Source organism: Labrus bergylta, chromosome 3 (genome assembly GCF_963930695.1).
Source record: "Labrus bergylta chromosome 3, fLabBer1.1, whole genome shotgun sequence".
NCBI classification, from domain to species: Eukaryota; Metazoa; Chordata; class Actinopteri; order Labriformes; family Labridae; genus Labrus; species Labrus bergylta.
Window position 1 is genome coordinate 15,397,471 of NC_089197.1, and position 285,708 is coordinate 15,683,178.

The 285,708-nt window shown below is 39.6% G+C and overlaps 18 protein-coding genes and 1 long non-coding RNA gene across 41 annotated transcripts; 10 read left to right on the top strand and 9 right to left on the bottom strand.

Moving 5' to 3' along the window:
* Nucleotides 1–2,154: 2,154 nt before the first annotated feature.
* homer2 (homer scaffold protein 2) lies at nt 2,155–33,558 on the bottom strand. Of its 2 annotated transcripts, none has more exons than XM_020637892.3 (9): nt 33,384–33,558; nt 21,956–22,112; nt 12,784–12,915; nt 12,372–12,464; nt 11,457–11,596; nt 8,854–9,016; nt 8,165–8,275; nt 5,626–5,706; nt 2,155–4,016 (listed from the first exon to the last, which is right to left on the bottom strand). In XM_020637892.3, coding segments are annotated over exons 1-9 (1,068 nt in total). In that variant the 5' UTR covers nt 33,386–33,558; the 3' UTR covers nt 2,155–3,827. The 2 variants fall into 2 exon arrangements, with proteins under 2 accessions (XP_020493548.1, XP_020493546.1); XM_020637890.3 differs by lacking the exon at nt 33,384–33,558 and adding an exon at nt 32,639–33,126.
* A 105-nt stretch (nt 33,559–33,663) lies between these two features.
* Nucleotides 33,664–35,991, top strand: ramac (RNA guanine-7 methyltransferase activating subunit). 2 transcript variants are annotated; one of them, XM_020637893.3, is made up of 3 exons: nt 33,664–33,789; nt 33,998–34,168; nt 35,226–35,991. In XM_020637893.3, the coding sequence occupies exons 2-3, from the start codon at nt 34,002–34,004 to the stop codon at nt 35,437–35,439; spliced, it is 381 nt and encodes a 126-aa protein (XP_020493549.1). In that variant the 5' UTR covers nt 33,664–33,789; nt 33,998–34,001; the 3' UTR covers nt 35,440–35,991. The 2 variants fall into 2 exon arrangements, with proteins under 2 accessions (XP_020493549.1, XP_020493550.1); XM_020637894.3 differs by having other exon boundaries at nt 33,667–33,789; nt 34,001–34,168.
* A 9,685-nt stretch (nt 35,992–45,676) lies between these two features.
* On the bottom strand, nt 45,677–51,209 carry LOC109987047 (BTB/POZ domain-containing protein 1). 2 transcript variants are annotated; one of them, XM_020637995.3, is made up of 8 exons: nt 50,617–51,209; nt 49,588–49,744; nt 48,326–48,431; nt 48,047–48,244; nt 47,694–47,823; nt 47,498–47,585; nt 46,567–46,713; nt 45,677–46,461 (listed from the first exon to the last, which is right to left on the bottom strand). In XM_020637995.3, exons 1-8 carry the CDS (start codon nt 51,039–51,041, stop codon nt 46,303–46,305), a joined length of 1,410 nt encoding a protein of 469 aa, XP_020493651.1. In that variant the 5' UTR covers nt 51,042–51,209; the 3' UTR covers nt 45,677–46,302. The 2 variants fall into 2 exon arrangements, with proteins under 2 accessions (XP_020493651.1, XP_020493650.1); XM_020637994.3 differs by having other exon boundaries at nt 47,694–47,886.
* Nucleotides 51,210–51,986: 777 nt separating this feature from the next.
* Nucleotides 51,987–57,126, top strand: LOC109987036 (transmembrane 6 superfamily member 1). Of its 3 annotated transcripts, XM_065952809.1 has the most exons (11): nt 51,987–52,274; nt 52,400–52,475; nt 52,642–52,745; nt 53,080–53,181; nt 53,262–53,361; nt 53,451–53,533; nt 53,754–53,872; nt 54,433–54,537; nt 54,638–54,730; nt 54,815–54,934; nt 56,487–57,126. In XM_065952809.1, the coding sequence occupies exons 2-11, from the start codon at nt 52,426–52,428 to the stop codon at nt 56,676–56,678; spliced, it is 1,068 nt and encodes a 355-aa protein (XP_065808881.1). In that variant the 5' UTR covers nt 51,987–52,274; nt 52,400–52,425; the 3' UTR covers nt 56,679–57,126. The 3 variants fall into 3 exon arrangements, with proteins under 3 accessions (XP_065808881.1, XP_065808880.1, XP_065808882.1); XM_065952808.1 differs by having other exon boundaries at nt 51,987–52,475; XM_065952810.1 differs by lacking the exons at nt 51,987–52,274; nt 52,400–52,475; nt 52,642–52,745 and having other exon boundaries at nt 53,074–53,177.
* Nucleotides 57,127–57,526: 400 nt separating this feature from the next.
* zrsr2 (zinc finger (CCCH type), RNA-binding motif and serine/arginine rich 2) lies at nt 57,527–63,433 on the top strand. The gene is made up of 11 exons (XM_020637895.3): nt 57,527–57,798; nt 58,455–58,534; nt 58,627–58,729; nt 59,270–59,378; nt 59,798–59,884; nt 60,312–60,350; nt 61,020–61,150; nt 61,265–61,478; nt 61,675–61,730; nt 61,845–61,954; nt 62,064–63,433. The coding sequence occupies exons 1-11, from the start codon at nt 57,758–57,760 to the stop codon at nt 62,996–62,998; spliced, it is 1,905 nt and encodes a 634-aa protein (XP_020493551.2). The 5' UTR covers nt 57,527–57,757; the 3' UTR covers nt 62,999–63,433.
* On the bottom strand, nt 63,298–68,748 carry ap1s2 (adaptor related protein complex 1 subunit sigma 2). The gene is made up of 5 exons (XM_020637896.3): nt 68,570–68,748; nt 67,929–68,107; nt 66,395–66,503; nt 65,975–66,112; nt 63,298–65,097 (listed from the first exon to the last, which is right to left on the bottom strand). The coding sequence occupies exons 2-5, from the start codon at nt 68,105–68,107 to the stop codon at nt 65,050–65,052; spliced, it is 474 nt and encodes a 157-aa protein (XP_020493552.1). The 5' UTR covers nt 68,570–68,748; the 3' UTR covers nt 63,298–65,049.
* A 182-nt stretch (nt 68,749–68,930) lies between these two features.
* Nucleotides 68,931–85,526, top strand: phka2 (phosphorylase kinase, alpha 2 (liver)). Of its 4 annotated transcripts, none has more exons than XM_065952806.1 (33): nt 68,931–69,787; nt 69,904–69,996; nt 71,566–71,724; nt 72,062–72,109; nt 72,864–73,032; nt 73,307–73,389; nt 73,725–73,805; nt 73,918–74,016; nt 74,102–74,248; nt 74,397–74,450; nt 74,574–74,696; nt 74,825–74,920; nt 75,541–75,648; nt 75,922–76,000; nt 76,482–76,616; nt 76,692–76,801; nt 76,924–77,068; nt 77,232–77,310; nt 77,406–77,557; nt 77,652–77,822; nt 78,365–78,474; nt 78,569–78,705; nt 78,822–78,984; nt 79,697–79,776; nt 79,866–79,944; nt 80,030–80,159; nt 80,257–80,358; nt 80,985–81,103; nt 81,191–81,214; nt 81,564–81,617; nt 83,208–83,441; nt 83,536–83,736; nt 84,000–85,526. In XM_065952806.1, exons 2-33 carry the CDS (start codon nt 69,919–69,921, stop codon nt 84,171–84,173), a joined length of 3,723 nt encoding a protein of 1,240 aa, XP_065808878.1. In that variant the 5' UTR covers nt 68,931–69,787; nt 69,904–69,918; the 3' UTR covers nt 84,174–85,526. The 4 variants fall into 4 exon arrangements, with proteins under 4 accessions (XP_065808878.1, XP_065808877.1, XP_020493626.2 ...); XM_065952805.1 differs by having other exon boundaries at nt 69,907–69,996; XM_020637970.3 differs by lacking the exon at nt 81,564–81,617 and having other exon boundaries at nt 68,934–69,996.
* A 149-nt stretch (nt 85,527–85,675) lies between these two features.
* On the bottom strand, nt 85,676–92,041 carry si:dkey-163f14.6 (uncharacterized). Its single transcript, XM_029278056.2, has 10 exons — nt 91,834–92,041; nt 91,587–91,760; nt 91,198–91,362; nt 89,168–90,421; nt 88,490–88,642; nt 87,447–87,569; nt 87,227–87,355; nt 86,483–86,695; nt 86,289–86,408; nt 85,676–85,830 (listed from the first exon to the last, which is right to left on the bottom strand). The coding sequence occupies exons 1-10, from the start codon at nt 91,892–91,894 to the stop codon at nt 85,676–85,678; spliced, it is 2,547 nt and encodes an 848-aa protein (XP_029133889.2). The 5' UTR covers nt 91,895–92,041.
* A 482-nt stretch (nt 92,042–92,523) lies between these two features.
* ppef1 (protein phosphatase, EF-hand calcium binding domain 1) lies at nt 92,524–102,788 on the bottom strand. Its single transcript, XM_065952807.1, has 19 exons — nt 102,588–102,788; nt 101,855–102,009; nt 101,124–101,156; nt 100,655–100,782; nt 100,506–100,566; nt 98,712–98,875; nt 98,495–98,609; nt 98,004–98,050; nt 97,722–97,888; nt 97,564–97,600; nt 97,308–97,457; nt 96,450–96,601; nt 96,117–96,360; nt 95,836–96,021; nt 95,623–95,765; nt 95,128–95,234; nt 94,870–95,033; nt 94,255–94,339; nt 92,524–94,172 (listed from the first exon to the last, which is right to left on the bottom strand). Exons 2-19 carry the CDS (start codon nt 101,907–101,909, stop codon nt 93,970–93,972), a joined length of 2,241 nt encoding a protein of 746 aa, XP_065808879.1. The 5' UTR covers nt 101,910–102,009; nt 102,588–102,788; the 3' UTR covers nt 92,524–93,969.
* Nucleotides 102,789–104,068: 1,280 nt separating this feature from the next.
* On the bottom strand, nt 104,069–104,809 carry LOC136178499 (uncharacterized). Its single transcript, XR_010665901.1, has 2 exons — nt 104,450–104,809; nt 104,069–104,321 (listed from the first exon to the last, which is right to left on the bottom strand). It is a non-coding gene; the product is annotated as an uncharacterized lncRNA (long non-coding RNA).
* Nucleotides 104,810–105,953: 1,144 nt separating this feature from the next.
* On the top strand, nt 105,954–112,835 carry rs1a (retinoschisin 1a). Its single transcript, XM_020637966.2, has 7 exons — nt 105,954–106,073; nt 106,174–106,236; nt 106,560–106,585; nt 106,935–107,058; nt 109,198–109,339; nt 110,904–111,099; nt 111,344–112,835. The coding sequence occupies exons 1-7, from the start codon at nt 106,058–106,060 to the stop codon at nt 111,494–111,496; spliced, it is 720 nt and encodes a 239-aa protein (XP_020493622.1). The 5' UTR covers nt 105,954–106,057; the 3' UTR covers nt 111,497–112,835.
* A 42-nt stretch (nt 112,836–112,877) lies between these two features.
* Nucleotides 112,878–149,491, bottom strand: cdkl5 (cyclin dependent kinase like 5). 6 transcript variants are annotated; one of them, XM_020637934.2, is made up of 21 exons: nt 149,189–149,491; nt 146,351–146,691; nt 143,141–143,175; nt 132,762–132,807; nt 132,531–132,667; nt 132,020–132,140; nt 131,611–131,670; nt 130,664–130,754; nt 127,723–127,825; nt 126,610–126,696; nt 125,958–126,038; nt 125,633–125,808; nt 123,785–124,638; nt 122,682–123,022; nt 121,992–122,093; nt 121,591–121,693; nt 120,607–120,742; nt 119,501–119,606; nt 118,633–118,794; nt 117,428–117,670; nt 112,878–116,410 (listed from the first exon to the last, which is right to left on the bottom strand). In XM_020637934.2, exons 2-21 carry the CDS (start codon nt 146,385–146,387, stop codon nt 116,003–116,005), a joined length of 3,429 nt encoding a protein of 1,142 aa, XP_020493590.2. In that variant the 5' UTR covers nt 146,388–146,691; nt 149,189–149,491; the 3' UTR covers nt 112,878–116,002. The 6 variants fall into 6 exon arrangements, with proteins under 6 accessions (XP_020493590.2, XP_065808884.1, XP_020493589.2 ...); XM_065952812.1 differs by having other exon boundaries at nt 118,672–118,794; nt 121,588–121,693; XM_020637933.2 differs by having other exon boundaries at nt 121,588–121,693; nt 149,189–149,490.
* Nucleotides 149,492–152,031: 2,540 nt separating this feature from the next.
* scml2 (Scm polycomb group protein like 2) lies at nt 152,032–178,235 on the top strand. 5 transcript variants are annotated; one of them, XM_065952816.1, is made up of 14 exons: nt 152,032–152,249; nt 156,522–156,610; nt 156,789–156,854; nt 157,342–157,412; nt 157,935–158,169; nt 159,013–159,101; nt 160,467–160,710; nt 172,135–172,451; nt 172,738–172,864; nt 173,020–173,226; nt 174,199–174,372; nt 174,597–174,812; nt 175,593–175,747; nt 176,014–178,235. In XM_065952816.1, the coding sequence occupies exons 2-14, from the start codon at nt 156,589–156,591 to the stop codon at nt 176,137–176,139; spliced, it is 2,049 nt and encodes a 682-aa protein (XP_065808888.1). In that variant the 5' UTR covers nt 152,032–152,249; nt 156,522–156,588; the 3' UTR covers nt 176,140–178,235. The 5 variants fall into 5 exon arrangements, with proteins under 5 accessions (XP_065808888.1, XP_020493635.2, XP_065808889.1 ...); XM_020637979.3 differs by having other exon boundaries at nt 152,036–152,249; nt 172,735–172,864; XM_020637981.3 differs by having other exon boundaries at nt 152,042–152,249; nt 172,735–172,864; nt 175,596–175,747.
* Nucleotides 178,236–180,749: 2,514 nt separating this feature from the next.
* Nucleotides 180,750–235,250, bottom strand: nhsb (Nance-Horan syndrome b (congenital cataracts and dental anomalies)). Its single transcript, XM_065952818.1, has 12 exons — nt 232,209–235,250; nt 192,446–192,598; nt 192,217–192,353; nt 191,917–191,964; nt 191,601–191,645; nt 191,414–191,458; nt 190,614–190,803; nt 190,254–190,385; nt 189,486–189,638; nt 185,430–188,603; nt 185,063–185,186; nt 180,750–184,929 (listed from the first exon to the last, which is right to left on the bottom strand). The coding sequence occupies exons 1-12, from the start codon at nt 232,486–232,488 to the stop codon at nt 184,302–184,304; spliced, it is 5,109 nt and encodes a 1,702-aa protein (XP_065808890.1). The 5' UTR covers nt 232,489–235,250; the 3' UTR covers nt 180,750–184,301.
* Nucleotides 235,251–237,430: 2,180 nt separating this feature from the next.
* ace2 (angiotensin I converting enzyme 2) lies at nt 237,431–249,668 on the top strand. The gene is made up of 18 exons (XM_020637971.3): nt 237,431–237,661; nt 237,756–237,914; nt 238,035–238,128; nt 239,183–239,326; nt 240,148–240,263; nt 240,352–240,457; nt 241,597–241,694; nt 241,793–241,962; nt 242,570–242,796; nt 243,981–244,125; nt 244,221–244,319; nt 244,726–244,848; nt 245,160–245,338; nt 246,777–246,835; nt 246,966–247,063; nt 247,170–247,286; nt 248,189–248,383; nt 248,473–249,668. The coding sequence occupies exons 1-18, from the start codon at nt 237,473–237,475 to the stop codon at nt 248,573–248,575; spliced, it is 2,421 nt and encodes an 806-aa protein (XP_020493627.2). The 5' UTR covers nt 237,431–237,472; the 3' UTR covers nt 248,576–249,668.
* il1fma (interleukin-1 family member A) lies at nt 249,665–255,995 on the bottom strand. The gene is made up of 7 exons (XM_020637973.3): nt 255,838–255,995; nt 255,628–255,740; nt 253,901–253,997; nt 253,403–253,781; nt 252,525–252,647; nt 252,253–252,392; nt 249,665–250,244 (listed from the first exon to the last, which is right to left on the bottom strand). The coding sequence occupies exons 1-7, from the start codon at nt 255,847–255,849 to the stop codon at nt 250,029–250,031; spliced, it is 1,080 nt and encodes a 359-aa protein (XP_020493629.2). The 5' UTR covers nt 255,850–255,995; the 3' UTR covers nt 249,665–250,028.
* Nucleotides 255,996–257,562: 1,567 nt separating this feature from the next.
* Nucleotides 257,563–264,309, top strand: zgc:113276 (uncharacterized protein LOC553748 homolog). Of its 5 annotated transcripts, none has more exons than XM_065952820.1 (10): nt 257,563–257,700; nt 258,476–258,683; nt 259,300–259,493; nt 259,593–259,808; nt 260,313–260,730; nt 262,532–262,665; nt 262,758–262,997; nt 263,098–263,259; nt 263,455–263,544; nt 263,649–264,309. In XM_065952820.1, the coding sequence occupies exons 2-10, from the start codon at nt 258,476–258,478 to the stop codon at nt 263,817–263,819; spliced, it is 1,833 nt and encodes a 610-aa protein (XP_065808892.1). In that variant the 5' UTR covers nt 257,563–257,700; the 3' UTR covers nt 263,820–264,309. The 5 variants fall into 5 exon arrangements, with proteins under 5 accessions (XP_065808892.1, XP_065808894.1, XP_065808893.1 ...); XM_065952822.1 differs by having other exon boundaries at nt 263,098–263,235; XM_065952821.1 differs by having other exon boundaries at nt 259,596–259,808.
* A 170-nt stretch (nt 264,310–264,479) lies between these two features.
* Nucleotides 264,480–277,317, top strand: pir (pirin). Of its 2 annotated transcripts, XM_020637907.3 has the most exons (11): nt 264,480–264,638; nt 266,067–266,185; nt 266,291–266,383; nt 269,464–269,544; nt 271,314–271,520; nt 272,968–273,052; nt 274,051–274,095; nt 275,063–275,109; nt 275,926–276,008; nt 276,441–276,507; nt 276,639–276,834. In XM_020637907.3, the coding sequence occupies exons 2-10, from the start codon at nt 266,093–266,095 to the stop codon at nt 276,466–276,468; spliced, it is 762 nt and encodes a 253-aa protein (XP_020493563.1). In that variant the 5' UTR covers nt 264,480–264,638; nt 266,067–266,092; the 3' UTR covers nt 276,469–276,507; nt 276,639–276,834. The 2 variants fall into 2 exon arrangements, with proteins under 2 accessions (XP_020493563.1, XP_020493562.1); XM_020637906.3 differs by lacking the exon at nt 275,063–275,109 and having other exon boundaries at nt 276,639–277,317.
* A 153-nt stretch (nt 277,318–277,470) lies between these two features.
* vegfd (vascular endothelial growth factor D) lies at nt 277,471–284,541 on the top strand. The gene is made up of 8 exons (XM_020637905.3): nt 277,471–278,440; nt 281,424–281,625; nt 281,702–281,822; nt 282,584–282,653; nt 282,771–282,898; nt 282,989–283,104; nt 283,836–284,001; nt 284,240–284,541. Exons 1-8 carry the CDS (start codon nt 278,327–278,329, stop codon nt 284,256–284,258), a joined length of 936 nt encoding a protein of 311 aa, XP_020493561.2. The 5' UTR covers nt 277,471–278,326; the 3' UTR covers nt 284,259–284,541.
* The last annotated feature ends 1,167 nt before the right edge of the window (nt 284,542–285,708 follow it).

Consider the following 285,708-nt stretch of genomic DNA (forward strand, 5'->3'; position numbering starts at 1 on the left):
ACGTCCCCAGCCAGCAGTGATCCGTTTATTCAGCTCTGTGTACTCAGCGATCAGCCGCTATCAGAGGCAGTTGTGGCCGCCGCCGCCGCCATCACTGTGTGGTGTGTGTGTTTCATTTATCAGCATCATTCAGGTGGAGGAAGGGTCATGCACATTGAAAGAGATACACGCTGGGTATTTAGACAAACCCGCAGGTTGAGCGTCAACGTGAAATTCCGCAGCCCGTTACTATGGCAACAGGAAGTCTTAATGTTAGTGGCCTGCAGTACCACGTCCCTCTCTCTCTCTCTCTCTCTCTCTCTCTCTCTGACACATGTAGAGAGCAGCATAGTCTCTTAATGATGTTTCACCAACTCGCCCACTCATCACCAGCCACACTATGAGCCTCACCTAGAGACTTAAAGAGAAACACTGCTAAGAAACCTTTTTTTCAAATTGCTACTTTTTACACTTTTTTTCATTTAGTTAGTTCATGATTTGTTCTAGAAAAAAAATCTGAAAAAGTGAGAAGACCCAAGGCCCGGAACAAGACTTTTTTCTGTCCAACAGTCAGTTAAAAACCTTTTAAGACGAAAGGCCAAAAGTTCTTCAACAAAACTAAATTTGACCTTAAATAATGTGTGACATTTGAGGCTGTACTTAAATACAGTCAGCATGCTAACAATGCAAGACCGTCAGTCTGTTAAGTCACACAAAGAGCCTTGCTTATTGATCAGACTTGCTTTAACTTAAGTTATCGCAACACATTCAGGTTTTTTTTTTTTAAATGAAGGTCACTGAAAATTAAATCTGTCCAAAAGGTGTAAACAAAAATGGCCAACCAACCAACACTGCCATCCCCAGTGTGACTAATGTGTCAAAAAAGGGACAAAATCCAGAGCTGTAATATTTAGTTTGATTTTTTTTTTTTGTCCAGATAAATATAAAGAAACATTACAGTATAGAGAAGTTATTCAACTAAAGACTGTTTTAATTAGTAATAGTGTTTTAGTACATGTTCTATAACTATTAATAAGAAAGAAACCAATTTGCGATGATTTGGTTACAAAAGTAACTCAAAACAATTCATCTGTATTTTTATGAACTTAATATAAAATAGAAAGCTTCGGCCTGAACACCGTAAATTTATATCAGAAATCAATCAAATATGCCCAAACATTCTGCTGCCTTTCTGATGTTTTTTCATTTCACAAAATAAGGCTCAGGGAACTTTTCCTCATTATTGGTATTTTTTAAATTAACGGTAAATTAATGGTAAACTATCAAATTAACAGAATTAATTACTAAGGAAGATGATAATTTGCTTCAGTCTCACAGCCTTTCGTTTCCATCTACTGAGTAATTGGTCAATTAACAGATGATTCCAGCTCTAATTTGCTGCTCATTCTGCATGTTGATTGGTTTTCAGATGTACCTGCGCCCAACAGCTGATCTCTGAAGGTGATAAAGATGGTTCAAGTCTCTATGGAGATCAGAGAGAGTCTCTATGGCCGAGGCAACTGACTATTTAAAAATAATTATTTTAAGTTTGGACTGAACCTGTAATTCTGATTGTCAATCATACACACAAATTTACAAAAAATAAAAGAATTGAGTGGGATTAAGTTGCCTGGCAACATGTTGTCTGATCCACCCCTGCAGTTATCTCTTTGGCACCATGAGGACGTCGGACTCAAAGTGTTTTCCATCCCACAAACGAGCTCACATTTGTCTTTATTTGTTCTGACCCCAGAGAAACTGATATGTGTCACTGGCTGTGATTAAATCCCACCTCGTTTCTTTCCTCCTGTGTGTCTCTGTTAGGATTACAGCTATATTTAGTGCTATGTAAATCAACATCAGAAAAAAAAAAAAAAAAAAAAAAAAAAAGACATGCGGTGGCGGAGCTTTTGTGCTTGAGCTTCGACAGGATGCAGCTCTGGCACTGTAGTTTTGTTGCACCTCCTTCTCTGTGCTTCTCATCCAGGAAAAAAAAAAGCCTCAAGACTTCTTCAGTGTCAGCAGATTTTCTGAGCTCCAACACTTAAGTTCTCTACATAACTGTTACACTGATTTGTGACTAGGTGGGGATTAGCAAAACCTCCCCTCTCCTCTCTGAGGAGCTTCTGTCAAAATGTGACAACCCACTGCTTAAAAGAAGACACTAACTCAGCATTGTAATTAAACTAAATTTTAACAATTGTCAGTTCTATTTTACAATATTGAACAGGAGTCACAAAAGTGCACAAGAGGCATTGGTTCAAAAGGAAGGATCATACGTTGTGTTATCAGGTTCGGGTGACTTATGAACAGGAGGGCTAAACAGAGAGAAGCAATGAATCAGTTCGTAAATATCTCCATGTTAACAAGATCAAAACAGTGATGAAAAAATATGCTTATAACATCATATATAACCCAGCAAATATGCCACTACCAAATGAGCCTGTGATCTTAAATGTACCATGAATAAAGATGGATTTCCCAAAAGCAGCATTACATCATTCTGCAAACACAACCCCTGAATTCTGACAGTTTGGTATTTTTTATATATATATTATTGTACATTTATAGAGACATAAGGTTAAGGTTGATTAACTTGTTTTTTTTCTTCTAGAAACACTAACAGCAGAGAGGCACCAAAAATAAATAAATATGTAAAACAAAAAATAAGAATCTGACAGGTTAGCAGTGAAAAAGGCCCATGTCATCTTTTCAGTGAAGTACACTTTCACATTGTTCACCTGTTGAGCAGCACTAATTCCCCTCAACCCAAAATAACCACCACCATAACAAAAACCGCTGCGTTAGGAAGCACAGAAACAGCCTTGGATTCATGTCTTTGTTCTACAAATGGACAACAATACTATTGCACACACAGAGTCCCTTGAACACCACACTACACACATGGCAAAATCAATTCCTATCATAGTATTTTTCATAGTTTTGGATGTTTCTGATGGAAAGCTCCTGAGACGAGAGTTTTCCTTTTTTTATGCAATTATAATCAAAAAGGTGTTTGCACAAAAACTACTCTGAGAAGGACTGTCTCCTTGGGGTGTTTTCAGTAAACACCTGTTTCACATCCACAAACCACATCTGCATCCTCAGGGTGGTCTCTGCGGCACCTCGATGCATTAGTGAGTGGTTTTTCCTCACAAAAATCAAGTTATCATTATGGTGATGGTCATCACTTGGCCAGTTCTCCTTGCCAGGTGGGTTTAGACTCACCTGGAGGCACTTTGTGTCACGGCCGGTTGTCATGTGCATATAATCTAATGAGTACAAACTGTCTCCTAACACACCTGAGATAGACGGGAGGCAACAGAGAGGACAGTCGGTATAAAGATTTCTAATTCTCTTTGGGGGGCCACAAGGATTAACACCGATTATTACTCGATGGATGCTGAACAGCATTGTCTTTGTGTGTTATTCATTTTAGCCCTTGAAGTCCCCTCTACTACCCTAAAATCAGACTGCCCGTAGAGATGGACAGAATCTAAGAACCCACCACCAGCTTTTGAAAGCCTTTCCCCCCCAAGAAACAGACCAGTAAGCTCAAAGTGTGACTCTTGATAAAGTTTCAGAATGCCAGTGCACAAAAAAAAAAAAAAAAAAAAAAAAAAAAAAGAGCCATTTATTTGGTGTAGCATTCTGGCCTTCCTTCTGCCAGTATCTCCCTCTCCCTCTCTTTCTCACATGGTAGTGTTTATTAGAAGCCAAAGCTGATAGTTTCTGAGTGGGCATCACCTGGGGGGAGTGGGTGCCACATAGTTTCTGCCCTGAAGACAAACTGTAGTGAATCATTTCATACCTGACCTCTTGACCCTTTCAACTCAGTGCCACTTTTCTCAGTTATCAACGCCTAGCTTGGAGAGCCCCTGCCTAAACTCATGCAGTTCGTCAATCTTTCCATCCAGGATATCCATGAACTTCTTCAGCTCGCCCTTCATTTGGCCCTGCTTCTGTTGGCTGTCGTCGATGTCAACCTGCAGACTGCCTACCCGGCCTTCCAGCTCACCGTTCTTGGCCTCTGCAGCCTGTAAACAAATATTAGAGGGGAAAAAAGCATGGTTACACTCTAGTAAAAGAAGGACACAGGGAGAAGAATTTAATTTCTTCAGAAGGGAGTCAAGCATTTGATGTTGTAGAACAGGTTTATTTTTTTTACTCTTCTTCTTAGCAGAGATGCCAAAAAAGAGACAGAGCTTCTTACAGCTACTGTCAAAAATGGGATAAAAGCAGTTCAGCTGGCTTTTCAGCATTTCACCAAAACACTAAAAAACAAAAAAAAAAATTGTCTGACATCATCAGGGCTGAAACCTAAGCATAATGTCAAGGATATGTACATGTGTGAGAGGAATGGAGCGCAGAGTTTCAGACAAGTCGGCAACACGAGTGACATGTTAATGCTGAAGATACCATTGTAGGGAGGGGTTTAAAATAGGAGTGCTAAATGAGTGTTGCGTCTGCATGACTGTATCCTGCAGCTGACTCCTAAAACCTGAAACCTGATCTCCACGTGGGGTGTCGTCTTTAAATAGAGGGAAGCAATGACCCAAAACACAGAGGAAGAGTATGTGGATTCACCTTCAGAAAGCACAGTATACGTTTGTATCTGAATGAATGGGGGTTGCATTTTTTCATTCATGGCCCGGTAGATAGACAGAGGTATTCAAACCCCTTTGTCTATGCTTCTCCTCAGTTTGGATAGCTGGTTAGATAAACTCCTGGGTCAGCCGGTTCAGATCACACCCTCATTCACCCAGCAGGCTGTTGCAGAAACAAACCAGGCAGTTCAACTTTGTGAAGCACAAGAACTTCAGGCATGCCACTGTTGGTTTTACGCTCCTCTCTGCTCGACTTGAAAGGCAGCACATGCATGACAGCTTGAATGATAGAATCCCGCTCTGAGTCAGTCTGAACAGGCCGACATGAGCGTCACTATCAATGCAGCTCATGTCAGACTTGGCACTTTGGGGCAAAGAGTCGGTTACAGAGCCTGGCACTTCTGGTTTTACAGAGTCTGATATTTCTCAATAATGCCTGGAAGAACAGGTGCTCCTTGTTCGAGGACAGACGGGAGGCGACGTCTGTGAATCTCTTTTGTTCCAGGGTTTCTGGAAACACACCCATCTTCCGCTCACAGACATGACCCACACAGCGACAGAAATGTTATGAAACAGTCATTAAAGCTCTCGGCAGGGCTTGCTGGGGGGTTTTTCTCAGCTATCAAATCTGTGCTGCTAGAAAGCTAATGAGCCATGACAGAGATGAAGTATCTCTCTTTCTCAGATGAAGAAAAGGAAACCTGTTCAAAAAGGTAATAATCCACTCAACATTGTAGCAGGGATGGACCTTTATTAATAGATACCGTAACCACAATGTGCGTTAGTGAGACACGTGATAGGAATGTTGTGTCACCAGCCTTCAGGCAGAATACTGAATAGGAAGTCTTATTTTCTATACGTCTGTCTAAAAGCGCTGCTTCTGCCTCGCAGCATGAAGTGTTACCTCGCTGTGACAGCCATCCCATCCTCACGTGTGCTTCAAGCTTTACAGCTCTCTGCCATGCTTTTATACTCAACTGTGATTCACATCTGAGACAAATGAGGGCGTTTGTGAGATTCCTGTGTACTTTGAACATACCTGCAGTTTTGCGGTGATGCACTCGCACTCTGCCATGAGCTGAGGGATTATCTCTGCCTGCTTCCTCAGATTCTCCAGCTCCTGAGAGGCATAAAAGAAAAAAAAACAGTGTTTCCCCAACCATTTTTTTACGGAGGCACCCCGCCCTCCCAACGGCAGCCCCTACCACCCATTGAAAATCAAGTTAATTTTATTTTCTATATAGAGCCAGATCCCAACAGAAGTCATTCAAGGATATCTTTCCCCATAGAACAGGTCTATACCTTGTGCTTTTATTTAAAAAAAAGAAAAAAAAAAAAGCCTTGTGTTCTTTTATCTTATTTACACGATGCACCCGCACCCAATCAATTCATCAAAGCAGAAAAGTTCCAAAGCTAAAGAGGACAGGCACCCGCAATCAAAAGATTCAGCCTTGATTCTGTTTTTCTGCTTGCATATTTATCACATCTTAACTAAAGTTTTATTTTCTCTTTGAAGCCACAACGCTGCTGTTTTGAGCTAAACCCAGGATATACAGTTTCATTGTATCTAATATAGTTTGATGCATTTCCACAATAAGGAATAATTGGAGGAGTCTCTGTAGTCACCTGCTGCTGCTTTGCTGTGCAGCTCACAGGTGGTCAAGCGCTGGGGTCAACACCGCGTTGACTGCTTAATAATTCATAGGTAGGTTTTTAATGGGGGATTTGAGCATGTGTGTTCCTAGAAAGAGGTGAGTCGCCAGGCACAGGAGCCTCTGTGGGCTTTCTGCTGCTGTATCACACTCTGCAAACAGTGAGACTTCCTCCTACAGACTCCCCGATCGCTGTCAGGATCCTTAATGTTGATGCACAGGGCTGTGGAGACGCTGAAGCTTCCAAAAGGACCTGACTCTCTGACTATAATCTTTTTAAAAACAGCTCCAGCTCAGCTTAAACTGCTTCCTCTCTGCTGTTGTGTATGATTTACTGCTCCCTGAAGAAATATGCTCTATTAATACTCCGGCTGCCAGGTGCTAAACTAGAATATCTCTCACACACACACACACAGCTTACCTCAGGGAAAGGGTCTTTACCCATCGTAGACATAGACACTGCTATGAACAGTCACAACTACACGTCCAAACAATCATCCTAAAGTATACTGTCAACATATTTAAGGATCAAGAAAAAGTATCACATTTGCTTGTGCCTGTGTCCTGAAGCATTGAAAGCTTAATTTGCGTCATTATCCAGATACATAACCTGCTCCAACAACCCTGACACAAAGTAGTCATACAATGTGATTTACATTAACCACAAATTATAATCTGTACCCTGTTGTGTTACAGGAGGTTGTGTGCCCTACTATTTTCAGTAGTAAGCTTAAGAGGTGCTGGTTTGTAGATTTTGTTTCCTTTGGAAAGAGCCAGGCTGATTAGCTGTGTTTTGAGTAATGCTAAGCTAATATGAAGCTTCAGCCTCACATTACTGGGCAGATATGAAAGTGCTATCTATCCTCTCGTCTTACTCTTAGCAAGGATGCTAATAAACACATTTCCCCAAAAGACTAGCTGTTACCTTTAGCTAATGTGCTTTAAATTATCTAAATGTCCAGAAGGAAAACATGTCAAAAATACTGAAATACAGCCATTTGCTGTTTAAACAGAAGTGTATATATACACATGCATCAAATCTTTTTCACCTATGGTAACTTAATCTGTGGAGTTAATCTTTCCCTCTGATTCACACACAGAATAGTCCTTCTCCCTTTCATGACTAACTGGAAGACATGGCCACTTTATTGGAGTAAAAAGGGAGAAAGACCGCCGCTGAAGTCAATCCTGATCATTTGTCTGCAGACAAAAACAGCATTTAACCAGCGAGGAACAAAGGTCAAAGACTGTGTGGCTGAGCAGGGCTTCTCCTCATTAGAAATAACAGCAGCATTAGTGCTGTGCTGAGCTGACAGTCAGCTAGTTTTGATTATAGACGATGGATGCAGTGGACATAAGGCCCTTCTGCTAATGGTATTTGTGCCAAAATTCCCTGCTGCTCAACAAAGTCTGTGGATGAATTAACATTGCCCCAGTCAGACTTTCACAGCTGAGTTAAAATGTACCAAAACAGGACAAATACAGTCAATACCACTAATAATAAGCAATGCTCAAAGTACCTAAAACAGGTCATTTAGACAAAACGATCACTGGTGTGCACAGTGAAAGGTCTTGGTTAAGCTCGGTTGGTGAAAATAACTACTGATTTATACAAAGATCACACGTAAAAGACCTGTCATCTCCTGCTGAGGTATAATCACCTCCTGAGGGAGAGGAGTGGAGTAAGGACAGCAGGTGAATAGCTGCACTGATATATTCATATTAAGAGGTGAGAATGGAGCTGCAACTTCAGGAGATAACAGGGTGGGGAGTGATCGCCTTATAAAGAAGAAAGAATAAAAGGAGTAAATGTTCAAGGAGGTAAAATATTTTAAAAAAAGGGTTAATTTACAAGCTTTCTTTAGACAGCCCTGCTCTCAACAATGGGCCTGTTGTTTTAAGACATGTGTAGTGTAGGCATCTCACCTGCTCTTTGTCGTTCAGCTCAGCCTCCAGCTCCTGCACTCGCGCACTCAGCTGGGCGTTTTTCTGCTTCTCCTGATCAGCCTCAGCACACTGGGCTTCTAGCTCTGCAATCTGCATGAAGACAAAAAAACAGGGAGGGGGGGGGAAGTTGTTTATGAAATAGACAATATGGAGAAAAGATCTTTTGAACATATTTACAATATTTTTATCTCAACATTCATCTGTTTGTTTTCATTAGTGGGATCTTAAATATGCTGCATCAGAAGTGTGGGGTGTCATCCTGGAAACCCACACGAACTATTAGCAAAAGAAAGAAGCTTGCAGCATATTACAAAATGAAAAGTATCATTGCAACACCAGGCCAGCTGCAGGAACAGCCCACATTGATTATGAAACTAAAATGGTTTGATGCATAGTGGACTGAGAGGAGCGCAGACTGTGGTGCAGGGAACACACAAACTAATAAAGTGTGCAGTCCTCTGCTCACTCACAGAGGAGGGACTTACATAACACAATTTGGTGAGGGATTTACTAACCCTGCTTAACAAATGTAAAGCAGAAAAATACAACAAAACCAGGACAGATAATATATTAATTGAGTTTTGTCTCTTTTAACATGCACCTTTCTTGCCAGCAGGATCAATGTGTGTGTGAACATTATGCAGCCTCCCTGTGCAGGACTGTCTTACCTTTCCCCTGAGCGTGTCACTCTCTTCCTTGCAGACACTAAGTTGTTTCTTCCAGCTCTCTACATTAGCAGAGGACTCCTGCAACGCGTCCACCAGCCGGGCGTTATTGTCTCTTAAGGTCTGCAGCTCCGTTTCCCACTTCTTGGCGTTGGTGTTGGTGTTGCTGTCAGACAGGAGAGACAGAGAAGTAAATATAGGAGGGAAGATATTAATGGAAAGAAAATGTAGACAGGTTAGAGTTAAAATGCCTTGGGCATGTGCACACTGACAAGACACATAATGCAACAAAATCCTCTCAGTCATAACTATTTAATTAGCTGTGATGTACATCACACTGTCACAAGACATTCAGACCATTAAAGAAGGGAATGAGTGGAGAAAGTCTGAGAGGTCTAACGAGCTGCAGAGCTGACCGGACCCTACATACAGTTTTTTTTAAATCTTTCATACCACAGAGAGTGTGTTCTTCTGTCTTATCAATAAGGTTGGAGAGCTTGTGATGTATATTTAGTATGCATCACTGTTCCCTTCCTTATGCATGGCTGGGTGAAAGTGTGCTGCGCTCCATCAAATGTGGACAGACTTGCACCGCAGCATTCTGCAGTCTTCTGCCATTTCACTGCTGTGACATACTTCCACAAAACTAATTCCCAAAGCCCAGTGAAGGCACGGAATAGGGCCAACAGAGATGCAAAACAATGCTGGACCCCACTGTGCTTGACAGCCACAAACACATAAACACACCCATGTAAGCTTGTTCCACTGCTTTAAAAAGAAACATCTTTCATACAGACCTTTCATGTCATATTTTTTAGACATTTCCTGCACAGAACTTCCAAATTTGAATCTTATAATAACTTCAAGGTAAACTCTTGAACACTGTCTGACTTGCAAACAAACATTTATTGCCAATGTTTCAGTACTAGACCTTCATCAGGCACCGGAAGGTTTTGATGGACACATTGCTCTCCTACACACCTGTCTTATGAAATGGATGTGCGAAGGTTTTGTTTTTAAATCTCATAATGAGACAGAAATAATAATTCTCTTTTTTAGTTTAGTCACTGTGATTGAAATATCCTTGATTGAGCTGGTCAGCGTAAACCAGAGTTACTAATTAACAGGTTTCAAATAATATTATCACAACTTCAAAATCAGGGTAGAGGACTTTAAAAATAACTTTTATGCAGCTCATGTGTCACACAATGACCAACCAATAACCAATAAGTGGGTTATTGAAATTATTGAGATGTTTAATGAGGCCTATGAATTAAAAGGATCCAAAGAATACAGTTAAAACCCTTTCTTTGTATTATCCATTGTTTTTTAACAACATGATAACAATGTGACCAATTCACAGCTCACACTTGATGTAAGATAAAAGATCAAATAAACAGAAACATGGATATGTTTTGGACAGTCCACATAATAATAAATCAATAATTAAATTAGGTTGTAGGAAACTACAAAGAACATCTAAGTATGTAACTATGTATTCATTAGTCATCTACTAGTGGAAAGTTTAATTTGAATGTGCTGTGGTTCTGATCCTGTTCAGGCACCTTGTTAGGGATTGACAAGTGTCTACCAGTTAATTATTCCAGAAACAACCAGACATTTATAATTAAGCTTTTTCTAAACCCATACGCAGATGTTCATGAGTCTCCCTGCCTTGTGTGTATGAATTCCTAAATGTTGCCAGGGAAGGTCTGCTTTTTGTATTTCTCATCTATCTTATATCTCACCTGGATCAGATTACACCATCACTTGTTTTTGTTGCTGCCATGTTCTTTTTCTGGTTCAATTAGCTGGCCGCATTTATTTATTTATTTTTTGACGACTGTGATGCCCTGGGACTATTTTACACACATCTGGACCTACATCTGGATGCTCTTGCAATTGCCCATTTATACACACAGCATCTGGATTCTAAAGACCAGAGATAACCAAAAGGTGGAAAAGAGAGGCATCACTGTATTAAATGAGATGAGATGATTTCTGAGCCCGTCGGGGACATGATATCATCCCAGCAGCAATAAAATCAGAGAGGTAGAACATTGGAGCGGTTAGGTGCAGAGACAATTAGAGGAAAATTATTTTGTGAAAGCGATCATCAGCTGATGTGTTTGGAGTTAAATGTTATGTGTTTTGAAGAGATTCCCACACTCCAAATGAATCAGTAAAATCAATGATTCTCATGGATACTGCCACATTACACCGTGGCTTTAGTAAAGCTTAAGTCCTGGGGAGACACATTTAGAAACCATCTGGTTAACGATGAAAAAAATACTTGAACTGTTTTGATGGCTGCTGGATAGAAAGGTTGTTAAGATTCTATAATGTGTGGGACATTTGCTTCTGATCAAGCATTGTGTATGAAATGAGTGTTTATAAGAGCAGTGCAGGATCATAAAATGACCCCATTCATAGAATCCATTCAGCTTCAACATCCAAATAAACAGATTGCCATCACCTGTGTGTTTTCATCTTATTGTTCAAGGAAACCACACATCATCAAGAGCTGCAGACTCATTTGTGTGTGAACATTAATTTGGAAAATGCACATCACATACAAAGAGCTTCTTTTGAATGTGAAATCTCACCTCAGATCCACTGCACTCTTGAGGCGATCGTTGTCGCTCTTGAGCACAGTAGCCTCTGGACCGACATGATAGATTTTCTCATCATCCGTCCCATTAATGCTCGACGCCTGGTTGGTCGAGGGCGTCTCACGTCCAGACTCCTGGTGGCAGGGGGGGGGGGACATAGGGAGACTTTTAACTTTCCGCGTCAGATTTTTATTCAGCTGAAGATTACCTGCAACTTTTTTTTCTCAAGGTCTGAGCGGTAAAACATCTCCAAAAGTGACTCATACATTCTGCTCCGACTGTGAGGAAGAGGCCCAGGGCTTCTTTCTGTGCAGCACTGTAAACACCCTGGACACGTCAGCTGTGACAGCGGTGGGGGAGTGAGGGAAAACTGTTGCCAGTATTTATCATGTCATATGCCTGAGCAGCTCTGTGTGTCTCAGAGTGAGTCTGATTCCTGCCATCTGGAGTGAGAGAAGCCGAGAGCAGAGCTGGCAGCCACTGACTGCTGGATCTACCTTGAAACAATGTTGTTTACTTACTGACAGCAGAACCACCTTGAGAGCAACTGAGTGGAGCTGGGAGACTTTTATTGTTTTATTAGTCCCTCAGACTTCCTTATCCTCTTTTAGTTTCTTCTGCGCCAGCCAGGTTGTATTGTAGGAGCCTGAGGTACCCTTTGACCCGTCATTCATGGCAATTAACACAATTGCATGAATGATTTGTTGTTCTTAACCAGAGCTTCACAACCTTTGTTCACAGTAGAAAGTTGAACACTAAATCAGGCCAAAAGCTTTTTTCTAAAGTCAGAATATTGCTTATTTCTCTGCAGGGTTGCTGCTCTGTGTGGAGGCCGACACTAAATGTAAAGGAAAAGAAAAAGGTGTTCAATGAGTCACACATTGAGACAGCAAGAGAGATATGTTTTACCTCTGAGTGATTGCTCAACGTCTCCCCCTTCTCTTGAGATTTGTCTCGCGCTAGCTTGGCTGATTCTTTCACCTCCTGGAACTTCTCAGCAAACTGGAGATATGAGACGGACGAGAAAGAGCGGTGCTGATAAGTGGAAACACAAAGATGTGGTGCAAAATACACATTGTGGCTTATGTTTGAAAAGCTTTCTGGACACTAATGAACTCATCTTGTTGCAGAGAGGATTTAAGAATCAGATAGACTCTTCAACCCTTTACCGATTGCATTATTTCCCCAGCCGACATCCAGTTAATTACATATTTTGAATTGCCACTCTTTATTTATTTATAAAGATGTCCCAAAACGAGTCTCTAAGATGCATGGATCTTTTTGTGACGTCATTTTAGTCTGCTGAAATGTTTGCTCTCACCTTTGCCAGTTGCTGCTCTGACGAGAAGCCCAGTCCAAACACAGTGTTGGCCCTGCTGTCCGCCCACTGGCCAAACTTCTGAGACGTCTTGGTGAACGTCATGTTGGGTGTGATGGTGCTGTTGATGATAACCTGTTAGCACAAGATCACTTATTATTTTCACAGCCAGCAGGGGATCATACTGACAATCACTACAGATGTTGACACTTCCATCATCATATAGAGGTTCAGCAGACTGGCAGATTTCCTTTACTGGATTTCTTCCTGCATTTCGGACCAGACATTTTAGAGAAGAAGCTTTTTGCAGCTGCAGTCCCCTGTTGAATAGCCCTATTGATTTAGCAAAGAACAATTGTCTATTGTGGCTCCATTCATTCCAGAGTAAATCTGTAATAGCCTGCGTATGTCTTTCACACTGCCCACACTGAAAAGTTTGATTACAATTGGCATATTTATGACTCATTTCTTAGGATGTCAGATTCTTATACATGTTCAAGAGCCTTTCTACAACACAAAGGCACTATTTGATGAGTACTCAAACAGAAAGTACCTTCTGTTTCCTCTCTAGAGACAGAAACACATTTGATTCATTTACAGACGATATTTTATTGTTGTTTTTTTTTTTTTTTTTTTATCTCAGAACACAAAATCTGTATTTTTTAAGCTAAGGTGCCACATCAGAAACACTGTCCTTTTGCCCTCCATTCAATTGAAAAAAGTTGCAGCACTTCATAGTATGAATAATAATTCCTTTGTTATAATAGACCCAAGGCGTTGGGAGGTCAGTTGGGGTTGTCAAAATATACATTTTTAAAACCATCATTTCCACGGTTGCATGCTTTTTCTGTTTAAAAAGAAAATGTCGCTTTAGGACTGTTTTCTGACCCAGGACCAGCGGAAACTCAGACTGCTATACGGACTCGTACACATTGTGTGCTGTCTCTTCAGTCGATTTGATGTTCTCGTAACTCAAGTTGCTGCTATACTTTCCATCCACAGAGCACTTTGTTGGATGCAAGAGTGGGATTTGTAGTTCCACGGTTTCAAATTGTAATTAAACAGACAGTATAGCACACATTTAACTACACAGGGGTGAGAGCTGACCCACTAACCTCTGAGTGGTCAAGTTACAATATCCATATTTGCTACAGTACACTTTCACCTGTTGCAGCTATGCAGTAAATCAGCTGCCAGAAAACATCTGCTGCAGTCAAAAATAACCAGTGCACGCGGCAGTAACCGCTGAAAACACATTCTAGCCTGACTGAACGACACTAATCTATGTGTTTACTCACTTAGGCTATGTCTTAAAATTGAACAGCTACATGTTCAAGTCAGCACAAACATTTGACATTCTTTACTGTGCACATACACAAACTCATTCTTACTGCTAAGAAACAGAAGAAGTTAGAAAATGTGCATGCAAATTAGCCCAACAATTAGGAAACAATAGAAGACAGTTTAATCACAGTGCAGCCCTCGTTTCATAGCAACATGGCTCTGAACACAGGATTCAAGAACTCAAATCGGTGACAGACTAGTGTCCTTTTCTACGCCCCCACTGTCTCTTTTTCCATCTTTTCAGAGACTGAGGTGTTGAAACACTTTGAACTGCATCATTACTGGGCAAAGGGACCCAAAAAGCAGAGGCTGAGTTAACAGAATGAGCACATCAGCTTGCAACAAAATATCTCTCTAGGATATTTGTGTCTCATTCAGAACAATATTAATGGCTTCTCAAGAGAGCGACCACTGTGCTGAACTAGAGAAGACCTTTACGTGTGTCATTCACTGGAAAGATTACAGGAGCACCCTCTGATTAAGGCTGCATTTTGAATAAAGAGGATCATAAAGGAGAGTGGCCAATGACCAAGGAGCCAGTGATCTGGTAACAACTCTTTAAGAGGCTTCATCAAAACAAACATTCACTTATTTCCTCATCAGAGGAACCCGGGGAAAGCCTGAGATACACTCTCCAGTAACTGAGTGAATATTTAACAGAGGCTGCCACGTTGACTCTTACAGAAGTGTAAGATAAGGTCAAACTTTAATCACGATTGTGAGTAGCTATGCTGTTATGACTGGGCTGTTATGTAGAGCAAAAAAGTGAACAATAGGGAAAGCCTTCCTTGCTAGGAAGATTTAGAATAAAATATTTTGTATCCTTCAAAAAACATGAACATGCCATGGTGAGTTATGATATGATGTTAATCAGCAAATCAGAGCTCAAATTTCTTCAAATTAGAATTTGGTTTAGTTGAAACTGTCAGAGCTGTCTCTAAGTGTCATGTTCAAAGCTTCTGCTTGGAGTTTTACCTTTTCACAATGATTACTGACTGAATTGAGGTATTTGATCTCAATTTTGTTGGCCTAATAAAACAGAATTGATTGATTTTGTAACAGGGACTGTAAAAATGTCTTGAAGTTGTCTATGTTAGGTGTTCAGAAAGTAATTGAAGCTACTGCTTCTGTCTGTAGTGTGTAACATGATAACGTAACCAAACACTACAGTCTGCATGAGTGTCCTGCTCCGACCACCTGAAGCTCACTCTGAACTCCACTGATGCTGAACCATCATTTTCAATGATTAATGACCGCCTTCTAGAGGAAGTGTGGATGTCTTTAAAAGGTAAATCATTTCAAGTTGATTGTGGACAGATATGAAGAGATTGGAATGATGTTGAGCCAAAACAAATTAAGTCAATAAATCAGTAAATGATTCCCAGAAAACTGTTTGGATTCATCTGATCTGACAGCCTTTATCCCCGTACTTATTCTTGACAATTTGTCTATTTGTTAAATGATTAATCAAGAAGGACAACGTGATTGTTTTATGATTTTCTTTAAAAGAAATCATCAAAGGTTGATGGAAAGGTTGATGGTTGCATCATCAAATCATCAAGATTTGATGATGCAACTAATAAATATTGAAAAAAACAGACTTTATGAGATACATTTAAACGTATAGTCCAATTTTATGAATACATTTTTAACAGATATTTTCTACTACAACATAAATACATAAACATGAGGATTGTCAGATAAATAATTTGTGTGTGATGTTAAATCCCAGCTGATGATTTGTATTAACATACAGGAGTATCGGTCTTCGTGGGCTGTAGCAGTGACTGTAAGTGGGCATGTAAGAGTGTGCATCATCTAAGTGGGTGAGTCGGTGAGAGGGGGAGCGTGACAGCCTGGGGGGGGGGGGGGGGGGGGGGGGGGGGGAGCGGAGTGACGCTGGCAGCTGTGCCGGTGGTGAGCCGGGCTGTGGATCAAGTGGCACAGGTGACGCAGAGGGAAGGCGGGCTAGCCAATGGCTTGAGGGTCAATTTAAAACTCAGACGACTGGGAGGTGAGAGGATCCTTGGCTGATTATGTGTCTGCAGAGCGCACAGAATCTGCAGAGTCAGTAAGTGAGATAAGAGATGTAGAACATGAGCGAGGAGTACGGGGGGGAAAAGAGCTGTGATCACTTATCAAGCACCAAATGCCTGAAAAATCTGTCATGGCTGGAAGGAAAAAAAAAAAAAGACACCAGCCACCAAATGGCTGAGAACTGGCGCAGTGGGGACGTGTCCCTACAAGTCCGCAGCTACTATTACAATGTGCCTAGCGATAATTTTACATAAAAAGTGAAGTTAAATAGAGAACCGGGGACTTCGATTTGAGACACTTATTCTGTCCGTCACCGTTAATGGACAGTCCATTCAAACATTTCACTGATAAAACGGAGAATGAGACGGTGATACACCAGCTTCAGTTTCATATCTTCTGTCCTTATGCATCCACTCTTTCTCTCTATTTTTTATTTCTCTTGGCTTATGGCCTAATGTGAAAAACAGTCCCTTTGCAGAAAGTGTGTAGACACATAAATATTGATTTAAAAAAAACAAGCCCTTTACACAAACACCAGTCACAGAGGCACCGAGGCAGAAGCAAACTAACTGGTTGGAGTTCATCAACTACAATCAGTCAGATTCCTGTGGTCTTAGAAAACGATCAACCTTTAAACACTATCTCCCAGGGCTGTCTTGAAAAAGGCATGTGTACATAGTGGATCATCTCAGAATAAAAAAAGTAATATTCCATTACAATTAGTTATGTTCAGGAAACATAAATACATAAAAATAATCCCCCCTATTGTGGTGAAATCTTGGATTAGAAAAAGTTAAAGGCTGTTGAGGAAGGTTTGTAAGTACAGTCTACAACAATGGAACTCCTTTATGAAGTGAAATCTAGTACTGACCTTATGGTAGGAATTTGATTGGTATTTCACAATTCATTCAGCTAGGAGGCAAAGTACAGTTACATTGAACTACCAGGGTAAACTACTAACAGGGTAAAATCAAACAGGTTAACAATGATAGTCTTTGGTTGAATGTGGAGGTATCACGCAGTAAGTTTCATTAATCATAATAATAAGTGAATTATTTTTATTTTTCCTGTACATAATTGAAGAACATTCTATCAGATATGAGTTAAAAAAACAGACCGGGCCACAGCCTTGTTTTTGAAGGATGTGCCGTATATTTTAAAAAAATAGGGACAAATTGGCAGCGAGGATGGTAACAAACAGATAATGAACAGATTAAACTGGCAGCGGTGTAACAACTGAAAAAATAGCCAAGGAAACAGAGGATGGTCACTTTGCCCTCTCATCAGGAAAAAAAAAAAACGGAAAGTTGTGATTGCTCATCAGGCAGAGGTGTGATGTGTGAAGAAGAAACGTTGGAAATGTTTTGTTCATCTGCCAATTAATGACCCGATGTATTTCATCTGACTAATATTAAGGAGTGTAAATACATTCAAGTAAGTTTGGTTTTCAAATGGAGGCGGGGGAGAGTTGGGGGGTGAGTCACCACATCAAAAACTTAAAGTAAAGGCCGTTTCCTGTATTTCTGTTCAAATGTATTATGCTAATGGGTGTAGTTTTACATAGTTAGAAATAATGGTTTATGCTTTTACCGGCTCTGATTAGCATATGTGCATAAGTAAATAGAGTTTCAGTGTATTCAAATGTTATTCAGAAAGGAAGTTAGACCAATCAATCAGCTGGTGTGACGCACAGAGCTCCATAAGGCATTGAAATATTGGATTGTGCTTAACTGAAGCTGGAAACTAGACACACAAATGGGCTCTGTCAGACAGAGAACACTGCATCACAGCATACAGGAAACTCCTCAGTCAGGATTTTGGATTCAGCCTGAAGTCTCGACAATATGCTGATGCTGCCTTTACACTGAAAGGAGTCCATAAAAACACATTAGACTTCAGGCGACAGTCATCTCTTCTAAATATTTGTTGTCCTGCTTTATTTATGACAGCGATATGAAACACTGTTTTCAATAATGAACTTTTTGATGTCGGGGATTTACATTAACTAGTACCAACTTTAATGTGAACGCCCTTAGTTCATTATCTTAATGTGACAGCTGGATACGCTGAGGTGTAACACATCCAGCTTTGTTTTAATGATCCATCTAAGCTCAAACATGTTGTAGGGAAATATTCATTTCTCAAGTTCAGGGTTGCTATGTCCCCTTCATCCTCACTGCAACCAACACTTTGTCTTGGTGGAAGGGGAACTGTATGACACACAGGTAGAGAAACTGCAGTGTGTAGCCTCGGGGCAGCCAAACATTTTAGAGGAGCAAAGTGGTCGTGGTCATTTATACATTTAACTAGTTTAAAAACATCTGGCACACCTCAATCAGTAACACTTGTAACACGCACACTGAGGAATTAGAGTTTCCACTCTTGGGAGACACAAGGTCTTGTAGCTCACCAGCACCCGGCATGTGGGCCAAAATTTTAATTTGGATTAAATTATTTTCAGGCTATGTTGTGCCTTAAGTGAGAGTCAGGAGAGTGGATAGAGTTGGAAATTGGGGCGAGAGTGAATGGGGAGTGGCATGCAGTGAAGGAGCCACAAGTCAGATTCAAACCCTACAGCTAGGACTACAGCCTCTGTACAAAGGACACATGAACTAACCGCTCAGCCACCGGTGCCCCTAAAGAAAAGTTTTTAAAAGACACGTTTAAATTTAGAAGAAAAGAAAAAGTTCTCATTCATAAAGAGAATCACTCAAAGTTTGTTTAGCTTGGAAAGTTAACAAGTTACACTTGGAACAATTCAGAAAATAGAGAGACAGCTCTTCACCGTGTTGAAGTGCCGGCTGCATGGCTGTCTGAGAGGCAAAAGTGCTGATACGTTCCTCTACCTGGCATATCATCTTCATTGAGTTTCCCAGCCATCACAGCTAGATGAATATAAGCTGACGGTCTGTCACAGTTAGTGTGTAGAGCAGCACAGACTATTGTTCTGGACAGACCTGTCTCCCTCACAGTGAGTGTACAAACCAGGAACTATATTTAACATTTACTTGATATGACTCAACACTTTCTTGTTAACAGTTACTTTGCTCATACCCACATCGTTTGCCTTACTTAAATTAACTGGAAAAAAAATCAGCAGGAGACGTCGCCATTCAAACTGAGAACATTTGATTTAAAAAATGTTCGTCCTCATAACTCACATATATATCTGCTGCCTGCAGACACTTGATGACACATACTTCATTGTTACTCAAGGTTACAGGAAAGAGGACAGACAGGAAGAGGCGAGGAGGAGGACAGGAGTGGAGGAGACGAGAGAGGACTCTGGGCCTCAGGGATAAAGAGGGCATACAGAAATATTGATGAATCCTGCCTGAAACAAAGTCGATTTTCCAATCTCTTTTTCATAAAGAAATCAGATTGAAAAAAAAAAAAAAAGATAAAACATACAAGTCGTGTTTTTTCTCAATCATGTGGCTCAATAAGTGCTGCTTGATGACATAACAGATTAGAGCCTCGCCTCTCTGCTTTCTAGATGTGGGAAGAGAACTATTTTGATGCTAACAGAGCTTGACTCAACAAAGCCTTGCAGAAACAGTGCGTTTTAAATTATGCTAAAGAGAGCTTTTTGCTTAGAATGGTACTGAAATGCATTAAATATGATCAGAAAATGTTTTCCTGATCAAAAAAAATGTGTTGTGTTTTTTTTTCTTTGACACTCTGGCTCAAATATAATCAAACTTCCAGATAAATCACATCCACACACAGCTAAAATCTCAAAGTGTGGCCATCGATTTACATATTGATTTACCACTATTGAGGAGATCTTCTTTTTAGCATTATTAGAAAAGGCTTGCCATGCAAATACAGCACATTGAGATACAACTGTCGTGTGTTCCTGTGAGAGCCACCCTTCAGCTGTTTGGTTGGTGAAACTGAACCCAGCCGGCCTTTTACCCAAACAGTGCAGTGCATGTTCAAAGACCCGACGCTGCAGACAGAGAAAGATCCAAACAATTGTCGTCCTGCTCAGAGTCTGAAGTGGCGCTGCAGATAATCTGTACAATTTAAGATCATGGAAAAGGTGATTGTCTGACAAAGTCAGCAGAGGGATACCGCTGTCATAACCCTCCTCTAGTGTTCACACAGAGAGAAGACTCTGATCGCCATGGAAACACACAATCTACTCTTTGAGTGAGCGGAGGAAGGTGGTGTGAATATGAGACACAGGCATGCTCATGGTGTCTGTTGTCACATGCATGATCAAATCTCAGCACCACGCTCTCATGATGACTAATCAAAATTAATCTAAAAAAAATATTGGTAACAGTTAAAATCTTTTGAAAATGCTCACATACAGATTAACCAAACAGATAATTTATCTCTGAAACTCATGGTCCCAGCAGAATAACTAAAAAAAAATCTTCAAATCTTGTCAAAAATCAGTGCAGAGGGATTTGACAATTTTAAAAGAAGAAAAGCTGATCCAGTGCGACAGTGATTTAAAAGCACCTTAGTTCTTAAAGTATGACAACTGTCGGCTGCTTTCTGATTAAAGTAAATTATAGATAATTTACTTTAATTGCAGCTCAACAAGCATGCAGGTCTTGGCAGCTATTTCAATTTGTTACAGGGGACTTTTATGTAAACCTACATATTACTTTTCTGTCCTCTGCTGAACTGTTCACGCATATTTATCATTCACTATCTTAACGGGAGGTTAATTAGACAGCGAGTAAGGTCACATACAAAAGGTGATGCTTGTGATACTAAGAATAATTATCAATTCTGACATCAAGCAGTATCTCTATTTTGATTTTGTGCAATGCTCATAACATATGTTCAGTGTACACAGCATTGTAAGGGATAGGTATATTCATTTCCCAGCTTGAGAACATTCATATTATGAATATAACCACAAGGGCTGAAGGTTAATTATTATTATTCAGCAAAATATATCTGGTTTTGATCGTATATCATCATCCTCCGACAAACTAATGTCTAAGTTAGGAACCCAACCATAAACAACTTTATTTACCAGATTTATTTGTTATTATGACTTATTTTGATCATCGAAGATTTAAATAAGTAATTTATCAAGACAAATAAATGCTAAATACCATTTTTTAGAGACAAAATATTACTTAAATAAAACAATAATAAGTAGCTGCACAAGCGTACTGTAGGTTCTTGATTCTGAGTAATGACTTTTAAGATAGTTACTGATTAGAGCTCTCAAGAAAAGCCGTCAATGTTGTGCTTTGCCTCTGTGCAATGCCTGTCAGCACCTGTGTGTCCAACCGGACTCAAAGCTGATCGTTTGCACTTACTGACATCGTTTTCTTTTTTCTAGGTCCTTGCTAGTTCTGGACTTATTCTCTGATGTACGTCGCTTTGGATAAAAGCATCTGCTAAGTGAATTGTAGTAATGTATGATGGGGGAACACTGATGATTGCTTTAAACAAGAGTTTGATTATTTGATGGGTGAACATTGTACACGTTTGCTCTGCATGTTTTTTTTGTATTTTAATATACAATATGTTAACGAGTTATGTCTAAATGAAAAATAGGCTTTAAATGACTTGATGAAAGAAAAGGCCCTCACCTCTGAAGTAGTAGAACACAAAACTATCAAACGGTCCGATGTTAGGTTGAAGCTGCACATGTCACATTAATGCGCTTCGTAATTCCTTTTGTTCAATTGCAGCGTTAAGTGCTCTCCCTCAGAGTCAACTGCCTCTCTACAGAGCTGTTTAATGTTCCCCCCATTATCTGGTTCTTATATGGTTACACACAGACACACAGAAGGCACACGCACACACATACACATACCTTGGTTCCATCCACGCTGATGATGCGGTAGCTGTTACGTGTGCTGTCGTAAAAATAAGAGACAGTGACGGCCTGCTTGCTAGCAGGGACCCAGTTCTTCTTGGTGGTCGGGTCGATTTGGAAGACGTGGGCCCTGGTGGTGTAGATCGGCTGCTCCCTGGAGAGCAGAGGACAGAGGAGAGGGACAGTATGAGACAGGGAACACTGCAGCTAGGACACACACATTATGTAAACACAAATAGAGACAATATCCACTGAGCTGAGAGCCACATTTCACACCATTTAACCAAGTTGGTGCATTTCTGCGTCACATTAGATTTGGAGAGACACGGTGCTGTCCCTCCAGAGATGCAGAGTCGTGAGAGTCACACAGCACAGACGGGCAGGTGATAATGTAACACACACCCTCAATCCTTATAGCAACCCAAAGCCATTAGCACATCAACACTTGCTCCCCTCTCATAGGTGACAGTAATGCACATCTAGTGTATGTGTGAGACTGTGCACTTGTTTTTTGCACTCGCGTCTATAGTCTGTTTCCCCTGTGCATTAAAATACATTCAAGACAATTACCTACTTGCGTTTTCACACTCAAACGAGAGAGGACTCACTGCCATCTTGTAAAGAATAAAGTGTCTTTCCCCATGAAATGTTGCTTGTGTACTTTTAAGAAGACTATTCTTGTTGGGAAGAGACCAATTGTATCATATCATCATATCAACCCAAACTGAACCTGTCATTATTGATATGGTTATTTTATCCAATTGTACCTAAATGTAACAAATAAACAGCTCCGATAAAGAGAGAGCATTCTGTTTACTGCTCCGCTCACCTTACCTGAACTCTCCCTGCAGAATCAATAAATCATGAATTACCCAAATATAAAGTCCCATTGTGTGCCTGTTGTTTCCTTATTGCTTGTGTTCAGATTAAACAGTAAATGAATTCCACTGTTTTAGACTTAACTCATAAACCTACTATCCAGCATAAAAGGAATGTATAATCCCAGATTTCACAACAATAGGGGTTTGTGTTATATTTGACAAAAACTATCACAACTGAATACTACTTTTTTAACTCTGATCCTAACGGCGGTATATGAGTCTGTTTTTGGCACTAAGGGGTGAGAGACCATGGAGCTCAAGAAGAAGCATGAAACTCAATGAAACCAGGACAATTACAGCCAGCAGTCAAACGTTTTCCCTACAGCCACATAACAATGACTGGTACAAGTACTGTGAGGTCAATAAAGGCGTCTCAAAGCTGTTGATGTCAAAAGGAAAATATTGTTTTCAATTAAATAATCATGTAATAAAAGCAGTGCAGAACCAACTGTATTGAGAAAATTACAACTTTACAGGGAAACATTACTCCCAAAAGATGTGAGGTAACATAATAAGTAAAAGGAAAACAGCAGAATATCTGAGTCCAAATATAATAGTTCAAAATTATGTAATTTTTCTAAAAGAGCGCAAAGTAATCCTCCACCCAATAATCAATCCACTGCTGCTTGTGTGATTCTGCAGAGCATCAACATAAAAAAGGTATAAAGCAAAAAGATCAGACTGTGGTTCAATTTAAATGACTTCAATGGTGAAAACGCTCCTCCTCTTTGAGACACATGAACACATAACACCCTCTATGCACCGATTACCCTCTCTCCCTGTCAATTGCACACACTCAACCACAGAGCCGCAGCCTTGACCCTGATGTCAAGAGTTGAAAAGCTGTTGTGAAATATTTCCAGAAAATACTGTTCCTTGTGTGCATTTCCCATTGAAGCAAACGGTGTACTGTGCATGCCTACCCTACACTTATTTTTCACTATTCTGATTCAGTGTGGATTATGCAGCTGAAAATAACCTTAATTCATAACGTAAATAACTGGGAAAGATTGGAAAGGCTGACATGTTTAATCCAATTTGACCCCACTTTTTCACCACGATTTTTTTCAATCGTCATAGAGGAAAAAAATATGTACAAATAGTTTCATCCACCTTTCTCACTTTACCAGATTCCACTTTAAGAGCCATGTCACCTAGTCCAAGATTATTAGACGTATACTGTTGAAGTGAGGCATGGAGTAAAAATAGTACCCACACCTGCACACTCAATTTCAAGCATGACCTGCACTTGACTTTGCAAGTAAACCCCTGTTGATTGTGAGGAAAAAAAAAAACAGTCTAACTTCCCTTTAATAGCAGTGCTTCACGGGTAATGATTCCAGTAGGTTCAAAATTAGCCACCATAATTTCTCACTTCAAACAGGGCGAGTGCAAGTGGTTGAGATGCTCTTCTATAAAGTTCCAAGAGTGAGACGTAATTAAGTGTTTTGGCTGGATGAGAGGGGTCAGAGGGCACCTCAAGAACCTCATCATGGAGAGTAGCTCGAATGTGGCTTTCAGACATGCCAAAGTCAACAAGGAGCACACTGCTTGGTAAAGATGGTAAATTGCCTTTTTGGTTTTGAATCTGTCTCAATGAAACCATCATAGCGTTGTTGGCACGTTTCTACGCTTTTTGGTGCTTGATAACAATCAACTGTTGGTCAGTGGCTTCAATGTGCAGCTATGTTAGATTAAGTAGAACAGCTCTCTCTAGTTGTCCCTCTCTCACTCTGAACACGCTTTGAAGTTTATTAACAGTGCAGCATTGGGTGAACAAGTGTGGAAGGCACTACTTTTTTAAATTTAATTTATTTGTTCGTATTCATTCTTTTTCACTTCCCTTCTGAGGGCTCCAGATCAGGAGAGAGTTTGACATGATCACTACAGTAACTGGTCTACAATGCTCATGGTCATGGTTGAGCTCATGCCGCCAGGAGGGATGATTTCTCAAAAACGTATTCAACACCTTTTATTTTCATTTAAGCCTTGTGAGCTTCTAATACTTTATAGTTACCTTCTCCATTTGCTTTCTCTGCCTGACATTTACCGGTCCTTCCTTGAAGGGTTTCAATAAATATTTGTGAAATGTGAACAAGGATGCTGAGCATGACCACACTTTGCTTATTATGGCTGAATATTGTTGATGCACTATAAAACCATCAAGGCTATTGAATTATTTTCAGCAAAAGGAATGTGTTTGGGAAAATAAGCCTAAATCTAAATAGAATGAGAATTTGTTCTAAATGATTCCTTACATTTTAACCAGCTAATGACTGTAGAAGCTAGCAGGAATATAATCTACTCCAAATGTATTTAACAGCTTTGGGTAAACATTTTTGTAATGCTTTACTGCAACTGACAACAGCCAGTTAACGAGAGAACATTTAGATTTCTATGAGATCCAGATGAAATAATGTCACAGACAGAAAGGCCGGCAGGCAACAAAAAGCTCATGAGCTAATAAAGCTTTTACTTCCATTGGGATTATAGTTCTCACAGAAATGAAAGCCTAATAAATTCACAGCCCCCGTTAAGCCTAATCTCAGTCTTCATCTGCTTTGGGAACAACAAAACCCATTATACAGATCACTGTTGTTGCTTTACACTCACTCACACACACACACACAGAGACACACACACAGACACACACACAGACACACACACAGACACATGGCCACACACAAACACACACACGCTGACCTTTGCAGTGGCAGTGTCTGGAGCCAGCTCGCACTGGCAGGAAAAGAGAAGCAAAAGGCCAGCGCTGAACACATGGATGCACTCACACAAACTGTCGGTGGAATCCAGTGACCTGCTTTTCCCAGATAAAAAGCATTAGGCCGATTGATTTACTGGATTAAAAAAAAATAAGACGACAACATTTGGGACTTTTTGAGTGTTGAATTCTTTGTCTCACTGACTGTAGAGTGCTCTGTCCCCATCTGGTAGGTTTAAATTATTTACAGGTGTGTGAGCTTCCCTGTGTGGGTCTGTGTTGGTGGGGGCAGTTATGAGTTAGTCCGCTGTGTCTGTGCCTACATACACCTACACCTACACACCCACTATAGGCCCATCCACGCTCATGACGAAGCCATCGAGAAATAAACCAGCAAAAGAATAATAAAAAACAGAGGACTGAGTCAAACTGTATTATCTAAAATCGATATCCCTATAAGGCAGCACACAAAATCAAATATCCAACATCTATTATGCCAGGAGAGGCACATTACATTTCATGTAATGTGCAGTATATGGAGCTGTGATCTTATAAGTGATGCATGACTAAACCAGCCTGCCTCTTGTTCTCTTAAATCCTCTGAAATGTTAGCCTACACATTGCTCAAGGTTGCCGAGGATGGGATTATCCTCCTGCTTGAAAAAAGACGCAAAATAAAAAAGCGTGAGCAACAACAGCAGAGTCGAGGGGTTGTAGTCAAATTACATTTGAGTTTTGCTACACCTGTGGAATTCAGGTTTCTCTTTTTTGTTCAGTGAGAGGGAGAACAGCCTTGTCCAGATTCCTGAGCACTGGAATCCAGTCTGGTCTCATTCCCCAAACAAAATGTCCTCATCCATCTCAGTCATTTGGGATCTGAGGTCAAACACTTAACAAAACTCAAACAGGGTTTGTAACCTGTTAAACAGAAATCTGCAGCATGCACATAATGTGACTTGACCAGTGCCAGGAATCATCCAACACACTTAAGGCATCACTGCACAAAGACAGATTAGTGAGCAAGGGTTCCAACAATGTTGTGGAGCTTGAAATTGAAATATCAAGAGAGAAATAGGATACTTTTTATGGAAATCTCCAAAACATTGTTCCATTTTAAAATAAGTTGAGGACTGGACCATACTTTGTGTCATATTGATGTCAACTCTTCCTCATTGGTCTGCAGAAAAAAAGCTTCAACACACAGCATCCAGGTTTGACTCCATGTCTGGAGCATGAAATAGCCTGAGGATGAATAAACCAGTCATCTGTACATCCAGGTACTTCTGGCTACAGACCCACAGGCCCGGTAAAAATGAATCAGCCCAACACCCTAACAGGATCTCTTCATTAGTGAGACAACATCTCTCTGAGAGTGGGATTTCATTGGGTCATTGGCCTGTTAAGAAATATGTGCTGCCCCCTTGAACTCTTCAGAGCCAGAACAATAAACCTGAACCAACATAATATAATTGAATGATGCATCACGTTATTTTCAGTAACCTGCTGAAACAGTGTGTGAAGCAAATAGTCTTTTTAACAAAGCAAACAGCTTTGGGAGCATTTCAAGTGTGATGTTCATACTAAACAGAAGTACATTATGTTGCCAGTAGGCATCAAACATCACTGTACCTCTTCAGGCTCTGTTGTGTCCAATTTAAAAAAAAAGGTCAGGTTCTCTAAAATCAGACAGGCACTCGAGCAGGACATTCACAAGGTTACATCAATTACTTTAAAGACCCAGTTTCTCTCTCCGTGTTGTTTTTAAGTTTATCTTCTTCAGAATGTCTGGCCTTTAAATCTAAAGCTAGCCCTCTGATGCACACCACTCTTTCACCAGTTGTCCTCAGCATGAAGAGGTTGTGAGTGTAGATCAAGGGAAGATAGATGTGCTTCAAGACCCTTTTCAGATTTTATTTTCCTTTTGACGTGGTAAAAAAAAAAAAACATGCTTCACTTAATATCAATCATAGCAGAGAAATTTTACACAATTTAAAAATGTTCTTAAATAAAATTTCATATCTTTAAATGACTAACAGAATATGTTTAAATTGCTGTCTTTGAACTTAAGTGCTCTGTCTTCTCAAAGGATTTTAGTGACAAAAGCTGCATTAGTCACTTGTCAAATAGCTACAGAGCAGAGGGGAATACTGACACTTATCCTTCCTCACTTTCTGTGGAGGCGCTGACAACAATATGTTTCAATTGGCTTTTCTGCAGCACAGCGCAACAAAAGAACATCTTCTCCCAAATCTGTCAGAGGGGGAAAATAAGAAACGCATATCTAGGTCGCAAGGTGCACCGATCTAATGACTCGGGTCGTTTGAGAGCAGCAGATTTTGGAGCAAATGTGTTGTGAAGACCGAAACAGGACTCAATCGTGAACACAAGAAACTGAATTCAATTACTTGAATTCTCATTAGCCGCTTTAATCCTTCAGAATGACTCTCTGTCATTTAACCTGCGAGGACAGCCGGAGAGCAGCGTCGCCTTATTAGTGAGAGCTTTGTCACAGTAAAGTAGATAGGAGTGGAAAGCTCTGCATGATTATACCTGCATCTTCACCTGGGCTTTGCAGTATCAAACAAAGGTGCTCTACTAATGGTTAAAAGGTTAAAGAGGGGCAAGTTACAGACACTGTACCAGGCAATGAGTGAAACAAACTGAATGATTTGCAGAAGAAAATAAATTTAGCTGCAAAGGTCTTATTTCATAACTAGACTTTTTTCCCCCCCTATTTGGCCATTTCAAAATACTTCTTACACACCACAAAGTCTAATTTGAAAGGAGTATTTCATCATTAACACAATATCTAAAATCACACACTATCACACAAATGCCATCGATCCCCCCCCCTGCCCACTTTCATTATTTACTGCAATGAGAACTTCATGAAAAAGTCAGGGCTGAAATTAGTTGTTTAAAGTGAGGCAGGCGACAGTGAAACTGTTTGTTTTTTTGTTTGGCTCAAATATATTGCGTAGTTTCCATTCATCACTTCAGCTATTTGATGCACTTTATTTTATTTAATGTTTTACTTGACAAGCGGCTAAAACAATTGAATGACAGTCAAGATGGGATTCATCATTTCAGAAAACAACATCCTAATTTCACCAAATGTTTTGGTTGTGAATGCCTAGTCTGGAAAAAAAAAAAAAAGGAGTTCTACCACATTATATTGAGTTCATAGAAACTTTTGATTGGATCTGATTGGACTAAAGCAGCTATGTCTTCAGTAGCCTGTGGACCCCTAAAATGTTCACAAGGGGTTATTATGAACATTCACAGAAGTGTTTTTATTTTTAAATCGATTCCTTTGTCAAATATTTCTAAGACCCATAAGATAAAATATACTTCATACCAGAAGCTGGGCCTAGCAATAACTGCTGCATAATTTCATTGTGTAATCTAAATTTTTAATACATTGGTTAAACGCTGCATATTTATCTTTGTTCTGCCTTTACATATTTCATTATGTCTTCATCAAAGGTCACCTTCATTGATACTTTCTATGTTTCCGCATCACAGGACACTGAACATACCTCATGCCAGTAAAGCTCATTAAACAGGTATAGGGGACAGATACAACAGAGGCAGCCAGCCAGATTCAAACCAGCAACCACAGCAGGTCCTCCTCCATCACACTGAGGCAGTATGATACAGGGTCCAACTTAATCTGAGAGCTGGGAGAAAAGGGAAGCGAGGAAGTCGCCGCAGAAGCACAGCATGGCAGCAGATGGCCTCCTAGGCCTCAACCATCTGGTGAGGAGATGTCCAATCCGCCGTCAGTCTGTCCCCTTTCATTTACCCATGATTCTTAAACAGCAAGACCTGCTTCTACTCCCCTAATGCACCTCAACAACCATTACCTCCAGTCTGCAGTCACAGACAGAGAACATAGAATCAGATTAGGCCGACAGCCTCTCTCCTGCTTGGGCAGCTAAGAAACCCACTGCCACGTCACATGTCAGTGAGCCTAATCAATGAGTGTTAAGCCTTCAGCAGTCAGTCTCTGGCCAACCAGATTATAATCCATCCCTGTGTTAGAACTGCTCCGAGCATGGAGTATTTCAAACAGCAATATGCGGATTGCGTTGCGTTTGACTGATTCTTCAGTAAAAGGGTTTTTGAGCAGTTTTATTAAGGACTCAGTCTAAGGGAGCAGCACTTCTGCTGAAAACTCTACTTAAAAATTAAATGACATCTTCACCGTTATCAACATTTCTTAAACTTCTCTAAATTCAACTAATTTCATTTACCTGATGGGAAAATGTCTATCACGCATGATGCAGACATACAATATGGGTATAAACGATGTGGAAATGATGTGATCAATGACACACATGTCAAGGTCAGAAGGGCATTGATGGACCACATGATCAGAGATCTGCTGTAGAAAAGATACAAGGGTCCTGTTAATGTTTGTGTGCATGTTGCGTGACTTGCACTTAATTTATAACTCCACTGAGGAGTGAAACGGGGCAAAAGGACACCTGAGAAAAAAAAAAACAATCATGTATATTCCCTGTAGTTAAAAACACTCAATCACGCCCAATCCATTTATAATGATTTTTCAATTAGGACAGGACATCCTGCATCATTAGAAAGTGTAATCAGGCAGCATTGTCTCACACATTTATGCACGCATGTGGACTCAACCTTGGTTTGACTTATTTGACTTAATTAAAGTGCTTAAAAAAGGATTTCAAATAAAAAACTAATTTATTATTAAAAAAACAATATTTTGAGCCAATTATTTCAATAAAAAAAAACTGGCAACAATTTCTTAATTTTGAGGTTTTTCCAATTTAGGATTGAATGCTTCTTTTTATGCTATTCAATAAGAAAGTGAGCGTTTTTAATAATATGAAGGGTAGGTTGGTTCACCTTGACGTTAAGAACACTAAAGTTAACTTTTTTTTTTATTCAAAAACTTCAGAGACAAAAAAACCCCATAATGCTGATGCATGATGCATGTTACTTAAAAGAAATAAAAACGTTTGCAGCCATAGACTTTATAAAATTAGCAGAAAAAAAGTTCTTGGTTGCTAAGTTAATAACTGATCTGTAAAAACATGGATGTACTCTCAGTGATGTCACCAATTGGTTTTGAAGAGCATGAAAACTATTTTTAAAAAAAGGTTGGGCATCACTGCTTTAGGGTTTGACTATCTGTGTGTGCTACCACATCAACCTGTCAAACAGAATAGAGATGTACAACTTGTGGCTTCAAAAAAAATTTAAGACGGCAACATTTTCAAACCTAACGTTGAGATCTCAATAGAGTAGTCCACAAACCATTAAGGGAGGCCACAAAGGCTACTTCTACTTTTTAAAGTTGTCTGTGGTTGCAAATGATTGTTGATTATATAATCAGTCAATTCAAAGAAAACCGATCACAAATCAATTGATGGATTTCCTTAACCTAACCAATGTTGAATAACAGAACCTCTTAAATGTCAATATTCGCTTGCTTTACTTTCTTCTGATCATAAATAAATTCAACATTTTGTGATTTTAAGGGTTGTGCCTTTTGGACACAAACACATTACTTGAAAAGAGTCATCTGTTACTGGCAATGGGAATTTATTTTCTACTCGCTGGCATTTCACAGATTGAATGACTAACCAAATCATGGTTCAGTTAAGAGCTGGAACAAAAAGTCAATCTAATGAGAATTAGTCATTTGCAATTTTATAAATAGATTGTGATAAATATTTTAGGGAGACATTTACAGTATGTGTCAGTCTCTGACAATTGGCCCGAAGTACTTGTGGTGCGCACTTTTTCACTCTCTGACATTTTCATCAAGAACATTTAATTAAATGAAGAAAAAAAAAAATGAACATCATTTTCCACCCTAACCAAATCCTAGAGTATGTCCAGTGGGTTTAAAACCTTAGAGAAAGCAGTCGTGTGATACTATTGGTTGGCATGCACTGAAGCCAGGCAAATGGAAAAAGGAAACTTGTTGCCATGTCTCTGTCAGTAGGTGTGACCACCTGTCTTCAACTGGCTGCTGGTTTGATTGGCCAAGATCATGACAAAACTATTGACTCCCTCTGAGTTTCATACCTGCTGAATGAGTGAGCGAAACTCTCAAGGAGTCATGACTGCTGAACTGGTTTCTTACTCATTTAAAAAAAATAAATAAATAAATCTCAGCTGAGGAAAAAACAAGCAATATGATGCGTTTGGGTACCTTTTACCTCATTATTATGCATTCAATTTGTGTGATTATGCACACCTTGACTTTTATTTATTTTTTTTACAAATGTCAAGGTCTCTTAAAGTTTATAGCAATCACTCAGAGATAGGTTGTTGTTGTTTTTTTTAAAGAAATTTAATTTTTAACAATGCTTTTTAAAGTCAAAAGTCATCCTAACAGAGGTACAAGAGAAGAAAAAACTGCAATGTATGTAGATTTGAGGAGAGGTGGTGTGATTGCATAACTATGGCAATGATCCACAGAGTCAACATTCACATCACACTATGGAGGCAAAATAATGTACTGTGCCCTGTAAACAACTGTGAGAGTACACACACTACCTCCATAATAATAAACCCCCATACAGACACAAACACACACACTCCCAAAAGTACCATCTCTCATTAGTGGGCTGTGTTGTCTCTGACACCTCCACATCATAACCCTCTCATCACACCATAACCCTACACACTGATAAGGAGGAGTATATAGGCCTATTCACATATTTCAATTATAGCCTACTTATAAAACCTTCAATACTTCCCTTACTTAAAATGTAGCATTTGCCTTTTATTTTTTTTATTTTTATTTTTTTAAATAGCCTACGGAATATCTCCAAAAAACACGGACATCCCCATGCTGCCTAATAATGTGGCAATAAAAGAGTAGACTGGGGTCCTCCTCAGCTCCCAACACCTTCAGGCATGCATTTGGGAAACAAATGAATCAGTAAAGACATTAAAATCGGAGTATTGTCCTGTTTTAGAGGGGACAGTTGTAGAGACATATTTTCACCGCACACTCGCACACCATTTCAGCCAGTGCAGGTGTCATTAGAGCCGCTCTGAAGGGCAGCGCTTTTCTGGATTACTTACCCCATTGCCGCGGACTTGAGGAACAACTCGTATTAATGTGAAGGCGCTATCGGCAGCAGCTTGAGTGGGAAATATAATTTATTTTTTTTTTAAAGCGCAGGCAAAGTCCACAGTTTATTAGCGAGTCCACAGAGTTAATTCCCCGTCCACCAGCTTCGAGTAAGTCCTCTTGCTGCTGAGAGAAAACTGATATGAGAGAGCACTTCTTCGTAAACTCGATTCACCGGGTTGTCAAGCTCCAGTCTCACACAAAAAAAAAAAAAAAAAACCCCGTTGGTGTCAGGAAGTTTTTTCTCTTTGCTTGTTTGTTTTTCCTCTTTAGACACACAGAAGAATTAATCCCACATCGGGGTGACTCCCTCCACGACGCCTTCAAACAATCGGCGCTGATGAATTAAGTTAATGTTTGCGTTTCACTGCTTGCTTGCTTGCTGGCTGGCTGCGCATAGTTTCTTCCTCCCCAATGGGATTGTGTTTCACTGAAGGGCAGCAGCAGCGACACGGAGCGGCTTCCACCTGCTCACGCGTCTTGCCAGAGCCACCCACATTTTTTTTTTTTTTTTTTCAACCTGTGGTGCGTCTGCGGTTTCAGTCGGAGTTTTAACCCCCCCAAACTGTGGTCTGAAACCACACAATACATTTAAAAAAAAAAAAAAACTAAATAAATTATCACACCCCGCTTTATAAAAAAAAAAAAAATGTAGAAAAGAACCAGTTTGACCCTGATAAACACATGTGTACTTACATGTTTTCAACTGATGATGGTTACAGCAGCTGGCACTTTCTCATTAATTAGACGAAATAACGGAGCATGATAATGTGAAGACCATTCCCACTAGACTAATCAGGTTGTTTTTTTTTCTCCACTTATATGTTTCCAAATCGTGGGTTTAATGGCATCACGTATCATGACATTACAAACTTAACCCGTGTGTATATAAATCGTCGGTCGGCAGGTTTTTATCTCGCAGGTAAGCCGTCAATCACTTTCAGGTGAGTGCGCCTGCGGAACCTTTTAAAGCTTGCTCATTTGTTCCGGTGGGCGGAGGCTTTTCCGTGATGCACATCAACGTTCTGCGTTTCTTCCGTCAAGTCGTTTTCGTTGCATGTGTTATTGCTGTAGCTAAAGCTGTATAAATTACGTTGGATAGGTATGTGTGCAAATTAAGTTATAAATGTTGAATTAGAATTGTAGCGTCTCCCTTTAACTAACGCTTAGCGCGTTTAAATATGTTTATTGTTGTTGTTTGGAGTGGATATATAGCTTGTAGCATAGCAACACAAAGTACTGTAAACACAACCTGCCGTGTGAGCACTTGTGCTGTAATACTCATTGGACCCGTTTCATGTGTTTTATAGCAGAATGGCTGAGGCTACGGACAACCAGAAGACCTTCGAGGAGATGTTTCCCCACAGGTTTTCATCAGAGGACCGTGAATACCAGGAGTATGTCAGCCGTCCTGCCGACCCCCCACCCGTCGTGGAGAACTGGAGGAGCCGGGGAGGAGGCAACAGAGGCCGGGATAACAGGTGACTTATCATTCACTCGTACAAAGTTAAGTCATTGTTCATTAATAATCCTTACCAAGGGAGAGGAATGCTGAAGATATAGTATGTACAGGATAAACCAACAGGTATTAAAGTGTATGCAAATGGTGACTGTGATCCATATTGTTTGTTTGAATGAGGAACTTCAGATACAGGGGAATAGGTTAGGATCTGAATCTGAGCCACATAACCTCCTCTCCACCAAGGACTTGACTCAAAGCCAAATAAACACTGGGAAGGCAGCACAGCATTCACATAAAGGGCAAACCATGAAGAAAGAGAAGGCCACAGTCTTAGATTTAAAGTTTACTTGCACGTCTCGGATAGGCGCTGTGAATTGTTATGGTATAAATCATGCATACTGTCTTGTAGCCATGATATTTAAATGTGCAAGTATGGTAGTAGAATCTGTGAATCTTGCACATTCAAATTCTACAAATGATAAGCTCGTCACGATATAAAGCAAACTTTAAAATACGACATTAGAGTAAATAAGAACAATATGACTGAAAGCAAGTCTAAACAGACTGATCTCTGAAGATGCATCTTTTGGTACTTAAATGCTCTTTCACGCTCTTAAATAAGAACCAGATTGTTAACTTTGTCCACTGACATAAAATATTATATAATATATAAAACACATATAAGAAAACAATTTAAAACTGAATTTGCCCAGCAGTTGTAGCTGAGGAGCTGTGTCATTGTGAAGTAAGATGATAATGAGGAGTTCAAGAGAAATCTGTTTTTTTTTTGAGCTACATTTACTCTGGATAACCAGATTTCATGGCCGTTTGCAAAAACTGATAACAGCCGCTATTAAAATGAATAATCTGACATCAGTTTGATTTGAGTTTATATTAAAACAATATTAATCAAAAATGATCAGCAGAGAGTCTGTTTTAACCAAAGAACCCTTTAATAACTGTATTTAGTGAGTAACACTGTCTGTTAGTTTTTAGTTTAACATGTTTCATCTCATGCATGTATTTGTGTTTTGTGTGTTTTAAAAATTGCAAACTTGATATCGATTTCCATCCAGGTATCAAGATCGACGTGGAGGCCGAGGTTGGGGAGGAGGCCGAGGTTGGGGAGGGGGCCATCGTGGACAGCAACACTGGCAAGACAGAGACCGAAGTAGAGATAGAGACCGAGACAGGCACTGGGGCCATGGAAGTGGGAACCAATCAGGCCATTACAGCTCCAACCAGGGATACAACTCCCATCACCAGAGACCACATTATGACCGCTACTGAACTTTGCTTTCTCATGTGTTTTCAGTATTTTTCTTATTGGCAGGATTATAACTTGCATTGCAATACCATAAGTGGTAATGTGCAACTGTTGATGTTTTTTTTTTCTGTTACTTGGCTGCATTGAAAGGTCTTATTGTGAGACACAGGTTTGATGTATATCTTAACATAAAAACACACAAAAATGTCTATTGTGGGTTAACTAGTCCGTTTCCAGGATTTTTCTGTTTTTTTTTTTTTTTTTTTTTATTGCTCAGTCCTGTAACAATGTCAAATTACCTCATTGCGTTTTTTAAGAGCACACTACATTTGCAATACTGGAACTCTCATGTAAAGTGGTAACAAAGTGATAAAATGAGACTTCTTTAGAGTTCTGATGGTGCTGCAGGTTGTTCTTTTAAACAAGTTTTGATATCAGGTTATTAATAATAAGTTAACAGTGAATCTGAATTTCTGGAGAAAAGCTATTTGTAATGTAGTTGTATTTTTCTGTCACATCATAATCTACAGATACGTATGAGCTGAGCAGTTATCAATAAACATGTATTTTCTTAACACCGCCGTCTGTTTTGTTGGGTGATGAGGCTTAGAATGAATGTTTAAATGTGTCATTAAGGTTTTGAGCACTTTGTAAAGATGCATCAAATTAAAATGATGAATCCTTTTCTAAGTGTCACTTTTCGAAAACATTTGTAAGTACAGCTCTTACAGCCAGGGACGCGGAGAAAACTTTTCAAAAAGTTTCTAAATCCAATCCCCCTGGATGAGGAGGGGGAAGAGGTGAAGAAGGATGGCTGAAAAAGAGTCATTAAAGTCATTAAACAATGTTTATTTGGGAAAGCAGGCTTTTGAAAATGACTTTATAATACTCTTACTGATTGACTGATAAGACTTAACAGACACTTTATTGTCATTGTATAAAAGAACCAGACGAAACTTTGTTGGCAGCGATCCCATACAGCAGCATTCATAATCTGGTCACATATATAAAAATGCATTTGTAGGTTTGTACCTACAAAAAATGCATAGTTGTGCGAGATTGAAAGAGTGGAAAAGTAAATTGTCAGACAAAGTCTGAAATTTGTCTTGCATCACAGTGGCTCCATTTACATCATAAAAATGAAAGTTGATGCAAAATTAAACTTTTTACGTAACATTCGTCACGCTTTAATCTGGATTCAGCTCCACATTCAATTTTAGGATTGACTGTTGTACAGAAGAGTGTTTCAGTCGGCCTTTATTAAAACATGAGACCCTGCATCTCTTCAAATTCAGTGCTCAGAGACAATGCTGTTAGCCAGCCTCAACATGTTTTCATGGCTGATTCCTAGAGTCTCTGGAGTGGTTGGCCAAATGGCGTTAATAAAAGCCATAGGGCCCTTGGGGTAGGAGGGCCCGTGAAGAAAGCAAGCCCTCTCTATACTAGGTTGCTATCTGACTCAATGACTGTCCATTAAACTAGTTGTCAGACATACATTGCATTTGTGTCCAGAGAAGCACACATTAATATTTTAATGGTGCCGTTTTAGACATTGCCTTGAAGAGGCAGACCAATCTCTATCATAGTTTTCTTTTTGAGTGTGTTATAGTCAGTCACAATCTATAACAGGTGTGTGTATGTTTGTGCGTATGTGTGTGTGTTCACTGTAACTAGCGTGCACTAGGGCCCGTCAAAATAGGGACTATCAGGACTACCTTTCACCACTGGGTTGGCCTACAGTGTTTGGACAGACTTTTAATTGGTGGAGCAGTTTAATGCAGTAATGTATATTTTTTTTAAACCTAAGGACACCAAAAGTCCTTCACTTGAAACAAAAAGATATATCAATGTAGGACCAAAGATGTATATATATTTAAAGTTAATATTAAAAACTTGCTAAAAGAGTTGCATGAAGACCAATTGTGTTAAATTGTAAGCCAAACAAAGAAACAAACGAGAAAATATTGCAACTCTTTTTGATATATATAACAAGTGTGGGTCCAGTCTTTTTTCCAAGAATATATGACTGTACTTGTTTTCCCGACTACAGGCTTTGAAATCAGAATATTGCTGAAGCCATATTACACAGGTTTGTTTAATGTCAGTCCAATGGATGGCAATTTAAAGCACATGTTCTCAACAACTGTAGTGTGAGTGGAAGGGAAAGCAATAAACGGCCTATAAGAAGCCTTAGACCAATAGTTCACAGAGTGAAAGCAACTGAGGTGTAAATGTGCATCATTAATACATTATTACTACATGCATCATTGGCTATGGTATATGTAGCTCGTTGCCTAAAGATGGCAAGACAGCAGATCTCTAATTAGTAACAAAAGTGACTTTGGACACACTGGCCGTTTCCACTGATTGAAAACAATGGTGGAAACATTCGGCATTGTTTTATCACTGCCTGAATGCTGCTTCTATTTATGGCTGTGGAAAAGACGGGGTTAATCGCTCAATTGTACTTCAGCAGTGCAATCAGCTGTGATGGTGAAGGGGGGGAGAGGAGTGTGTGGGGGATGTGCTGGAACTGGCACACAGTGCTGAAGGCTGTCATCACCACTGTAATCAGTTCAGATTAGAGAAACTTCACCAGAGATCGCTGCGTCTTCACAGAGCGGGGATGTGCTAAGGATAAAAAAGTACATCTAAAAACAGGGACTTTTGGCAAATAAATAATAATGTAAATGTACTTGACATGGAAAAGGAATTACAATGGTGTCTAGGCAATTTGCCAAACAAATATTTTATGGTGAAATGAGCATTTTATGGAAAACATATTTTGGTTTGCCAGAGTTAATAGAGTACCTTTCAGTCAATGTTAATCCCCAGCAAGGAGCTATCTTAGCAAATGCACTGTAAAGGGGGAACCAGTTAGCCTGGGCCCATCCAAAGGTTACAAAATATGCCTACCAGTCACTCTAAAGCCCAATAAACAACATATTCTGGCTAGTTTGGGTCAGGCAACATTATCACTTTAAGTCACGGCTCTATGAACAGTAGTCTTTTATTATGTTTGTTGGAATGCCTGACTTCAGATATTCATGTTCACCAGAGGATGAAAACTATGGATGTTAGTAACACTTTACCCTAGTGCCGTCTTGAGGTTCAAATTCCTGTGTGTAAGTGTTTTGAAAAGTATCTGATAGATTTTTATTGTAACTGGGTATAGACATTCATGTTCTCTATTGAATTACTTGACCTCAGCATGTTTTTAGTATTGTCATCGAGAACATGTTAGCGTACTGATGTTAGCATAACTGAGCAAATATGACTCTGCTAGCGTCTACAGCCATTGCTGAGACAACTTTGGGCACAAGATGGATTTATTTATTTATTTATGAGACATAACTTGGGTTGGATGACTTTATAACACCCGGTAAAGCTGCTAAACATGAGACAAAGATGACATCGATAACAATACAGCTTAATGTTGCAATCTGTTATGAATAATATCTGCAGGGATGTACACCCCAGTTCTTGCTCCATCAATCTCTCTTTTTCTCTCCTTTGCTTCATCCATCACCATCCTCTTTGGTTTCTCCGCCTCAGTTTAGCTCTTTTTAGTGTCAGCCATTGTATCAAGCAGCACGGAGACGGGCTAACTGGCTAGTGCCGTAAAGGCGTACACACTTCTCGTGAGTTAAATGCAAACTTACATAGTGCTTTAAGCAGGGAACAATGGCGTTAATTTGTGTGGACATGGGAGAAAGGCTTTTTCACTGCTGAAAGTTGCTGTACAATTAGATCGACTTAGAAACTACTATTTTGAGATGGAAATGTTACCTTTGTTGCTTTAATGTGACAAACCCCTTTAAAATGTGTTTGTAGAATGAATGAAATTGGTACACAGTAAATAGATATGTGATAAAACAAGAATAAGACACTTTGACACCCTCATTACATCCTCAGGAGATTGACCCTGTGGAAAGCTCACCCTTCCACTAAGACTAATCCAGCAGTCAACATGTTAATCGTCTTCTTTGGGTGCCATGCAGCATAAGCAATCTCTTGCTCATACACTGAACTCATCCTGTTAACTCAGCATAAACATTTGAGTTTCAGGGATGGGATCCTATTTTATTATAGCTATATTAAAAAGATGAAAGTCTTCATTATTCATTTAGTTAATTATTTATTCATTTACTTGTCATGCGTGTTATGAGCCTTGAATGAGAGTTCATGAACTTCCAGTGCCCCCTTATAATCAGAACAATTTTGTTTTCCTTTGTAATTAATAGGCTGTTAATGCATAGTGCATTTAAGAGAGATGAAGAGAAGGAAAACAATGCAGAGAGCCCGAATGAGGACCAGTGAGAGCCCCCTCGGTCTGGTCTGCCGGGCTGTCAGGCTTCATGTGACCTGTTTGTGACGATGCAATGTGACAGCAACGGAGACAGTGCGCTGGGGGCCATGTCCTTGATGATGAACTCATCCACTACAATCATCACTCTATCTCCTCCCTCAGTCTAAGTGAAAACACACATACACAAATGTGCACAAAACAAAACAAACTGCCGACGAACACAGGCCCACACGCACACTCCACATCCCCCAGCCCCTGCAGCACTCGCCGACCTACATCTGGTGTGAGAGAGTGCAGGGGCTAAGGTTGGCCCAGGCCAGCCTGCCCGCCCCTAGCAGACAGTGGGGAGTGCTTATGTAGCGTGTGACGTGTTTGAATGGAGGAGTACACTTGCTCTGCTCTTTCTGTTGAAAAAAAAAAAGAAAGTGCCCCCAGCCTTATAAGGTACAAATCTGTACACAAGTATACCCAGTCACATGAACACACACGTGAAGAATGTGAGCAAGCACTCATCTCTGTGCTGAGCTTCAGAATAGACCCTTTTAATTGCTCCTGCAGATCAGTTTTGATAACATCTTGTCCCCTGTTCACCCAGCTGTGTGCTCTTTAAGCTAATGATGCAGTTGCTCAGGTCATCCATGTTAAGACAGTGGACTGTGCTGCTGCCGAGGGAAGCTTGTTAGTCTGATTATATCTGGTGGTACCTCTGCAGGAAGATGCATTCAGGCTTTAGGTCTCCTCAGTCGTGGAGGAAATACTCAGATGCTTAAGTGAAACTACTAATGACCACATATACTACGACAATAGAACCACTTACAGTTGAAAAAAACATAATTTTCCAGATTAACACTATTTCTTTCCTCTTCTGAAGTATATACAATGAGAGAAATCACAAAAAAAGCCGTCTCACTTGTGTATCAACACATAATGTCTCAGCGGCTTGTGATGCTCACTTCACAGTCCTTCACATGTATTCGGTAACTAATTACCTGACACATCTTTGGAATACAGATTGCATAACTCCCACCTGCTGGACAAGTAGGGACACACACATTAAGAGTCACATACACACATACACACGAACACACACACACACACATGCATACACAAACTCACCCCTGCAGGTTGATGTTGTCAAAGTGGTCTGAACAAAGACAGAGAGCCTGATCTCACATCAGAACGTTTTATATCCATGTATTAAAATGGAATAAGGCCAATGAGAATGTGTCATGGTAACTATATGTACAATGAAACAGATAAGATGAACCACCCTGGCAAATTGCAGGATCAGCTGCACATTAATGTAGAATCAAAAGTAGGCTGGCTGTTTGCCTTCTTGGAATAATAACATTTTGTTTTCAGGAACATCTACCAAAAAAAACGATTTTACAGATTGTCTAATGTGGTTTAAATGAACCAGATTGGAAAACCAAATATTTTAGATAGAACAGGACTGGTTGAAGCTTTTAATTAGCTGGAATGTATCTAACAAGGAAACTTAACAGATTACACATTAAAGTCTGTACTACTGCATTTGTTGTGCCTGCAGATGAACCATTACAAGTCTTATAGCCTACCTTGAGTGATGTCACATGAGGCATCATCACCCAATACTTGGCACTTAAGACAAGAGTAAAAAAAATAAAAAATGGAAGTGTGGGGTGTACTGATCTTTCCAGACCTCGGTAGCATGCTCCTGATCTCCGCTTGAAGTTAGCAGCCCAAAGCTACATTAGCTGCTTCTTGCACAACACGCCAAAACTCTGATGATTACATCTTCGTTGGTCCAGTTGCATCATGGGTAATTTGAAGGGCAGGTTTTGGTTTTGACACTTCATTAAAAAAAACAAAATCTCTGGTTTGCTGCATAAGTTTAAAAAAAAAAAAAAAAATTCTCAAATTGTTCATGATGTTCTATGAGCGCTACGTGCTGGAATGGTAAAATGTTTTTTTTAAAGTCATAAATAATACATGATTTGTAAACATTCCTAAAGAACTGTCTTCAGCTAATGCATTTTTAATGACTGTTTTAAGTGTGAATCTTCACATCTGAGTGACTCCTGTACTCCGAGGAAGTTGATATTTTCATTTGAACACATTCTGCCGCTCTGTCTCACCCATTAGCCACTGTTCACTTAACCCAGTCTGCCGCATTTCAGGAAACTTCCCACATCTTTGATTCACCTCCTCTTACTCTCAAACTTTCTCACCTCTTCAAATCACCTGTTCCTCATTTCACCTCTTTCCTCATTCTCTCCTTACAGTCTTCTGCTGGATTGTTTCGTAGTCATCATTATGGCTGTCTTCCTGTCATGTTGTACTTTTGACCCTGCTGACCTGCCACCTGCCTTTCCCTGAGAAACATCTCTGTCCAACCTAATGTTGCTGAATGGGAAACTGTTCCCTGACCATCACTTACTTACATCATACTATCAGTGTCTGACTGTGTGCTTACGTTCTATGGCCTTTTTTCTGGTCCTGTCCATTACAGATATCACCCTTAAATTATGGATCATATCCCCAAAGCCAATAGAGTGAAATCAGGGATTTGGCTTGGATTGTTCTTGTTTTAAAAAAAACAGCTTGCTCTTAAGATTCACTTTATAATGCAACTATCATATTTGATTGATTAAGCATTTGATAATAAAAAAAGCATAATAAATCTGCACAGTTGTCTTTCCATTCATCAGCGATTAAAACCCAACAAACATTATGATGGAAAATTAAGAGAAAGGAAATATTCAATAATGCAACTGAGGGATTAAACTATGAAGTCATCTTTACTTTCCTCTGGTTTATTTGGCAGGGACAGATGCTGTATACATGGAGAACTGAACAACCATTTTCCAATGCACTGCACGCCAGCAGTTAATGCTAATTTCCAATGCAACATACATGATAAAAAAATATATGGAGAACAGGCTCACAGTAAGAGCTATGTTACATTTGGTTGAAAGTTGTAAAAACTTTCAAAACTTATCAGCATGCACATATACAGATACAAACCCCACACCTCGCCTACACATACATACACACATACACACATGCACACACCCGTAATAAACATTCACTAGTACATATACACATAAATACATATATATACAGTACATACTTCTAATATCTAAACACGAAACGATATGATATGATGCATTGCGATATGAGACGAGACGATATTAAACAACACAATACGCCAGACAACTATATAATTTCATACAAAGCAATATTATGGGATGATTAGTGATTCTATAAGATACGATACGATACTGTAAGATATTATATGATACAATACAATAGTGAACAAAAGATTCATTTTATTACCCGGTATTGAAATTTGTCTTGGACTGAATTGCCGCACTCATTAAACAATACAACAATATAACAAAGCAGTATCTCCATGTCTGTAAACGACTATATGGTGTGAAAGTAGGGATTATCCCTCTTCTTGATTATCTCATCAGTGGAAATTCACCACATTAAACACATCCAGTGTTTTGGATTTAGTCCAAAAGAAAATCCACTATTCTTTTGCCAATGTGTAAAATGTGCATGCACATGTGTATGCTGTCGATATGCTCTATATAAAAGGCTTGTATTCAAATTCATTACTACTTTCTATTCACTGTCTGCACTGTGTAGGTTGTTCATTAATGTTCTAATTTTCATACTGTGACAAAGGTAGGCGTAATGAGCTCTGGCTGCAGCCTACATCCTTCCAGTCATTGCTCTAATCGGTTTTTTTCATTTTATGATTCATTTGTGTTTTTAAGCGCCCAAGTTTTGACTGCTTTGACTGCTTTCATGTCGGCCTTAATTCATCATTCCACTTTCTGAACCTACAACATAATAAAACATTTAACCATAACAGGTGGAGTCGTAGCAGGTAGAAAAACTGTTTTCATAATGCTGCAAAATCCTGATACATTTTCTTTCAAGGTCACTGTGAGGATGTTTTGGTTAGGAAAACCGGGCTTTATTGCGGAGGCAAACTGGGGAGGAAAAAGTAAGGCTGACTCTATAACACTTCTGCCCTGTACAATTTCATGTCATGGGCTGTCAGAAAACAGCAGAGGCATTAAACCTCTTCCCCGCTGTCAGTTTAAAAAGTAGAACACTCAAAAAATAAGATAGAGAAAGACTACCCATTCTAGCATTATCTACCCACCCACACTCACTGAAACAGAATGTAATACAGCTACAATCATCAGAAAATCACATCACTGTCATGGATTTGTCGTCTAATAGCGGCAAGAAATCATCCACGCTCAAGTTATTCCCAATAAGCTTCATATTTGCCTCATATGTATCAGTATCACTGGAATCTTCTCTCAATCATCATCTGAGTTCAGCACAAGGACCTTTTATGAAAACTGTTTTATACCTTCAATTTTATTTTATTTTTTTACAAAAAGCAGGTAAAGCAGAGAGCTGTAGTCTACTGTCCTCCTGGTTTTTGACTGGACTGGTGGGTGGTGAAAACCTGTCTTAAACTGATTTTCTTGGTTCTTTCTGTAATAAATGCTTTTCTAAGTGGGCAGTCAGTCAGCGGGAGAGGCTCTCAGGTCCCGGTGACTCACCTGGCAGCCTCCGTGGATCGCCCTACTTGTCAAAACCCACTCACAGCCGTCTAAAGTGGACATGTTTCCAACGGTCTGATTGTGTGGATTATGCAATTTAAGAACACTTCATCTCTATTCTGCAGACAGCTTTCAGGATGACAGATTTCTGAAGACGTAGAAGCTTCATTTTATGGCAGAATAAGAACAATAAATCTCATATTGAATTACTGAGATTTTTACAAGGGGAAACACCGAGCTGATTATTTCCCCCATGTTGTTATAGCTGCAGGTTGATTTAAGGGACTCAATACTGTGCAGCACTTTGTATAATAAACTTGTGGTTTTCAATTGAAAGATTTTTTAACAAATAAAGAGATGAGTAAGTGATTTATTTAGATGTAATAACTACGACCAAGTATTCATTCAATACTTGTTAATAATCTCTCAGTTTATTTTTAGTGCATGCTGGAAAGAACATTTACTCAAGAATTGTAGTAGTACTGTTTGTGTTTCCTTCCTGTGTTACATGTTTATGTATGTGTATACCTGTGTACCAACTGTGCAACTGTGTGACAATCAATTCCCCACTGGGGGATAATGAAGTATTGTTATCTGCAGTAGTAAAAGTTTTAGACATCTGAACCAAAGAACTTCAATTAATGTCTAAACTTCTACTTCAAGGAGCAAATATTGTTCTTTTACTCCTCCTCTCCATGCAGCTCTTACTGAATCACTTCCTCACTGGATAAATAAAGTTATGTTTGATTACAATTGATTTATTCTCAGGTCAAGTTTCAGATGTGCACTAAATCCTCTAAAGTTCTGATATATGGTTTTTGTGAGGCTAGTTAATATTATTAGCATTAATTTTTCTGTTCTTTACAAACACCTCATGACCCCGGGTAAGATCGTTTGATAAGACTAAACTGGTAAAACTCCACATCAGGGCTACATCAGTGGAAGTCCTTCTCCCACATGGATCCATATTTATAAGCTTTATAATTACTCATCATTGTTTTCTCCTCCACCAGTGTAACTGTTGACGGCTGGAGCAGCTGAACCTTCGTTTTATTTCAACAATTTAAGGTCAAACGTAATTTTTACAATATTTTTTATTCCTCACAATCCCTTAGATTTAAACCGCATAACTGGAAACTGACCTATCCTCCACAGTCCCAGGTTTAAGTACTCAGAAGCCTGAAAGCTTGCAGTATGATGTATTTGGCACCATCTAGTAACAGAAAAAGGAATAACAAGTGAATGATCATTACTTCAATGATTCCCAGTGCCTAACTTATGAGTATATCAGAGGAATCAACCTTAGTTTGGGACAACAATTAACTACCATGAAGTTAACAACAATATTCTTGATTTGAGTATGACAATCTTGAAACATTCTCTTTTTGCCTGTTTTTTTATTTACAATTGGATTAAGTGCTAAGCAAACATGAAGTCATAAATTACAACATGTACCACTGGCAGTTACATTAACACACATGGAGCCTTGATACAATGCAAAAAAAACATTGTATTGAAGATGGTCACTGAATAAATGATAACTGTGCTCAATAAAAGATACACAAATATTATACTTTCGGTAAATGCATCAGCAAAAACTGACAAAACAAATTGAAATGGCGTCGACCACCACAGTTACTGTCTCTGGTCTTTCACTCATGCACTGGTGGTCTATGATAACACCACACAGACACACGTCAGTATTTTGATCATTTACAGCTGTGTTACAGTTTATGCCCAAACATTCTTCTCCCACCCAAGCTGTGATTTAGCACAACTCCGAATCTGTTTCCACATTCCTTAATATGTCTGTGCACAACTGCACACGCGCACACTCACACACACACGCACACACACACACACACACACACACACACACAGTCAAACACACACATTCTATAATCCAAGGGTTCACGAGGCACTACGTATTACTCCAGCAGTCCAGTCTTTCCAGCAGTCTGAGGTCTCCCTGGTCCAGTGTACCTTCACGACATGTATTAAGTCTAGCTGTAGTAGATGATCTCTGGTATCTGCCCGTCCTCCACTGAAGTACCGTTGTTATTTCCAGGTGAGCTAAAAAAGAAGAAGGTTGTCTTGGTCCCTGTTGTTGATTCCTGGGTGACTTTCTTCAGACCTTTCGTGCCATAATGGGAGTCTGGACCCTGAGGTGTAAATTCAAATTCAGTGGAAAGGTCAATCCTACCGTGGTTTAAAACAGATGGTGTTAATTCATGCACGTTCTTAAAACCACATAATTCGAGACCAACCTTTAAGGTGGCACATGCAGTGTAGCTGACACTTGGTAGGATCTCAACAGGCTCCTTGAACATCACTCTGAAAGTGCTCGCTGTGCCGTCGCAGCTGAAGCCTGTGTCATTCTGACCCAGGGTGATGCGTTTGTCGCTCTCTAAGATCTACAGAACAGGATAAAGTCTTTAATGGTTGAATAACAAGGGGCAGAGGAAGAACTACTCAATACAAACTTTAACTGAGGTGCTTGGGACTCTCAGTTCTTCTGTTTGGTGTTCTGTTTTTGTGGAAAGTAACTGGAAGGATTGGCTGTGCCAAAAATTATCCTCTATGTAATTTTTTTGTGTTGACAATATCCTACTCACTATAGTGATCTCACACTGTAGCACAGTGGAGATGTGACTACATGGGCTATGCTTTAGATCCCCAAAACATCTAGATACTTCACTGATACAAATGTCAATCATTTTAATCCTTAAAGACATTTTACACTTTTCATTTAAAAGTAATGAATGCAAATTACCAGACAGGCTGCTTAAGACGATGTCTTTTTCTGTTACATTCCTTTGTGGTATATTTTATATCTGTAGTGTTATGTTGTTTTATGTTTCTTAAAACTGTATATTTATTACACTGTACATGTAAAAGCCCAACAAGGAACAAAAGCTACAAATTAGCAAAAGTTATAAATGCTGTGCTATTCTTTAAGTTCATGCTCTGCAGTGGAACTGTGTTCAATTGAATCGTCCCCATCAAACAAAATATCTAAATGCTTAAAAGGTATCTGAAATAAAAGAAAACAGATTATTCTAAATGTTTGTTTGAAACAAGTGTGAGTATCTGTTCTGAATAAAAAATATTCCACTCAAATCAATGAGAAAAACACAAATATTATTGGCAGTCTAAGTTTCTCCATCATCATTTTGACTTCTTACTGACAGAACTCACCTGTATGTTGACCTGATAGTCAGTGGGTCCATGTATTGAACCATATAAGCCGAAACCCACAATGGATATTCTTTTGTTAACATTGAATCTACAGAGGTAGAAACACAATAAGAAAGAGAGAAAAGACGTTTAAATACAATTCCAATCGTTTTGTCTTTTCAGATTAACAATGAACCAGTGATGTTAGTGGTCATACCTGATTCTGTCGCTGGTACCACTGTACCCCCATCGACTCTCAACCTGCTGGAATCTATTAATGCTGCACTCCTCCCCCCTGAGGCAGCAGCGGGGCCTGTCAATGTAGTCGACCCGTGGTTTGGGGTTTACTGTAAAGTGTAAAAACAGATTTACCACGTCCCGATCGAACAATATTCCAGACTGGGCAGGCCCTGTGGCACAAGAGAGAATATCAAGCTGGTTTCTGTGGTTCGAGTTGTATGGAAACATCAGGAACATGACGAATATGTTTAGTAATGGCTGAAATGGTTAATGTAGTGTTGAAAAAAGGCGTACCATTACAGGATTAAGCCTTTTTCATGCTATGCTTACCTGCAGCAAACTCCTCAACAGTCATGAGCGGGAAGCGGATGAGCGGGAGGGCTTTGCCCAGAACCTTCTGTTTGTTCTCCGAGGTCGGGGGAAGCTGTTGTCTGTAACACTCGGCCTCTGCCCATCGTACCACCGCCCCGAACAGACGGTTCTCCCTGATGCTGAGTGTATCTCTTTGTAGCACTGCACATAAGGTGTCTGCACATAAAACACAGTGGTTACATTTTAATTCATCCACAATAAAACAAACTTCAAAAATCAGGTTAATGACTCACATACCGAGGTCAATATCTGTAAAGCCCTCTGCGTTTATTGCATCTGCAGTGCTTTTGTCTATGGTGTCCAGGCAGAGACTGGCAAGTTGAGGCTCATCGAATAACCTTGCCTTGATGAAAGCATCAAAAAAAAGCATCATTAGCATCTTATAAATGTCATTTATATGATTTGGAACAAAAGAAAATAGCTTAATGTTAGACCAATGACTTTTTTTGATGCAACTCTCAAAATAGATCTGTCCATATCTTCTAATCCAACATGGTCTGATATTAGAAATCCTACATTTAAGAGTATTCAATTAAGATAACAGTAATGACAAAAAGCTGTGGAAAATTGCCCTTTAAAAGTCATCAAATGTAAACAAATAAATAAAAGTACTAGTAGAAAAATCAACGACACAGTTAATTAAGAGTACACAGCTAGGCGTGTTACTTTTGTTTTCTCTGGGCTGCTTTATAGAAAGCTTCTCTTTCTTTGGCAGCGATGGATTGAAAAGGGAGTTTTGATCAGAGAGCTGCTGTACAAGCAGCAGCCTGATGTTTCAGCCAGCAGTGGAACACAAAAAAAAGCTGATATCAAACAAACAGCAGCACAATCCAAAAATAGAACAGAGGATGTCATGTGAACTCAACTATCGATGCTTGGATGACAGTTTGGTGTCGACACAGTAAAAAATAAAAAAATGGCTTCCTCCCCCACTGTCTAAGCAGTCTGATAGTTTCCAGCAGATAAATAAGCGATGCAGAATTCTTATTAGATTATTTCAAACACTGCCCCAGAGAAGACCCTTACAAATCACATCAAGCTGTTATTGAAACCATCTATTGCTGCCCTGCTTCACCATGTTGGTGCTTTATGTCTTAAGAGGGGTAATACTGTGAATGTATTTCTCACTTTATCCTCGTTTCTTGCCAAGCTATGCCTTTTATTGGTCTGAGATGAGACTTTGATATAAATTCATGAAACATATGAGGTTAAATGGCATATAATTTTGGGTGCTATAAGCATCCAATTAAAAACATCAATAAAGGAATGTGAGCTTACCAATAAAGACAGATCTGACTGTCTCTTAATAATCAGCAAAAAAAAACATTTTTTACAGTTTTCATAGGGACTTTATTTTTGGTAGAAACAAGATCACGTAAATGCTGTTTTCTCTAACTTCTGCGCTTTGTTTAGAGCAATACACCATCAAGTTGGTAACCCACAGGTGCTGTGAACGTGTCAAGTGAGTGTACGAAATAGTAGATGTGAGGGATAATAACCTGAGTGAGGAGCATGAATGCGTTGTCGGCTCTGAGATGCTTGGTTAGGAACTCCACACAGTGACTCTCCAGAGCGGGGACGGCGTACTTCTTCGCCGTATACAAAGTCGTCATCACAGTCTCCGGACCAATGTGGACCTCATCAGAATAAAGGAACCTGTACAGAGGTAAAATCAGTTAAGTCATGCAAAGTGTGTTTTTTTTTTTTCCCTTAGGGAGACTTGTAAACCTGCCTACTTTTATCTAATGTACCCGACTGTAAGGTGTACAGAGACTTTGGGTTAAGCTCTGCAGCATGTACCCAAAAGACCAGCTTCTCCTGTTCACTGAGAACAAGCCTACAGAGTATCTTGAATACTAGACAGTAACATGTTTTCATAAATAAAATAAATCTGTCATACATTACACTATAAAGGTTTGGCCTCACTAATCAAGGTGTTCCCATAATATTGCAAATTCCAAGATCATTCTAATAGGTCTGAGCGCTTGATCACAAGTCCACAGCAAATACGATTGATGTATCTGACAATATATTATTTTTAAACTGTTTATAGTTTGGTCTGCTTCTGGGAATACTCACTGAGTATTGGGGAAAATGCTGTAAGAGTACCTTTAGATGAATGTTTTAATAAGCTTGTTTCATAAAACTAACACACACAATCACTGTCACAAGAAAATAGTAAATCCTCTTAACAATTTCGAAGCTAAATTCAGAGAATATTTGTCAGATAAGCTCGACTTTGAAAATAAGTTGATTATAAATTGCAGTCCCAGACTTGTTTTTTTTGTTGTTGTTGAAGAATGACTAACCCATAAATCAACTCTTTGTTTCGGGTCCACTGTGCACATTTTTTTTTAGCTGCTGCTGCTGCCACTGAGCCTGGGACTGTCTGCAATGGTTGCGTGTTAAATAATCATTTAACAGATGATAATTTCTAATATGAAGTGCAATGCATGATTAATAACCACATTAAATAGAGACTGGAGACATGTCTGATAACTTGTAGTTCTCTTAAGTGCTGTCCTTACCTGAGCAGGGCGAGGAAGGCTGCAGGCTCCACATCAGGCAGCTCGATTTCAGTCGACGTCGTGGCCATGCCTCCGTTAAACATGGCATCAAACACGGCGCTGCCCGCGGCCAGGACGAATTTATGGGCCGGTATCCTCTGGGCCTGTCTGCCCTTCCCGACGATGAACCTGACGTCGCTGAGCAGCTCGTTGTTGAAGAGGAAGGCGAAGCGCTCCTTCAGAGAGCTCTTCGTCGCCTGCCAGTTGTACATGGGCTCCCGGTGAAGGCCGAGGACGGGCGGGGAGGCGGACCGGGCAGGGCCGGAGGCTGGCACGTTGGAGAGCCCAGCTGCGGCTCCACACTGAGCCGAGTTGGACGCTGCCTCCTGACCGTCATGGTTTGACGCCAAGCCGCCGCCGACACTCCCGCCGCTCCCGGTCGCCATAACAACACCCTTCTATTTTGTCTTCCGCGTATTCAAGGACCGTTATCGACGCGTCAATATGCACCGACCGCACCTTAACGTGAATTTATTTATTTACGTGGTATCCATCGCTGTAGACGCCATCTCTCTTTGATGTGCAGCTAGCTTCTTGCTAGCTTACTAAGATTCACGCATGCGCACAAACCTCTTAACACACTTTCTTTTTTTTTTCGCCATTGAACTTTATTGATGAACGGCTGACGGCAAAGCAAGAACAAAGAACAATATAAACGCTATTGATTCTCAGAATAACGAGTAATTATGGAAGCCCATTTCCACCAGTTAAAACAAATGAAAATGAAAATAATAAAGTCAGAATAAATGTCGAAATTACTAGATATAAAGTCATAATAATGAGATAAAAAGTCAAAATTATGTGATATAAAGTCATAAAAATAAGATAAGTCAAAATAATGAGATAAAAAGTCAAAATAACGAGATAAAAAGTCAAAATAATGAGATAAAAAGTCAAAATAATGAGATAAAAAATTGAAATTATGAGACTTTATTATTTTCATTTTTATTTTTTTTACTGACGGAAATGGGCTTCCATAAATAATAAATAACAGTGATCATTTATTTTTAAACAGGAGAAAAAAACGTTCAAATAATGGTATTTCTTTGTTTTCAATTCTAATTTTATGTGGATTTATTAAAATGCAGCATAATGCTATTAATTTTATAAAATTAATTGAATTGATTTTTTTTTGGTATAGACAGCATTGCCTTCTATACTGGGTATTATTATTCACTTATTAAATTAAAAAGAAGTCTGCTGTCTGTTTCAAGTTTTGCAATCCACCGCTAGATGGCAGGGTCGCGGGACCACATCTGAGGACCATTTATATGTTGTATACATTAATGAACATTGATATGAATAGGCCCTTAGATTTAGTATAAACTAAATCTAAGGGCCTATTCATATTAATGGAAAAACAAATTAGGATTGTTCTACTTAACAAAATAGAATATATTTGGTATACGCAGATAGGCTATACCTATTTACAGTTTATGAGATATAGGCTACACAATTATTCTCCTTTCTGCTATGTGTGCGCGCGTGTGCTCGTGTGTGTGAGTGACAGAAGGTAGCAGAGAAGAGGTAAGCTACAATAGAAGAGGAGAGATCGAGAAAGACCAGATAACCAAGGCAGAGCATGGAGAGTATTCATGTAGCGACAGCAGTGTGACACGGTGACTTTTCTCCTCGGCCATTATAATATCACTCATCACTAAACATGGAGATTATCATATGATTTTTTTTTTTTTTGTACTTCTCTATCCTCTTATAAACTTGTCCGCGATGAACGTGTCTGCAGGGACAGGGGTGTTTGTGCTCTCCTTGATGTCCATCCCCATCTGCTACTTATTCAACTACCTCATTCACAACAACAGGTGAGTTAAAACACAACTAGCCTACCACGACTTTATTTATCAAAAGGTTAAATCTAACTTCTCTACTACAAGTGGCTGTTTGTTTAGTGGAACCCACAACATCAATACATTTGTTGTCTTAATTCTTTTAAGTTTCTTTCACATGTGTTTTTTCTTTTAAATGAAGTGCTGAAGCTTTCTTCTTCGCTGGTTGCATAACAGTCCTCATCCTCGCCATTTCGGCACGTTTTATACTCAAAAAGAAGGCTCCAGTAGATCCTGTTTTCTATGGTATGATAAAAAAAATGCACTTTCTTTCCCTTTTCTCTTTATTTTAATTTTTAGCCGTCTTTCTGTTGAAAACTTTTTAACTGAACATTATGAGCAAGGTTTGTTTAGGTTTTACTCTTACTTTTAAAAAGAAAATATCAGAATATTCAGTTTTTTTTATGTTAATATATGTTTTGTGAGTTTTTAGAGTAGGCCTATTTGGTTGGTTAAATGTGAAGAAAAAAAGAAAAGAAACATGTTTTCATTCTTGGCTTTACCTTGAGCACACCACAAGTTTTTTTCAGTCATTTGTCTCGTCTAATAACACATTAAATGCATGAATCTATCTGTTTAGTGTTTGCAGTGCATGCTTTCCTCAGTGTTGTGAATCTGATCATCGGGTTGGAGCAGGACAACATCATTGATGGATTTGTGACATTTTATCTCAAAGAGGCAAGTGCTATGCTCTGATTACTGTAGATGTCAACAAGTCTCTCACAATTTTGTACTGATACGTTTTCCTTATGTTTCAGGCAGATCCACACATAAATACAGCACATGGGCACATGATCTCGTTCTGGGACGGCTGTGTGCACTATCTCATGTATCTGCTCATGATTGCTGCAATTACATGGGGGTAAGAGCTGCATTATACACATGTCTATCTATCTGTCTATCTATCTATCTATCTATCTATCAATGGTACATGTTTTTTTTCTCTCACAGGGACAGTTACAGAGCCATTGGACTTTACTGGGTGGGATCTTTTCTCATGCGTGCCATAGTCTACATTCTTGGGAATGCTGTGGGTTAGTACACTAAAAATAATGGGATGCTTTTAGAAAGCATTTTGTAGTGTAACCAATGAAACCCCTCCCATAGTTTTCCAATACATTTTGTAAACCAGAATTACACACAAATGGAAAACCATGAATATTATTATACCTTAATATTTTAATATGAACTAATAGTCATTTTGGTGTGGCGGTTTTCACAAAGTGAAATGTTGTCTGGCTGTGTTGTTCACAGGGAAATACGGGACTCACGTTGGTCCTCTGTTCCTCCTCCACATGCTGTATATCTCAGTCACCGTCTGGGCTTGCTTTTGCATCTTCAGCCAGCCATCCATAAGGGATGTTCAGCTGACGGTAAGTCAGGATCAAGAATGGCAGTTAAATAATATTAAGCAAGATTCCCACATTGTCTGTCGACTGTTACATGTGAGGAAATTTTAAAAGTGGAGAGAAGTTGATGAAGTAAGTATAAGGAAGGTGAAGCAATTCACTTGATGAAATTGAAACAGGCACACACATCATCAGAAAAGGGGAACTGCCAAGGAAATACTAAAAGAGCTACACAAAACATATCCAAGCCAAGTACCTTGTTTTTAAAAGAATCAGGGAATGGGTAGCAAGTTCTTGACATATTGTGCAGGGTATTGGTACTCTTATTGTTTTTTTTTTGTGTCTCTATGATTTATAATATTTTAGTCCTACACCTGCCTTTAGTCCTCCTTGAAAACATGGTTTAATTTCCACTCCACTACAGGACTACAAATATTGTCCCAGCTCTTATCAATCCAAGCTTTGTGGATTATTTTTTCAGAAAGAATCAGCATCATATATTCTTTAAAAGCCAAACCACACATGTCAATACCAGCTTATGTGATATAGAGCCATGTTTGAACATGTTTGTTGCTTTCTCTCAGAACAATCGGGAGGCTGAAAGAAAAAGTTTACTCCACAGACTTCTGGACTTACTGTTCATCATCTACCTTATCCCTGCTTTCGCTTTCTGTGTTTTCAGGGGCCTGGTAAGAAAGCATAACATGATCAAATGCACGATGCCCACAATGTGGTAGAATCATTTCTTTATGTAGGCCTCCTCTGTATTTCCCCGTGCTTGTGTTTCAGATTGTTCTTGACTGTTCCAGTGATTGGTGTCAAGAGTACACACGACAATATGAACCATACCTGAAAGACCCTTCGGCCTATCCTAAAGTGCAGGTAGCTCAGCAGAACACCAAACTTCCAACCTTCCAATGCCATAAACACATTGTTGAAGTGATACAATGTATCAACCATCTCTAGATGCTGGTGAACATGCTGTACTCTGGACCATATTACATCATTACTCTGTATGGGCTGATGGTTCCTGGTTGTGAATGGGTTCCAGACCTGACTCTGGTGCACTCAGGAGCATTGGCACAGGTACGTCCTGCAGGTTCTTCCTTGCTCTTTGCTGGTTACCAACTAGGAAAAACTAAGTCTTGACAGTTAAAGGTTCTGTTTTACTCCACAATGCTATCACTTATCAAAGAAAGTAAAATAAAACTAACTTGATATGATACAATACTGTATCTATATGATACGACTCTTTACTTCCCAATATGATTTATGTAGGCTAATTCCATACCAAACCAAACCATACCATACCATATGGGCGGCTGTGGCTCAGTTGATAGAGACAACCGGAAGGTTGGGTGTTTGGGGAACTTAACCCCAAGTTGCTCCTGCAGCTTTGTTGGCGGTGTGCAAATATTTATGAATGGGATCAGCTACTTCTGATGGTCACTTTACAAAGTAGCCTCCACCATCAGTGTGTGAATGGGTAGGTGTGACATGTGATGTAACAGCCCTTTGAGTAGTCAGAAGACTATAAAAGCGCAATACAAGCTCTCAAGTCCATTTACCATACCATACTATACAACAAGACAAGACACGACCCAACACCATAAGATAAGATTACACCAAGACAATGTTAAGGGATATAAGAGCACCATAAAGCTATTGAACAAAGCCTTTTTATTTCAATTGATGTAACAAATGTTTTTTTTTTTAACTGTGAAACATTGTAGCTCTCTGTATGTTTTTCCAGAAATTAAAATCTCACACCCTGCATTTGGAATATGAATCTGAATGGCAGTGCCAACAAAACAAGCTTTGATTTGAACAGTGCAGGGAAGCTCTCTAACTACATTCTATAAATGACTATGCTGTCAAATAAACCTGGTATTTAAAAGAAATTAACAATCTGATTGGCTGACCCCTAAGTTTATTCATAGATAATGGAGATTACTCTCTGTTTATAATGTGCTGTCACCATTAGTTCTTCATGGCCAGATATGGTCTGAATCAATGCCATACACAATATCTGTTTTCATCTTTAAAAAAGTAACTCTATTAATGGGTTGAAGCAGATAGTGCAGCATCAAATCTCAAAAATACAAAGCAGCCGTTGTGCTCAAACTGCATGCCAGCGCGTCACTCATCATCAGGACAGGGGCAGAAGCTGACATCAGACTGAGAGGAATGATGGTATTGGAGGTATTCACTTAAATGTCAGCTGTTCTGCCAGGCTATAAATAGGCAAGCTGATGCTTTGACAGCCCTGATTGCTATGAGACATGTTGTGTCTCTTTTTCTGTGACTTCTATGAAACAGTGAGTAAAAACAGAACACTGTAAATTGGAAAATACATGAGAATAAGTTGGAACAAACATATGTTCCCTGATTCTATTCTATTTTTACAACAACCCTTTTACTTACCCTGTATGAACTGTTCAATGATGGCCTGACTACATGTGAAAATATTGTGAAACTACAGTCATTTAAACCATTGCTATTGAGAGGACTTTGATCAACTACTATCAAGTAGGCTAGAAAAAGTTCATCTTCATGATGGTGATCTGAGAAAACAATAACCCTGTTTTCGTGACTAAACTAATTGTGAAGCTTTCACCCGCTCTGCTTCTCTTCACAGGCCCAGTTTTCTCATATCGGAGCGTCTCTTCACACACGGACACCGTTCTCCTACAGAGTGCCTGCTGACAGCCAGCTGGTCTTCTTGCTAGTCAATGTCCTGTATGTTCTGGTGCCCCAGGCTTTGTGCTATCGCTGCTGCACCAGGCCTGCCTTCTTCCTCAGACGAACACCGGACAAAAAGACTGAATAACAGAGAGTGCCATGGATGATGAGGATGCTTGACTTAAAGGGCTAAAGTTTGCAGCTATTAGCAGTTTTGCATTTGGAGAGAATTTGCCTCTAGTCAACTTGATGACAGTTTAATGGATTCATTGGAAAAATGACAAAATATTCCAGTGTCAGAGTTTGTGTAGTCTTGCATGAATGTTTTTTTTTTTTTTTTTTTTGCTTATTGTGAAAATGTGAGCATAAAAAGTAAAAAAGCAAGTTAGCACCGGAAGGCACCCATTGTATCACAGTTTTTCTTTAGGACTGTATGGCATTCAAACTACTTGACAACACTTATTTTTGTTGTATTTTTTTGTAAAGTTTCTTTTTAGGTAAAAAAAAAAAAAATGCTTTGATGTTGGCACTAAGGTTTCTGTTCAATGCCTTTTTGCCAATTGGTCGGCTAGTAAAATCATAAAATCATAAAATCATTCAAATGGGTCTGTGTTCCTTTTTGTAATTTAGAAATCATAACACTGTTTTTACTATGTACACTTTTTTTTTATCATCATGGAAATTCAAACACAAACTCCCATTAGTTAAAAAAAATGTTTTAATTGATTGCAGTTTAATGAGGGTGAGAGGAGGAAGGGAAATTTTCCAACCATTAAATATTTACTACACTGCACAGAATATTCTGGGAACTGGAGAAAAATACAATGAATTAATGACATTTAAAAAAAAAAAGAAAAAGAAAAAGAAAATAATAATAGGTGCATACCATTTTTTCAATGCGCTGCTAGTTCCACACTCCAGTCCAGTAGATGGCGGTAATGCGCATTCAAGCTGGTTGCCATGCCAACCGCCATTAAGCCAAAAGAAGAAGTGATTGGTATCACACCTCTTCCGCTACTACTCAGTAGCCACATGCCCCTAGCTAACATTTCCAGCAAGTAGAGAATATTCGTTTTTGCTATTACTCCGATACACCAAATAAAGCCGGCATACAACGAAAGCAGTCAGAGTCCATTTGGTCTAATGTGTGAGCTGAATGCGGATAAGAAACATTAACTACTGCTTTGTTGTGTTCTGGTGCTAACTAGCTATGTTTCGTTAGCTGGGATGGCAGCATCAACTCCACAGATTTCAACTCTTGTTTTAAGGTCTGTGTCTTTTCGAGATAACTTTATAATCTAATATCGACGGGGGGAAGACTGAAGTGATGTAAAATCTGTATAAATGTGATTAAATGTTTCCAGACCTGCAGCTCAGTAACATTATGTTTTCACTACTTGTGAAGTTTTCTCTCAAATTAAATTCAGATTTTATTCAATTTTCCCCCATTATTACCTGTTCAATATTACCTAATCTAACCACTGACTGCCTGGTAAAGCTGAACTAACAGGGCATTACTACAATCTGAAAGTATACTGAAGTACAGGCTGCTTTTAGTTATGTGACTACATGATTGTTGTTGTTTCATTACATCAGTACTTCCTGGAGAGTGTCTGTCATACTCCTGTCTCCATTGCATTCGTGTCAGCCAGTAATGATGTTTGAACCAGAAACACATCCAACCTTTGAGCTTTTAAACAGATGATCTGTGAAGCACAAAGAACTAACACTACATTGTTCTTATTTAGGAATTCAAAAGGTTATTACTTTTACCTGTACTTGACCAAATCGCAGCTCAGGTTTCATTCAACACCCCCTCTCACCTTGTGTCTGCATACTTAAAAGCACATTCACCTAAAAAGTTTTTTTTTTTTTTTTTACAACTTTGATAAATTTGTTTTCATTCATAAATGTTCCACTTTAGTCAGAAGCAACGTAAGGCAGCTCTGAGGAAAGAAAGAAGAAAACGGAAACGCCAAGCTGTCGCCCAGGCCAGAGAATGTGGTACGACTGATTACTGACATGTTTGAGCGTTTGTTGAAATATAAAACTGGTTTATTTCAAACATTTACCTGCACAACATTTCTCTGTTATAGGTTTAAACAATGGAGCTAGCAATGGGCCTGTGGAGGAGGAGGAGGAGGAGGAGGAACTAAATGAGGTGGATGATGAGGATGATAATACTGCTGAGCGGGAAAGGTAGGTCGACGCTCATTAGTTCTTTTATTAATTGCAAGGATGCAACAGTGCCGTAATAAAGCGTCGCCATCATTATGTGATTATATTGATTCTGCAACAGCCTAGTGTTGGTGTCTCAGTGTGTGATTTGGAATAGTGTTTATATATATTTTTTTGGAAGAAGCATGATGTATAATCAAGCAGCAGGAGCTTTACATACACACACTCTGAGAAATGCAGACATACAGAGGGCTGTTTCCACCCTGCTGGCTCCGCTGTTTTACGGTGATTCCTTCTTGCCCCTGTAACGCCACTGTTACTACATACAATGCTGGCACAGTGGTGGGACGACTTAGTCCATTACCCCTCTATGACATTTACTTTGAAGGCGAGACATTACAGGGGCATGAAGGTCCTGCCTTGAACTGGCAGTTTATATGGGGCTATTGTCAATCCCTTTTCCTGCAGTTGTTCCACTTGGGATGAACAGAATCAAACATTTACATTTTACAGTTTTGAATAATCTTTATGTTATGTGTGTGTCTGCCATGTGTTTTAAAGACTGTGTCAACATGAAGAGTGGTTGGAAAGAGAAAGGATTGCCCAGGAGGAGTTCAGGCTGAGGTGGGAGAAGGAGGAAGCTGCACGGAAAAGAAAAGAAGAAGAGGAGGTAAATCAGGAAGTACAATTCAGAACATTTTCCACTGGTCTTAGGTTCTCATTGCTTCAGTCATAGGCACATGTTCAGGTTTTAAATAACTTAATCACAACAAGCAACTACTAGTAACTGTGATGAAAATGTCCATATTCCTGAAGCCACATCATCACTATGTAGGGTTTAACAAGACTTTTCATGATTCTACTTCCATAAATGTCTTATTGAACGCTTTGTCAGCTACGAAAGATAATTCAAAATGTACTCCCCTATTACATCAACAGCGGAGCTTGACACGCGGGTCAACTGCCATCAGTATAGGCTGGTTGCTGTGTTGCATAATTATGAGCTACTTAACGTGCACACATGTGCTGAGGTGTTAGACAAACTGAAATGTTAATATTCTCTGTGTTTGTGTGTTTTTGTTGAAACAGCGGATGATCAAAGAAGAATGGGAGGCCCAGCAGAAAAGAGAAGAAGAAGAAAAAGAGCAGAAACAGCAGGAGAGGCGAGGCAGAGAGGTGAAACGGGCCCTGGGAGGATAGAAACAAAAGAAATATATCCTCTTCTATTTAATCTGAAGTATTCTAACTTTAAAGGAAAGATTCATACAATTGTAAAGATAGAAGTTTCTCTGACGCTGAGTGTATCCTCTGTCAAATGTGTTTTTGCCTTGTACATGGTTCTATGTAAATTTCCTTGACTGAGTGGCACAAACGACCATCCAACTCCTCCTTAACTAAGATGCACACAAAGAGAAAAACCCTCTCAGCTGTCACTACAAGAATGTATCTTTTACTTTGTGTCAACACAGTCCCTGAATTTGCTTCCCAAAAGTACAGACATTTTGAATCCTTGTTAATGTGGTCTTAACACACGGTAACAGAGATGCTGCAGTATGTTGACCTCTACTCAATTTCACCAGCCGTTTCTTTACACCATTTGTAGGAAGCAGTTCAGAAAATGTTGGATGAAGCTGAAAATCAGGTAAAATCATACTACTATATTCAATCTATTGTTGTCTTTTTTCAGTTTTTTAGAGTCAAAATAATACTGAGGTCAAGAATTGGCATTTGGTGGCAGAAATATTTGTTTATTTCAGACTCGTCGTTACTTTATATTTTTTACTCCATGGGAAACAACGCTGTGTCCGACTGTCTAAGTCACTGGGTTTATTAAATTGTGTATTCTACTGCCTACCCCTGTGTATTCTAAAAGCATGTAACTCAGTTTAATACATATTTGTTTCAAGTACAGTTACACCTCTCTCATAAAGAACAGTGGAACATGGAAAAGGTGTCTCTGCTATATAAATAGCCATTTTAGGGCCTAACAAAAAAGCAGCCAAGCTCATATATCAGACTATATGAGCTTATTTCAGATCATTTTATGTGGTGTATGTTTCCTAATAGGCAAAATTAAATGTTTTATTTATCAGAAGTACAAAGATAGATTAGCTCCTTCTCAGAATATGTGTCTAAATCACAGTTTTTCCTTCTTAAAGCACTGAACATTGGACTATCTTTGACTTATCTGTGCACCTATAACTCTGTTGATTTGATTAGTTCTGGCCACACTTGTTAAGTCAACAACGCATCATTCTCAAGTCCAACTATGCAGGAGAAAAATAATCTCTTGTTCCTTCCTGACTTCCAGTTAGAAAATAAAGGACCTTGGATGAATCCAGAGGCTCCTGCGGCGGGAAACTCAGACAACTTTGGGACAGAGCGAGACGTCGCCAACTGTCCTTTCTTCCTTAAAACTGGAGCCTGTCGATTTGGAGACAGGTGCTTTTTGTTTCTCTTTTAATTTGACTTTTCACTTCAAATTTGTTGACTTGCGTATTTGAGATGTGACTGCTCATTTCCCTTTTCCTTCTTTCTGTCTCTTAATGAGAGCAGGTGTTCACGGAAGCACGTTTATCCCACATCAAGCCCGACCCTGATGATCCGCAGCATGTTCATAACGTTTGGTATGGAGGAGTCCCGCCGCGATGACTACGACATTGACGCCTGGTTGGAACACAGCGAGGAGGAACTGCAGGAGTCTTTCCTCGAGTTCTACCATGATGTCCTACCAGAGTTAAAGAGTGTCGGCAAGGTCATACAGTTCAAGGTAGGGCGAGATCAGGACAGTCAGGGTGTAAAAGTGCACTTCAGTACCAGGCTTCCTGTGAGATTTCACCCTGTAACCCACAGGGTTTTCACAACAATCACTGCTCATAAACAGTCCCACAATGTCCCCATTTACTGGTCAAAATAATCAATCATTGACACAAAGAATACAAAAAAGTCTCACCTTTTCTTTTAAGGTCAGCTGCAACTACGAACCACATCTGAGGGGAAATGTGTACATACAATTTGACACGTAAGCATCATGCAACCACTCCATGCCTATTCCCACATGAATAAACTCTGCAATGTTTACATCTTAGGGTTAAAACTTTTCCTTTGTTCTCTCTTCTCTTTGTTGTCCGTCCAGAGATGAGCAGTGTAAAGAAGCCTTTATAAAGTTTAATGGGAGGTGGTATGCAGGCCGGCAGCTTCAGTGTGAGATGTGTCCTGTTACAAGGTGGAAGAATGCAATTTGTGGTGAGTTATATAATGATAAAGATATAAGAGAGGAAATTCAATTTGACTCATCATTAGAGACATAAATCCAGATTTACAATCTTACTTGTTTTTGGTTTTCCTCTTTAAGGATTGTTTGACCGACAGAAGTGTCCAAAAGGGAAGCACTGTAACTTCCTGCATGTATTTCGAAACCCTGGCAATGAATTCTGGGAGGCTGACCGGGACCTGCACCTGTCCCCAGACCGCACCGTCAGTAGGAGCCGCAGAGACGGGTGGCATTCAGAACGATATGGAGAACGATCTTGGAGGCAACGTCACGGCAGCAGAAGCCCACCGAGATCGGAGAGATCTCACAGCAGGCGAGACGGCGACCGGCGGAGGAGCAGGAGCAGAGAGAGGAGTCGAGAAAGCTGGACCTCCAATCAGCACAGAGAGGACCAATGGTCGTCCAGGTCCAGGCAAAGTGAGCGGAGGAATGATAGGTATCGCAGCAGAAGCAGAGACCGGTCGAGGAGTAGAAGTAGAGACAGAGAGAGAGACAGGCAGAGGAACAGGAGTAGAGAGAAAGAGCACAAGAAGAGGAAAATAAGTGAAGAGAGAGACAGTAGAGACAGAGATACAGACACTCAGAGAAGAACTAAAGAAAGGTCCAGAAGCTCAAGCACAGAGGGAGTGAGAAACAAGCAGGGTACAGAAAGAAGCCCAAAGAAACCGGATAAAAACGAGGCAACCCCGAAAGACGATACAAACACAGGCCGTGCCCGCCACAAAAAGTCCAAAAAGAGCAAGAAGAAGAGTAAGAAGAAAAGCAAGAAGAAGAAGAACCATGTGGCTGAAGGGACAAGCTCCTCTGAAGAGTCAGAAAAGGAGAAAGAGTCAAAGGACGATACAACAGAGAATGTGGATGCAGCCAGACGCAGTCGGGAGATAAACATCACGGAGCAGATTCAGATAAACGATGACGTGGATGAAAGTCCACATGTTGACAGGGAGAATACGTTCAGTCCTTCTGTTAAAAGTGAGGAGTTAGAAGAGGTTAAAATGCTCCAGCAACACTTGTAGTAAGATCAACTTTATTAACTATTTAGACAGACGCGTTTCGGCTCGTGGCCTTCATCAGGGTCAACCAAAAGTGAGGAGTTAAAGACAGAAACATGAGACAGCTGGAAAAGGTGATTTGAACACATCTATGTTAGATTTATTCTGCTTTTTCCCTTCTAAATATGTGAATGAGAAACAACTGTGCATCGATAAAGTTAGTTAGCAGCCATGATTGATACATACATAGAGTATGTGAATATTTTATAAGGTTGTTGTTGTTGCTCAGTAAAAACAAAAAAAGGAACAAATGAGTCATTGGGTTTTCTTTTTGAATACATTTATTGTTCATAATTTTCAAATATAAGAAACAAAGTTGGCATAATGTGTTGGCAGTGTTGAATACAAAAAGTGATTTCCTCTTTTTCACAAATCAAAAATAAACTTGTTGAAACATGATGTCCAACCAAAACACTTTGTGGGTTCAGTAATGAGGATAAAAAATAGGACTGCCACACCATCGGGGGGATGAGGAATATGTACTGGTTGCCTTGTTTTCCAGCTTCATTGCAGCAAAGTGAAAAAGTCAACAGAGATGAATACTAATAATGGAAACCCTGATATGAGCAGTTACTCTTCAGTTCCTACTTCATAAAGAAACTCGGACCGTTTTTTTCAGAGAAAAGAACGACTGCAATGATTACAATACTGGTATATTGTGGCCAAATAACCCCACATACATTTGTTCAGACATCGTGCAGTTCTTAATCCCTTTGCTGCCATGTTCGCCTTCCATAAAGAAGGTAAAACACAGTGTTCTTTGGTCATGTTAGTCTTCAAGATTTGAGCCAAAAGTATTATAATACCTAATATAGTCTCTTCAGACTGAGATCTAACCTTAGATTTATTCATTACAATTTCTGTGTAAACAAAATCAGTCAACAGAGTTCGGATGACACTGACAGTTTTACCAAACGAAACACTAATAACACTAAAACAGCTCAACTAGTCTTGAAAAAGGTGAATATGAAAAAGGTCTGAGGATGAAATCGCCAAACAGAAACTTCAACAAAGATGCACAACGCTCTCACTGATATGGATTATGGGCAATCGTTTAATGTCAGTTGATTGGTGGGTTCATTCTACATGTGTGTAAGTGACTGTAACAGTGTCTGTGATTCCTTCAACAGCTTTAGCCCCAGTCGATGACTCTAGTGTGTTACGGCTCATACAGACTGAACATCTAAACATCTGAAAAACACCCAATCTTGTTTTTTTTTTCCTATGAATGTATATCATTTAGAAACACTGTTTCAAATGTGTTTCTAAAAGACTGCATGATCAAGACTTTTGAGTCTGTTTCACAACTTGTGCCTCTTTCTTTCAGCTGAAAATGGTACGGCTACTTGATTGCTACTTTGATGGTTTTGCAATATTGTACTGCATTTGTCTTTTCCACCTACCATGGTTACAATGAAGGGTAACCCAGTTATATTAACACAACTTTTTTTTTTTTTATCTTGATGAACGTATAACAACACTTTGCTAAGCCTTTGTGAAAAGCTGTAAGTATTGTGAACATGGCCTTTGGGGTGAATCTGCTGATCAGTTATTGATCAAATCAATGCTCTACTGTGACTTTGACATGACGGAAATCCACCAGAGGCACCAACTGCAGCTGAAGCAGCACCTCAGAAAGTCCTGTCTACCAAACAGCACACACGGCTCTGCTATCTGTGACGACGGATGATCTTGAAATGAGGCTAGAGTTTTCATGTCTTTGCTACATTTTTCTCTGTAGGATTTTTTAAATGAAGGGAGTCATGTCTGCCAATAGTACAGGATACTACAGTGAGGGAGCTTGTACATGGGGAACACATCAAACCACAGTTGGCACCACATTCAAAGCACATAACGGGATAGTACAGTAAAGAGAAACACAGTACAAGGGAGGTGATTTTATACATACAACACTGACACAATCGGGTGAAGACAGGATAGAGACATGGACATTTCCAGATGTGAATCTGGAGGAAAGAACTGCAGAGCAGCAGCAGCAGCAGCAGAAAGATGGTTTATGTGAGCCCAATTTCTTCTAAGACGCTCCGTGGTGCCTCAGCCTCCTGCAGATGAAGGAAATACCAATCAAAAAACGTCAAAAATCATCCTGTTACACGGTGGCAGAAAGTCCCCTCTCCAAACAGTTATTTAAGTACATGATTTATAAATGCAACGTCCTAAAAGCCTTTCCAGTGACGTTAACTTTTGACAGGCCTGCACAGTCAGCCAGGCTGCTGAAACAATACTACTGCATACCCTGCAGAAAAAGAATTCACTGAGCCCCGATTCTGTTGACTGCAAATGAATACAGATACATACTTGCTTTAGCACACTGAGGTATTAAACACTGCAAGCATAAATGAACCAGTTAGTTAGTTAGTGCATCAATTTGAGAATATGTCCCCCCTGGCTGGTTTTATATTTAAATTGTTTAGTGAATGGGCCGCCAGTAGCCCAGTGGTTAGTGCGCCCGCCCAGTGTACGGAGGCTAGCGGATGACCCAGGTTTGAATCCGACCTGAGGCTCCTTCCCCACATGTCTTTCTCTCCCCAATATCTAACTCTATCCACTGTCCTTTCTCTAAATAGGATCTAAAATCACCAGAAAATGAATCTGCTATAACTCTTATAATGGTTAACATTATTATTTTTAAGGCAAATATATAATGTGTTTCATGAATACAGCTTATGAAATAAATAGACTTGCTTTGTTTCTTTTTCTTGAATGAAAACACATTTTAAATCATTTGGATCTGTACTGTTGATCGGGTAAAATACGCTTTTCTGAAAACATTTTGGTTTTTGAAAACATTAGGTGGGCATTGTCTATACCCTTAATTTCAGAACGGCAAGACAACCAACAGTGCATACTGTTTATCTCACATTATTTTGATGACGATCTCACTGGTTCAGCTATCTGCTGATAAAGAATGGCACTTACCTCCTGCAGCAGGTCAGCTTGCTCGATGGCTTTCAGCACGTTCTTCTTGGACGTCTCCTGGGCCTCTCCGCCGAGCAGAAACTCGTCCAGGATAAAATAGGCCTTCTCAAAGTTGAAGATAATGTCCAGTTCACACACCTGTGAGATCACAAAACACATCGACAGCAGTAGATCAGAGCTGATCCTGACATGAGCTTCATTCAGAAAACTTTCAACACACACACACACACACACACACACACACACACACACACACACACACACACACACACACACACACACACACACACACACACACACACACACACACACACACACACACACACACACACACACACACACACACACACACACACACACACACACACACACACACACACACACACAATCTTTCAGCATAATGCCATTACAGAGACTCACACTGCCAAAATATTTGTCCAGCAGCTCCACATATCTGTGGATGATCTCCAGGGTGATCAGCTCATTATCCTGATCCTCGACTGCACAGCAGAAATACAGGCTCGCATATCTGCAACAAAGTCAGAAATGAAAAGAGAGCTCAAGAAAATGCAGGGCATCCATTCAAAAGCCAATCATGTTACTAATGTTACAAATGTCAGGGCCTGTGCTCTATTAGGAGCAATTTTATGAAAGAAATGGGGGCATATTAGTGCTTTCCTGTATCCCAAATCCCCCCCCCCCCCATATTATTGATTTTCAATGAAGAGATAACATGGAGGCAAAAGGGCTTAAAACTCATATTAAATGTACTTACTGAATAACAAGCTTTTCCTTTCTTACGGTAAATATGGTTTCTCTTTGTTGGCTACGGTGTTGTGTATCTAAACTGTAAAAAATCCATGTATTTTTTCATTTCAAACAATCTTAACAAATAAACCCTTCCATCAACTTAAAAATGATGAAATTGCACTAAAAGGTAACAACTTCTGCGACCAAAAAGAATATTGATGCCTTATCATGGATAGGACTGACTGCAGGGATGTTCATTTGATTGCATTAGATTGAGAAGGTGTACCAAATAAAGCGTGTATAACTCGATGCATTTTGTTAGTGGTGCACAGATCTTCCAGTACTGCAGCACTGTGCAACACTGCCTGAGGCGGTCTTGTTATTTGTCTCTATTTATTCGTTTTTTTGTTTGTTACACTGAACACATGATGGTGTGTCTGTCCTTCATTGTATGACTCAGCAGTCCAGTTTTCCAGACATAAATCTATCTGTGTACATTTGTATTGCTGTATTGCTTTTGTGTGTTGTTATTAGAGAGGTGGGGTTTCTGGCTTTCATCAGAACACATCAGAAGATGACTTTAATTATCAGAAATTTAAGTGTTTGAAAAAAAAAATCACTGAATCATTAGTGTTCCCAAACAAGCCCTTAAACAAGCCAAATAAACAATTAACACATCGGATTAGTAAATCATCTGGAAAGTCAACAATGAAGACCACCATGAACTGTTTTTAAAAGACCACAAGGTCTACATGCCATTATTTTCTAGATTTTTGTCAACCACAGTCTTCTTCAAAAGAGAAATGCCATATGTGAAGTCTCTTCCTCTATTATCATGTGACCTAATAACAACTAAACCATCGACATGACAACTAAAAAAAAAACATATTTCTGTTGACCTCAAAGTGAATCTGGAGGTGGTACATCATGTCAAACTGTTCATCCCATTGTAAGGAATGAACTTTATCCGTCAGCATGATAAAAGAACTCGTCATTAGATTTTGCAAGACCTTAATTTAGAAGGATTGTGTTAGGAAGTGAGTTTCAAACCAAGTCAAAAAAAAAAAAGAGTAAGAACATTGAAGACCTCATCCGGACATTAGGAAAGTTTCTGACAATGTTTGAAAAAAGCAAAAAGCATCTCCAAACAATTCTGTTCATATCACCTGGGGGACAATAAAGTATAAAAAAGTTATTCTCTCACCTTTTGTACACGATCTTGAGGTCCCTCCACTCCAAGAAGCTGCACATCTTGGGCTTCCTGGCCAGTATCGTCTGGACCAAGTCTCTGGAGATCTTCTTCCTCTCTTTGTCAGACAGAGGCACATACCATTTCTGCAACCGCAGCTTTCCCTGCCGGCTGAACAGCAGCATGAACTGCATCTGATGGAGGTGGTGAAGTTAAAGGTGATTAATGGTTTGAATGCAACACACATTTAGTCAAACGCTTTAAAAGGTTGATGTATGAAAACGAGGTGAAGAAAAGCACTATGAGATGAGCGTTTTAGCCATCTGCAATAGTGTTTACATTTATGATTATTGTTGTGTTTGCATGATATTAAATGAATGCAGAAGCTACACTGAGTGAGAAACGCCCTGTCGGAGAAAAGATGCATTTTTTTCCCCCCCGAGGATAACACGACGAAACCATCTGATCATTATTTAAACAAATAGATAATTAGGTGACTTTTACTTGCAGGGGAAACGTAAAATGACTCTATGTTAGCTACACTTGCTAAATGTCCACATCTTAACATCAACAACACGTTTACTGTCATTCGCGCCCCCCCCCCCTCTCCACTAAAGTAGCTACAACAGACAAGAGAAGTCAACACGACACGTTACCTTCGACCGGGCCGTCGATTTAGTTCCTTATACGGCTGATAACTTCAGGTAAATTAAGCAAAAAAACACATAAAACAAAGACTGTGAATGGTCACTTTCTGTTTCAGGAGGCTAGCTTTCTTAGCCAGCCTGATGCTAACCCACTAGCTGGATTGGTGTTTGCTGGGGAGATAGCGTTACAGGAAAACGGCGTTGTGATTGGTCCAAAAGCCGCAGCCAGGACATTTGATTGGCTGATAGATTCCGTTATTCGTGACGTCGCCCCCTAGCAGGCAGCTCCGTCAACCTTTCACGAAAACTTTACCGGTGTTGTTCACTTTTGTTTATTTTGTAGCAAAGCAATTTAAAAAAAAAAACCCCAAAAAACAAAACATAAAGAAAACAACAACGAATCACAACAACTTACAGTTTTAAACACCAATAAAGAGCGTAAAGACAAACGTAATACCAGGAAATAACTAATAGCTTTCATTAGTTACATACATTACATTGCATGCATTAACCTCTATAATTTAAATTGTAGAAGAAAATATGGTAGCTACATTAATTGGGGCAGATTCATATCTTGAATTACGTTTTTTTTAATTTAAAGAAGTATTTTTAATATGTATAATTTCTAAAAGTTAAACAAAGCACCAAAAAAGTTTATAAAATATGTGATTTTTTTGCATATAAGCCAGCAACTGATTTATTGTGCTTTGGTAAATTATGTAAAGCGACCAGAAACTCGAGTCTTGAAATAAATAAAGCATAATAGGTACAATATTTGTTTTCTTAAATGCAGTATGGAAAATGTATAAAGGGGCACAAATGAGTCATTACAAGTAAATCGGGCCTCGAATCCTTTGCAAAGGGAAGATATAAAGGTCGTTTGGCGCACCCTGCCGTCCGATAATCAAACAACAGGACTATTATATGTGTTTTTTTTGGGGTTTTTTTCAGAATGGATGGACACTTACGTAAATAGACACCCCTCACGCGGACCTCTGCAGGTGATACCTCATGTGTTGACACCTGTAAGGTCTGACTTTAAACATGTCGTCGTTAGACCGGAACATCTGGCTGTCTGAGGGTAAAATGACGCTGTGAGTGCAACGCAACGTCAAAAACATCCGGATGTTATTCGGCTAGCCAGCTTTAGCAGAGCTGCTGCAGCCTCTGCAGAAGGTGTCAGTTCGGATCTGTGCTGCAGGACTTACAAGGATGGATCCCTGCATAGTAAGCTACCTCTGCGATTTAGTCGATGTGTATCGTAGTCATATTTAAGAAAAGGAAGACAGCGTTCCGTGCTGTGCACTTTTTTAAGAAACAAACTTGTTGTGTGGTGTGTGAAGCAGTAATCAGTGAGGATGAGGAGCCGCAGTAACTCAGGAGTGAGGCTGGATGGATATGCTCGGCTGGTTCAGGAGACGATCCTGAGCCACCAGGTGAGTCTAGAGTCCACACATAGAGGAGAAAATGTCATGTTATAACAAGTGAACGATACTTTCATGTGCACATATTTAAAATTACATGTTCAAAAGTACTTATTATGCAGCATGGCCCATTTCAGAATAATGTGTATTATATGATTTAACTTGATCCTGATATTGATCTATCAGTAAGCCTAATAACAATTTATCCTTTATTAATCCCACGAGGGGAAATTTAGTAATATTGTATAATGTTACATGTAGTAAAGGTATGGCTAATATGTTACAGTTTATCAATGGCTAGTTTATTATATAATGAAACATCACCATTGATTACACTTTATAAGATATGTTACTCAAGAAAAAAAACGCTTTCTACATGGTGTTTGGTCAGAAGGGTCTAAAGTCTATGAGCCAAGTATTTGGTTAATTTGCTCCTCTTTTAGACAAACTCTGTTGACTTGGATTTTACCAATAATCATTTGTTATTCCCTTGCAGTGGTCAATGTTTATTAACTTTGGGATTTAACAGATCAGAAGAATAATTGCATTCTTTCAAAAAAGTGTGTTAATAACTTTTTAAGAACGTGGACTAATGAAGCCACAAGCAAAAACTACTTGATTGAGAAAATATATTGAACAAAAGTAAAGAACCCGAATCAGCAACTGTTCACTAAAACGTTCATAGATTTTTGGTGCAGAAACATTATCAATATTTTCTACAGAAATTTAGTGGAAAACAAGTTTAAAGTTACATAAAATGGAAACAAATGTAAGTTTCTCAAAGAGCACTTGTAGTTAGTTTTGTTTTTAGAAAGTATCTTTCTAGCATGTAAAAAATGCAGATGTTTACCGGCCTGTAGAGCTTCATGTTCAACCAGAATGAACTGAACAGAAATAAACATGTTGTGAGCAAAGTTCATCCCCTGAAAAAGGCGCAGGGCAGGCTAACTCTGTGCCCCCTTTATCTATTCACACTAGAGTTCACATTGAGGCACAGTCACCAGCTGTCTAAGTTTAAAGCTGTGACCCAGAGAGTTGACAGATGATAGAAACTGTGCCAACATTCTTACAAAGCCTTTACGTGCAAGAGTATATGTTTAGGGTGGGGGGGTGGGGTAAGAGAAATTATGATGATTGATATTATAAATACACCAGCCTTTCTTAAAATAAAACCAACCTTCACTGACAGAGACCTTTGAAGTACTGCAAGACGTTTTAACTCATTCTGACACCGATTGATTTAATTAAGCAACACTTAATTTAAGTTTACAACACACTGCCAAAATAGCCATTCATTAAATAAAAATTTAAGTCGTATGTATGTTTAAAAATAATGATAATCTTGATTCTTGATGAATGAATTAAGTAGAATTCATGGAAAAAGATTAGGATAGCAAGAGGACATCCAACAGCATACTTTACTGAATTAAGTAAGCTTACATAACCTATAAACAATTAATTTAATGTCAGATCTCCTCTTGTCTGAATAACAGAAGCTAGTCAGTGAAAATATGTTCAAGAGGTTCGACTGTAAATCAAACAACAATTGAGCCCTGCTGTATGTGTCTGTATTTGTTTCAGAACCCAGTGACAGGACTTCTGCCCGCCAGCACACAGAAGAAGGACGCCTGGGTGAGGGATAATGTGTACAGTGTCCTGGCCGTGTGGGGGCTGGGCATGGCCTACCGCAAGAACGCAGACCGCGATGAAGACAAGGCCAAGGCCTACGAACTGGAGCAGGTGTGTTTTTCACAGAGAGAGGGTTAATGTGTACACACAGGGACTATTTGCTTTACGTGTTATTGTGGGTACGCGTTATTTAGGAACAGTTAGCTTTTGATTTAGGTCACATCACATTTTCATGAGATAAGATAACACAAAAGCAGGCTACAGTCGGAGGAGAACTGTGGTGGTAACCACTCAACATAAAGTTGAAATTTAGCATTTTATCAATGTATGTCATATTTTTCCACATACAGCGTTTTATTAGGTGTTATTCAGAATACATTAGCAGATTATAAACATTTCTCTCAGCTGTTGTTGATGATTGACTGATGACGATGTTGTTTTCTTGCAGAGTGTGGTGAAACTGATGCAGGGACTGCTGCAATGTATGATGAGACAGGTGAGACTCAACTGTCATCTTATAACGTGTTAACACGTCCGTTTTTGTTACACATATCAACTATACAACAATGCACCTGTTTTTGAGAAACCACATGATGGTTATTTGCGTAATTTACCAGCCTGTGTGATGCATACTGCTTCTCATATCTCTGTTGATAGTCTGCATAGGCATGTTAAGCTCAGGGAACGTTCAGTAGGCAGGTTGTAAAAACAAACGTACAGTATGTGATCTATGTGTTGAAGTCAAAGAGATCGTTAAAGTGTGACTGCTGTAACAGAGTGGGATGTTATTGCTTTTAACTTCCACCTGTGAGTGAAGATGAAGATGCCACATTCACAGCAGTGTTACAATCCTGCAGTGCTCAGTGAGGATTCATCCTCTGCCGCTGTGATACATACCATCATCAGAAACCTTAAAGAAATGACTCCTGAGACCCTCTGCGATGTGAAGGAGACAGTGATGATGTTTTCTTATCATCTGTGCAGGAACATGAGTAACAAGATCAATGTTTACCATGTCCACATTCCACCCTGAATAAAGCAGAGTATGCAGCATAAGTGTTCATGTATTTGAGAAGGAAACTGTGTTTTGCTCAAATTAATAAAAAGAAACATTAAAGGTGACGACGCTGCCCATGTTACTGCACAACCTTAAATTAACATCTGCGTTGGGACACTTTGCGCATCATCTCCCTTCTCCCGAATACTTTTGTATTTTGCGTATGCTTATTTGCATGCTTGTGTATCTTCAGGTGGACAAAGTGGAGAAGTTCAAACACACCCAGAGCACAAAGGATTGCTTGCATGCTAAATATGATACTCCCACCTGTGCCACTGTTGTTGGAGACGACCAGTGGGGTCATCTCCAGGTGGACGCCACATCCATCTACCTGCTGATGCTGGCACAGATGACAGCCTCAGGTACACAAGTGATACAGAGTGGTCTATATATTTTATGAACTCTATGCTACTTTTATCATCATTTTCATGATTTTGTGTGTCCCTAAAGTAACAGACTCAAGAATTTGTTTTCATGTTATTTTACATAAATTCTGTTGATAGTATCTAGACAACCCGTGTAGTTATTGATTTGACCATTTCTGGAGACCTGTATCAGAAAGAGGAGCTGTGCCCCTTGCTTTGTTACATTCCCTTCTGTCAAGCAGACCCTTGAGTGTGTTATGTTATCACACAGGTCTTCGTATCATCTCTAACCTGGATGAGGTGGCTTTTATCCAGAACTTGGTCTTCTACATCGAGGCGGCCTACAAAGTAGCAGTGAGTGACATTTTTCAGAGCTTAAGGAGGGTTGTTTTTGAAAGCAAGAGTTATTTCTGTATTGCATCACCTTTTGTTTCTAAGGTTGAGTTTCAGATCATTGTCGTTTACCAAATTAAACAGCCGTTGCTTTTCATAGTGGTTTGCAAACTTTGTTTAAGTTCATGGGTCTTTTGACTAAAGTAGAAAAACCTTTGAGTTCTGGACCAGTAATCCCAGCTTCCACTTGAGTAAAGTACCTCTTTTCTTTCATAAAGGAGAAGTAGTGAAAAGGGGGTTTCTTAAAGGCTGTACATTTTGGTAATGAATGATGTCATAATTTTTCCACCCTTTAGGATTACGGGATGTGGGAGCGAGGTGACAAGACCAACCAAGGTATCCCTGAGCTCAATGGCAGCTCTATAGGAATTGCTAAGGTACAGAAGCCAGAGATTCTTTTTATTTGTCTTCATTATATACTAAGCCCTGAGTAAGTAAGTGGGGTTTAAATGTTATTAGTGCATGAATGTGAGGTTGATTTGGTTACAGGCAGCGCTGGAAGCCATCGATGAGCTTGACCTTTTTGGTGCCCATGGGGGCCCGAAGTCAGTCATCCATGTTCAACCTGATGAAGTTGAACACTGTCAGGTACTGTTGGCGTTATCTCCATCCACCTCAGCATCGTCTCCGCTCTTCATTCTTCCTCTGACACGTCTGTGTGCTTCTCCCGCAGTCCATCCTGTGCTCCATGCTGCCGAGAGCTTCAACTTCAAAGGAGATAGACGCTGGTCTTCTGTCTGTTATATCCTTTCCTGCTTTCGCTGTTGAGGATGCTGAACTGGTGGCCATCACTAAGTCAGAAATCATAAGTAAACTGCAGGTACAGTCTAAGCACACAAATCAATTGTTGTGAATGAATCTGAAGGGAAACACCACACAGTGTAATTGATCGGGATGCTTTTCCCTTTACATACATGCATCCAATCCCTCGGCATAAAAAAATGTCAATTTTTTTGGTGTCATTTAAGGGTCGCTATGGCTGCTGCCGCTTCATCAGGGATGGATATCGCTGTCCTAAAGAGGTAGGATTTTCATTATTCTTATTGTGGGCATTTGGCCAGTGTTAAATTGCCTCTATGGATAAGATCATTTTGTGTTGTATAGTTTGAGCTTGAGAGTTCTGCTGTCTTTCCTTGTCTCATTAGGACCCGTCCCGGCTGCACTACGATCCTGCTGAGCTGAAGCTGTTTGAAAACATCGAGTGTGAGTGGCCTGTGTTCTGGACCTATCTCATCCTGGATGGTATCTTTTCTGGAGATCAAGTGCAGGTAATAAAAAAACAATCACTATGTTGCCTATGTGGTTACTACTGTATTCTGAGCACAGCATAGGAGCCAGTCTTGAAGAAGGGTAATGCAGCTGTAATGTTGAACAAACGTCTGTGTGCTCTTCACAGGTGCAGGAGTACCGTGAGGCGCTGGAGGGCATTTTGATCAGAGGGAAAAATGGCATCAAACTTCTGCCTGAACTTTATTCTGTACCGCATGACAAGGTATCCCACGTCCATCTGAAAAGGAAAAAAAAATCCTCATTTTCTCTCATATCAATCTTGTTACATGTTTCTCTTTTCTACCATGCTAACAGCAAGTCAAAGGGTTAAAATTAGTCCCAAATGTTTTTGTATAAATACTTGAAAAATAAATTGTATTCCCATCAGCCTTTGCTTCATTCAATGTTTGTGCTAACCAGTACATGTCAGAATGAGAACACCCTAACATATGCTCAACATTCAACTGAACTTGCATTATCACTGTGAGCATGTTAGCATCCTGACGCTAGCTCTCAGTTCCAAGCACAGCTCAGCTGGTGCGCAGCCTTATTAAGTCTTTTATATCCATTTCCCCTCGCATGTATCTGATCTTTTGTCTCGTTTTGTTGTTTTAAATATATATTTCATCTTTTTGTTTCCAGCCTGTATTATTTATTTATTTTCTACATACTGATAGCATAAAACAATCTGCATCTTTCAGCTCTTTACTTTCCTGTTTGACTGACGATATTCTTTGACAGCAGTAATACAGTAGTATGTGGGAAGTGCTTATTACATCTGGATCGCTGTACCTTTTGTATCATATAAAACATTCGATTGAGAACATGTTTTTGTCTTTCCAGGTGGAGGAGGAGTACAGCAATCCTCACTCAGTGGACAGAGTGGCCATGGGGCAGCTGCCACACATGTGGGGACAGTCGCTCTACATTTTGGGATGCCTTTTAGCAGAGGTAGTCTCCGGGCTGTTGTTCACCACCAATAGAAAATGTATAACTGGACAGCTATTTTTTTTACTAAGTGAATTGTAGAATTGATTTTAGTTTGTGTAAAAAAAAAACACTGCTTCCTCTTAAATGTCTGCGGTAGACAATGACACACAAACATACGTATATATATATTTATATATAACGTGTTTTTGTAAGCAATACACTTACCATAAAGCAATCATCTTATTCCTCTGCCTTAATTAAATCTCTCTGTGCCGCTTTTTTCCTTGTTAAAAGGGTTTTTTAGCACCAGGGGAGATCGATCCTCTCAACAGGAGATTCTCTACAAACTTCAAGCCAGATGTTGTGGTACAAGGTTGGTGATCATTTTACTAGTTTCATGAAACATAACCCCCGAAGTTGCATTGAATTCCAGAAAACCTGATATTCAATCGTAACTGCCAGGAAGACCCTGGATAAGACCCCTGGGAGGCTGTAAGGGCTTTTATACTATGGAAACAACACTTTGGTGTATGGGTGAAAAGTGTTCCCTGTTAGTAAATCTTTACCACTTATGGGGCAAAAATTTAAAATCTTGTTTGAGTGTTGCATTTTATACCTTGCTCCTCTTGGTGCTAAAACAACAGGACTGATCCTCTATTAAGGAGCTGTTTATAAATACCTTACTCATGTGTGACCCTGTGTTGTCAGACTTCCATCAGCCACAGCTTTACTTTAACTCAGATTGGCTTTTGGACATCAAGAATGTAAAAGACTTCATTTCTAACATGTTCGGTGTGTTGTTTATTGTACAGATTTTCTCATAGAAGTCCTTTACTTTTACCTCTGTGTGTTAGTTTGTGTTCTCGCAGAGTCCGAAGAGATCCAGGAGTTATTAAGTGATCATGGGATCAATGTGCAGACGATGTCGGAGGTTCTGCCAATCAGGGTCATGCCTGCCCGCATCCTGAGCCATGTCTACGTCAGACTGGGTAAACAGGGTCTACGCACTTATGTCAACAGGTTGGGTTTAACCAACAAGACTAACTTCTAATGTGATTGTCCAGGTAACTGCAAGAAACTGAATTTGAGTGGGAGGCCGTACAGACACATCAGAGTTCTGGGAACGTCCAAGTTTTACGAGATCCGAAATCGCTTTTATATATTCATCCCACAGGTAAAACTTACTGCGAGGATCATAATCATGATGAAGAAGAAAGGAAGAATTCATTAATAATTACTTTGATTGATTATTTCTTTTCTGCCCCTCTTTTCTCCTTCTCTGTGCTCACTGTCCAGTTTCTGGATCAGCATCATTTCTACCTGGCTCTGGACAATCAGATGATTGTAGAGATGTTACGGACAGAGCTGGCCTATCTCTCTTCCTGCTGGAGGATGACAGGACGACCCACACTCACTTTCCCCATCACCCGCAGCATGCTGGGTAAGGCTCTGGAGTTTTGATGACGGAAACCTTCTGGTGTTTGACCTCAAGTAGCATTTTATTTTATATCCCAACAGCTTGCAGAAATCTCATCCATACTCCATGTTGACCTTCTGTCTAATAATGTTTCAGAGAACACAACTTATTTACTCTTTTTGTCTAGATGAAGACGGAGATGCCATTGATCCATGCATTTTAGCAACCCTCAGAAAACTTCAAGATGGATATTTTGCCGGAGCGAGGTCTGTTTTCTCCTCTTACGTGATACAAATGCAGTGAAGAGACACTTCCAAAACATGATTTCATGTCATTTTATGTTGTTTAAATGTACCTACAGGGTGCAGATGTCAGACCTCTCCAGTTTCAAGACGACTTCTTTCCACACTCGCCTCAGCTTCCTGGATGAAGGGATTGATGACAACCTCCTGGAGGATGAGGAGGATGATGATGATGAATATGGAGAGGAATATAGCAAATATGGGCCCTCAGGTATTCATCATTGAATGATGTTTTTGTCCTGTTTGTAATGTGTGATTAAGTGAGTGAGACTGTGAGTAATGGAGCTCATTTTTTTCAACTGCAGAGGGCTCAAAAGACGTGTTCGACCAGTACCTCACCCAGCTCCTTCACAGCACCACCATAAAGTGCCATCTACCTCCCATCCAGAGGGGGCAGCACCACGTCTTCAGTGCTGAACACACAACCAGAGACATCCTATCTTTTATGGCCCAGGTCAAGGGCATAAACATACCCAGTGAGCTATTTCAAACAACATGATCTAGTCTGTTCGCTCTTGAACCAGTGCTTCTTTTCATAGTGTTGACTATTGTTAAGTTCATGTAAAGATAAGGTTTTAAAGTAAAAATAATGCAGCTCAGAGATATGGCTGAGTTTGTGTTATAATGCAGTCCAACACAACTCAATGGAGAACTCAATCTCACCAGATTTCTCAGCGTATCTGAGTTTTTAGATCTGAAGTCGTTTGCAACATCCCTATACTTGCAACAGCAGTGACATGTTACACTTAAAATGGCAATGATCAAACTGCTAGATTTGTAACCAAATGTAAAACCTCTCATTCTCCTTGTTCTTTCACATCTGATGCTGAGAAGTTAAAGCCCGTTGTGTTGGTCAACTACAAAGTATAGAAAATACGTCAGTCGGGCATAAAATGGACAATTCGAATCATGTTTAACTATTTAAGCCCATGCCAAAATGAATAAGAAGATTCTGTAAGAGATTGTTATGTGATTTGGTGATATTTTGTTTTAATTTGTGTGTGTGTGTGTTCTTCAGAGTCTTCCATGTATCTACCTGTAACTCCTGTTAAGAGCAAACACCGCAGGTCTCTTAATCTTCTTGGGGTTCCTCATTATCAGCAGAGCTCAAATGTAAAGCAGCACAAGGTAGGAACACAGATCCTTCCGAGCAGCCGGTTTTCTTCTGACTTCAGTATTATTCTGAAGCACAGTTGTCTAAAACACAGACTTCCCTCACAAGCCCCACAGTGCTGCTGATCTGCACCTGCCTCGAGACTCTCAGGGCAACACAGACTTCGTAGCGTTGGTGAGGCAGCTGAAGGAGTGTCCGACTCTGCAGGACCAGGCCGACATACTCTACATCCTTTACATAATGAAGTATGGAAAAATAAAAAAAAAACTATGCAAAAAGACACAACTCTTCACACACACACACACAGCTGATTTTAAGTGATTTTCTAATGACCTGTCCTGTGTCCTCTTCTGTTCACCAGAGGAGCTGATTGGCTGGTGGAGTTGTCAGGTCCCGGGCAGGGCGGGGTCAGCGTACGTTCCCTGCTGGAGGAGCTGTATGTACAAGCTGGAGCCGCAAAAGAGTGGGGTCTCATTAGATACATCTCTGGAATACTACGCAAGAGAGTGGAGGTCCTTGCTGAGGTCAGTAAGAAGACTTCCTTAAATGTAACACTAATAAAAAAAAAAAAACTGACACGTTGCCAACCAGTCTGAGATGATCACAAAAAAAGACAGCCTCAAACAGCCTCAAAATATCACGTATCTTAATGAAGAAAGACTCTAAAACCATCTTTTGGCCATTAGAAGAACTTCATTACCCAGCTATTTTATCATCCACAGAAATATACAGATGTTAGAAAAAAATCTCCTACTAAGCTTTGTACATGGCTTAAATACTCCACAATTATACCTGTTTATATGCTGATGTGCAGAATACGATTATCTCTCTCCTTAATTCATTCAATGACCTGATTTAAAAAAATTGGCCTTGCAAATTTGTACGTTTCCAATTCCATGATGGCATCCAGGTTTTTTATAAAAGTGTTCAGAAGAAGCAAAGAACTCTGGGGTGTTTTTTTTTGTCCATGTATCTCTATCATGACCTTGAATACTGATGGATACAAAGACAACCCCATTCAACATAACTTATTTGGAAAACACTACATGTGGATAAGGGCTCGATTTATCATTTAAAATCTAAATATTTATTTGACGAACACTTTAGATAGTGATATCTGCTTAATCACTGACCTCGTCGTGACTTATGAGAAGGTGAAGACAGTGGCCTCTACAGAATCGACAAATTATGAGATTTCAATCGTTTGAATTCTATCCTATTCGATGCTTTCCTCAGGCCTGCACAGATCTGATCTCCCATCACAAGCAGCTGACTGTAGGTCTTCCTCCTGAGCCCAGAGAAAGAGTCATCACAGTGTAAGTCAAAGTTATTGTCAACAAGAACAGATTTTCTTTGTAGGATTTATTGAATTATCAACCTTTTCCTCCTCACTGTTTCTCCTCAGTCCTCTTCCTCCTGAGGAGTTAAACAGTCTCATCTATGAAGCCAGCGGTCAGGACATCAGTATCGCTGTGCTCACTCAGGTAAATCTTCCATTGCTGGCCAGCTTTAGGACACTTTCAGACACTTGTCTTCCAGCTGTGAACTATGTGTGTGTTTGTAATTCAGGAAATCATGGTCTATCTAGCCATGTATGTGCGCTCCCAGCCGGCTCTGTTTGGGGACATGCTGCGGCTTAGGATCGGACTCATCATGCAAGTGATGGCCACTGAGCTGGCTCGCAGCCTGCACTGCTCGGGTAGGGAACGCAAACAAGCTTATACACACACACACTGCTGTAGATAAAAATAAATGATCATCAGAATTACAAGTCAAACATTCTGTGACTTTTGTAGGGGAGGAGGCCTCTGAGAGCTTGATGAGCCTGAGTCCTTTTGGCATGAAAAACCTGCTGCATCACATCCTCAGCGGCAAAGAGTTTGGGGTGGAGAGGAGCAGTGAGTTTTTTAAAATCTTTTATTCTTCGTTTGTTCTTGTCTTCACAGTGCATGTCTATGCTCAATCAAGGTATCCTTCGTTTGGAGAGAGGAGAAATGAAAAAAGTCTCAATAAGGCATTTTGAATTGAACATAATAAAACTCTTAACTTTACCTAAACCCACACGTCAATGCTTTCATTTATCAAGGAAAATATCTCCATCTACTTGATGGGTTCTCATTAAATCTTGAACGGATATTCAGGCTTTCAGAACAATGTATTTTGATTGAAGTGATCATTCAACTTTTCCATCAGCAAGCCATGTAATTGGTTGTCTAACACTTTTAACATGTTTGACAAAATATCTCCAAAAATATTCAAACATTCACTGCAGCCTTCATTTCTATTTTATGTTTAGGTCAGCATGCCTTTGTAATTCAGTAGATGTTAGCAAAGTTATGGCTCTGTCTGGGGAAAAAAGATACCCCCACTCATAATCCTACTTCTGTCTGTTTGCCTGGTTTATTTTCCAATAAGGTCAAATGCATTTGTGGTTCAGAAAATCAGAGATGATGGCACTGCAACCATAAATTGAATACAAGATGTTTGACTTGTTTATTTGATTTATTCTGTCTGTGTTCGTCAGTGCGTCCAATCCAGTCAACAGCCACTAGTCCTGCCATCTCCATCCATGAACTGGGCCACACGGGAGCAACCAAGAATGAACGATCAGGAATACACAAGCTGAAGAGTGAAATAAAACAGGTCTGTCTGTCTGTCTGTCTATCTATCTATCTATCTTTTATAATGTATCTTTAACCAATAATAACAGTGTTCTTGTTTTGGTTGCAGCTGGATGGCTCTCGGCCTCTCAGTGTGGGTTGAGTTTGATAATATCGAGCATGTTATTATTCCTAACGTCAGTCTAATCAATCAAACTGCCAACTTCTCATTAACCGGTCGCCGTCTCTTAATGTTTTATCATGAGCCACGCTCCCCTCTACTGATGGTAGACTCTCATTGCTCATTGTTATCTTTATAACTCACCTCATGACAGCAGTTCAACAAGGATCAACATCGTTTGTTTTGTCCAGGGATCATTCATGTTGTTTGTAAAGACTGGACATCGTACAGATGAAACATCTCCGGTAACATTATGAACTGTGCTATGAAGAACCATTTGAACCATCTCAAACTGTTCTCTGTCATTCATCCTCATATGTAGATCTTCAGTGGCGGCCTTTCCCTGAATAGCACAGTCACCTCTCCTCGCTCCACGGTAAACCATTTCACTTCATCTGCTTCAAATTAACCTTGGTTTGTCCTCCTGGGGCTGCCGTAGCTAGAATGATTGAATGTGCTCAGCAGACTCTCCATAAATCATTCAGATGTCATTATTTCTGTAGAAGCTAAACGATTGCATGTTTTCAGCACAAATGAAGGACAAAGCTGGTGTTTGTTAGTCTTATTGCTGTCAGAAAATATTTTAAGAGAAATCAAACCAATGTTGAATCCCTCTCATTAACATTGTAACCTGTGTAACCAAAACCTGATATGGACTGTGCCCGTGCCATAGAAATCCAGTGTCAGAGAAGCAGACAGACAAAGACAGTTACTACTGTGACATATTGCAGTACGTATGAGTGGTTTAGTTTATTCTTTAAAAAACTACATTTTTCAAGTTTGACCTTCAGGAGATGCACATCTTCTGTTGCTTCTTTTCTCTGCTTCTGTTTCCTGTTTGAGTTTTTTGTGGATTTTGTTGAACTGAACTTGAACAGAATATGTAGCCATTAAAGGCAAATTTACAAATATGTGCTATTTAAATTTAATTCAACTGACCTGTTCACTCATTATGGGAGCAATGTCAGTGTTATAACTGATTTATGTGTACAAGAAGAATGAGTCATGAAGGCATAAGCTATATCAGGCTGAAGTTAAACACGCAACACAGAAATTTTTTTTTTGAGTAATTTTTTACAACACTTAATCACACAGAAGCACCAGCTTTGTCCTGTACTACAAGTGTCTTGTTTACCAAGTGTGGTATAGCATGCTGTTAATGTGCATGAGTAATTACATGTACTGGTAACTATAGGTGAGTGTTATAACGGTCATTTCAGTGAAAGAGAAAGAGAGAGAGAAGATATCTATATCATCTATCTATATATTATATGTTTCTGTTATGGTATTGACAAAGCTTACATTTGTTTCTCCTGTCAGTTACCTGAGTCTTGTGAAAAAGGATCTGTTTACCTTAGGGGTTTTAGATCTAATGATCTAATATAATACCTTATCCTTTTAGACCTAGGTCAGTTAATCAGTGTCTTTAAAGTGAACTTGCTTTTTTTGTGGGCGGCTGTGGCTCAGTTGGTAGAGGTGGTCGTCTCTCAACTGAGTAGTCAGAAGACTAGAAAAGGGCTATCCAAGCTCAAGTCCATTTACCATTTACACAGAAAAGTGTTCTTACAGGTCCAGTTTGGGGTCTTATCCAGGCATAAAGCTAAAGTGATCGGTTGTCACTGATGGCACAGTGGTGAAGTCTGAAGATAAGTCTGCTGAGAGTCGAGATTTATTACAGGAACCACATTTTGAAAAAGAAGAATTATTGTAAGAAGATATTTCTAGTTGCTCTGAATCAACTTTACCAATGATACATTCTTTATATTTTTGTGATACGTTCCAGGAGGGGGGGGGGGGTAGAGTAAGCTGAACAGAGTCATATTGAAGAGAGCTTTCCTGTAGAGCACAGACAAGTGTACAGTTTACATTAAGGAACACATTTAATTCACATGAAGGTAAGGTAGAAAAAAGGAAAAGTGTTCCACTCAAAGGGTTTTAACTGTATCTTTTGGTTTCCCCATCACAGCGTTGCAGCAGCCCCTCCACCCCCAGTGGGATCCTGTCCCCCGTGGGAACTGGTCCAGGTGACGGACAGCTTCACTGGGAGGAGAGGCAGGGCCAGTGGCTGAGGAGACGCAGGCTGGACGGGGCCATCAACAGAGTACCAGTGGGCTTCTACCAGAAGGTCTGGACCATCCTGCAGAAGTGCCACGGCCTGTCCCTTGACGGATATGTTCTGCCTTCTTCTACCACACGAGAGGTAGCATCGTGCAGAAACTGCAGCTTGACTTCCAATTTGTGTGTGTGTTTTTAAAAAAAAAAAAAGGGTTTTGAATTCTGTGTTTTCTGTGTAGATGACAGCAGGAGAGATCAAGTTTGCGGTGCAGGTGGAGTCAGTCTTGAACCATGTCCCTCAACCAGAGTACCGGCAGTTGCTGGTGGAGACTATTATGGTTCTCGGTCTCGTGGCTGATGTGGATGTTGAAAGTATCGGAGGAATTATTCACGTGGACCGCATCCTGCATTTGGCCAATGACTTGTTCCTCAATGACCAGGTACTACACCTTATACATTTTTCGGGGCGCTGGTTAAGCTCAGTCAGTAGGGCAGGCGCTGCATGTACAGAGGCTGGAGTCCTGCTTGTATTGACCACAAGTTCCACTCCCAGCCTCTGCCCTTTAATAATACAGGTCTACCCCACTCTCTCCTCCCCACATTCCCTGTCTCTCTCAGCTGTCAAAAATCAAGAGATACATGTTTGTTTGAGAGGATGTCTGTGTCACCAGAGCTCACTCTCTTCTACCTGTTTTCTCTCTAGAAATCACACAGTGCCAGTGATTATTTCCTTGAGAAGGATCCTGCGACGGGAATCTGCAACTTTTTCTACGATAGCGCCCCCAGTGGCAGCTATGGTACTATGACCTATCTCTCCAAGGCGTCGATCACTTATGTCCAGGACTTCCTGCCATGTTCCAGCTGCTTGATGCAGTGAGAACACCTTCAATAGACGTTTTTTTCTCATGAAGGGCAAAGAGAGCACAGCTCCTTAAAAATGTTCTCTTAGGGTTCAAACCGCTCCAAAAAACTCTGTAGCTCTAATATACTGATACACAACCATAGCCAGGCAGCTGTTTAGAAACCATTACATGGGCATTTATTTTTCTTTAAGAGTCTGGGTATATTTTTACTTGAACATGCTGCTTATTGTACGTTTCCAGGTGACCTACTGACGTGCATTTCATGTAACTTATTATAGCTATAAGAAGATCTCTGTGCTGTGATGTTGTGTGTGAGAATATTTAATCAACAGACGAGTCTGGTTAATGTTATGTTTTAAGAATTTACTAAGCCTGGATGATATCAGTTAACATTTTTATAATTGAATTACTGCATTCAGAGCAGTTCATAGTACTTTTAATTTTTTAATAGGATAATTTATTGTTCTGAGGCTGACAGAAATATGTGGGGGAAATAATACATTTTAAAACCAATTTGAGATCTTAATTAACTTTATTTATATACATATATATTTATCTACAAATGTTGAATTTGTACATATGAATTGACAAAACGTTTCATCTGATAGCTCCCAGGTTTTCTATAATTCAGAACTCATACTTACTTGTTGTTGCGTTGTATTAAAATGAACCTGTTTGGGAACATGATCCAGGTTTTTCTTTGTGTATATTTTATGTGTTTGAATAATGAATCCATCCGTCTGTGGTTGAATGCTATCCCAAGGTTTTTCCTACTGATAAGCATGCACCTCAATATATTGAAGGTTATATTATTAATGTGAAGTGAAGATAGCTTATTTATGTTTTCTTTCCCTTGGGATTGATTTCAGCATTAATACTGTGACATAGTTAGTTAGTAAATATACTAATACAGTGATTATATGTACAGTGTTTGCATGGTTTATGTGTTGAGAATGAAGTGACGAGATGTTTGTAAAGTACCACAGAGGGTGGCAGTATGTTGCAGAGGGTCTTTGTTAGTGTGTCATACAGTAAACTTGACTGGACGTGTTTATAAGATAAGCGACAGAACGAAAAAGGAAGTTTAAATCAATTGTATCTTTGTGCTTTTGTTTTGAAAGCAGGACAGAGTATATAGAATGTCAATATATTTGAATTAAATCATTAACTCTTTTATGTCTGTTTCATTAAACTAACAAAATAATTAAGATATTAAAATATATTTTCATTTTTTTAACAGTATATCATGTTGGTCCCTGTTCTATTTTCTAAAACTTGTTTTATTTTGATAACACAGCTGAACCTCATATGCAACATAGAAATATGATTTTAATACATTTTTCTCATATAATAAAATGTTTGGATGATGATGTGTCATCTGTCTGATTACTAATCTAGGCTCCTGCTCTGATTGGCCAGATTCCTACCAACACAACAGTTATCAGAATATCAGAGCTCCAATTGTTGCTCTATGGGTGGGACTAAATATTGTTTAGAATTTGAGGTGGTTTCCTGCTCAGCCAGCAGTGTTCGCTGTTGTCCTCAGCAGACATTTCTTCCAGCTGAAGGGGGAGAGGCGATGGGACGCTGGACAGGCACATTTATAGCCACCTTTTTGGTTCACACACAGGTGGGAGCACCCTCCGTTCTTCCGATTGCACTCATTAACGTCTAAGGGAGAGGAAGGAAAAGACAGGTTTTAGAACAGGGGCTTAGTATACAACATTACAGAAACCATTTTATTTAGGAAAAGGAGAAGCCTAACCTTTAATAATTTTCACTTTTTAAAATCTCTGTTAGCATTAAACAGCTAAAGACTTTGGCCTACATTAAATTAACGCCTCCAGCCCCAGAATCCATTGATTTTTTTAAACACATTTTTAATAGTTAACTTCTACAGTGTATAAGTTAAATGCTCCTTAGAGCTGCAGTGTGTGTGGCCTGAGGTAATCCAAATGAATGACATTTAAAAAAAGATAAAATAACAAACCTTAGTTTCAAGAAAAGGTTACTGCCATTATTTCTTTACTAAAATATTACACATACTTAACACCATGTGTGTATGTGTAGAAACATGCATTGCCTGTGTCTGTGTATGTGTGTATGTGTGTGTTTATAACCCCACTGACCCTTACAGCGTCGCCCGTCTCCCTGCAGTGTGTATCCTCTGGGGCAGATGCATTTGTACGAGCCTGGCATGTTGACACACTGCCACCCACACCTGTCCTCCTCCAGGCACTCGTTGATATCTGTGTGTGGACACAACAAAGGAAGCTCAGACTTTTGACAGAACTAAAGGATTCTTCTTTAGCGTCACCCTTACCTTCACACTCCTCCCTAAGAATGAGTGTTGTTGTATTCTCAGGTGTTGTTGTCTGTTGGCTCTTGTAGCCAGGCGGACACTCGGGGATGCAGCTGTGTCCGTTTCTGTCTAAGATGAGTCCATATGGGCAGGAGCATCGGTATGATCCAGGTGTGTTCAGGCACTGCTCCATACATGGTCCCAGACCCTGATTAACAGCACACTCATCTATATCTGTATAAGAACAAGCAATGAGGAAAGAAGGTGATAACAGGCTTGAGTTTCCACCTTTTCTGTTTTATTCATTATTCCCGTGTATTCTATTGTATTGTCACATAATTAAAGGGGCAAAGGAACTGAGAAAAAGTTTAATGTTTCTTGAGTGTTAGAAATACTCTGTGCTGTTTTTTAAGTTACAGAACTGTAATGCAATTATATTTTTTGCACCAGAACAACACAAAAGATGACAAGTAAAATGTCTAACAATAAATGGAATAAAATTGCCCGGAATGATTTTTTACTCCCAACCTCATGGAAACCTTGTAGTGGCGTTTATTGAAAAGACAAGCTGTTAGCAATGAGATTAGGATTCATCATCTTGGAAACATGAAGGTGTTTACCAACTTTGGAACATCTGTCCATCAAGCAGATGTTTGGATATTTCAGACGGATGAAAATGTAGAATGACATAACCATCCTTGCTTCTAGCATGGCGTAAAGGAGCATTGCATGGCTCACAGTGTTGTTAAGTGAGTGTCCTCAAACCTTTGCAGAGTCTATCTGCAGTCTGGAGGATGTATCCTACAGGACACTGACAGTGGAAACTACCGGGAGTGTTCACACAGCCGAACGCACAGCCAGTGACAGCTGCAGGAAGCAGGCACTCATCCACATCTGGAAAGACAGGAAGTGAGGTAGTAAAACACTTTGTTGATTGATGCTAATGACATAAACAGACAAACGTATGAACACATGCAACACACACCTGTGCAGGAGATTTGGTCAGGAGCTGCGTGATAACCGTCTTCACAGCTGCACTTGAAGGAACCAAATGTGTTGTTGCATCTCTGCTGACACTGGTGTTGCTGCTCCATGCACTCATCAACATCTACACACGTAAACACACACACACACACACACACACACACACACACACACACACACACCAAAACAATGTCATCAATCTGACAGAAACACACAATCCAGGCTGCAAAGAGATGAAAGAAAAGAGCAGCAGATGAAAGGTGGTTGGCTCCCCTGTCGCTCTGAATCAAGCAGGAATCTGAAGCCTCATTGATGTGTCTCCATGTTTGCTCTCTGTTTTGGCCTTTTAATGAGCAAACCAGAACGCAGACGTTTTCTTCCTACGTCCTGTCCTTCAGAGACAGGAAAGAAGGATGTGTAGGGAGGACTCAGCAAGCTTGTATATCAGCTTTACCCTCAGTTAATAGAGAAAAGCTATTCATCTAATCTTTTCTCCTTATAAATGACATTTTCTGACACATCTCTACATTTAGAAACCACAAATCTGGGTTCAGAAATAACATCTTTTGAACTAAGAACCAAAAGAGACACAACATTTCTGAACAGACTGGAATCCTTCAAGTCTTCTTTATTGAAGTGTAATTTTCAGGCTAAAACTAACCTGTAATCAGTCAGATCACTTTTGCCTGAACAGGACGATCACTCAGAGTACACACTGATGATAATAACACAGTTTTTAAAAAATGTATCTACACCACCCACTGATGCCTCTCAAAAATGATAGGTTGTGTGTGAGCAGCCACGTGTAACCTGTGAAAATATACCTAAAGATGCAGCCATAGATTTCACAGCTCACATCTGCTCGTCAGTGAGTCGTGGAACATCAAACACATAAAACACACATGAAGCAGATTCCCTGTTGTGCGGTAACATGCCTCAGTGCTGCTGTGTTGTTATTAGGAAGAGAGCAGGGGGTCCACAGAGGATTCAAGGGGAATGTAACAGTCTGTGGGGAAAGAACAAAAAAAAAATCAGTGTGCTCACCTCGACATGTTCGCCCGTCATCCAGCAGAGTGAATCCAGGTCTGCAGTGACACTCAGTTCTGGTCTGGGTCTGTTTGGAGCTCTGGTTGTACAGCTGGGAGTGAGAGCACAGCTGGGAACAGCCTCCATTATTAACTGAACATGGTGTCAACTCTGGAGACAAACAGCAACAATTGATCAGTTCAGGGGAAACAACATGCATAAAGGTTGTTTCAAATATGACAAGTCTAGAGAACTAACATTTAAATATGCTGACTTTCAGAGTGTTTTAGCTGATTGGAAAGAGGTTTGACACATGAGATGCTGCTTTTTTTTAATCAGCACAACTGCAGAGACTGAGTCTCATCAAGAGGTGAGATAATTTTGTTCAAAATCATGTTTTGCACATTGTGATGATCTGTATTGCAGACATACTGATGTCACTAAATCAAAAACACACAAGACACTTGATTAAAACGGCTGTATCTCTGGTATAATGTTAAAGCCTCAAAAAAGCTTCTGGAAGTAAAAGAAAAAATAAAGACACGATAAAAAATAAGATAAGTAAGTTGCAATCGCTAATAACACAAGTAAAATCTTCAAAATGAATCCCAGTAGGAATGAAGTATGTTATCGGCTGCAGCCTTTTCAGATTAAATTAGGCATCAATAATGTTTATGAAGCAGCAACATCACCAACCCAGACAAACAGGTGTGATTCCGCTCCACCTGCCCTGATGACAGTAGCTGTGTATGTCTCCATGAGCCAGGGTAAAACCAGGATAGCAGGCATACTGGATGTAGTGTCTGTACTCTCTGGGACCTGGATTCTCCACATTACGAAAGTAGAAGGTACCATGGGCAGGTACAGGTGGGTACGGGCAGACAGGTCGTCTGATTCGATTCAGTACAGGCAGAGGTGGTTTGGAGGTAGCAGTTGGCATAAGGTTGTTGTATTCACTCCAGTTAGATCTTTGCTCAATGGTTGTGGAGGTGTTTGATGGTTGTGTCTTCATTTTGGACTGGGTGGAGCTGAGGGTTGAGGAAGTTTGGGTAGAAAAGGAAGAAACTGTGTCTGATTTGGAGAGTGCTGATAAAGCAGAGGATGACGTGGAGGCAGAACTACTAGAAACTAAAATAGTAGTAATAGTAATAGTTGAAGTCTCTGTGAGGACTTTGTCATCTGGAGATCCAGACTGGGATAGAAGAGGATACTCAGAGCTGGTTTCAGCCTGTTGGTCTTTAGTTTGTAAAGTGTCTGTTACTACTTCAAAGGGAGAAACAAGATCCAAGTCGATGCCATGATCACCATATGAGAGGGGGTTTTCTCTGCCAGGCCCGAGAGCAGATTGTGTGTGGTGAAGATATGCAGTTGGGGAGAACGCCACAACTGGGAGCATATTCTTTAAATGAGTATTTGTGAAAGCAGTTATGGCTGGTGTCTGAACTGTTGAAAGTGATGGTGAAGTAGATACTGACTGTTCTGTTACAGCCACTATTGATAGCTCTGATGAGACAGTAGTAGAGAGATATGATTTGGAGGCAAACAATTGAGTTATTTTGTCTAACTTTTCCACTTTTTCCTTGAATTTTTTTTCCTCTGAGATATCGCCCTTAATTTCAGTTCCTGGTCCTTCGACTTCGTTCGTCACCTGAAGATCAACCTCATGATGAGTCGTCTGAAATCCATCTTTGAATTTTAAGTTCTGAAGCAGATTTTGCTCCTGCACTTGGACTTTTGAATGAACCACTTGAACCCTCTGATTGTTGGACACTGATGGCGTGTGAGCCAATTGGCCAATATTGAGGTTTGCTTCTTTAGATGCAGTATTAGCCATAGTGTTGTAGTGTGATTGTTGCTGCGTCTTCAGAACTACAGCAGCCTGAAGAATCTGGTGTTGGATGTTTGGCTTTTGTATATTAACACCTAAAACCGAGCTCATCATGTCGGACTCTAACGAGGAGAAAAAGGGAAAAAATTTAGGGCAAAGCAAGGCGAGTCTTTTTGTAAATTAAAACCTTTAAACATGTTTAAAGATAATTCTAGTTTGAGTATGTTTAAATGCTTTGTCTATATACTGCTGTTTGACAGAAAAAAAAAGTATAGGACTGTTAAAACAACTGCGACATTGTCTAATTTAAAAGGAATACTTTGGCATTTTTACACTTATTCAATTCATTGTGAGAGTGAGATAAGAGGATCCATTCCAATTTTACATCAGCAAAGGAAATATGTTGCTGTAACAAGCAGCCTTTAGCTTAGCTTAGCACAAATGGACAGAAATCGTTAGCTTATAAGCTCTATAGTTGCAAAACTGTGCTACAAAAATTATTCTAAGGCTTACGCTAATTAGAGCATATCTTTTTAATTCTTCAAGATTGAAATAAAGATTGCATGAATTTAATACAAAACCCAAAGTAGAAAAAAAACACAATATAAACTCTTTTTTACTCCATGTGACGAAAGTAGAAACCAGGAAGTCACTGCTACCTGTCCTGAACCAGCCCATCCATCACTAGTCAAACATTTTCCACCCCTTATTTTGAACTTGAGGTTTGTAAATGGATTTTGTGGCTTTTGTAACAAAGACAAAGCTTATACTTTCCTGTTTTTATGCTAAGCTAAGTAGCAGCTAGCTCCACATTTAAGAGTATCGTAAAGAAAACAATGACTGTATTTTCTTAAATGTCAAAGTTATGCATGAATAGGTGAGATTTTTTCTTTTGCACCTCTGCAGACAGGCTTTGTACTGTTCCAGATGTGGCCCTTGCAGTACAACATTGAAGGTCCATGTAGTCGAAAGCCACTATCGCAGCTGAACACAGCCCATGAGCGGTCCTCATTCATGCTGCTTGTGCCATGGCTGAGCGGCCCTGGGTCGGAACAACCAGATCCTGAAGGAGGGGGAGAATATCATGGGAAGTGACAACAGGTTTAGGTTTGACCAGGGACTTTTGTGTTCTTTGATGATTTCCTATCCGATGATTTCCAAATCAAAAAACACTTCAACTAAAGTCAAGCGTCAAAAGGAACGTAATCCTCCAAGTTCATCTATCAACAAAAAGCAGGAATCCTAATAAAAGTTTTACAGAACATGCTCAGGAAGGAATCTCCTCACCAACACATACTGGGGTTTCCCGCGACCAGTGCCCAGACACACAGCTGTTGGTTTGGTATCCATGGAGCTTGTATCCAGGGCGACAGCGGAAGATCACCAGCAGCCCACCGTATCGGAAAAACGTCTGTCCGTTTTCCAGGTGTTTAAAACCACTGCATCCCTCAGCTCCACACACTGCAGACAGTTTCTCAATAAATGCCTTCTCTTACAGTAACAAACAGGTAGGGACATAAACATGAAGAAGTACCTGGAGTGTAGACACAGAGCAGAGCAAACAATGGGACCAGGAGCCTCTTCTGATCCTCCATCTGAATGTGTGTCCAGGATAAGACTTTGGTCTATCTAGTTGAAATTGTTTCAAGGGTTTAAAGGGAAGGAGTGGGAGGGCTTAAGAGAAGCACTTGGAGAGTGAAAGTGGGAAGTATACAAGAGGTTGAAGATTGAGGGGAGGAGAAACCTCATCTGGGATTTCTGCAGGGTAAAGTACTGAAAGGAAGGAAGAGGGAAGGAAAGACGGAAAAGGGGGATAAGATGGAGCTTATGCAAAACACTCTGACAGATGGATGTGTCAGTGTCAGGAGAGAATTGTTTTTACCTGCTTTAAAGCAAGCCTTTGTCAAAAATGAGAGCAGCTTCCAGGGAGCTTTGCATTAAAACAATGACTGAAAAATTATTCTCGCCACCTCTCCTATTGTCTCTTACCCTCCACGTCTGCAGCTGCACTGTTCATGCAGGTTTAAAATGTGTGTGTGTGTGTGTGTGCAGCAAATTAACACCAATGGTAAAACCTGAACCCATCATTTACATTTGCAGACAGGATGCCTGTTTAACTGCTCTCACACTTTGGTAGTTATGCGGCAGGATGCCAGAGTGATGAAGCATCAGCTCACACACAGTGAAACATCAGACACAAATACACAAAATACAACAATACATTTTAAAAAGGCATTTTGTTCTTTTATACATCAGTAAGTGTAAAACTACAGTTTTGATATACAGGTAATAGAAATGCTTCACATTGGTTCTCTTGCTGTATCTGTTGTGCACTATGGTTCTCACTAGTCTGCGTCTGTACATCTGCACATAAAACATGTAGCAGCCCCAGCTCCTACTTCAGAGTTTTTCTTTCCTTTTTTTTTTGTTTTGTTCTTCGTGATTTTACAGTGTATAGTCATGCCCCACGATATAAAGAGTATCATTTGACTCATCTTCTCTCCCTCTCCCTCTCTCAAATCTTCATGTACCATTTGAGTTAATAACCATATGTCCTCCTGGGAGCTCCTGAGCTTCCTTGTCTTGTAGGTTGCTCTGGATCGTGGATGTGCACGGCGTGCTGCTCAGCCTGACGTCTATTTCATCATTATAAACATTAATGAGAATCTAAAAGCTGCTCAACTTCAACGGCTATAATGAACATAATCAGTCCTACCCATTTCATTATCATCATAGTTGCTAATGTTAATATTAGACTGATCATTTGATTATCATACTTAGCTGTTACTGCTATTACTACACATACTTTTACCATTATTATTGTCATTGTCATGAATCTTTTATTCATTATTGTCGTTATAGTTAATTTATTTGTCTCTTTCCATCCGTTTCTTTCTTTCTTTCTTTCCCTCTTTACCTCTTTCCAAGCCCAACACAGTCATTGCAGATGGCTGATCAACATGAGTCTGGTTCTGCTCGAGGGTTCTGCCTCTTAAAGAAGGTCTTTCCTTGCTTTAGTGCTGTGCTCATGGTGGATTAATGTTGGGTCTAGACATGATACGAATTGGCTCTATACAAATAAAGATTGTTTGAGATTTATCTTTTGGGAACAACAAATTTGATTTAAAGTTTCTGCCGGTTAAAAGGAAGTGTTCCTTGCCACTGGGTGACTGTTCAATCTAGACCTGGTTTTTATGTTGAAGTGTAATGAAATAACTTTTGTTGTGGCACTACATCAGTAAAAATAATATTGATTCATAGATTATTTTTTCTTGGACTTCAAATATAAGCTTGCTGGTGGTTCTAGATCAAGTGTTGAGGAATGTCGAGCAGGATTTATTTACTGGGGACCATGAACGCCTGTACAGAGTTACATAGCAATCCATCCAATAGTTATCGAGATATTTTACTTTGAAAGGAAACTGCGATATTGAGACATCCTACAGCGCAGGACCTTTGCCATGCCATTAGATATGCTTGGAAAAAAACAAATCATTACTTTAAGTTTTCAAGTGTTTCAATGCGAGTTTTTTTTAAACTAAAAATAATTCTAAATCACTTCATCTCATCAACGCTTTCCTACTTTTTTTCCCTCTATCACTTTCCCTGCTGATCATACAGACCAGGTTCTTGAAGGGTATAGATTCTTCCCCTCCATAAATACTTCTGTTTATCTTCCATTCACATGCTGATCCTTGTCAAGTTTATGAACCACCCTGAAGGCCTCCAGGAACTCAGTAAAGTCTATACTGCCGTCCTTATTGAAGTCAATACTCCGGGCCAGGTCATCGATGGCTCTGTCGTCGATGTCAACACCAAGGTGTGCAGTGAAGAGACGCCAGGTGTGACGAAACTCCTCGATGGAGATCAGACCTGCACATGGAGAACACATATTCACTGGATTTGAAGATATACATCTCAAAGACTCCAAAAAAATCGTTACATGATTTCCTACCTGAATGGTCTTTGTCTATAATGTTGAATATTATCTCAATGTCCGTCCTGTATCTGAAGAGAGTTTCAGCTAAATTTGGAGTGACCTTAGAGGAGACAAGGGGAAAAGAAAGTTCAAAACATCCACTGATAGTGTGTAACAGCAGCAGTGAGAAGCACTTTAATCTGAAAAGTATCCCTTCTTGAGCTGTAAGTGGTATCTTGATGCTGAAAACAAACAGGATGTCTGCACTGAACTTTGAGTTCTTTAATGTTGATTCAGCAGAAAAAAAAACCATAAGACTGGGACTGGTTATTACTTTGGGTTTGTAATTTTGTTGTCCAGCCTGCTGTCGTTCTTCAGACATATCAACTTCACACTTCTGTTTCTAACCTGTCACTCCAGACATTTTTGTGGACTCCTGGATATATTTTAGTAAAACTAGAGTAGTGCACCAGATAAACAACCTTAATTTTCACCCTTTTGGGAATACTATGTTTTGCATTTATGATTAAATGCTTAATAATGATCTATCATTTTCTGCTTTCTAAGGAAAGTTGACAAAGAAGAACTCAAAATATTTTCTCAAGGACAGCACTTAAGTCGTTAATAATACTATAGGTTGCTTTCTCTGACCTGTGGCAGAGAGTTCCCTGGTCCCATGTCCTCAAAGCAGGACTGGTACTCCACGCTGCCATCTGGTGTCAGACGGGCTAAGTGCGGACGCAGAGTCCTCCATGGCAGGTCGAGTCTCAGGACAGCCTCCAACACCAGAGTCCATTCACTGACCGACACACAACCTGAGAATAGATATGCTAACTTAGAAGAACTTCTATGTCAACCTGGGTAATTCATGTTTTAAGTTAGACCTGTGGAGCGATGAGGAGAGCGTACCTTTGTTATTCTGGTCGTACTGCTGGAAGCCCGACATGAGCTCAGAGCGATGGCTGAACAGTTTCTCCTTCAGAGCCCTGAGAGCAGAGCCTTCTGCAGCTCGGACCCTGGACAAACACAGGTCATTAACTATGATCGAGCTTTCCTACTGATTTAACTGAAATGTAAATGTAATTATTGATAAGAGAGACTGTAAGTCAAATAAAGTCAATCAACATGAAACAGAACCCCTGGCAATATCTGTAAATAGATTGTTGTGACAACTCAAAAGTCCCAAAACATATTTAATTCTACACAGTTTAAAATTGAGAAAAGGCACAAAAATCTTACATTGAGGATGAAGACAGCGAAAAAATATATCTGAACTATCGATCAAAAGTCATATTTGTTGGTCAATCCAAGTTGTCTGTAAGACTGCCCAACCCTTAAACATTCAAACACACACACACACACAAAGACACACACTCACATGCACACTCCAGAGACATGCCGTACCTCTGTGTCAGGGTGAGTTTGCGCGTTGTGCGGCTGACTTGGTACTGGTAGAAGCGGGGAACCAGTTCTCTACCCACTTTGATGTAAGCCCCTCGGTTACTTCCCTCCTCATAATAGTTTGATGCTGAGAATATTGTGATCACCTAGAATACATAAACAATTTCAGCATGTGTTTGGACAGTTTGCATTTGATCTGTTGCCTCTCTGTACTACCTGTCCACCATGACAGAGCTCGTATCCCTCCTGTTTGCACTCGTGGGATCTGATGAGCAGCTGCAGTCCGTGTTGGAGCAGAAGTCTCTGTGTGACGTCAGGGCCGAAGTAGCAGCCTCCACCTCTGAATGTGTTAGGACTGCAGCCTTCTTGTGTTTTAGGGTCGCTCCACAGTATATCCACTATCTGTAGGACAGTTTGAAACAATATTAACATGCTCCGTCTGTCGCAAAAAACAGCGGCAGATATCATTTCTTCACCACCGATTCCCCTTCTCTGACCTGTTTCCATTCACGCTCATGCTGTGGAGGTGACGGAGGGCCAACAGAGGAGAGTGAGTCCAGGAAAGGCACTTGGAGCACACTGGTGGTGTGAGGCGAGCTAGGAAAGGACGGACACTGACGAGGCGTGAGGTGGGACGGCGTCCGAGGAGAGCACAGGGAGGACGAAGAGGAGGAGGATGAAGAGGAGGAAGAGGAAGTGGAGATGGTGCTGTCTTGTCGGCTAGGAAAACATCTCCTCTTCCTGCAGGAAGAGCAAATCAAAGGAATCTTTCACACTGATGTTAATTTAAAAAAAACAAACCTGTAAGCAGCAGTGGAATGATGTCAGACCTCTGGTTTTGTGTTCTTTGGTTCTTGCTGTGGCTGCAGCTGCTGCTGGCACGAGAGCTGTCAGTCGATCTTATTCCCTTCATCTGTCTGCAGCATTGACCGATATCCAGCTGTCCTAAACTGCGCCTGGGAAACCTCAGGGCAGATTTAACCTATGAGCGAAGAGAAAAAAAAACACAGGAAAAAAATAGAACTATAGGTTAATTAAGACATTAATGGATATCTCAAATTGATTGTCGATAATAGGCTGGTATCAAAATGGACAGTTTTTTTTTGTCTGTACACTGTCTCCACTGTATTTATGCAGACAGGCTTGCTTTGTGCTTCAGAGAGGCACAAGGGGCAACATTAATTCATATTTCAGGTTTTTTATTTTTTATTTTTTTACTCTTGATCAAGCAGGCGCAAAGTGAATCAATCTCTCCTGACTACATACAAGTCAATTTAGGTCTACACACAACAGAAGCACAAAATTCATATAGCATAACTCACTAAAATGTTTTTCATACAAAAAGTAAAACTTAACTTAAATACCCAATGACGTAAAATCATAACGTCCTTTCATGGTGCACGTTTTTAATCTATGGGGGATGTGCTAAATCTTGTTGGAAATCAAGACTTACTACATGGAAGATGCTCTCAATATGCAGATATTTTTCTTAGGCGCATTGTTGCTGCTCCATGTCTGCTGGGTATGAACTTTACATTTTGTTTGCTACCATGGTAACCATGACAACTAAACTTTAAGAATCTTTTCAAGGAATTTTTGACCCCTAGTGTCCAAAATCAACAAAGAAAGAAAATAAACCGAGGTTGGAGGAGGTTTGGGACGGTGGTTAGCTGAATGTTTTCAAAGACCTTGTTCCTCTCTATGGAGCCGAGGAAGTCCAAGTCAGTCTGGTCGGAGATCCCTCCATGAACAATCAGGATCTTTCCATCAATGACTGTCGCGATGGGAAGGAGGCTGAAAACATCCTGAAACAGCTGGAGGATTTCACGGCCATGAGCCTGCACTCAGTAAAAAAGAAATCATATTTTTTTTATAAAAGATCCATTAATCCTGAGTGTGAATTGGGTTTTTACATCAATGACTTTTATCTCAACTTGACTCTACCTTGTACTTCTGCATGACTTCTTTTGTGAATCCATATCTGAAACAACAATATAATAACATCACATGGAGATCATTATATTTTTGTACTGCTCTCATATGTGTGGTTAACTTAAGAAAAATGACTGTTTCCTTTCACTTCTACTCCTCTTCCTCCCCACCTGAGGTTCATGATGTGGTCTTCATGGTTCCCTCTGTTCAGGTGCATGTAATCCGGGTAAAGCAGAAGGTAAGCAAAGAGGAGCATGACCACTTCGACCGACTTTTTCCCACGGTCCACAAAGTCCCCGTTAAACACGTACGGCGTCTCGGCAGAGGGAAGGCCATTCTGAAACATACCATGACATCAAAACATGATCGTAAGCCTAAATTAAGCAGCACTGACTGCCTGTTTTAGTACGTGTGAATACTCCAGAAAGTTGTTACTGTAAGAAAGAAATTACCTTATAGAATATGAGGAGTAAGTCATCAAGCCGTCCATGCAGATCACCTGCACCAACACAGACAGCACCACTATTAAGAAGTTTTCCAGCTACATTCATTCTATTTTTCATGAGTAAAGTGGTATTGTAACAGGAAAGCAAAGTGTTCAACTTCAGGCTAAAAAAAAAGTGTGTGTTTATGTTTTAGGCACAAGTATTCTCACGCTGAATGAGATGCAGATTTGCTGGAGGAGGCAGCCATGAAACCAGAGTCAAGTACCGCATCACTGTGAATAAACATGACCTCCTTTTGGACGGATGCCATTAAGATACAGTGAGCTGTATTTCAAAGTCATTCCCAGACACCAGCAATCACTTAACCAGGACATTAGATCTATACAGTGTCCCAATGGATGGTGAAATACTGCATGTACGCATATAATAAACAACAAATCCTGATCTCACTTTTTCTTTAAAAAAAATAAAACAACCTTGTGTCTTAGGTCACTCACCACATATAGTGATCTCAGTGGTGTATGACGTTGATAAGTGGATGATATTTGGCATCTGTTTGAGGAGCTTTTTGGCCTCGTACAGCAGCTGCAGAACATATCTGGCATGAAGAGTCTGTGTGGAAAGGAAAGTGATTGACATGAGTCCCTAAAAGCACCCAAAACCTAAAACGAACAGTCAACAGTTCAAGTGATAAAGAGAAAGAAATACTCATACCTGCTGCTCTTTAAAACCATTGAGGAGAGCATTTGTGTCTGAGACGGAGAGAGGAAAGGACAGTCGGGGCCCGGTGTATGACTCAGGAACAGGGATCATGTTGAAGCAGGTTTCTCTGTCCAACCAGGGGTTGACAACCGGGTCCAGCAACTGGGAGATCAGGTCTGTAGGATACAGTGAGAGGAGGTGTTAACGCACTGATCTTCTGAATTAGATTGAAATAAATATAGAGGTCTTAAAACACATTACATTGTCTTCTCATGTCACAAAGTAACCTGGTCTGAGCTTACAAATCAAGGTATTCACATTATCCAATTTAAAAAAAACGTCAGGGTGTCAGGGTGAGTTTGCATGTTGCACAAAGGCAAGACATAAATTCAGTGTAAGATTCATTATGGATATCACAGTGCAGTCCTGCTAACAAGAGTGTATTTACCTTCACTGCTATACAACAGCAATTTTTTAAAGATTTATTTCTTTTTGTGCCTTTATTGGAGAGATAGGACAGAGTCGGAAATCAGGGAGAAAGAGAGTAGGGAATGACATGCGGGACAGGAGCCACAGGTCAGATTCGAACCTGTGCCGCCCGCTTGGAGGACTATAGACTCCATACATGGGGCGCGCGCTCTAACCACTGCGCCACCAGTGCCCCAACTGCAATTATTTTTAAGAATATTGTGTTAAGGAACGATAGGTGAGCTCAAGTTTTTCTTGGGGGTTGAAAAAAAGGAATTGTTTACCAAATAAACTACAACACGTATATTTGTAGTTCCTTGTTCATAAACAGCTGAACACAAAAAAAAACAAAAAACGTCCCCCTCTGCTCTGTGTGTGTGACCTCACTGTCATATTAAAAGACCACTCCAACATGCTAATGAGAAACTGATGCTGTCTAATTTATGCAAACAAACAAGGCAGGAACAGATATCTACCTTCAGGCCTATTTCTCTGAGTCTGTTTCCTGGTTAAACAAATGCACACACGACTGCACACATACACACATGATGTATATAACCTGATGAGTAGAAACATCATAGTGTGCTCGGCTTGCATCACTTATGTTGAAGATATAAAACCGATGAAGATGATGTTCTTTAATGACCTGAGGATCAGCTGGTCAATGGAGCTTTTTTGATTTTCAGATGGAAGAGTCGGTCAATACAGACTTAAGCCACAGCTATGTCAGACAGACAGACAGACAGACAGACAGACACACACACACACACACACACACACACACACACACACACACACACACACACACACACACACACACACACACACACACACACACACACACACACACACACACACACACACACACACACACACACACACACACACACACACACACACACACACACACACACACACACACACACACACACACACACACACACGCCTCCCCATTCACACTAGTTGCTAAGCAACAGGGTAAATGACATGACTTTTTAAAATAAAGACCAAAATAACTGGGCATGACAGCAAAAATAGAGTTAATTTCATGGAGGTGAAAAATAAATCTATATTTTAATCATTTCAGTTCCAGCATCACATAAACCTTAAAATGCTTTTTGAAGCTTTAAAATACATGACGTGACCATTTTAGCCTCACAAATCAAAGTTTTAGACAGAGACAGCCATTAAAAGGGCTGTATAGACAGAATGCACAGGGTGAAGAAAAATTATATCATCTTCACCTCCAATATTTCCTAATAACAAAGACTCAGCTTTTTGGACAGACAAAATCCTTTTTGATATCAGTATGTAGTAGAAAAGCTTTTGGCACATAACCTGGACCATTCCCGTTCAGCTGAGTGAAGTTATCGAGCATGAAGCTGAAGAAGCTGGAGAGCTAAAGAAAGACAAATGACGAAACATGTTTTAGATCTGTGCTGTGTCTGAAATCATCAGTTTTTAAGCATGCTGGTGCAGAGAGTCACCTGAAGCTGGTCCTGTTCTCCGGCGTATTCGATGGACTGAAAAATGTTCCAGGTGTACCGACGTCTCATCTCCAGGCGGGCCATGTAGCGTCGGTACCATCGCTGGATCAAAACAGCAGCCTTCATAGCTGCAACAATAAATCTGCTGTTTTTTTATTTGAATGCATGATGTCTCATGCCTAGACACCACATACGTGCAGTACATATTATCTCTTTTTATTATTTCTAGCACAGCAGGGCACAGTTTATATTTGCATTAAAAAGTGATGGAATGCAGACCTTAATTAACTGACTCATTGAAAAAAGGTTTGTTATTTCTGCTGCGTCTTTCATACATGCATACTGTTAGAAACATCAACGGGGCATGTTCAAAATGCACACACTCACACACTGATGCACACACACACTGATGCACACACACACACATCACGTGTCACAGAGTGATGTTGAGAGATGAGCAGGGTCTTACTCAGAGCGGGGTTGGGAGCCTTAACTGAATTATCTGTGAGGAAAAAAAAAAGAGGAAAAACTACAGCTGAGTATGAGACACTGGTAATTAATTCAACAATTAATTAAACATACACACACACACAATACGAAAAAAATAAGACACAGGGGAGGTCATGAACAAGAGGTTGACTGAAAAAAAGTTTCTCCAATTCAAAATAAATTTAGTTTGAATTGATATCAAAAGTACAAAATGCAAACCTTTATTTTGCACAAAAAAGTCTTTGGGCTTCTTAATTAAAATTACGATTGTTAATGTCTGATTAGCTTGTTTCAGCTTTGTTTTATGTGGACTGTGGAGCAAACAGACATTTGACTGTGTGTATACATTGATTTTAAAGTTTAGATACTAGAAGTTAGATACAGGAGTGCATCTTTGTCTTGTCTTGATTGAAAGTCTGTTTAAAGACACAACTTTGAAAGTTTACATTATGTCGTTCATCCCAAAGGCCTCGTTTAAATTCATTCTGTGTTGCTCCAATTAGTTCCGAACACTTCCGGCCTATTTGTGCTCATCTTGTCCTGACATGTCATCTCCTTTTTTCATAGCAATTGTTTTTCAAACCTTTCCTCAGGGGGCAACACATTCACATTTTCCTGCTGACAGCACGGGGAAAATGTGTGACAGACCCGGACTGTCTGAAGGAGCAAAAATAACAGCACCTGCCTTTTGAAGTGTGCACACATCTTTACCTTTCTCCACTACTTTGTCCTGCGTTTCTGTGGAAACAGAAGTGCCACATCCCATGATGACCAGTAATGAGGTCTGAGGGTCACATCAAATCAGTCCCAAGCAGGCAGCAGGTGGTAACATCTGGCAGGTGGGCATGAGACTGCAGCAATGAGACCTGAGGAGTAAAAACATCACTGTTATTATTCTGCATCACATGAGACATCACTGTCTGCTTTGTTAGATGTAAAAGGTCTCTGAAGATCTAAATAATATTAAATATAGTCTCACATCACAGCAGCAGCGTTTACTTAAAAGAAAATTGTCATTTATTGGGCAACCTGTTGCACAATTTTCCTTGAAATAGGTGTCAAGAAAATTGTAATGTCTTGACTTGGTAGTTTAGAGCAACTAGTGGAAAAGATTGATTGGAGACATTTTTCCAACATTTGAAATATAGTCAAAAGAATGTCACTTAAAAGAACAACGCTTCATAAGTATCAAATTAAACTCATTTTGGCTGCTAATCACGCTCCAACACATTCAGGCAGCATACGTATCAAAGCTTATACATGATGTATAATGAACAAATTAAACTATAAGGAAAATGTTGATTGTTGCGCAACAATTTCCTTTATTTTCACGTTTCATAAAAATCACTGCCTTTGATATCGCGTCCAGAAACAGTAAATCATCACGGTGTGTGTGTGTGTGTGTGTGTGTGTGTGTGTGTCGTGCGTCTTGGATGGTCCCTACCTGCAGCCTGTATCCGCGATATCCGGAAATCATAAATGGAAAGCACAATCCATGTGATGCACAGACAAACTTGAAGCGGTAGACTGAAGCTTTGGCTTTCTCTTAACGTCTGTTGCGGAAAGGTTTGAAGGTAAAAGTTCACAGGGGTGTAGTGTTTCCAGAGGAGCTGAGGAAGCTGAGGAAGCTGCGTGAGGAGGCAGAAAAGAGGCGGAGGCATCAACAGAACAGGTGGAGAGAAACCACAGAGGGGAGGAGGGAGGGACTGATGTGCGTCCTTAAAATCCGACGAGCTGGTTAGTTCAAGAGCTTTGCCAGTTAATAGCATTCAACGAGGAAGATGTCAGGTAACATCAAGTTCCTGACTTTTAAATAAAATGTCTTAAAAGTTAACTTAATTTTAAACAAGCTACTCCCTTAATCCCCTTTGGCCTGAAATACAGACAAGCCAAAATAGGACCTATTGACATGCATTATTGAAGAGATGTAGGTTAAGTGTATGAATGCATGTATGAAACCGTAAGTGTTTGGAGTGGCACGTGTACATGCGCACAGTGTGCATGCGCCTGTGATTGTAGGAGTGTGTGTGTGTGTGTGTGTGTGTGTGTGTGTGTGTGAGAGAGACGAATAAAGAAACCTTGACCTTGAAGTGAAGGGGCTACAAACAGACCTTCCTTGTCCAGTATGGTTCCCTTGCTCACGGGACCCTCGGCAGCGCCCGGCAAGTGAACTGGCATCTCCTCAGGAACCAGTCCCAATTTTGGTCCATGGGGACTTGAGCCAATGACCCCCTTGGTTCTCAACCTAGGCCTAGGCCACTGGTGACCAGATGTGGATTATTTGGGGCTGCAGCGGATGAAATGATCTTTAGCCTTTCTGGCACTTCCTAAAAGTTTTTTTTTTCTGGTGGTTGAAATAACATTTAATATATACCTATAGCAAAGATTAAGCTTCACATCTACTCTTGTTTAATACAAAAACAACAACATCTTATCCTTTATATTTAAATCCACAGGCCTGACAGCCAGCACTAACAGTTGTTGGCACCTAGCAATCTGACTGACTTACCTCCCCTTCAGAGCCGTTCCAAATTTTGCTGACTCTATAAAAAAAAAAAAAAAAACCTCACCTCCAATTGCTCTAAAAAAAACAAACATTTTAACTGCCAAATCGGTGTGTCCAACTTAAGACGCGTGTACAAAAACATGTTAGGCAAATACTATTTTAGAAGGAACAAAATACTTAAGAACTGAAGATACTGGCTGCTAATCACACTCACTCTTCAAAGTGCAGAAGAGTTTGTCAGAAAGCTGAAACACAACCTGAGCCACATCGAAAATTTCAAAATGCAAGTCACACCACTTGTATTTGTTGAACACACTGACGTTTAAAATTTTCCACACAAGTCTGCAATGGTTGAACTTTATCCCACTGATATGGCATCACTATCCTAAATTTGTATTTTACAAAAAAAATGAAACAGCTTAAAATTTAAAAGACTCTTTAATGATTAAGATAATAAAACTATTGGTCAACTCTTCATGCAGCATCTCTCGTACGAATCCTCTGCCGTACGAGTGTCACAGCAGCACTGATCTCCTGCACAGTGATGACTTTCAGTCTGTTGGTTTTTGATAGTCTGGAAGCCTCCGAGCTCACCAGACCGAGCAGGACCGGTTTGGGAAAACTGAGCCGACTGACCAGGAAGTCTGGATTCCTCATCCCAGCAGGATCGGCCTGTAAGAGAGATGAAACGTGAGGAGCAGAGATCTTTAAAGGAGTTACTTTAAATGATAGAACACCTTTGAGAGGAAGACTTTCAGGTAAAATTGATTAAAACCCATATTATACTGTTTTGTTCAAACCTCTTTATGAGCTCTATAGATGAGGGTGGAGTGAGCCCGAGTCCTTTTCTTCGTGTGTGATTCAGTCCTGCATGCTGCTCGGACAGGGGCCTTCATTTTTGAATAGGCTCAGTTTTGGGTTTTGAAATCTGCTCTTGAATAGAAATCAGTCAATAAATTTGACTGCAGCTTCTTCAGTGGCTTCCAGGAATAAGAGCGTAACAGAAACGAGTGTGAGAGGAGTGGATTTGATGTTTTAATGAGCACAAATGAAAACAGCTTTGCTTAATTAGGCCTAATTACTGTCACCTGTCAGCATGGCTTTGAAACCCTCAGCATGTGCGTTCAGACATCTTTGGTCTGTAGAGTTTGTACTTCAGACAAATGTCAAACAGAAGCAGGGACTTGACATGTTTGTGTTAAACATCACAGCGGATGGCACCCAGATCTATTTCAATTCACATTTTGAATGGACTGAACTATTTTAAAGCTCATAAATGTTTTATTTATTTTTATAAACATGAAGAAAGTACCTGCTTTTCTCTTTAATCTTTCCTAGTTTTCACCAGAGTTGACACTATTTGAGGATTACAACTCGTTCATATCTGTAAATCTTCAGTTTACTTCACATTCAACACAATCACAGAAAGGAGTGCTGGTAGTGTAGTGGTTAGTGTGCGCACCACATGTACAGAGGTTGAGTCCTCCAAGTTGGCAACCCAGGTTCAAATCCAACCTGTGACTCCCTTTCCATATGTCTTTTTCTCCCTGACTTCCAACTCTACTCACTTTCCTATCTCTACAATAGAGGTGTGAAAAGCCTGAAAATAAATTAAAAGAAAGACAGAAAGGAAACACTTGTTTTGTTTCAACCATCATTCACTTGTTAATAGACTGTAAAAAAAAACGAAGTAAAGCCTTTCCTATAATATCTATAGTTTATTTCCCAATTAAAGAAATGTCCTTCCTTCCTTCCTTCCAGAAGAAATGTTTCTTTGTTAGAACCCAAATACCTTCCTTTCTTCCTTCCTTCCTTCTTTCCTTCCAGCAATGTCCTTCCTTCCTTCCTTCTTTCCTATCTTCCTTCCAGAAAAAAATGTTTCTTTGTTAGAACCCAAGCTAATACCTTCATTCCCTCCTATTTTCGTTCCTTCGTTTGTTCCTTCGTTCGTTTGTTCCTTCCTTCCAGCAAAGTTCTTCCTTCCTTCCTTCCTTCCTTATGAATTATGACGCAGAAATGTTTCTCGACCAATGTGTGATGAATGTTATGCCTAACTTATACGTATATGTAAAAAAGGAGTAGGATTTTTTTCTTTGGTTATATAGAAAATGCAACACGATCATCCATAAAGGAAATGGAGCAAATATACAAGAGGAACAAAGAAATCATCTAAAAGAAGACCTTCTGGTGGATCATATGGATCAGAAGGCCCAGCAGAGGCCATCACCACCCTCCAGCACCCTCTCTCTCTCTCTCTCACACACACACGCACACTTACACGAGCCAAATATTTGTCACATCGCTGATTGTCCCTGTGACTGTGCAGAGATTTTGAGCAGTAAATCCATCATGTGTGTTGGTGGTCGTTGATGGTGGGGGGTGAACAGCTGTAGGAGGGGCTTTGTCAGATGAGGACGGCATTAGGTAAGGCCATTAGTGTCCTGTGGATTATTGTAATCCAGCCTCTCCATCACTGCTGGCTTGGTTGCTCATTCTGCAGTCGTTCTTGTCTGGTTTGGAGCAGGTTCGAAGATGGCTCTCTCAGCGAAGCGTTTCCTGCTGGCTCTGCTTCTTCTGGGAGTGAACGGTACAGTTTCAGTCTTTTTTCTCTTCTACTTATGAACACGTAATCTGTGTGATTTAAAACTTAAAATTGACAATCTCAAAGGATAAACTGATTCCTGACTGAACATCTGACAAATACAGCAGATTTCTTCAGTAAGCCTTGAGATTGTGATGCAGGTTTTCCCTTGGTGACATGTTTGATTTGCTTTCTTCCTAATGTGTTTAAATAGAGACAGGCTGATGCACAGATTTTGTTTGAGTGTCCTTACAGTGTTTTTTCTCTCCTCTGTGCTTCCTCGTACCGCTGCCTGACATGCTTTTGTCTTTGTCCATCTGCCTGAGCAGTGTTTATCAGCATCCATGCCCAAGAGGTAAGAAGAGACTCAGCAAATATAAGAGAGGATTTCACCCAAATACTGTTCAAGTGATGTAGATCCACCAGAAACATCTCATCCTGTTGTTTAAATGTCTCTACCCAGTGGAAAATGGTCAAAGCTGATTGATTTCCTTTGACATACTCAATCCATTTTTATCATGAGTCACTGAGTAGTACAGTGTCTTTACTGACTCATTGTCTTTAAAGTCATCCAAGAGACATTTCTGTTTAAATTTGATCTTGCAAACCAGCTTGATTTTTACTGACAATGGTTTGAGTGCATCAGAGTATACAATTGTGATTACATTTAATTAATGCAAATTGTTTTTACATGTTCATTTAAGGCAGGGGTATCTGAGACGTGGACCAGCAGGTCCTGCAAATGTGACTGTGAAGGAGGTGAAACCCCGACTGAGTTTTCCACCATCGGCTCTGGCTCCATGGTGCGAGGAGTGGACTGCATGCCCGGTATGATCCATCAAACACAGCCAAAACACAAACACTGTTAGTCTTCTGTGTCAGGAAACCTTTCCTCTTAATACACCCGTTGATTCATGCAAAAAGAAGGGCTTTCACTGATTAAATCAATCTGATTGAATTATGAAACTATTAAAATAGTTGTATACAGGCGTGAACTATGATGGCAAGTGTAAGATTAAACAATGAACTTGCAAAGGTAGGCAGAATGAGAGAGGGAAAACAAATATTCAAGTGCGTATATGTCTGGCTGCTGTAGGCCTTCAACATGTTTTTGAAATAGATTAACAATTGGTAAAATATTTTCTTGTTAAAACGGATATTTTTCTTGTGGAATCCATGAAAAGTAAAATAACTTGAATTGTAGACCAGATAAAACATAACTCTTTACATTTAAGAGGCTGAAACCCCTCACTTTAGGGTTTGAACTGTCAAAATAGTTGGCTGTTCAAATCTTGTCCATTGTTTAACCAACAAATCCTTTAAGCTCCACAGTGCTGATTAAACAGATAGAAGGTGAATCTCTATATGCACATGCACATGCATGAGTGCATTAGACTCCAGATTTGACACCACAGGGTGGACATGCTCCACTGGACATCGTCAGAGAAGATGATGCAGATGGAGCTTTGAAAAAGAAACACAAACACCTCCACCGAAGCTACACAGTCCTCTTCATCTACTATTCCTGTTTAGTTGAAAATGAGCTCTGCATCTGGATTTTAATTGAGAGAAATAAGTGGAATTTTTTAACTCTAATGAGGGCACATCATGTTAGAGAAATGTTATAAAAGCATCTGTCTTTTAATCTTAACACTGGACTTGTAGTAGGGTCAATATGGAGGGAGAAAATGCTATCATCACTGAGTCCTGACTTTGTAAACAACAGGCAACTAAAATCTCATAAGAATGTCCATTAGCTGCAGATGTGGTATTTTTTCGATCATATCGATCTTCCTGTTTTCCTGCAAACAGATCTCAGTCAAAAAACAAATGAAGATAAAACATGGGAAAGCCTTTAAGACCTGACTTGAAATGTGGGCTTTGGAGATCAAAGAAGGGGCGCCTGAAGAGTTAATCATCATTGAAGGGTTTTCCTCAGTAAATCAACGTGTGTCAAATGAGCTGCAATCACTAGGCAACCGTTGATTGACAGGAGAGGAAGTTGGGCAGATGATCATTATCTCAGAGCATTTTGCTCAGATTGTGGGGCTCATGATAGACTGTGCCCATCGCACAATCACAGAAACCAGTAATTACCACAACATGGGGCCAGTGATGATAAGTGATGAGGGGAGACAGAATGTCTTCTACTTTATTCTCAGTGTGTCACATTTCTCCATTGATTCAATAATCTGAATGTGTTTTATTTCAGTCCTCAAATACATTCAGGAGGAACAAGTGTCTTTCACATTGCTGTTATGTAAACACTTATCTCCTGACTCACACACTGCTGCTGCTGCTGCTGCTGCTGCTGCTGCTGTACACATTGTAATACAGGGATTAGACAGGATGTGACCCTGCACAGGTTAGGCTTAATCCAGTAGTAAACAGAAGTGCAGCAGGTTTCAGCTCTGAGCATCCACAGCTGATGTTTCATGAACTTTAAACAGAAAAAAACTCAAGCATGTCAAGCTCTCCCTATTTATATATTCATAAAATGCAATTACATAGTCCACTCAGGTCTTGCTTTAATGTGATTTTAGTGGAATTAAAAAGGTTGAATGGCAGATGAAAACATGCTCGCAACACAGAGCTAAAGCTGCGGAGAGGAGAACATGGCCATCTGTCTGCCTGCTGCCCTAATGGACATCACTGATCTCTCTCAGTGTGGAGAATTAAACTGCAGGCTTTTAGGAGGGGATGTGGGTCACACAGGAGGGGGCTTTAGGGAGCTAAAGGGTGTGAGCATGGAGAGAGTAGAAAGGATAGAGAGATGGAGAATTAAACGGCTTAGCACTGATCATTTCAGTGTTTCACTGCTAATCTGACATCTCTGTGTTTTATCCTCCATCCCAGTGATGACCTTCAAATCCATGTGGCCTGGAGGTCTTTAGGTGATATACAATAACTAATAATCACACAAGAGATTTACATTTTACAGCCTCTGTGTCTATGGTCTTTCTGCAGAGTGTCCATACCACAGGCCTCTGGGCTTTGAGGCTGGATCAGTGAGTCCGGAGCAGATCACCTGCTCTAACCAGGACCAGTACACCGGCTGGTTCTCCTCATGGCTCCCCAGCAGGGCCCGCCTCAACACTCAGGGTTTCGGGTAAGAAAAAGTCCAAAATGTTTCTATCAAATTGGGGGTTTAACTCAAAAACAGAAGACCAGGATGCAGACTGAAAGAAGAATCCATTGCAACAAAAATGGAAAAAAGGCTTACAATAGGGAATATAATATTACAAAAATGTCATGACTAGAAACAAAGTGGCAGAGAAACAGAGAAAGAAAAAATACCCTGTTAATGTTTGGGTAATCAGACAAAGGTGAGACAATTGAAAACTGACTTCATCAATCACGTAGTTTCAGTTCCAACTATGTTGAATACATGAGGCAACCTGAAAAAAAATGAAGAAATGAAGACAACAGCAAACAAACTTGCAATTCCTGAATTGTCCACTTGAGGTTGTATGGCTCTCAAAGTTAGATCCCATATTAAATGTCCTCTTATACTGCAGAAATAAACATGTTTACAGTCTGGTACTAGAAATGGTTTTCGTCTCAAGAGCTTATTTCTTTATTCAAGGTTGTCGAATAAGCTATTGAAAAATATGGAATTAAACCACAATCTACAAATGTTCATTACGTATTTTACCATGTGGTTATTTGAATATTATTTGACCACAAATTAAACGTTTAACAGTATGGTTATTTCATTTTAAACGGCACTTGTTGTTTGGCCTGTGAGCTCTGTCATTGGATAGTCTGAAGAGTTGCAATGCATTGTGGGGCAGTTGAGTATGTGAGCTGCCGTACGCAAAAATTACTAACTTTAAATTAAGAACGCATTACATACTATATTAGACGTCACACTTGAAATTATGTGATTTCAAACACAGCCATTAAAATAGGAACGGGTAATGCACAAAATTAAAACAGGAAATTATTACTGAACTATCTATAGAATGAAATTGAAACTATTTCAAGATACAAATAAAAACATTAGCAGCATCATGTAACCGCGTGTATTTTGATTGTTTGACAACAAATGCATGGATCTGTTCAGATTTTAAAACATTAAATGTTGCTCCCGCCAGACACAGTCGACTGTTCTGCCTCAGTGAGAGACCCTCGTAAACAAACGTCTGAACGCGCCATCTGTCAGGAACAGACAGAATGAGCAGAAATGCACTCAAACAAAACGTGACCCATCGCTCGTTCTGTATATTAAGGTGCATTTGGTGAGGTTGGCATGCAAATATGCTCCTGCTTAAAGACATACAAATATACAAATAAATAGAAATAATCATCATGCACCGAGAGCTGCATGACAAGATATGCTTTCAGAAATTGCTATGAGCTGTCACCTGTCTGTAGAGATGTACAGGTGTGCTTCAAGGTCCAATGACATCATAAAAGGGTGTGGTTAAAGGTACCAGAGGGCATACACCCGACCAACAACAAACATGGAACCTTTGATTAGAGAGGGAAGCAAGAATCAGCGTTTTATCCTGGCTTTACATTCATCTTTAAGGATGCATTCAGGGAAACTTCTAACTTTTTTTTGATAAAGTGATGGAAGAAATACGAATATGATATTTCGAGTTAAACTGCATAGCCTGACATGTTGCATCATATTCACTATGGATTATATGCTTGTGTTCCTCATGCAGGTGTGCCTGGCTGTCTAAGTTCCAGGACAGCAGTCAGTGGCTGCAGATCGACCTGATGGAGGTGATGGTGGTCTCAGGGATCCTCACTCAGGGCCGCTGTGACGCTGATGAGTGGGTCACAAAATACAGCGTTCAATACCGATCAGATGAAAAACTCAACTGGATCTATTACAAAGACCAGACTGGAAACAACCGGGTCAGTTTAAACCCTGTCATAATGGTTCAGCCTTTTCAACTATTACTGATCTTTCATTTGGATAGTTATGGCTTCAAGGCTTCTTACAAATGAACGCTTATAAAATTGTTTCTTTGCAACATGTTTTGAGACATTGTCATTCATTAATTAAATGATCTTTAAAATAATTTTTCATTCACCCTTGTGTTGCCGCTGTCATTCATTCAAAGCTCTTCCATCCTGACTTTGACCCCTCTTTCCTCAGGTGTTCTATGGAAACTCTGACCGCTCCTCGTCTGTGCAGAACCTCCTTAGGCCGCCCATCGTGGCGCGCTACATCCGCATCCTCCCGCTCGGATGGCATACACGCATCGCTCTGCGTCTGGAGCTGCTGCTCTGCATGAACAAATGCATGTGAACTTCTCTCCTCCAAGCGTCCCCCGAGGCCTCGTCCCAAATCGTAACCTAAAGCCCCAATTCTAGAGTGTGTGATCCATATCATATTGTCCACAGATTGTCCTGCAGAAGAACCACAAGTTAAGCCGAAAGGTCCTGTAAAAACATTTAAACTACAAAGAAAACAGAGTTAAGATATTTGTTTGATATGCAGAATGAGCCTTCATTCACCCTACTCTCCGTTGTCTGTGTCGGACCAGTCTCACGCTGCAGGCTTTAATCGGCTGAGTTCTCAGTAGATTAGTCCATTTGAAATGAAATGGCATAAATTCAAAGCAATAATTAGGTTTGAAGAGAGAGGGGCAGCGTTGCTATGGAGGTTTGATATCCTGGTCTGAGACAAAAACGTGTCCTCCTGTGACCGGTCTGATCAGTTCTGTCTGCTACACCTGAAATTTTCCTGCTAAACTGTGGATGTATGCTTCTGCACCTCCCAGATGGTCTCTCCCCTTCATTAAAAAAAAAGAAAGAGGAAAAGCTGTTAAATATTTTTTTTCAAACTGCCGACAAAGCCCAAGAAAAGACCAAAAGTATTGATCCTACTAACCAGTTTGGATTGTGATCTGTATTTGTGTAAAATATTTTTTTTTGTTAAATTTCTGAAAACAATTCAAAACACATCAGTGAGCCGTACTGCCACCGTACAGAGAACATGGTCACTTGAGTTTATATCAAGTAACACAAACATTGTAACGTTGCTCCAAATACTCCGTTTCAATGAGGATCAAATGTGTATTCATACGCTTCTGGAAATAGTCCCTAAAATATTTCAGAGTACTGTTGCTAACAGTTACAGCCCCCTGCTGTTTTCAGTTTTTAGTTTTGCTTTCTAAAAAAAGTTCCAATGATTTTTTTTTTATACATAAATGTACGTCTTCAGTAAAGTGTGAGACAGAATCATGTCTCCTGACAACAACAGTTTTGGGATTTTTGGTCTTTTCATGAGATTTGTTGGTACCAAGTAAATCTGAAATCAAAGCAGGCTTTTCTTGTTAAATCTACCTGTGATTTCACTTCCTGTTTTGCCTTTGGTGTTTGTAAAAACTTGTGATTATCTCAGGCACTCGTTACTTAATATCACTCTGTTGTGCTTTATAAAGATTGAGGGTTGCAAAACTCACTTAATATGCAAATCTGGTTTTGTACTGTGGTTCACTCCTGGCTTTTTTTTTTCTGTATTATTTCAATTCAGTTTCCCATGATGCTTTGAGAATACATTTCAGGGACTTTTTTTTTTCTCTGCATGTGTGATCCTTATTGTATCCTTTTCCTTGATTAAATCAATAAATAAAACCATCTCATGTTGTGTGTGCGTCTGTGATACAAAACAAACATATGAGCCGTTCAAAAATGTACAGTTGGCTTTTATTATGAGACCCAATCGTTTTTAAAGTAGAATGGTCAGTATAGATACGCTCTATTATTTCTATTTACACCCTGTAAGAAGTGGGAAACAGTTTAATGAAAAAAAAGGAACTCATGTTTTAGGGAACACATTCATATTTGTAAAAGAAAAATTCTCCTCAGTTCTGAGTAGATGTGATTTACGGGCCGGGGGGGGGGTTGAAGCCTCCGATTCCATCTGAAGGGTTTCGACAGTGAGCTAATGTAAGGCTTCAGGTCACTGGCAAGGCAAGCTTTGTCATCACTCTGTCCCATAAATGATCCCACATCAGCAGTCGTTTACAATCATCCACAATCAGGATTTCCTTAATACACAACGGGGGGGGGGGGCAGTTTAAGCCGACCAAGGTCACGTTCAAGGACAAACGTATTGCAGAGCATGTTTTGATATTATATGTGGACACTTAACGTCAATTACAGTCTCCTTCTCTTTGCTATATCGGGCTCCAATTTAACTAGCCTCTGATTTGACTAGAACGATCTGCTTCAGTCTGACTCTCTCAGTCAATGTTATTGCTTTCAATCACACAGGTGGTCAATTGGTTTTTATTTTTCTTGTTTGTGAATTTTCATCCGATTGACAGATGAGAAACAAAACATGATTTTATTTTTTTTTTTGTCTTGGATTTGCACAAATTTATTCCATTCCCTGTTTCTGTGATATAACAGCTTCTCTTCTCACTTTAAGTTTTAAAACCACAGAAGAAGAAAAAAAGAATAAAGTGAAGACTGCGAGGAAAACTCTGCGGTGTATTCTGACCAGGCCACAAATAGTGTTTTGTTCTAACTTTGCATCGTCCACATGTCAGGAACGAGTAAATGCTTTCATGAGTGAACCCAGTTCAGTGAAGTCATCCCTGATCATGGCTAGAAATATTCTAATGAAAAAGTTGTAATGCAATTCCATTAATAAAACCAATTTCAGAATTACAAAAGGCATTTATGTAAACCTTGATGACAGCTTTTTAAATGCACACAGAATAATGTAAACATGTACATTAAAGGAGAAGTCTGGTGCTATTTTATAACTTTCTTATAGATATTAAAAATCCTTCTTCTACATTTCTCAACAAATTTTATGAAACAAAGGCAAGGGGCTGCAATGATGAGAGCATATTCCAGTAAATGATTACAATAATAAGAGGTATACAACACTGAAACACAGAGTTTTGCAATACTGGAAATGTATAGTCAGCATTTATTTGATCTATTATCTAATTTCACGACAGAACTATGGCATTTTGATCACAAGCATTAAGTCATCTACCTGCTATATGCACTAGCACACATTAATGTTGCTTTGCAGCATCTTGAGCTAAGTTAATATTTCTGCAGAACTATCAAGAGCTGTTTTAACAAACCCCCTTGCCTTAGTGTCCCAACATTATCAGAATGACCTCAATCAGATGAAGAACAGGATTGTTGTTTTTCATGCAGAGGAGTCTCCATAATACCTCTCTGAGACAAAAGTACATGATTTTTTTTTTAACAAGACCCAGAAGGATGTTCCAGTTCTGAACAGACACTACACCAAATGAGTAAAATAGTGCACTTGTAAGGGGCTATTTTTAGCAGCGGTTAAATACACATTAGGTTACCTGGGGAGCAGTTGAAGCGTCAGGTCAGCGCGAAGGATTCCAGATTAACTACAGGGCCAATGGTATGACCATGTTGCTCGCTTTTTGCTGTTTATAGAGTTAGAGCTATAACACTCAGTATATAAGGTTTTGAATATACAGACACCGCGTATAAGGATGTTCATTTCAGTGTTGCTTTTGATCTTTTCATTTGATTTGTTAACTTGTAGAAGTATAAAAAACACCAGACTTCACCTTTAAGATCTTAAAGGTTGTGGGTGACGTATGCCTTTTCACAGAGTTCACCCGGACTTGCCTTCAACACTGTATGTTAAAGGAAAAGTCAGTCACCTAAAGAGGCTACACTTTTCACCACTGATGGGCACCAAAGTGTTGATGCACATTTCTTGCTGTTAAGGCTGTAGACGAAAGTAGCATGGCAGCATGGAGCTGGAAAGCTGTTGTAGCTGATGAATGAACTGAAGAACACAAAGTGGGGCTCCTTAAAGAGTGGGACATTAAGCAAGTTGCCATTAATGTTTGTAAAGGACAGAGACTAACAGTGTCACTCTGTCTGCTCTGCTACCAAACCCTGTTGACAAAAAAGCCTGACTCGACTCTGAACTTCAGAGCTGATGTCATGAAGGTGATGGGCAGATTTTTTTTTTTAACTAGGTAGATATCCTAGATTTGTTTTTCTACTTGGGCAACAAGTATCTGTGAATTTTTTTTTTTTACATTCTGATAATACAACAAAAACAGAAAAAGGGTCAAAATAATGTGATATGACATGAAAATCTGTTCAATTGAACATAAAAAGGACATTCACCATTATTAAATATTTTTCGTGACATATTGTATTATCAACACATAAATATCTATGCATTTCTCTGTGTCGAAACTAAAGCTCTTGCAATTACACTTTTATCTCTATATTACCTTATAATATTCCCATATAGCCTACATACTGTGTCATTTATAGCTTATATCCTTGAATTTATAACAAATAAACATTTAATAAATAATGTTGATAGAAATCTTTTTTTTTTTTCTTCTGTCATTGTTGTTGTTGTTCTTATCAAATATTAGAGCATGAAAAAACATTTGAGTTTATTGGCCACTGGTTTGACAGCAGCTGTCCGATGTTGTTGCTGTAGCGTCCTTTGGCCAGAAGATGGCAGCAGAGAGGCCGTACAGGCAGTGTCTCCTTGACTGGAAAGATCAGAATAACATTTGACTGATACCACAGTCGCACCCTCTTTCCCGTCTTTGATTTCCTACACAGCACTGTTACTGCTGAGTGTGTTTAGTTTTTGTAGATTTCAGACACATAAGCATCAACAGAAGAACTACGTTTCTAAACGAGGATCCAGTGAAACAGGTTTTCATGTAAACTTGCACTACAGTACCATGATGTTGGTGTCTGGCAGAGGCTCTCAGGGTGGAGACACAATTGAAGTGACTCGGGTGGGGGTGGGGGGGGGGTGTTACAGCGCGGTCTCCTTCAGGTCGTTGAGGTTTGGCATCCTAGTGCGGGAGGCTCGGGTAAAGGTGGGTCCGTTCTGCCCCGGTTTGATGCCCAGCTGTTCTGGGGTGAACTGAGCGCCCTCTGCCCGCTGCAGAGCCGACACGTGCCAGCTGGACTCGATCTGCCCGGGAAGAGGGTAGCTGGTCTTGCGGCTCTTGGCCTGCTGGGTGGAGCTGCTCACCCCGGGGTGCCCCCTACTCTCGGCGTGCCCTCGACCCTCGGGGTAGACTGGTTTGGAGGAGGGCTGAGGGGGGTTGGGGAGGGGGGCTTGGAAGCGCAGGTCAGGGGGAGGGGGAGGAGGTTGTCCTTGATTCGAGGAAGACGGCGAGAGATGAAGGAGCCGGCGGAGCGACTTCAGGGGTTGACTCTGTCAGGAAAGAAGCAAATAACTAAAAATGAAAACTATTATACATGTTTCCATCCTTCTGTCTACCCATCTCTCATCTCTCTATCCATCCATCCATCCATCCATGCATCTATATTGCTGCGTGCATTGCGCCGTTTCATTGCCAGGGGCAACCACTGCTGTCAAGTGCTCGTCTTGATCTCTCGCAGAACTGCAGCCAAGTGAGGGAAGAAACTTAGAGATAATTCAAGCTTCATCTTATGAGGACGGTTTAACAGAGATGACGGACATACTGCGGCTGGTGTCAGAGGCGGTTATTATGTGTTTCTTTAGATATCAACTGTATTTGGACTGATGTGTCCACTTCCATTGAACGTCAGATGACCTTAAAGAAGATGAGTCTAAAGGCCTATCTGTCTATCGATTTAAAATATACGGTTGTCAGAAGAAGGCTGAAGACTGACGGAAAATAAAGACTTTTCAAATTGAGACATTTACTAGATGTGGATCAGATTCAGACTCGAGAACATTCACATTTTGTCCACATCTGAGTCCCTATCAGGTAAAACGTCTCTCCTTTTGTCCAATTCTTTCAAATTAACACAACTGGTTTTGATGACATGCTGCTATGTTCATAATGTTATTTTAGTGAGAGAATTTAAACTTAAATTTAAAGAATTTGCCCAACATGTACATGTACATGTTTCAATACTTAGGCCTTGGGATAACATTTAGGGAGAATGTCAATACCATAATAAGGCCGACATTAATGGAAACATATTTTCTTTTAAAAACCTTAATACTAGGATTCTCAGCAACAGGCAACAACTTAAAACCCTTAAGTTGGGTTCTTTGTTGGGTTCTGTATGGCTTTTTTGTGTTTTGCCCAAACCTAAAAGTGGTTACTACGTTGCCGAAATAACAACAACTCCACACACACTTTAAGGGCTGTTTGGAAATATAATACCATCATTTTTGTGAAAGAAGGTGCTGTGATCTTTAATCACATACGACCTTACATCTCCCATGTGTCCGTACCTGAGAGTGTGAGTCCACTGGTTTGTCTGGTGGCCAGTCATTGACTCTCTCTCTCTCCCTCCCTCTGTCCCTCTCTCTCTCTCTCTCTCTTTCTCTCTCTCTCTCTCTGTCTCGTTCCCTGCTCTGTTCCCGCTCTCGGTCTCTGTCTCGGGATCTCTCGCGGTTTTTCCGTCGGCTGCCGTGGTGAGAGGACGACTTTGAGCTCCTCTGCAGGGACATGTGCTCTTGTCCGTTACCAGGAACCTGACATATGAGAAAGAACATACAGACACTTCATTATGAGCTGTCCCAAAACCACTATGAATATCCTGATGAGGTTCTTCATGCATACCTCTCACAGCAGCTGACAAGTCACAAAGAGACGAGGATGGTGATCAACAATGACTGATATGAAAAATATTCTCTGAATGTTTGTGTCTAAATATGATTTGACTTCAATCTGCTGATTAGATTTTTGCTAATGGATCACATGACAAAATACTCATGCCTTTCATTATTTAGAATTGGTCGAGAAAACATATTCAAAAAGTCAGAGATCACATATAAACTGATAAACAACTAAACGTTAAAGAAGCTGATGATGGGAAACAAATGACATTACTCAAATCTTAGACTACAAGAGACAATAGGAGTGTGAGCTGATACATTTAGGCAGAGCCAGGCTGTTAATCCAAACGTATAAGCATAGTGCTAAGCTAGTCTAACTTGCAGCTATCTGCAGCTTCATGTTTAAAAGATATGATAGTGGTATCGACCTTCTCTTTAAGCCTTAATAAGCTTCAGTGATCTATGTTTTAGGACTACCATACAGCACAATACAGAGTCATTGAATGTCTACAGGATGAGTTGAGATACATGTGTGGGTTCATGAGCGTACAAAGGCATTGAATGCATTCATGGCCCTCATGTGATACTTTCTTTGAAAAGGATGAGTCTCGACGTGTGGGCCTCACAAACAGCACACACTGCAGCATGAAATCAATGTCTTACAATGCAATGTGAATGCAGGAGGACTGCTATTGACATTCATTATAGCGAGACAAAATGGATGCACATACAGCGTGCAGTATTAGCCCCAAAAGGTATTTGAAATCCTTTCAATTTGGAAAATTTTACAGTCAATCAGTCATCGAGCCCTTGAGAGGATTTCAAAAAGTAGGTCATGTGTGAGTCAACATGCAGCCGTAGTGTCGAGGTTAGATTACTGGTGAGGCAGGGTAGGGCGCGGGAGGCTGGTGTTGTACCATAGGCGAGGCCACTACAGGTAGGACTTTGACAGCTGAGTTGTGCTTTAAGCTATTCTTTGAGCTAAAGAGGGGGAAAAGGCTTTTCTTGATGCTGGGGTTCCTCCCGTCCTCCATGTCCGTCTGCGGAGCAAAAGACGCACAGCCACAACTCTCAACACAAATCTCCGACAGCAAACAATGTTTCTTTCAATTTCTGTCAGCTGAAAGAAATCAAACTAAACAATAGACACAACAAATATTTTGGATTACAGTATGAAGATTTGATTGTTGAATGAAATAGAGAAGAAGTCAATGTGGGCCTTAATGTTATTATTTCAGTCATCTCTTGATTTAAAGAACTGACCCTGTCCCAAGTGAATGACAAAGCACATCATCACAATGAAGTCTGACAGGGCTACAAATAAGATGATGTGTTGTAAACAAGCGAGCACGTTGGCTTAGTTAAACACAAAAAAGGGGACTCTTAACTGTTGTGATATTCCCAAACTGCACAGGCAAATTGTTAAGAGTGCAAAACATGGGTAAAAAGGCAGAACATTTCAAAAGAAAAACATTTCACACATTTTTATACTCATCTTATAAAAAGTGCAACAATAAAAAAGATTTAAGACAGTGCACGGGAAAATGACTTGACATTCTATCATGAGGTACTTAAAGGATGTGATTTTTACCACTGAGGAGACAAATACTTTCTTTGATTTCATGATGGAATTCACAGAAGTTTTTTCACCGGTCTTACTGATCACCATTTACTTTACAAATACAAACATTGTAAAACATTGTAAAAAAGGACATTTTCCACAGGTGGAGACATAAATGATCTTACTATTTGTGTCTTCTTCTTCTTCTTTTTAATGGATCTGAAGAAGCCTTGTTTTTCCTTCTCTTTGATCGGCTCCGGAGGATTCATGACCATCGCTTCGGCAGCAGTCCTACGAGACAAATGTGGAAGATTGTGAAAATGATTCATGTTTTATAATAAGTTTGCTTAGCACTGAATCTGTCGTATTCCACGTTACTACTGGGCTTAAGAGTAAAAAAGGGACACAAGTAGCAGAGCGGAAGACAATAACTGATCTTTGAATAATCCACTTGCAGATAATAAATATCCCAGAGAAAAAAAAGGAAATAACCATCTCATTTCAGGTCCTTGAGACAAAGTTGAAAATGTTTTCATTCTTTATAATTGGGACCTTTATAGAATTAAACTCTGATTTTAAAGCAGCACCACAAAACAATCTGAAAGCACTCAAAAATCTGATGGATCTAAGTGAGTGTGACAAACTTTAAAAAATGATTTTAAAAAGCTTGGGGTGACGGGAGCATCGTGGTTAGTGCGCGCGCCCCATGAAAGTGGTGCGGCCCAGGTTCAAATCCAACCTGGGGCTCCGTTACCGCAAGTCGTCTCTCTCCCTGATTTCTGACTCTTTCCAATATCCTGTCTCAACAATAAAGGCGCAAATAGCCCAAAAATAAATCTGAGAAGAAAAAAAAAAAAGAATCTGAAAAAGCTGTGATAGAAAATTCACACGAACACAGAATCTGACTTTAAATGACTTTCATCTCTCATCTAGTTACAGAGACTTTATTAAGACAAAACAGACCATGTGAAGGGGAAGAGCGTACAATGAACATTATGAAATACCGTCAGTAAAATAAATGTCTGAATAATTCTTGTAAACAGTACAAAACGTGTTTGTACTAACCTTGATATTAAGACGGGTTTCATACACACATAGGTTTCATGTCTACCCTGGTCAGTTTTATTCTAACAGCTAAGTTGTAAACAGTTCAGAGATGTTGTGCTGTCCGATTAGTTGTATCTATGAGCGGCCCATTTGAATTAAATTGAATGACATGTGAGTTGGGAAGACCTTCTACCTTTTTAACTGTGGATGCTCCAGTTTGGACCCAAAAAAAATAAATCCTCACCAGTCAAAAGCTGTCTGACGTTTGGAGTGGTTGGCCATGGCGACAGGGTCTCCAGGTACAACGGGTACGACCGGCCCTCGACCCTGCCCGACGCCATCGTGGAAAGAGGAGGAGTTATCTGGTCGGGGGGAAGGGACTGAAGACAAAAACAAAACGGAGAAAGTAATATACAAAATAAATAGATCTATTTTATCAGCAGATCTCCCTAAGTTCTTCGTTTGCAAAGCTTAAAGAAACCATTTTTCCTCATTATTTTCATTAATCTGTAATGAAAAATGTTTTCTTCAAAAGATTCTGTAATTATTTTTTTTAAATTACTTTCACTTATATTTCCCAAATCCCACTGTGTCCTGTTTGTATAAATCCAAGTTGTATTCTTTGCCTCTTTCATTGTGTATCACTTCCTGTATGATTGTTAAACGCAATAAAACACGGCAGGTTCAGAAAGAAAATGTTGTGTTTTTTTTCCAAATTTAACATTTCCTGTGGTCCTTTTTAGCTGTTTTTTTTTTTCCTTTCGTCTTTTAAACAGGATTATATAATGGATGTGTCTGCTTCTTTCTCTCAGAGTCAAAACTGAACTGAAGTACTTCTTTATGCACCTATTATCAGTCTCAGTCTCCAAGAAGACATGCAGTCGGCTGAGACTTTCAGTTCTTTTACATTGAGACTGAGAAACTTAAAAAGTGAAAATGAACAACAGAAGTTTGATTATTGAGATTTTCCATTACGTGTCGTCATCAGGTGAACATTTTGTTTATGTTTATGTTTTTTTAATTTTCAAAATCCCAGCCATACATTTAAATAGTAGTCTAATTAACCAGTTCTACATGCTTGAACTCAATAACCCTTATGTTACATGGAAAATTAAATTAAATTATTAAAATGGTTACCACCTATGTAACTCACTTCTCTTAAGGAGCAACTGGTGAAGCACACAGAAAAAAAACATGTTGTCATTGAGCTATTCCTGGCCCCTACCACGGTAAAAGCTGCCAACTCTCCGTGGCATGGACTCAGTGAAGATCATCCGGTTCTCCTTGGAGGATCCGCCGTCCTCAACATGCGGGTCGTGATACATCCCGACCTAAGACACACGCACACACACAACAAAACCAAACAGAAAGTTCATCAGAATCTTCAGCTTTACGATCGAGAATCTCCATGTACGTCTCTTCTAATCTTATCATTAGCTGTCACATTCTCCGCTGGCTCACATCACAAGACATTGGGGACAATCTTAAGAGCTGTTCAGTGACGTAACATTTATACCAGCGACAACGTGCAGTGAAGCTGTTGGCCTGATAGAAACAGAGAAAGCTATGGAAACCAGCGTTCAGAAGAGCTACTGTCTGTGTTCAGTGAAGTGGTCTGGGGGGTCGGACCTCGTTTTTAGAGCGCTGCGTATGATAAGCAGCAGCGTTGTCCCTCGTAGAGTCTTTGATGGGGGCACAGGGGTGGCTCAAGTCTTTAGGGGACTGCTCACTCTGTTGGGAAGACGGACAGGCGCAGGTCAAAGCAGACTAAAAAAGCAGCATGAAGCAGAGGCAATGATAATGTGAGACAGTGACAGACCCTGCAAACACACACCAATTCAGGATCACATACAGTACATGCACTACTAAAGTAAAGATTCACCTTTTGACACTCCCGCTAGTCACAGCTGAATAATAAATGCCTCATTATATATCCATACTATTGGCTTTTTACAAGTTTAAAAGACCCTCTTGTCTTTATCTTAAAAAAGGTAATACATATATCATAATTCTTACTTCATTGTCATACATGCATTCAGCTGCAGAATATACATTTTATTATTTTGTTTAATTCAGCCCTAAAACTGAATTTTTTAAAAATAACTGTAATTAGTCTATTTTTTCTTAAAAAGCAATAAGAAAGTAGGATCCTGCACCTTCTGTTATCCTGACATTTTTCTGATTCAGTATTGGTCAAAGGTGGATGTTCATGTGAGATAAAGGATCCTGTCTTAACCCTTCAACAGTGCTATTGTCAGCCTTTTGTTTTTAGTGGTAGTTATTGGAAACATTCACCCTAACATTTCATCTTCCACTAACCCTGGTCATGTCATCTGTGCAGCTCTCTCTGGACGAGCTAACCGAGTGTCCTGTCAGGGTTGTCCGGTGCTGCAGCTGAGGGGAGAGGAGCTGCAGACTGCTGGCACGTGTTGGTATTGCCTGTCCCGGCGCAGGCAGGCCCGCCATTCCCCCCTCCACCCCGTGTGGTCGGTGACGCTCCCTCCTCACGTACATAGAGTGGCGCTGAGGCCTTTGCTGGGAGGAGAAGGGTGAGGTGTAGCCCAGGCCGTAATGATAAGACTCATGTGGAGAAGGTAGAGTGTGTGTGGAAGGCATCCCAGCTCCTCCAGGGTCTAAGAGCTCCGGAGCGCCGGCCTCCTCTGGGGAAGAGGAAGACAAGAAGAAAGAAAAGATCACAGTCATCACATCTTTCATTCTGGATTATTCTAGTATATTGAAGGATCAGCTGGGTGAAAAATGTCCTAGACCAGTTTGTAAAGTCTACAGTAACATCATCAACTTTCTTTTATTTCAGTCCTAGATTTGTAGAACTATAAAAGAGAGGAAAACTAAAGATGAGTAGCAATATGGGTTCACCCGTGTTTCCCACAAAATGACACTTACCGGTAGATTTACAGAGAAACATGATACTAAAACAAGTCTCTTTCTTTGTCTGTGTATCTCTGCAGAGCATGTGATGGTGAGTAAAACCTTCCTGGGACAGCAGAATAACAGGTGGGGAGAAGGATGAGCCATGGGGAATGCTCCACTTATTCATCTTTGGTGGTGTTGTTTGCTCAGACACATAAATCAAAATAAACAGGATATCTTTGCAATTCCTTCCAGGCATTACAAAGACATCATGTTCTTTAGTATGGGAAAGTCGTAAGGTCACTGTGACCTTGACAATAAACCTAAAACCACTGAAATCTGATCACATCATTCTGTAATTCAAGTTGAATTTGGTCCAAATCTTTAACAGAGGGTTCTGAACATTGCTGAAACTCAAAACACTTCAGTAGCTGGAAAAAGATGTGAGTTTGCCTTATTGTTTCCATAAGTGATGAATGATAATTAAGGATGAATTAACAATGTTGAGGATGAAGTTGACATATCAGTACAAACCTGACTCTTGAACCTACCTGGTGTTAAAGGTTTATGTCTGGATTTGTGTCTGGACGAGGAGTCCAGTGTGCTGCTCTCCATTCGGACGTTGCCGCTGCTACGCGAAGCGGGGCTGTGTCCAGATCGATCGCTGTGTCGAGCAGAGGGGCTGCCGGGCGGCCCGGGTGGACCTGAAGGAGCGTTCAGGTCTAAGCAGCTGGCTGGGAAGAAGCGAGCACTGGGCTGCATCCCAACATTGGCGTTGGCGTTTGGGTCATCTAGGTGGAGTCGACCATCACTGAGGTTCCCTACAGATTTAGAATCGCTCAGCGCGCTGTGGCTCTTAGACAGGCTGAGATAAGAGGCTGAACTCTTTGAGGACGAGGACATGGACCCATGGGTAGAATCGGCCATACTGTGGGTGTGTCGGCCATGTTGTTTTTCTGCTGCAGACTGCAGGGTATTGTTCTTTCCTTCCAGGAAGGTGTGGCGGCTGGCCTGCTGCTGCTGCTGCTGCTGCTGCTGTTGCTGCTGCTGCTGAGAGCGAGAGGAGCTGGATTTGCTGTGGCTGTACTTCCCTCCGTGTCCCTGGTCAGACAGCTTCGGGGACGGTCCCATGCTGAAATCAAACTCTGTCTTGCCTTTTGTGTCTTTTGGACTGAGGAGGTGCGGCAGGTTGTTGTTGGCTAGGTCTTTGCTGGATGAGGCTGAACGATTGAGGGTTTGGGACAAGTACTGGCCCTTTGGGAGGAGTTGAGGACTCAGACTGGAGGGGGGTGGCTTGTTCCCGTTGAGGAAACCCTTGTTGCTGAGGTGATGGAGGTCGCCATGGCGAGGGAGGCTGGAACATTCTTTGCTGTTGGAGCGACGGCTCGTGCTCTTTTGGTGACTCCTAGAGGAGAGAGACAGATCAGCATTGTAAGACAACTAACAAACCAAACTTTAGAACTAAAATTAAACTTAAAGTTCTTATTCCGACAATCCCAAGCGTGCTTGATCCAAGAAATGTTTAAACAGTTTCACTTTTATTACTGCAGGATGAAAAGCATTTGGTTCATAACTCACAATGACAGTTCCATTCCAATTCCAACTCGGGTCGTTAGCATCTCCTCTGATATTTTCATTTCAGAGGTACAGCATGCTTTCTAATGATGCATTATATTTAGATGTAACAAGAGAGAGATCTATCTGTCAGAAAAGATTTCCTAAAAGCAACTCTTCAAACAGAGGTGTCTATCACGGTTTTTACTATACATTATAAACTAAAATCAGTCCCAGTGTTTAAAGACATGGATTCAAATTGCAAAATTCTCTCCCTACACTGGCTCCCAGTTTCTGCTCGCATCAAATTTAAAACCCTGCTGCTCGCTTACAAAGCAGCGACAAATACTGCTGCTCCTTACCTAAAGTCTGTCATCCAGGTGTACATCCCCTGACCCTAACCCACCCACTATGCTCTGCCAATAACAGGTGTCTGATCCAACCTTCACAACAGTGCCCTAAGTCTCTAACTAGACTCTTCTCCTCTGTCGCCCCCCCAGCGGTGGAACAAACTACTAAACACCATTCAATCAGCAGAGTCCCCTGTACCTTTAAGAAAAAGCTAAAGAACCAGCTCTATCATGAATACCTAAGCACTTAATGATATTGATGATGATGATGATGATGATGAGGAACAGCTGTCGTTGTCGTGTTTTGCCTCGGTCCGATCGGACTTAAAGCTGTTAATTTACACTTACTGACGTCAATTCCTCCTTTCTAGATCCTTGCTTGTGTTGTGTTGGATAAGAGCGTCTGCCAAATTAATTGTTGAATTGTAGAAATTGAATTATGGAAGAACATCGCAAGATGAAGCTGCAACAGAAAGCTTACATATAGGCTCTAACCTTGTAGGAACTGTGTTCTCTCCATGATGGTGCGTTTTCCTTTTGGAGGAGCGCGGCAGGTTGGGAGATGCAGGGGGAGGTCGTTCTCTCTCTGCCTGTCTCAGAGGCTGGAAGGCTGGATGGTTCAAACTCTGCTCAGTCAGGTAACGCTCAGTGGGGTTCAGCAGCAGCAGGCTCTGATGGGAGCGAAAGGGGCAACATACTTTAGCAGGTAGTGACTCAAATTATTTATTTGAATATAGAATAAGAAGTTGAATATACTGTAACTGGATTAAAATAGACATAATCGTGTTTGAGTAGTTTAAGTATTTTTTCTGTGTTTTACCTTCATCAGATCCAACATCAAACCACTCAGGATACCCTGGTATCTTCTCTCCAAAGTCTGAGGATGAGTAACAGAGGGAAACTGGCACACACACACAGACACACAGACACACACAGACACACACAGACACACGATTAAATTTGTATCCACACTGAACATTTTTTTGTTACTATTACAACTCCAAAACTACATTAGATATTCCTGTCAGTACAAAAAAAATGCAGCTTTTGGTTTAAATCATACAAAATCAATCACCAGCTCACACTAAACAAACTACTAAACATGCACACAAATACACACACACACACACACACACACACACTCACACACAAAGTCTTTCTCTGTCTTCTGGGACATTTTCGCTAGCTGATAAACTGAACACCAACCACCTATCTCATGAGTCATAGTAATCTACTCAGTCATGGTGCTGGGAACATTGCCACGAGAGAGATAGAGAGAGAGAGAGAGAGAGAAAGAAAGAGAGAGAGAGAGAGAAAGAGAGAGAGACAGAAAGAGAGGCAGACAGAGCGAGCTCTGGAGATAGAAGGGAAGGAGGTGAAACAATTTGAAGAGGAGGAGAGAGAAGAAGAATAGGAGATGTAGAACACAGGCTTCTGTACTGTAGTAAGGATGAACGGTAGCAGTTTCCTACCCTGATTCCATGAAAGCGAGGGTTGTTGTAGAAGAGTTTCATCTGTTCTGCAGGAAGAGGCCCCAAAACCTTCTGAATGGTGAAGAGCTGTAGGTCAAATAAAGCAGAAACATAGTTGGTGATGTGATAGTAATCTGAACTGCACAACGTTACTAACAACAACAGCCCTTCCTATGTTAACACCATGCGTGTAACTGTCCTTGAGCAAACTTCAAAAGGTTGGAAAAAAAGAATGAATATAGAGCATCAAAGTTCACTGTTGATTCTGGAGGAACATGTTCACAACACAAACTAAAAATCCCTTCAGTTCACAAGTTAAGAGGCAAGACTGTTTGTTCAGCCCCTGTGTTCATGAGCTTACCTGTAATGAAATGTGCTTTATAAATAAGTATATTTTGTTGAGCGCATTTGGAGACACGGTGCACACTTTCATCAGTTAAATGTTTTAATGAATGAAATCAGGAGAGCAAATATGCAAACGTGGGTATCAACCTTTTACATACAGTTTCTAAACATTACATTCCCTTTCATTGCTTTGATGAAAGATGAAACACAAACAATAAATTAATAAAGACTTTTTCTGGGTAGACACTGACGATGATCTGTATTCGTCGATTCATCCTTCCTCTTATCGTGGATTAGGTCGGTTGTTTGAGGGTTTTCTCCGCCCCACAGATTGTTCAATTCGTGGACATATTTTGGGATTTTCTGATTTGTATGAACAAACATTTCCTTGACTTTTTAAGTCCACCATGTTGTCTTCTCGTTGCTGATAGACACAGCTGTGTTGTTTCGATGCTGAGTCCAAAAGACTGTAACTGTGATTCTTGTATAACAACTTTTCATAACACCATCAAATGCTACATTATAAAAATCTATTTTGTCCTTTTAGGGAAAAAAAAAACCCATTCCAAGCTAATTATGATCTTTATCAGGTACAGAGCGACCATTTATTCAGCCATCAGAAGAGTCAAAGACACCTCAAAGAGATTCACTTTAAGTAGATATTATCTACAAACATCCATTTGCCACTTTCATGTGGAAAACAGCTTAAAATGGTTAATTTCTCGTTAAAACCATCAATGATGAAGTTTCTGTCAGTACATTACAAACCTGATCTATCTCACTTTCTCCTGGGAACAAGGGCTGTCCGTCACTCAGCTCCCCGAGGATACAACCCACTGACCACATGTCCACGGCCTTTCCATACGGAGCCCTGGCATGGAGAGAGAAAGAGAAAGGGAGGTAAAATTATCATCGTCAGAAAGTCAATAAGAGTGTTGTGACCACTGTGTCACTTCGACAGCATGGATGATGATGGTGTTGAAAGGGATGGAAAAATGAAGCGACCCAAATGAAGAGGAGATGATTATGAGGATCAAGGTAATGGCAGTGGCAGGGTGATGATATAATTGCCGTGAAAGCAGTAAAATAAGATTATGGATGCCGTCTTTCTGTTGGAGGCGCTCAAAAAGACGCAGCCGTTTATGGAGGGAGGGAGGAGTCTGGTGAGAAATGGTGAGAGATCTGGCAGCAGAGAAGCAGAGGAGCGGTGGTGTTGGAGGGAGAGAGTATTTGAGTGGGCGGCATTCAAACGCTGTCTCAATAAATGTTCCAGGGCATTTACTAAATCAGGCTACAGCAGTGAAGCAAGATGACATTCTGCTGTCTCCCAGCTAGAATGGACATTCAATGCAGCAAAAGGGAATCAAAAAAACAACATGAGCAACGACAACAACTGCGAAACAGAAATGTGATCTCAGGGTACGGTGGTTTCTGTCGTAATGTTGTAGATGGTGAATCAGCCCCTATGAGGGAGGAGATGAAAGCCAAATAATATCAATTAAAACAATGGAGATGAAGATGGTTAACAATTTACAAAAACAATTACAAAAAATGGTTATGTGACTCAACCACAGATTGTATTAGTATGGACAGCCGAATACCTCACCTCAAGTGAAGCCAAAAGATGGCAGCAGAATAGGTCATATCCCCCCCCCCCCCATGTTAACAGATAAACTATACAATCAAAATGCACGTCGAATACATTTTCCTCAAACCCAGTTTCCTCATTATATTTATCACCATGTTGATTTGTTTTCTAAGAAGTTTTTTTTTTATTTGTTATCTGATGTTAGAAAAAGTTATAAGATGCCGTGATTGGCGGCTCTGTTCTGCGGCGCCGTGTGCACCAGATTAGCAGAGTGTAGCATAAACGGTGAGGGAAAACGTCCTTGAAGTTCAATAACCGCCAGTGTCGGCTTCAAACCAACACAGGATTCTGTTCTGCTGTAAACCACTGACAGGAAGGACCTTTGTTATTTTAAAATGTTTTTTTTTGGTTGCAGAAGTGGCATGGTGTCATTACAGCGGCTCTTCCTGCCGATCCTTCTGGTTCCAAATGTTCATTATGTCAGCTCCTATCAGAGGGAAATTTTGGCTTCATATTTGTCAAATGGGAAAATGTTGAGGCACGTTGTCCATATACAGTCTAATGAGTTAAATAAATAAAAGAGTTTTGTGATGCTAAATGACCTTTTTATGTGCAAATACATGTTCCTGTAATTTCACCAAAAAGCCATTGACAGACAGAAAGTACAAAATGTACAAATGTACAAAATGTTCTCATTCATATTGTCTGTGCCTGCAATGCAATACAGTTCTACAATCTGTTTCTTACAGAGTTGTTATATATTTTAATCTCTGGGTGTTTAACGGCTGGTCTGATTATATTTGCAAATTTTTTCAGAACACTGTGCAACTGAAAAAATCATTTGTAGTTTTAGGTCAACCAAACAATTCAGTTTTCTTCTACAACTTGAAAAGAATCCCTACATCTAAAACTGCCAGTATGACAATCATGACTAGACACTTGAATCTGCACTGAATGTGAGGGGTTGAAAAATGAACCAATAGCAGAACAGTTATTATCTCCCATGTTTAAGTTGGAGTAACTTCTGCTGCTTGTTTTTGAGGACTTGCTTGAATTCCCTCATGGATCTCTAGAGGTTTAGGAAACCATGAGCCTGATATTACCCTGACATGTTGATGTATCTATTTTTAGATCTCAGGATAAAAATGCACTAATCCGCTGGTCAGTATTAACACCAGTTCCTCATTAGCAGCTTATGTAATGGATCTAGTATTAGCCAAGACTCCGTGTTTTTTACAGCTGCATCGTTCATCCATCCTTTAGCTACACTGGCTTATCTTTAAGGGTGTCTGAGAGGGGGAGATGAAGCCAATCCCAGCTGACAGTGGGCGAGAGGAGGGTCAATGACAGGGCTGACACATAGAGACTGCATATATGCTCACATTCACAACACAGAGTCGTCACAATCCCCAATTAACCCACCTGCATGTCTCTAGGGTGTGGGAGGAAAACCGATGCATTCCAACATTGTAACTTATCCTGCATACATACCTGAACCGCTCCATTACAAGTTTATATTCTACCTGTCTGCGGCATCATTTCAGGCACATTTAGCAGTAAACTCAACGTTACACTTTTCTTTCACAGTTTTTATGGCCAAACAGAATTTTCTTTGGTATCATACAACTCTAGGATAAACCAGGGGGTCCAGGCGGTGCTTTTGTTTTCTTTTGTTTTAGGTATGTGTGTTTTTTCCTGGGGTTTGTTTTCTTTCTTTTTAAATTGATATATTTAAAAAATATATATTTAAATTCCTTTACTCTTATATATGTCTTTTTAGCCATTACTTTTATATATTTACATTTTTTTTTTAGAAGGTTTTGGAGTGAGTTTGAAAGATTTTGAAACCTGAAACAATGATAGGATTTGAGTTTCATTTCAGCTGAAACCCCAAACTGTGGTATTGGACTAGTTATTGAGGGAGAAAACGATGGATCTGTGGGTCCTTATGTGAATCAATCTTATGAAAAACCTCCTCCCTTCCACTGCTCTGAGAAAATAAAACATAAAAAAATGCTGAGGATGATTTGCAAAAACCAACAGAATAAGGTCTGTTTCTCTCTTCTCTTGTTTCTCACTCATCAGACTCCTACACTCATACACACTTAAACACAGACTCACCCCAGCAGCAGCTCCGGCGAGCGGTACCACCGTGTAGCCACATACTCAGTGTAGTTGGCATCTGTTCCTTCAGACAGGTTACGAGCAAAACCTGAGCCAGAGTAACATGAAAATAAATAAATCACCCAGTGCTCGGAGTGCATTTAGACATCCAGCAGTCTGTCATAATATGCAGACAAGTTAGAGTCTTTCACACGAAGATATAAATATCCCACTAGTCAGAATAAAGTATCATCAGCTCTCAAATCGTTTGGACAGCTTCAGTAACAACATGCTCGTCGTCTTATGTGACCAGGCTCTAATTGGTTCTGTCACTGCTGGCAGACTGAGACCCTGCTTTAGATAACTGGAGAAAAGAGTCAATTTGAAGCATGAAAATTCACAATACACAGAACGCCTGCTCCAACAGTGAATAACAAACAAATCTCACCCCAGCCGACTCAGTTAGGCTGCATTAGCCAATTATGCAAAGCTAACTGACCGTGTGATTTTGCATCTTGAAATGTAGAATACACACCTGGGAAACTTGAAATCATTAACCTTACTTTCTTGAAATATACCACGGACAGATTCATTGTGATAACAAGTAATGGAGGACATTTGATTGGACTGGTCTGCTGCTTCCCAAAGCCTGAATTGGTGACACATTAATGCTGGCTATTTTAATAGTTGACAAAGTCCAAAAAAAACAAAAAAATGGAATCCAGATATACCTGCAGAAATCAAAGAAGGTTTTTCCTGATCACGATGAATCTGCACTTACAGCAGTATGTCTAATAAATCACTGTAAGCTGATCAGGATTATTTAACAAGACAGATTTTACAAGCAGCTGCCTTTATTTGACAAGGAAAATGTGCAGAGACTTTATGGTTTCATTGCATTGCACGTGTTAATCGCTCATGCCAATACTGCTGCTGGGAAGAACAGGAGAAGACCAAAGACTCACCAAAGTCACAGAGTTTGAGGACGTCCTCCGAGCTGATGAGGAGGTTTTCGGGCTTGATATCTGAAAGAGACAAAAAGCCGTTATAGCTTTACATGTCATTCATTAAACAAACACATAAAACAAAGACATACATAAAAAAAAAAAATCATTGAAAAATAGGCGAGTGTGGTATATGAATGTTGTTAAAGATTTTATCTACTAAAATGTAGTCTGAGACACATATTCCCTAAACATCTCCTAAAAGTGGAAATCAAATCAACAGCGGGTGTTGTCATATGTAACAAATGTTTCATGTCATGTGTGTTTTGTAAGCTGCTACTGGATGCTTTGAATTTTCCTCTGGATAAATAAAGTGTCTATCTATCTGTCTGTCTAGTAGAGACATGAATCTAGTTATAAATACGCTCACCTCTGTGTACTATCTCATTCTTGTGACACCAGTTGATGGCTTTGATGAGCTGGTAGATGTAGCTGCGGACTTTATCAGGCGGTGCACCGTTGGGCAGTTCCTCTAAGAGCTCCAGCATGTTCTGCAAACAACACCAACGATACAATATCGGCTAGATTAGGGTTGCTGAAGATGATTATTACCACGGGGATTCCTCTCCCGGGTTCCTTTTTCCTTTTCTAAACCCTGACTGGGAGTGAAAGGGGACGCCGTGCTATGATGACTAGATTACAGTATGAAAATCAGTCATGAAATAAACACTTGGCTGGAAACCCTGGCAACACAGTGGGGAATACCATTATTCACCAGCAGCATAGTTCATATGTTGCCATGGTGATGCCTTCTTTTTTTTTTTATAGTTAACTGAGCAGTCTCAGCATCCTGAGTCCAGATACATCAGACTAGAGAGGTAATGTTAGAGTGAATGTGTCCAAAAACAGTTAAATATTAATGATAGTGTCAGTAGGCGTACCCTCTCAACATATTCAAAGACAAGGTAGAGTTTCCCCCTGCGGCGAAAAGCTTCCTTAAGCTCGACGATGTTGTCCTGCTTCAGCGTCCGAAGCATCTTCAGCTCCCGAAGAGTCGTTTCTTTGACCTCCTCATTTTCTGTGCAGAAATGAGCGATGATAGACATAAAACAGGTGTTCAGCTCTTCCTTTTTCACTCCATCATTTCCTCCCTCCCTCAGCAGCTCACTCACCTTCGCTGTCTTTGAACTTCTTAATGGCCACCAGCTCATTGGTTTCCTGTAACGACACAAGGATGTGAGGTGTGGTAAGGCAAGAAAAACTTACTGAGACAAACAAAGACCTCTGCAACTTTCTAACATAGATTAATAGATATAAAAATACATACAACATAACACACTGACAGATCAGAAATTAATGAAGCATTTCTAGAAAAAAGGTGAAGGGGAGATGCTCAAAATGGTGTATTATTTACATTAAGAAGTGCCCAAGTTACTGTCAGTGCCTACATCAAAGCCATGCCGGTTCTCTTATTTAAATTGTTTCAAAACAGAAAACAGCACATCCTGAGCATAGTTAATATGCATCTTCCTCAGGTTCTTGCAGCTTGCTTGACTGACCTTGCTAAATTTTAACAGGCCGGTGTTGGCTGCCAATTCTGGGATTTATAGTAGCTTCAAACATTGTGCTGCAGCTGAAAGCTCTGGTTTAAGCATTAAGTATTTACCAAACTCTTTAAAGGGATTATTTATTTATGTTCACATGGCTTAAACATCAGTCGATATAGGCACATGAATCAAAGCTTGATCGAAAGGCAACTGGACTTAGTTGAAGATCTTGAAATGTCTTCCTTAACAAAGTCCAGTTTCCTTTGGATCAAGCGTTGCTCTACCATGAACCTGAATCTTTACCCCCACAGCACTGTGTTTAAGGTGTCGAGGATGTTACTTGCAAACACACACTGGTGCAGTGGAAATATCTGGTTTAAGATTAGTGACGTGTGTTTTGGACGAGTGGTTTTTAACTAGTACAGCCTCAGCACCCACCACCAACCAACCAACCAACCAACCAACCAACCAACCAACCAACCAACTCCTTCATAAAAGAATTGTGACCAAAGTTTCAGTTCATTTTCAACCAACCAGATTTATTTAATGAAAAGTTATACATACATTAGCGACCAACTGAAAGCAGCTCTGCGACCCCCTTTTGGGTCTTGATCCACCAGTTTAAAAACCACTGGTCTGGAGGTTACTGAGGTTATATATGACCTGGTCTCACACCTGACATTATTATTGGTCAATGTTGCAATTTTATAAAACACTATTTCTCTAAGACGCACCTACCATTATTTCTTGATTGATTTAGTCATTCTTTTAAATTACTGCATTTGTGGTTGTCAGATTGTTGTGTCACAAAACATATGAAATATTGGTTAAAAATCTTTCAGATTTGATTGTTTCCCAGCAAGTTCACGGTGTATGTAGTTCTTAAGAAAGGTAGTTAGTCTTTGAAATATAAACTATTTTTGTTGGAAAATCCCATTTTCTGTTTTCCCACTTCATCCAAGATGTTCCTCATTCCCCAGTTTTAGGTCCATTACTTTAATCATTTCATGTGCTTGCCCTGGTTCAGGTCATCAGTAAACACATAGTACAGTACCACTACTATGCTGAAGAACCCTGATTATATGAACCACTATTATGCTAGCGAGCCCTGGTTAAAGGGGAACAGCTTCTCCAATATCAATTGCTGGACTTCTTGAATCTTCAAAAAAATAAACAAATCCAGAACAGAAAGTACCTTGTTTCTTAAGTAAGAGAGTCTGTCATACATAATCTTTCATAGGAGATGAATAAACATCAAATTTATTGGAGGAACTCCATCGGTACATTGTGTCCAAACATGCTTGAGTCAATGTAAACATGTTAATTTGATCTTAATGTTGGACCTTGGGGCTGAAGTGATGGAGGAAGATTAATGAGAATAACAACATCCTGGCTGCTGCACTAATGTTCCTCTGAAGGTCCTTTTGTTTAAGGAGGGTCAGACAACAGAGTCAGTTTCAGTGTCAAGAAGAGCCATGCAGTGAGGACTGGCAGTGCTCTGGCTCACACAAGACAATTGTTCAGCTGCTTTTTAATACAAAGCTGTCTGTTTAGAGATGTTCACTTGGGAGAAGAATGAAATCAAACAACAGAGATTTGCATCTTGAACAAACCCTTAATCCTAAGAGTAAAGATACATTTTCCAGTGAGGGGAAGTCAATCCGAACATCAAACCGGGAGATTTACTGTGTTTACCAGGCAAGATAAAACACACACATACCAACACAAATACAGCACATTCAACATTTCCAGCATCAGTTCTGATGCAGCATCCTGCAACATGCTGCTGATGAGATGTGATGTCTCTGACCTCCACTGATTTACCTCTGCAGCCACTGTTAAGTCAGCACACCTAAAAATAGCCTCGAGCCTGTTAATTCTCTGCTTAGGACATGAGTAGGTCTTTATTGTGACATTTCAGAGAAGTAAAGCTCCAATGTTTTCTCTTTTTCCTCTCGACCATCTGTCATCAATGTTTCAATATGACGTGACATATCGAATGCAATGAACAGACCGCCGACACCAACAGTGTTGCTGTTGCTGTCACACACTAATAATATGAAACGTCTGTTAAATAAAGAAGCTAATTATAAGTGTGCTAAATGGGACTTAAAGGACTTTTCCATAAAAGGGCTCCATTAACAGAGCGATTTGGAATAACTCTTTTTTTGTTCCTCAAGTGCAACCATCCTTTTCTTTATTTTCTTCCAACCCATTTTGTAAATGTATTGATGAAACTAAATAAAGTTTTTGTTATTTATTTTACTCATGAATAGTCCATCTCTCGGTTTTCTAATGACTTTGTCTTCTTACGGCCATTTTTGTTATCACTGTATCTACATTTCCTTACCTCCTGTTTGTACTCGTATGTCTGTATGATTTTGTAACTTTTTCCTTTACATTTGTGTGAATTTAACTTTATGTGTCTTGTTAAAAAAGCACTAGTTATGAGAGAAACAAAGACTCGGCTCGAATTGACGTGTTCCTTAATGCACATAGCAAATAAATAAGTATATCTTTGGGAGCCATAATGTTGCAAGTCTTTGTTTGCATCATACCTAGTGATTTGTTTCGACTCAGCACCTAAATAAATGATGTGAGCTTGTTTGCTGACTTTTTCTTGTTAAGAGGCAGGTCATATTTATTTGGGATGGAAACATAAAGGTAAAAAAAACAGCTTTTAATTTATAAATTGTCGGCTAACAAGGTAAGAGACCTATGACGAAAAAATTGACTTTTGTTAAAAACAATGAATTCACAATATTGGCATCACAAAAGGCGGAAGTAATAACCTGTATATAAAGTGAGGAGAAGTATATGGCACTGTATAAATACGATGAATGTTGTTATCTCTGGTAACCGTCTGCATTAAAGATTAAGATAGGCCCGCAAACTTGCTAAAATGCCACAAAAAGTTTTAATAGATCACAACGTTTCGACTAGAGGTCTTCTTCAGGTGATCATTTTTTAACTCTCTGGATGAGAAAAAAAATTATATTTGCATCTCCTAATTTTGCTACAGTTTCTAAATTGTACAAATTAATTTACATTGAGAGGTTCACTTATCTAATTCCTGGAAGAAACACAAATGAGAATAGAGAACTTAATCCACCTAAACCCAAATTTGACCTTTAATTTGTCGAAGATTTAATCAAGATAAACAGTCAAGTTTTTATCGAAGTTTGACAAAACAACTCAAGCGAAGAAGCAATATCGTTCATTTAATAACTTAATAATATCAATGGTTTTATCAATCACGCAGTAAAATAAAACATTCCACTTACAAATATCTGATAAGAGGAAAGCCATTAATCACTTCACAAAGAATGTCTGATTCATTTTCTAAGGACTGGTTTTTAATTGAAATTTCACTCCTGTATTATAATACAGCACAGAGATACAGTATAGGCACCAGGAAACACTGGCTAGCTTGTAGGTTGAGCTATTGTCTCTCCAAAAACACAAATTCAAGATAACACATAAGCCTCCGTACACACACCCACATACGCTAACACAACACTTCCATAAAGTGGCAGAACATTGCACAAACCGAGGCGCACAGTCGCTCGGCTAATTAAATGTTCCATCAAACACGGACTGTATTGTACAGAATACATTATTACTAGAGAAATGCACCATTTAAATACACTGTATTTCTTCATACTACAGTCAAAGTCTCTTCTGGGTCACCTGGTTGTTTTTCTGAGCCCAGTGCTCTGTGTCAGTGCTCCCCCTTCACCACACACAGGTCTGCTGTAGACTCCTAACAGGGTGACCCATTTACCATCAGCATGGTCTCCATATCCAATACCTCCCTCTGCATCTCCTGCTTTCCTGAACACACACACACACACACACACTTTAACACATTGCTTCTCTGTCTCTCTCTCTTCCCTTTGCCAGCCCGCTCTCTCCTGCCCTGTTTCCAGCTGAGAAAAGTAAAAATAACTGCTCTCTAACAGCAAAGCTTAAAAGCCTTTATCGCCATGGTCTCAGTCTCTGGCTCTACATGTGAACATGACTCCCCTGCACTTGGAAACATGTAGCATTTCACTTTTTAATAACATAGTGTAACTGTAAGAACGTGCTAAACATAACCACACTTCTCTAAGTGGTATCACAATTAGGCCAAAACTGATCAAGCTTAAATTAATTAATTAGCCCAATTTCTCAACTTTCATATTTCACACTGGTTTCACTACTGTGCAAATGTCCTGGCGCTTTCTTGACACAACAAAGAAGTCATAATGAGAAACCAAAGGCTTCTGTGTCTTAATAACCTTAATAACCTCCGTAGAATTTGCATACAAATAAGCAAGTTGAGTAATTCATATTAAGAAAAACCAAAGATGTTTTGACACTTATTCTATCAACGGAAATGCTTCAGAGCACCTACAATGCTGATATGAGGAATTGGCAGTCACACACCAATCAAATAACCTTTTTCTATCCCCCTTTAAAAAAAAAACTCAGCTTGTTTCTTTTCTCCAAAAACAGCAGCCTGCACAGCAATAAGGTTTATTATGGAAACACCTGACAACAGCAGCAGCAAGGTGTTTAGCAGCACTTTCAATCAGCCAATACTAAAGTCTGGGTGTCAGAACTGGAATGGAAAAAGGAAGGAATAAGACCACAATACCTCTAAATTAAATATTTGTATATTAATTCTTCCTTCTTGCAAAATTGTAGCATTTAACTTTAACTGCTAAAGACCTTATTAGGAGAGAAAACACTTAGGCATAGCAGATAGACATGGGAAGAGTTGACAATTGAAATGAGACAATATATTTCACATTCACAGCGAGTTGCTGCCATTTCAACACGTTGCATGATGAAGACTGCAGCTTTCTGTCTGTACGTCTATGTTCTGCCTACCATGTTATATCGTTCACAGCGCTCCATAATGCAAGCGTTTGCATATTTCGAATCTCACTCAATGTATATAATTCATGGCTCGTTTGAATTCTTCATGAAGCTATAGCGCTGACAGAAATTCTTGGACAAGGGACAAATGTGGAGCCTCGAAGTAAACATGCATAAATTATATTTATAGGAGAAAAAAGGACCACAGAGCAAACAGCAAGAGCCCCAGAACTCCTTAATGAAAACACGTTTAAATTCAAACTAAAAGGGGTTTCACTGAAGTTAGGTTTGAATTCCCTTTCATCTGCTACACTAGAAGGCTTTGACTTGTTGCTATTGAGCTCAGGATTTTTTCAATTTACAAAACCAAAAAAAACGTGAAAAGAAAAACGTGTCCAAAAGTGAAAAGATTTGTCTTTCTCTTGCTTCATGTTAATTTTCCCTGAGAAACAACACTTTCAGCCACATTAAACATTAAAATAATCTCTTCCCATCTCTTATGCTCTCCTCCTCTTGATGAATCTGCTGTGACTGTCACTCGCCCGCAGCCGTCCCCCCTCTCCCACTCTACATGTGAAGTTTGGTGTTTTTCCCTATTAAATCAGGATCATAGAGGTGCTGACAGAGGGACTGATACAAACTCGCCTAAAAATATACACACAGTCAAAGCAGAGCATGTTGCTGTATCGACAATGCTGAATCTACAGAACATTTCGGTTAGCTCCCTAAGTGGCTGATTAATTTATCGAAGAGTGAGAGTATATTTTCACAAACCAACAATTTGAAGTTTAAAAAATAGAAAAAATGTAAGGGCTAAAGTACAGGGAGCAGGTCATATGGAAATAAACCCTAAAAGGATTCTGCATGACTAAGACATTAAAGTTTGGGGAGCTCTGACTCACTTGCTATAGATTATCCTGTAAGTTTAATTCTTTGTTTTAACAGGGACATTGCACAGCCTATATTGGCTGTACCAGAGTTAGCTATAAGCTAATTTACATCTGTAGTTCCTAGAACAATTAGAAGATTAAACTTAACTTGTGATGATCTTGTTTTTAACTTGGTGAAAGCAACACACACCCTGCAGAGCTGAGACATGGTAAATGGGACATCACATACAGATGACCTATTTAGGTTTTCTACCCCATATCTCGCTGTGAGTTGACATCGCCTTTTTGTTCCCTTTACTTCAATTCTGTGTTCTTCAATTTTCTCCATTTCGATTGACAATCCATTCCTGATCGTCTTCCAGCTGATCATATGATCATCAGCACAACATGCGGATGAATTTGACCAAAATTTGTGATTAAAATAAGTGAAGAGAGTCAGTGGTGACTGTGAAAATGTGACACAGAAAGTCACCTTTAATTATGACTGTGAGCTTGAGTAGCAGCGAGTGTTTCTGTGAGTAGTTTGATTCACATATATTTAACTCTTCATCAGAACCTGCCTGCGGCTTACCAGGGGAAAAAAAACGTGTCTGTGTGCATTTAGACACAAAGACCAAACATTTGTTTAACCTTTCTCATGATATCCTTATGTTGTAAGCATTGTGTTCATTGTGGCCTCATGTTCTCTGTTGTTGGTGGAGCAGGTCGTGAAGTCCATAAACAATTTAATTCACTTTTGTCTAAGAACTCAAAAGGTTTGGTTGAATAAATATAATCTTCAATCACAACTGGGGTTCTTTAAATTTACATGTAAATTACGTCATACCAAATCCCTAAATCACTTCAACTCTAGGTGTTACTGTTGATGGGTCACCTCTACAATAACTGCTTCATTCATTAAGATTAAACTTCACTTTACTAATGAGGCCTTCAATCCAGTTACTAATAATAGTTTCAGCAATCTGCCATTAACCCCATTAATCAGTTTGTTGTTCCCTCCATAAGAATGTGGATTGACCTTATGTTGTTTAAAAGAGAATCCATCCATTCGGTCAAATAGCTTTACTTTCGTATATTTTTAAATTTCTTCTTTTGGAAAATGTCTTTTAAAGCCACTTTCATTGCAAAAATATGAATGAACATGATTGAAAAAAACCAAAGATACTAAACAACCTAGTCAGGAAAAAATATAAATGAAGGTATAAATTGGAGAAGATAAATCCTATGTTTCACTGAAAAGCGTTATTTCAAAGGCTCCTATGTGAATGTCATATTTGCCAAAAATCAACCCATCTATTTCTTACTCACAGGGAAGTAAATGATTATCAAGCATGAACGGTTAAGGGCTCTGTATTGTTGATAAGTCAGTTTGAGCATGTATTGTACCAAGGTCCAGAATTTATTGAGATTACTTGCTATTTTCATTGTAGTAATTGTGTTAATGTTTATCAGACAAAATTTAGAGTTTACTAAACTTAACCTTAAATACTGAAAAAACACCTCTTCATTGTTTTCTTATTACAATGTTAACATTCATTAGCAGAACACACATTTGCTCAGTTCAGTACACTGTATGTTAGTTGCAATGTCTTTGAGCTTGATTTGAATTTGTTATTTAAAAAATTTAATTAAATGTGCTGAGAAGTGTATTAACTCCGTTAAGCATTGTTCTCAAGTAAAAATAAAAATCACAAGAACCTGCACACTCTGCCTCCCTGTTAGCAAGCTAGGCTAATCTTGTTTTCTTAGCAACAGGAAAACTGAGAAACACTAGCAGGCTGTAATATAACTCGTATCTATGACAAGAAAACATTTCAGATGCAAGCCTGTGCAAGACTTTCTTTCAGAAGGTATAAACTGCAGGTTAAAGTAGGTGTGTTTGTCTTCTTGGTATAATACAGTCGTTAATTAAACGTTAGCTTGATACTCAAGTCACACTTTGGAGTAAGCACAAAACATCAGTTCTTAGATGTTCCATCCGCTGGCCTTCATGTTTGGGTTCCAAATAATTTTAAAGAATAAAGTATTTGGTTTGCCTACACTATTTTCTTTTTAACGTAACAGCTGTAATTTGACATGACCAGTATGACTAATGGCAAATGTAAGCTAATGTTACTTGCCTTGCTTAATGTTAAGCATGCCTTGCATTGCTGGTATGTGCTTGTTACTGACTTTGACACTTCTATGTGCATTATAGTGGCACACATTTAACTTTTTTGCATTAAAAGTCCCCTCCCACATGTTTATTCTCACCAAAATGGTCATTGATTAGCCCAAGTAAACCGGTCTAGTCTGGAAGTTGAGAATTTTCTAATCATGAAACAAACACATTTAGAGATAATGTAATACCCTTTTCTGTTCTTTTAATTCACAAAGCAGCTCCACACTGCAGCGAGTAGAGGAAAATACATCAGCCAAACATGAGCTGGGAACCATGCAGTCACGTATGGTAGGAACTGCTGGATGAGTCACACCAGCAGGATCCGCTCCCATGCATACCAAGAACATTAATGACATAAATTTAAATACTTTTTTTTCCCAAGAGCCACCGTTGGAAACCACATTATACATCAGTCTTTCTCAGGAAACATTTTGATTAATGCATAGAATGAGACATAGATAAACAATGTGTGAGGGTAGGTGGGTACCACAAGACTTAAGTTAATGGGTTTGTAAAAAAACAAGATGATTGTGACATCAGGGACTGTAGACAGCGAGTGTATCACAGCTTGTGAAATGTTCAATGTTGATGACATGCTATAATTTAAAATATGCTACCTACAGTGAAGAAAGATTTAAAACTGTTGGAGTGATAATATTTTAGACAGATGTTTGTATGTTTCTAGAAGGTTTCTATTGTATGTTCTGAAGTATTCTGAAATTTCCCTTTAAAGCAGAAAACAGAAATATCTGGCACGTCCTTCACTGAGAGCGGCAGGTCATAAATATATGTTATTAACTTTTCTTCTGATTACTTCTTCAATTCAGGGTTTAGTTAGTTTGTAATCATGAAGTATAGAGACATCCCCATGACAATCTTGTAAAGCACAAACAAATAACCTTAAATCTTTTCTTGATTCTTCCTAGTCAAAAACAAGAAAACAAAACAAAAACTAGTAAAATGTAAAAAAAATAACTGAAGTTTTTAATTCATTTTCACAATATCACAGATCAATCGACTGATCGATTGTTGCAACTCCAGCTACATTGTCTTCATATTTAAATTGTCTACATATCTTCATTGTCTTATTTTGGAATCTTAAAAACACTGACATAAAAAACATGATTCTATTGAATGGCAAATAAAAACTATTTCAAGGACATTGCATGTGTCTCCGAATTTTCACATGATCTTGTTTTGATCTACGCTGTCCAATAAGAACATGTCAGCGTGATGGTTACAGTAAGAAGCACCCTGTTAGTGTTGTGAAACAGTCGTAGTTAAGCTAGGTTTAGTAAAAGGATCATGGTTTGGAGTCATTTAGTGTGGGTAAGGTTTCATATGGAAGTTACATCACTTCATTTAAGTGAACTAAGTCAAAACTCCAGTGAGGAACTTTTGGTTTGTGGAAATTTCAGCGCCCCCTGTGGACACAGCAGAACCTTCAATGTCTCTGTTGCTTTTGTCCTGTATATGTGTGAGCTGAGAATAAATCTCACCCCGCTTGATTTGAACAGTCAGATAAATCACTTATTGAGATTCCTTGCCATGTAAAAAGGAAAAAACTGTTTTGGCAGTATGCAGTTAATCATCTTGTCTGACACCTACCCCGTGGCAGTTATTTCTGATGTTTAAAAATCTTTATGCTTATTCTTGTTTGCTTTTGTAGGTCATATAGTTGCATCTATTTTATTTTCAGCCTGTTTCATAACCGGCTAAAACTCCTCACAGGAGCTTTAAATAAAATAAATACATTTACTTATAAAGGCAATTTGTGTATGTTTGACCTAAAGTTTTGTTTGGAATCTTGTTTGGTTCTCCTGGTTCAAAGTACCGCGTTTGTTTGACCCATCAATCCACCACAAACTCCTACGTGATATATTTTTCCTTTCTACAGTCACACTTAAAATAACAAAAGTATAAGATCAGTTAAGGAGCAAATGTCATGAAAAAGACATTGTAATAACACACAGAATGACTTCAGACATTACTCAAATACCATTAGGTGAGACCTGACTTAGACTTTACATCACGTTAATGTAAAACCAGGATTCTCCTACAAACGACAGACAGAAGAGGCGTTGTCTTACCTTATGCCTGCACTTAAGCACCACTCCATACGCTCCTGGCCAGAGAAACAGAGGGAAAGACACACAAAGATCAATAACAGCGAGGCTGAGACGTGTGTTAAGTTTCGACATCTTAATTATGTTTTGACCTCCTAAACCTCGAACAAACATGTTCATAGAAAACAAGAGCAGTAGGTGAGAAGAACCAGAGGAACAGCTAATAGGTGAGGCAGAGACATGTGTACTCTCCCACACACTCAACAAACAGTTTAAGTCTAAACCTTTGACAACTCACACCACAATCACACATTAGCATACACACGCAGAGTCCCTGTAGGTTTCTTTCTTTGCTAAGCACATCGTGTTCTTGGTTCATCTATATTTAATAAGTCATGACTTGAATTGACTGAAGATTAAAACTGTTCTATAATGAAAAAGGAAACTCTTTGAAGACACTGTATGCAGTGTCGTCAAAGTGTTTCCTCTTTATTCCACCAATATTTCTTTAATCTTCTTAGATTATTTAAAAAAAAAAAAAAATTAAAGCTCTAAAAAAGGAAACACAGCCATGCGTCCTTCTGTGTAGAGCTCTTAAATCTTCTCGCATGGGTCCTAAAAATGTTGGTTGGGACATTTTGAAATGTACAAGTTCTTAAAACTTCAATGACAAGAAATTACCACCAGCAGGAAATTTGATGAACAGACTTCAGAGGGGAACAAATGTTTTTTTTTCCAAAGACATTGTTAGGTGTTTCAATCTGTACTCTTTTATGGATTCTGGACTTCAGCATCAATCTAAGGTATTCCTCGTGTTTCTGGAAACACTGGTGCAAATGTCTCTTTGTATTTTAATCACTGACAAACTGTGAAATGTAGTGATGATATCCCTTTGTTAATGTCCTGTATTTATATGTCTTGTGCTTTTTTATAACGATATGGACCTATGGGTCTAAAATAAATGATAAAGTAAAGTAAGTAAAGTAATACAGTAGTTTGTTCTGAAGTGAAACGTTTATGTGTTGCATGTAGAGTCATTCACTAGCTTAAAATACAGAATTTCTTTATAAATAATAAAGTTTTGAAGGTTTTAGCTAACAGTGATGACGTATATTTCCAGCAGAGTTCAATGATGCAGTTGATTGCACAAGATTTATCTGAAAGGTGCTTAGCAATAACAAATAGTGTCTTTAAGTTAATGAACACTGCACTATCCCAAGTGCAGTAAACATCCTTAATCTTACAACATGACTGATGAGATCTGAACCATGATACAAACTGTTTTTGTGTAAACCAATCTTGTATGTTGTCTGTGTTATTGACTGCCTAAATGTTTTTATACTTTTTGACATATCTGGAGAGCCGAAGGCCAATTTCCTCCTCTAGTGGACAATAAAGATTTATTCTATTCTAACAACCAAGTCAAACGCTGTTGCTGGTGCTTTAAATCATCCGTCATTTAATCACATTTCTTTTCATATTTGGCTTTCTGACATCAAGACGAGCTCTGATGTAGATCACAGTTAGGGAGTATTATCAACAGTACAATACACTCTGTCTTCTCACATTAGAATAAATCCACGATGGCATGTCAGCCCAACGCACGGAAATCAGCCACAAATGATGCAGCCGACTGAAAGAGGTAAATGTTGCATGGTTTGATGTGTGAAGGAGCTGTGTGTGTGTGTGTGTGTGTGTGTGTGTGTGTGTGTGTGTGTGTGTGTGTGTGTGTGTGTCGGACTTATTTGAAGCTTAAAATGTTGTCCTCATTTATCAAATTTTCTAGCCAGCCATCACTGTCACTAGTGCAAGAGTTGACCAATGTTTTATTCTTAAGTGAAACACACACACTTAGATATCAAAAAGTTGTCTGTGACAACATTGGAAGAAGTCAAATCAAATGCTATTGCTATCAAATAAGAAAAGGAATAGCTTGATGTTTGGTTATCTTCATAATTTTACTTAAACAAGTCTTTAAAACTAAGGTGTCGTTTATGTTATATTTGTCCCTGCCTACCAAAACAACCAGACTGATAGTACACCTTCAGAGGATACATTTTCTAACCTGCCACTGTAATAGTTACTTTGATTGGAGTATTTGGATCATAGAGAGGTCCTGATTTAAACTGAGCTTTAAACTAAGCCTGTTTTTAGGTTGACTGAAAGTTAGGCTGAGACAGCAGCATGGCCACTGACAGAGCCCCCTGACATAAAAGATGGCTGACTTCACTCAGGCTTCGTCCATTAATATTTACCATCTAAGGTAGAATGAGGTGCTCATGTGGGAAATCAATCATTGTATAAATTTCCTCAACACAAATGTAAAAAGTACTACAAAATCTAACTCATCCCATTGTCCAGAGTTTATTTTTTTAACACATCTAATGTTTGATTTCACTTATCTATTCTGGTTGTTAATGCTGAGCTGTTTTTTGTAAGCCTGGTTTAGTTTCAGCCTAACTCAACACAAAAGAATACCGTTCTACCAGTTCTGCTTTTTGAGCTGCAGAAAAGCTGGTAACGTGAGAAAAGCAAACATTCAGGGGTTTTTTTTCCGTTAAAGGTAACTTAGCCATGCTTAGCAAAAAAATGTCTGAAGAGAAGAAACTAAAAATAAATAAGGAATTGAAAGAAATATGTATTTTATATCCGAGAAACTCAGCAAAATGGTGACTCTGACATGAACTTAGTGCTCTGTGAAGACATACCATGTTGAGAAAGCAGAGAAAAGAAGAGGATGTTTTGAGTTAGCATTACATGGGAGCTCATTGGTGAAATGAAGGCTACTTACTAGAGTATAATAAAATAATAATTATGAAGCAGGTGAATAAAGGAATAAACAAACCAGTTTTAGATAAAGACTGCTTCTGTCTGCAGCTGAGGTAATTAAAGGACATGGTCACTACTTGAGAAAACATGGTAAAATAAAGCTGGAGTTTTTCTCTGAAAGGACAGCGTGACGGGTGTACATGCTTCCTTTTAAGAATGTCTCCAACCTGTAAGGCTCACTAACTTCTTTGAAATAACTCTGCAATGTGTCAGAAATGTTAAGGGATATTTATAAGTTAGTGATATAATCTGACCAATGTTCAGGTTTTAGCTTTACCATGTAAACTGTTTCTTTGGCTCCCAAATCCGCACAAAGAAACATGGTGGATATAAACTCATAAGGTTAACAATTGTACGTACACACGTTTTCCAAAAATGAATAATCTGCTGTGTTAAACCACCCACCTTCTCCCACAATGCCAAGGACTTCAAACTTATTCATCACATCACCGAGGGCGAGGGCTCCTCCTGCAGGTGAAATGAGCTGCTCTGGTTTTTAGCGAGGAGACTCCTGCTTTGACCAGCGTCTGAGGGAGTGAACTGTCGAGTCCAGGAGAAATGTGGTATTCATGTGAACACACCCCATTTTTACTTCGGCTTCTCTCTCCCTCACTCCGCAGATCTCCTCCAACCTTTAAATGTCAGTCTTTTATTTATGGATCGAGTTGTTCCAGTCGTGTCTGAATCCTCTTTATTACATGTCTTGAGGTTGTTTGTCTTGTACTTCTATCCAAACAAAGTCGTACCTGCATGACCAGAGACGAAGAAGAGAAAACAAGGTGTTAGAACATGCAGTCAAAGGGTCACTCCAAGGTCCAAGTTCCCATCATTCCCTGCATGCTGGAAGTACTCCTGGCACAGATGGCGGCTAACTAGGACATGTAGATGTAAAGAAAAGGCAGCACTTCCTTGAGGATACGTTTAAATTATGTATGACTTATACATGACTTCCACACTCTCCTCCTTTCCCATCTATTCCTGTCAGCCACACACTCAACCTGGAGGAAGCTGCACAGGTGACAGTCCAGACTGAATGTATAATAGCTGGCAGCACATCAGTATTAAACCATTCCTGCTTTGCAATGGTTTAACTAAGTGGTTTGACCACCTCTTTGGTTCAGACTGAAACATCTCAACTATAGATTGATGTTTTGTCATGACACTGTACAGATGATGGTGGTCCCTACAGGACAAAACCTACTTGTGGTGATACTCAGACAAATCCTGTAGCGGCACAATGTGACATTTTTGTTTTTCAGTGAAATATCTTGACAACTTGGATGGATAGCTGAATATGTGGTGCAGAAATTTATGGGCCAAAAAGCACCTTTGACTTCTCCCGGTCAAAGCTTTGATTATTCCTTTAAAGAATTGCAAAGTCAGCTCAATATACTGGCATAATTCTTGGCATCAGTATTCATGGTTCTGAGATTATGTCATCTATTTCTTTGACTCTTAGTCTTGTGAAGCCACCAAGTTTACTTTTATGTCTCAAAAACTAATGAATGAATACACATGACAATAACAAACATACCTTCATGTTTATCCACTTGATGAATAATAAAAGTGATTTATTACTTTAGCATATTCCTAAAATGTCTGAAAACCAGTGACTTCTTTGCAGCCTTCAGTTGTACTTTTCGGCAAATTAGCACATTTAATAATGTTAATATAGACTAAACTAAGACTGTGAACTAAGTAAACATGGCACTCTCTTAACATGAGCATATAAGCCACTGATTTTAGCATTAAGCTCACATTGCACAGCTACAAGAATAGCAAAACGTATTGGATGGATGGCCATGAAATTTGGTCAGATCCATGTCTACATCAGGATGTAATTGTAATTGTAATTACTCTGGTGAACCTGACTTTAATACATTGCCAGCATCTGTAAAAATAAAAGGGTTTTAAATAAAGTAAATATACTGAGTAACCGTAGCTAAAATTATTATTCTTCCCCCAACTTTATAATTACCCAAAGCCCTCTTTTGCAACCACTTCAAAATGTTGAAATAATTTCAATTGTGTGCTGATTTTCTACATTCTCTCAGTTCAGAGTCTTTAACTGGATTTAAGGAACCCATTCTTTGCTTTTCCCACATTTTCAAAAAAAGCAAATTTTATATTTACTCAATAATAAAGTATTTTGTTCTAGAAAAAAACAACAATCATATCTAATGGCTCAGATCTCCTCCTGTCACTCGTCCAAAAAACCGACCACGATTATTAAATGCCTCTTTTGTAACGTGAACGTGATTGGAGTGAAACAATTAAAGCTTCTTACAGTACCAGTCCAACTTCGTTTGTATCACACTTGATTTATTCAGCAGAGCAAAAACACTTTAATGTTGATTTGGCTCATGTGCCTGTGTGGGCGTTTTCTTATGCAGTATACACTCCGCACAGCATAGTCCTTCCAGAGGAAGTGATAAGGTGGATGTTGAGGCCATCCATGGCTAGTCATTTAAGAATATGGTGCTGCTCTGGGAAGTGCTAACCTCTGTACCATATATTTTCTCTATAAGACACTTTAAGCCTGCAACTGGAGGCACCTAGGATGCATTTTAGTGTGTACTTAATGAACAAATGTTCCTTAAAAATGGACACAGCACAGGGTGGGTTAATTGATAAGCTGCTGCTTCTCCTTGCAGCCATCAGGCAGACAGCTGGTAAATGGAAACAAGGTGGACACATCACCAAGAAAGTGCTGAAAATATTGACAGAGCAGAAAGAAGCATCAATCCGCCTAACGCCTGTTGGTGTCTGCACGTTAAAAAAAAAAAAAAAAGGAACACCGTGATGAGTGAGTTTAGGAGTGTGAATTTAATGGGTAGCTGCGTGCGTCCGCGTGCACGAGACTAGTGTGTGTGTGCGTGTGTTTATGAGGTGTGAGAGAGAGAGGGAGAGAGAGAGAGAGAAGGGGAATAGTAATGCTGCTCTCTCTGCATCGAAACTGCGTCTCTCTCATCGCTGCGTTGCAAGAGCGCAACACCATTCCTTCGCTGTCCACGCGTTTCTCAGCCTACACAGCAACCAGTGCATACATTACAACGTAGTTCACGTACTATGTTCACGACAGTGTTGCACAACAAGATCCACAAATAGCGCTAACCTGTAACATCATAATTAGGCGTAATTAACGCATTTGATAGCACATACAAAGGATAAGAGAATAATTCATTGAATTGCACTGTCTTCATTGCAGCCTTCCTACCATTTAAACAATGAAGATCCTTTTACCTGCAGATGTGATGTGTCGCCTCAAGCTCAATATGTGAAGCGCAGAGCATCATGTCCATGAAGATGGTGATGTGGGAAGACGAAGAAACATCATGTGGAGCGGCAGGACGAGGGGGGGGGGGAAGAAGCTCAGGCCTGTGTGTCGTGACTCGATCAGATTTCCTCCTCATTCAATCTGCCGACGGGGATGAGACCGAATCCGCAGGCATAACGCCGATGACGGGGTATCCATGAACCGTCAACAGTTCTTCTGAGGCTCCGTGTTCATAGCCTCAGCATCAGCTGGTTATAGCAGCAAAATCGTCATCCCTCTGAGCGACGCTGCGCACAGCCAATAGGAACACTGACGTCTCTGCGCGTCCCAGCAGTGATTTTTACATCCAGTAAGAGCTGTGATTGAACAAAACTTTTTTTCATTTAAACGGAAAAACAGATCATTATTTATTTAATATTAAATATGCCCGAAAATAATCACCCTCCTCCAATAATAAACAGACTTCCCAGTGTCAGATGACACATCCTGCTGTTGCTGCTGCTTCCCTCCTTTGGTCAGTTCATGTTGTGTCACTGATTAAAAAACCTTCCTGCAGCTCGTCTCCACCCTCTCCCACCTTCACCTCCCCTTCATAACTGCACTAATTGGCCAAATCAGTGTGAATTCATAGACACTCGGTCTGTTTCTTAACTGAGCAGGTGTTGTAAAATATGTTGTACAGTATAGGCTGCAGCCACAGGGTTTTCAGGACACCATGTGTTCTTTGTTTGACCTGAAAGTCATTACAATAATCATGTTTTAGGCAGATAAGGCCTGCTTCACTTGTTTGTCTGACCTGCCTGACCTACAGCCAGTGGTGGAGGGTCATTTCTAATACCACAAATCAATACCCCATTACAAGTATGCTTAAGGTCTTGAGTCAATGTAACCAATAGGTGCTACAGAACTGTGACTGAGGGAGCTTTGGAGGCTTGGGGCTACATTTAAAGAAAAGGCACACAGTCATCATTGTCATCACTACCTATAACAGAGACTGCATTATGCTGAATGAATAACTGATATGAACACAAGTTGCACAACTAACTCAAGAGCCTACAGGCTTAAGAATTGATCAGAGTCAATATGTGCACACAAGTATTTAACACCAACTCCAAATATTCACGATCAAATTAAAGAAAGCAACAAAATTCACTTATGAGCCTCAGGACAGTCGACATAGTGCTGGACTTAATGTAAAAGAAGATTCATGACTGCTGCTCTGGAGGTAGCACTAGTAGCTGCTTGCAGGTTTCTTTCACTTCATGACTTAACTTACAGTATAAATGCAGCTCCTTCAGACAGTGCTCTTCTTCTCTATTGTCATTATCCTCAATGTGTGTCAATGTAAAATCTCCACTGTGTTCGCGTCCTCAGAACCAGAATCTCTGATTGACAACAAACTCAGAAGTAATGTGGTCCTTAAACAAGAATAATAATTAGCATGAACTTGCTGTAGGCTATTTCACCGAATGATACGACACTTGTTGGAACTCCTTACTAGAAACAATAGCTAGAAACTACAAAAGTCTGTGTTTTTGGATGTCCAACACATTTATTCAGACTCACAGCAACATCTGACCCACCAATCAAATCAGCAGGTCAGCAGCATCACCGACGTCACTTTATCTTATAATTACAAGCCTACATTAAAAATATGATTAGGCTATAAGTCATATCACAAGTCATTATCACAAGTTGCAAATATAATGGCACAGTGAAGCCTTAATAATCACTCATGTGAGGTATGACTCTCAGGTTTGGAGTGACATTTGATTTTGTTAGAGCCTATTTTATATTTAACATTTAGTCACACTCATTGACCAAAGAAAGGTTCACCTGACATGTCATACCACATTTTGAAGTAATTTTTGGAGGCTATGTGGGGATTTACATGTGGCAGTTTGAATAGTGTTTGTAACCTGTGGGTTTCTTAATTTTAAGCTTCATATGGGATCTTTTCAAAAGTTGTATTTCATCCCTTTCACTTCTTATCTGTTTGAACAGAGAAACTTAACTTGATTATTTCTGACATTCTGCTTTATTTACTACCCTACGTGTTAAAAGCCCACACTGCCCCACTTTCTCCTCTACATTACACTCTGGTGATAGATTATTTAGCCTATTTATTTATTTATTTTGTAAGTGTTTTGAATAAAGAAATTATGAGTTGATTAACTCAGAACATAAAATGAATGAATAAGCAAAACATACAGCACACATTTACAACTGCTTAATTTCCTGGTATGGCACATATAGTAAGTTATGACACCTTGCCTGCATCAAATTATTCAGTAGTTAAAATCCAGAAAAAAGTTACATATAGGTTAAGTTAAATGTATTAGGACCTGTAGTGTCAAAGTGATTTACCTAAGAGGGACCATTCTGCATCTTACTTTTATATCGGTATAATTCTCTGACTCTATTTCTATACTTTGATTCAGAAAAAAGTCTGAATGCAAAACACTTCTTTCAGGCCTATTAATATAAACATAAAATATGTTTTTGGTAGGCTACTTCTTCCAATGTTAATCTTCAATCGATATTTATCTCCAAAAGTGTAGCCTATTTTTTCTTAAGTTGGCTCGTGAATAGTTTTATTAAAACAATCAATTAAGCTCGTGAGTTTTATAAACTGTTTCCATATTTCTCTTCATTAGCAGCCACGCACATAACGTGCCCCATCCATAAGGCTGTACCATAGACTGTGTACCTGCAGTTATTTCTCCGCTCTCGTTTCCATCACCTTTCTGCTGCAGGGACACCGTAAACTACAACACTTTGAAATTTCGTTCCCTCTCCACGTGCAGTTTATTATTCAAGCCTAATATGTAACGTTATCTTTCTTAATGACACGACTTATTCATTATTTCCCTCCTCTGTCTTGTCTCTTTTTTTTTTTTCTCTAACTACCAGTGGAAAAATGTGAATTACAGCACTGCGTGGTGGACATGCGCGAAGCTGCAGCGAATATGGCGGCTTGCATCTGTTAGAAAGTGGAATCTCCCCTCAAAATACGCTACTCAGACGGTGGGTACGGCTCATGTCTCATTCTTTCTCTCATGAATGGCTTCTCTCTCTTGTTTGTTTCCTGGTTTGTGATGAAAGCGTGCAGTTGTTCTCCTGCTGCTTGTCCCCGCAGTGGCAGACAGCAGTGTGTTTACTGTTATGCTGTGCAGGCGGAAAGCTCGTTGGTACAGTGTAGCGACATTGAACTGTGCAGATTTCCCTTCGCTTTCTGTTTACTGGCTTCCTGCTGGAAATACATGCAACTAAATACACGTTTGGCTCGTGAAGCCTTGTAGTATCACACCCGTTTGAGAAAACATAAAGGTTAGCAATGTGTAGCCTGTGTAATGATCACCGTCCCGCCCACTAAATGTGACCATAAAGCAAATGAAAATGCGTCACAGACTTTTCTGCAAATTAAATGTCGATCCTCGCTCATTCAGACATGAAACATCCGAACATTAAACCTGCAAATGAAAGAATATTTATTAATTTTATGAACTACACATGCAACCTTATTTTACAGATGCATGATGCAACTTCACTTGAGCGTTAGGTGTCAAGAAAACTAAATAGGTCTAGATGACAAATGCTCTCAATAAAAGTTGTGGTTTGGATATGTAACCTGTCAGTGACCACCCTGGAGGTGACGCCCTGCAGCGGCTCACACCCTGCAGCCTCCAGCAGTAATGTGATCCTTCACTGTCCTCAATCCAAACTGAGAAAACACCAGGCTGTGAGGAGGGTCTTCAATCTGGATTAAAGGGTTGGTCTTTATTACTTAAGTAAAAAAGAAGGCATGTTTCTCTTCTAGTCCAAAAGAAAGGTGCAACATGCAGGGAAAACACCAAAAAAAACCTCTCCTTTTCTTCCTGATTTCAATTTACTGAAAGTATAGAAGATTGATCAGAGGTGAAAAGACAGAAGAAAAATCTGGATTATTTGAACCATCAATTCAGTTATTTATCAGATATCCGTCACAAAAGTGTCCAGCTTTTAAAATTAGAGGGTCTTTTTTTCTTTATGTTATTATGATTTTTATCAGTGGGAGGCTTTTGTCATTTTCAACAAAGCTTTGGAGTTATTATCAGTATTTAAGGGCGAGGGCTGGTGTGTTGTTGCAACTGACTGCTGTTTTCTATAGGCTATTACCTTATTATTCATTTGACTACTGATTTGCTGCTTTCAAACTGAATATATTCAGTATTTGAACTGATACGTTTTAAAATAAGCATTCTGAACTTGAATTCAGTTTTTTTTATATATTTAATTTGAGCCCTGATGATAAATATAACATATCTAAAGTGTTTCAGGACAGCACACCAACATCTTAAATTTCCACTTTGTTTATTGCAGCAGACGCTCAGGCAAAGCCCCCTCTCTGAAATTAAGGGATGCATGTACAAAACTATTACAGGAAACTATTACATCGTCTTATGAATGCTTTTCTGCGTGGAAATGAAAAACATCTATATTTCATTGCAAAAAACATAATTGAAAGAAGAAACCTTTAAAAAATATCAATTTGTCATTGATAAAACAGAAATGAATAAATAGCTCATTTTAAACCGGTCGTCCTTGAAGTCATTGATCCAGTCCAGTTTCAGCTTTGCATTCTGAATGTTTGAGATGATCTGCTTTTCTGACATTATATTTACTTGTAAATGTTGGTTTTAGCCAACAAGCCTCTGCTCTGGAAACATGTGACAGCAGTTAACAAAAAAAACCTGACATTCATCATTATAATGGCAAATTACACCTGTGATATTGTTTTTGCATTGCACTTGTTATACAGGAAATTCAGCTTCAAGTGTTGAGTGCTTCACACAAAATGAGATGAATGAACCAAAACAAGTCCATGTGGTCAAAGTCATTGATTCATTATTGACCTGGTAATCGATTTAAGCATTTGTTATTTTACTCATATTCATTTAAAATACGTTACAATAACGAGCCTCTGTTTCATTAAATCTTTTATGTAACTTTATGTTCTAATTATAATTAGACTCTGTTCACTAACGTAATATAATAATAATAATAATAATAATATTACAAGTGGCAAAAATCAAAAAGGGAAGTCCAAATATATCAATTAAATCACTGTGTTCAAATGTTGCATCAATATAATAAAAGTCTTTGAGTAAAATTTAAAAACTATTTGTTCCACGAGTTTAAAAAAACTCCTCCTGTCAGGTAAGAAGTTACAACCTAAGAGCAGGTCTCAGGTCATTTTTCTGAACTCTGGTCTGTTCTGGTTGGTGAACATTAGTCTAATCCCACATAAGTGGAAAGGGGGGTTGTTAAAAGTAAGTGTTTCCTGGTCTGACTGGGTTTTTGTCTGACCCTCTTGAGTGGGGCAGACAGAGCAGAGCAAACACTGAAGCAGTCTGGATCAGAGCGAGGAGCAGAGCTGGAATCCTTTTCATGTCGGCCAGCAGACGTCCCACATCCACACGTCGTAATGGCTTTTTATGGCAGCTTGGAATCTTTATGGCTTCTTCGGACTCAATGGGATTCGCTGCAGATACAGAGGGGTTGGGGGGAAGTGTGTGTGGGGGCAGCCACAATACAGTGCAGATGGTAAAATCTTTCAACACAAGGGAGGAAGACGTTGTCTGGCTTCCAGAGACATGTTAACCTTTACATTTTTGGATAAAAAGAAAAATCTTGGATTCATTGACCTCTTGGTTTCGAGCCGGCCCTCTGATCAGATTTTGCAGAATGATGACAGGATGATGCACAGAGTTTTTGTAACCCTGGATGCCTGGTCCTTCAGCATGAACAGTTTGGTAACAGTTTTATTGTATTTATATGTTAGAGTGACTCAGGAGAAAATGTTTATAGTGTGGCAAAATTGATAACTTTTATTTATTCTGAATTGTATTCATTTAAGAAGGATTAATAGAGGTAGAGGTTTTTAAACTTGGATCTTATTCACATGGCACCAAATGGCACATGGTATTTTGTTTCTTGAGAATGCTAGTACAGATAACATATCAGAGGATTATAGTGTGTACCCAAAAAAACCGATTCATTCTGTAGCATTTGGACATTTCACAGAACAAATCTCATGAATAAAACTAAATAATCACATTTGAGATCCTTTTACGACATCAGACCTTCCTACCCACTCTGCAGCGCTGTGTGTGAGCCATATGGTCATACCGCAGGCAGACGCTCTTTACTTTCCATAAATAAACAGCTCCACTTACAAAAAAAACACACTGTAGTTAGTAACAAATGTACCGGAAAAGGACTAAAACATTGAGGATAATTTTCAGACTTTATCTTTGCAACAAAAATATTTCACTTCATGAAGAAATAACTTGTATAGCAGGACAAGTGTAATGGCAACTTTCTATAGCAAATATAGAGTGCTTTTCATAAGACAGAAACTGCATCAAAAAAAAGATATAAAAGAAACACAAGGCAACATATACAACAATTTATTAACTAGAGTTTAGAAAGAAGTAAATACATATTAACACAAATTTAAGATTATCCCAGCCGCACAGCGGGGTGCGATATGACAACAAGTATTCCCACTTCTTGCTCTAAGATGATTCAGTGTGAAAAAGATTTTTTTTTAAGCCTTCATTTAAAAGAATGGATATTTTGAGCAGACCTCCAGTCTTCTTTAAGTTTGATTCATCACATGTGGAGCTTAAAAAATCAAGTGCTTCTTCTCTGTCTTTAGCTCTGACTCTTATAGTATGAAGATCAACTTTATTAACCTGTTAGATCGACAGGTTTCGGCTTGTGGCCTCCATTAGGGCCTCAAGACCTTGATGAAGGCTGCGTTTCTGATGAAGGCCACAAGACGAAACATGTCGATCTAATTTGTTAATAAAGTTGATCTTCATACTATGAGTGTTGCTGGAGCTTTTTGACCTCTTCCAAGCCTTTCACTCTTCATGCACCTTGGAAGTTGTTCACTTCACGTTGTGCCAGAAAATCCTGCTCTGCTTCTTCAGCTCTGACTCTGGCATCATTCAGTGGACGTATCCTACTCTCTCTGAGAGGTCTGCATCATTAATAATTACCTGAAACCACTTAGTGCTTTACAAACAGTTAAGTGTTTTAAAATCAATTATCTCACTCACTGGAAGTCAGTTTAAAGAGCAGGAATGATGTTATCCCTTTTCTTAGTGTTCGTGGTTGTGTGTATAAGTTTGTAATCTTGGATTTGTTGTGATTATTTTGATCAAAAAAAGAATCCCAACATGTAGTTTTTTTAATTCCTTGTGGATTTTTCTTTTTAAATTTCTTGTATGGTTTGTGTCTCCTCTCCAGTGTCTGTGCAGATAAAATCCTTCCTGACTTCACCTCTTCTGCAGCAGCAAGTTGAACTCTTGTCATCATGGGTCGTACACCACACAGAGGTACACCTTCACAACACGGTTTCCCTGGGTGCTGCTCTGTCTCAATTTGATGACAAAAGAGCTACCTTAGAGCGGTTGTAATAGCTTGTTTTTATGCGGCCGTTCACACAGTAATTACAGTGTGTGTGTCAGTAGCTACTAGATCCTGATGAGCCGTTCAATCATCTTTTGATTTCAGATCAAAAAGAGGAGAAGGAGAGACCGAGCAGCATCACAGCAGGCTCTGCCCTCGACAAAGCCAACGGTTGGCAGCTCTGATCTCTGTCTTCATTGTTGATCCTTTTGTTATTTGCTGTATCTAAATCTTTCAGTCAATAGCTTTTCTTATTCAGCTATGATCAGAATCATATTGAATTGGCATTCTCTTTTGTCCTTTATTAATTTTTGCATCCAAATGTAGATATATATATATATATATATATATATATATATATATATATATGTTTTAATTGTATTATTTACTTACAATAAATAAGTAATAAACAATCCAATAAAATATCAAATGAAAAAACCCAAACATCATGAGCAGAGCTGATCACAGCAGGGTTTAACCAGAACACAATGCCTTGAATCTGCAGGAAAGTTATTTTCTATGTGGTGAATAAACTTTCATTCACTTCAGCAGTGAAAGTAAGTTCAGGGTTTCTCTTTTATTGTGTTTTTTTTCACTAACCGTCCTATGACAGTGATTCAGAAGTCAGTAGTTTCTTTCTGTTTTTTGTTGTTGCTAGAACCGTTCAGTTGGGAGGACTATTTGAGAGAAACGTCCTCCATCGCAGCATCGCCTGCATGCTTCAAACAGGTAACTGATCATCATGACTCCTTTATAGACTCTCTCATTTCCCTTAAAGGTCACATATTATGTTTAAATAAGTCTCAGAGCTCCCCAAAACATGTCTGTGAAGTTTCTTGCCAAAAAGGCAATGTGATCTATTTTTCTTGTTTTTTACTCCGTCAATAGTAACAAAGTGGCCCGACAGACGTGAAAGGCTAAATCTGAGGAGAAACGCACCAATCCACCTGTAGTTTTGGTTTCTTCATTAGGTTTGATTAGACATAACAAAACAATGAAACTAAATTCCCAGTGTGTACAGTACTCTAACTCTTAAGATTTAAAAAGCCCTTTTAGACAGAGAACCAGATAATTATCCGATCTGAGTCCGGTGTTCTGTTCAAACTGTCATAACCTGAACCTCTCATGACAATTTAACAATACAATATTTAATATTTAACCATGCTGGTTTGTTAGAAGTTTATGGGTATATCGTGTATCATGGGGTACACATCATGGGGTAAGTGAACGTCCCTTTTTGTCCCTATGCAGTCCAGAGTCCCCCCCTCCAACGACTTCAAAGCCGGAATGAAACTTGAAGCTCGGGACCCTCGAAACTCTCACTCTGTGTGCATCGCAACCGTGATGGGCATGATGGGTACGCGTCTACGCCTGCGACTGGACGGCAGCGACAACACCAACGACTTCTGGAGGCTGATCGACTCGTTAGAAATCCAACCAATAGGAACCTGTGAGAGGAACGGAGACATGCTGCAGCCACCGCTTGGTGAGTGTGAGGAGGACCAAACTTACCTGGTCTGTCTTTGCACAGCATCACACATGGCAAGAGAGAAACCTTCCTGTAACTGTAGATGTACAGAGCAGTCTTAATCAGTTTTGTTTAAGAGCTTTCTCTGCCTTCCATGGACACGTCCACTAGGAGACAAGACAGTCAAGTTGATTTAAGTGCAATAAATCCACTTAACATCCTGTTAAGACACATATCATTTCTGTTTTATAGGGAAACCCATGAATGCCTCATAAAACATTTATTGTATAATCAAACAAAGTAACACTTTAGGAAAAGCATAAAAATATTTATTACCCTGAACATGAAACTTTTACTCTTTGAAATTAAACTCTCCAATTCCAAAAATGATTTTATAGATTGCTTCCAGTGAACCACAATAGGCCTGTATTTAAAAAATATATATGTACAGTCAATGTCAAAAGACAGATATTTTCTGTTTCTGTTTTGATTAAAGAAACCATTTTAATCTCTGATTAAATCTCAACAATTAAAAGTCTGCTGTAGCACTGACAGCTGTTTCACCATTTTAAAGTAATAAATATAATATATATAATATACTTCTTTAGAAGAATACCCCAAAAATATCAAACCAAACCAAAGAACTTGTAAGTTTAAAACTAATGGAAAAAATAATCTCTCATGTTTATGCTTTGACATGAGACGGTTCTGCTTGTTGAGTTACACCATTAACATGCGAAAAAAAGTAGTGAAAAGAGTTTGACCACCAAACTTAATAGTGCCTATAACCCCCATAAAGTTGTCATGCATTGTGTTGTATTTTGACCCGTGTTGTGTTGTGTTGTGTTGTTATGTGTTCAGGTTTCAGGATGAACGCCTCCTCGTGGCCCATGTTCCTCCTGCGCACTCTGAGTGGAGCAGAGATGGCCCCCGCCTCTGCTTTTAAAAAGGTAATAAATGACAACGGGAAGAAGCTGCTGAAGACAAACACGGACATTACTATTTTCCTTTTTTTTTTTTGCAGATAAAACAACTGTCAGAGTTAGTTGGTGTGATGCCTAAAAAATATGACTTAAAGTAATCAGTTCTCCTTGTTTCAACTGGAGCGTGAAAGGACATGTGGTACATGGGGGCTGACTTTATAAAAGCAGTGAACACAGTTTGTATTAGAAAATAATAATTGTCTTTTAGTCTCTAAATATTATAAATACAACTTACGTTTTGATTAAAAATTATGAAATACTGTTATTTAGTTGTTTTTCCCTCACTGTTATAACTGCAGTAATCAGTTTAGACACAAGGGGGAGAAATGTGTCATTTGCATTCTGCAACAGACAACCTTGTGCTAATAAAAAGTTAGAGAATTTATCAAAGCAGCTCTTCATATAAAACAGTCTGTCTCAAAAATAAAAAAATAATTAAGATTGTGTTTAGTTATCAGTTCTACTAGATTTCTTCCTTTTCTTAATAAGTGCCCTTTCTTTTTCATTGTGGAGGACTATACGTTCTTAGGAGTGTTAAACTGTACTGGGCCAAGTATACTGACGTCTTGTACAAGAAGGGCCTGAGCCGCCTCTACTCCCCTCAGAGGCTGAGGTTCTTTAATATCTGCAGGACGATGCTGAGGGTGTTCTATGTGTATGTCAGGACCATTACTGACCTGTTTGCTGTTGTATGCCAGGGCAGCAGACTGAGAGTAGGGATCCCCAACAAACTCAACAAACTGATCTGCAAAGCCACTGATGTTGTGGATGTTGTGTGCGGTGGGGGTTGAGGCAGACTATCTGACGGTGGTGTCAGGGAAGGAGGATTCACTCCAAGTTACACCTCTACTTGGACAATGTCACCCTCCTACTCCACGACGAGCTGCTTAAACACAGGAGCACATTCAGCGCAAGACTCATTCCCCCACGATGCCCCACTGAACATCACAGAAAGTCATTTCTGCATGTGGCCACCAAACCTTCAACTTCCCCCTCTGAGGGTTGGACACACTGTCTAGCCTTGGACACTCTTTATTTGTCCTCTTCATTTATTATTCATTTCTATTGTTCATCTAACTGGAAAGTTGCATGTGCAACAATTAAACTGCCCAATACAATAACTTAAACGGATATATTTCTTAATTGACTCTTATTTCTTCATATTCATGTTCTCTGTAAGAGACACTGGAGTGCCCAGATGTTCCCCTGGATGAAATAAAGTGTGTCTGATTCTGATCATTTGCATGATACTGGTACCTGTTTAACTTTGTTGAACTGCTGGTAATCTATAATCTGAATGACCTGTTTATGTGTTTGTGTGTGTATGTTCAGGAACCAGCCAGTCCTGTTAAAAACTACTTCCAGCCTGGAATGAAGCTGGAGGCGGTGGACAGGAAGAACCCCTATCTGATTTGTCCAGCCACAGTGGGAGAGGTCAGAGGTCAGGAGATTTTCGTAATGTTTGACGGCTGGCGAGGCGCCTTCGACTACTGGTGCCCCTTCGACTCAAGAGACATCTTCCCCGTGGGCTGGTGTGCTCTGTCAAAACACAGCTTACAGCCGCCCGGAAACTTCTGTAAGTGATGCTTTTAGTATTTCTTTCTTTTCCTGCACGGTGTGGATTTCAGCTGAAGAATTCTCACTGACACCTTATCCTATCATTGAATTATATTTAGCATCAACATTGCGCATACATTTTAATCACAAAGAGGACGCATTTAATATATATTAGAGCTGTAACTTCATTGTTCAACATTAAAGTGCTGTTTACGGTTCTCTCAGATCTCTGAATAACGTTCTCATTATTCACCACTAGAGGGCAGCAGATCCCAAACTCTGATGTATCCTCTACCTTAGCTGTGTTGTGGCATCTCCTGCATTAATGTGGGGTTGACTTAAAATACTGTGTATTTACTATATATTTATCTAGAGTATTTTTTATGTAATATATATATATATATATATATATATATATATTACATAAAGGATGGACGTAATGCATTATGCATTAGCACTGAAGTAAAGAACAAGCAACACTAAAGGTAGCATAGTGCATTTCTGAAGGCCTGTTCTGTCCAAATTTAGCAAAACCATTTCAGCTCGTCTGTGAGACCAAAGAGGACATGTACAGGATACTAGTGAATAAATAAAGGAAGTCCTTTCTGAGATGCTACCTGGTCTCGCTAAAGAGAGCTCTCTACATTTGGTGAAGTTATGTGAAGAATCTGTTTTGATTGTGATGGATTGACGTCACCTACTGTATCATCGAGGGAAGAAGTAAAACCATGCAGTACATTATCTGAGCAGCACCTTTTTAGTAAAAGGTTTTAAATCATATCAGTCACCTGAATAGTTTTTCATTAATAAAGATGCAGCTTCTTATCAGACAGGAAGTGATGAAGAGGAAGTGATGAAAAGGGCTTTTAAAAAAGCTGTTATATAAAATCTCACGTTGATATCAAACCGGAAACATTTTTATTCAGTGTGATGTGACTATCACACTGAAGAAAAACTGACTGAGCAGAACACCAGAACAATGTCACTTTTTTATAAAATGAATCTCAGAACAATCAGCTTTTAAACATCTAAATGTCTTGATCTTAAACCATGGACCATTAAATAAAAGTGAATCTTATTTGAGCAGACATCGGTAGCATGATAAAAAGAACAGGGGACTAATAAATGGTACGAAATGATAAATCTGCAAAACAAAGATTATGAAATACACAGAAAGCAATGTGAATTTAAAAAATGTTGGATATGTTTGAAGTTGAAATCTTACAGAAGGAAAATCAGTCAAAGATTTCAAAGATTATATTTTTAGAAAGATGAATTACGAGCTGTCATTATTGAAGACTAGTAAAGTATGAAGACAAAGTCAGAGTGGGTGGTACATTGTTAAAATAAGTTTAAGCCTCTCTTTTTTTTTTTTTTTTACTGTAAATGGATAAATGCATAAAGATCATCACATTTAAGGTTATATTAATATATAAATGTAGCACTGACTTTTACTGTTTACATTTGTTCATAAAGAAGTTGGATTTATATTTAATTTGTTCAGTCTGTTTAAAATAAGTAAATGCTCTTCACAATTTATTGTGAAATTTGGCAATTAAAAAAAATCCTGTGTTTAAATGTAAAAAGAAAAACTGGGATGAAGATATATATTCTGTGTGAAGCAGTACAGAGCTATTAATTATTAATCAGGGAGTGATTATACAGTAGGTAAACTCAACACTTACAGGAGATTGTCACCATGTGATTTGCACTAATGCTGAAGCTTAATGTTCACAGTTTACTGTTAAGTGTCTTTGGCAGATATTCAGACATTTGTAATCCATCAAAAATCACTTTGACTAATGGCTCTGGAGTTCAGCAGTTTATTCTGAGATTTTTGGTTTCTCAAGTTTATAAATATCAGTCATCCTGTTGGTGTTACTTTACATTGGCTGTAATCCAGCAGTTTTCTCCTCTCTGCCCTGTGGTTAGTGCCTGACCGTGTGTCATGTGGATTTGAATAACCAGGACCAACAACCTTCTTGATGAATGTGAAGTGTGTGTGTGTGTGCGTATTTGTTTTCCCTTCACTTTGTTGATGGATGACAGCAGTTTCATGTCGGAGCATGTTTTCTGTCCTGTGGCTGTGAGGCAGTCAAGTTTACAGCCTATATCCAGTGTTTATGTTTGGATGCAAAGAAAGATGTTAAGATAAGCTTTCCATACGAGACTGCAAAGTTAAAAAATGTATTCTTTGTTGATGTCTTAGAAGAATAACTGTGGATGCATGGAACATTTACAAGGTGATATCTCAGTATCAATGTATAACAGGGTCCTAAGACGCTAACTAGACTCTCGAACTTCCAAACTCCATTCGATATGCAGAGTCCCTTTGCACCTTTAAGAAAAAGCTAAAGCTCTTTCATGAATACCTACGTCCTTAGTGATGATGATGGTTTCGATATTATCGATGATGATGATAGTAATGACGATGGTTTGTTTGATAATGACGATTTTAAGATGGTTTCTATACTGATTAGCTCTCTCAAGTAATGCCGTCAATGTTGTGCTTTGATTCTCTGCAATGCCTGTCAGCACCTGTGTGTCCAATCAGATTCAAAGCTGATCGTTTGCACTTAATGACATTATTTCCTCTTTTCTAGATCCTTGCTTGTGTTGATCTTACTCTCTGATGTACGTCGCTTTGGATAAAAGAGTCTGCTAAGTGAATTGTAGAATTGTAGAATATCTTTGATTAAGTTTACCAGACACCAGTTCCATAAGCCCCTCATGCATTGCCAGTTTAAGGCACACATGTTACACCTTGCCTGCAATGTGTAACACAGTGAGGCGGAATTATGGGGCGAAGTCGTTCCAACCCTCATTTGACATCGAGGGTACTAACAAAGCCAAATGTGGGCAAGACGGTGTCAATGTTCAGCACAGATGTGTGTGCGTGTGTGCATGCCTCAGTGTGTGTGTGTGTGTGGAGCTCCCGCTTTCGCAATGCCTCTCCTGCGTCCGCGGTGCTGTAACACAATGTAAAATCACACAATGGGACAGCAACATTACGCTGTTGCGGATGCAATGTTTAAGTAAAAAAAAACGTAATGAAGGCAGAACTTTGTTAAGGCGCTGTTGTGCACTCGCAATATAACGTGGCCTGAAAAAGGGCATCAGATTTCCCTGAATTGCCTTTCACACATGCACCTCACAGAGAGAGATTGTCTGTTGGATATTTTGATACATCTCGAAATATTCTGTTTTGTAAGCGGAAGGGGCAGGAGGAGGATGTCTGTTTCTTTGTTCTCACGAAAACATATTCAAAAATGTTCCACGATAGAAACACAACAGGTAACTAAGGTGATCCGTACATGAACAACGTCATCACCCCACTCACCAATTCCAGACTATTACCTGCAGAGTTCACACATCAGCTGTGTCTTACATTTTCAGGAGTATAGTGCATTTGTGAATGGGCTAATAGACTGTCGGATGAGATGTAGCCCTGGTTTTTGGACTTCACTTTTGGTGCCTTGCGTTTAGTGTTTTGGCTGTCATTGTGTTTTGGAGCCAGATGTGACCATATTTAGACCAAAGGATTTATACACAAGAGGCGGTAAGGCTCATTGTCTCTTTAAGGCCAAGGTGACCCCAGGCAGATGGGTAGTGGCACCCACCTCTGTTTTGCCCTAAATCTTGCATAATTGTAAGCCTTAATATGACAGTAACAAACAAAATGGCCATTTGTGTTCAAATCAAAGCTGAAACCAAACCACTGAGCTTTAAACTTGTTTATTTCTGCAGTATATTTACATGGAGCTTCATAGGAATTGACCTTTTGAACTATCCTCAAGAGGCCATTGGGGGAACTTCATTTTTTCCCCCCTCTGTTTTTTCGTCAGCCCAAGATGATTTTAAGCCAAAGAGCTAGACACACTGGACTTAGTCAGACCCATGTTTCCTATCATGTTAGTGGCACAAACTGACAAAAAAAAAAGAATAATAATAATAAAAAAAAAATCCTAGCAATCTTGTGCCAGGCCAGAGAGTTTAGCGTACGTTGAGAGTAGTATCTTGTTTTGATATGTTCTTGAGCCTGACTCAAGACTTTGTGTTTTTATTTGGTATTTATCAGCCCTAGTAGTATTTTATTCCAGTCAAATAACCTGTAACTGTTAAATTATTTCAGAAGTCTAACATTCAACTGAATACAGCTCGGCAGATTAACACAGTTTTTCAGTCAGCAATGTTTTATTAAAGTAAAATGCTCTAAGGTTTGGTCCAAAAATCTTACATCAACATCTGTCTGAAGTCTGAGCCTCTGCTAGCTCTTAGCTTAGGTCAGGTCTTTTCTTCAGTCCGGGTCTGTACCTGTTTGACTTCTAACAAATTCTCCCTTTTGTTAGTGAGTTTGGTTTTAAGATTTTAAAAAAAGTAGAGCGCAAAGATCATAAACAACCAGACAGCTATGTTAGTGTGCGAGTAAGTGAATAAAAATGGGCTTGGTGGAGGTGTTGATGAGCTGATAATTAGCTGTACATGTGAGAGTACGAGTGAGACACTCGGTAATTACGACTACGGTATGTTTAAAATAGTTTCATTAAAATAGTCCTTTTGTTCAGACCTTGTTACACATTCTGAAAAAGCTACTGAAGATGCCAAGATATGTTGTCTAATTGTTTGTCTCTCGGAACAGTATGCATTGATCATCACTCAAAATAGTTTTTTTTCCCCCATTTGTATGATACGTCTTTGTCTTTCTTTGTTGGTATTAAATTGGGTCAGAATGCAGAAAATAGTTGTCTGAATAATGCATGAAGAAAGGCGTGTGTATATTCTAGCAGATACGGTTTGTTTTTGTCTATTTAATACGGTTTGTTTTTGTCTATTTAACAAAAAATATATTTTATTATCCTAACCTTGTCAATGAGCAAGGCGTTTTGTCAAAATGTCTCATAGATATTAAAATCATCAACAAAATTCCTAAAGATTTTACCCCAAAACAAATACTATGAGAAAAGACTCAGAGTATCAAGATTAGTGCCTTATAATTCTGTTTATATGTGTTATTTCTCATTAAGAAACACTGTGCTGCGTATATATATCACATATTTGTTTTCCCTTTCTGGGATCTGTAGAGCCGCCGTTGGTCCTTTCAGAAGCAGATTAAGACGTCTGCAGACTGACTTCTCTGCTCCACATTGTTCATGAGTCAGGGTGAAATGATTGTGACTGTTTCCCGGCTGTGCTGGACCCAGCCGTCTCTCATCAGGGTAATGTCTGACTGGGTTTGGGTTACACTGAGGGGGCAGCACATACCCCTTTGGCCCTGAGAGCATTTGTGTTGAGGGAAAGCTTACTTATGTGTTCAGGAGTTTTGCCCTTTTTCAATCAGGACTCCTTCAGATCCAGTTTAACCTTTTCCCCCCCAAATCATCGTTCTCCCCATCCCCCCATCAGCCCCTGCGTTAACCCCTCTCCCCTCCCCCCAAGGGTCTCGCTGAGAAGCAGGTGACTGATGTAGGCTGTCGATATGGCCTACAGATAACATGAATAAAGGGCTCGAATCCCCCCCCCCCACCCCCCCACCCCCTCGCTACCTCTACACCACACCCACCCACTCTTCCTTCCCTCTGTCTACCCCTCCCGTGCCCCTATGCAAATCTCTCCCCCCCTCCTCCTGCTGCTCATTCATTGGGAGGGAAGCTTTGCTGAGGCTTAAACCAGCAGCAGAATCAGCAACAGCAGCAGCAGCAGCGTGGGCTTTGTTGTGGACTACAGCCGGGAGAAAAGAGGCATGCAGAGAGCAGCTGATAGAGACACAGAAAAAAAGAGACTGACATGCACATGAGGAGAGTTTTTTGCGAGAAAGTTAGAAAGAGGAAAACCTCGACAGAGACAGGAAACAAATCAACACCAGCGCAAAGAGCAAGAGTTCAAAGAAAGAACCAGGAAGCAACTGTACTCAGAGACTTGTATTGTTAGACACATCAACCCTGCTACTACTTGTACCATTGACTGTACAACTGGAACTACTACTACCGCTACTTCTAAGTAAGACGATTCTGCAGCAGTGAAGTTCTGCTTTTTTGGTTGGGACTTCCTGGTGAGTTGGATATCTTTACCCAGCTGTTTCTTTTCACTCTTTATTCACTCTTCATCCAACACAACAGAAAACACGCCTGGCAAAGCTCATGATTTGTATTATCATGTTTAAGATTAATTTAAGATGTTTAAGGTGTTATAGGATTGTGGGGTTTTTTTCTATCAGGACAACTAGTTGCAGTGTAGATGTAAGTTGCAGGCACTGTAAACATGTTTCTATTTCTTGTTGAAGTATCTTTGTTCCTTTTTATTCATGTGAGAGTTTACTGAAACTTCCTGAAAATGTAACAAATTGTACACAATCACATTTTTCTGTCATTGACCCACACATTTCAGGAAGGAATCATTTATTTTAACATGCTTAGATTAACAATTTAAAACTCCTGTTTTCTTCAGGTTGGTTTCTGTATAAAAGACGAAATTTGGGGAAGTAAAAGTTAAATCTGCTGTTCTGGTGAAAGTTGCATGTGGACTCACATGTGTGTAGCAGCCTCCTCCTCCTCCTCCTGTGTAAATGATTAAAGGCTGCAGTCTACACTGTTTCTTTGTTTGGCATGAAGACTTTTAAAAAGACTTGCATCCATTCAATGTAACTGTTAGAAACGTGAAGCTGTTCAAAATCAGAGAGCCCAAAAGTCTTAGTCGGCAGACGGGTTTGCTGTAATTAAATTTGAGGATACATGTGTTTTGCATCATGCTTAAAGCTCGGGGAATCAGTTTGCAAAAGATTTAGGCAAGGATTGGTGGGTATCAAACATGAAGAACATTGATTTTATGCATCAGACTTCGTTTTGTATCACCACTACTTATATGTCCAGTAGAAAGGTAAACATTCACATAAGTCCAAGTATTAAAAAAGTCATTTCCTGTGTTTGAAAAAAGCTGGCATGTCATTCTTTAGACCTGCACAGCGACACATTGTTGTGTTTATACTTGCCTTAAGGCCATTTTACTAACTTCCCCTTTCTGCTTCATGCACACACACACACACACACACACACACACACACACACACACACACACACACACACACACACACACACACACACACACACACACACACACACACATATACACACACACACACACACACACACACAGTTCACGAGTTTCAAACTACTTCAGATTCACTCAGCAGGGCAGCTCATGTGTTCGTGAATGTGTGTGCGTGTGTGTGTGGCTGATTGGTCTGTTTGCTGAGAGAGTGCTCGGCATGTGTGTGTGTGGGGGCGGGGGGGTGTTGTAATTAGATGAGAAGCTACTTTGTGGAGCCCTCCCCCCCCCCCCCCCAGACAGCAGACACACTTCTTAGCGACCCCGTTCTCATGCGTGTACATACACCCACACATTCTAATATGCTCACACATGCACATGTTTCCTCAGGCTGAGCTTCACACAGGTCAGAGGGTCGACTCAGAATTATATAGCCATGATCAGAACCATATGTCTCTGTTTAGTTGCTGCGTATGCATGCAGGGACACCATGCTCAGATTGGACTTTTTCAGATTCAGATTAGTTAAATATGTTTCTTTTGTGAACCTGAGTGATTTAAGGTATTTCAGAATATTTACTCAAAATACCAACATTATTCTACTTATTTTCAAACCCACTCTGCAGGTTTAAGGACTTATGAATGCACCCTTTTAACATTTTCTGGCAGTCATTGGTTACTGTTGATCTGCATACTGTGTGCAACAATAACCGATGGAAAGTAATGGCTGCAACTAACAAAGATAAAAAGAGAGCATAAGGAGCAGACGTTTTTTTTATTCCTTAGTTGATTAGTCAATTGAAAATTTACTGCAACGATTCTGAGTATTTGTATATTTTGCATTTTTTTGTATCATTGACATTTAAAAAAAAATGTATTTTGGGGCTTTTTATGCCTTTATTTTAGAGCTAGGACAGTGGATAGAGTCAGAAACGGATGAGAGAGAGATAGGGGAACGTCATGCATAATGGAGCCACAGGTCAGATTCCAACCCGGGCCACCCGCTCTGGAGGACTGAAGTTTCTGTAAATGGGGCGTGCACACTAACTGATAAGCGACTGGCGACCCATTTGTATCATATTTTAAGGAAAAAATATCAGCTTTTTGTTGGTTCTAGTTAAAGCACATATCGAAAATGTCTAACTGAACTGTTGATCATGATACTTGTTAAAGATAATATGAAATATTGTTGAGTTGTATTCAAATTAGCATCTATTCACTCTAAGGTATCAGTAACTAGCTTTCTTAGTCCATGTTTACATCTTGAATATAAACATGTGCTGATTTCTTCTTTCATATGATTTTTAAATCTAATATATGTCGACTAGCAACAACAAGAACATTGAAAATGTTACATTGGGCTCCATGATATTGCCATATACATTTTCAAACAATCAATGAATGAATGAATATTGAGGGAGAGTAATCATTAGTGTCTTAATTCATATTCACAAATGGTCAGCAAAAAATGTAAACTAAACAAGAGTTGAAGTCAAAGCTCGTGTGAGGAGTTTTTAGCTGGTCATGAAACAGACTGAAATAAAAACTGAAGATCTATAACCTCTAAATGAAATCCAGACCTCCAGGAACAGATTGATCATTTATATCAAGTTATTTTTTTATTGTCTTTTTCTTTCACTTTCCTTAGAAAAGAACTATAACGAGTGATACGATTTATTGACTTTTAACAGGAAGATTTTTTTGCCTTACAGAATTCTTCTCCCTCATTTACAGGACACGCTCTGCAAAGAGATACACATACTGCTCTGTCCACAGAGATGCACACACCTTTCCCCCTTTAACCTTTCTAAAGCTGCGAACAAGTTTAACTTAACCAACAAGTGATGGAAGTTTACCTAGATTCCAATATCGATCAGATTTTATTCCTAGTAAATAATGTATAAAATGTTGCTCTAGACTTTAAAACTATATCCAGAGTTTTTGGTTTGAATATTTCACACAATGTAAACGTTACATTCCTTCAATAATGATCTTGAGCAGGGCGCCAATAGCCTAACAGTTATGACTCGCGCCATGTACGGAGGCTGTGGTCCTCATCACAGCAGCCAAGGGTTCATCCCCAAACTCTCCCCCACCAATATTTCCTCTCTCTTCAACTGTCCTGTCAATAAAGATAAAAAAAAATTGCCCAAAATGTATAACTTAAAATAATGATCTTGAGCATGTGGAGTACAGAATACAGATGGTCCTGTCAGAGAGTGTGAAATAAAATGCATATTTAAGCAGAGTTCTGAAGTTGTTAAAACGCTGAGGTGATGAGTTTTTTTATACGCATGTGTGAGGATAAGCTAATATTTGACAGTAGGTGACACTAATCACGAGTCGGGAAAAGGTAGCCAACATGTTGTTGCAGCGGCTGTCACCCAACATGAACGGATTAGACTTTCGTTTCTGCAGCAGGCAAAGATCAGAGAAGCCCCCCAACTTGTCTCTCCTATGCTGAATTAAAACCTGCTGATTCTGATTAAGTAAAGATGAACTGCCTTTGTGGGGCTTATAGCTTCTCGCTCTGTGGGAATAAACGTGCCACTGTGTGCGCAGGTTGGTATCATTCCTCTGAGAACACGCTTTGTGTGACCGCTCGCCCTCTGAAACAAAACACGGCTCGATCCTACGCCCACTCTCACTCTTTTCCCAATTAACAGCTTTCAGGGTGCCCCGGCTGACCCCCAGAGGATACTGTAAACCTTCCATAGTGTCTCCATATTCCCTCAGTCAAGGAGGCTCTAATGAAAGCCTCAACCCCCTGAGAGCCTCCACATGCACTCTCAGAACCCCCCCCCCCCCAACACACACACAGTGGGCATTACGTTTGTGTTGAAACAGGAGATGCTCATCGTCCCCCTTTCCTCCTTTTCTTTGTGTCTTTGTGACTCATTTTTGCGCTCTTTCTTTAACACTCCGAAAATGATGATTATGTGATCCTATCACAGATTCACACTCAGAGCTAATGAAGACTGGAGGGGGGGGGGGGTTATTTTTCTCCAGCTATATTTATTTTCCTCATAAAAATGTCAGATATTTAAGTTGATGAACAGACCAGTATGTTGTTTTCTCACCTGACACACCACCAGTGATTCAATCTAAGCTCAAAATGCATCTGCCAATATACTCTCAACCATCGCTGCGTTTGGAGTCAGATCTGATGGTAGGAACTGACAGTCAAAATATATATATATATTTTTTAGCTCATTCCAATTTAAGGCCCTTTTACTAGCCTGGTGATGCTGCACAATTTGACAAATAGAAGCAGGTCTTAACTAGAGGCCACTATGCATTTAGTGTTGAAATAGTTTGCAGATGAAACATTCGGGTAAAAAAGGAAGTGCAGAAGGCTGCCATACACGGGCTGTCCTAGTAAGCAAGATCAAATAAGTGATTTTTAAGTTTATTTTTTTAAACGATATCCCAGTTGTGTACACAGTTATTCTTTCTGGTGTACACTTAAAATTGTCCCATCTTTGCTGTTCATGAGTTTGGTTTGAAAATAATTAAAGGCTTGTCTGGAATCGACGCCCATCCCAAATAATGGCAGTTTAAGTTAAAAATAAATACAAGCCCGGGCTATTAATTGAAGTTTTACGATATCTTGCATTGCTCGGACACTTTACACTACATACATTCATTATTACTTTCCCCATCATATCTCAGTATAGTTTATCATAGATCTGAATCTAAAATTTTGAATGGGCCATCATTTTTATTTTTGTGCCTTGTGTTGCGTTTTTCTGCTTTGGTACACTTTATTGTTATTTAACTGATTTCTCTATTCTGTCTGTCTGTCTGTCTATTCTTGCTCTTATTGTTTTCCGAGTCAATACCCATCTTTGTCATGACTTGATTGTATCTGAGTCTTGATGAAACGTGTCATTTTATAAGTATATGTGGATTTCTAAAACAGGTATAGTGGAAATGTGTTATTATACTTTTTAACTCCCACTTCACAATGGTCTCAGAAATCCAATATTTACTTTGGTGTATTGAAAAGAATTAAGATCTTATCACCATAATCATGAGTTTTCATGGGTTTAAAGGCACGGTCTAGCAGGCAGGTCTCGAGGGACTCATGACTTTTGACTCTGATTTCAGTAGAGGGAGGGGCTGAATACAAAGGACCTGTCAATCTCAGAGGACTCTGGAAAATCTAAACAAATCTCCTCTGCAGGACATCACAGTTATTCCTTTCCCCCCTCTACATCTTATTTTTCCTCGGGGAAAAAAGGATGGAAATGGAATGAAATATGCCTTATTATACATTTTAATGTTGTATTATTAACCACCTAACACTGCCTAACGTTTGGATTATAAGAAAGATAAACGTATATGCTTTGTCTTTCCTTTCTTTTTCTTTCTCTTCCTCTTCCACATCTCATTATTTCCAGTTACCCTCCCTGGTGCACTCCTCGCTCCTGTATCCTCCATCTCACCCTCCCTCTCCACTCGTCGCTCCTCGTTCAACTCTTCCTCCTCCATGCAGACCTCGTACAGACTGCCCAACCCCTTACCACCCCTCCCTGTGCGCAAGGGTGTCCGAGGTCGACGTCCCAAATCCCAGACCATCGCTTTGTTGAAGGCAGCGGCCGAAGCTGCGGCGGCAGCAGCAGTTAATGGAGCATCACAGAGCCCTGCCAGGACCGGCTCTGAGGCTCAACTGGCCCCCAGACCACACAAGAAGAGAGGGCCTAAACCCAAGAACAAGGTGAGATGTCACAAGAGCTGTAATCTGTTATGCTGCAGTCCATTGACCCTGCCATTTTCTTTTTTATGCATGTTTGCAGAAAATATTTGGATAAAGAGGACTCAAGGTCAGAGGGGCTTTAAAAGAAAAGCAGGAATGTTTTTTTTAAATCTTATAAATGAAGAGACCAGCTTTGATTTAGAAGCAGTATCTGCTAAAAAGACCTTTAATAAATCAGCAACTAACAGCCTTTGTAGATTACAGAGAGTTAATAAGAGAGGGATTGTTTGTTTTTTTACTCCAGAAGAAGCCTCAGGTGGGTCACTCCCTGGGGGTGCCATCGGTTACAGCTCCGCCTCCTGAGACCAGACTGAGCTCCATTCTTGTTTCCTCAGACAACAACCACAGCAACGGCTCCAATGTAGTTTGCACAGGTGAACTGGATTAGTCTGACTCCTTAATGTGTAGACCTTATGTTAAATTTCTTACATTTTGTTTTGTCAAATTCTAGCATTGTTCATCATCAACAGAAAGAATGCAAAAAATGTTGTTTTTTTTTGGTGTCTTCTCTCTCTTCGGGTCATTCCAGTGTGTGTCTATGTGAACAAACACGGTGACTATGGTCGGCATCTTGACAGAAAACTAGTACAACAGCTGCCAGACCACTTTGGTCCAGCACCAGTCAACGCTGTGCTCCAGCAAGCTGTTCAGGCCTGTGTGGACTGTACGTACCAGCCCTCTGTGCTGCTGTCCTTCCTACAGAGCCAGTCTCACACCGGAGGGGAAGTCATCAGAGGTAAATGTTTACAGAATAACAACTGATTCATTTGAAAGAAGAAGACACCCTTGCAAGTCACAAGGTGATGTCAATATAATGCTGACTTTGTTCAATTGAAAGTGCAAACCCATATTTTGGCAATTTAATTGGCAAAAAAATGATTTCTTCAGGCTTTTGAGGTGCAGTTAGGTGAATTTTATTTTCCTTGAAAAGAGCAACCTAGGGGTTATTTAGCCGTTTCCTGTCTTTATACTAGGCTTAACTAATAAGAGCCTTCAGGAGATTCATATATGCTGTAGACATAGAAGTAACCATCATTTCTTCTCTCGTCAAGCAATTGAATAAGGTTTTCCCAAACATTCGAGCAATTCTCTCGCAAGTCACATCTTAAAATAAAGCACAAGACACATTCTAATGAATTTTAGTTGCCAGTAAACAATCAGTCAGCTGAAATTGGTGTAAGCACACACTCTGTGTTTTGTGTGTGAGTGTCTGTCTGTGCATGTGTGAGTGTGTATGTGAGCAGTAAGAGAGGAGGAATAAAAGACCGGGCCTTTGGCAGCAGCTGATGCGAGCATTGCGTCTGTAATCAGAAATGACGTGCGTCTAACCTGGTTTGGGATGCTGGGATTGGATCTCCCTTGGGTGGCTGGATTGGGAAGAGTATGGTTAGGGGGGGGATGGGGGGGGGGGGGGGGTCTAATTTGTGGATTTGTGCAGGCTTGGCTTGGGTGGGAGGGTGCAGAGCAGTGTGGGTGAAAAATGCGGGTTTGTGCTTATAAAGGGAGGGAGCTAACCCTAAACCATCTGCTGCTTTTCTTTAGCTGTGAATGTCACAGCCTGTGTGTGTGTGTGTGTGTGTGTGTGTGTGTGTGTGTGTGTGTGTGTATGTTTGTGTGTGTGTGTGTTTGTGTATTTGTGTATGTGTGTCTATATACAGCACATAGACTAATAGTTGTTTGTGCTGTGTGCCCCCCTTTCCCCTATCAGTACGGTCTGAGCATGGTATCCGCTATGTGAAGCTGCCCTCGGCCTCCAGCACGTCTTCTGTGCTGCGGTTTCTGGAGAACATGTGCCAACATCTAGAGAGCGACAGTTTGTTCAGCTCGCAGCCATTCAGCGCCTTCACCAACAACGCGCGCTTCTACAACCGGACAAAGTCAGGTGGGCAAGTTTGTAAATGGAGTAGCAATAACAAGAGGGAGTAAAAAGCAAAACAATGAGAGGAGAGAGTGTCAAATGGAAATTACTGCAGGAAATAACACAATTAAACCAATGAAATGCATTTTATGCATATAAGTCTCTCTGTAATGTGCTCAACTGGAAGCAAACTTTGTCAGTTCTTTTTGGAGTGGCCTCAGTATCTCTCTTAACCACTCTTAAAACAGAACCAGTGTCCCACACTGAGAATGGCCTGTCCAAAGACGACTCCACAAAGGATCCAGCTCCCAGCACCCGCTCCCTTCACAACCCATCAGACTACAGAGCAGCGAAGAAGGAGCGGCCATATTTCCCTGGACAAACACACACACCGCCACCCCTAAGACGCGTCAGCTCCAACCCTACTGAGCACACCAATATGAGTGCACAGAGACGGGTAGAGGGTAAGCTTAACTACACACAGACAGTCACCTGGGGCAAAATGATCCTATTGTCAGGGCCGGTTCCTTTTAAAATGAGGTGAAAATCACAAATTACTTCATTCTGTTTAGTTTTAAGACTTCTTGTTTTCATGAGGTGAGCTAAAGAATTGAACCGCTCTTCCAATGGGGAGTAGGTCCCTGCTTCAGAAAGGGATTATGATTGTTTCTTTGTATTTTACAGTCTTGTAATCAGCATTTAATGAGAAAGTATCATACTCAGTCACTTGTGATTTTAGCTTCTGCTATGAAGTTTGCTGATTTAATAAGTGACAAAAGTAATTGGGGGTAATTAGTCCACTCTTAAAATGAGTTAATAAAGTTTTCTTCATATGTGAACTGAACCCTTCTATTGTTAAGATAATGTAGGCAGATTTTCAAACAATGTTTTCTTTGTTCAGTCACAGTAAAATCAAATCTACTGTTAATCCTGCTGGCTAAAAATGTAAGCTGTAGATCTCTTGATAATTATGCTAACACGGGAATGATGGGTTGTTACTTATGTGCTACAAGTGGGATATTATTATATTATATATATTGTGCTACAGGCAGGCTGATGCCAAACATCTTTAAGAGATATAGAATACATAAAAAAAAGTATACACCAGCGCTTTTATTGCAGTGCATAGCTAGTGTTGACAATGGGCCTTGTTAACATTTAATTGTAACTCAGATTGTATGGTATTTGATCAAGGTGTTATTTTAATTTCGATTGTCCTTTCTGTTGCCTGGACATCTTTACAGCAGCGAGCTCAACAACCGGTCCAGACCATGTGAAACAGGACAAGGAGGGTTCAGTAAACGACGCTTCTTCCTGGTCAGTCGATGATGTCATACGGTTCGTCCAGGAGGCTGATCCTCACACTCTTGGCCCGCATGTCGACCTGTTCAGGAAACATGTGAGTACTTAATTAATATAATATGTCTCCTATGTCCTGTTTGAAGGTGAACTGACTACATGACCGACTGGTTTTCACACTGTGTTCTAGTCATCTGGTTAAATAAACTCTCACAGAGTTTTTTTTGTGTCCATGCTCAGGATAAAGCAGACTTGAATCTCCACCAGATTACTCCTGACTCAAGTCATTGTTATTTGGTTTGAATAGTTCTGAGACAATTGTTTGAAACATGTCCCCATGCTGACGTCATGCTCCTTCCTTTACAGGAGATTGATGGCAAAGCCCTGATGTTGCTGCGTAGTGATGTCATCATGAAGTACATGGGACTAAAGCTGGGGCCGGCGCTCAAACTCTGTCATCACATCGAGAAGCTAAAACAGACCAAGCAATAGAGGATGAAGGCTCTCTTTTTATATTGCTGGCAAATTCACCTGAATGAGGGGTGAAGCTATCGCCTAGGACACTGAGGTCAAGTCTTCCTTTCTTTGTGAATTTTAATAACCTACAAGGATTTTACAAAAAGAAACATACACATGATGTGGATTTAAAAAAAACTGATTTCAGTATTTTCTTTTTAAATAAGCTGTTGAAATATGACTACTTTTAGCCACAAAATATCATAAGCCTCATTTCCACTACATGATAAACATGGAGTGACTCGACTTGCTTTGAATTGTTCATTTATGCTTTTCAATGGGCATATTATATGGACAGCAACTGTGACCTAGTATTTTTTTAAATTACCTTGGCTGAAGTTTCAAGTCACAGCATCAAAGTGCTGCTCCCACGTGATTGGTCAGAGAGAGCCCTCAATTGCGCGTCAGTCATGGGACACAGTACACAACCCCAACACCTACTTTGTTGTTCTGTTTTTGAGGGAAATACATTTGTGGTATTTTCTTACTACATCGCATTTACTATTACTGGACAGGAAATGAAGTAACAGCCAGGTAGAGAAGAAGTATGGCATGATTTAAAAAAGCTCATCTTAATTGATTAATTTAATAATCAAACTCAATGCATAAAAACATTAAATTCAACAAATGAAGTTATTTAATTTGAAATCAAATTAAATTAGTTTTTGTTTCAAAATGTGCCCCAATGGCTCTGATTTTGAACACTTTTCAACAGGTTTATTTTATACTGCATAAGGGTCATGACCCAGAGTAGATATCTGAGCTTATGCATGACTTCTGTTAATGTAAGTTTATTTTTTGCCTTATTATGAACCACTGTAGCACATCAAGCTATCAAATTTATGAAGTTCACCTCTTTAGCCTTTTCCACACCAACATCAGCTGAAGGTTTTCTATTTCTTCAGATTATAAACTATTATTTTGTTTTCATTTACAGTTTAAGGCTGGATTCTCAGTGAACGTCTCACTGTATCGTTTCTAACAATGCAACATTAACGCATTAATGTTTCTGAATGATTTTGTCTGTTGGAGAAAGTCAGATTTTGTTAATGCAAGCCACTGATTGTATAATCATTACGTTGATTACGGTGCAAACAGGTACTTAACCTCAAGAATGCTCCAGGTACGTGCGTAAGAAGTGAAGGAAGGGTTGCATTAATAAAATCAGGAGAAGTCTTATTATTTCCTGAAATGAATTTTACACAAATTACTCCTGTTTTTCACGAGTTAGGTTTGGTTGAATTAAATTACATTTTCTTTACATGGTGGATACTTTGTTTTGGAAGAAAACCTTTCATTAGTTTCTGCAGGGCAGGCTGCACACATAGAAAATCCGGGACTGACTCTTTATTTGTGTCTGTTTTTGAGTGCTGGAAGACATTCAAGATTTTGGTTTCAGCTTGAATCATGACATGACTACATGATTGTAATATTCTTTGAGAGACACACATGATACACCAAGATGAATGCCATCAACTGTCTAGTTTAAGTGCTGTACAGAACAATGAGGATCTCCTGAGCAAGTACGTGATGGACAAAACTGCTTTGTAAAAAGTTACTAGATTTTCTTTTTTAAACAAAGTGTATCAACTTGTATGAGGCGTGAGTGTTTTTGCGTGCACCATCATATAACTATACCTACAGGAAGATGTTGTGTCTTTGTAAATAATCACATGTCTAAAAGTATTTATCAGTTTTTGATGGCAGAAATCCAAAATTTTCTGAACATTTCAGAACCAATTTTCAAACCAAATCATGTAGCTGTTTATCACACTGTTGCTCTCCTGTAGTGTTAACAAGTTGATACTTGAAATGATTTTGCTTTAATGTGAAACTCAGGTTTTAGTAGGGGTTGTTTTCTAGAGGATGTTTTACATCATTAGCATTGTGTGTTAATTAATACAACATAAAGGGACTGCACAATAACCGACTATGTATATTTTTTAATGCCTTGTGATCTATTGCTTGCAGCATCTCATGTATATATGCGATTTTTTACTGTAAGTTCAACAAAATATGTTTGTTTAATATGTTTGATATGCATTCACACTATTAAACATTTCTGTACATCACCTGAAGGCTTAAAGCCACCATGGTTTTTTTTTTACAAGCCTTTCTGACCTGTGTGGTTATAATGAGTTATGACTGAATAAGCCCATCAGGGTGTTTAATATGTCCTGTCTAACCTATTCCGTAAAAGGATAAATCATCATTTTATAAGAAGACAGTTTATAAGTTTATAAGAAAGTCTGTTTAAATGATCGGACTTTATATGGCAGTAAAGCATTTTCCTGCTTCAATTTCCTTTTAATGATCTCACATCCCCTTTTTTCTGGTGGGGTGAGTGGGATTTAGCCACCCAGCTAGTGAACACTTACGCCCTGAACTGGTTCATAAAGTAAAAGCATAATTTTGATGAGAAAAACTAAAGGCAAACAGAAGTTTACATACTTGAACCAAATGTCAGAAAAAAGTTATAACTTTCAGAGATAAACGCACTTCAGTTTTTGTGGATTTTTTTTGTTTGTTAGGGTTTTATGTCTTTGAGTGTGTGTTGTGTGTTTCTGTGTGTAGGGGATGGGGGATGGGGTGAAAAGATCATGGATGTCTTACTTAAGTGAAAGTGACAATCCCAAAGGAATCATTGTTCAAGAGATCAGAAAGTTCAAATAGCTCACCAGAAGCACTAAGGATGAAAAGGCTAATTATGACTGGACTTGCAGATTCTATAAGAATTATATATGCAGCTATCTGTACTTCAGAGTCTGTTAAAAGCTCTCTTAACTGTTAACGGCACTGTTTTATTATTTTTTAACTAATGTGTAAAACAGGTTAAAGAAAACAATGACTAGCTCCCTCCATGTTGGCAAATGTTCAAAAGTAGGCACATAAGTTTAAATAAAGCGAAGTCTTTCAAATAAAGTGTTTCTCTTGTGCAAAAAGGGCAAAGTGTAATAAGGATTGTGTTGACTAAATAAAAACATGACTGGTTTCCCAAGATGGAAGAAGTACTCATCTTTTTGGTAACTTTAACAAAGTGTTACAACTAAAAGTCATGCAATTCTCAAAGTACCAAACAGAAGAACAAAAAGGTTTTTCAAATATTGAAAATGTTATTTATAATATAAAGCCTAACTATTGATTAATATTTCAACATAATCAATCTACCTGCAGCTATGGGACCTCTAAAAATCTGTAACTCTATAAAACGTTGAGGGGTGAGCAAGTCTACAGCTTTTGGCTACCTACAGGTTTAATTCTTAAAACAGTGAGTGTAAGTTACAAAACATTTTAATATTGGCCCTAATTGAGTTTGTAAGATCAACATTAGCTTGTTGGTTTGCTCATGACACATGTTGCTAGGAGACAGCTCCATACTTTTTGTAGACACCCACCACAGAGACTAGTGGGCTATAAGTAATGCGCTCTGATGTTTAAGGTAAGACTTGACCAATAATAATTTAACTTGGTAACTGTGAAGAAATATTTTAATTATACACTTATTATAATAGGTAATTTAGTAATTTAGTAATTTAGTAATAGGAGCTTTCAATTATGGTCAACGACAAAGTTTTACATTTTTAAGTTAGCTTAGGGAGACAGCAAGAAGCATGAAATATTCTGGCACTTGTTCAGGGACAATCGACATACCATTACCTGTAGGCCTACTGGTATCCCTATTGAAAGAGGACCTTAAAAAAACAAATTTTGAGGTCTTCACTTTACCGATTCTGCAATATAAAGGCGGTCATGGCGGTATGACATGATTTGGCCTATATATATTTGTTTATATAGCCTATATAATGGAACTTTGAATATATTCACAGTTCCATTCCATATATTCAAAGTTTCATTCAATATATTCAGACTTCATTCAATATAATCAAAGTTTCATTCAATATATTAATTTCCTGAACGGCTTGCCATACATATATGTGTGTGTGTGTGTGTGTGTGTGTGTGTGTGTGTGTGTGTGTGTGTGTGTGTGTATATATATATATATATATATATATATATATAGATATATATATATATATATACACATATATATATACACACACACATATATAGGCTATATAAACATATACTACCGACCACTGCCTTACAGATTTTCTTGTCTGTAGGCTACACAAGAAAACAGTCATTGAAGAGAGGGAAAAAAAGGGCAGAACGCTTCAGCCGTAGGCTACTTCAATCCCTGAACTTTCCCAACTGTTGAGGAATCAACTTCTATCAAATTCTATAAACAGGCATCTGCATGCAGATACAGCCAACAAGTTGCTCCAACTCAACTCTGGATTCTCAAGTTGCTGGTCAGGCTGTAAACAATGGCAACGCATACCTGGTAGTAGAAAAATGGCTCATCTCCCAGAGGTTTTATTGTTGACGGACGGCAGCTGATGGACACCAGGATTTCAAGTCACCTAAGTACAAGGTAAGTCACAAATCACCGAAACATTCAAGGCATTTCCCTATAAAGCTGTGCTAATAGAGTTCTAGAGGATATAAAACAGTACCATCTTGTGGAGAAATTCTGTCAATGCACTTGGTTCTAATAGAAATAAATGAAGCGTCACACAAAAGGCTGTCTGTTTGAACGCAATCACATTTATTGTCTTTTTTTCTATGCACAGTTACTAAGCAGCCGGATGAGCTGTTCAAATGAATTGGATATAGAATAATGGTTTTTTCACAATGTAACCCCTCCCCAAAAATAAATACACGACTGAAAGTGTTGCACAGCTCCAAAATATACAAAGTCTTGGAAATAATCATGTAAACTTTGAAAAAAAAGTATTGTTTGTTTTTAAGATTTTATTGGTTTATTTTACAAAAGAAAGAATTTGAAACATTTTTTTCTTTAAAAACTTATTTACAGGTTTATACAAAAATACAAAAGTGATTCAAATCTGTTAAGTCTTAGCTAGTTTTTTTTTTTTTTTTTTACCATGGAGCCTCTTTTAAATAGATTACACTGTATCTTTAACATTTGTATATTTTTCTGTTCTCTGTGGCAATTTTAAAGTCTGTTTTGTGTTCTTCCATACTGTACACCTTTAAAAAAGAAAGATTAGTTTCGTCACACTCCTCTATATGTCAAAATTGTGGTAAGACAGTTTTGGAAAAAGAATCTTTAAAGGTTATAAGTTCTGGCTTTGTTTGATTTCCAAGCTAAAGAGGACTGAGGTTTGAGACAGGACATGAGTGGTCAACTAGAGCCTGCATTGGAACCTCACTGTTTGTCTCTCTGATCAAATTGTGACAATCAATCTATTCTTTCACAGATAAAGGAAACAGTATTAAAATAGCGGTATAGAATAAATGCCAAGTACAGTACAGAAAAATCACAGTAAACAATAGTCGAATGCTTTTGGTTGTTTAAACAATCAATTTGTACGTCCCAAATTTCAGTGTGTTTTATGTGTTACTCTATCAGATTTAGGAAATGTATGTTTCAGTTCTAATGTTAAGTGGGATTCAATAAACTGTGATGAGTCAAAAGTAAAGACAATGACTTCATGGTCAGATCAAACTATTTTTAGGGTCTATAAATGGATATTTAATCCATTTCTGTTATTTTTTTATTTGTACACTTGATCCAAAACAGTTTGTCCAGATGTGCACTTTAAACTTAATCAGCAGTTTCTCCTGGAAAATATTTCTCTCACTTCCATAGCTCCATCAAGACAAGTACTCAGCACCAAGAGTGTTCAGATTCTCCATCCCAACAGATTATTTATATTTTTCTTTACAGTCTCTTATACCTATGATTGTCCAGTGAGTAGATATACAGTACAAGATAAACCCCTGTTTGTGATCACGACTATACAGAACAGAATTAGCCAGACAGTTTGTACATCTATAGAACACACTATTGAACTTGACATTGGAACAGAAAATACAGAAATGCTTCTCGTGGTATGGAGACATCCCTCAGATAAAAAGAATGATATGGTGGTGTTCTTTTCTTTCTTCATTTTTTCTTATTGCATGCGATAAAAAACACAACAAATAAAACAATGAACAGGAACAAATGCGCTTCAGCAATATGGGTATGACGAATGATAAATTCTGATAATTTCACAGCTTTTTACTCTCCCCATCTTACACAGTGTCAGTTCTGCAATTCTGATTCGCTGAGTATTTAACAGTTGTGGTTTTGTTATCTATCTATCTATCTATCTATCTATCTATTTATCTATCTATCTATCTATCTATCTATCTATCGCATTTACAATAAAACAGTAATATGCTTGTTGAGGTATTCACAGAATACAGTGAATGGTTTCTTCTGAAGTACGGTCTCCGTATGCAAAAAGTATATGTGTTGTGTTTGCTGTGGTAGGCAGGTGAGAGTTCAAACTGTTCACTGATGGTACTTTTTTTCTGTAACACACTTAACACTCCACATGTGTAACATATTTTGGAGGGATGAGAAGGCATATGTCATAGTTAAATGCTGTTAATATAAGCTGCCACAATGCATTGGATGCACGGTAGATTATTAACATTGGTGGTATGTAGTCCTTCCCTCCCTTTGTCTTTTCTCTTTGCAATTTTAAGTTTGAAGGGTAAGACAGAATCGCGTACACCAGCCACTGGGTTGAGCTTTCACCTGTCTAATGCTACTGGGTCAGTGCAAATGAAGGAGAGGCAACAAGGAGAGGAGAACAGTGTACATGGTTAAGAGTCATGTGTAATGTTGCCAGTGAGACCTGTTCTTCTTTGCTACACTCAGGTTTATTCCCTATAAAATTTCTGCTTGTTGTATTATATAGATATGACTTTATATTTAGTACAAATATACATATGCAATTTCATTATAAGATAGACTTTTGTTTCAAGACAAATTCTTGAAAAAACATCATCAAGTGCAAAATCGAGGTTGTTTCTCAGAAATCTTTCCAAACTAACCTCTAGCCAAACCGATTTAGGACCCTCTAAAGCATTTTACCGTCTGCACTCAATGGTATCTTTAAAACTGCTTTGAAATGCACCTTTTCAACGTCAAGTAAGCACAGCAAGACTGGCCAGCAGCTGGAAAAGCTTGAATCAGTCTTAACATACTAGATTTTGAGGTTGGGTTTAAATAAGTATGTGATTGAATTCTGATGAAACATGGTGCAGGTCCATGTATTTACAGGGACTTATAAATGCCCTGCTTACAACCACCTCTACTAGAGAAAGGCCACTGTGCGATTGTCCATAACTAGCCTGTATCTTTTACAAATGGGCCCCATCTAGGCGTAAGCCCTTACTCCTTGAAAGATTAATCATTCTTAAAATACAAAAGAACCACAAAAATGTCGACAGAAACCAGTATCCAGGGGATGTTTCCATATAGGGTCATGCAACATGGTGAACATCATCATCATGTTCTGAGGCATAGTTTTACAAAAATACATGCATCATGTTATCCTCTTGGATATATTTAATGTGAAGAAATATATCATTGGCTCCGTCTGTTGTAAAGACTGAATCAGGTCTGCAGATGGAAAGAAATTGATAACTTGGTGCTTTGTCCTAAGTAACTTCCACAATGAAATATTCCTTGTTTCTGGCAGATGTATGGACTCTGTGAAGTTTGGCCAATGCTTTGGGCACCAAAAGTTTAAAGAATATTAATTTAATTTGAGGTTTTTGTAATTTATTAAGAAAAACATATCCTCTGGGACACAAACACACCCACACCATTCAAAACACAAAAAGTAAAAATGTCAGTGGATAATGCTTGTTCATGCACAAGCACATAGTCCATAATTCACAAAATTTCTTTTCGTAATTTACCAAATATGTGGGACTGTTTTTTAAATGCTTTTTATTTTATTTTAGAAAACACGGTTCAATCAAAATAGGTCTTAAGTATTTATCTTTTAACTATGAGGAAGCAATTTATTTTTGATGATAAAGTATTTAGATATCAGTTCTTGATCAACCCCTTATGGTTCAGCATCTCCCAACACTCTCTCTGACAGTTTAATATAATACTTGACCAAGACTGGGTGCTGTTTTAGTAACAGTCAGATTTTGTTTGAATTGGCCTCGATAACACACCTGTCAAATATTAAAAAAGTAGAAGGGATCATTTAAAATGTAGGACACAACAAAGAAAAGAGAACATCTCTCTTCATGTGGTTTTAAGATGATCTGTCATCATGGGGGCTTCCATCTGAGTTCTCTGTCTCCCCTTCGGAAATGGCTTGCATGGGGGCTGTGTAGAGGCGGCTGCGTGTACTGTAACGACTGCTGTTGGCTACAGGGGGGATTCGAGAACGTCCCTGTCGAGATGCAGCTGACATTGGAAGGGTTTTAGGGGTGAAACTCTCTGAGTTTGCCCTAGGAAAAAGGCCTGGTATTTGGATTTGATCAAGGCCAGAAATAGCGGGCTCTTGAAAAGTAGAGGGTAATTCCTCGTACTGCCGAATGGACCCTTCCTGAACAGACTCCCCTGGGGTTTTAGGGGTGATGGGGCTCTTAAGAATTTCTGTGGCTGACATTCGGTAACTGGAATCAGACCTGCTACCTTTCTTGAGCAACAGGAGTTTAAACTCCTCGTTGGACGTGCTGGATTTCTTGGCGCTGCGGTAGATTGGCACTGGGGCTCGTTGTGACCCAGCTGCAGTGGCTGGCGTGGCTGGGATGTTGAGTGGAGGGGCTGGTGGGATGATAACAGTGGAGACAGGGGCCACTGGAGCAGTAGGGCAGAGACGAGACTTCACATTTAAGTCTCCTGAATCTTTACGGCCAAGGACCTTTCTTTTAGATCTGATAAAATACATTTAATATTAATTTAGACAGTGCATGAAAACGTATTGAAATTAATAAAATGAACACCGATATGAATTTGCTTTGAAGAAGCCGTCAAAAAGATTGACCACTATTAAAAAATATACATCACCTGTGTATCATAGCAAACAGATCCTCAGTTGTACGGGTCTTGTTGGGTGATGTGATTATAATGTCTTCATCCACTTTGGTGTCATCCGTCAGAGGGGAGAGCGAATTATCACTGGGCGTGGAATCTGTGGCACACAACATCCCTATCATGTCATCTGGTTGTCTGATCACTAAGAGTTCAATTGGTGAAGTAACCATCCTTTCAACTTCTCCTTGTTTATAAAGGGTAAAACATATTTTTTCCCTTTTTTTATTGCTGTTTTTTGATATATAAAAATAGTAGCAAGTAATAATATAGTTTTACATGATTTCTTTCTTTACAAAGGGTATCTTACTACTTCTGCCGTTTAATAGGTTGAAAAGCCTACCTTTACTGAAGTAATCCTCAGTGTCAGGAGTAGTTGAGTCATCTTTGCTCTCCTGTGGGTGATGCTGATGGGCACTTCTGGTAGCACCTGATGTCACTTCTTCCTCTTCTTCATGCTCTTCTTGTCCTCTTTTCCTTGCATCGCTGATTAGGTAAGGATGCGATGTCTCCATCGTGTTACCAGGCACTTTGACTGGACTAGCCCAGGGCCCTGAGTCTAAGTGTGATCCCCCAGCAAATTCATATGCTGGAGGAGGATGGTGTTCGGAACGTATGCCTCCTCTGGAACATGCAGGTCTTGGTGGTTCTTTCACCTGTTCTTCCTCTTCTTCTTCCTCGTCTTCATCATCATCATCATCTTGGGAAAATGACCGCTCCCCCAAAACCCTAAACTCAGGGTGTGCATGAGATGAGTGCGTGAGCCCTCTGAACTCTGTGTGTGAATGAATATGCGTGTGTAGATCCACAGGAGAAGGGTGGGGTGCGCGGGGCACAGGGCGGTGCAAGGGTGAGCTGTCCTCTGAGAGATCAGATGTTGGATCCATCCGAGCCCTGAAGGCTGTCATAGCCCAGAATGTTCCTGGTCCATAGCGGTCCTGTCTAAGTAGGAGGCTTTCATAGGATGGAGGCCCATCAGGATGGCGGCCGGGTGGAGGTGGATGCAAGTGTTCAGGGGAAGAGATGTGGTCATGAACTGGGGGTCTGGGGGGTGGTCTTCGAGGAGGGAGAGGCCTAGTGTTTACAGGTGGTGGAGCAAGAGTACAACCACTTGGAGGACATTTTGGTCTTGTAACAGTTTCCACTCCAATTACTGTGTCTTGGTCTTTAGTGGTAGCTCTATCTGCTGATTTGCTAACAGAATGGAGCTGCACTGAACGGAGAGCAGATGGAGTAATTGCTAAAAGATTGGAACTTGGAATTGTTAGAGCAGAGTTTGAACTTAGCAATGGGTTGGTATTGGATGCATCAGGGGCCAATGACTTTGTTCCAGAGACTAAAACATTTGCAACTCTGTGTTTGCTGTGGTGGAGCGTGTGCATGTGGTGTGTCCGGTGGGATAGCGTATGTCTGACATAACTGCCTTGAAGAACATTGAGATCAAGTTGAGATGGTGGAGGTGGGAAGTCTGGGTCTCTCTTATATCCAGAGGAAATAGCAGTCCCATCTCTGGGGAAGTGCTGCAGAGAAGAAAGAGAAGACTTCCTCTCGGGCACTTTGGGCTTTCTCTTGCCAGTTGAGGGAGACAGAGGTCCTGGGAAGAAAGCGGCCGAAGATGATGGCAAGGTTGATGTTGGAGTCTCTGATTGGCTGGAATAGCCACTTGATGGGGAGGCCAGGCCAGCTAACTTCTCAGGTGATCCGAGTTTGAAGTCTCCAGGTGGTAGTGGTGGACTAGTCGCCCTGGTTTCTGCCTGTGCAATGGCCTGGGTTTGGATTTCTGTGGAGGAGGAAGAGCTGTCTGGTGACTTTATACACTCCATGACAGTAGTGCCTGTAGCTGTGCTTGAGTTGGACATGGATGTGTACTCACCATTGTTGGACTTCAGCTCAGTGTTGTGAAGCCATAGGTCTGCATAGTCAGATTGCACAGCACCTTCATCCTTAAATGAGTGTGTATCTGCTGAGCTGAAGGACATGGGCTCTACAATGTCGACAGCTCCTCCAAGTCCCATTCCCCAGGTTCCCAAAGGCTCTGCCACTAAACAAGATGTCTGCAATGGTTCTGGAGCACCCCCAAGCTCGAGCTCCAGTTCCAGCTTCATATCTGTGGAAGACGATGTAAATTCTTGTTCACTAACTGTCTTTGGTTGATCCTGATCTGTCTGTGTGTCTGTCCCAACATCAACACTACTACTCGTCTCCTTCAGTGATGTTGTCCGTTTAGGTGGGGGAGGTTTTACTTTTGGTTTCCTTAGTGGTCGACATGTCCTTCCCAGGGTCATAGTGCCTGCTCTGAAGTCAGCTGAAAGTGTGGGGTAGTTTCCATGGGACAGTGTTGCTGCCACAGTGTTGGATTTGCCACAGTCAGGCCCTGGGTCTGCATAGTTATACATGTAGCCACTATAACTCTGATTATACTCCCCAAAATGCACCGAGGAAGAATAGAAACTGTCTATATCAGATGGATAATGAGACTCTTTTCCAGTGTTGCTTGTCTTGTTATCACTGTAACAAATGTGGTCTTCAAGACCTTGTTTGGAGCTGTAATCCTGGGCTAACCCATGGCTCTGGCGAAGGTTTTGGGTATGGTCAAGGTCATGATCGGGATCAGTCTGGTCTTGATCTGGGGGGTATGTCCACTCCCCCTCACTAGCAGTACTGACCCCTGCATCATCCAGTTGATCTGTGGCTGAGGATGTAAATGAGCTTGACCTGTGACCCTGGCCCTGGGGTCTGAGGTCAGAGTGGTATGATGGATCCAGGGAGAATCCTTCATCAATGGCATTGGGCACAGTGTTTAGTGACAGCTCTGAGTCACAGTGAGATGAACCTGTCAGAGGTGGAGAAGAGGGCGGGGGAATGGTTTCAGATGTCTGAGAAGGGCAGGTAGAGCTGGAACCGCTCCAGTTCCCACTTGATGACTGGTGGTCCTCCTTGTGGTCCACATGGCTGCCTAGAACTCCTGTTGTAGAAACAGAGTGGATAGGGCTACTGAAAGTATCTGAACTTGATGAAATCTCACAGCTGCCCATGTCAGCCTTGCGGGGCAGGCGGGAGCGACCCCTTTCCATCCAGCTATGCTCTGGACTTCCTCCTCCTCCTCCCCCTCTGTCTCTTTCTCCAGATCGCTGCAACCTTTTTAGGCTTCCAAGTTGGAGTGGCTCAGGAGCTGCCTGGTCATCTGTGCTCTCTTCCTCGTCCTTCATCATCATCATCTTCATTCTTGGACTTGGGCCAGGTGGAATAAAGTCCTCTGCTTCATATGGTGAAAGCTCCTCATCTTCGTCATCGTCGTCATAATTGTCATCATCATCCTCATCACTGTCCATCAGACGTCCACCCTCGCGTGGTAAGCTACGAGAGCGCAATCGTACATGAGCTGCGACACTGGTGTAAGAGGTGTCTGACTGGTCACCCAAGGAAGAAATGTTCCCTGTTGAATGGGACAGAGAAGCAGGGATTCCCTGATGGCCACGTTGAGCTCTAATGCGCCTTCGGGAAGGAGCAGCTGTACCTGAAGAGGGGGAAAATGAAAGAAGAGGGAAGGGAACAGAGGGATATATTTCTTACTTGACATAGATGTCTACCATTTGTGCTATAGAAAGGTTACCCTCAATACACAGTTTAATTCAAGTTTGATGGATCTAGTTTGCAGATGAAAGCATACTGGTTTGATAATTTAATGGCTGCCTTCAGATGGTTGTCCTGTTGAGAGTTCCTAAAAACACAGTTTTTCACCATGAAATATTATTGGGAAGTAATGGTGGTTGCACACCTACCAGCAATAATACTGAATGAGGAAAATCAGAATGTATCTAATGAAACAAACTATTGTAAAAAAAACAAACAAAGAAATAAAGGTGTTTTTAAATGAAAATAAGGCATGCAACTCCTGCAGGTTTAATCTTGGGGTTATGACAAAGGCTGTGTTCTAATTAAAACACTACTCACTCTACACACTATAAAGGGCTTCTATAAAAATAAAAATAAATGTGTGCTGTCAGAATTTTGAGGGAAAAATGATTATACCATAGTGGACTTATTGTATCCCACACTACATTCAGAAAATGAGTGTAACAGATGGTCACAAACCAAGCAATATATGCCTAGTGTCCTTGTCAGGCAAGTGTGACACAAGATGTAAGACACACTGCTCCTGGGTGATGTACTGTGTTTTTAGGGAGTCCCTTCTCCTCTTCAAACTTAGCAATGGCAGCTTTCTGAGGAGTAACTAAACATTATCCTAGAAATACTGACAGTAATAAGTGCAAAGTAAAATATTTTATCTTATTAAAGAACTTTTTGTCCTAGTCAGTATCACAACTATGTGAGCCTGATAGACTAAAAGGAACTACAATAGAGAACAATATATATTTGTGCATTCTGAGAAACGTACATGCTATAAGGAAATCATCTGTCTGGCAGCCAGAGTCACGAGTGTGATGGAGGCGACCACTGATAGAGAGGTCTTCCTGACAGAGAGAGAGTTGGTGCGGGTTGGCATGGACGATCACTGTGCGCTCCCTTGCTACAGGTGATTCATCTGAGTCTGAATGCGAAGAGACAAAGCATGTTGAGTGTCCAAAATATCAAGGACAAACCTTTTCTTTAGAGGATATATGGAAACGAACCAAACATGGCCTCCACATTGGAAGGTGATCCACAATACAATAAGGCTCATTTTGAAGTTCTGGCTATTAGTCCTAAGATATTGCTGAGAATTGGGCTCTCCATGATTATTGATCAGATTGTTAAAAAAATCTAAAATGTAGGTCATTTACTGAAACCATATAAATTGGCTGCAAAACAAAGATGAAAGGATTTGAAATGTACATGGAAATTGTCAATTGCATTAAAAACTGCATGCAAAACAGGTAAATAGATCAAAGTTGAACCAGCAGGTCGCTCACAGGTAGCTGGCATAGGTTGGTTAAAAAGATTTAATGACTTGAAGGACTTTTGTTTGCATGTGATTGTTGTTGCTGATTAAGCTTTCTCCCATGGATGCATGTCTGTATTTGCAAGAACACCTGCCAGAGCTCAGCAAATGAATGGGTAAACTATCGATGAAACAAATAGCAATATGTCCTACCTACAAAATTAAGACCCGCACTCTATAATACCCAAATTTTCCACCAATAAGCAGGTGTGCCCCATAACGTACCCATATCATGTTGTACTCTTTTGGGTATTCCTGTGATAGTCTTCCTCCTCCTCAACTTCCTTCTCCTCTGAAGAACTGACTGGGAATGAACTAGAGAGCAACGAGCACTTGCTTCTCTGTCAAACCCAACTCCTGCAATAACAACACAAAAGCCATGAGCCGTAAAAATAAGCTTATAAATTTAATTTAGTTCAATACACATAAAGATATGCAGGTAGTCTGGTTTTGATTCATGATTTAGGAACAGGGGAACTTGTTAGCAGTGTTGTATTACAACAAGAGGGTCTCTGGTGTGAGCCTAATGAGTACCAGCCCTGCTCTTGCTTACATTATTTTTTATTATTGTTCATATCATCTCACCTGTAACGTTAATGGGAATAATGCACGAGGAGACGGCATGAGAATCAGATGTGTTATGATCTGATGGCGGGTGGTTTTCCTTGGACCAGTTTGTCTGTTTATCCTGGGTTGAGGCTGCTTTTGGGACTGAGGCTTTTGCTCTATGGCCTACCAGGATCTCACCACCTTCGCCTTCCTCTGTAGAGGTAGCCTTGGAGAAAACAGACATGACAGCAGCAACATTATACATACTAGCTGTTCATACAATTCTACAGTTATAATTATTGTTGGCCAGACTAAAATACAATATTTACTATGGAAATGTATAGCATAGATTTCAAGGCATAAATACAAAAAAATAATAACAACTAATGTGATCTAAAGATAATCATACATTAAACAAAAAATGCTTGATACCTTTCTATTCCATGGAATGAAGATGCAACCTTCAATAGGGTGAAGTGAGTAAAAGCACTCAAACTAAGAGCACAAAATATGAAAAAAGAAAAACAAAAGAACGGATGACATGACAATCCAAAATATCAAATCATTTTAAATAAAAAAATAAAAAAACGGTAAAGAAAGGTCCAAATATGAAAGGAGAATGACACAGACACATTTTCTGGTTTTCCAATAAAAACGTAAGTCATGCCCACTATGGTAAAATCATGAAATCCTAATTTCAAAGCATTGATACTTTTAAAATCTTGCCATCATTTCCTCGATTTTCAATGACTAATTTAAGGATTTTCTGAGCTACAATTTATGTAAGATTAAGTTAAGGTCTAATGATTGTTTTCCTTTTAGACATCTTCTTTTACCTTTCTTTGGATCGTCTGATTATCTGCATCTCTCCCTTGCCTCTCCTGTGGCAAAAGAGAAAACACATACAAAAACATATAGGTGTATGTGCAAACACAGATTCAAATAGATTTGATAAAAAATTGATCAATGAAATGAGAGGCAATCTTTTTGGTTTTCTGACCATGTATCTGAGGATTTTCTTACTTTTCTCTGAATTGTCTGCATCTCTATTTCTCTCACGCTCCTCTCCTGAAAGAGACAAAGAAAGAATGAAATTAAGGATAAGTTAAAAAAGACAAGTTCTCAACATACCTATTATGCTTGCTGATGAATGATAAACTGATACCAATAAAATCACATAATAAAATTTAAATGTTTATACTGTGTCTCATGAATCATATGTTGCATAAGACCAAAGACAAACAACAGTAACTGTACAAACAGGTGGATTAAAAACAAAGCTTAAAACAGGGACCAACATGTTGTGCACACACAGACATGAACACACAGATCTGTTTACCTTCCTGGGTTGATATTCTAACTCTCGCTCCCTCTCTGCTCTCTCTTGCTGCATGGAAACATTGGAATGGCAAATTGTATCAGTTTTTTTTTTTTACACACATTTAAAAAGAATCCAAGATTACAATAAGCAAAAAAATACAAATTCTAAGTATGTTATATTGACTGATCCTTTACAACTCTGGCAACGTAAATATTTTTAATTCCTGTCATTTAAAGTAGATAATTGATGGATAAATATCCCCTGTGTTGTTTGATTGTTTACAAAGTGTTTTCAATAAGCACTGTGAGTTGTCCTTACCGCCCGTGCCAGGCGACTCCTCTGTTGCCGGCGGATGGAGTGTGGAGAGGGAAACGTGGGCATAGGGGGTGCCACTGAGATAGAGATGGTCACCCTGTTTCTCTCCCGACTCGTGGAGCGTTGGTGCTGTTGTTCGTCTATGAAAAACAGGCCACTCATGAAAAGTCACAGCCCATGCCATTTGTGTAAAATAAAATGCATATTTGCAGACTGGATCTGCCTCTCTCACCTCGATGCAGGGCTCTGAGGCTGAGCTGAGCGCTTCTGTGCAGCTCCTCCAAACATGGTGGTCGGGTACAGGGATGAAACACGTTGTGTTGCTGGTGCCATGGAGCCTGATAGTGAACCGATAGCTTGCTCTCTATATCCAGGTTTGACACGGCTAAGAGGAGAGAGGAGAGAGAACATATTGAATATTTATGACGTCTGACAAATAAGACAGATGAGTCTGTGCACAAAGGAGTTGATAACTTTGGTTTATTTGTGATGTTTTTCATGTGATAACTTAACTAAAGGTAACATTTTTTTGACTGTTTCAGCAGTCTAGTGGCGATTTTCCTATTAATGGATGGTCAACTGAGCCTACTTTGCCAAAACTTGCGAACTATTGATTTCAGGTCTCCGTAGTAAACAGACCTTTTCACTTTTCTGCGACAAACTTATCAAACATTTTTTGTCATTCAATCAAAAGACAAAAGGAAATTAACTTCCTTTATTTTACAGATACATGCCAATTCACTAACCAGCAGACATAGGTGAGCTTTTATCCAAAGCTGAAGCCCCCTTCTTCCTCCTCACTCTTCTTCATCCTCAATAACTCAATTGCAGAGCACATAGCAGACTTCATTTATTTTTTTAAATGTTGCCCTCAGCCTCATAAACCAACCAGTAGCGTGGTGTAAGACTGCCTGTTGCCAGGTACCACACACTTCAGTTTGGAGAAAACAAAATTTTCAAATACTAAAGTAATTAAAGGTTTGACATGAGATCTTTCTACAAGACATTTGAGGGAGTGATGCGTGAACTCAAGTTTCTTAAGTCAGGTCATGTGTGCTTAAGAGCACATACTAGCAAACAAAGTATTCAATCACATTACCAATTTCAGTGTCACAAACTATAGGCATTTGCTGAACAAACAAAACAGATCATAGATTTTAATCTTAATCCAATCCACACAAGGTCTACCACTCAGCTCAGCACCTCGCTAACCTTCCCTCTAGCCACAAGTCAACTCTAAAAAGACTCAGCTCCCAGATGTCAGTGTCTGCGTTGCCTAGTTAATAATCAAGACTTCTATGCCTAAAATGGATTATCTATGATTGGAAAAAAAAAAGAAATACACTATTCTGTAGTTCTAAATAACTAACAAAATGTTTTTTGTAACTTCAAGACATGGATTTCAAGTTTTGGATTTGTATGCCAACACTAGAAGCTTAGCTTGTGTTGTCTTTCCTACAGCATCACAGAGAAAACTGGAGTAAGACACACTAAAATGAGCAATGATCCAGGCCAGGCTTTACAATTTACCAACCCATACAGAAGCCTCACACCTAAGTCAGCCAACACATGACAACAAACAATACCAACAAATATGACGTCAATAACATAAGTTAATACACAGAAAACATACCAACAAAATTGAAGTGAGACTTTTTATTATGTACATAAAGTGTGAGACAAAACTGTGACACCCCAGCAGGTGGCATCTAAACACACCACACCAATGCAGCTCTGCATGCACCAACACACCAATCCTCACAGTCCTCCATATGTATCCCATACAAAGTTAATATTTTAGAGAACACAAACCTGTAATGATAAATGCTACAAATCTGGCAGATGAGGGAGAGAGGACTGTGATTATGCATCTCTCAGAGCCCATTTAGCTTTCATTATGGATCCCATTTCCCCTCTTTCAACTCAGAATTCAAAGTGCAATTTTGTCCTTGAAAGCAACACTGTACATCAGTAGCCAGGCAACCTTTCATCACTCATCAAGACGTTTATTCACCTGCAATTAAATCAGCACACTCTCATCAGACAGAAGCATCGAGCAAGCTTATGAGAACTAAACAAACAACTGCACAGCTTTTGTCCTTAATAATGTCACAAATACAGTTATGTCCTTGCTTGTGTCTTAATCAATTACCAAGAAATAATTACAAGAATTCAAAAGATACCAGCTGTATTGCACACAGAAACATGTAGATGATCAAACAACAAAAAGTTAAAAGATTTAAAGGCTAACTGAGATGCTGCTGCTCCAAAGGGGTTGTCCACCTAAACCTGTTAATAATCCACATACACACTGACCCATACTATACCCAGCAATTGCATACAACTGTGCCGATAACAGACTAACTTTCTTGAAGCCAAGGAATTTCTGAAAACATGGATTTGCTGCTTCAATCAATAACTTGTTCATGCACACACTTAGGAGATTGATTAAAAGTAAATGTTATTTTCAGAATTGCATTGAAAGTTTTAATAAATAGATTATTATAGGCTATAAATCATGATTAATTTGAAAAAAAAAGAAAAGAAAAATCTTTGTAAAATTAGAAATTGAGCACCCCCATTTAGCTGGAATGGAAGGTTCCTTGTTTCATAAGCAGGTGTTTGACTGTGAGATTGGCAGTCGAATGAGGCTCTTTCGAATGAATCGTCAGATGTTTGACTATTTGTGGTCACCCGAAACTCTGGCTGATTTTTTTTTTTTTTTTTTTTTTTTTACCAAAAAGTAAAACTCATGAAATAAAATAACTTGAAAAACATGGGGAAATCTGACATTAAAACGTTCTACATTCAGCACATGAATTAGAAAACATCTGTAAATCTTCTCCAGCATAACAAAAATCTAGAATGTATTGAATTAATGAATATTCCTTTCAGAAGTTTATAATTTTTGACATTCTCAGTTTATGTTAGGCTAGAGGCATCGTGTTTTCACATCAAACTTTGCTCTAAAATCGTTCTGATCACATAACGAGTTAGACCCCTTAAAGTTAACTTAAAATTCAACTAAAATAGCATAAAGACAGCAACGTTTTGAGACTCAAACACTGGCTGATAACATCTAGGAATATTGCAGAATACTGGCATAGCTGTCACATTAGCAGAGTTTCTCGTCTTTGCTGAACAAACAAAACAGATCATAGATTTTAATCTTAATCCAATCCACACAAGGTCTACCACTCAGCTCAGCACCTCGCTAACCTTCCCTCTAGCCACAAGTCAACTCTAAAAAGACTCAGCAAGACATGAATAATGCAGCACCAGATTCAAAGTTAATAATGTTATCTCTGAGAATCCACCAGGAAGAACTCATTTTCCAAAATAACATGTAAAAAAAAAGAAGTGTATGTCGCATCTTCTACTTTCCCTACCTGCAATGTCCTGCTCCTGCCTCGCTCTTGCTGGCCTGCACCTTTTGTTTTTGATCTGCACTCGCTTGCTATGGATCTTGCACTGGGTGTTGCCCATCTTTACCACTTAAGACCATCTAAAACCTTGCTTACATATACACTTATACACAGCACTTATAAACCAATCAAAAGCACACTCTGCCTCTCTTGCTCTCTTTCTGTCTTTTACCCATCATCTCTCAGCTTCTTACTGTATTCCTGCATCTCTGCTTCCCCTCCTCCTGAAATCTGCAGGTGCAGTGTCAGCAGCTTGCAGTGTCATCATCAGGACTTGCATGCCAACAGCGCCAAGAGAGGATAAGAGAGGAGGTAGAGTAAAAAAGAGGGCAGAAGACACTGTGTGGTAAATTATTGCAGGGCTATACAGAGGAGAGAGAAATTAAGCAATTCCCAGGGTCTAATTTCTCTCAAACTGGTCCAGTTAATAAATTCATTCATTCACAAACTTTACATGTTAAACTTGTGAATAAGCGTTGACGCAGTTCGGAATCCTTCTTTTAAAGAAACCTTAGATGAAGGCTCGCATGAATGGAAACATGTGAGAATTAACATGTTCAAGAGAACCCTGCTTGTTCATGTGGGCCCACGCCCTGACTGAGGCTCAGCACCTCATTAACTACTGGTCATTATTTGATTTACGGGATGTATAAAATGTATTATAAATCCAACTCTCTGTTGCTTCAGAGCATGTGAGTGTGTGTGCTCCTGCATGTGTTTCTGCGTGTATTAGACAGAATGCACACTGGAGGAAAGACACTTGTGCTTCGCGACATGTTGCTTTGCGCCCAGCGTATGATAGGGCCCTAGGTTGCAATTCATAGTTAAAGATACAAAACAGGTACAAAGAAGACACATCAACTGAACTTAAGAAGAATATAAACTACAGTTAAGTTATTGTCAAAGTTTACAGGTAGGTGCTTGGGTTGGGGTAGCCAATGGCAGAAGGAGATGCATCCGACAATTTGTGCAACTTTCCAAAAAGGAGAATCTGACACTAATGCCTACTTCAAGGTAAAGTAGGGGGTGTTTGTAATTGTCTTTCACGCTGCTTTTTCATTGCACACTGATCTTTAATTTGGACCTACTTAGTACACCTCTGGATGTCTTTTGAGGGTGAGATCAAAATGTATACTTTATTCCCAGCATATAAACTAGAGGTGTCTCCGACTAAGGATTTACATAGTTGAACCTTGTTGGTCAGATTTGCCTTTTGTCGACTGTTTGTCTAATGTCCTTTTTTTTTGGCACTTTAAACATACTGTCATTTGCAACATAAGCGATAAAGCACATAATTATATCTATTTATGTTGTAGACTTGTAATAACAATTAATTATATTTTAGGACTTGAACCATCCTTTTCTCACTCATTAGAGACCTTATATCACACATGCCCATTTACAACACAGAAGGACACACACTGACGGACTACATGTGGGGGGTCGGTCTGTGTGAGGATTCAACTACCACAGCAGCTATCTTTCAGACCACAGACAAACCACAACGATTTTTACTGTCTTTTGACCTTCCATTTGAAGATTAACTCTCCCGATCATAATATTCCAACAAAAACGTCCTGCTGAATCGGCAAGGGTCCCCAAAATCCAATACACTACACACATAAAGTTCCATGGCCTGCTTGAAATTTGCCACTGCTATTCCTGATTTCCCGGTGTACTTTCTGTACAATTTATCTTTTTTGGCCATGATACGTCAAAATTGCGACCGCACAATGACATTACGATTCACCAAATTTTGCCAACTAATAACCTTGCCTTTCCAAGCCTATAATAGCCAATGAGAGTCTGAGTTGAAGGGAGGTGGCTGTTTAAAAATATCTGAATGTCCCCGTACATGACAGACGATGCTGGAATAAACTCAAATGAAGTGTTACCCTGGCTCTTCTAGCAAATAAAATTCTGAACAAGTGGATGCGCTACTTCAATCATTAACTCGGGATGATTTATTTATGCACACACTTAGAAGATTAAAAAGTACAAGTTATTTTTAGAATTGCATTAAAAGTATTAATAAGTGGAAATGTATACCCAGAAAGGCTATGGCGATGTTTTATTCTGAGAAAACAGGCAAATCTATGTAAAACTAGACATTGTGCACCCCATAGAGCTGGAATGGAATGATTCTTGTGTCCGACGGTATGATTGTTGAATGAGGCTCTTTCAAATGAATTGTCGAAGATTTGACTAATTAGGGTCTTTATGCAGCAAAGGGCCGAGGTTAGAATTGAACCCACGGCTACTGCGACGATCACATAGCCTTCCTACATTGGGTGGAAACGTTACTGCTAGGCTATATAGTGCCACTGATTGACAGATTTGAACTTTGACTGTGAGTTTGGTGATTGGGAGATGCTATAAACTCAATTTTGACTTCAGGTGGTACCAATTAGTCATTTTCTAGCACACCCAAACTGTAAATGCAGGAAAGTTTGCTCCAACATTCACAGGTTAACTTTGGTCAGTCTGCTTAGACTTTACCAGAATCCTTCGGAAGAAGGCTACAGAAGACTACTGAACCTGGCCAGGGAGGACCCACATAAACTCTGGGTTTAATATAAACTAAGACAAACACAGATCATGCTTAATCTGATTGTGATCATCGCAACATTTTAACCTTTCCTGCTCATGGATCTAAATTTCATTTCATTGGGCAGTGAATACGTTTTTTAAAACAACGATAATATGTGCTGATAGGGTGCATGGTTTCTGTGATCCACAAACATTTGGAGCAGAACAATATCAAGAAGGACACGGAGAAGATAAATGATAAAGAGAAGGAATTTTCAACAATATTTAGGATAGAACATAAAACAATGGAGTAGGTGTCAGTACACAACACTGTTTGCAAGTGAACAGCCCTGATCTTTTTTATGCCCATAATTCACTACAGTATAAAAGAAAAAGCTATGCTTATATAAAAAAGGAGGGAGGGAGAGATTACAGCTGTATGCACAATCATTTGTTTCATTTTGATTTTTAAAAAAAAGACACTGAATCTACACGTCACTTCTTTCACATTGCTCTTTCTGATATATCATTTGTACCTTTCTCTCTCTCTCTCTCTCTCTCTCTCTCTGGTTCAGATGTGAGTGAATGTAAGTCATTAGTAGAGAATGTATTAGAGTGTATCTGGGTCAGGCAGCACACTCCCTATGGCAGTAGCTGCAGAATCTTGTTGTAGTAGACAGCTGTTATATAAGATACACTAGCTGGCCAGTTCTGCAGAGGAAAACCGAGCACTGAAAACAGGGCACTGGTCGTGCGTCTACAACAAGTTAATAGCCACATCAAGCACCAACTCCTCCCATCAACAGTTGTAATATTCATTTTAAAAATGGATAAAAGTAGTTGTTTTTTTTTTTACCACAAACTACACTGTATTTATACTGTTGCAGCACTGTTTTGAATATAGTCACCTGCCTCTAGGAGCCCTGCTGTTGTAAAAATGATCTTATTTATTAATGTCCCTTTATTGAAGCTGTAAGATGGGTACAGGTCTGGGAGTAACAGTTACTTCCTTGACTGATTAGTCTCCTGATTTATTTCTGTATGTTTTGCATATTCAACCAATCATTTGGTCAATAACAACAAGGTGTAAAATAAATTGAAGCCCATCACAAATTCCCACAACACTAAGAAGCATCTTCAAATGTGTTTCTTTGGCAACCAACCCCGATTAAATTTAGTTTACTATCAGAAGACAAACCAAAAGAACATTAAGTGTGACATGACTCGGTGTTGCCAGTCATTTCTGCATTAAAGAAATACTTACATCTACTTTAATGTTTGCACTGTTCAATTAAATGGAAACATTGCAGAGGACATTTACATAATGTTACACCAAATATATTTTTTTAAAATCAGCGTTCTATGATGCTTAAGTTTTGAAAACTTGGGAAATCGAGGTGGACGTTTTTAGCTGTGCAAAATTTTAACAACCTGCTATAAACAATGCCCGGATAGTAATCAAATAGCTTAAATTAAATCTTTAAGCACAAAAGTACACTGACAGGTGTGAAAGGTATTGCATAGTATTGCATCAGAATGTTAACGTTTGTATGGCAGATTAGAGCTGATATTTTAACAATACTACAGTGTCACTTTAGTCACAAAAAATAGCAGTTAACAATAATAAACAATGATAACAGGAACATTGTGTTGTTACAGACATACCTTTGGTTCGCACCGGGGTGCAGCCTAGACCGAGACAGGCCAAAGCCATGGTGAGCAGCTGTCTACTCTCTCTTCTCTTCTACCTCTTTTTGGTCTTTCTCTGTTGTTGCTCCTCCCTTCCTCCTGCAGACGCCTGGTCATCTGTCCCTTGATAACCCTGACTTATTGAGTCCTGCAAACCTTTCTAAAAAAATTCAAGTCCTGCATTCAGACTGGCAACATCTGCAGACACAGACCCTCCCCCTCATAACTCCTCACCCACCCACCTGCTGTCCCTGCTCTCGCCTCCCTTCAGATGACCCAACATGACACTGCAAAGAAATAGTTCTTTGTCAGTAGGGTATTCGGACATTTCAGTTTGGTCAAATTGAGAGCTTCATTTCAGTCACAAGGATTGATTCACTTATGCATCATCACAAACTCAAACAAATTTCCGTGTCGTCTCTGAGAGTCCCCCCCCGTGTGCCACTGTCAGATGGTAGGGTCCTGCCTGGGCATGGCCTGTCCCTGACCGTAATCTCTTTATGATGCAGTAATATGTGGAGGGAGGGTGGGGGGCTGCAACCACAAAGTATTAATGTATTAATCCACCTCATGCTGGGAATATGTATCACGTGTTCGATCCTTCAATTGCATCCCCCAAAGAGTGCTGATCTAAGGGTGTGTGTGAGAAAGACAGAACATCTGACTTTGGTTGGGTTTAAAAGCCTTATCTTTATAATAGAGATACAAAAGTATATAAATAAAGATGAATTCTAAAACATTAAAGTGGAAGCTGTAGATTTTAGGCAATAATTTGAAACTCTTAAAATTCACTTTTTCAATCATTCAGTGTCCTCATACAGTATAGAAAACGTGTTTTTCTACACTGATCGTGAGGAGACAACATCCCTGTGTGGTTGCAAAATAAACAGCATGACTCACACACAAACAGAGACGGAGACAGAGCGAGTGTATGAGCACCCTGCCCGGTAATCTGCTGTAATCTGGAGCTCTGGCCGTTCACTGACTTTGGAGTAGAGCTGGTGGAGTTGGCAGTGTGCTCGAGGAGCTTTCAGCCTCCCGCCGCTGCCGGGAACGACTCAGACACACAGAAAATATTTTCAAACGCACATGTGAACCCACCACGTGTCTGCTCACGCTTCACCACAGTGGTCAACATCAGCACTAACAGGAAAGAGAGTCGCAAATATAACGTACCGATCTGACCCGCGGTTTGCCTCAATAAATTACAGCTCTTTCTCTAAACAGGTCTTTAATAGCTTATCGTCCCTGGGGTTGTTTATCAGCTGTACTGTAGTATTGAGTGATCCATGGAAAATCGGGACAGATCACAGACCTTTCAACCACATGTGAGCCTCATAACCTGAGATCCTTGGATAGAACACTAATGGCTTGCCCCGCTAGAGGAGCTTAGGCCAAATCACTTCCAGTTTCATCTCTTAAGACACTTAAAACACACTTTTCTTGTAGATTTCACGGTTATCTAACATAGTTCGGGGGTTTATAAACCGTGACAGAAGTTGCCTTAGTGTTAGTAAATATGTTTAAAAAGCTCTCTTTCAGTCCCTCTCTGTGCCTTCTGTAGTGGTCTCTATATTTTGTCTCTGTCGTCCTTCCTCACACTATTAATAAATCATCCTACCCCCATTTCCTTCCCAGGCAGCACACCTGCACTATTGTTCCCTCTTCAATCCCTCTGTTCAACCCCTCTGACGTGCACCACATTCATGCCATAATAAGTGTGTGTGTTTGTGTGTGTGTGTGTGTTGTGTGTGTGTGTGTGTGTGTGTGTGTGTGTGTGTGTGTGTGTGTGTGTGTGTGTGTGTGTGTGTGTGTGTGTCTTAAAATGGTTGAGATCTATCTGTTACAGTTAACAGAGTTGTATCCCAGGTCTGACAATACAGCTAAAGTCTTATTTATAGCCCTCACCACGTCACAGTGAGCCGGACAAGCCAGAGAAAATATCAATAACATCACAGCAGGTTAAATGTCCCAGGGATTATTTTCTGGCTCTGCACACATTGTTTACTTGATATTAACAGACTCCAGTGAAAGTGCTGCCATGCTGCCCCTTAGTGGCAAATCACCAACACCACACACATTCAGAGACAATCCTGAATGGATGTGATAGGATAGTCACATCATTCAATTGCACAGTGGACTTTTAGGTGCTGCCATTTGTTAACCACTTAGTTTGCATAAAATAACACCTCCCTCCCAATTAGATACCGTGGTAATCATCTTAATGTAGAATCTTTCTGTCATTTCTCTTTGAGAGTTTAATGAGACAGTCAGTATAACGTAAAAAACATTTTCTCAGTTGTCTCACTTGTCAATATTTTGCAGTCTTTTTGTTTAATCTTTGGAGAATAGCACTAGACTTAAATAATCATTTAAGTTTCGGGAACATAACCCCCCACAACACTTCAACATATTGGGGAGGTTGATCTTTTCACTTTGAACTGAACCACCCTAACATTTGTTTATGTTTCCATGTCACTTTCTATCCTGACCCTCATTAACTGCACTGCCATAATCATTCCAGTATATTCTGTTACCGCTGCAGAACCCCACCCCAAAACGGACCGCAACATCACTGTAATTGCAATTAATACGTACATTAAACAGTGCACTTTACCTTTTTAGGGGCATTTTGGATTCTTCAGGTAAACGGATATTGTGATGTATCTTTATATAATTGTTTTGCGATATATTGGTTATCACTGTATTGTAATATTATAATTATCCTGGGCCATATATCCCTTATAGTATAGTATGTACTGTATCTAATCAATAGCCACCCTGCAATTCCCACCCCTATTCCAGATGTGATGCTAGGCTAAGCTAAGCTAATCGGATGCTGGCTTTAGCAGTATAATTACCATACAGTCACAAGAGCTGAACCATTCTTCCCATAAAGCTTTCTGTAAGATAGTCAATGAGCGTATTTCCTAAATGAAACACAGACAAAAGGGTGTTTTTTTTTTTTTCATTGTTAGGCATAAAAACAATACAAAAGTGACTTGAAATCCCACCAACACGTTTCTGTTGAGAAAAGCATCAGCAGCAGTAGATAAATGTTTTATCATCTCATGTTGTTCTAGGCCCTCTCCTCCTTGCTCAGACTTTTTCAGGCTTCTGTGTTTCCCCAAACCTCATCAATATTGCAGCATAGTTCCTAAAGAGGCAGTAATCAGGGAAGGAAATATGGAGAGAATAATGGAGACACATTATCTTGTGTGTGTGTGTGTGTGTGTGTGTGTGTGTGTGTGTGTGGGGGGGGTGTTCTGTTCTATTCTTGTTTTTTGTGGTCAGTTGGAAATTCTGTTACTTTTTACGTGTATTGACTTGAAAACATGGAAAATGGCATGAATTTATGCACACAAACACAAAAGGTAAAGCTCATATTGTGTCTACAGATTTGGAAGGGCCACTTTGGGTGTCGGGTTTGAATTAAATATTCTGCCTGGAAAAACATCTGCTGTACATCTGGTAGCTTGCTTTATAATTTAGCTTAGTTTTAAGTGAATAGCCACGGTCTCTAAAACAGAATAAACAGAGGCGCCCGTTTAGCTCAGCGGTTAAATCTCAAGCCCCATGTACAGAGGCTAAGGTCCTCAAGCAAGCGGCCCAGGTTTGACACCAAGCATCTTACCAGTTTCCTACTGTGTCCACTGTCCTATCCCCCTGAATCCCACTGATCTTCAAAACAGAAAATCTGAACTATCTCTTTAAAATATCAGACACATTCATGGTGTTATGCTTGTCTAATATAAATGAGGCAGGATCCATTATAGATCTCTCAACCAAATGTTCCCTTTTTATTTTATCTGAGAAACTAAGTTACAGAAAACAAATAAATAATAATAAAAAAAGGCAATTTTTCTGATAAATACTGTATTACACTAAAACAACAGTAAACTGATCCGACCAACAAATAAAGCTTCTGTGGCCAAACCTGATATGTTATTCTACGTATCAAAGTGCTCCATTGCTGTCTAACTGGACACTGTTGAGCCAACATGTCCCTTATTAACAATAAACACAAGCATGTGAATCCATCCCACATACAAATCAGAACTCACTGGCATGTATTCATTGATACAAATAGTCCCAAATAAATATACAGTTTACTTGAAACTACAGGACCCACTGCCCAGCTCTTTTAACGGCTCATTAGAAAACTAAATGATACATTTGCAATCATTTTTTATGTAATTGATGTTTTCAGTTTTCAGAGTTCTCAGAGACATGGATAGAGTGGGATAGTCCCTTATTGACATGCATTTTTTGTTTTGTTTTTTTCCAATGGAATTGATCTGCAATAAGAAAAACACAAAATAATGAATCTGTAGTCTTTAAAGCCCTCAAAGAATACTTAACTTACTTTAACCAACACCAGATATTATCATATAGTAATCTGTATCAGTGTCATACTCTAAAATAATCATTGATATTTGATTGTCTCTGTGTACTGTAGACCAACGGCAGGAGGGTGGGAAACACGCCATTATCATGCCAACAATGAAGGTTGCAAAGTCTCTGTGTGTGTGTGTGTGTGTGTGTGTGTGTGTGTGTGTGTGTGTGTGCGTTCATGTGTTTCTGTCGTAACATTGTTCTGTATGCTTGTCAAACACTCAGCCAGCATTTTTCTGTGCCAGTGTGTGTTGTGTGTGTGTGTGTGTGTGTGTGTGTGTGTGTGTGTGTGTGTGTGTGTGTGTGTGTGTGTGTGTGTATGTGTGTGTGTGTGTTTATGTGTTGGTGAATACTTCAGCCATGTTGGTGGAATGGCACGAGACAAGCCATCGCCCATGTTATTTTTAACTACGTGTCTCCATGGAAACCGGCACATATGCAGGGAGGGGGGGGGGGGGGATCTCCTGCTGTGCCTGTGTGTTGAGGACGACTCTTACCCCTGGTCAGAGTGTGAATGTGTGTGTGTCTGTGTGTAAACAGGTACATAGGAACATGTGCTTGAGTCTATTAATTGTGTCTTTTTTTTTAATCCAGCCTTTCAAATTTAAGAGGCTTGTATTTTTTCATTAGTAAGTAACAGTGTCTGAGGTATATGTGTGTGAGTGTGTGTGCAGTACATGTCACATCAGAGAGATCGAGAGAGGCAGTAATATGTAAAGAGAGAGAGAGGGAGGGAAGAGGACTTCTAAGGCAACTGAGGAAATCCTCACATGATGTACCTGATGAGGGGGGGGCGGGGGCTGCTGCTGCTGCTGCCTCAACCTGAAATAACCCAAGCTGGACTGCACTTCATTAAATACATTACCTGCCATATGTCACCTGTCTATTAACAGGTGAAATCATTTTATAATCTGTGAACCATACTGTTTCTTAAAAATATAATACAGAACGCCCAATTTAAGAATGTATAGCGCTAGAATCACGATGATGTAATTTTTAGTGAAATGTTGAAATTCTCACTCGAGAAACCAAAAAAAATTTGGTGGACGCAGTGAGTTTGGTCCCGCACGCCTGGCATCATCAATACTGACTCTTCATTATTTATAATTAATGGATCAATGAGCCCGCAGTGACTAAGATGTTCCTCAGTTGTTGGTTTGTGGGGGAGGTTTGAGCTGGGTGAGGACATTCTTCTATAGCTTTAGAAATCATCCAACAGTTATCAACTGAGTGAACGTAGTCGTTTCTATGGAAACAACTTAAAGATTAAAGCTGTGAAGAGCGAGAGCCATGCCAGAGTGATTCCCATAATGCCTTGTGCCTGGGGATCTCAGGGAAAGAGACAGAGAGAGAGAGAGAGAGAGAGAGAGAGAGCGAGAGAAAGGGAGACAGACAGAGTGGTACACAGCGGCAGAAGGAGTTTATGTGTGTGTGTGTGCGTATATGTGTGTGTGTTTCTCAACTCTAGAGGTGCCATGCTATAAATCCCCGCTCTATTGTGACAGATCACATGACCAAAGACACCAATCTAAGCATCTTCACACAAACACTCAAGTATGTGCACACAATTTGTTTGTCACATCATTTTGACTCACATTCATTCCCTGACACTTTAAGACCATTAACACTGCAATTACCTTAACCAAGTGAAACGTACACTACCTAACATGTTGCAAGCAAACTGTAAAAGAACCTATTTCTATCTAGATGGTGCTGCATTCCTGTACGTGGGCTGAAATTATTTCCTGATGTTGCTTAATATGTACCCATCTATAAATAAATCGTAAGTTCATGGAACTTAGTCAGAAAAAATAAAGGTAGGCATTTTTTTTTTTTATAAAAGCTCAGCCTGTTCATTGATGCACCGAGCAGCTCAAGACATCCATCCATCATGTAGAAAAACACAACAATCTGCGTCTCCTGCAGTTAGGAGTCAGAGTTAATGTATATAGCCATGCTATCTACTCTGTGAGGATCTACATACAGGGATAGCTTAGAGTTTAATGCTAATGTCAGGCTGCTAGCTTGCTCACAATGCCATGTGCTATCATTGTAAACTTAGGCAAGTATGTAATGTGGTGGACCGTTTACTATCTTAGTTTTACAAGCATTAAGTTAAAAATGTATTAACCGATGGGACAAGATGAAAAATGAGCCTCATGGTATTTGAAAAAGCAAGGGGATTACCTCAATCCTAAAATGTATACTCTAGGAACCATAGGTTTTTGACAAATGTATGGCAGTCTACAACTAGTTGTTGAGATAATTCGGTCTTGGACACAAGTCTGTGTGGTTTATGAGCCCACAAGTGTGTGTTTGCACTTGTTATTCAAGGGCAAACACACACAGACACACACACCTTAATGAGCATCACTGTCTCTAATTGGAGTCTGTACCTCACTCTCACACTCTCCGTCTCTTTCCTCCTTCCACCCAGTCAGCCATTTGCCACTTTTATTCTTTTGGATTTAATGTATGTGCCTCCTTCCCATGTCCCCCTCTTTCTCCCGCTCTCTCTCTCTCTCTCTCTCTCTCTCTCTCTCTCTCTCTCTCTCTCTCTCTCTCTCCCTCTCCCCTCCCCCTCCCCCTGGGTGATGCCAGTGCTGTTGTCAGGCTGGAGCTAAAAGCAACCAATCACGTGGCTCCGTGCTGAGGAGCTCTGGGGTGATGTTAGGCAGTTTCATGCTCATACGATGAGCTTTGCCAAATGTAGGTCATGCTTCTCCTCTCTCTCTCTCTCTCTCTCTCTCTCTCTCTCTCACACACACACACACACACACACACACACACACACACACACACACACAAACCTCCATGCAATGTCACACACACGTAAACAGAAAACAGATAAGGGTGTGTGTATTTTCATCTCATAGGTACACACAATTTGTCCCTCCACACACAAACACTCGGCCTTACACAGGGTGGGGTGGCAGTGGAAGAGCTGGGCGGTGACGCTTTCAGCTGTTTGGTAACAACTGGTGGATCTGTTCCCCACAGGACGAACAACTTAAAGACCTTAGGATTGGTCTTCTGTATCCAATAATTTTACTGATACTAAAAAATTGATCAAAGGGTGAAATCACAGGATGAAACAGAAAATAAAAAAGAGACTACTCCTGCGTTTTTCTTGAACTCTTGTTGAACTGGTTCTGTCTCTACTGCAGTATAAGAGCAGGGTTTTGATTTGAACATCAGCTATAGGAGCTGCAGATTATATATAGACGTTAAATCAGAGACCTGTACTGAGCAGTCTGACTGGATTAAGAAAATAATGAAATGTATGCTTGGTGTATTAGAGATATTTTTAAATAATGGTACACTGATAAGTGGGCTGTAGCTGGGGTTTTTAGAAATACTCAAGTCATGAGTGCAAATTTGCTCACTTCTACAACAGCAGCAGAGAAATTGTTGACACTCTTCTATAAAGTGTAATTTGAGTATTTTACATTTAATCTATTCAGTTTTCAGTTAAGTTTATTTTTGTATTTTCCTGCAATACGGTTCTTAAGTTTACTTTAAAAAAAATCAAAATGAGTAAAAATATAATTAAAAAACTTCTTATCATGTTAGCTTTGGACTGTCTATGCTAGTGAGTCATTTTACCTACATGAGGGTTCACAAAGTGCCATTTTTGATCCATACACATGTGCTTTTTAAGTTTGATGTTGAAGAATTGAACTTTGATGTCTGACTGAGAAGCAGAACGCCTTTTAATCATAATGCTTGTTCAAATATCAAATGTTAAAACCCAAAGTTTGAAAGCAGTTTTCAGTTGAAGCAAGCTGATATTGTTTTTACTACTCGTTAAAAAAAAAAATGCAGTGGTTCCCAACGTAACTGTCTTCCTTTTTCAAGCGTCACAGCATAATTCTGACCGAGAGATAAATGTGTATTGGAAAGAAGCTTCATACATCTTTTCATTATTTTTACGACTGTTATCTTGTGAAATTAAAGATAACTTATTCTCATATGGGACATAATAATGACAGTATCTGGGAAAATTTAGGGAAGAAATCTCTCTTTGAAGATGAAGTGTTTACGCCTTGTAACAAGTGGTCACATCCAGATTATCTCTTGGCTCAACAAGTCAAAAAGGTTGGGACTAACTAATTTAACATTAACTATGTGTCTTCTTATTTTAATGGGCATCATATAGCGTGTTAAACAGAAGCCAGAGAAGAAATAAAGGAAAAAAAAGAATAAGGAGTATAAAATGGGGAAGAAAAGTACAAGTACCACAATGTCTGTGTGAGTGCTTGAATACATGAAATAGTTACTTTCTATAGCTGGGGTATATTACTGTGTTGATTCTCACCTAAAAAAATTGTTAAATTTTTCAGAGTAGATTTATTTTTTTGACCACAAATACCTGAGTATTTGCGTATTGATGTTTTTAATGCAGTATGGTGGGAACCTTTCCTCTTAAATTGCTTTGTTGTGGGATACAAATTAGCATTCTCCATGAGCTGCTGACAAATACACAGTCTCCAGTACACACACACACAAGCACACACACAAGCACACACAAAGCTCCTCCTCAGAGAGAGAATCATTTCTACTTCCCTGGGTTGCCACTGCTAGGTTGACCTATTTTTGTCCAGACCTCTCTCTCTCCTCTCTCTCATTCTGTCTCCCTCTCTTTTTCGCTTGCTCGCTCCAGCCCCATAATTCACCCTGCTTAATAATTCACTACAGCTTTATAAGCCTCTACTCTACTAAATGACAGGCTCAGGAAAACAACAACAGTTTTTACAGATGCATTTTGCAAAGCCACATAAAAAGAATATTGTTAAAGAATAATTCAGGTTGGGTTGAAAGGCTTTGAATTAAGAGTATAAAAAAGAAAGCACAAATATAAAGTCTGTAATAGGTGTAAGTTAGCAGGTACATTACATTCATCCCTTTTTTGGAGGACAACAGAAGGAGATCGAGACGGAAACAGGGATGATGTTGGTGGTGGTTGTTGGGTGTTATCTTAAAAGCGCAGATTATTTGCAAGTCTATGCACAAACTCGCTCCGCCTGATGTGATTGGATGGCCGGATTGGGCAGGGAACCAATGAGGGCACCAGGACGAAGAGAGCAGGCACAGAGAGTACTCTCGCTGAGGCACACCCTGTAGCCCTGTGTGTGTGTGTGTGTGTGTGTGTGTGTGTGTGTGTGGGGCTGTGTGTGTGTGTGTGTGTGTGTGTGTGTGTGTGTGTATGTGTGTGTATGTGTGTGTGTGTGTGGCTGTGTGTGTGTGTGTGGCTGTGTGTGTGTGTGTGTGTGTGTGTGTGTGTGTGTGTGTGTGTGTGTGTGTGTGTGTGTGTGTGTGTGTGTGTCTGTCTGTCTGTGTGTGTGTGTGTGTGTGTGTGTGTGTGTGTGTGTGGCTGTGTGTGTGTGTGTGTGTGTGTGTGTGTGTGTGTGTGTGTGTGGCTGTGTGTGTGTGTGTGTGTGTGTGTGTGTGTGTGTGTCTGTCTGTCTGTGTGTGTGTGTGTGTGTGTGTGTGTGTGTGTGTGTGGCTGTGTGTGTGTGTGTGTGTGTGTGTGTGTGTGTGTGTGTGTGTGTGTGTGTGTGTGAAAGAGAGAGTATGTTTGCCAGGGCCTATAAAATTAATGTGTATGCTTACTTTGTTGTAATTTATAGATTTTGTGCGTGTGTTTGAAAGAAAAGAGAAATCCCTCCAACTAAAATTCCTACCTCTTTTATCTCTCCCATTTGAATTCTTCTCCCAGGAGCTGAGGCAAAACAAAGACAACCTCAATATATTCTTCCCTCATATTAGCGTTGTATTGAATGTACCATGTTCACCTTTGTTTTTGCACGAGCCTGTGAACCTGTGTGAATCTTTATGTTTGACGCTGTTCTTTCTGAATTAACTTAGTGTCGTCTGATATTTGTGAGCTGCAGCAGTATAGAGTCAGGTGTAAGGGCGTGAGTTAAAAAAAAATGTTCAAAATGTTTTAAAATATACATATTTTTTCTCTGCAGATTCAAACCATTTAATTCCAAACAACAAATCTCTGTGGCTATGACAGCAGTCACTTCTAGGAAGAAAACTAACAGATATAAGTAACTGTATAACTTTTGTTATCTGTTACTTTAAAGATGTAGGGTAAATTCAAACCAATGCTTAGATTATAATCTCTTTTATGTCGGGGTAACTTTATCAAAATGTTTAGAATTACCAACACCAACTTTCTGACATGATGTCATACATTTACACACACTGATTTTAAAATCAGAGTTTGTCCCTTAACTTATGCTAACGTCAACTCAATGCTCGACAGTGACATTAGCTTAGCTAAATCAGACGTGAAAAGCAGAGGTGACTTTAAGCATGTGTGCTCTTCATACATAAAAACCTTTATCGTTACCAACCACCCTTATTTAAAATAGACACAGAAGTTGCAAACAAACACTGTGAACTTTTTATTTCCGGCTCAAGCCAGCTGGTCAACAGAGCTTAGCATATAGACAGAGGGCGGTGGCGTGCATTGCTCTGCCCAAATACAACAAAATCAAGAAAATCTAGATCTCATAACCAGTGTTAAACGACTGACTGAAAATAAGTAACTAGTTACAGTAACCAAATGAATGAATAACTGCATTATAATGTAATTAATTAGTAACTTAAGCTATACTTTTTTTTGCTTCAGTAATCATGAATGTACACAGTATTTAGTGTCGCTGTGGCAGTGTGGGGTGAAACAACTCTCAAATCAACATTGTGATAATTAATTCTCTGAAGGCAACATACTCAAATGTCAATATGGGAAGCATGTCATCAATAACAAAGCCTTAAAATCGGTCTGTTTAGTCCTACCCGGTTTACAGATTCTGGAGCTGGTGGTGATTTAAAATGAAACCTTGGTAGTAGTCAGTGGAGCTAACATGAGCATGGGCGGTTCTAGGCAGGGGCCAACAGGGGCCAGTGCCCCTGTAACACTGAGCTTGGTCCCCCCTGTGGCCACCCCTCCAAAAGGAAGAGCCCCCCTCACAACACATACACTGTATTTGACTCAACAACCGGACTCACAATCTACTGTGATATTAACTGAAACAAATGTTAATCATAGCATTTAATGATGTGCACTATTATTTGGCATAATATTTATATATTTTTAAAGTGATTATCTTTGTCTATTTTTCACCTGGGTTTAATGTTCCCCTCTGACAAAACAACTGACCCCAGTTTGGCCCCCTCATTAAAAGTGGTCTAGAACCGCCACTGAACATGAGCTGCACCTGGATCACCCGTGTTTGCAAAGCCGACAGCTCAAAGCGTTCGACTTCATGATTAGAGCGACCATACATGGAGCAGCTGTAGCTCAGTTAGTAGAGTGGGTTGTCCCTCAGCCAGAAGTGTGGGGGTTCGATCCCCAGCTCTTGCAGCAACATGTATATGCAAGCGACAGTCTTTCTCCCAGGATGCTTCTGTGACGTTAACGTAACATTGCCTGCCAAATCTGATTTTAATAAACCTTAATTTAATTATTGCCTATTTCATGTAGAGTACCGAGTAACAGGTTCTTTTTCATTTTTGTAATTCTAATAGTGTTATTAAATTTGAAAAGTGACTGGATACACTACTTGTAACCAAAAATAAAGAATCTTATTTTCATAACTAGTGTCTGGCGTAATGTGCAATAACTAATGCGTTACACCCAACACTGCCTATAACACTTAAATATGTTTTGTTTCATCCATACAATGAAATTGATTATTTTAATTTGAATATTTCTGTTAAACAAACTGATGAAAGATTTATCACACTGTGAGTGTGTCTGTTTCTTCTGCAGTCGTTCAAGTAGCTTTTAACAAGGAAGTGTACAGCTGTGATGACTGCAATCTCCATAATAGACTCTAAAAATACTGAATTCGTCTGTTACAATAATGGTTTCCTAATGTCAAATTCATAGTTAGATTCTGGGTTAAATCTTTGTTCCTATTGCACACCTGAAGTTTACAATTGTATGTTTAAGAATTACTTTACAGAGAAAGCTGTTTCCTCTGTTTCTAATAGTTATGCTATGCTAAGCTTAAGGTCTGTAAGGTCACATTTGTTGTTTTAATTTAAAGCAATACAGATTCCAAAAATCAATTAAAAAAAACAAACACTTTTTTACCTCCTTGCAATAGTTTTCACAATGGGTCTAAAGAGAGCACAGAAGAGTAGGAGTGTTAGTGTGTGTGTGTGTGTGTGTGTGTGTGTGTGTGTGTGTGTGTGTGTGTGTGTGTGTGTGTGTGTGTTTGCACATGATGCTGTAGTCTGATCAATGTGACAGTGAGAGTGAGTTTCTTTGAATAGGCTCCTCCTTATTGCTCTTCTCTTACACACTGCCCCCTCACACATAACATACTCTGTCCTTCACTGTCTAATGCGTGCGCACACACATGCACGCACACACACACACACAAACTCTGAGCAACAGTTAAGAGTCACTATTTCCTTCACTTTCATTTCCTCTCTTCATCTTCTTTGCCCTGTCACCTGTCATCTCTCGCTCCTTCTTTTCTCCTCAAGAAGATGAGTGATTTTCTGCAATATTATAGACAAAATGTCAATAAACAAGTCAAGGGTGAACATCATGAGAACAGTCAGCATGAACCCAAACAATTATCTGAAACTCTCTATAAAGCTCTTTAACCCCATATAGCTTTAGCTTTCATCATCAGTATATGTAACACCTTTATGAAATAAGAAAGAAATCTTCAAATTTTCGAGCAAACGTAAAAGCCCCATGTGAACAAATCATCGGGGAAGCACTGTTGACCAATAACTTTCCTTCTGCCTCTCTGTCTTATTATATGGCTTCAATCTAGTCGCACAGTTTTGACTTGATTGGTTGTTGGATATCTCCATTTCTGAGATTTATGTTTCCACCCTAAAATAATGGAGGCGAATGTTTGAAAATTACTTTTAAGAAAACTCTACGGGATCATCTCTTCCCAGAAGAAGAACGCTTATTTCATTGTTAGTCCACAGGATACTGTGTGAACATTTACAGGAGTGGTTGTTTTTTCCACAGGACATAGGTCAAGGGCATATAAAACTATGAGCCCAATCTTGATTCTTCTGTAAATGCAACACATAAGCTTGCTGTAGCTCTTCCCCAAGCTAATAGTTGTGATTATATAACACACAGTAGCGGTTCTAGACTCCATTAGTACCCCAGGCAAAAATTAATTGGGGGCCCCTCCAACCAGCGACATCACCATCATGTCTGCCAGAATCCAGATGCCAAATCCTTTCCCTCTGTTTTCCGTCCCAAACAGATAATTCCTCTTCATTTTCCTTTCATTGACAAACTTAGGTTTGCTTGGACAGCGCTGCGGCACGTAATGCACATACCTGCGGCAAAAGTGCTCAACCTTTACGGTGCACTTCCCACTCACAGGGCGCCTGCACCCCTTGCAGGAGACAATGGTCATATTCTTCTTGCAGTGCGTGTTTGTCTGACACTGCCTCCTTCTCAGCTCTTGTGGATGTTGTGGCTCCACGGGCACCGACGTCAGACTGGCCTTGACACGCAGGTGTTCCTCTCTCTGTTCCTTTGCCGGCTCAAGAATGAGCATGTATCTGTCTGTCTATGGTCTCCATCTATCTATTTGTATATCCTATCTATCTGTCGCTCTTTGTTAAATTCCTGCGCATATATATGAAGTCTATAAATAGAAACAATAACTAATAAAAATTAAAACGACTCGTGAAAACAATCCAGGGAAATGTATCATTTTAAACTGCCGTCAATATGAAGGCGGCGGCGGTTAGAGGTATAAATGCTCAGAAATCTTGTGTGTTTTATTTTAGCTACACATAGGCCTCAGAAAACATACAGGACACATATTTAAGAAAAGTCATTGGATGAGAGGCTCGTAGTTTTTATTTAAAAAGAGTTATTTGTATTATAAAAACCCAAACCGTCCGTCAGACGGTCTTGGCGGTTCTAGTGTTAACACTCCTCAGGAGTCGAGAGGGATTTCTTTTTTAAAAAGGCAGTTTTTCTATGTTGAACGCAGAGACTTATAATACAGCGGCTCTGTTTGCACTCTCTCACGCGCTCTCTCTCTCCCCCGCTCCCTCTCGCTCTCTCAGGCACGCAGCAATTTTATGAATAAATGAAAAATTAAATAAGGACAGGTGGGATATATACTTGGGCCCAGGTCTTTGTGTGGGAAACACTGGAGATTAAATATTCTCAAACAGGTTGTTAAAGTTTTAATTTTTATTGTGCTGCACTTTTTTTTGAAATGCCAGTGTTGTGTGGCGTTTAAGTGCCAGTTCTAGCGCTAGCCCTTAGTAGTCCTACAGTGTGGCTGCCAACAGTCAATAATAAATAACCTCCTGCGTAAAATGTGTGTAGAAATAGGCCTACATTGTATTTTAACATCTACCGTAATGGTGGTACTTGGAGAGCCAAATATTTTCGGAGGTGGTACGCAGTCTAAAAAGTTAGAGAACCACTGCTGTAAAGTTTGTCAGCCCTCAGGGCGCCCCCTATTGGCCTTGGGCCCCAAGCAGTTGCCTGCCTTGCTTGTCGACAAGCAGCGCCTCTATACTGTAACACACATTTGTTTATGTGCCGGGTAAGATTACAGGTTCAAAGCAAAAGTTGCCGAGCTATTTAACTTTTGAGAATAAAATAGATGTCTTTCTGTCTCTCAATAGTCCAGAGAGACAGACGATGTTGAGAAAGCGCTTTGAACAGTGGATAGTGTCTGAAAGAGAAAAAAGCAATCCAAGAATCTATAACACCTTTTTAATGTGTCTTACATTTTTTATGAATTGCTCATCCTTGCTTGATCTAACTGAGGGAAGTTTTAAAAGTTCTGTTTCATAAAATGAACAGGTCCTTTACAGATTATAACATAGATAAGAGTTTGATTTTGGGGCGAGGCAGAGGATGGCGGCACAGATAATCACCTGCTGAATCTACTGAAGTACTCTGACAGCTTTGAAGGAATTGGGGATCCAAACACAATTTAACTTACATTTAATCTCCTCAGAGTTCAACTAGATGTCAGGGGAGTAAAATGTGTGTCCATGTGAGAATATTCATAATGTTGAGGAATTACAGTAAGCTTGCTGCTACAAGGGGTCATAACACAGCTTTGAAAGTCTTTAAGAGTTTAACAAAACAAACTGCATGGTCCGTTAAGTGAGGTTCTTCCATAGTTGTCTCTCTATTTAATTTACTTCTCAAAGGATCTACAAAGATTTTACAGTTCTCATGGAAATAATTCTGCGTATTTGTTAAATTTGTATCAATCCTTTTGTGAGTCTTGAGCAAGCTGTTCAATTACAAACTACAGGTTTGCTAATGATAAAAATAAGCTTTGGTTGTGCAGATAGAAAGAGTGAGGTTACCCGACCCCTGTAACCCCCTCCTCATCTCAGATTGAGGCCAAATGTATAAATTCTTATTAGCTGCTACCAACAGAACACATCCAAATCTGCAGCTGGACTGCTGGGGTATAGTTGCATTGTGGGCTATGAACCGGTAGGTCTCTGGTTTTGAAAAAGAAGGAGAATTCTAGCACTCAGGAACGTTATCTGTCTGATGGTGCTGCAAACATTTTGGTCCCTTTATTTGGATAGAACACGATAGCGGAAAGAGTAGGATATCAGAGACAGGGGCGTGACATGCAGGAAAGGAGCCACAGGTCAGACTCCAAGGAACATAGCCTCAGTACATGGGGCGTGACCCAACTGCTAGGCCATCGACAGCCCAAAGCTGAAACTTTTAAATATTTACATTACACAAGTTATTTACTACAATGTCACGACACCTTCCTGTTAATACCACTGCGACTGGACAGGTTCTTCTCCGTATGTCAGGGATGTAGCCTCAAACAGGCCTCTTGTCACCATAGTTGTTCTGAAATGTCAATATCAAACAATGTATCAATGAACCAAGTATTTTTACTTTGTCAAACTCAGGTAAGAAAGGGAAAAAGACTCCCCCCCAAAAATAAATCTGATAAAATGTTTCAGCTTCTTTAGTTGTGAATCTTTAGCCTGTTCTGGCCTTCATTGAAAGTATTAAATCAAAGACACAGGCTGCCCAGACCAGCGTGGCCTTCACTACCTTCTCGACATTACAACCAAATTTCTAATCGTCTTCATCTGTCTCTTAACACTTTCAGTGTAAGTCTTGAGAAACTTTAGCCGTAAGGAGAGAAGACGGACCTAGGATGCATTGTGATGAATTAGACATTGAGTGGCTTTTTACACAGACTACTTAGAGTTTTGATGTAGTTACACCATGAGAGCATTGAGATGAACGTGCATCCTGGAGAGACAGATGTAATTACACCCCTAAACATCTGGCTAGAATGGCATTAGATTTCTATTTGTCTCGGCTGCTTCTTGGAATCATCTTTTATTGAGCTTTACTGAGATCGGATCTGATCCGCTCAAGAGACATGAAGAGACTATGTGTACATGGTACCAACAGTGAGATACATCTCTCTCTGTTCCAGAGATAACATGCAGTGCTTACTAAAACTGGATCTACTTTATTTGTTGGAAGAACTTAAAAATATGTCTGTCATTGACTGTTTTTACACGTCTGTCAGATGCCAACTGTGTTCACCGTCAAGTGTTAGAATGAATTCTGTTTAATAAAAGAAAATGAGGAAGATAAAGTTAAAGGTCAAGACAGCTGGTAACTTGCAAATATTAACATTAAACTCTGCAACCTCAAACACCTGAATCACGACAAACCTTTTAATTTTTCACTTCTTTCAGTGAAAACATCTTAAGTATAAAATACTTAATGCCATGTCTCAAAAGTAAAGATTTGCGACCTGACCCAGCCAGCTTTCATGCAGCTCCATTAACCAGCTACAAAGTCAATCCTGCTCTCAATCCTGCTTCTCCTACAAAAAGACACAACATAACGAGATCAGTGTCACCCCGATCCAATCTATCTGTTTACTGTGGAGCTAAGCAAGGTATTTACTGTCTAAATCTGTTCAAAGGCTTTAAAACCTCAGCCCTGGTAGAATATCTCTCTCTCTAATATGGAGTCTAAACAACATAAGATGTGAGTCACATAAGAACAGAAGAATCATGTCATCATTACAGAAACATTACGTTTTAGCACATTGTAGCTTGTTCTTCTTGTTTAAGATTGCGTTTTGGTCTTTGCCTTTGTTTACAGTAATAGGACAGTAACACAGGAAATATGGGGGAGAGAGAGTGAGTCTGACATGCACAAAGTGGTACAAGGCTGGACTCAACCTCTGTACATGCTCTGTCATCTTAGGGGTTCCCAAACTTTTCAGCTTGAGACCCCCAAAATAAATGTGCCAGAGACTAAAGACCCCCACTGGCAGTGGTTAAGGCATGTATTGTAATGTAGTGCACATTAATAGACACGCACTAAAAGGCCTATTCAAACACTTTTAACACCAAAGAACAACAGCCTGACTATCACAACATTATTTTATATAGTAATTTATTGAAGCAGAATACAAGTTATTTCCATGTAGTTTAACAATGAGTCAATAAACAAAACTTAATAAATAGACACACAGGTGTGTGCATCTTTGTGTAAAGATCAGCAGACATTTGCTTTTATTGCTTTATTGCTTACATACCATCTTACATTTAGAGCATTTTTATTACACATTAAGTTTAGTTTCATTTCACTAATTGATAAGGTTTGATTAGAAATCAAACTACTTTTTTGTATATATTTTTACAAAAATGGCTAAAATATAAAATTTGTTTAAATTTCTAATCGTTCTTGTGGAAGGCATCTTGTGACCCCCCTCATGGTAGCCCCCCCCCAACTTTGGGAACCACTGGTAAGCTAAACTGGTCCATGCACAGAGGCTGTAGTCCTTAAAGCTATATAACTATCATGTAACTGCCCTGTCTCTCAAATAAAGGCATAAATGCCCCCCCCCCCCCCCCCCCCCCACACACACACACACATAAAAAAGTCCATCACAACAGCTAGAAAAGACATTGTTTGTTTAATTCTTCATATCCTCAGTGTAAAGTTGTAAAAAAAATGTAAATAGTCAAATTAAGTGCATGTAGTTTTAATTTGTACTGAAGTAGAGAATACTTGAGTAAATGCATCCAAGTCCCTCTAATGATGTAATATGATAACAAACTTCAACATAATATTGAGTACTGTGAAACCTGTGCACCTCAAGATAGTTGAACTAAATAATACATCCTTGATACTGAGCTGCAGACCTTTTGCAAAAAGTTAATTTGAATAATCCTGAAGTTCAAAATCCTTCCCTTATTCATCAAATTCTTTATCAGTGTCTGTGCTGATAGGTGAGGATTTACTGTAATAAATCTTTGAGGATTATTGGCTTTTAATGGCTGAATTCACCTCATCTTCAGTGTATTTCATGGAAGGAAACAAATTTGTGACAACCTATAGACTCAAATACAAAGCGGTATAAATAATTAGCACTCTTTTCACTGCAGTCATAAATACTAATCAGACATTTCAGAGGCAAAATGTAGCGAGAAAAATGCACTCAAATAACTGCAATTCACCATTTGGTCATTGTGACTTAACATCAGCTGCATCTGTAAAAAAACACACCCCAAATCTGATTTCAGAGTTACACTGGAATGAAAGAGACAGGGTTATGTAGCGAGCTACGTCTCATTAGAAACGACCTGTTTTCAGGCAGAGGCTCTGACTGTACTATAATGAACTGCTGAAGAGAGGAGGGAATGTATAATGCATTATCTCCCCTTTCATCCCGGGGATGAGAGGAGGGCCAGTTTCTGTGGGACATCCAAGTGTTGGTCATGGATTTGTGCATCTGTGTGTTTGTCTGAGAGTGCCATAGGAGCGTTTGTGTGTGTGCAGATGTGTGTAGGTGATTGAGCATACTTGTATGATGTCTTTTATACATTTTTGTAAAGAGAAGAAAAGCCTGTGGCCCTCTCTTATAACACAAGATGCAGCGCAAAGAAAAAGAGACTGATTGACCTATGCAACTGGTAAATAAGCAGAAGATCACTCATGTTGCGATCATTTTTAATGTCCTGATGCTGAAAAATTCTTACATTTCTTTAAGAGCCTCAGAGTATGCATGATAAAGCACCAAAATGCCAGAGCTACATTAACATGCATAAGCTGTTTACCATATGTGATAATGAGCGCTGTGATTGTGTGAGATCAGTGCTATCAGGGCTGTGGCCACGCTGCAGCGATAAACATCAGATGGTGTAAATGCGGTGCACAAAGGTTCAGCCGGGGCCGCATCATCCTCAGGATCACTGCTTCTGATCCACTGCAAACCATATGGCTCCGCTTCACTTTAACACGCAGGGCTTAAAGGTCTGGTTAGCCCAGCCATGGACAATTAGATTGAATCTGTCAGTGTCGCTGTTAGTGCAGATGTTTATTTTTTCTGAATTATTGCAAATCAGCTTTTAATTAAATATAATGTGAAAAGTTGTAGTCAGCAAGCTGTTTTCACATATACACTCCTGAAAACGTCTATAAAAATTGCAGGTGGACTATGATCCTCCTGGCCTGTTTGTTCACACATGCAACAGAATATCAACTAAAGAGTGGAGAAGAACACACTGGTGAACAGTAAACATACAGTAATGCAGCTAATCTAATCTAATTTAGCTCAATCTTTACACATTTGTGCTGTTAATACGACTACAGACATTTATTTTTAATGTGTTATGCATTGCACTCTGTATGGCCTTTGTGTATATAATGTGCTCCACAGACTTGCTATACTTTGCCAGATACTAAAGTTTTACAGCACATTTAGTTACATATTGCTCCTAAGCACAAAACAATTTTACATAACAAATGAACCATATGCCAATCTACTGTGATTCATTTTAGATTACACTGAAGGTGACGCAGAGGAACTCTGAGTGGTGAAGATATTAACTGATTCAGCACTGATACAAGGGGAAATAATAGGGATTGTGACTTTAATATGTTAGACTATTAATCTGCTATCACATGTCATCTGTAGGGACTTGGCCTCAGCGGAGTAATCTACTGAGTAAAACACACACGTGCAAACACACACACACACACACACACACACACACACACACACACACAGTACACAATAGTGCTGGGAAGTCCCCAGTAAGTCACACAATTGGTTAATTGTAATTTCAATCTAGTGTAATTATTCGACTGTGCAGTGATAATTATTAGATCACAGAATGGGAGCAGAATCCGTCAGCATACTGTAATTATTTCATACTTCTTTCTACAGTAAAAGTACTCTATAATTCAAGATAAACAACTATTTCCCCTCCAATTCCAACCTCAGATATCCATCCATTACATCCATCCACCATCCAACAGCTATGTCACTTATCCTGAAGGGTTTGCAGGGGGCTGGAGCGAACAAGTTCATTTTGAAGCCATTGCAGCAGTCGTTCTAAGTGTTGACCCATAACTTTGATCCAGAATATCATATCTCATCATGATCTCTTTATGCTCTCTGTCCTAAACTCTCGGATAGAAATTTGGAAAAAGGCCTTTGGGTATTCTACACCCTCAACCTGGAATCTGTTGCAGAATGACTTCAAACTCAAGGAGCTTGTGTCCTTAAATGCTTTTGAATCTAAAATTAAAGACTTGGAAGCAGATTATATCGGATGCTGATGCTTTTGTAGTATGATTTCTGTTACTACTGACTCCAGATTTGACTCATAGATGGGTCTTTTTTAATGTAAACTGTTTTGTTAACTGTACTTCATCTCCCTTTGTGTGTCTAACTTTGTGTGTTGTGTTTTGCTGCTGATGTCAGGCCACATTTCAGTATCAAACAACACATTTGATAAGAGATTTTTTTACCGTTAACCAACAGCCTGAAATCGCATTTTACCGAGACACTTTGAGCTAACGGTAATATTAGCTAAGTGACTGAATGTTAACATTAGTTGTTTTCTCACTGCTAATGGCTATGAAGTATGTTCAAGTTCTATTTATTGAATTTTTGTTTCTTATCAACTGAGAAGTGGTGAAAGTCAATGTACACGTTGATTCGTCAGAAATGTTTACATATTCTATCTGGAATATAACAGTTTCAAGCTTCCCATCCTGAGCACAACGTCAGAGGGAAAAGCACTGCTGTGTGAATACGGCTAATGGCTTTGTTTTTTCACAAATGCAAGTTGCAAGTTTAAACTGGGGGGTTTCAAGTTATCTTTCTTGACAACAATTTTTTTTTTTTTTTTTAAAGGCCCAAGGGGCGTTGGGTTAGCTCAGCCAGTAGAGCAGATGCGCCACATACAGAGGCTATACTCCTCAATTCACTAGACACAGGTTTGACTCCTGGCCTATCCCCACGTTTCCTCTCTGTCTGCAGCTGTCTTATCAATAAAAAGGCCAAACCAAATCAAAGATACTAAACACATTGGCTCCAACATTCATGCTCAACTCAGGATCAATTAACAACCAGTGTGTTTAGCACTAATTAGCTTATGTTAATATGCTTACACATGCTGAGCAAAGATAGTAAACTTTAACCCATGTCAACCTTTACTGTACCTAGTAGGCGTGTTAGCTTAAGCGTTTAGCTCAACGTACCACTTCAGCCTGATTAAAACCGTACAGTTCTGCTAATGTCTAAAGACTCTGCGTTGTAACTGTTCAGCTCAAAGATGTCTTTCAGTCAATCATTTAATCCCTTGAATCCTCCCCCACCTTACCTCTCCTCTCTTTTCCTTTCCTCACCCCTCCTCTCTTCTTCTCTGTAACAGCTGCGCTAGCCTGCAGCGTTTAGCTTACGCATCTCTGGCCTGTCATCCAGAGGTACGTTCGCGTTCTCATCAAGCAGGACACAGTACACGCATGTATAGCTCGCACAAAGAGCACACTCACTCAACCTTTCTCAGGTCAAGGCTACCACCGGATCAACAAAAAAAAAAAAAAAGGGTCTGTCTGTCTGAGAAGGAAAATGGGATGTAAATGTATGGAGTGTGTTTGTGTGTCTGTCTGTGTGTGTGCATGTGTGTACATATGTGTACAGTAAAGGCATTTGTTTGTTTGTAATGCAGTAGAAAGTGTTTGGCTTTGGTCGGACCACTGATACAATTGATAGTGACAGATATATGGCTAATTAGTGCAGCCTTGGCTCGGCTGTCCTCACCTTTCACCAGCTCACTGTGAAATTGGATTAATTTACCTCGTCTTAACACTCTGTATCAGCCTTGGAATTCAACCAATTTGCAAGTTCCTTTAATGAGCACAGATTTGTTTCTCATTTGAAAAGAACATGATTAGAATTTTGTTTTATCTTCAACGCATGTTCTTTTCGTGTTGTTGTACTGCAGTATTTGCACTCTCTCACACTATGACTGCCTCATATCGTGTGCATGTTGACTTCTTCAAGGCAGGGGTTGCTTGTAGTCCAATTAGCTTGGCTCTTCTTTACGGCATGCTAAGGTTCTTACGAAGACAATCTGTTTGGAAAGGACTCCTTAAGAGCAGCTCAGTCCTTAAAACAAGCAGCAGACAACGTCTCGTAAGCTTTTTCTGACTCCCATCTGTTTCCATCTTACGCTGATAGTTTACTAAGTCCGTTGTGAAGCTCTTCTGCTGGACATTATCTCAACTGTCCGTGCTTTGGCCCTAAATCCCTGCTTGATACTCATAATCTCTGCTGTCCATATTCTGAACCCTGCTGGTCACAACATTATTGATATAAATTGGCTTCCCATCCTATTTTTGTCATCTGCTAATACCAGACTGAGCTATCAGGTCACTGCGGCTATAGGGAAGTATTAACAGACCGGCTGATTCAATGCAGAAATAATAAAGTTTCCAAAAGCCTGAGGGTTCAAGTCCCATAAGATTTGATTTTAATTAATATGGCACACAGAGATAATCAGGCTTAAGTTCAAGGAGTCCTTAAAATGACTTGGTTTAAAAAGTATTGTCATAATATCTGAGAAATCTTATGTTGAGATGAACAGTAAATGGTCCTACTCATCAGGGACTCACTTTTTCCACATATTCATATATTCTTCTGTCTTTCTTTCTTTTTTTTTTTATCTCTGTCTGTTTTAACATTACTGCTCTTTGCCAGCAGCACCCCTGCAAAGTACAAACACAGCCGTCTGTGAGAGCCTCTGCGTGGGACTTTGTTGTGATGCTGAGAGGAAATCTCTGAACGAGCGAGAGAGAGAGAGAGAGAGAGAGAGAGATGGAGTGAGTTCGAGTTTCTGTCTACCGTATGTCACAGTTGTAACTGCTAGACCCTCTAAAATATAGTTAAAGAAATGTATTGTTCAGAACAGAGCGTTTGCAGACAACTGAAATAAATACAATGAAATATGAAGCTTAGAATGAAACTCCCCAAGGATTTTTTGTTTATTACAAATTCATTTAATTGAAAGTAAGCATAAATATAGTTGCAGTTTTATTTTCTGTTGACATTACAAATGTTTCAACTATTGAATCAGAGTATTATAATTTTAAATGATAAATGAGGACAAGCTCATTTGACAACAAGGAATAAACTATGCAGCCAATATGAGACCTTATCAAATTGTTTACCAACAATGATGTTCATATAAGGATTGTGTATGTTGCAAGCAATAAGTGACTCTTTTAATGTAAGATTTCATAAAGAACATAGCACATCTGTGTCCTTCTGACAGCTTCCCTACTCCTGGGTACACTGACTTCAGAGTAAATCTATTGTTACATAATATTACACAAGGAACACAGTTACTCATTGATGCCTGTGGAAATACAGCACTGAATACTGTGCTATGTTCTGGAGTCACTACAGTACAGAGATGTCCACTCAGTCCACAGACACTAACGGACACACACACACACACACACACTGACCCAGAGATATGCTGAGTACGAGCATTTTTGGTCCCTAGCCATCTGTCAAAGGTTTTTGGGGAAATGGTGATGATGATGGGGTCTCCAGACAGACATGACAGCCGTTCAGGACAGTTCAGTTTAGCATGTCACAGGAGGCTGACACACAAATCAGCGGGGCATTTATGCATGGACAGACTTATTGGATACACACACAGACACACAAAAGGAGCAGCATACTTATCTGTAGTGTCAAGTTTTACTACGGATCAGAACTGTAATGCAACAAGGCTGCCAGTGGCTGTTTTTTTCTCAAGTGTTCATGCTATCTTTTTTATGAAAATATCATTGCATTAAAATGATTAGTTTTACATGGAAGTGGTAACTTTACCTACATACTTGTGTACCACACACTCTACGCCTGTGACTAATATTTACTTTGGTCAGTTCTTTATAGAGCCAATATTCTCTTCATGAAGACATGAGCCAATCTTTGGTTTATACTTTTGTTTTCTTTTTGGTATTATTCCTCTGCAGTAGCAGAACTACAACAACATGAACAAAGTCAGAGGCCAGAGGCGAGCCAGCCATCCAGCCGGCCGAGTGCTGTGATGTACACACCAACAAGTTAGGCATGCATGTTTTATTGCAGGCTGCAACACCAACCCGAGACAGGGGCACTTAAAGCAGAATTTCAAATGAAAACATGAGAGACAGAAAGAAGAGGCTCGACGGGGTTCAGCGGGTTGTGTGTGCGTGAGATGCCCTCGACTGTGCATGTGTGTGTGCGTGCGCGTATGTGTGTAAAATACAAATATAAGTGTGTTTAATATGAGTTCTGCGAGATGTGATTGCTTGCTGGTATGGAGAGGGGTTTTGAACATTGTCAATAGTGTGTGTGTGTGTGTGTGTGTGTGTGTGTGTGTGTATGTGTGTGTGTGTGTGTGTGTGTGTGTGTGTGTTACTATATATAAAGCAGTGGAATCACCTTAGCCAAAATTAGCATGGAGGTATTTGGGTCATGAGAAAAGTAAATGTGCAGTGATGTTTTTTACTCTCCGTGACTTAAGAGACTCCAAGGAGCTCAATAAAGTAAACTCTGTGTGTGTGTGTGTGTGTGTGTGTGTGTGTGTGTGTGTGTGTGTGTATGTGTGTGTGTGTGTGTGTGTGTGTGTGTGTGTGTGTGTAAGTTTACATTACCACTCACACATGTCATCACATCCCTCCATCATGCACGTGTTTCCATGGCAACATAAATGAACTATACTGATTTAGTTGTTGCACTTTTTGTATTATTACTCTCTTAATTTATTTATTTATTTTTGCTCTGTCATACATAAACACAACACAAATTGTCACATTACAGGAAAAAGAGCAGAAGGCCCCAATAATATAAAAATATCTTTTGAGTCTTAATCTACTAGCTCCACTCTCTCTACATATTTAAATCAGGACATTCATTCCCACTCAAGGATGAGCCTTTTCCCTTAAATACTTCCGTGCATGTATTAAACATTAAATAAGGTGGCCTGTTCATTAAGGTTAAAGCTGCTCACCCTGAGCACACACAGATCAGTGTCTTCGCTGGCACTGATTGGCCGTCTGCCGGCGTCAATGAATGGTCCCTTCTATGTTTTCTGACTAACCGTCTACTAAAAGTCATTTTAGAAAGTCTTAATCACACGAATCTGCAGTTTAGATATACTTAAATGATTTCATAGACAAGCACTGTTCCTAAGAGGCTCAGACTCTCTATAATTGTATTGTTTTATCCAATGGAAAATTGTAAATAGTAAATTGATATAAAAGTCACACAGAATAATCATGCTTTCCAGAGGATAAACCCTTTTTAATATGATGTTTAAGGCCCACTTTTGGTCAGACAGTTGTCTTACCAAAGGTGTGTGGTGCCTGTCATTAACTCTCCGGCCATGGCTGAGCGTAAATCACCTGGTGTAGAAGAAGAGTTATTATTTACATTACCAGTCCGCTGCCTCCCATGTGGCTCCATACTACAGAAACCAATGCAAAATCACACACAGGGACACACCAATATTCTGCGATTGTGGATTTAATGTGAAAGTATAAAAGCACCTATTGTGAAGCTTTGTTACCGCTCTTGCGGAATTTCATATTAATTTCATATTAATAAGGGCTATTTCCTCTTGCTGCCATCTTATTCAAGTGGCTACTCTGAGTATTGCAACAAAATTATACTTTAGAGCCCATAAAGCATTTCCCCCTTACCCACACTCGCCTCTGTCAAGCATATAGAAGAACCTACAATGTCATTGACACGGTCATAAAACAATGCTAAAGTACCTGTCTGCAGCCATGTTTGATAAGTGTGATCTGGGCTACTGTAGAAGCATGGTGGTTCAATAATGGACACTGTGGAGGAGACTTTCCCCAGCTGTAGATATAAAGGGCTTGTTCATTGGTCACAAAAACACAACAGTTCCTAATTTTTGGCAAAAGGTTTTGCACACTGAAAATTTAAGCACAAATTAGTTTTTGGGTTAAAATTGTAACCTGTTCAACAGCGGCATGTTAGAATGCTATCATCAGCTTCTAGTCCAATGCTAATTGAAGCCTAACAAAGCTGCTAGCATGGATGTACACAGAGTCTGATAATGTGAGTTTGGTATGTTTGTACTTTAAGTGGGCCTTGCTCCTTAAAATACTTGTCTTGTCTACTGAAATAAACTTCCACGATTTATAGTAACTAAGTTTTACCCCCTCTCCTTTCACATCACAATCTCTACACTACCTTGGCCTCTCCTTATCTTCCTGTGTCTATCTCCCTTTCACTCTGTTGTCAAACTTTCTTCCTCCTCTTCTCTCCTTTCAGGCTTGTAAGTGTCTGGGTGGAAATCAAAGTGCATTAAACATTAAATATGCTGTCGAGAGGCAGAAGTCTCTCCATGCTGATGATGATGGGGAAAGTAGGGCAGTGAGGGAAGAGGTATGGATGGAGAGGAGGAGGAGGGGGAGGATGGACACAGAAATGCAAAGATGGAGGCAAAGACAGATGAAGGGAGAGACATTGAGGAAGAGACACAAGAGAACAGGCTTCCTCTCATATATTAGATTCTGGAATTGATGCTCCTGGTCTGAGGCCTGTGTGTGTGTGTGTATGTGTGTGTGTGTGGTTAGGCGTTAGACGGACAAGATGTGCATGGACAGAGTGTATGCTAACCTGCCTCGTGAGGTTGAGATCAGACCTCTGAAACGCACACAGAAACACCGACTGAACAGATTAGCCTGTTGGCCAATATTCAGCTGGTAAATATGTTTTTATTTCTGCTTTTACTGCAGAACTTTTTGTTTGTTTGCAAGAAAAAAAATCACACTTACTTCCACACCACTGAGGCTCACACTGTTATGTTCCCTCACAGTCTCTCACTCTCTTTCGCTCATCTCATTTTGTCCACAACAAACTGTTTGAACAATATGATGTGTGCAGCAGAATCGTAGCTAGTTGTACTACAAAAACAGTGAGTAAAAATGTATGACCAGCAAAGAGAGAGAGAGAGAGAGAGAGAGGGATAGAGAAAGAGAGGGAGAAATGGATTGACTCAGCTGAAAGGTTAAAGCAGGCCTCTCTCATCCTCTCTCTCTCTCCTGTTACTATGCAGACTACTGAGATAGAGCCGTCCCCCGCTGCCACAGGCCATACTCTCTCAAATTCAAATTCAAAGTCAAATTTGCTTTAATGGCACACCAGAAAGAAACCAGTGTTACCAGAGCACTACAATGTATTTGCTGTAGACCAATATTTTCAGATTAAAAATTCCCTCTACGTTTCATGTGTGTGAGTGTGTGTCTGGCTCTAGGAGAGGTTATGTATGCTGTGAGTAGCTACTGATTCTGCTCCTGAACCCAAAACTGTCCCCCCTATTAGTAATTTCAACCTTATACATAATGCATCAAAACAGTTTTTATGATCACATGTATCAAAGCCAAAACAGGAAAATGTAATGAATACTATTGTGATCCTGACTTTAAAAACATTTACACAATTTTCTTTCTCATTGAGAGCCTTAATGTCCCACCAGATATAAAAGGAATCAAGCCTAAATTTTATTTTGGATATTTGACTGTGTAACATATTTTTAGAGTTTCATTAATAAGTGAAACCTCATACAATATGAAACTACTTAAAAAGCCCTCCTTTGTCCCACCCCTTTTACAGTGCATGGTAAAAGTGCATGGCAGTTGCAAAAGTGTTTGACAAACTGAAGTTATGACCAGATGATGGCGCTATTTAAAAAAAGCTCTGCAGAACAAAGTTTGTCAAATTCAGCAAGGATGGGACATTAATTTCTTTCCTAAATTTCATAAGAATCTTTGAAATATCTGTTTAGATATTCTTATAAAACATGATGAGACTGTCTTTGTTCATGGCATTTATGTCAGATTGAACTCTTAGCTATACATAACAGAGTCAATATCACTGGAATGGATGTACAAGCTGAAACAAGTGGTTGACCAATCACAAAGTCAAACAACAGCAAACCACTCGAAACTGCCATCGGAAGTTTTTAGTTAACATCCAAACAGCAAAAATATCAAAACACAGTCGAGCATTCATCAAGCAGTCAAGGTATCAATACATTTATATAGACTCCGTTTTGGGATCCTGATGCATGTTTGCTTTCCCCAGTTTGAGGTCCAAAATTGAGCACAGACCAGCCAATTGAGGTTACAAGGTGTGTGTGTGTGTGTGTGTGTGTGTGTGTGTACATATCCTGGAAAAGAGACCAATACTGCCCAAACTTTGATATCAGATATTGGAGAGTCAATGCACTGATCCGATATCATACCCAAGAAGCTCCAAAATGTGGTTTAAGGTCGATATATGTATTCTAACTACTTATATTTTATATATTTTACTACAATAGTATCAGAGGGGTGTCTGGTACCATCCAATGGTCGTATAAGAATCACTATTGAGTAATAAATTGACGTCTGAACATCTCTTGCTGCACTTCAGTTCGCGACCGACCATTTTGCTTTTTTGTTATTCAAGAGAGAGCTACTTGAAATATTTAGAGCAGAAAAGTTATAAGAAAAGTAATCTGACAACCTAATAGTTTCACTGACAGTTACCTCCATATCCCCAATGAATATTTACAACTGCTAATAAAACTGAAGCCAGCAGATCACGACTAATACAGACCAAGTTTTATGAAGTTCCTAGAAACATTTCTTTCTGTGAACCAAACACACAAACGGTCTCCCTAGCATCTGAACACCGCTTGCTGCTATGTTTAGGATCAATTTGTGTCAGCTCCATATTGAATGCTTTGAATCTTGATACACTCTTCACTGAAGTGAGGAAACCCTGTCTTCATTGACGTTCAGTATCCGTTTGTGTGTACACACACAGATTTTCAGCTCCTCTGGGTTATTGCTGCCATTTGAGTCAGAAAGGAGATAATAGCCCTTTTGAAAGCTGAGTAAAAATAGCAAAACTTTGGTGGGCATCCAAGTATGAGTGTTGGTCTTCAGAGGACTCAAACTCTCCCTGCGTCCAAGTTCAAGTCTAGACAGCCAAACATTTTCTCTGTCATTCTGCAGTAATATTTTCCCACCGAAATGTGTTGAATGAAGAATAAAACAACCAAAATAGAGCTGAAGGACCTCAGAAGGTCCCAAATTCATATTATTCTTTGACATATTCTAAGTCTTGTTATTTGTAACGTGTCAGTTCATGACACTGTGAGATGGGTCGAAGACATTTTGTTACCATGTTGGTCAGAGTACGTGATTCATCTTTAGAAATGTCAGAATGTGTGATTGGATATTGGTCAAATCCTTCTGCTATGATAAAAATAGAGAAAAGCCCGTGCAAGCACAAACATGTCATTTCATTATCCATCATGCTTTGCTAAGCTTTTGCCGAATCATGTTAGCGCTTCTATGTATCAAAAAAATATATGAAAGAGAGGAAGAGGAGAAGATTATGAAGCCAGTTGCATTAAGGACATCAAATTGCTATTTTTGAAAGGGAGTTTGTGCTATTTATTTACCACAAGTGTAGCGAGCTTTCCAGTTTATTCTCATCATTTTCAGCTGTTTGGTAATTAGTGTGTTGACGTACCTTAAGTCAATTTGTTTGAAGTTGGGACTACATTTCTCACATTATATTAGTTTTGATGCAGATTAACAAAGCTCTAAAGTTGGCAATGATGTGTAACGATATGACGGTTTTGATTTGAAGGATTTCACCATCTTTCTCTCAGGAACATCAAATTTGTCTGTGACAGCAAAAAAACTCAGAGGTTAGAGTGTGAATTCTAAACCTCTGGGAATGTTTCTTTAGGATGATATGTAACTGACTGATGATGTGACTGGAGGGTTAAACTACTGCATTTCACAAGAGAGTTTGAATGACTGGAAATAAATATAGAATCTGAAGCTTCAGAATAAGTGATTTTCCAATTTCCTGGTAGAGACGCTAAAGGCTAAATTTATCCCACGGACTCTTGTAATCCTGACTCCTAGGTTGTGAACTTCTGGCCTGCAGTAAACCGCTCCCTCAAAAGGATCCCTAATTGATTGCATCCGCTCACCACTCTTAGATTCCAGAGTTACGAGACTCTTTGAAATGCATGTGCCAAGTGGCTTGTCGAACTGAACTGGCTGCAGGGAAGCCCATTCCACTCGGATGACCAATATTTAAGGGATTTCTGAACCCAACAGGTGTAACAGACAGACAGGTTTCTGGGTTTTACTTACTGGTTTAGGGCGTTTAGAGGACTGGGAAGTGATTCGCTATAAGGACTTAAATTCAAATACCTGTCATTGTGTGCTGGACAAAATGCAAACAATCTCTCCCACACTGTTTAATTTCAAGAGTCCACCGTGTAGCCTTCAACATCAGAGCTTCATTCAAGCAGCAAACAACAGTAAACAGAGCAGCACACAGTTTTATGTAATAAAGACATCCTCCCTGCCACATATGCTCTGATATGTGTGATTGTGTGTGTGTGTGTGTGTTGTTGGGGGCTTAAGGGTGAATCTAAAGAGGGAGTTCACTCGCCTACAGTTGCTTTAGGCCCCGGGATGCTCTTTGATTGTCCCAGATTGTGAAAAACCTAAAGTGGGTATTAATTTTAAGCACTGAAATGGACTAAAATCACTGAACAGATCGTCTGAAATCTAAAGCCTCATACTAAAGGGACTGCAGAGGACATAAATAATATGAAGCTGCCCAACAGAACGTGCTGTTACATTCATTTGCAGACTCTCTCGTTGATGCCAATCAGGCTTTTTTTCCCCCCCATTTTCTTTCATCCTTCCACAGTCTTGTGCTTTAATTGTAGCTTCACCTGAATGTCTAGGCATGACCAGTTCATATTTACCCTACAACGGACATCTGGATTCATTATTGATGCTGTGTTGGTGCCGCTGCATGTGGAAAGGGTGGGTTTGGCGCACGGGGAGTCGTCTGTGAAAACCTTATCACACGCACTCTCTCACTCACACACACACACACACACTCTCGATCACACACATCCCAAAGCTTTTTTAACAGCCACTCGACCCTGAATTGAAATATTTGTATGAACGATTCGGCTTCATTTAATGGCCCTGAACGCACCGTCTGAACATGCTTCAGGTGTGCGCTACCCGCAGTAACGAGACTGCGATGCTGAGCCAATGCAGCGGCAACACACGCCCCTCCGCTCCACACACACACACACACACACACACACACACACACACACACACACACACACACACACACGGACTCCCCTCCAACCCCCACTCCCCCCTCGTCGACGGACACACACACACACGCACACATCCGAGTCTGGACCGCCAAATGAATGAGCAGTCAACACATCCTGCGCTGTGAAAAAAAAGCGTCTAGATGCTGCTGGATGCTCAAATGTGCGAAAGCAAACCGTGTGACACATTTCAATGGAGGGGGGGGGGGGGGGGATGAGAGCGCGGTCGCGTGCGGGTTTACGTGCGTGCGTGCAGCTGGGTAAAAATAATGTTGAGGTGGGCGCCCTTCGAAGCATGAAGGCACACATGTATGTAGAGCATGAATGAATAAAATCTCACAGCGCTCAGGTGTAATTCATGGTTGTTGTTTTTTTTTTTTTAAAGGGTTATGGATACACTTGTGGTGGTCTACTTACGCACTGCCTCCTTTTTCGGGTCTAGGGCACTGGCAGACTGCTGGATCTGGCCTATTTTGTTCTGGAGGACCCAGACCCGCTGGTTGGTGCTGATGATGTCGTTTTCCAGCTCCTGAAATAAGGAGCAGGCGTGCCGGGCCAGGTCGGACAGCTGTCGCAAGGTCCGGGACAGAACCACGTTACTGATGGCGCACAGGTCCTCGAAAAGCAGACCTTCATCGTTGGGGATCTGGTGCCTGCACAGAAGCGGCGGCTCCACAATCCTTTTGGCGAACGGCATTTTGCTCGCCGCGAATAATCGGAGTTGTAAGCCAAGTGTAAATTCCCACTGCCTTGAAGAAAAAGGGGAAAAGGGGGAACAGACAACATCCAAATATATAAATCCCACGAGAAACCCCGGTGAGGTTCAGGCCGAGCGCGCGCTATCCCCGGGCGTCAATCCAAAGTTCCCAGATTCTCCTTGAGATCCTCCATCCTGCTGCTGGTTTGTGGGGATCACTCACACTCCCGCTCACACACGCACACACATGCACACACATGCAGGACACAGCTAAGCTCAGGTCAGTGGTGTGAGGATGCGTGTTGCGTCTGCGATCATGGGTTGTCTCCGAGCAGCGTCAAGTCAGCTGGGACGTAAAGGAAACACCGGTGAAACTCTTCAAAATAAGAACCTGATCCGAAGTAAAATCTAGGGATACAGGGATGGGGGAGTGATCTGGAATGGTTTAAAACAATACACTGACTTTAGGCATTCATGAATAATAAAACAACAATATACAGAACCTCTTTGTAAGACCCATTTTCTAAATACACAAATATTTTTGAAACCCCCGTCTGTACGATTTAAGCTTTTATATTGAAGGCCTGCCCTCGCATTTCCAGCCTTGTTTTTTATTGCTGGTTTTTGATGCAGACTGGCTCTGTGGCCTGAACAGTGAGCAGGCTGAGAGGATGAGAGGAGACTGAGGGAAAACCCGGAGATGTGGATGTGTGTGGACAGTGAACAGTCAGAAAAATAGACCTAAAGCTACAAGTTTCTCTTCCTGTTAGGACATCCTCAGAGAGCAGCGTTTATGCCAAAATGTTTTTCTATTTGACCCTGATTTAGCGGCTCTGGTAACACTGACGATAATAGAACAGATAAGAAAATATGTTCATACTCATTTGTTTTCAAAATGTGCACTGAAGATACCAACTCCTCAATCAGTGATGGTTGAGTACCGCACACATAGACAAATAAAGAATTTTAGGTCAACAATTAAATCATATATCTAAAAGTGTCAACAGGATTTAATAACATACATATATGTGACCTTTAACACTCTGACAATATTCACAAATCATCAGATTATATTGTTTTTAACCCAAATGTTCTGTGTCCGGGATACCGCAGGCCCTCTTCACTGGATCACATAATGTTGTCTGTTTTATTGCCTCCCTGATTTGTTTTCTCATATTCACATCTACACAATAAACGGAGAAACAAAGCTGTTAAGCAGAACTGAGCTCAACTGATTTTTATTTATTTAGACCTATTCATCATCAATTTCACTTGCATAATATTTTGGATGCCTACTTCTACTACTCCTGTGTATACTGTATTACTGTACTTGTTGTTTTTCTGCAGAAGACCTGATGATAGATGCTTAATGAACATATGGAGAAACTACACAATGTTCTTGCATTTATAATTTTGTCATATGTATTCATGCCTTTTGTCCGTTTCAGTGTAATTATATGATTGCCTTTTTGATTTGTCATAGAAACAGATAACGTTTAAATCTGTTGCAGGTGCTGTTAATAATCCAGTCATGGTGTAAATGTAATCAGGTGTAATATAATGCAGTGCACACCTCCTTATAAAGCTTATATCAGGCTGGTCAAACACTGAAATCGAAGTTTCTAAACTGTAAAGTTGCCAGAAATGTTCACCTGCAGCAGAGCCTGTATACTGTAGCTGAACAATGGCCGGTGACAGATTATATTTTTTGCTGAATGTGTGTTTTCCTAAGCCTGTCTGTTGTGTTTCATTCCCAGTGATTAGCCTGTAGCCTCCAGGCCTCAGTCTGTATATAGACATGTTCACTGTAAACCTGCTGCAGCAGCAAATGTGAGGCAGCACAGGCTGACAGTAACCCATCATGGGCCTCACTGTGAGCTGACAGGAGGACAAACCTAAAAATGATCATCAAATGCTATGAGATGTGAATGAATGATACTGTTAGTTTGTATGAAACAATTTGAAACTCTACTTGCCTTTACAAATTCCAAAACAAAATCCTATTTCTCTTTCCCTGACTGTGAAGCATGTCGATTATTGATTTATATAACATGTTTATGATCTTAGGAGATCTTGGGATTCACTGCCATACTGTTATACTAATAATATACTTCCAAGCTACTTCCACGTTGTTTAACTTTATACTCCTCTGAAATGTATTCTGTCAGACTACAAACAAAACTTTCTGCACTCCCACTCGTGTTTTCATCACACTCACTGATTAAACCTTCAGTCAGGGGTTACATAGGTTCAGCTCACAAGATTTGCTTCTCAAATGATATTTAGAATAGTTTTTTGGATTCTTTAATAAACCCATATATGTAGTTATCTCTAGTTGTTTGCGTTTCTGCTATGGCTCAGTCCCCAGAACGTTGAACGGAAGTAACTTGTCATTTTTTAGAGAATATTCTTGAACCTTTCCCTTTACCTCTCCCAAGATGCCTAAACAGAAAAAAGGTTTTTTTTAAACCAATAATATTTTTATAAATCAGGGCAAACTGGGAAAGGTTCGTTGAAGTTTTCTTGAATATTTGTCCTTTAGGTTTTTAAAGATGTATTTCATCACAAAGTTGGGAAGTGATGAGGCTTACCTGAGAGGCTACCAGCAGTCACACAGGTGAACATTAGAACTATCAGTTTCAAAGAGAACGTTGCTTCTTGTGGTTAAGAACTTTTGGTTGGAAGACGACCGAAACTGAGCCACAGCTGCCCCAAGCATTTCCATAACATTACATTTCAACGTTTTGTTATTAAAGTTCATTCAGAAGAATTATAACAGGTAACAGTAGACTGTCTTTCTTCTGCTGTCTTTGTCACCATGACTTTTTAAGCATATCACCATAGAAAAGTTCAGGTGTTCATATTAAGTTCATTTCACATAGGTTCAGGGTCCTGTAGAGTATTAGGCTTGCTGGCTCACTGGAACACTTTAAAACCAAAACCATTGTTACTGTGAAAGAGATCTTGATCCCGATGGGTTAATTACCGGGTTAAATATTGGTTGAATAAAAAATAAACTGTTACCAGTTATGACAGGGATTTCTCATGCCATGATAAGTTGAAATGTCTCGTGTAAAAAAATGTGAGTTTTAAAGCACTTGGCATAGAAATGCAATGAATATTCTGACACCTTTAATTTGAGTAAATCCAATCCAGTGTGTTTAGTGTGAGAATGTCAGACAAGGAAAGCAAATATTGTTCAAGCAGCCATGCCTGTCAAATTACACACCTGTGCTTTAACTCAACGCCCAGGCCCCCTTTTTCAGCTGAAAACCTCTGTATGGGAAGTGTTGTTGATCTCTCAGATGATAGTACCAGCTTTATCCACTGGAGGGCACTGTTGCACATAGATCACGTTCACAGGGTTTTCAAACAGGTGCACTGCCTTTGATTGTATTTTCTGCTCTCATGGAAACATGATCAGTAAGGAATGTTTCACAACAAAAGTGTAAACAAGTACAAGTATATATAAATAAACACGTAAAAAACAAATGACTTTATAAAGAAGTCAAACTCAAAAATGAGCCTTCAGTTGGGAAGAAACCATAAAGGTCAGAGTATATTGATAAAGAGATCTTTCTCCTCTTGTTTTTATTTGTTATTTTTTATCAGTGTTTTAAAGATTGCTGACTGTTTTGTTGCAGAGACAGGGGGAGGGTGTTTGATAATCTTGTGTTGTTGGTCATAAATGTAACACCTTGCCCTCGTGGCTGATTTCTTATCAGCATTTCTTAACAGTGCATGACTTGCATTTTAGCTGCCACTGGGAAACGCACCACCTGATAAGGTGGTTAAGAGAGCTTCTATTTTCCTGTTTCCTTGACCCTTTTCACCTCAAAGGGTCGTGTTTTCTTAAGAAATGACTCCCAGAGAAAATCAGAAAGCAGACACGAGATAACAACTTTTTGTATTTGTTGGTTCTCAGGTACTTTTCCTTTGTTTGTGTTTTATGTCTAGGATTATAGAACTTTATTGAAATGATGAATCAATCAATCTTTATTTGTATAGCGCCACTTCATAATAAGTGTTATCTCAAGACACTTTACAAAAAGCAGGTAAAAGACCTTACTCATTGCTTTATTACAAATACCCAGTGTTAATCCACCATGAGCACAGCACTAAGCAGCATTTAGCAAAGTAACAGTGGCAAGAAAAAAATACCTTTTAAGAGGGAGAAATCTCTCCGCAAATCCAGGCTCATTATAAATAGCCATCTACCGCAAATCCGGCAGGCTTGAAAAATGGGGTAGGGGGAGATGGGATAAGATGCAGGAAGAAGGATAGAGACAAGGGGGGGGGGGGGATGTAATAAAAAAATAATAATAATGATACAATCCCAAAATATTTCAAAACCTAAAAGCATTCACTTTAAATTTTATCAATACAGGAACATGTCTTGTGAGCATTTAAGAACACATACAAAAGTATGTTTATTGTCTTCTATTTTGAATACAAAGTCAATGTGAACACTTTCTTTTTCTCCATTTTGCCCTTTTTAAACTTTTTCAAGGTCTTCATGCTCTGCTGGGTGCATCATGTTTACCTGGTGGGCTTTGAGTATATTTTCTCTGTATTTAGATAACATTTATTGTAGTTTATACTGTACACTTGTGAGTTTTCTTTCTTGCTCTTATCAGCAGGTAAAATGTTTTATTTTCATGCCAACAGATTTTGTTTTATGTATTTTCAATCTAGCTGACTGATATCAGTGTGACACCTTATCATACATGAACTCCCTATAAGAAAACAAACCCTTTGTAAATCAGTTTGTGTCTATTCAAGAGCTGATTATGTCTCAAAGTGTAACACCGACTTCTCTATGAAGACTCCTTCCTTGTGAAGCTTCCTATCTGTAAATAAAAACTCAGACCCACCCTTGTTTATGGCTCTGCCGACCAAAGGCCAAGGCAGCATGAAGGTAATGATACTGTAAAACTGAGAGCAGTGTCCAAACCCATCAGAGTCTGTTTGTGAAGCAGTCAAGATGTCAGCCAGGACTCTGGTAGCGTTGCTGGCTGTGACCTGCGTTGTTTATGCTCAAACAGATGTGGATAACAAGGCGAGTGAGTTCCTGAAGAGGTTCGATGAAGAGGCAAGCGTGCAGCTCTACAACTACTCGCTGGCATCATGGGCCTACAACACCGACATCACACAAGAGAACTCAGACAAACTGGTGAGCATTCAGAAGCCTTCAAAGTTCAATTCAATGGCACAACAACAGATGTGGTGTAAGCTAATGTGCATGTTTTTTTCTTCTTTTTATCCAGGCAGAAGCGGGGCAAATCTGGGGCAATTTTTACACAAAAATGTCAGAGGAGTCAGCGAAATACCCCATAGACCAGATCACAATTCCAGAAATCAAATTACAGCTCATCTCGCTCCAAGACAAAGGAGCTGGAGCGCTTTCCCCGGATAAAGCTGCACATGTAAGACAATAACTGCATGTTCTACTTCTTCAACCCTTTGCATCTAAAGTAGTTCAAACTTGATTCTTACACTTCAACTTGAACTTCTTATCCCCTACTTCTCCTTAAATCTCCCTGCAGCTGAGTAAGGTGATGAGTGAGATGAGTACGCTCTACAGCACAGCCACAGTGTGTCTCATCGATGACCCTCTGAACTGCCAGACTTTGGAGCCAGGTACGCTCTGTTTAAAGGGACGGGTTACTACAAAGTGACTGCCTGCTACTGTCAGCCAGAGTCAGATAAATGTAGTTTGTAATTAACACAGTCTCACAGATCTCCCAAAGATTATTTTTTTATTTCACTGTGACAAAAAAGGGTTTAGATACAGTTTCATATCTATCCTCTATGTTTCTGTAGAAAGAGTTAAAAGGTACAATTAATCAAGTAAAATAGGCTACTACTGTAACAAGTAGTATCTCCATTTTAACCCACTTCATACAGTACATGGGGAAAAACACGACATTCAAGACGAAAACATGTATTCATATTTGTTTATCTGTCACCTGAACTGTTCAGATTAAGGTTGAAACAGAAGGAAAACACAGTCTTTTTGTACATTTTAAAAACTCTCTAACACTTCAAATGTTGAATAACTTTAAACTTTGACTCCTTGAACTCCTCAGATGGTCTCATTTAATATTATTTTAATAACAAGGATGAAGCTTTTTTTTTTAATTTTTCATCTTTAAACTGCTCAGATTTGAAAGACTCCTCACCACCAGCACAGACAGCAGCTGGAATAAACTACCAACTTTAATATGAATTTAATTAGCCCTAAGTTTCACCTGGAGCTGTTACAGCGGTACAGTTCAGGTTACAAATTGTTGAATTATTAATTTCAATCTCATACTTGTACTTGTCGTATACCTTTTATAGCCTTTTAGGATGACTTTTTTTAGTTACTTTTGAAACATCTGAAACTTTGAAAGACTTTTCCTTGTGACGGAGTATCTTTAAAATGTTTCTCAGTACTTTTTAAAAACCTTTTATACGATGGAGATTCACTGAGACCTTTAACTTGTGTAAAATTAGCAATAACACAACCCACAAATCATTACAAGGAAAAATCCTGCAATCAAAATCTTATGAAGTGAAATCACAGAAAATAAATAAACGTCATTAACTGCTTCCATACTTGTTTCAGTTCAAACTTTAAACTGAAAGTGTTTTTTGACGGATCTGATGAAATAGACATGAATTGATGTGAAACGTGTGCCTGTGTTTTCAGGCCTGGAGCACGTGATGGCCTCTAGCGAAGACTACGCTGAGCGTCTGCACGTGTGGGAGGGATGGAGGAGGGAGGTGGGGAAGAGGATGAGGCCGCTGTACGAAGACTACGTGGATCTGAAGAACGAAGCCTCCAAACTGAACGGTACATCTCCAAACAATCAGGCCACTGGCTGCAGTATGGTAGAGTTTAGAGAATGATCATGAGGATGTTTCATATTTTAAATGTTTGAAGGGTTGAAAGGCAAAGTAAATGGAAAAGGAATGTAGTGTTGGTCCTCTTGTTAATCTACTCATATCATTCCTACACTTCCATATAATGGAAAATCAGGTTTTAAACAATGATATGAAGGCTGTTAGGAAATAATGCTGATATAAGCTAGTAGAGGCTGAAAAGATGAATTCATTTGTTGTTAAGTATTTCATTAATAAACGATTTTGAGAACTATTTCTTATGGGTAAAAAACATCAACATCCCATGATTTAAGCTTCTTACTGTAAATATTTTTCTTGTGTCTTCACTCCTCTATGACAGTAAAGTGAATACTTTTTTAAAAAGCGAGACCTTTGAGGATACCATCGAAGGCTTTGGGATGCACTGATCAACATTTTTCATCAGTTTTCAACATTTTCTAGACAAAAAAAAACTTGATGTAGAAAATCTATGCTGATTTAACTGATTGTGAAGATAACTAAGCTGTAGCCACAGTTCCAAAGAACAGCTTCCTGTGGACCAGAATGGTGTAAATCCCCATCTTTACATCTTACTCATGTATCACCATCAGTGCAATCACAAATATCAGCATGTACAAGGGAGCCAGCAACATTTCCTCCCCAAAACTACAAAAAAAAAAAGGAATTTGTAGTCCTGACAGTTTCTGTAAATAGGAATGTCCTTGTCTTATTCTTTCTTTTTCTCTGTGTCCTTTCTTCCTCCCTGACACACACATAAACACACACTGACAGGTTTTGAAGACTATGGAGCCTATTGGAGATATAACTACGAGACCATTGAAGATGACGTTCAGTTCAAGTACACCAGGGATCAGCTGATGGAAGACGTCCGCGCTGTATACAAAGAGGTCGGCCTAAGATCAGTGACACAACATCTTACGAATGTGTTCTTGAATGTGTGTGACTAACAAAGGTCATTTATTGTTTTTTTTAAAGATCCTGCCCTTATACAAAGAGCTGCATGCCTATGTGAGAGCCAAACTCATGGAGAAGTACCCTGGACACATCGACTCAAAGGGGACTCTGCCAGCCCACCTGCTCGGTACGTTGACGGTCTGTTCAGAAAGCATTAAAGTGTTTTTCTCATCTCACTGTGAGCTCTTCCCTGGCAATAGAGATGAATAATAGACGCCAGCATGATCTCTATTATGTCATTTAAGTCCAAAGAATCAGTATAACTAGTTTACTGTAGCAGACATAAAAATCAAATGTTAAAAACAAAACAAGCTTTGAAAACAAAAACAAAATAACAGTACAGCCTGAAAGTTAGAAAAGAGTCAACACCCCTTTGTAAAAATAACAATAGACTATTATTTATATGTTCACCTGCAGCAGATTGTACATTATATAATGTTAACACATTTTTCTCATATATATCATATTCCTACTATCACTTTGTGTGTCATTGTCAACAGGATTTTGTTACTATTCTTAAATATTTATCTTTATACCATGGTCTGGGCAAATTCTCGATTCTGATTGGCTGAAGGGTGTCCCTTAACTTTTGATATATGGACACTATGTAAGTAGTTCCACTTCAACAGTCTGTTCACTGATCCAAATTAAAGAGCTGCAGGCGGTATCTAAGATGAGTAACCATAGCAACAGGGACACAGACAAAATCCTCTGTGTAAGATTTATTGGAATAAAATAACAAACTACATCCAACAATAAGTGATTTCGCACGTCATCCATTAATTCCTGACAATGGACAGCTCGTCAGGCATTATCCCTTTACTTGTCATTCTGTGTTCCCATTCGTCATTTTAGTTCTGACACATGTGCATGGACTATTTTTTTCCTTTTCTGAAATTCATCTTTTGCTAGCTATCACTGAAAAAAATGGAAAATAAGCCAAACATATCTATTTATAAAGATTTAAACAGATATTAATGGGAATATTTGTTTTTACTTTAACAGTAACTGTTTTGTTTGGTTGTTTAAAAGAATGAATACACAAATATTATTATATGGGAAAATGTTAACAAATTATGACATATACAGTATGTTTCTGCTTTAGCTGGTTTTTGTTCCAGCCTTCATCCTTTGTTACACGTAATTCATTCATGTAAATCTGCCAAATCACCTTAACGTACACATCTAACTTAATACTAAAGGAAGGAGAAACTCATCAGTGTTTGCTTTGAGTATAATATGAAGGTCATGTTGTTGATTTTTCAGGTGACATGTGGGGACGATTCTGGACCAACCTGTACTCTCTGTCCACCCCTTACCCTTTGAAAGAAGACATAGATGTCAGCCCAAACATGGTGACGGAGGTACAGTACAACAAATTGAGCTTTTTGTGATTTGTAAATTAAACAATAAGGATGTAAGTCCTCTATTGGAACTGACTCTGAATGTTTCTGAATTTCAGGGCTGGGATACAGATCGGCTTTTCGAAGAAGCAGAGAAGTTTTTCATGTCTGTCGGCCTGTACCAGATGTTCCCAAACTTCTGGAATAATTCCATGTTCACCAAACCTGATGGACGCAAGGTGGTCTGCCACCCCACTGCCTGGGACATGGGCAACAGAGAGGACTTTAGGTACCACTCACACATACAGTCATATCCATCACTGTAGAAATGAAGAAAAGCTACATTTGGTGGTTATATGTAACATAATATACTCATATATATATTCATTTTCTGCTGTGAGGAGTTTTATGTTTTTGTGTCCTGTGTGAGATCAATAATCTGTCTGTAGATCAGAACATGAGAGCTGTAAATATGAACCTGCTGGGAAGATGGTATCAATTAATTTCTGAGTCATTCTTTCCTGCTGATAATATAAAGATAACCAAAGTCTCTATGCTGTTAAATATTAATCCATAAAGCTGCATCAGCACTGACTGCTTTTGAAGATTAAGTTTCTATAATAGAAAACAATTTCTCCAAAAGCAAAAGCTCCTCAACTTTGTGCTAAAACCTCTGAATGAAATGTCTCCTCCTTGAAAACCCTGTTAGCCTCCATGTTGCCTTCTAAGGAGGACTTTTTGTTTTTCTTCTGAACTTGGACGTAATGTGTGACTTATCAGAAACATGTGACAGCGCAGGCTCTTTTATGATAAATTATGACTGATATGGCATCTGGCCATGTCTGTCTCACATATCATACCTGCTGATAACATCACCTCTAATCTGACGTCTTCAGGATCAAAATGTGCTCCAAGGTCAACATGGACGACTTCCTGACGGTGCACCACGAGATGGGTCACAACCAGTACCAGATGGCATACCGTAACCTGTCCTACCTGCTGAGGGACGGAGCCAACGAGGGTTTCCATGAGGCCGTCGGAGAGATCATGTCCCTCTCTGCTGCGACGCCCAAACACCTGAAGAGCCTGGGCCTCCTGTCTGATGACTTCATTTATGATAACGGTACAATTCATGCAGATGACAATGACACGTATCCAAAGAAAGATCAGGTGCCCAAAATATGACAGCTGTTTTTCTTAAAGCTCACCTATTATGCAAATTACACTTTACTGAGGTTTTAAAACACAATTTGTCCCTACCCTGTTTACAAATCCCCCAATTAGGAGAAAAGTTCTTTCTGTCTTTTGCCTGCTCCACTTTTCTGAAAATGTTTCCCTTTGTGACATCACAAAGGGTAGTAACGTCTCCCTTTGGTGGATTTGCCTCCCACAGCTAGGTGCTTGTTCTGCCCTCTGAGTTTACCTTCTCACAGTTAACAATTTAGCGTGGCGCAAGAAAGCGCCAACCACCAAACCCCTTCCAGAGGGGCGTGGTCAAACCCAGCATTCACATTTAAAGCTATACACACTGAAACAGCCTGTTCTGATCAGAGATCAGATACATGCTACAGCAGATGAGTGTGAATGATATTTGATATTATGTGCAGAAATCCCTGTTTTCCTTGTTGCTAATGAAACTGAAACTTTGATAGATTCATTGTAACAATAATGTGACAGAAGCTGCAGTGATAGAAGAGACAGACCGTAGATGTTTTAAGAAAGTAGGACAGTCTGTTATTTCCAAAAACATGTGATTGGATGATTCAAGATTAGACTGTATCTTGGAGAAACAAAGGAACGACACCTTTTTGTTATCTAGCTTTAAAGTGCCTCAATTCCTCTTCTTTCAGCTCATTGTTTTGGTTTTCAACATCTCAACTTTCAGAAATCACAGTTCAAACCTCACCATGCTCTATGTTACCAACACCCAACACCCAACACCCAACAGACTAAACCAGCAACAACCGATGAACGTTTAGGTGCCCTCGAATGGCATGTTTGATAACAAATAGCTTCAGCAGCTGTTGGGCCGCCTGCACAGACCATGACACACCTGCAGTCGCCTGGTTACCTCAGTGAAACCAGATAATCAAGCATAACATCTGCTTTGACCCTCTGCTCACTGTTACACAACTGTCTTTCACTACAGGGTCTGCACAGGTGTCATAGTTAATCTCAAACAGGGGGCTCAACACTACTCAACGCCACTATCAATCAAAGCGTGTTTTGTAGAATCCTTTTCAGAACAGTAACAGCTTTCTGAACTTTTTGTTTTTTACAACAATCAAATATATTTTGTCCTTGCAGAAATTGAGATCAACTTCCTGCTGAAACAAGCGCTCACCATCGTGGCCACACTGCCGTTCACATACATGCTGGAGGAGTGGAGGTGGCAGGTGTTTGCAGGGAACATCACCAAGGACGAGTGGATGGAGCGCTGGTGGGAGATGAAGTAAGCAGAGACCTCTGTGAAGCTTTAAATAATCAGCTTGTCATGTAGTATGTGTGACATGAGTATAAGCATCTCTGTGACTCTGTTGTCTTTAGGAGGGAGCTGGTTGGTGTTGTGGAGCCAGTGCCAAGAGATGAGACCTACTGCGACCCCCCCGCTCTGTTCCATGTGTCAGGAGATTACTCTTTCATTAGGTAACACTCCCTGGATTGAAAACCAGAACCAAATAAATAACAGCATATCTATATACATATCATCAGCCACCTTGAACCAGAATTTTCTCAAAATCAACTTGCTCTAGAGGGTCACTGTATGAGACCATTTCTGTCATTTTTATTGTTGTTAGGATATTAAAAAGTTGTCCACATTTAGTTGAATATTAAACCATATCAGCGATGTTTACAATCATAGTAGTATTGTTTATTTACATTAGATAGAGTCGAAGAACATATTTGGACATTTTGATTTACTTATGGTTGTTCCTTTAGGTTACATTAGGCCAAAACGAAGAACTGTTCATCAGAGTAGTAGCTGAGTATTTATCCCCCAGTTCTGTTATAAAAAAATAACCAGTGAGTTTTTCTTTGGTTGTAAACACAGGTACTTCACCAGAACCATCTACCAGTTTCAGTTCCAGAAAGCGCTTTGCGATGCAGCGGGTCATACAGGCGCCCTGTCCTCATGTGACATCACCAATTCAAAAGACGCAGGAACCAAGCTCAGGTAAGGAATTCAACTTCAATTCAATTCAATTCAATTTATTTTTGTATAGCGTCAACTCATAACAAGTGTTATCTCAAGACACTTTACAAAAAACAGGTAAAATACCTTACTCTTTGTCTGTTAACATTACGAAAGAGCAGGTAAAAAGACCTTACTCATTGTTATGTTGCAAAAAGCAGGTAAAAGACCTTACTTATTGTTATGTTACAAAGACCCGGCCTATCCATCATGAGCACTTTCCATCATGAATACAGCTCTATTGATTTATACATGCACCGTAATTCACCCTCATCATCCTCATCTGCTGTTAGGAGTATGTTGGAGCTGGGAAGGTCCCAGTCCTGGACCAGGGCTCTGCATACGATTTCTGGTGATATTAAGATGGACGCACGCCCCCTGCTGGACTATTTCCAGAAGCTCTATGACTGGCTGAAGAAGGAAAACGAGAAACACAAAAGGACTGTCGGCTGGGACACAGAAGTAGACCCATGTGAGTAAAAAAAGATGCTCATATTGAAGATTATTATCACCACTACAATAACATTAAATATGTTTTATGCCTTGTTTTTGGGGTCAGATTATACAATTATACCAATGTATGTAATGTAGATGATACTAATCTTTACTCCCTCTTCTTCACTGTTCTTCATCAAAACTGTGTCCATCAGCTTGGGTGTAATTAAAGAGTAACCATGGCGACAGAACCTCAATTAAAGCTGTTTAGACACACCTGCTGACAAGGTCACACATTATGACGTCAACTTTTCTCTAACGTTTATATGAACAGTTTTTATTTTTTACAGATTTAATTGTTGTTGATTTCAGAGTTAAGTATCAAAAATTAAAACTGTAGGGCCGCTGGTGGCACAGTGGTTAGTGCCCCAAACTGTTTTGGTACAAATGTAGGCCGAAATGTGTCCGACTGTAGCCTTGTACATGTCAAACAAAGGAGATCAGTTTATGGATTTTAAAAGGTGCTGGTGGGTTAATTTTGTTCCCTTAAAACTGAAGGTGGTTCTACATTTCTGTCTGTGTCCTGTCTTTATGCTAAGCTAGGCTAAATCAAAGTTGGAGCTTTACATAGCTACAGATGAGAGATTGCTGTCAAAATGTCTAACTATTCCTTTAATCTCTCCTTGTGTTGTTTTTGCTTCATGCTCAGAACATCCAGCTGACTCGAGTGAAATTAGACTGAAATATATATTTTGTTTATAGTCCAGCTCAAACCCAATAATGAAAACATTTTTGATGGATGTATAAAATGACCCCAGGGACACTAAAATTATGTTAGAACAAACACAACACACTCAGCGTTATGTAAGAGGTGTGACTAAGTGTAACTTGTGGTGAGAAATCTGCTCTGGCACTTAACAAGGCGGCACTGATGTAAAAACCAAAATAACCCGGAGGACAGTTTTGAGGAAGTGGAAAAAACACAGAATTATGTCACGGGTGTTTTCACAAATAGTTCAAAAACTCAAACCACATTTATTCACTGGAAAGAGAAAATTATTGGGGAAATGGTTAATCTAAATATTACTTTAAAGTTCAATAACAGAGGAGCGGCCAGCTGCCTGCGCTAAAATGCTCCACACTCACTCATTTTATGAACTTATTTATTTGTATTTCACAAATAACTGAATGCTGAACTGGGAATAACTGGATACTTTTGTCACACCAGCACCATGTTGTTGTTAGCATAAGGACTCTGAAAAGTGCAAGAAACTAAGTCTATTCTGAAGAGGCACAGCTAAAACGCTGACTCGTAGAACCACTTCTTTGTTCTCATCATCTCAGATTATTTTTCTCCGATGAGTTGTGGTCAGGTTCAGCAAAGTATGCCATGTACTGTTGTACTGGTTATTTGAAAACATGAAGAATAGGACACAATATATATATATCTTTAACAGGAAGAATTCTTTTTACAGATTCCGAGTACGAGATTAAAGTGAGACTGAGTTTAAAGGCCGCTTTGGGAAAGAACGCTGTGAGTATTGATACTTTAGAGAGGTTATAATGTTATAATGACCACACGTGGAAAAATATCTGCACATTTAAAGTGAACATCAGTGTCTTTTATATCAAGGCAATAATCAATCAAGTGACATGTGTTTCAGTACACCTGGAACGACAACGAGCAGTTCCTGTTCAAGGCCAACATCGCGTACGCTCTGAGGCAGTACTACAGCCAAATGAACAAGACCATGGCTTTCACGTAAGACTCAACCCTGGACCCAAAATGACTGAAATACTCTGTGCTTTATTTTCTCCACCCAACATTTTCATTTTTCTTAAACGTTTTTCTCTGCTTGGACCTGCAGATCTGAAAACGTACTCACATTTAAAAACACTCCCAGAATCTCCTTCTACATGGTGGTCACAAATCCAGACTCTCTCTCCTCGTATGTCCCAAAGAAAGACGTGGAGGATGCCATACGGTGAGGCTGTAACTTTTACTATTTTTGTTGTACTTAAACAGGAAGTCTTACAAGCTTGGTATGGGACTAGTCTTCATTCATGTCCATTTAATGTCCTCCTCATCATCAACCACAACGACCTTTAACATTCATAATCAGTTATCTTTACGACCAAATACCTGCCAAACAAAATAACATTCCTATCAGACTCAGCTGTCTTTACTTTAAATAAAAGAATACATAATCACTTTAATTACTTAGGACCCTTTTACCTTATTAAATTCCTAAAACAGGAATATACAAACTGCTTTGTCTCCTCACACTGACTTTATGAGATTTACCAATAGCCTCTTTTTTATTTGATTGAACCCTTTAAATACGAATGTTTTATAAGTAACTGTGTGAGCGATGTTTAGAATACTTTTTATGTGTCTGTTTGTGGGGAGGGAGGGTTCAGTAAAGAGCTCTCTGTGTTGCATTACTTAGGTTGTATGAAACCTAAGTAAGTAATAAGATGGATTGATCAGTGTATATTTAAAGGTGTCTACTATAAGCCTGCTAACACTATAAACACAGAGCTGTGTTTTTGTTCACTCTAAATAGTCTTTACATCATTTGTTTTTGAAACTCTGGTTTAACCAGAAATATTCCCATTGAGACACAAAACATGTTTTTAAGAAGTGAGTTCTGGTCAAGACAGCAGCACAGAAAGCTTCACATGCAGGTCACACGACAGACCAGACCAGTAGAAGTTACATCTGACAATGAAGAGACGTTCAGCAACAACACGGCATACAGTATGCCTACATTTGTGTTTTCAGTGTTTCCTACTCAGGTTGATGTTCTTATTCAGATGTCACCATTACCCTGAAAGATTTTGATCGGAGTGAATAACAATGATCCCATTTGGATATTGATCCTAGGTTAAGTCGAGGTCGAATCAATGATGCCTTCCAGTTGGATGACATGACGCTGGAGTTTGCAGGAATCCCCCCGACCCTGGCCACTCCCGTGGAGCAGCCGGTGGAGGTGTGGCTGGTGGTGTTCGGGGTGGTCATGGGAATCGTGGTTCTAGCAGGAGTCTACCTCGTGGTCTCTGGGGTCAGGGAGCGCAAGAAGTGAGTTTGCTCTGAAACACATTTGTACCATGTTGGACCAGCTAGTAGTGTCACTGTGGGTCATGTCGTTGTTTCTTGTGTGTTTGTAGGAAACCTGAGAAGAGCAGTGTGGAGAACCCCTACGACACCACCGTGGCAGGACAAACTAACAAAGCCTTTGACGACAGCGACAATGAACAAACTGGATTGTGAGGTCAACGATGTCACTGAAGAAAAGAGAGAAGGTGTCCTCATTTCTAAAGTAGATTAAACTCATCCAAAAAAAAACATCCACAGAAATGCTAAATGTTTCTACGAGAGGAACATTTATTTGAAGAGGATTTTGACTCGGGGCCAGTTTTTGTAAAGTGCCTAGCCTTGATAAATTATTAAATTATTATATATTTAATCTTTGTACATTTAGTATACGTCCATGTGTAATTATTCTCAGACTTATCAAACTCAAATAAGGGAAACTGAACATGAGATCACTTGAATTCAGTTGGTGTTATTTTGTGAGCATCCATATTTTGGAAGCTTTTTTTTTTAGTTTACTTATTTGAAAGAATGTTGCCTCTTTACGATGTACTTTTTGTAAACTATAATAAACTATAAAAATCGGCAACTATTAATGTCCTTTGGGACAATCTGAACATACATGAAATCAATCCAAAAACGGAATAAATATACTTTAAAATGTAAATATCATACTTTGAATAGTAATTGAATTATTCATGCTCAGGACAGATATTAATTGTGTGTCTCCTTTGATTCAGTCAGTGTTATTTGAATTTGTGCTTCTTACTTGCTATATGGGTTTGTCAAATATAAAAAAAAGAAGGCATGGCACACTTTCTTTTTAATTAAACTACATTTCACACGATGATAGCTTTATAACACATGTAAATGTGGTTCACTATTAAGTGTTGGTGTCAAACTTTATTTACAGTGCAACATCTCTCACAGGGGACAATTATTCTTCAACAATGCTTTCAGGTGATTTGTTGTCATTTGCAGAATTTTATCTTATCAAAACCTTTCCGGCAGGATCTGTTTATTGTTGATGTGAATACTCAGATGATGTAAGTGCCATGCAGCTCAGATTCAGGATGCAAGAATCCATCAAAAGGAGAATGATTCTTTTTTTCCACACTGTTTCCTTTAATCTTCTGTAAAAGCCTGTGATTGTCTGATTTTTTGTAAACTTTTTCATACTTGAACTTGTTTTAAAATATCAAATTGAATGTTGTCAATGTACGCTTGGTATGAAGGTGCATGATAAAATAAAAACATACTAAAGAACGCATTCAATAAATGTTTATACTTGTAATCATACATTGGATTCATGTTAGTGTAATATAGAATCAGAACAACTTTTTATAATGTACAAAAAGTGTTGAATAAAGTTTTTATAACATTTCTTATTACTTTGAATCATTTTGAAGGTCACTTCTAGCAATGAAATCAAAACCGATCAGTAATCAATAAACGAATATAAAAACACATGAAAACATTAGAGATTGTATGATACATATCTACGCTGTTCTGCAATAGCAGAATGTGACACACCGACGTGTAAATCAAGTCCCAAATAATCCCACCAGGGTTTGGATGTTTTATCGGACTTGACTGAGAACTGGGAATCCGCCTGGAGAAAGTGACTCCATCACTTCTGAATAATGAAGAGGAATGAGTGATCTTCACTGCCTCCATCCAGTGTCGCCATATTAACTGACTGTGAGTTGACGATTTGGATGAACCAGCCGCTGTGCAGCGCTGACTCAAACTTAAGAAGCGAGCTGTCGGACTTCATGAAGAAGACGAAAGAGAGGGCGTTCTCGTCGCTCTTCGAGATCTGCTTCAGCCGCTGCTTCTCACATGTCTGCAACAACAAGAGCAGAGAGTTCAGGAAGCTGTTCAACATCTTCAATCTCTCTCAAATAGTTTACTTCCAAAAACCACAATCATATTAATGAATTAATAGAAAATAAAAAATAAATGAAAAAAAATCCCTTTTACAATTTGACACCTTAGGAATCGGTTGTAAGTTCAGATGTTGGTCATTCAGTTGATTCATCAGATTGATATTCTTGGTCAGAGTTCCATGAAGTTTTTTAACGGGGTAAAGCGGTTCAAAGATAATGACATCATGTGTCTTACCGACTACTCACTGGTGATCCCCTGACTGTTTCAAGTCAAACACTGAATTTGCCTGATACTTTGTTTATTACCAAAAACCTGCAAAAACGTTCAGATCAGTCTAGACTTTGGCATGTTTTCACTCCAAGCATCCTCTGCTGCATGGCTACAGGTGTATTGAGCCATGTAGCAGCAGGACTTATGGTAACATGATGATGCTTCTCAATGACTCAATGGGATGCCAAGACTTCTCTTAAACAGTAATACCACTTTTTGTCGAAGAAAAAAAAAAGACTTATCCAGAGAAATATCAAAACATTAAAAAGGTGGAATCTTACAAATTTAATTCATGGTTCCCAGATGATGAACCTGATAATGTAAGTGCCCCTGGTTTTCTATCCCGTATGGTTATCTGGTAAAAATGTCCCAAAGATTCTTTTGAATGAAGTGCTTTGGGACAGGTATTCTTGGCAACTTGTCTCAGATATCAATCCCGCAAAGTTTATTAATGTAGCACCTCTCATGTATGACATACCTCACGGTGCCATTTACCTGTTTAAACTTTTTTTTTTTATTTTTTTTTTTATTTGCTTATTGCCCAAATTGGAAAAAGAGAGAAATTCTGAGAATTACCAAAATCAGATGTCTCCTCTATAGGTAACATGAACATCCATCTCAAATGACTTGGAGTACAGAGTTAAGTGTCAACATTTGAATGGTTTCCAGAGATAAATGTCAGATTTTCACAAAGGATACATCCTCTGGAGACTGGGAAAATGTGTGAAAATGAATAGTTACAGTTATCTGTCAGATATTTCAGTCTGGACCGAAGTGGAGGACCAATCATAAACATTGTCATCTGAATCCATACATGGCGCTGACATGGTTAAAAAAACAAAACAAATTTGAGCAGCCTAAAACAACAAATTAACTTTTATTCTGGTCCTAACCTGTTGACATGTAACATCCTGCTGACAAAGTTTCCACCAAGCATTAGGTCATATTTTTTTCATTTTTTTCATTTTTCATTATTCATTTTCTGGTTTAAGTTGTGTTTTTGTATTCACCCTTGTCTCTGTCTTTCAGATCCTGATCCTCCCTGTGTCAGCCACGCCCTGATTACCCTCACCTGTGTCTTGTTCTCCTGATTGTCTGTCGATTTAATCCCACTGTGTTCTCCCTCTTGTTGCCAGTTCGTAGTGTTTTCTATGTGTACCTTGTCCCAGCATTTTTGTATTCAGCTCTTGCGTGTATAATTCTCGCCTGCTTTTTTTTTTTTTTTAGATTTATTTTTGGGCTTTTGGTGCCTTCAAAGGAGAGATAGGACAGTGGATAGAGTTGGAAATCAGGGATAGAGAGAGAGAGAGAGAGAGAGTGGGGAATGAAATGCGGGAAAGGAGCCACAGGTGGGATTCAAACCTGGGCCCCCTGCCTGGAGGACCACAGCCTCCACAAAGGCGCACCAACCACAGCGCCACCAGCGCCCCGTCGCCTGCCTTTTTGACCCTGTCTTTCGGCTAACCCCTTCCTGGACTAAAGGACTGTCTTTTGAACGCTGAGTCTGCGATTGCTTCCATATTCTGTCTGTCATTGTATCACCTGCCTCTTACGCTCAGGCTTAAAATAGAGAAAGATTCTGAAATTAAATCCAGCAGTGCTTTAAACTTTTGTTTTTGAGTTAAAGGGAAAGTCTATGTACATTAAATCTACCAGTGTGTACATGATCTGATTGGCTCGGTAAATGTGTTTACCTCGGCTCGTAGCAGCACCCGGTCCCCTTCCTTGCAGCACCTGAGGAAGCAGTTTGACCCGGTGAAGTTTAGGACCACAGGCTTTCCTTTGGGGAACCAGCTAAAGTAAGTTGTCTTGTAGGTGTAGATGGTGATCTTCTCTGAACACAGAAGATGTTTTATTAAATCATGTACACAGTGAAGATGAATGTATGAATAGAGACTCTGATCAACAAAATCAATGGAAACAATCGTTGTAATTAGTAAATGTGATGCTGCAGCAAATGACAAACCTGGATTGGGTGAAGCGTAGACGGAGTTCTGCAAACAGAGACCTCTGAGGTATTGTTGGGACGCAACGTGTCTGATTGTATAGTTCGCTTGTTTTAGCTGCTTGAAACCTCCGCCTCTGGGAACTGGGAGCGTTTAAAAAAAAGCAAAATCATATCAGAACATTGAATGAATTGTTGTTTTTTCTTTTGCAAGAATCAAAAAACTTTCATGACTTTGTTTCATTACAGATGATCATTTCTTACTTATGTGAGTACCGACAGGTTATTCTGACAGAGTAAAGTTTAGCAGTGTGTTAGTGACCTACAAGGCTCGACTGGGAAAACTACTCCATTAATCTTCGCTCTGATCTGATTTTTGAACACAGTCGTTTATTGTCCTCAAACTGATCTTTTGACCTTTCTTTACCAGGAATATTTGTCTAAGAAGTTGGAAGTCTAACAGGCTTTATTGGATTATTGACTTAGCCAAAGAAAATTATAGCTTCCTTAACCAATACAGGGAAACATAAACTTCCAGTTTTTATATAATAAGCCAAATGGTTCCAATTAAAGACTGATGTATTTCAGCGGACAGCATAGGAGACATTATAAATATATACCAGACTGTGAAGTAATTCAACAAGCTTATACCACTGTCGTCAGTAACAGTGTGTTAGGTCTAAAGGATTTTTACTGGGTGTACAGTATTTTGACATTGTTGAATTGGTGCTTTTATTTAAGTTAAAGGATCGGGATTCTTTGTAGATTTTTAGCAACGCTCTTTTTGTTCATGAGTTTCAGTTTTCCATCTTTTTGTACCAGTTGATTTTTATTTCTGTTGAAGGCCATTTGCATTAAGTAAAAGAAGAAAATACAACAAAAGCCTAAATCTTACTCACCGAGCACCACCTCTCTGGATTCTGAAACCACCACCACGTCATTATAGGTGCATCCTGTCCCATGACACCCCCCACAGGAACTGTTCTTGTCACAGCCCCTCCCTTTCACCACAGATATGGAGGTCTTCACCATGGAAATAACAAGCAGATCCCCTCCCTCCCCATTCTGCCCGTTTTCAGCACAGCAAGTCTCCTTATCTGACCCATCCCCCTTATCGTCTCCCTTCTCGCCTGCTTTATTCTCCTCCAGGTCTTCCTCCCTCTTCATCTCCATGCAGAAACTGAGTACTGTGTTTTCCTTCGAGACAGGACGTAAGGTGTCCTCAGCTGGGTAGGGCTGTGGTGTGTACTCCTTCATCGTGCTGGGCTTATGTATCGTCTGATGATCAGCAAGTCGGGGAAAGAAAGTGGATGTAGGGTCAGGTTATACGTACAATAACGTCACAGAGTTGCTGAAGATACTCATTGAACGAGACTGTAGAAGCCCAGTGAACTCACCAGCATTGGATTTCCCTCCGCTAACATTTCTGCCAAGTCCTCTGGTGTGAGATCCTGCAGGTCCACGCCGTTTATATGCATCAGTTTGTCTCCTTTCCTGGGAAAAATAAATAAATAAAGATCATAGGAATGAGCTAAGTACTTTATTAAGCTTTCTTTTTTTTCATAATTCAACTCTATTTCCAGAGTAATACGACTTTTATTTTGTAATAAGCCTTTGGGGACACTCAATGGTGACAAAGCGTTCCAGCTTTGAAATGTTAGAAGACCCCTTCTGTTTCATGACTTTCATGCTGGAAAAAATAGCCACGTCTGCTGATCATATAGGAAAAAGATCCGAAATTCCTGTGTACCAATTGTGACGTCATGCTCTCTATGCCTGTATGTGGTTGGATTGGTTGAACTTCCTGGTCTCAGCAGCCAATAAGTGAAGTTGGGAAGGACATTGTTTAACTGTGTTCACCTGAGTTAATCAGGCCTCAGCTTAAAGATTTATTTCTGGGCTTTTTGTGCCTTTAATGGAGAGAAAGGACAGGTGGATAGAACTGTAAATCAGGGAGAGAGAGAGTATGACATGCGGGAAGGAGCCACAGGCTGAATTTGAACCTGGGCCGCCCGCTTCGAGGACTATAGACACTGGGGCGTGCGCACTAACCACTGCGCCGCCAGCGCCCCAGGCCTCAGCTTATTTATGCGGCGTCCACATCTCTCTTTCCTCTCTTCCTCGCAGGCCTCCAGCAGCTGGTTGGTTTGCATTTCACTACATTCAATCATACATTGAATTCATGACTGTTTTATTAGACTGATAAATATTATGATGGTTTTAAAGCACTATGGAGTTTTGGTAGAAAAATTTGAAAGTTGGAGAAATGTACAGATTCTGTGTTATTTGTTCATAACTCTTTACACAAGCTGTCCTCAGAGGAAAATTTGGTCCCTGGAACAATGTTTGAAGATAAAATGCTTCGGGAGAAGTTATGGTGGTGGGCCCGCAACAGTGAAACTGTAACTCTCCTGGTAGCTTTTTAGCTCCAAACAGTGGTCAAGGACCCATTGTTTCCTTTGAATAAAGTTTGTGTGTTTAGTTCAGAGAATATATCATAGAATTGTTTCACTTCTCCAACTTTCAAATGTCACCACCAAATCTACTAAGTGCCCCTTTAACTTTAGTTCATAATAAATGAACTTCCTTTTAACCTTTGTTGTTGTGTGAAACACTTCCTTGTTACTTTGAGCCAGTTTGTGACACAGTCTAATTAAATTACTGATTGTCATCAAACTGTTTTTGTTCGTTTGCTTTTTTTTTTTTTTTTTGTCATTTTCATTAAAAAGTTTTCAGGAGCAGTAATAAAGGGTTAAAAGTTAGTCTTCTACTTAACTGTCACATTTCATGAGAATCCAAAACCAGCAGATGATCAGGGTTTTCTAATAGTGAATCACTGAAATGATTAGTAATCTATTAAAATACTTTCTTGTTGATCCAGAAATCATTGTGTCAATGTCATTTCAGACATTTCCTACATAAAGGGAGAAAAATGTTTGAATGAATAAACATATTGTCCACAGAGTTTATTTCTATGATCCTCTTTGAGTTTTTTTTTTTTAAAGATGTTCACACTTAACAACATTAAGGGCTTTGTTAAGTAATATATGGAAATGGTTTGCTGTATTAATAGTCTGTATCATACTGTGAAAAGAGAACGAGTGTGCCAGTGTCTGACCTTTACCTCACAAACATTTTTTCTCCTTTCCTGCTCTTCAGTACATTCTCCACTTCATACTGATGTTTCCCTTCAAGGATCTGATGGACGATCAACACACCTCCCTTAACCTGAGAATCCTGATGTTTAGGAATAAATAAACAAACTTTTTTTAGTCCAACATGAAACAAGAAACACACTTTTTACCTTTTGAAATATGTCTGTTTTGTCACCCACCTTATGATCCATGCTGCCGAAGGTGTCTGCTGTTGCTAAAGACGACGCAGGTGAAAGCGACGCTCTTAAAGGTCACAGCTTCTGCTTTGCGCGAGAGAAAGAGGAAGCAGGACTGAGGTGGCCACTCGCTGAAGAGGAACTGATGTCAGGAGGGGAAGCCAATGATAATAAGGAAATCTAAGACAAAAGTGACTCAGTGTATGTCGGGTAAAAAACAGAACAAGTATGAAAGGACGAGAGAGGCAAGAAGTCATGAATAAAAGCAATGAAGATAATTTGTGTCTAAATAAATGAATCTTTATAAACTTTAAAAAAAAACATCCTCTCTTCTTTCGCTCTCTCTCTCCTCTCTCAACCAATCTGGTCATGGCAAATAGTCATTCATCAATAAGTCTGGTTCTGCGTCAGGTTTCTGTCTGTTGTTTCTGCTACAGGTTGATCGCTTGTTTAGGTTGGATCTCTGTAAATACAATTTGACAAAGTAGAAGTAGACCTCTTTATTTAGAGTTTCCAGGGATAACTTTTTGTTTGATTTGGCACTTTAGAAATCAAAATTGATTGAATGACAGATTGATTTTAGACAATCACTTCACAGTTAGCGCTCTGACTAATGAACGTATAAGAAGTCAAACCGTTACCTCTACAATATGAACCACCTCGTTCGACCTACAGGTCGTTCACTTCCTCTATCTCTGAAAGTTTACCGTCAAATATTTTCATAAGGCCACACAATCCTGACCAGACAGAAGAGGAAATGATAACTGTCAGTTGTATGTTATACTAAACATGGGAACAATGGGAAGAGTATTACTTCCTCTGTGGCACTGAATTACTCTATAGTGTAGATTAAACGGTATTCATACGAGTCGATCTACAAAGGGGAGGAAAACAAACCACTTTTCATAGCTTTAATGGGTTATTTATTCTGTCTGCTTTTTATATTAAGATCAATATTTTTAGATCATGCTGACCTGCCTTTGACATCACCTGTCCAGGGTCTAAAAATGTTATAGGCTATTCTGTGGTTAACTCCTTGCCACACTTTCTATCATGTTGTGGTTTTGCAAAGTGTAGAGGGACGTGACTTTATGAACGATATCCTGGTTTACTTGTATATGCAAGTCGCTTCGTTTGCTTGTTCCTTTTTACATTTTTATCGATGTAAAATAATCATTTAATGCTGGACAAGTTCATTCCTGACTGGAAATTACAATTGTGTTCAAACTCTAATCTGTATCTCATGGCCATGTTGCTGTGGCTGAAAGATTCTTAAAAGACATGTTAGTAAAAGTTTAGATTTTTAAAAAAGGACAAGCTCCAGGTTAGCTTCCTAAACACTGCAGACAAGGAACAACAGCTACCGTAGTGCATACAGGTTACACACACTAGCACCTTTGAAGGTGAACCTTTTTTAAATGACTAAGTTCATGGAGTTTGTAGTCTTGTTGCCACAGTGAGTTTGACGGGCGACCAGCAGAGAGCCCAGTAATTATGCTAAGCTAATGAGACCCATACAAAGTTATCAAAAGGACAATTAAAGATGCTCTATTGAAAATAGTGTAGCACATGACTGCAAACATATGATGGTGAACTTATTTACTGATTTCATGCTTGGATGAGTTGTGTTACTAAATCTGTACAAACACACACACACACACACACACACAGTAGCTATTTCCAGCTTCCCCCCTTGAGCCGTCGAAGTCCAGCTAAATCTGGAGAAGCTGAGGTGGATTGGGTTACAGGAGAGACATTCATACGCCACGGTCGCAGAGTTTCAGGTGGAACAACATTCACTTCAGAGCAGAGACACTGACCACGTTTCCACCGTCTCAGAAAGTGACCCACACTGACAATCTGAAGGTAATGTGATGCACTGCATGCCATGTGTCTGTCTGAAAATAAGGTATTTCAATATTGAATCAGCTGAAGTGAATAATAAATGTTACAGTGTTCTGCATTTCCCATTTCTCTAACGTTTGTGTGAGCACTGGGCACTTACAGAGCATCCAAACACTCATGGTTCAAACCCTCCACATGGAAATCACTGCATGTTGTAACTATAAAGTCAAAAATAGAACACATCGTTTAATATGACAACTATAAAACACACCAGGTGCATGAAGCACATTAAACTGAGGTGTATTGTCCCATAAACCACCATTTCAAACACTTAACCCGCCTACCTGCCTGGACGCTAGAATATCAGCCTAAGCTTGTACAGCATTGTGTTGTTTAAAATAAAATCCTCGGTTGGGTTGTTATTTTTACTCTTTTAGACCTAAAGTAACAACTCCAATAGAGTTAAAAACTTGTTATCGTTGTTGATGCGTATTGCACTGATGTTAAAACTAATACTTGAATGTCTTGTATACAATTCAAATCAGAATACTACAACAAAAAGTTCAATAATAATGTTTGAATTAATTTCCATCTGAGATTTAGTTTGAAGTGACTTCTGTGCTAAACTCATGTGAACTATCCACTGATCTTTCACAATTAATCACGCTGACTTGATAAAATAACTGGTCACAAATTTGTCCAACTCATCTCAGCATCCTCTTTTTTTTTACCTGTATGAGTCATTACACTGTTGTGTCTTATCTGTGTGTGTTTGTTGTCATTGTGTGTGTTTCAGATGGTGATTCTCGATGTGTTAATAATAGGGGCTGGCCCTCATGCCTTGACCCTGGCCAGCTTGCTATTAAATCCTGAAAGTGGTCCAAACTCAGATCCTGGACCTGACCTCCCCTCCTGCTGCTCGGACCCTCTGAGGCCTCAAACAAACCCCCAAATGTCCAACAACAAGCGTTGCAACGGCAAGAAAAGGAGGAGGAACACAACTGGTACCGTACCCTCACTTTTGCTTCTCAGATCAAGATACAACTGACTTATTGTCATAAGTCATCTGTGTTCGTGATGAGCAGCAAAACAAACAAAATAATGATTACGACAATAAATTAATAATAAGTTCATTTTCAAGCATACATGTGAAACATTCAGGATCATTTTTAAATCAGGATGATCTGCTGCTGTGCTTTGTCTTGTGTTGCAGGAAATATTTCATAATCTTCATTTTTTGGGATGAAACTGAAAGTTTTATTTAATAAAACTTACTAATATATATTTTTTAAATCAGGAATTCGACTCAGTTATCTTGATTCATTTTGATTGCATTTCCAAATCTGTCTAACCATTCCAACCCCCATATTATAATATCTATCAACTATTTCCCTTATGTCTGCTTTGCAGACGCCTGATTTTCAAAGTGAATATCATCTAAGTTAAAAAGCTGAAAATCAAAATGTGGGCGGTGAGCCTCTTTGACCAGTCCAGTCCTGATTTTGATTGCAAATAAAACACAAAGGAAGTCAATACCCCTCTGTTGCTGTCGCTATATTTGCGCTGTTTCAAAATCACTCTGTTGCTTCCTGTACAGCTTCATAACTCAGCTATGATCAGTCTGTGCAGGCCTGACACTGGAGGAGCAACTAGCAAAGACAACCATATCAGAGAATGCCGTTTGTCCCCCGCTGAGTGTGCGAGTGGTTGACTCCTACGGTGTGTGGACGAATCTGTGGGAGAGCCAGTTCACAGCTCTGAACATCCCTCACCTGCGCTCACACACTCTGGTACACACAGAGCCTCTCAACAAGGTAGAAGACAAACTGATTCCTCTAAAGTACAAACAAGGAAATTACTTTCACATTACTACTAGAAAATGAAAACCCACATGTGTCTGTTTTCCTGCACAGAAGGCGCTGCAGGAGTATGTTTTAAAGTCAGCTCGATCATCAGAGCTTCACAGTCTGCCAGACCAGCTCTACATCCTGGACGAAAACGCATTTTTCAACGACATGAGGCTGGGCAAAAAGGAAAAGAAACGTCTTAACATCACCTCAACACTGAAGAAGAGTTTATCCTTCAGTCTGCCAGGAACCAAACTGAGTGTGGATTTCTTTAAGGATCAGGTTGGACACACTGCATGAGTGTGTGTTTCTCATGCATGGTAGGTTTCATGTAATTACTGACATTAACACTATATTTCAGTAACTTGACAGATAGTTTTTTTTGACTTATAAAAATACAGCTTGTGTTAACTATGGTCTGTCTGTTCATGTCTTCATAGTAATAAAATAGAGTCTCAAAAGCTTCAAATAGTGCATCTCAATAACTTCTAGTGTAGTTTGTATTTGCTTGTTTGGAGTTATTACTTCAAAAACTTTGAGGTTGAATGTATAACAAACAGGACAATACAATCATATCGTTACAAGCAAGTACAAACTATATGATTTTTTTTTTCCACAATATAAAGCTAACTCTACAGGGACACATGACACAAAAATCATATTTGCGACTTTGTTGACTGTGTTTTTTAACTCAATTTTTAAACATTTATTATTAACTTGGAATGATGACGGCATGATTGCATGAGCTCCCAAATTAGCTGAGTAGCTGGGTTTATGAATCTGCAGGTGGAGAGATACAACTTGGACAAAGTGTTGGTGAAGGGAACAGTGGAGCACATCACACCTGTAACTGAAGAGAAGACGGATAAAGAAGAAGAAACTAACTGGATAAAAGAGCAGGAAACAGAGGAAGAGGCCATGACAGGGACTGAACGGAAAGGAGATCGGACGAGGAAGCGAGTAGAATATTTTCTAGTCCAACTTCAAGAAGGAGTTGTCTTGAAGGCTCGCAAAGTAGTTATGGCAACAGGTCCAACCCGTGCCCAGATGGCCAACGTCCCTTCATGGGTGACAAACATTGGAGAGAGCTACCCAGAGGAGAGACTGCAACACACAGTGCACCTCATGCATCACCTGGCAACTTCTCAACAAAAACAAAAAGACGCAGACTGTCAGAGACCAGAAGAGGCCTTTCCCCCTCAAGGTTTGTCCGATTTCTTCTATTTATATTATTATGATACAGAAAACATTTGGTGGAAAACAATGTTTTAACAGTCGCCCCAAAAGCAGTGATGATGATGCATGGATATTGTCATGATTTGGTATTATTTAGTTTTGTATTTTCAGTGTTTAGTGTTTCTTTATGTTCTAGTGGGTTTTGTTCATTCTTGAGTTCTGTGTGTCTTCAGTGTTTCATGTATTTTATTTTGTAGTTGTCCTCTGTGTTTCTTGTGTCCATTCCTTCCTCTGTGTGTTTCCCTCCATTGTGATTGCCCTCATTGTCTTCACCTGTGTTATTAGTCTCACCTGTGTTTGATTACCCCATGTCTATTTAGTCTCTGTGTTTCATCCCTTCTGTGTCAGTTCATTGTAGGTGTTTGTCGGTGTTGTTTGTTGCATGTCAGTTTACCTGCGGCGCCTTCTCTTGTTGGGTTTTCTGGAAGTAAGTTTTTGTTTGCCTTTTGTTTGACGAATAAATAGTTTTCGTGAATCCTGCATCTGGGTCCTCCTCTTCGTTTTCGCGATCCGTGACAGAATGAACTGACCAAAAAATGGACCCAGCAGGATTATTTTCGTTGGAATTGCGTGAGGTTACTTATAACCTCACGTGCTTAAAGAATGACTTAAAATATGCTTGCTCTAGCAAGGACAGACTGGCAGCCATTTCCACGGTTCAAAAGGAAATTCTTTCTAGACCATGGCTGAAAAACTTAGTCCCTGAGTGGACTAGAGACTTTTTCTCTACGCCTGCTTCACAGTCTTATACCGCTGAGCCTGTTTGTCCTCAGCAGCCGGTGAACCAACCCAACCCAAGCCTCAGCTCAAGCCTCAGCTTAGGCCTCAACCCAGGCCTCTTCAGCCATGTGTTCCTGTTCCAGCGGAGCGCTGTCTGCCACCGGTTCCGGCGGAGCGCCATCTGCCTCCTGTTCCTGCAGAGCGTTGTCTGCCCCCTGTGCCTGCTGAACCGCGTCTGTTTCCTGTGTCTGCTGAGCTGCATCTGACTCCCCTGTCTCCGTGGGAGGCTCTTCCCACTCCTATTACTCCTGTGTTCTCGTCAGAGGCCCTGCTGACTCCTGCGCCGTCATCAGAGGATCTGCTGAGTCTATCTATTTCTGTGACTCCTGAACTCTCGTCGGAGGTTCTGCTGACTCCGCCCACTGCTGTGTCTTCGTGGGAGGCTCGGCCTCTCACTGGTCCCCTGTCGTCTGGTCGGCATCCAGGCTGCCCCCCCAATCTGCTCTCAGTGTTCGGTTGGCCTTCTGGCTGTCCACCTGAACTTTCCGGGCTATGTGCCCAGCCTCCAGGCCTGACTTGTGCTTTATCATCTATTTTACTCTTCATGGAACAATCATTTACAGAATCAACATCACTGTGTTGAAGAAGACTTAAACTAGCGACTGAGACCAAAACTATTTCTGGGAAAGTGATTAATGAGGTAATAAAGTGTGAGGCAAGGCTGTTTTCTCATACACACCAATACAATAAAACATAATTTGGCAACCAGTGGTGTAGCCCACTATTGGTGATTATGATGATTGATGGTTTACACACAATTGGCTAAAATAAATGACGTCCGGCTCCTCTTTTCCTGTAAATCTGCAAATTGATGCAGTCTTACACAGCGAAATGAAATAAAACTAAAATTGATGCTTTAAATGTCTCTTTGCTTATGTTTTTTTTAGAGTATTTGATAATACTTTGACTTACTTGGTATTTCTTCAGTAGCATTTTGATCCCCCATCCTCACTGAAACATGTTTGTTCTGAATGCCTGTGTGTGTCTAGATCTGTGTGCAGTGTGTGAAACAGGTCAGAGAGTAATGGTAGTTGGAGGAGGTCTGACCAGCGCTCATGTCGTCTCCCTTGCTCTGCAGCAGGGTGCCAGCCATGTGACATGGGTCATGAGGAAGCACCTGCAGGTCTATTGACAGAGTAAAGCTGCAACCATAGAGCACAGATACACCTGTCTGCCTCCAACACACACAGAAAATCTTTGTTGTTTCCTCTACAGTTAAAGCAGTTTGACGTGGGCGACGTGGAGAGTCTGGTGGGTCGTTACTCCCATGTGGAGCACGGCATTAAGATGGACGGTCAGGCCTATCTGCGACAGTTCTACAATGAAAGGAGTCTCCACAAACGGCTGGCAATGATCCGCCAGGCGAGGAAAGGAGGAGCTGTCACCCCAGAGGCCTACATCCACCTACAACCGTTTATCTTGAGTGGACAGGTGGACGTGAAGACATACTGTCAGGTAATAGAACATGCAAGACCATCTTATGAAAGATTATGTGACACTATATCTGCAGAACTACTGCAGGAACCTCTTACCTGAATCTGGCGTAACTGTCAAGGTGAGTGAAGCCAGCTGGTGCTACAGGAGTCAGGCATGGAGTCTCTCCCTCTGCAATGGGGACCACTGGACTGGAAACATGATCTGGCTTGCCACCGGCTGCAAACTTGATGTCAAACAGGACCCGCTGCTTTCAGAGGTGATGCAGGAATTCCCCATTCAGGTGGGTGGAGGAACAAAGCTTTTTTTTTTTAGGCTATCTATAGTATAGAAGTGTGGACAGAAGACCAAATAACTTGAGATAAGAGCATTAATCCTTTTTTTTTCTTATTTGTTCTCCATTTTTATGCTGTTACTTGAACAAGTGAACTCATTACAACGGATTAATACAATTTCACCTTACTGTCCTTCAATACAGGTGATTGATGGTTGGCCGTGCATATCGGAGAGCTTGCGGTGGGAAAAGGATTGTCCTCTCTACCTAATGGGTCAATACACCGCTCTACAGGTAGGTTTTATGCAGTGTTTTGATATGAAGAAAAAAAGTCTCAACATAACTTTTACAATTAATACATAGACCACGTGTCCCTTACCTGATTCCACCTCACACAGGTTGGACCTCATGCAGTAAACCTGGCTGGTGGACAGGCTGCCAGCAAGCGGATAGCAAAAGACATCATGTGTCTTCAACAGCAGGAGGATTCAGACACTTTTGAATTGAGTGGAGGGAAATCAAAAACTGAGGAATATATTCAACAGATGCAAGGCCTGTTATGGCTTTAACAATAGAGTCTAAAACATGTGCTGGGTGTTGGCAGCCATCTGTTTTTGATGATGATGATGAAATATTGCCTTGTTTTAATAAAATGCACTGATATGATGGTCTTATTTTACTTTTTTGGAAACCATAACTACGTTTTGTTTCCAATTACCAAATAATCATCCTTTTACGTAAGAGGCTCATTCACAAAGTTCAATAACTTTGCTTGGTTTTATTTTATTTAATTAATTGTTGTTGTGAGTGTTTTTGTTTATTTCTATTTAACTGTTTTTTTTTTTTCTTTCATGAGCTCAGTATTATTATTATTCTTGTCTCTACATGAATTTGATGACATCTAGATGTTGCTTTGCACTGGGCTCGGGACAGTGGGGGGGGTGAATGTCAGTACGGTGCTGTTGTAAGACGGGTTAAAGATACATGTTACTGCTGCTGCTACTGTCTTGTCTGCATGGTGTCTATTGTTTGGGGTAAAATAAAATAATTGGAACTTTGCTTGGATGAAAATGTTGAATATGTCCCTCCCGTGATCCGTGTGTTTCAAAGCAATACGTTTAAATCAATAGTTTTTCCTGACCTTATCATGTTTCGTTAAAGAAAACGGGAAGTTCATCGTAATGAAAAGGCCAACGGGCTTATGGTCTAACCTTAGGGTCTAACTGGTTGATCTGTAGCCACGCCTCCCCCCGGGTGAACTTCCGCATCTGTAATCTTACCTGAGGAAGAGAAGAGGGCTGAAATAAACAATAAACTGGATGTCAACCAAATACAAAACGGCAAAAACAGGCAGAACAGTGACGGGATCTGTTACATTATATCTTCAGGTAGGTGGGGCTGTTACGTACCAGTTGTAACAGGTTAATTCAAGTCATAAGCAGACATTGTGAAGATGTGTTGTTTAGCAGGGACATGAGGACTACTCGCTCCGATCTTAAAATGCACCACGTCTACATTTAGTTTGCTGCTTCAGCATTGTGCTCGTACAGAAAATCCCTATTTTGGGGAAGTCAACTCGATTGTGTCATGCACTACAGAGAGGGACAGTGATGGTGAAATAACATCTGGAGTGTGTTCAAAGTGAATTGAGCAAAAGTTTGAGTACAAAACGCCTCTAGCCTTACTGACGTCAGCTGATCCGCTCAGCTGATCGGTTCTGTAGAATTTCACTTCTTTGTTGTTCTGCTGTGGACCTGCAGTTTACACACAGGATATTTTGAAAAGAGGGAAAACCTGTGGTTGTTTGTCGTCTGTCTTGTCACCGGTTATTTTGTCGTGTCATGTTACTCTGTGTGTTTTTGTTTTTTCAATCTTGGAATATCCCTCACATTGTCCTCTTCGGGACAGTTTGAGTCATTTCGATGATCACACCCAAGTATTAAAACAACAACAGCAACAGGGTCAACTTGGAAAAAAACACAAGGCCAGTCAAAATATTAAAGCAGAAGGCTACGCACAAGATATAATCTAACTTGTGCTTGAAAGATATTAACTTGCGACAGGCTATAAACCTGTATGCCCTATAGGCTTAATTTGTTTTACTTTTTTTACTCCAGGTTATCAAATACAGACCTTTTGCCATCACCGGCTTTATCACGAGATAAGTTAGATGACTGTAACCCCCGGTGCGACTGTATGAGCCATGAGAAAGCCACGATATTTGACCATTTGGGATTGGATTTGTTTTGCTTGTCCATTGTGTTCGCAAACCTTTCACCCACAACAAGACCTACTGCAGTTTTTCAGATTAAGATAAACAAGGGAATGGATAAGATACGGGGTATTATCAGTGATTTAATAACTGAATGTAAAATGATTCATGTCTGCCTATTGGCCATTGTTGATCACATCACTCATTGTGAAGAAGGGTTCAAAGTTGAGGTACTTATCACCATGGGGGCATCGGGTCAGGATTCAGGAATCCAACAAGATTTGAGTTTAGGTAGCAAGTTTATTTTGTCAAATTAGGTAAATCATGAGGGTAACAGAAGACACTCATGGGATTGAACATCCATGCTGAAAGACAAATGAAAAAATATTAGCACAATAAACAAGTCAAACTACAAGCGTGCGGGCCTGTCTTCTTCCACAGTCTGCTGATGTTACCCTGCACCTATAGGTGATGTGCGTATAACTACCTCCTTTTTCTACATTTTCCTTATAAAAAACGTTTTTGTATCTTATGTATGAAGGCTTTTTATCATAATTCATTCATTAGTCTAAAGTATCAGTTCATGTGTTTTATGTTGTTGTAGTGACAAGTGAAACCTTCCCCAGCACGATGTCTGTGAGGAGAGTTGAAAAGACAGTTTTGAGTGTGGAACAGTCGGAGGGAGTGGGTGCTCGTGTCCGCAGGAGCATTGGGAGAAAGGAGGTAAGTTCTTCATGTCTTACTTCAACTGTCATGCCTTTTAATTAAAAAAAAAAAAAAAAAAAAAAAAAAAAACTGATCCGTGCATGTTTTTTTTCTTTCTCACAGCTGAGGAACCTGGATCCCTTCCTGATGTTGGATGAGTTCAGAGTGAGCAAGCCGGCAGGTTTTCCAGACCATCCTCACAGAGGATTTGAGACGGTCAGTTATTTACAAAATGATTTTAGAAAAGCAACAAAGAGTCACAATTTTCTGGCCTCTTTGGCACTGACAGGTAAAGGGTATATACATGTACTTGTCCAGGACCCCATCATTTATCCAGCCCATCAAACTATTCAGACTCTCTTGCATTCATCACAGTTGGGTCGTAGGTATTTTTGCTCTCCTTATATGAAAACAAAGGTACATTGTTGTACATCGTGTGCAAAATAACCATACATAAATGTCTCATGATGAGTCAAGTGTCCTAAATATCACCAGAGGCACTCACTGATAATCTGCAGTCCAAAAAAAGAGTAACAAGCATATTGACTTACTGAAACATTGAGACAATTAAAACTATCTTTTCAGATGAAGTACTTTGTAATGTAGGCTATATGGAATTATTTATTACAGAGAGTTTGACATCCACATTTCAGGACAAACCCAAAACTATTTTTTCTTTTAAAGTCAGCTCAGGGTCACAAAGTAGTTTAACTATAGAAGATCGGGATTTGCATAACAATGAAAAGATAGAAAACTTATGTAAAGCTGCTTTTCTACCTTAGCTGATAAAACCATTTATACTTTGGCTTCTAAAACACACACAAGGACTCACTGTGCACACAGAGGAAGGCTGAAAATGTAAAACCCCAAAATATCTGACAATAGCATGTCAGTATTGAACATGTTAAACGTCACCAAAAAAAGAAGCAGAGGAGAAATGCGTTACCGAGTATTGTAATTTCTAGTTTGAACACTAGAGGGCGACAACAGCACAGTGTGCTGAAAGAAGGAGCCACATTTCCATCCAGTATTGATGAAGGTTGATATATTTAAAAAAAAAAAAAAGAACACATAACCAGGGGTATCAGAGACATGATGGCTGATGTTTTTGCTTAGTTTGCATTAGCTCAGGGATCAACACACAGAGCTTTGTTTTTAAAGAATATAAGCTGACAAGCCATGAAAAATGAAATCCCTGTTTTGCAATAGAGAAACTGTCCTGGCCTCTGCTGTGTTTTTGTAAAACAATCTTTGGTTTGTGGTTTTTGTTCTTCTAGGAGTTTGAAATGTATGTCTCAATCAAAACAAACCTCTTTCTTGACCATTGTTGCTGACAGCCTGACATGTTTGCTGTCTAAATTTATTGTTGACTAAAGAGTTTAATATGAATACACCACCAAAAATGTAATAACCACAAAACAACAGACGGCCTCTTCTCTGTTTTGAATCCTTGTTTAAAATGTACCTCATATCTAGTTTAGGTTTTAATACGGTAGATATACTCACAGTGTGAAATGATTTACATTAAAAAGTGTCAGGTACAGTTCAAGACTCACATCTGTCCTATTGTCTGTATTTCCCACACTTTCCCTGCATTTAATCATTTATCAGCAGCGTTTATTATCAGTTTTTACATGAATTAAAGTGAGTTATCGGCATATAAATGTCAGAGAAAGATTAAAGGAATAGGTCTATAACTGAATTACTGATTATCATGAAAATGATCATGTTTTTAGCTGGTTACAGTTCTCAATGTCAGAATTGTATTTTCAATTTATGCTTCTCATTGTCGTTAACTCAAATGTCAGATAAATTAAATAAATTAATTTTAAAAAAAGAAGACAGATTTTTCAAAAAGTTACAGAATTTGTTTGGTAAAAGTAATTGTTTTCTCTACTTATCGATGATGATGATTTACTCACACTCATTCTGTCGCCTAATGAGAAAGGTATGACTCATAGTTCAATGTACCTGCCGTGAAATATCACCAAAGAAATCTGCAGTCAGTTTAAGCTGGCATTTTATCACCCTGCACTTCACCGATGTAGTTTCCCATCCTGCAGCTGAACTGTTTAGCATCGGTCTGACACCACCATCTTTAAAGTACTACATACCAGGCAGCTTTAAACTCACTGTCTTCCTCCTTCTGGCACAAGAAACCTGAGTTAGTGAGGGACTATCTGGTGATTAAAACAGAGCATTGAGCAGATTAGGAACCATATGTCCCTCATGTATCGATAGAGAGAAAAACAGAAGGAAGGAGAGTGAGTATTGGACTTATATTTGACAGAAACAGGACTCCAAATGTGAGACAATGTTGCTCTTTTTCTAAAAGCACGTCAGCCATAAACACGAGCTGATGATATATATCACTGCTGTTCCTACAGCTTGTTCTCCTAACATGGGGAACTTTGTGAATATACTCAGTTAATCATTTGGTTACATCTCTAGAATTAGAGATCCATTTGGTTTAATATTGGATTTACTTGTTTCTGCTGTCAGGCTGAGGGAAGTAAGAGAATAGCTGACTTAACAAACTTAACTGAATGACCTTACAAAGAGCTTTGGTGTCTTGTTCTTGATCTGTCTTTGAAACTACGAGTCTTTCTATTAAGTGGGTTGCTTGTTTTAAGTATGTGTACGTTTTGAATTGACAATTTAAATAAGTGTACGTTTTTGAATTGTGGTTGTATTTGTAGCAATGCCAGCAGGTGAATCAAGGTTATGTTTCAGGTTACTCTTCTTTATAAAACATCTTAAAAACCTGAGATATTGTCCTTAGATAGCCAGACATTCCTCCAAGAGTATTTGATTTGGCAGATGCAACTTGAATCTCCCGGTGTGGGTGGACAGAACGAAGGCTGCACTCCCAGCATGCCTTTCAGCAGGTGTGTTTGCTCACACTCACATGACTTTAGAAACCCCACAGCTGTGGAGACAGATCACAGGCAGCCCACTGCAGGGTCTCCAGCCTTCCTCCCTAAGACAGATGTTCACCTTTAAACCCCCTGACCCCACGCCCAGCCTCGTCTTCCTGTCCAGTCTGACCACTGGCGCAGTAAAACCACTACACACGTGGTCATAGTTTATGGGCGTCGGAGCAGCACTTGTTTGAAAGTTCACAGCCTGATTTAACATTAGAATTAACTTCATAACTTTCAAATTTAGCTGTAAGAACCTCAGAAAGATAAATTCCATAAATCAATGTACGACTTTCTTGAGATTGAATGGGTTGTGAAGTCACATGTAAGACTTTTGTTTTAGCTGTTAATGCTACATATATCTTTCCTCGACAGGTTACGTATGTGTTAGAGGGGATCGCAGCTCATGAAGACTTCTGTGGCCATTCAGGGCGACTGAAACCGGGAGATCTGCAAGTACTACATCGTTTCTTAAAGTGTTCATCAAACTACAGACAGCTCACCATCTCCGTCCATAGTTAAAAAGACCCACCTACTAGCATCTTTAATACTCGCCAATTATATATTGTTTTACTTTGTTTAAAAAACAGAAGTGTCAAAGTTTCATTTGACCATTTAGTGTGGGGTTATGTGCCAAAGTATTTACTATTGGACAGAATGTGGCCGGCTGTTTCACCCTGTTTCAATCTTCAGTGCTAAGCTAACCCTATAGAAAGCAGCTTATTTCATTGCTTATGTGTGTTTCAATGTAGTCTGTATTGTAGCAACTGCACAGTGTATAGTATATACACAGTATATATATTATTTTATTTTATTTTTTGTACCTAGTGACTGTGCAACACTGCTGGTTTCTCCCTGAATCTAATCTACTAGCTAAGCTAACTGGCTGCTGTCTGTAGTGTCAGTGGTCTCACTACTCCCATTTAGCTTTCTGGAATGAACAAATAATCATCTTTTCCTAAATGATGATCAATTCCTTTCAGTTAAATTAATAACTAATGTATTATATTTGTATTTACTTGTTATTCACACAAACTACAAAAGCAGAACAATGCTGGAGTCTATTGGCATACTAATCCCCACACACTCATTACATACGTATTATGATGTTGTGCACTCCACTAATTGGATATAATGCCCTGTGGGGTTTTCCTCTGTCTTGAAAGTAGTAAAGTTACATTCACACACACGAACACAGAGTGTGCTGACTCAGCTTCCATCTGCAGCAGAGGTGCAGTCAGTTCAGCTGAATTTGCTCTAAACCACCATGTGCACCCTCTGCAGGCTCAGACGTCATGTCTGGTCCTCTGGGAAGAACTCAAACATGGTCTCATTTTTAAAGCAGGGGTTCATTATTAAGGGAAGTGGTGAAGCATCAATTGTGCCAGCAGAGAAAATGTTTGTGCATTTCTCAGCTAATGTTTGAGTTAACTCCACATCTGTATTTCTTTATACTGAAAACAGGAGGGCAAGGCAAGGCAAGTTTATTTATGTTGCACATTTCAACAACAAGGCATCTCAAAGTGCTTCACACACAACATCATAAGCATTATGACGGAGGAAAAAAATAAATATTAAAATAGAAAATGTAAAAATTACTAAAACAAACAATTCACAATCACAGAGAAGAACCATTCGGACATTCCTACTTCCTATGTTTTATATCGATATTACAAAATAGAATAAACATTGAGAGAAATCATTTAAGACTGAGTTGTTGTGAGTTTAAATTATTGCCAGTAGTTTTTAAGCATGTCTTATTATCTAGAAAGAGACAGAACATGATCAACCATGATCAACAGTCACAGATAAATAACTGTCAGTGGTTGATGCATTGAAGCAAACCCGGAGAGCAGAAATTTGCAGGGGATGATATTTTTTAGTGAAGTCGTGTTTATCCTACGTTTTACACCACTGGGTTCCATTAAATTTGGCATTTCTTGTGAAAATTTACAATCGCAGCTTCCCATGAGGAACAATTTTGTCCTTAGACTTTTGAAGAGAATGTGCATTGCATTTTATAATACCTTGCCACAAGCACGTCTTTACGAAGACCTTAGGACCACTGATTATCCAATACAAATATAAAAACAACAGTGAAGCAATGTTTTACCGTCATCATAAATTATACAAATACGGACATCTTTGAACACCCTCAGTATACAGTGAGTCATTCATGTTATGTGTCTTTTTGTATGCGTGAAGCATGTCTCTTTGTTCACTAGTGGATGACTGCAGGACGAGGGGTTGTCCACGCTGAGATGCCCGTGTCAGAAGAGCCGGTGGTGGGCTTACAGCTGTGGGTGAACCTGCCGAGTCGAGACAAGATGGTGGAACCTACGTACCAGGAGCTGAAAGGCTCTGAGATCCCCACACCTAGCCAGGGAGGAGTTACAGTGGCCGTCATATCCGGAGAGGCTTTAGAAGCAAAGGTGTGCGTCCGTTTGTGTGTCTCACTAAGTGTGTGTGTGTTTGTCTCAGAATTTCACCTACATGGTTGTGATGTCACTACAACACCAGAAGAGTCAGAGGCCACGGTCAGATGCATGCTATGTAAAAGAAGAACCTGATGTTTACCTTTTTGGTGGCTGTTGATGTCATGGTGATTGTGTGTGTGTGTGTGTGTGTGTGTGTGTGTGTGTGTGTGTGTGTGTGTGTGTGTGTGTGTGTGTGTGTGTGTGTGTGTGTGTGTGTGTGTGTGTGTGTGTGTGTGTGTGTGTGTGTGTGTGTGTGTGTGTGTGTGTCTCGGTGTGTGTGTGTCGGTGTGTGTGTGTCGGTGTATGCTTGTGTGTTTGGGAAAGAAAGAGGAAAAAAGAGTGGGAATGCCTGTTAAACGAATATATTTTATCAGTATAAGGAAAGTCTGTTTGGAAAGAGCAAACTATAAATGAAGAGCAGATTGTCCTGACTTGTGTTGCGTGTGTGTGTGTGTGTGTGTGTGTGTGTGTGTGTGTGTGTGTGTGTGTGTGTGTGTGTGTGTGTGTGTGTGTGTGTGTGTGTGTGTGTGTGTGTGTGTGTGTGTGTGTGTGTGTACTTTTTTTTTATTACACTTTGGAAAATGAGTGGAAGATGACGTGCAGAATGATGAGAGAGGGCTGATCTCAAACAAAGGCCACTGAGGTTGAGAGTGAAGTGAAATTCTGCCAAATGCAGATTTAATTGTGTGTGTGTGTGTGTGTGTGTGTGTCTGTGTGTGTGTGTGTGTGTGTGTCTGTGTGTGTGTGTGTCTGTGTGTGTGTCTGTGTGTATACACAGTATGCAGGGTTACTGCAGGGCAAGTTGTGGCCCTGAATCAGCTTTGCATCCAACATTTAATGGATTCTCCCACAATTTGTGCTACAGCCTTCCCCTAAGTTTCACCAAAATCAGGCCAGTATTTTTCCATAATCCTGCTGGCCAACAAACCAAAGGAAAGTATCAAAACAACTCAGCGGTAATAATACAAAGAGCTGTTTCGATGAGGTTTTTATTTATTACTGTATTTAGCTGGGACAGTGAATATTATGTAATATTTCTGAAAATATGCTTCATAGAGAGATATTTAACAAGTCATGGAACTACAGATTATATTTTCTGACTTTGTTTTCTTGAAAATCACGAGATTGATAGTACTGTCAAACCACATATCAGGATTGTGTGGGTAGCATTAATGCAGATTTCACTTGCTTTTACTCAAACCTTCACCAGGGAAGAGCAACGCTTGATGGCATTGATGGCAACGCTGACATTGTAAACCCACAATGATGACAGATATTGGCGCCACTCTTTTAAATCGAGCATGAATGTGTTTTCTGTTTTTTGGGGGGGTTTTTTTACACTTTTGTTAAAGTTTGTGTTTCAGTTAGAACATTTTCTTAACATACTTTTTCCTCTATATAGTCTAAAGTTTACACGAGGACACCAACCTTGTACCTGGACTTCAGACTGCAGGCTGGGGCCTTGCATGTACAGCCAGTCCCCTCAGGTAGGAGAAATACATTTATGTGTACACCATTGTGTGTCTGTAAATGGTTTGTTAATTACAAAAATGTTTCTGAGTTGCCAATAAGGACACTAACAGAAAAGCTCCTCCTGGTTACCTTCAGCTCTGAATGATTATCAGCCCATTCTTCAGCATTTTCTCTTTTTCGTTTTGTTGCTAAAAGTAGGAAGCATAAAGTGATCATCAGACTCTATTGAATATTGCCCCCATGTGTCTGGAAACCGAACAATGAGTGATACTTGGTACCACAACATGGATATAATTTAGCCTGTTCTGCTTATTTTCCATCATAATCTGTAATTATATTTTATGAAAAGCTGCCAAACATACGTCACAATCAAAAAATATTTACAAAAAGCCCTCTTCACCTCACCAATGGAAAATAAAGAAACCACAGGACTCACTGTTCATAAACTTTACGAGGTCAATCATAGTTCCCATCTGCTATAATTCTGGACCTTGGTCCATTTGCACAAGGTTCACACACACTTTTCTGTGGAGGAGGGATTCACAAAAGGTTGTAAAGCTGTTGTCAGACACGACAAGCTTTAAAAAAAAGTTCCAAATCATCAACACATACACGTATATTCTTCTCAATTAAAGTTACAACAAAGACAGTCTGGCTCTTTCTGTAAAAACCTGACACTAAGCTAGCAGCTGAGCACAGAAACAGACTGACATAGTTCACAACTTGCTTATAGTGGAGTATTAACATCTACAGGGACAGATATTTACATCAAGAGTTGGCAGAAACAAAAAGCAGAGCTGTGATAATTTTAGTGTTCCTGTGTATCGGCCCTGGAAATAGGATGTTGGCAAAAAGACCCTTACATGTGTTGATAAGTCATCGATCGTGTTGTCGACTTATTTACGTTGCCTACAGGTTAATTGCAAGTTTACGAGGAGGACGCTCTTTATAAAATGGTCTACCAACTCCTTTATAACACCCTTACTTTCCATAATATTTGTGTGTTTGACAGGATGGACTGCATTCATCTACACACTCTCAGGATCCATTCATGTGGGTGAGTCTGATGAACGCGCTCCTAAACATACGTCCCACTCTACACATATTCATCTGACCATAACTGAAAGAAATCATGTAATTCTTCTTTTTAACTGACGTCTTTTTATTAACAAAGAACAAATCATTTCTGACCAGATTTTAAAGATTTATTTTTGGGCTTTTTGTGCCTTTAATGGAGAGATAGGACAAGTGGATAGAAATGGAAATCAGGGAGAGAGAGAGAGTAGGGAATGACATGCGAGAAAGGAGCCACAGGCTGGATTCAAACCTGGGCCGCCCGCTTGGAGGACCATAGCTTCCATACATGGGGCACGCGCGCTATCCACTGCGCCACCAGCGACCCAATACTTGACTCTCTTGACTTGTACATGTGCACTCTTCTCAGCCTGTGTGAATGTTTCCAAGCCTCCCTCCCATCCCTGCTGCTAGATCTACGTTACAAGTATGTGTGTGATCTCAGTCCAATATTAACTCCCCTTCTACATTCAGCCAACTTTAAAACTTGATGGATTCATGTACTGGCCATTAAAATAAAATCTCTTCGGATTCCTTACCGCTCCAGTTCATCTGAAATTATCCAACATCGTGGGGAAAAATTACAGTGCTACTGTTTTTAAATGATGACCTCCTCAGTGTTTGGCTTCACATCACTTCACTGACATGTCATAACTACGCCCTATTGAACGAAATAATACTTCTACATAATAGTGATGTCCTGCTTATACGACAACAATCGTGTGATCAGGGAGTTCCCCTCGCATGAGAACAAATACTTTCAGATGGTTAACTTGTTTTCAAAGACTCCCCCTTTTGATATTCTTTTATAACATTAGTTATGATTGGATTACTCACTATCATCACACAGCAAAGTCTCTCAGTCTAACTGTAATTGATGGCAGATGTTTTGATGACACGAGAGGAAGAAAGTGGCTGCTCAGACTAATGAAGTTATTTGAATTTTGTAGTCTGGTGCAATCACAACCAGCTGGCTGTGGTGACTGGTTTCCTACTGGTAAGATTTTGTACCTTTTTACTGTAAGTGTTGCAGCAGGAAAACAAAGTGCTGTACTCGGTCAAAATGTCTGAATCATGCTGGTGTTGGTTTTTCTATTTAATTCATGCTGGGTTTTTTAAGCCTAGACGTGTGACATCCCGAAATGATTTGTGGAACACATTTAATAATTCTCAAGATGCATTTGTTACTGTACTAGCAGCAGTGGGCTAGTTTTCTGTGAATAAACAGTAATGCCAATATGTGACCACGTTTTCTACCTATAAGCCTTTAAATAAAGCGCACATCTCGAAATGACACTGTTATTATTAACAGAGACCCAACTTTAATCCACCACTGAGCTTGGCGACATTTGGCAAAAAAAAAAATCATCCTTTAAACAGGATCCAGTCCTGTTCTGCAAAACCTCATGCAGAACAGGACTGGACTACCATCTGCCATATCTGGAAAGAGAGTGATGGATAAAGACTAACAGGGAGATGAAGAGACGTTTAAACAATGTTATAACATATTTGATGACATGAGTTTAGGCAGGAATAATCAATACAGCATTAAGTAGCCTACTTAAATGCTACTTATATATTTAAAACACAACTCTTGTTTCTCAAGTTTTCACTACTCAGACTCTTAATAGTGATCAAAAGAGGAAGACTGGGCCCCGAAAGTGTGATCCGATTATCTGCCAGCTATACTGAAAACCCTTAAATATTGGCCGTCACTCGCAGAGGCCAAAGTGTCCTCAGACGATAGCTGATGAGTTCAGAGATTGGACCAATGTCATCTTCATATCAAACCTGTGAATTTTCTTGTTTTAAGGCCCAGATCAGGAGCAGCAGAAGGTCGAGCCCCATCACACGGTGGTGTTTGGAGATGGAGACTGTGTCAAATTTGAAAACAAGGTGGGACTGTTCGCCATGGATTTTGTTTTAATAGCGAAAGACACTAGGATTTGCTTGATGCTTGATGGATTCAAATTAGTTCGATGCACACTACCACCTTATTTTCTTCTGTATCTAATCAGTCCGTCTTTTATGTATTAATATTGTTTAACTTTTCGATTACATATCACTTCGTTACATCTAAGTAGTCTTGCTAGAATCATATTATTCTTGTGTATTTATTTTCCTCAAATTAATTTTTGTTAAACATTTTTCTGGCTCTGTACTGATTTAGAGAAGTGGTTCTCATCCTCTTTAGCTTGTAATCCCTCAGATTTATGTGTGGTCTTGGCTGCCCCTGTCCCTAGATGAGGAACATAACAAATGAAAGACAATAGCCAATCCACTTCACAGAGTCGAAGCTGATAATGTTTCCTCTTACTTCAACATCAGGGCTCTGAAGTTTCCCATTTTGTACTGATTGCTGGAGAACCAATCAAAGAGCCTGTGGTACAGCACGGTATGTGATTTATTTATTTATTTTCCCTCTTTTTCGGCCTTCAATCCTTGATGCATTTCAAAAGTCTCAAAACAGAACTTAAGAAATGTAAAATGATGTATGACTTTTCTATTTTGTCTCCCTCCCTCCAGGTCCATTTGTAATGACCACAGAAGAAGAGATCAGACAGGCTATCAGGGACTACAGTACAGGCACAAATGGCTTTGAGAGAGCTGTAAACTGGAGGTCAAAGATCAGAGATTCTCTCTGAACACTACATATTGCACTGATTGTTGGTGAAAAGTTTGCCTTACTTGTAAGAAGAATATTTAAAAATATTTTTTTTTCTCTTAACTTTTTTATTTGAAGGGCTCGGTCTGAATATGTGTTTTCAGGACATCTCGTACTTTCCATCATGTATTACAACTTGTTCCATGTTTAAGTGCTTTGTGGTAACACATTACCTCCCTCTCCCTTGTAAGATATAGATATTAGGGAGAATGTGATTCTTGCTGCTCTCCACGCCCCTTGTTAAGTTCAAACTTTACTACATTTTCCCTTGTACACTGTAGCAAAGCTGGAATGATGGGCAATTGTTTGCACACTTTGTTGTAGTGGAGGTAAATAAGCTCATTTTAAGTAAGTGTAAGTATGGTTTTGAAATGTTTCCATGTATGAAACTCATCTGTGCACTGTTTTCAACATTAGCCTTATTTCTTCAGCTGATGCTAAACTAAATATACCTGCTGTAAAGAAACAGAAATTATGCAAGGTTATAATATGATTATTAAAACATCATTAAGGCTGCCTGAAAAAAAAAGGCCCAAGCTACTGATTTTGTATTTGTATACAAATGTGAAAATTGTTCCTGCAAATTGTATTTCATTGTTTTCTCATATCCTAAGTCAAATGTGCAGCGGATGGGCAAGTGGGGGTGGTGCTGGCATCTTGTTTCCCCTCACACTTAACAGAGGTCTGGATCACATTTAGAACACATGTTACTGCTCTTTGGCTGTGTGCGTTTCGACAAGTCCAGAGGCTACAGACACTGATCAGGGATTTAAGTGGACTTGATCACTTGTCAGACAGACATTTAAAGAGGAAGACGGGGAACACACAAGCAAATAAAAAGGCAGCGGGACCAGCAGGGCTGACACCAACACAGACAAACTAAGCTTCTCAAAGCTTTTTTAGTGTTCGCCCACATCTAAGAGGAAGAAATTGTGCGGCTACTTTTAAACCTGTGGGGTTTTTTTTTTCTACAAGGATTTACAAGAGAGAACTGACGACTGGCAGAGAGGACGTTATACTTAAATGCTGGTATATTGTGACCTCTGAAATTAGCAGGAAGACAGAAGTCAGCAGAGTTTCAGGAAGTGGGAAAAGAAGAAAAGAGTGTGAACAGTTTGTTTAGATTTTCCAGTTAGAGGCTCTGAAATATCTCAAAGGCCTTCAATCAGTTTGGACAGAAGAGACAGTGTGTCGGTTGAGACAATTTAAAAGGAAAGTTTTGTCTTGTTTCATTTCAAGCTTCTGGACACCCTGCTCTCTGCATCAAAGCTTCTGCAGTAAGAGGTGCATGTTTTAAAGCCTCCTCCATTTGGCGTGTCTGGGTCTCCGTGACAGGTTACGTCTGGCTTAGACACACACACACACACACACACACACTTTCTACAGTGCAGCTGTAAGATCAAGAGTTTGTGTTGCACATACCGGCGCTGAGAATCTCAGTGTGTGTGTGTGTGGTCTGAGGCACTCAGCTGGTCTGGGAAACTAAGTCAGCCTTGTACTGCTCTTGTACTGTTGAGGGTTTCTCAGAAGAAGAGAGCGGAGCCAAGGGATGAAGATGAAGATGAGCGGGGCTCTGTGCAGACTCTCCTGCTTGGTCACTCTGGTGGTGGAGCTGAGCTGGATACACGTTGGATACAGCATGCATAGAGAGGCAGGAAGCAGGGTAAGTGACGTGAAGCGTTCAGTGTGATATTAAAATGTAATATACAAGTAGCAATGCCAAAAAAAACTATTTCAAGTCACTGCTTTTTCTATCTAATGTAAAGAGATTTTTTTTTTTGGTGCTAAAAAAACCCTTGGATTTATTGTATCATTGCTAGAAATTAAAATACTGCATTTCTTTAATTATTGGCTGATTCAGGGCCTGATTTTTTTTCTCTATTATGTAACTTTTTTCTTGTCTTCTCTCATATTATAAACTCTCGTTGCTGCCAGTGCTGCATGCTCACACGTGCCCTGTTCAGTTCACTGAAACTAAAATCCTGTTTCCAATTGCATGTGGCTAAAAGAGGAACTACACAACTTTGTATCTGCGTCAGATAACCATTTCAGCCTAATCTCTCCTGTCATACTAAAATTGATTTTCTTTATCCAGCTGTCATTCATCTCCTTTATTCTTCAGTAGTTGACCTCCCCATCTCTACCTTCCCTTACAATTCCTGTCATCCCTCTGTCAGGCGCTCTCCCCCTCTGTTTCCCATTAGTGGATCCGTCCCGTTAGAAATAATGACGGGGAAACCTCCTTATTTTCTGTTGTTGTTTCTTAGATTTAAGTGGAAGCAGTTTCCCAGCCAACTTGCCCCACCCTCTGTTCTGAAACACACTGAACACATCAGAGAGCTCAGATGGTTACCATTGTCCAGAGGATATGAAGCAAACATTGTGCAGACAAGTGCAAACTTCCAAGACCCTCCTTTCTAACCTGCCTGCTTTAAAGACCTTAAATAAAAGAGCCTTTTAATTTGAACTCCTCTCTGCTCAGCTCTCATGCTTGGATAGGTCCCAACCCTGTATCCTTAAATTCTTAGTGCATTTTCAACAAGTTAAAACTAAAACAAAACACAGAAAATCTTCCACACTAGATATAATTAAAAAAAAATCTCATGTTATAAAAGACAAACCTGATGCTTTTTTTTTCAGCATGGGGTTCCATTCTGCTTCTACTTTGTTCTGGTTTATGTCATCATGGGAACTTTGCCCTACTGTGGTAGCATGACAGGTGGCTTTACAGTTTTCTCCCAGCCTTAAATCACAGCTCCTCTCTTCTTAATGGAGAGCTGCCAGACATAATCTGATACTTTAAACTTTGTTCCAGTATGTCTGTGCATGTGTACATGCAGTTCATGTCTTGAAGTGGATGGCACAGCTTACTGTACCTTCTCTTAAATCCAGTTGCATGTCTTCATGCTCACTTATATAAAGACTGATTTGGTAGCAGAGCCGTGAGACTTCTCAATGAGCAGTCTTTAGAGACAGGAAGGTATACAGGCAGACTGGAGCAGATGCACAAATTTGCTGCAGCAGCTGTTGATAATCACACTCTGACTAATAGGTGTGACATCAAGCTAAGTGCTCCAAGTCACTCCACAGCATGCCTCATATCAGCCCAGCCTCAGTGTTAGGCACGTTGGCAGGAAATGATGCACGTGGTGTCGCTACAATTCATTTCAATTTAGCACTTTCATTAAACTATATTTTACATGTATAGTTTCTTACAACTCCATAGACATGATAGCAGCTTTGTTGGGCTAAACTTAGGCAGTACAAACACAACAATACTAATAATGAATTTACAATGCTATCATTCTTTATTCTCTAAATAGTACACAACATTTTCCCTATGTTTTTTTTGTATGAATTCTAAAAGTTAAGTTTTAATCATGAAAGTTGTCTAACTTATGTAGCCTATAACCAGTGGCGATTCTAGAGTCTGTTGGGGACCAAGGCAAAATTAATTTGGGGCCCCTCCAACCACCGTTATTTCGGCCAATGTCCTGACGCCGCTTTCTTTTTTTCACTCCCAGACAGATAACTCTTCTTCATTTTCCTTCAGTGACTTTCCCTGACTAACTTTGGTTTTCACAGTAATAATATATGAGATGCTAAGCATGGCAATGAGAGTGAGTGTTGTCAGATGGGGCCCCATTAGGGAGGTTTCCTACTGTCATTCCATAATTTGCACATGTTGAGCTACTGCTGCGGTTTTCAGTTTGTCAGCAATCAAATGCCCCTTACTGGCCTGGCGCCCCAAGCAGTTGCCTGTCTTGCCTGTTGACAAGCAACGCCTCTGCCTATAACTCTGTACCTGCAGCGATCTTGAAAAATGATTGAGTGTCTAAAATCAAATTTTCCTGTTTAAATTTAAGTATTCTGTTTTCTGTTGACTACAAATAGAGTTAAGAATAAATAATGGTGGTATTGCATGTTACCATGCTGACTTTTTCTAATTAGCTATTCTTACATACACATTTAAAATGAGGATTATGGAAACATTTTTCGGTTTCCTGGTATCTGCCAAAACACAAGTATTAAAAAAGTTAATATTCTGCCTAGAGGGTTGTAAAACCAAATATCACAGTCATTAGAGTTTATACTTTAGAGATCCTTAAAAAATGATTTCAAATCCATCTATTTAGATATTTCACTCAGAACTAACCACCCATGGTGGTGAGATAAAATCAAGTAATCACCAAAATCATTCATGTAGAAAACATAATCGTCCATTCAAAATTTTATGATAATCTTGACAGTGTTTGAAACATTGATGTCTAAACTGCACATGTCAGCTTAATGGGTTTGCTTGAGAGAAAACTAAGTGGACGGAAACATGTAAGATTACGCCTCAGGATCATACTGATCCTCAGGAAAGTTCATGGCAATCTGTCCAACAGCAGTTGCAATATTCTCGCCCAAAGTGCTGGACTGGATGACTCACAGACATTGCAACTCTTGGGGAATCCAAGAAGTTTCTTTGGTCTTCTGATGCAATATTATTTTTTCCTTGATTATTGACAAAGCAGTGCATTATCTTCAATATGCTTCAATAATATAAGTAGCCATGTAATATTCAAATTCACTTGATATCAGAGAAGCTGTGATTGTGCTCATGCCTTGCCTTCATGAAAACCCTTCCGATATTTTTGCAGGTAATGAAGCAGTGGGAGAGGAAGGTGCGCTCAGCCTCCAGCTTGGACGAACTGCTGATGCTCGCAGACTTTCCCGACTGGAAGTTATGGAAGTGTCGTCTGAGTCTGCAGCAGCCGGAGAACCTCTCCTCCCAACCTTCAGCCGGCTCACACCGCTCCACACGATACGCTGCTGAGTCTTACAGCCTGGAGATACTAAAAGGTTGGATAAAACATACAATATGTTTCATGATAACGTGTATGTGTGCTGGGTATGACAATGTGATTTTCCCATTCAGCCATAGATGAAGAGTGGCAGAGGACTCAGTGCATGCCGAGGGAAACCTGTGTCGATGTGGCCAAGGAGCTGGGCACAGACCCCTCAATGTTCTTCAAGCCCCCCTGTGTGTCCGTCTACAGGTTTGTAACCACATGACCAAATAAAACATAGTTCACCAAGCTCAGTGCTATAACACAATCCCTTCTCAAATTAACAACAAACTTCACTGCAGTATGATGTCAAAAAGTATTCAGTCATGTTGAATAACTGATCACATGGATTCACTGTTAACAATGACCATATGTGACCTCTACAAACCTGCAGATGGGAGGGCCCCAAACAAGAAAGTGCCCATTGAAGACTTAAGTTGTGTTTAATATGCGACCATAAATCCCTTTAATTTGTTTACGGGATATACAGCTACCACCAGCAGCTGGTTAGCTTAGCTTAGCTGGATATTTCTAACTATACTCAGTAAAACACTAGCATGTTCATTAAGGGGTGTTAGAGATGTTAAGAGGATCTGTCCCCTTAAAACAAAGTCAGATGAGGTGTTTTCCTGTTTACACTATTTGTGCTAAGCTAAGCTTTCCGTCCGCTGGTTCATCTCAGCGAAAAAAATGTTTTCCCTATAATGTTGACCTGTTACCTTCCACTAAGTCTTCTTTATTTAATCTGGATGATTTTAGAAATCATTTAATATTTCTGTAAGCGTAGTTTTGTTGTTGTTGTTGACTTTTCACCAGTGATGATCTTAGAAAACTCCCATAACCAGGAAGAGCCTGAACTCCTCAGAGTCAGCTACAACATCTTATCGTATGCTCTGTTTACCCCAGCTGTTTATAAGTTCTTTTGCATGCACATCAATTTACCCAGATGTGAATTTGTTTCCTACTGATAGGTGCAGTGGCTGCTGCAACCAAGAGGGTGTCACCTGCAGAAACACAACGATTGAATATGTGAATAAAACTGTGAGTGCCAGATCTCAGCAGACCCTTTCATGTTACTTTTATCTGAGGGTTGTAGTTTTGCAACCGCTACACTAGTTTTACATCTGTGTTAAAACAATATCTGTTTGTGTATTTCAGGTCCTTAGTGTAATTCCATTTAAGTTTGTACCAGAACCAGTGCTAATAAAAGTAGCTAATCACACAGAGTGCAGATGCATGGAGCCCGCCATAATACGCCGTAATGCTCAACCTGGCAGCAGCAGCGGGTGAGTTGAGAAATCTTATGCAATCATATTTTTCAAACGAGTGTGAAGTGATGTTTGATTTCAGTTCTAATCCCCCTGGCTTGTTTGCAGCTGCTCTCCAATGAGCCAGCTGTCAGACGCAGAGGACTTGAGGAGACTTTGTGCCAGTGGGTTGATTTGGGATTGTTCAACAGACAGATGCATACCCTACCCTTCCAGTGCACCAGGTGTGTAATCATGTGTGTGCAAAAAGTAGAATGGCCCCATATAAAAACATTTATTGCATAAAACATCATGGCGGGTGTTCTTTTAATTTATTGTTTTATGTATTGCACACTGACACTGGGCGGCAGTAGCTCAGTCTGTAGGGACTTGGGTTGGGAACTGTGGGGTCGCTGGTTCAAGTCATGTTGCAGAGTCTCGAAATGGCCTGGTAGTTGGAGAGATGTCAGTTCACCTCCTGAGCATTTCAGAAGTGACTTTCAGCACTGAACCTTCAACAGCTCAGGCGGTCTTTTATGTGCAGCCCCTCACTGACATCTCTCCAGATTAGTGCATGATCATGGGATCTTGTTTGTGCACATGTCTGTGTAGCATGTCTCAATGACAGACTGAAAAGTAATTTCCGTCTGTGGTTTTTTAAAAAGGGTATCATTGTTAGATATCCTTTCCTATCCTATCCTTGTAAGATACTGGAAGGTCAAATTGTTGTGGACATAAACTGCCAAAGTTTTTCATGGAGGACCTGTATCTACAAGCATAATTAAACAATTTCTCTGACTGAACTTTTGAGGTAAGAGCTTCATTATTAATAGTGAAGGTGTCAGATAACATGATATGGCTCTAACACAATAAACTCAGATGTTGAACAAGGAGAACATTACATCTGTTAAGTATCAGCACCCATCCTTTTGTACTTTTTTGTAACTCACATGACCAATCATTACCTCCTTATCAGAGTTTCCACTCGGCTCCTGGATGCCCGACTGTGAGATCGACGTCGATCGCTGTGACTGTCTTCCTAGAACTGCGCCAACCACCCAGACAAGACCAATCCATCGCTGTCATCTCAACTCTTCCATCTGCGCCCACAGGCATCAGCGTTTTGATCACAACTCCTGCAGGTAGAGCTTTAATATAATAAGGCATTTGTTAAAAACAATGAAAAGAATATATGAAAAAGATGCTGGGAATAGGTGAAATGGTCAGGATGATAAATCAAAGGATTCAGGGAAGAAGTGAAACAAAGTGATCACTTCCGCTGAGTTCATGTTTATCAAGTGAAAGGGCAAAGTCAAAGTGATATATAGTCCTTCTGGTTTCATGCATGCTTGGTTTTAATGATCATGTTTTTGTTCACAGATGCAGATGGCCCAAGTAGAAGTCCACCGGGGAAATACATTTCGACAACCTGCTCGCAAAGGATGTTTGTGTGTTTGAAGGCAGAGAAAAAAACGTATAATTTATTTACAGTCCTATTTATGTTGATCGCTTTAACTAATTAAAATTACCTTAATTAACTCACACGACAATGTTAATTGATTTTTTTTTTAACATGACTGCTTTTTGTTCCAATCAATTTGAAACATTTTATGATTTGTACATTTGTTCTTTGTGCACTGAATTTGTAGTTTATATTAAAGATTATTTTTATATCATTTGAATTTGCCTTGTATTTATGAATTAGTCAAAAACAAACAAACACCAACATTATTTTTTTCTTGTTTTGTTCCTGGTCCCATTTGTATCCTGCTGCAGAGAACACAAATTAAGATTTGAAAAAGCATTAAGGGGCAACATGAGCTGTTTGTATTTTGTCATGAAAGGATCATTTGTTCAGTGAACAATACCCAGAACTAATAATTGTGTAGCGACTGACAGGCTGTGAGGGCGCTGTGACCTGATGATCCTGCTCCTCAGATCTCATTTCAATACAAAGTCTATAAAAAAAGATTGACCCGTCTTTTGAAGTTGTTTAGTTTTACAACATTAAATGGAAAGGATGAACTGAGATTTTTGTTTGTGATTTAACAGGAAAAACCCCATCTTTGTTTGAAAAACAAAAGCAGAGTTTTACAGAGTGACTTGAATCGATTTCACAAAACACTTGTTTGTCCAAGCATTTATCCCTTTTCTAAGAAATCATCATCACTGGTGGAACAATCTTTTTAAAGCCATACCCAGAATTAAGATCATCTGTGAGTTGTCAATGATTTTGATGAATTGCAGTATAAATACAATTATATCTGCAGGGCGTGTTGTGAGTGTGGAGGGGGGAAGTAAATGCACTAACAGGAAAGAATCAATAGAGGAAAATGTAAATCCAGCTGGCAAGAAACCTGACATTTGGAGGGCGATTTATTTTCCGGCAAGACGTTCATCTCCGGCATCGTGACAAAGAGGAAAGCCTTCAAAACAACACTATGAAAGTCCTTGTGCAGCTGCAAGTATTTTTATTCTTCTTAGCTTCTCTGTAAAGAAGAATAAGACATTTTCTTTGCACACATGTGCACAGCTGATAGATACATATCTACAAAAACTCAAGGATTTGTCCAATGTCAAAGGTGTATTCACTTGACTCTAGCATAAATACAGACAGTACTGTAGCAAAAAACGTCTTGGCTTTATACTATACAGCAGAATGTCTTCCTTTTTTCAGCTTGACATTTATTTATTTATTTTTCTCCTGTTGATTATTGTCAAAAGGCCACATACATTACATTCTTATTGGATTCAATGAAGAAAATATACCTTTACATATCCTTTGATAGAAACTGTACAAGCAGCTGTTTGCTGACATGAGATGTGCTTCATTGTGAATAATTATTTGC

Bases quoted from the DNA above. Each gene is read 5' to 3' on its own strand.
- homer2 (XM_020637890.3), bottom strand. The intron at 8,276-8,853 runs GTAAGACAGTCC...GTCTTCATGCAG, and splicing joins GTGACACGCTCAGGGGAAAG to ATTGCAGAGCTAGAAGCCCA. The intron at 4,017-5,625 runs GTATGTTCAAAG...ATTTGTTTACAG, and splicing joins GCATCACCGCAAAACTGCAG to GCTGCAGAGGCCAAGAACGG.
- ramac (XM_020637893.3), top strand. From the start codon at position 34,002: ATGGCTGAGGCTACGGACAACCAGAAGACCTTCGAGGAGATGTTTCCC. The intron at 34,169-35,225 runs GTGACTTATCAT...ATTTCCATCCAG, and splicing joins AACAGAGGCCGGGATAACAG to GTATCAAGATCGACGTGGAG.
- LOC109987047 (XM_020637994.3), bottom strand. From the start codon at position 51,041: ATGGCGACCGGGAGCGGCGGGAGTGTCGGCGGCGGCTTGGCGTCAAAC. The intron at 48,245-48,325 runs GTATGTGAGTCA...TTTTATGTGCAG, and splicing joins CTTTACAGATATTGACCTCG to ACACCTTATGTGCAGTGCTA. The intron at 46,462-46,566 runs GTTGGTCTCGAA...TTTACACCTCAG, and splicing joins CTGCATGTGCCACCTTAAAG to GGTCCAGACTCCCATTATGG.
- LOC109987036 (XM_065952808.1), top strand. From the start codon at position 52,333: ATGATTTTTTTTTTTTTTGTACTTCTCTATCCTCTTATAAACTTGTCC. The intron at 53,182-53,261 runs GTGCTATGCTCT...TGTTTCAGGCAG, and splicing joins ATTTTATCTCAAAGAGGCAA to ATCCACACATAAATACAGCA. The intron at 53,873-54,432 runs GTAAGTCAGGAT...GCTTTCTCTCAG, and splicing joins TAAGGGATGTTCAGCTGACG to AACAATCGGGAGGCTGAAAG.
- zrsr2 (XM_020637895.3), top strand. From the start codon at position 57,758: ATGGCAGCATCAACTCCACAGATTTCAACTCTTGTTTTAAG. The intron at 60,351-61,019 runs GTAAAATCATAC...CCTGACTTCCAG, and splicing joins TGGATGAAGCTGAAAATCAG to TTAGAAAATAAAGGACCTTG. The intron at 61,151-61,264 runs GTGCTTTTTGTT...TAATGAGAGCAG, and splicing joins GCCTGTCGATTTGGAGACAG to GTGTTCACGGAAGCACGTTT.
- ap1s2 (XM_020637896.3), bottom strand. From the start codon at position 68,107: ATGCAGTTCATGCTGCTGTTCAGCCGGCAGGGAAAGCTGCGGTTGCAG. The intron at 66,504-67,928 runs GTGAGAGAATAA...ACTTTGTTGCAG, and splicing joins CTCAAGATCGTGTACAAAAG to ATATGCGAGCCTGTATTTCT. The intron at 66,113-66,394 runs GTGAGTCTCTGT...GTGATCTCACAG, and splicing joins TGGACAAATATTTTGGCAGT to GTGTGTGAACTGGACATTAT.
- phka2 (XM_065952806.1), top strand. From the start codon at position 69,919: ATGAGGAGCCGCAGTAACTCAGGAGTGAGGCTGGATGGATATGCTCGG. The intron at 73,390-73,724 runs GTGAGTGACATT...TCCACCCTTTAG, and splicing joins AGGCGGCCTACAAAGTAGCA to GATTACGGGATGTGGGAGCG. The intron at 77,823-78,364 runs GTGAGCTATTTC...TGTGTTCTTCAG, and splicing joins CAAGGGCATAAACATACCCA to AGTCTTCCATGTATCTACCT.
- si:dkey-163f14.6 (XM_029278056.2), bottom strand. From the start codon at position 91,894: ATGGAGGATCAGAAGAGGCTCCTGGTCCCATTGTTTGCTCTGCTCTGT. The intron at 87,356-87,446 runs GTGTGTGTTGCA...CTGTCTTTCCAG, and splicing joins TGACCAAATCTCCTGCACAG to ATGTGGATGAGTGCCTGCTT. The intron at 86,409-86,482 runs GTAAGGGTGACG...GTCCACACACAG, and splicing joins TCTTAGGGAGGAGTGTGAAG to ATATCAACGAGTGCCTGGAG.
- ppef1 (XM_065952807.1), bottom strand. From the start codon at position 101,909: ATGGGATGTGGCACTTCTGTTTCCACAGAAACGCAGGACAAAGTAGTG. The intron at 96,602-97,307 runs GTCTTTGAAAAC...CTTCGCTCATAG, and splicing joins GCTCCATAGAGAGGAACAAG to GTTAAATCTGCCCTGAGGTT. The intron at 94,173-94,254 runs GTAGGAAATCAT...CTCCATGTGCAG, and splicing joins TATAGACAAAGACCATTCAG to GTCTGATCTCCATCGAGGAG.
- rs1a (XM_020637966.2), top strand. The intron at 109,340-110,903 runs GTAAGAAAAAGT...TTCCTCATGCAG, and splicing joins CTCAACACTCAGGGTTTCGG to GTGTGCCTGGCTGTCTAAGT. The intron at 111,100-111,343 runs GTCAGTTTAAAC...CTCTTTCCTCAG, and splicing joins ACCAGACTGGAAACAACCGG to GTGTTCTATGGAAACTCTGA.
- cdkl5 (XM_020637933.2), bottom strand. From the start codon at position 146,387: ATGAATAAGTTTGAAGTCCTTGGCATTGTGGGAGAAG. The intron at 131,671-132,019 runs GTGAGCGTATTT...TGTCTCTTTCAG, and splicing joins GAATGAGATAGTACACAGAG to ATATCAAGCCCGAAAACCTC. The intron at 127,826-130,663 runs GTGAGTCTGTGT...TCTCCATGCCAG, and splicing joins TCGCCGGAGCTGCTGCTGGG to GGCTCCGTATGGAAAGGCCG.
- scml2 (XM_020637979.3), top strand. From the start codon at position 156,589: ATGGGTCGTACACCACACAGAG. The intron at 156,611-156,788 runs GTACACCTTCAC...TTTTGATTTCAG, and splicing joins GGGTCGTACACCACACAGAG to ATCAAAAAGAGGAGAAGGAG. The intron at 158,170-159,012 runs GTGAGTGTGAGG...TTATGTGTTCAG, and splicing joins CATGCTGCAGCCACCGCTTG to GTTTCAGGATGAACGCCTCC.
- nhsb (XM_065952818.1), bottom strand. From the start codon at position 232,488: ATGCCGTTCGCCAAAAGGATTGTGGAGCCGCCGCTTCTGTGCAGGCAC. The intron at 190,804-191,413 runs GTAAAAGAAGAT...GTTTTCTCCAAG, and splicing joins ATCAGACGATCCAAAGAAAG to GCTACCTCTACAGAGGAAGG. The intron at 190,386-190,613 runs GTGAGATGATAT...TTGTTATTGCAG, and splicing joins TATTCCCATTAACGTTACAG to GAGTTGGGTTTGACAGAGAA.
- ace2 (XM_020637971.3), top strand. From the start codon at position 237,473: ATGTCAGCCAGGACTCTGGTAGCGTTGCTGGCTGTGACCTGCGTTGTT. The intron at 237,662-237,755 runs GTGAGCATTCAG...CTTTTTATCCAG, and splicing joins AAGAGAACTCAGACAAACTG to GCAGAAGCGGGGCAAATCTG. The intron at 239,327-240,147 runs GTACATCTCCAA...ACACACTGACAG, and splicing joins CGAAGCCTCCAAACTGAACG to GTTTTGAAGACTATGGAGCC.
- il1fma (XM_020637973.3), bottom strand. The intron at 253,782-253,900 runs GTGAGTTCACTG...GCTGATCATCAG, and splicing joins CGGAGGGAAATCCAATGCTG to ACGATACATAAGCCCAGCAC. The intron at 252,648-253,402 runs GTGAGTAAGATT...AAACGCTCCCAG, and splicing joins ATCCAGAGAGGTGGTGCTCG to TTCCCAGAGGCGGAGGTTTC.
- zgc:113276 (XM_065952820.1), top strand. From the start codon at position 258,476: ATGGTGATTCTCGATGTGTTAATAATAGGGGCTGGCCCTCATGCCTTG. The intron at 260,731-262,531 runs GTTTGTCCGATT...GTGTGTGTCTAG, and splicing joins AGAGGCCTTTCCCCCTCAAG to ATCTGTGTGCAGTGTGTGAA. The intron at 262,998-263,097 runs GTAATAGAACAT...GTAACTGTCAAG, and splicing joins ACGTGAAGACATACTGTCAG to GTGAGTGAAGCCAGCTGGTG.
- pir (XM_020637906.3), top strand. From the start codon at position 266,093: ATGTCTGTGAGGAGAGTTGAAAAGACAGTTTTGAGTGTGGAACAGTCG. The intron at 266,384-269,463 runs GTCAGTTATTTA...TTTCCTCGACAG, and splicing joins CTCACAGAGGATTTGAGACG to GTTACGTATGTGTTAGAGGG. The intron at 276,009-276,440 runs GTGGGACTGTTC...CTTCAACATCAG, and splicing joins GTGTCAAATTTGAAAACAAG to GGCTCTGAAGTTTCCCATTT.
- vegfd (XM_020637905.3), top strand. From the start codon at position 278,327: ATGAAGATGAAGATGAGCGGGGCTCTGTGCAGACTCTCCTGCTTGGTC. The intron at 278,441-281,423 runs GTAAGTGACGTG...ATATTTTTGCAG, and splicing joins ATAGAGAGGCAGGAAGCAGG to GTAATGAAGCAGTGGGAGAG. The intron at 281,626-281,701 runs GTTGGATAAAAC...TTTCCCATTCAG, and splicing joins CAGCCTGGAGATACTAAAAG to CCATAGATGAAGAGTGGCAG.